The 282,908-nt window shown below is 54.6% G+C and overlaps 5 protein-coding genes across 7 annotated transcripts in view; 3 read left to right on the top strand and 2 right to left on the bottom strand.

Moving 5' to 3' along the window:
* The first annotated feature begins 940 nt into the window (after positions 1 to 940).
* ACSF3 (acyl-CoA synthetase family member 3) lies at positions 941 to 71,518 on the top strand. Its single transcript, XM_075715270.1, is given in 12 exon segments — positions 941 to 956; positions 4,247 to 4,978; positions 6,451 to 6,606; positions 15,348 to 15,380; positions 15,382 to 15,423; positions 17,115 to 17,269; positions 17,750 to 17,895; positions 23,875 to 23,987; positions 40,194 to 40,320; positions 67,216 to 67,350; positions 67,994 to 68,105; positions 71,366 to 71,518. Coding segments are annotated over 11 exon segments (1,839 nt in total). The 5' UTR covers positions 941 to 956; positions 4,247 to 4,276; the 3' UTR covers positions 71,484 to 71,518.
* A 6,564-nt stretch (positions 71,519 to 78,082) lies between these two features.
* Positions 78,083 to 84,105, top strand: CDH15 (cadherin 15). The gene is given in 15 exon segments (XM_075715385.1): positions 78,083 to 78,133; positions 80,170 to 80,322; positions 80,512 to 80,667; positions 80,749 to 80,893; positions 80,983 to 81,143; positions 81,356 to 81,484; positions 81,595 to 81,780; positions 81,857 to 82,110; positions 82,252 to 82,394; positions 82,468 to 82,704; positions 82,775 to 83,014; positions 83,446 to 83,582; positions 83,668 to 83,772; positions 83,774 to 83,824; positions 83,908 to 84,105. Coding segments are annotated over 15 exon segments (2,346 nt in total).
* Positions 84,106 to 84,844: 739 nt separating this feature from the next.
* Positions 84,845 to 92,516, bottom strand: SLC22A31 (solute carrier family 22 member 31). Its single transcript, XM_075714814.1, is given in 11 exon segments — positions 84,845 to 85,193; positions 85,310 to 85,421; positions 85,572 to 85,786; positions 85,862 to 85,970; positions 86,085 to 86,230; positions 86,570 to 86,706; positions 86,708 to 86,739; positions 87,769 to 87,883; positions 87,885 to 87,924; positions 88,008 to 88,111; positions 92,172 to 92,516. Coding segments are annotated over 11 exon segments (1,704 nt in total).
* Positions 92,517 to 101,384: 8,868 nt separating this feature from the next.
* On the bottom strand, positions 101,385 to 237,391 carry ANKRD11 (ankyrin repeat domain containing 11). 2 transcript variants are annotated; one of them, XM_075714844.1, is made up of 12 exons: positions 237,357 to 237,391; positions 142,186 to 142,330; positions 133,058 to 133,196; positions 116,750 to 116,920; positions 115,372 to 115,575; positions 113,780 to 113,922; positions 113,178 to 113,325; positions 105,599 to 112,332; positions 104,228 to 104,326; positions 103,950 to 104,093; positions 102,710 to 102,802; positions 101,385 to 101,804 (listed from the first exon to the last, which is right to left on the bottom strand). In XM_075714844.1, the coding sequence occupies exons 2-12, from the start codon at positions 142,270 to 142,272 to the stop codon at positions 101,619 to 101,621; spliced, it is 8,148 nt and encodes a 2,715-aa protein (XP_075570959.1). In that variant the 5' UTR covers positions 142,273 to 142,330; positions 237,357 to 237,391; the 3' UTR covers positions 101,385 to 101,618. The 2 variants fall into 2 exon arrangements, with proteins under 2 accessions (XP_075570959.1, XP_075570960.1); XM_075714845.1 differs by lacking the exon at positions 237,357 to 237,391 and adding an exon at positions 178,003 to 178,038.
* Positions 237,392 to 274,528: 37,137 nt separating this feature from the next.
* Positions 274,529 to 282,908, top strand: part of SPG7 (SPG7 matrix AAA peptidase subunit, paraplegin) — a 33,507-nt gene continuing 25,127 nt past the window's right edge. The window contains exons 1-4 of one of the 2 annotated variants that reach the window (XM_075714846.1): positions 274,529 to 274,666; positions 276,180 to 276,282; positions 277,631 to 277,720; positions 282,551 to 282,801. In XM_075714846.1, the coding sequence (XP_075570961.1) occupies positions 274,529 to 274,666; positions 276,180 to 276,282; positions 277,631 to 277,720; positions 282,551 to 282,801 (582 nt within the window). Of the gene's footprint in view, positions 274,667 to 276,172; positions 276,283 to 277,630; positions 277,721 to 282,550; positions 282,802 to 282,908 lie in introns of both variants that reach the window. The other variant, XM_075714847.1, reaches the window with a different exon arrangement.

Genomic DNA, 282,908 nt, shown 5'->3' on the forward strand with positions numbered 1-282,908 from the left:
CAATGTCTGTGTGTCCACGGGATGTCTGCGTGTCCACGGGATGTCTGCGTGTCCATGGGATGTCTGCGTGTCCACGGGATGTCTGCGTGTCCATGGGATGTCTGTGTGTCCACAGGATGTCTGTGTGTCCCTGGGATGTCTGTGTGTCCACACAATGTCTGTGTGTCCATGGGATGTCTGCGTGTCCACGGGATGTCTGCGTGTCCATGGGATGTCTGTGTGTCCACAGGATGTCTCTGTGTCCCTGGGATGTCTGTGTGTCCACACAATGTCTGTGTGTCCATGGGATGTCTCTGTGTCCACGGGATGTCTGTGTGTCCCTGGGATGTCTGTGTGTCCATGCAGATGTCTGTGTGTCCACGGGATGTCTGTGTGTCCCTGGGATGTCTGTGTGTCCATGCAGATGTCTGTGTGTCCACGGGATGTCTGTGTGTCCCTGGGATGTCTGTGTGTCCACGGGATGTCTGTGTGTCCCTGGGATGTCTGTGTGTCCACACAATGTCTGTGTGTCCATGGGATGTCTCTGTGTCCCTGGGATGTCTGCGTGTCCACACGACGTCTGTGCGTCCCCAGGACGTCCATCCCCCCAGAAGGCCCCGTGGGTCCGGGCTCTGCGCAGGGCCCAGGCCATTCCTCAGACACGCTGAGATCCCCCCTGGCAGGGCTGCAGCTCCGTGACGTCATGGACACCCGCCCGTGACATCAGAGGATGCCGTGGTGATGCCGCAGGGGGCTGCTGTGACATCAGAGGAACGCTGTGACGCCAGCGGTGGACGTCGGCCCGGCGGCGCGACCAGCCCCGCCCGCCGTGGGTGGTTTGGGGCCAATTCCCCATAAAACGGGTGCGGGGCCGGGGGGGGGAACGTTCGGGCGCGGAACGCGCGGGCCGCGGGGCCGCGTTTCCGCCGGGGCCCGTTCGCGGGCGGACCGGTCCCCCGGGTGCGCGGTGCCGCCAGGTGAGGCCCCGCCGGGGCTGCGGGAGGCGGCAGCGGGGCGCGGGGGCCCGCAGCGGGCCCGGCCGGTCCCGTAACCCGGGGCGAGCCGTGGGCCGGCGCCCTTGGGCCCGGCGGGGCCAGTGAAGGAGGTGGGGGGGGGCGGTGTCGCGATTAACGGTGGTTTTAATTAAAGTGTAATAAACATCCCCTCCTGTCGGGCCGCGCAGGAGCGGCCAGGCTCGGCTGTGGCTCCGGGCCGGCCCCTGCGGGGGGGGGCAGCGCCCTTCGCTCCCGGGACACGAGGGGAGGCTGCGGCAGGGCCGTGCCTCGGCTCCGGCCTGGCGAGGCCGAGCTTCCCCCTCCGTAGCTCGGAAATCCCGGGGTGAAGGATTTTCCTGCTGCTGCTCTGAGGTTTCATGTGAGTAGGGCGAGGGGCAGAGAGCTGGAGGGTGGAAATCCTGCCTGGGAGGAGAGGAGAATAAAGCCGATCCTCCTCAGCAGAGATGCGGGGCGTGGGGTCTGCAGCGCTTCGGCCTCGCGCCTTCCATCGCCGCCGCGCTTGGCGGTGGTTTTGTCGTGCCGGGAGCTGGCATGAGCTTCCCCAACCGCTTTCGTTTCTTACTTTAGTCATAGGAGGCTGGGGGTTCAGCCTTCTCCTCCAAGGCAGCAAAGGCTCACCTGCTGCGCTGCCATGAGCTTCTGCCCCCAGCGACAAATTTCATATTCAGGAGTGCTCTGCCAGAGCCTGCGTTACCGGTTATCGCTGAGCAACAGCGGATAAAGGGCGCAGTCCCTGGTGTCGCTTCACCCCGTCCCGAGTGTCTGTAAGTCCGCACACACCCAGTCGACACTCGCTTTCTGATGCCCGTAAATGCACAGGCCTGGCTAAAGGTGCCGCTGTTTATTGTTCCATTAAATCTGGCGCTGTGGTGAGAAGGGGATAATGGAATTTTTTGGAAGTGGCTGTTCTGAAGCAGCAGCTAACACCTGCTCCGGGAGCCGTGCGAGGAACGGCGAGTACGCCAAGTGCACTTAGCTGGGCTGGAGCACAGCGTGATGCTGGCAAACGCTCGCTTCCAATTAAGGCCCCTCTTAACGTTTGGGGCATTAACATCTCGGCCTTGGGTGCAGCTTGGGAGGAGGTGATTCGGTTTAGGTTACGGATGGTGTTTTTATTTTATATTTACTCTCTACAGAGAAATGGAAAGATGTCATGCGAGCTTTGTCGGGACCTGTTTTGGTTTTTTTCCATCCTGATGGTATATGTCATGAGCGCACATGGTTACCACGCTCTGGGTTTAAAGCCTCTCCCCCCCCCAGATGTTTCCGCACTAAATCACAAGTTTCTTTTGCAGAAGCAGAAATTGAGGTCGATATGCAAAAGAAAATAACGTGCAAAGCCAGTGTTTGGCTGGAGAAATGCTCTGAAGGTCGATGGGAGAGTCTGCAGGTCTCGCAGCTACGTCTGTGCAGAAATAAACACTTGCCTCCGTTGGTGGGTGCTGCCTGTGGACATGTCTGAGCAGCCCGAGCCAGGTTAAGCCACGCTCAGCTTGTCCCTGAGTAGCTGCCAGTTCTCTGGATCCTTTTTGTTTCAGCTCCTCCCCATGGTGGGAAGCTGAGCTGGGAGGCTAGTTGAGTTGAGCTGCTCCACTAATAGGCATTTATAAAAAAAAATTTGTAAAAATTCAAGTCGTTATTGCCAGCGTCAAGGAAGTGTCACATATGCTTTTACAAAGCGAGAAGTTGCCATCCTTTGGCTATCGCCTCGTGTCGTAGTATCTCTCTGGGGATACTTGTGGTGGTGGTTAATAGCAGCCATTAGATAGCCCATGCAGTAAAGCCCTTTTTCTTCTGCCACAGCCCTGTTCTTGCCTCTCGGCTCCCCTGTTGGCGTCGGTGACGGCCTCTGTATGGAGAGGGTGCTTGTTCCTGATGAGCTTCCAGCTAGAGCTCCGGGCTCTGTGCAGAGCAGGTCAGGATTCTTCCAAGGCAACTCCTCGGCCCTCTCAATTTATCGCTTCTTCCCCTCGTCTCTGGTGTACCAGCGGTCTCCCCTGCAGAGTGGTCCTGTAGTCCCATTTCCCCATTATATTCTTATGGGATTTTTGCACCGTGCGTTAACTTTTTCCCCTCATGGTTCAGTGAGATGCTCCAAGCAGCGTCCGATACTATTACACACGTCTTTCCCTTTGAAAGGGAGAGCGTGATGAAAAGAGGGGTAAAGAGCAAACTTCAGGCACTTCTTACCAGTTACCAAAAGAGCTTTTTTGCTAACTTCTCCCTTGAGCGGATAGGTTGATGTCATCGTGCTGTCTAAGCACAAAGGCAGAATGCACGACATTTGTGCCAGCCCATGATCTTCCCGTAAAGCCTTTAATGGTGCCGGTACGCCTCCCCGTTCCTTTTTGGAGATTTTTCTCTGTTGCAATGCCCCTGTGCATCACGTCACCGCTGTGGCAGAGGGGCCGGGCTGATGGTTGGGTTGGGCTCAGGTCAAGCTCTGGCTGCCCTGTTAGAGCCCTGGTGCCACAGCTGAGCTTGTCCCGATGCTCTGCTCGGCTCCAGGTGCTGCCTGGTTGGTACTTTCAGAAGTAACAAGCCCACGGGTTAGCGTGTGCAGGGCTGCGCTTCCCTGCTGCTGTTTGCTGGGCAAACCAGCTGCTCCCTGCGGGGAGGGTTCCTGCTGCCTGTGGCTGTTTGGGAGCTGTTAACCACTCGGTCTGTCACGTAAGAAAGCTTTTGAGCTGAAGCGGTGTCTGTGATGGATGACCCGTTAGGTGGCAGGGTTTGGGCACTTTCCTCTACTTAGATGTGCTATTGCTCGGAGGAAAGCTCACGCAGGAAACGATCCGCTGGACTAGACCTCAAGAGGTCTGGATTTCACGTCTAGCTCCGTGCTGCCTGACTCGATGCACAGAGCAAGGCAGTGGTTTACCAAAGTGGTGGAAACTGCAAACTGAGAGCTAGGTACTGGTGTCTTTAATTTCTTTAAATGCTGGTCCCACTGAGTTAGCATGGCACCTCAAGTAGCCACTACTTAGTGTCCTAATATTACCGATCGATGAAAGCTATTTCATAATTTAAGTTAGACTGTTTTTTAGGGTTGCGGAGGCTGCGTACGGAAGGGTCTCTGTCTCCTGTTCCATCCGCACGGGGCCTGGCACACTGGGGATGCGGCAGTCTGAACCATAAACATTAATAATACAGTGGGTATTATTCAAATGAAGGCTGCCACTTTTCCTTTGTGGGAATAAACCCTTGGGTAATCGCTGCACATACTTATCTGTTCCTATAATTGCTTTCTGCAGAATCACTTCAAAACAAGCAGTGCTGGCAGGATGCTGGTCTCCCTGCTCTTCCCCCAAGCGAGCCGGTCTCTCCGATGCCTCATCCAGGACGTGCGCCGTTGCCGATGGGGGTTGCGTGGCCAGAAAAGGTCTGGCTGTCCCCGCAGGGGTCTGCAAACCACCCGGGCAGCCTACAGCAGTGACGTTACCCCCGTCTTCACTAGGGCTTTGGCTTTCGGTGATAAAGTCGCTATCATTGACCAAAGCGGCGAGCACACTTACAGGGACCTTCTCAACCAGAGCCTGCGCTTGTCCCAGGAGATCTGTAGAGCCCTGGAGTGCTCCAGCAGGGACTTGAAGGAAGAGAGGATCTCATTTTTGTGTCCCAATGATGCCTCGTATGTGGTGGCCCAGTGGGCTTCCTGGATGAGCGGGGGCATAGCGGTACCCCTTTACAAGAAACACCCCGTGCAGGAACTGGAGTACGTGATTCAGGATTCGCAGAGCGCTCTAGTCATCGCGGCAGAGGAATATGTGGGGAAAATAGCCCCTAGCGCTGAGAAGCTGGGAGTCCCGCTTCTGCCGCTTCTTCGGTCTCATAGTGATGGATCCGCAAGTCATGCAGCAGTGGAAGAGGGTCCCTTGACAACCTGCTCCTCCTGGAAAGACAGAGGAGCCATGATAATCTACACCAGTGGGACGACGGGAAGACCGAAAGGTGTCCTCAGCACCCATGAGAACGTGCAAGCCGTGGTGAGTGCTGCTTTCCCTCTGCAAAGCTCGTGTCAAGTGACAGGGTCTGGGTCTTCAGAGGTCATTTTGGGGTTGCGAACCCCCAAAGCACAACGCGCCTTACCACAACCGAATTCCTGCACAGAGCTGTGGGGCTGTATCTTGAAAGTCCTCAACACTTTTAAGGTGAACACACAGGAGAGCGTTTGAGGCTCTAAACCTTGTCCTTCTGGTGTTGCTGTGCTGCAGCTGCAGCCGGGGGCAGAGGGACTCTTCTTGCTTTCCTGAAAAGCAGAAGGGATGAGACCTGTTGTAAAAATACTGCTTTCTTTGCAGTTTGCTTTTCTTCACTGCGCCTAGGAAAGAATCTTTGCCCCTAATTGGAATGTAACTTAGCCCAGCCCAGTACAGTACTGTGTGAAGTCTGTGCATTATTCAGCTATATATCCCCAAGGCAAAAAACCCATTAGCTCTCCGAGCCAAAAGGAATTAAAAGTTTGAATGAACCTGCTGACTACCTCACCAGTTGGTTATCACTGCCTGCAACTGATAGAATCATGCCATTAGGGAAAAAGGGCAGGGAATACATCGTGCCTTACGGACGCCTCCGAGAGCTTGCGTTGCTCTGGGTGCTCAGACGCTGCAATGTCGGGAGTGGTATGAAAGCCTTGATGGATAGAGCCAGGGCTTGGCTATATTGGGCAAAGAATCTGTTCCCTTACAAATATGCTGATCATTTGGGAGGTGGCCTGAGCAGTCACCGTCTTTTGTGCTGTCTTGCCGAAAGCCTAAAACCTCCTCCCTGCCCTGTGGAAGAGGGTTGCAAATGACATGACTAAATTCCACTGTTCAAATGCTTTTTTATTTTTAGATGGCTGGAAATAAGCTTTCCAGTTGCTAACGATGGGCTCTGAAGGGCATTGTTCACCCAGAAGCCTGAGGTCTAATGCTTCATAGCAGAGTATTTTAGAAGCTGGATATACTCATTTTTTTTTTTTACTAACATGAAGCCTACTTTCTGTTTATCAGACAGTGATTTTCTGCTCCTACTGACTATGCCTTTTACAGGCGCTAAAAGCCCAATGTCATCAGTGTCCAAACTACGTAAACAGAGTTCTGGGGTAAATTAGTGGGTTTGGTTACTGTTTCTGCCAGCTCTGCCTGTGCAGCAGCAGGCTGATAATTTTGTAGGTCCTACTTGAAATCATTGTTGACCGTTTCTCAGTAGTGAGGAAGGACTTTGCTGATATATGTGAAGGTATGTACCGACAAGATGCAGAAGGTGTTCCTCTTGTATTCTGCTCTTGTGGTGGGAATTTTGCTCATGCTGACCCTAAAGGAAAGATTTTTATGCCCAGGCGTCGTTCCAGGAAGTCTGGGATTTCTGCCGCCAGCTGTACCCAGGGGACCTGGGGCCTGGATGCCTCGGGCTTTTCAAGCGGTGAGGGTCTTTCCTCCTGCCCTAACGCTGGGTCGTATGTTTTCTTCTGCAGACCACAGGGCTGGTTGAAAAATGGGAGTGGAAGAAGGAGGATGTTATTCTGCACGTGCTGCCTTTACATCATGTCCACGGGGTGATCAATAAGCTCCTCTGTCCTCTCTGGGTGGGAGCGACATGCATCATGTTACCCGAATTCAGCGCACAGATGGTAAGCCTGGAGGGATTGCGCGTTGTCTTTGAAATTCAGCGGCAAGACCCCATGCGTTGTAATTAGAGCAACTTTGGAAATAAGTTCTTAAAGAATTCCAGCCTCTTTAGCCACTGGCTGCATGCGGTTCACAAAGTGTCTGTTAAAAAATGTTTTCAGTTGGACACTCAGTCTGGGGTTAAGCGTGCTCCTCCGGAGGCTACAGCTTGTTTAAGCGTGACATATGCAATCGTAACGCTACGCTGCCTCTCCTCGTGATGCTGAGGGTCTCTGACTGGAGCTGGGCCCTCCTGAGCACCCACTAGGAGCATCTGCACCCAGAATGAGGGTTGTTAATTTTCTGGTCCCAGGAAAGGTGGAAATACTGGATTTTTCTCTTGCACGCTAGCAGTGTGCTGCTTGAAGCTATGCTGCTTGTTGGGTATTTCATTCATAGTAGGTCGCGTTTTCCCTTCCCATCCTATGTCCTCGGTGTTTTGTAGCACATTGCATGACAGAATGCAGGCTTTAGGGTTTCTTGCAGCCCAGATAAGAGGAAATACTGGTACTCATCACTTGTGTGGAAACATCGCTCTTCCTCTGCAGAGAAACGAGTGTTAACAGATCTGTCGGTTTAGACTCGGCGATATGAGAGGGAGTTTGCAAATCGAGAGCTTCTTGCAGCCTTGCAGGAAAGGTGGCAGGAGGGAAACCTTACTTGAATGCAGTAGAGACACGCTTATAATGTTATTTTCTAGCCGAGACAGGAAACACCAGTCCCAGTGCTCTGCTTCTCTTTTGTTCCTTGCAGCGATGGCAGGCAGCCGGCCTAAAGAGAGGAAGAAAAGGGACTAGAAAGAGGGCAACCAACAGTAAGGTAGTAGAGTTCCTGCAGTTACCGGCCGCTGGGATCCAGCACTGTTCATCGACGTCTCCCAGTGTCGTGGGTGGTGTGAGAGACGTTGGAGCCTGCAGCGTCACTGTTAAGGGAGCAGTTGGGTTTGCAGGTGCTGGTGTCGCCTCGTAGCAGAAAGGAAATGTGCATTGTCAGTGCAGAACTCCCTGGGAAAGTGAAAAGAGCCCGACAAGCCTGTGCTTTGTAACTAGACAGGCTGCTTTACCTGTTTATATTTATTCATATGCTGGGCGGCCTCGTCACGCTGAAAGGACAAAGTGCAAAAGTATGGGATGCACCCAGGAGCCTTTGGCTGTGCTGCTCTCAGGGGATGGGTGAGCCCGGGCTCTGATCCGAGCGACTGCAGGACCGCGTGATTCTTTGTTGCTTATTTCCGCTTCTCGGAGAAGCGACCACAGAAAATGCGCACTTCCTTTCTTGTTTCAAGATGGCCCTGACACCCGAACACCCAGTTGCTGCCTGAGCACTGATCCTTTTGGGGGGGGAGCAGCCCCAGAATCCCTGAGGGGCAGCTCTGCATTCCCATTTCCAAGGTAAATAGGAAGAAGGAGGTAGGGAGGTCGCCTGGCAAATGTAGCCAGTGCTGTCTCCTCAATGGTGGCTGCCCAGTTGTTTTCCCCTGTCTTTAGGGTGTCACCCTAAAAGCTCAGGGTGCAGCAGGGACACGTGCCCCACCAAAGCCGGGGCTGGGAGCATGCCCGGCGCTGGTGATGCTGGTGAGGCGGCCGAAGAGCGTGGTGGCAGCAGCCTGGAAGCAAGGCCCCTCTGGAGGGCGCGTTTCTCCACGTCCTGTGCCACCGGTGATGGATTGTCCCTTATACCCTTGTGTTTTTCTCCGCTCTGTCTCCCCCCGACATCTGCAAATCAATGAGCTGACGTTGAAGGATGGGTTCAGGTGCGGGGGAGCGGGACACCCCGCCTGCCTTCTCTGATCAAAGCTTTCCCCCAGACTTGACAACCAAGGGCAAGCGGGGACAGCGCCGGAGGGCGGCTGGTTGACCCTGAAGGTTGAACTTGGGCAGGGAGGTCGACGTGGCAAGCGCGCCTGTCGCAGCGAGGGCTGTTCCGAGGGCGCTCAGGTGCATTCGGGCTCTGAACGATGTCACTTGCTTTTCTATTTTTCTTTTTTTTTTTTTTTTTATTCCCTTTATTTTTCCGAGGGCCTCCCCTGGGAGCTGAAAGTGGTTTGATCGACACTACAAAGAAAGCACATGAGGGTAAATAAGGCTTTCTTGTGGAGTTTAATGCAGGCTGCCTTTCAGTTCCAGTCTATTTTCACCAGCTGTTTACAAAATGCCCTTTGCTACTGAAATCAGCTTTCAGAAAAGCAGCAGAGTTTCAGTGGAGGATTTTGCAAAAGGAGCCTGAGTTTTGCTGTGTGCTTTTTTTTTTTTTTTTTTTCCTTTGCTGCACCTTGAGAAAGCAGCCAATTATAGTGTGATATAAAGAAACTCGAATGGCAGCTAAAACACTTGACAGGCTGATCAAAACAAGGCTAGGAACTTACTCTCAACCTGCTGCAGACATATTTAGCCTTGAGTGATACTGGCAAGGGTTCAAGAGAACCGCAGCAGCATGCCCAATGTGTGTTTGGTTTCTAATCACTAACACTTCATTATACAAAATAAATACTTTATTATTACAGTGTTTATTAAATTACATAATTTGCGGCATGCCTTATAGTCGTGGATACAGATGCCAGTCTGGTTTCGGTGGTGGTAGTAATGCTCTTTTTCTCCCTTAGTTAGAAGACATTTCAGGCCCCGGACCAAGGCTTGCTTGTTGTTCCCTGCAGTGCAGTGTTAGGAGGTGGCATCTTTCAGACCCTTCCGTCTGCTTTTGGTAGCTGTCCAAGGAAAGGTTAAAAATCAAGCCTGTGGAGTAACCCCAGTGTCCTGACCAACATCCACTCTGTTACTAAAACAGCATCTGATGTCCGCGGCTGCGTGCAAGCTATTGCTGAGGCCACAAGGGCTCATTAAAGTGTATTGAGATGCCTCAAGCGTGAAAGTTGCTGCATAAAATCAGATTCTTTTTATTAAATGAGGACATCCATTACTTTGCACTAGCTACTGTACATGGTATAATTTACTTTATAGCACCATCTGTAAAGAATGTCTTGCTTAAGCTTTTTGTAGCATCTTTTTATTGTAAGTTATTAAAAAATATGGCTGCATCTATTAATCATTTATTAATAAAGGGTTTATAAATGGACCCTTAATTTTCAGCGTTACAGGTCTCTCGCATGTGAAGCCCTCCGGAACGTGTACGCTCCTTGGGGTGCGGCGCGTCTCCCCGGGGAGCCCTTCTCGGGCCGCTGCCTGGAGGCCGTGGGCGCAGCACCCAGTGCTCCCGGCTGTGCTGCTGTGGTGCTCGGGAATGACGGTGCTGACTGTGGGGGGAGGCGTTTCCGCGCTGCTGGGGGCACGTGGACTTGGAGCGGGCAGGAGAACAGCAGTGAGCCAGAAAGCATTTTCCTCCCGGCAGCTGTGTGGGGCGAGGGTAGCGCTGATGTTGTTGTTAGGTGGGTGTTGGTCTCTTCTCCCAAGGAACAAGTGATAGGACGAGAGGAAATGGGCTCAAGCTGCGTCAGGGGAGGTTTAGATTGGATATTAGGAGAAATTTCTTCAGGGAAAGAGTGGTCAAGCACTGGAACAGGCTGCCCAGAGAGGTGGTGGAGTCCCCATCCCTGGAGCGGTTCAAAAAATGGGCAGAGGTGGCACTTTGGGACATGGCTTAGTGGGCACAGTGGGGTTGGGTTGATGGTTGGACTGATGATCTCAGAGATCCTTTCCAGCCTTAATGATTCCTAGTTTTTACTTTCATTAAAAAATAATCCAGCCCCCAAGCCAGGAAACATGAAATTATTCCTCTCCCTTTAATTGGTTTAGTGGTGGACTTGGCAGTGTTAGGTTAATGGTTGGACTGGATGATCTTAAAGGTCTTTTCCAACCTAAATGATTTGATGATTCTATAATTTTTCTTTTTTTCTAAGGGTGAGAACTGGGAGGGCAGAAACCTTTAGAGCCAGAGCAAGCTGCAGCCTAAGCATCCCGATACGATCCTCCCATTGTAACTTGCTTCCAAGCTGAGTTTACTTTTCCGGCTGCGCTGTTCCTGTTTGCAGGCAGCCAGCACTTCTCAGCCGCTTCTGAACCTGTTTGAAATGCCCGCCTTTCTTTCTTATGCAGGGGTAGAGGTTTTAAAAATGCTGGATTTGTACAGTTTTTGGGCAAGTTGGTGGCCGGAGGAGAAGAGATTAATGCCTCTGCTTAAGGAAGGAGTACAAGGCGAGCCTTCTCCTTGCTGGGCATCAGAGAAAGCCCTTTTCTGCGAAAAAGCAAGCGCTTTTTTGAAGGCCTCTGCGAGCATCGGGGTTTGCACCAAGCAGACATTAGAGCATCCATTCCCCAGTGACTCCCTCTCTCAGTCTCCCTTCTCCGCATCGATTCAGTGGTGGCGGCTGAGGCTGAGCACACGCTGCGCTGTGACTGTTACTCGATGCAAACGTCAGCAGGTCTGGAGAGACAGACCCAGGGAAGCCGGGCCTCCTCCGTGCCGGTGCTTTTGCCACGGCAGTCGCATGTCAGCAGCCCCGTTCCGGACCGGGACCCGGCTGCGCCCGGGCACCCTGCGGACAGGAGCCTTTTGGAGTGAGTCGTGAGGTCAGTGTCTGCTTTGCAGGATCCTCTGCTGAGGCTTTCGGCCGATGTGGATCCACTCTGAGTTTGAACGATGGGACCTGCTTGTCTTTGCCTTGCACCACCTCTGATCTCTCATCTTAAGGGATGTTCTGATAGCAAAAGGCTCCCTTGTCAGCTCTTTGCATTGATAAACGTGAGATCGGATCCCAGGAGGTCTTTCAGTCTTAAGTGCAGAGTGGGAAATAAAAAGTGTTCATAATTATGAAGGAAAAAATTTGCTGTGATGGGGGAAGCTTATAGAAGTCTGGACTCTGTGGGACCTGGTTGGGGCATGCGCTGCCCGCTTGGCTCTGCTGGGCAGGTTTTGAGCTGTGGCGTGCTGCCTGCAGAATGACAACGCTGTCTGTACCCTGCAACCGCTTCCACGATAAATATGCTGAGATGCAGATTTATTGCCCTAAAGTTCCAAAAGGAGCTGTTGTGTTGGTGCCAGCGTTACTGCGCGTCTGACTTGAGGTGCCTCCGAGGTTCAAGCCCTCTAAAAACCATACCCGGTTTTACAATGTCACACGCGAAGCCATCAAAATCGTTAATTTTATTTGGACCTTTCTTTCTAGGCATTTGTCCTGATGGGAATGATGAATGCGCAAAGCTAGTGTGTGATTTGGGACTAATTCCCCCGCCGTGCTGCAAGCACGCTGTCACCCGTGGCAGCTTTTTCCCCCGTGGTGGGAGGGAGCCGCAGCCCTGATGCTCGTCGAGGTTTTGCGCGTGAGGTGTTGCTCTGGGGTCGCTGCCGCATCGCATGGTTACACCCCTGACTTCTTCGTGAAGACCAGCAGCCTGTGCTACATCCGCGAGCGAACCGTTTGTCCTTGCTGCTGCTGTTATCTGTGCGAACCAGGCTGGGCGCTGATGCTTTATACCTCCGCTGGGCTGTGTGGGGAGATCTATGGCTCGGCAGTCACGGTTGCCTCCGGGAAGGAGAAGTGTGCACCGCAGTGAGCCTCTCCCCTGGATCCCTCGCTTCTGCAAACATCGCTTTGGGCAGCTCTTTTAGCTTATTTTTAAAAGAAGAGCAAATCCAAGCAGAGGAGGCTGATCCCCAATAACCAAGCACGGCTAAGACGCTGCTGGTAGCGTGCTGGGGATTGCGTCTCCCATCCAGTTTCAGCTGGAGAACGGCAATTGTCTTTTCATCCATTAATGGGAGGCTTCAGAGGAGTAATTTTAGTTCAGACTCAAAGAGGAGTCGGTGGAGGGAGGAGCAGGTCACTAGTGAATGCATTATGTTTGATCACTTCTCACAGACCTGGCTTTAAAAAGTTAGAGTTTTTCTTCCCGTCTCCCCAGATCTGCCGTCTGTCCTCAGCATCTGTTACGGAGTAATGTCTTTTGATGTGTGTGGGGAAATACAAAAAAATGGAACCAGAGCCTGTCATATTTACTTATATTACCAGGTCCCAGGGAAAGCACTTGCTCCTTTCAGTATGCCTGCAGCATAGGAAGGGTTTAAAAGCTTCAGCCTGGAATGCGGAGGGGCCATCAAACTGCGCTGATGAATAAATGATTAAAACCAGAGTCACGCAGAGCGCAAACAGTTTGGGGTTATAACAGACATGAGACGAAGCCACCGAGGGCCTGATTTCCCTTTGAAGAGAAGAATGTTTCCCTCTCTGCGTATTGCTCACGAAGCCACCGCGGCTCAGTCCTCAGCAGAGAGCAGAGCTCCCCTTGATGCTCTTCCGTCTCCCGTCATGCCCATCTGCCTTTGTCGGGGATAAAGCGACGCCGGCCGCGGGCGCGCGGTCCTGCCATCCCTTCGGTGCTTCTGCGGCGTTACGGGAGCTTTCTGGCCTCGGCGTTAGGCGCGGGGTCTTGCCGAACGCGGAGCTGGTTCGGCTGCAGCCGCGTTGCTGCCTGTTCCTCTCGCAGACGCTCCGAAAATTGCAGGCAGCCCTTTTCCTCGCTGGCGGTGCTACCCCCGTGGCAGCGATCGATGCAAAACACAAAACCCATCTCCCCGATCAAAAGGGAAGTAAAGGGATGATTTAACCTTGCATTAGGGGTATTGTTACTTTTGAAAAGGTTTAAAAAAAATTCAATAACAACTGAAAATGATACAATAATTTTATAGAAGAGAGGAGCTGTTGTATCCATCAATAGAGGCAGCAGCACAGGCTGTTAGCTATTTGTGGGCTGGTGGGAGAATCCATGCTGGTATTCGCTTCCTTGTCAGCTTTTGGGCATTTTTGCCTGCATCTCTTCTGGCTGGTTTTGGGAGTCTTGTATCGGATAAAGTCTTGCAAGATTTAGCACACAAATGGTTGTTGCCACCTTCTCTTCTTTTTTTTGCCTTAGAAGATGCCCAGATGTCGATCGATTCGGTGTTTTCTGTCTGGTTTCCAGCATTGCGCGTCTCCCTCTGAAGGTGAGGCCTCTGTAAAGGAAAAAAAAAAAAATTACTGCCTTTTCTCCTCTGTGTTTGCATCTCTTGCTTCAGGTGATCTTAGCAGGTTTGGAGGCTGGTTGGGAGGGTCGCTGTATGGAAGGACCATCTCTTGGAGCAGCTCGCATGTTCCTCCGTCGTGCCAGCTGTCTGCTGGAAGAAACACGTGGGAAAAATCTTACAGCTGTGTCTCACTGGGGTCGTTTTGTGCCCACTGGTGCAATTTTCCCCTTTTTTTCTTTTTGCATTTGCTGATGGCAAAATCCCGCTGGCCAGCCCGTGGAATTGCCCACATATGCTTTTGTGGAGTGGGAGGGGAAGAAAATCAGGAATGTCGGGCTGACGGGAAGGCTCTTGGGAACAGAAGGTCTTCCATTTCTTTGCTGGCTCAGGCAGCCCTGTCCTGTAAGCCTGCCCTGGGCTTTCGCTGCCGTTATTGCTGATGGGAAGCTGTGCCCCCTCTTGCTTTCTTGCAGTTAGAAACTTTTTGTTTCTAGCCCTTGTTTATCTTAAAAGGAATCTTGGTCCATCTCCTGAACATCTTCTGTCGGAAGACTGCTGCTTCCCTTGTGTCCGGTGAGCACTCGGTGCAAAGTCTGGCAGCCCTTGCTGTGTTTGCCTCCAGAATCCGTGGCTTTTTAAAAGCATTTGGAGTTCTGAGGTATCAGGTGAGCAAGATAAAATGAAATGATGGGCTGCCGATACCCTGTCTCCAGGTAATTGATGCGGTGACGGTGACACATGGGATAACAGAGGGGGAGATTGATTGTGCCGCTCTAAGCCCGATGGTGTTGGAGGATGCCGTGCGCTGGAAAGGCAAAGCTGGCCTTTTGCTGTGAGCCTGTCCAAGCCCCGGGATTGATTGATTAGTCCCAGATAACCAGACTTTCCCAGATCCTTCTCTCAAACCGTGAAGTTATAGTTATAAAACAGAAATAGCTGTTACAGCTGGCTGGGCAGGGACAAGCCCTCCGGACAGCTTGGGGTCTGCAGAGGGCTTGGGGGCTGCCAGCTTTGTACCGTGGCTCGGTGCTTAGTACCGTTAAAACACATGGGTAGGATCCAGATTTGGCTGAGCAGGAGCAGAGCAGGTGGAGATGTTTGGCTGTCAGCAGCTCACCCCAGCAGCTGGTGGCACAAATCCAAAGGCAGCTGCTTATCTTCAGGAAAGGGGCTGTTGCTGGGGCGAGTCGGACTGACACAGAAAAAGCTGCTCCCGTGGCTGGAGTGGCGGTAGGGAGGATTTTATCGGGGGCAGGAGCTGAGCAGGCGTGTGAGGACAGGGGACGTGGGGGTGCAAGAGAGGTCTCTGTCTTTTGGAGTGCTGCTTTTGGGTTTTTTTTTTTCAAATCCAAACCCATGTGAAAATAACTCTGTTGCATGCAGACTGGAAGTCTGCCTGCGCTCCCCACAGCTGCTCTGGACTTGTGAAGGCAACAAAAAAATCACACAGCAAGGACTGAGCAGCCCCGAGCATCTGTCTCCCTTCAATTCTTTCGGCGCAGTCCTGATCCCTGCTTGCCATCGCCCGTCTCTCCCTGCCCGAGGCGATGGCTCTCGGGAGCGTGAGGAGAGCAGGTCCGTGCATTCAGCCCCTGGCTTCGGAGAGATCCTTCTCCATCCTGCTGCCTCCAAATGGGAAAGATATTGGGGGGGTTGAAGAGAAAAAGAGCTTTGGGGAAAGAGGCTAGGAGGAGTATGGTAGGGGTTAGATCCTTCTAGATGCAATTTTGCCTATTCTGGCTTGGTTTAGGGGATCACGCTGGGAGGTGGGGGTTCTGCAAGGGAGTGCAATGTTCCCTCGCTGGGCATGTCGCCCATCGGTCTGGGCAAGTCGTGTTCCTCCTCTGCTTTCCCTGACACTGAGGGGATCTTGCAGCGCTCAAGTCCCAATTCCCGAGGTGTCCGGTGGGGGTTTCCACCTCGTGCATTTGCCTCACCCCATCGAGGAGCAGCTCTGGGCTGGGAGGCAGCGTGAACTCCCTTCTGTTCGGTGGGACGGTGCCTTTGTCGGATGTGTCCTGCTCTATTAAGAACAGCAACGTGATGGTGGTGGGTTTTTTTTTTCAGGAGCTGATTGTTCTGAAGCAGTGGAGTGAGAGACGCGGGGGGGGAGGCAGCGCCGACGCAGCGAAGTAGAAAGTAATGAAATGGAGCCCGAGCGAGCACGACGGAGGGGAAGGGGGCAGAGTGACAGCATGAAGGAGAATCACTTGTTCACCTTCAATCAATTCCTGCTTTTTCTCGCCCTTGCACGTGCCTGTGTGCAGCTGAGCGTGCGCAGGCAGGGAGGGGAGAGGCGGCACGCGTTGTCAGGAACTGTTAGGAAATACATTTGTCAACAGCGGGGCAGGGACCGGAGCGGGAGGAAAGAGACGGCCGTCACCGTAGCCTTTTATTTATTGATGGCTTTGGATCGTTCCTGTCTTGGGAAGAGCTTACCGAGGGGGAAGAGTGGTGAGGTTGTGGGAGAAATGGGCCCAACTGCAATATTTGTGGCTCCTACCCATTGCTAACTGCTCCCAGGTGGGGCTGCGCAGCCAGGGCAGCAGCCGGGGGTCTCTGGGTCTTCATCCCCCGCTCAGAGCAGGTGTTCCTGCAGTTCCTGCAGGATAGCAGGCATTGCAGCTGAAGAACGTCTGTCCCGCCAGGACCGTTCCTTTCGGGAAGAGTGCGGTTGGTGAAGCTGCCCTCCTGGCTAGCTGCTGTCTCCTGGCTGTCGCTGTTTTACCTGCACTTTCTGCTGGCTGATCTGATCTCACCAGAAGGTGACCATTTCCGCCGCAGTGGAGTCTCACCCCCAATTCCAGCGCGTGATATCTCTCTTCCCAGCCCTGCCATCCATCTTAAAAGCATTTCTCCCTCAAACGTTCGAGTCTGTGGGCTCCTACATGTGTATCGTGTTCTTCAGACATGGCGTAGTGTCTTTCCGAAGAAGAGCTCCCACGCTTTGAAAAACTGGTGGCTTTGTGTAGCCTCTGAAGAGCTGTGCACAAATAAGGGAATTAACTGATTCTGCCACAAGCTTATGTCTTTGTGAGCAAATTCTGGCTGTAACGTGACGGTACTAAAAAGTGCCTTTTCTTGTGCTCATTGAGAGTGAAAGCAGGTGGGTGATGCGCTGGTGGGATGAGAGAGTTGAATATTGTGCTTTGGGCAATAAGGGGCACGATGAGGGCTGGGAGCTGCTGTTCTGGACGTGGATGAGGTGCGTGCAGCAGGCTTCAAGTTGTTTGTACTTTCCAGAAGCCTTAGAGAGTGGATGTTTGACTGTTTGTGAGCAACCCAGGGTGGCTTTGCTTTGGACAAGTCTGTCGCACTCCTGTACCTCAGTTTCCCCTTGCACCATATGAAGGAGCAGTGGTGGGGCTCGCTGCCCCACGGAGCGTTTGCAGAACCATTGCTTGTCAACCTCTTCAGAGGGGTTGAGGAGTTAGCATGACAGCGCTGGCGATTGCTTCCCTCTACACTTTATACTGAGGTGTATTTTTATATGTGTGTATGTTCCCTTCCTTTCTAGGTTTGGAAGAAGTTCCTAAGCTCCCAAGCTCCCCGTATCAGTGTCTTCATGGCAGTGCCCACTATCTATGCCAAGCTGATAGAGTATTACGACAAGCATTTCTCTCAGCCGCAAGTCCGGGATTTTGTGCGTGCCTTTTGCCAGGAGAACATCAGGTAGGTGAGCGATGCCTCTCTGGGCACGGGCTGCTGGTGGCTGGCTGTCCCCACGGTGAATCTGCCGAGGTTTCTTTTCAGCATCACCTCTTTGTGGTGCTGGTTGTTGTGCTTTAGTGTCTCTTTGACAAGAACGAGCGTGACGTTATTTAATTATGAGCCACTCTTGCATGGTAAAGCCAGAAGGGGTCTGCATGCTCATTATATGTGTCACCCTACATAACACAAGCCTAAGGACTTTGTCCTGCAACCCAAGTTTGTACTGCAGTATCTCTCTCAAGAGGCTGTCCCATCTTAACTTACATCAGACAGAATCTTCTCTATGTGAGGAACATCCTTGGTAGCGGTTAAAAGGATTTTGGGGCTTCTGGCTTAAGGTTTTACATAGGAGCAGGCTTTACCTAACCCTGTGTTAGACTGCAAATTCCCTGGAGCAAAGGTGGTCTTGGATACTTTCTTATATGGCGTTTCCTTGTGCAGGTTAATGGTGTCGGGCTCAGCAGCCCTGCCTGTGCCTGTCCTGGAGAAGTGGAAGAGCATCACTGGGCACACGTTGCTGGAGAGGTATGGGATGACTGAGATCGGGATGGCGCTTTCTAACCCTTTGCATGGAGTCCGTGTCCCAGGTAGGAGTCTCTAGAGGGTGCCCACTGTTTGGAGGCGTTTGGCTGTGAAGTGCTCTTGGGTTTTCTCAGCACAGAGAATATACGTCTAATTACCGTTTGTCATGTTTGAGGAGCAGGCTCTGGTAGGAACAGTGATGCTGGTAGGGGAATTGGCATTGGGAAGCCAGGAGGGGGCATGGGTGTATGGGAAGTGGCTGGTGGGTTTCCCTGTGATCATGAGCCATGGTGGATTGGCAAAGCTGCGTGTGTAGAGCTCACAGTGGTGCACGCTGACCTGGCCAGCCAGGCTGGTTGTGTCCAGGAGGCAGAGTCCATATCGATGCTTTATTATGTCCAAGGTCTTAGCGAGTTCAAGGACGGTGATGGGACTGCATCTTCAGCTCCTGCTCTATGAAGTTGTGTTTGTGTGCAGTGTTGACACCGGATTCCCCACGCAGCAGTTCACGTCCAACCGATTGGTACTGAACATTTAAAATAGGATGTCTGCTCACGCTTATTTTAGTGCAAGTTTCTTGACTCTTCAGGAATTAGAAATTGTCACACCTCGTTATACACTCTGGTTCTGTTCTCTCCTTGTCTTCCCTCACTTCTCTTAGCTACACTTTGTGACTCCTCTCAATATCTGTAGTTTGTGTAACCTAGAAATAAATTGATCCGAAACGCTAAAAATATGAAATGCCCCCACCCTCCCTTTGGTTAAAAACGTGGCCATCTGTCTGCCGAGCATCGCAGCCCACCACTGTGCCACCTTCTCCTCCCCACGCGCTGTCTGCACAGGCATGGCACCGTTGTGCCGTCATGGTTGCCGGTGTCTTGGGGGACTGGTGTTACCCAGCGGGGCTGTCCTGGGCGTTGTGGCTTCCCACAGCAGCCCAGTCCCACCCCGGTGCTCCTGCAGGGATTGCACGGGGAGAGGAGAAGCCGCAGCTCCCCAGCACTGGCTCCTCAATCTGAGAGCAGCTCAGGGACAGCACGAAATGCAAACAAACTCTAGTTTACTTCTCCAGAGTTACTGCAGTTCCCCCAGCACAGCTCAGACAGTGTTCCCGTCCCCCAGGAGCCCCGTCCCTGCAGGCAGGAGGGGGAAGCAGGCAGGGAAACGAGATTCCCACCTGCATGAGCTCAAGCTCTCCGTGAGCCCCACGCCGCAGCGCGACGGTGCAAAGAGTGTTAGAATATCCGTGTGGCCTGGTTATATTTGCTTTTCATTCATCTTCAGGAGGGGAAATGAGTGGAGGCTCTAGAAATCTCCCAGGAGACAAAAGGAGAAAGGAAATAAGACTGAAAGCAACACGGGGAAGACAGACATTGGCACCCAGAAGGCTCCTACTCCAGAGATGGGTGGCCGTGCTCCTGAACAGAGCCAGGGCAGGGTCCCTGAGGGCACCGGGGTCTGCAGGGGAGCTGGTGACAAATCCTTTTGTGTGGCTACAAGCAGAGGGGCTGGGGATGAAGGCCGGCTGACCGTCACCCCAGCCGCCGTCCGGGGGCTCGCTGCAGCCCTGAGAGGGGTAAGAAGCATCTTGCAAAGGTGTGAATCGGTGAGAGACCTTACAGAAAGAGGGCTATAATTGAATAGGCTTGATTAATTTATTTCAGGAAGTGTCAGTTGGGAAGCAGATGGGTGAAGCTGAGGCGTAATTTACTGGAGCTGTGAAAAAGCTTTTGATATAGTACCCCATTAGAGGCTGGGATGTAAGGTCACCAGGTACCACAGAGCATCCAGTGCGAGAGAATCAACTGAGAAATGCAGCGATGGGCTGGGAACTGAGGCTGGGCAGGAGGAGGAGTGAAGCGTCCCGAGAAAAGACCTCAGGCGGCACTGGTGTTAGAGGGACAGATGTGGTGACCGCAGACCCATGTGCTGGCCAAAGTGATTACTAGCTTTATTTTGAAAAAGGAGCGCCGCGAGCGTGGCACTTGGCCCTGTGGGTAAGTCCGGGGATCCTCACACTTGCCAGGGGATTTCTCCTGGAGTGGAAGCAGCACATGTCCTTCTCCGCTGTTTCATGAGCCTCTGAGGAGAGGTGCTGGGGCTTCCCTCGCCCGCTGTCACCCTCCCGGTGTGGCTGGGGAAGGGTCGAGGCCACGTCACCCCCGTCACCACCGGTGTCTCTGGTGGTGTGGCACCGCTCTCCACCCGCAGCACAGGTTTGAAGGGGCAGGAGCAGGGGGGGGCTTTAATTTCCAGAAGAAGAAAAGATGAAAGATTTGAAAGATAAATGTTTGCTTGTATATGGTTAAAACCCTGCTTAAAATGCCTCTGTTTTCACCAGCTCTCATTCTAATCCCCCCGGTGCTGTTACTGTGAAGGGAGATGAATAATTCATGGCTGGAGAATGCCTCACTGGGCCTAATCACCACTTTAATTGGAGGTTTAGATCAGAGGCGGCTAATAGCTCCTACAGCGGGGACTCCGTGTATTGTTGACAGTGAGATCGTTGAGTGCCTTATCGTTGGCCTGTTTCAATTCTCCCAGGACACCGCCGCACATAACAGCATCCAGGTCCCCAGATACCGAAGGACACAGACCGCAGGGCCAATTAAATTTATCTGGGAAGAGCTGACAACTTTTTTAAACAGAGAGGAGAACCGGTGAAAGAATAATAGTGTCACTCCTTCCCGACTGCAGCCCGGCTGATGCCGGCTGAGATGGCACCGCGGGCACGTTGCCAGCATTTCTTAACGCTCAGGAGTCTGCAAATTGGAGAGAGCTGGGAGGGAGCGAGAGGGGAAGGAGCAGGGATTTCTCCCCGCTTTCCCCTCGGGATTATGGCTGGGGACAAAAGGAAGCCGGTGCTGAGTGTCGACCCCCTTCTGATCACCCCTGATTGCGGTCTCGATGAAGCCGGGACCTCCGGTGCTGTTCCTTTGGGAACGGGCTCAACCTTGCGCTGACCTGTTGGAGTCGGCACGGCGTGTATCTTGACATGGCAGATGGGCCTGAGAAGCTCTAGTCGTTGTCTTTGCACAAATTTTATTAATACTGTCAGGTTTGTGTAGCTCTAACAATGTTGTGAGGATTTTCAGCCTTTACAGATGTTGATTTCCTAGTTTGTCACTTTTCCTAAATACCAGAAAGCCTTTTCCAGACTGAATAGAAGGAAACAGCTGCCCATGAGGGACTTATTTTACATGTTGGTTTTACTTTAGCCAAGTAGGAAATAATTTGTAATGGTGATCTGAAACACTGTATGGGAAACACGTTGCCTTCTTTGGGTCTTCGGATTTGTCTGACAGCACTGTGCTGATCTTTGGTATTTCGTTCTCAAAGACTGAGACTAGAAACATCCCAGGTCAGGTTGGACGGGGCTCTGAGCACCCTGGTCTGGTTAAAGCTGTCCCTGCTCACTGCAGGGGTTGGGCTGGGTGGCCTGTAAAGGTCCCTTCTAACCCAAAGCATTCTATGATTCCATGACTCTATGATTCTAAGTGGGCACTAACCATTTAGTCCTGCTGCCCATGAAATCAGTCCGTTATATTTCTGCACTGAGGTCGGTAGCTTGCATGCAGGGAAGAAGCATCTTCCAGGAAGGCATCCATCTGATCTTGATTTGAAGGCTTCCAGAGATGGCAAATCCATGAGAGCCTGTGGCAGTTCATGGCACTGGTTGCTGCTCCCTCCATGAGCTTTGCAAGACTGGCTTTGCAGCATCTGCCTGCTGTCCCTCCCCACGTCTCGCAGGCAGGTCGGAGGCTCTTTGCACAAGGCGTTTTTCACACTGGAGAAAATGTTCCCCTAGAAGCCTAGAAGGTGGCTTCAAGCAAGCTTGACGTGCAAACGTTTGGCATGTTTTCCATGACTTGTAACTTGCTTTTTGAGTTCTCCTGGAGTCTACCATGGCAGGCAGCAGGATTTATGGGCTCAAGCTGCACCAGGGGAGGTTTAGGTTGGATATTAGGAAAAATTTCTTCACGGAAAGGGTAGTCAAGCATTGGAAGAGGCTGCCCAGGGAGGTGGTGGAGTCACCATCCCTGGAAGCATTCAAAAAACGGGTAGACGTGGCACTTTGGGACATGGTTTAGTCTAGTCTACCCTTGACTGGTTTAGTGTGGACTTGGCAGTGTAGGTTAATGGTTGGACTGGATGATCTTAAAGGGCTTTTCCAACCTAAACGGTTCGATGATTCTATGATTCTAGGTACCAGACTGTTTAAAATACACAAATACTTCTACATTGCGCCACGGGGCACTTTTCCTGGGGACTTCTCCTGGCACATGCTTCTCCCTCCTTACCCTGCCACAGTCATAGAATCATGGAATGCTTTGGGAAGGGACCTTTAGAGCTCATCCAGCCCAACCCCCTGCAGTGAGCAGGGACAGCTTTAACCAGACCAGGGTGCTCAGAGCCCCGTCCAACCTGGCCTGGGATGTTTCTAGGCCTCTGTCTCCGACTCCTGGCAGTGTCTGGCCATGAGAGGAGAGCAGCCCAAGCCATGCCTGTGGTAAGAGAAGGACCTGGCTGCGTGTTGGCTGACCTGATGAATGCCAAAGGCAATTTCAGGCTGAACAGACACACATCGCAGAACTGCCACGTCGCTTTCTGTTTATTTCTTGCCAGATTTGCTAATTGTTCGGGTAGTTTCGCTGCAATAAAATCTCACTCCCTCGTAGCCCATCTGCTCGTAGCTGATCCTGCAGGGATGCCATAAATCTGGGCTACGACGACATATCTATTTCCATGGCAACTGACCAATGTAGCAAACAAAATCATGATGTCACAGATATTGGATCTCCGGGACTTCAACGGGAGAATGAGACTAGGATAGGGAAAATGCCACTTGACCCCAAATGCCTGAAGCACGGGCGACAAGAAGAGAGCGCTGGGCTCCAGGTCCTGCACACCCTGCTCTAAGGACTTTCCAAAGTCAGGCTGATCCTGCTGCCTGAACAGCAGAGCTAGAAACCCCACCAACTGGAGACTCTCCTGGGGGGATGAAAAAAATAATCATGTCTTAAAATAAAGAATAGACTTAGCAAATTAAGCCTTGACCTGTCCAGTCCTCCTGAGCCGCAGGTTGCTCTGTGCTGACATCCCTCTGCACCCTGTGCAGGTTTGCATGCTCAGTGTTCCCGGCTTGCAGGGGATGAGAGGCACGGGCTTCATCTTGCAGTGATAGCTGTCTCGTGCCGTTGAAATGCGGAGCGAAACCTGCTGAGCCAGCAGATGCCCACAGCTCCTGGTGGCTGCTGAGCCTGGAGCCCCCCATCAGAGAGGTCGGAGGAGCAAAGCTGCCCTTTCCTCTGTGCTTTGGGATGCTCGCCCAGAAGAGCGGGCACTAAACCAAAGGGTGGGAATGCTGCAGGCTGCAGGTTGGGCAGCTCCGGGTCTCGGGACCGTCTTGGAGCTTAATAGCCGTCATTCGTGACACTGTGTCAGGTTCCCTGGCTTTGAAAATTGAAACCTGTGGAAGAATGGCGTGGCTTTGATCTCTGCTTTTCTCCTGTGATGTTTTATATACAGTGTATTGATGTCTTATAAAACTAAGATAATCCCTTGCAATTCTTATGCTGTTAAGCCTTTGCCTTCTCTGTCAGGTCCAGGCTACAGAGAAGCAGTGAGCCACCGTAGTAATCATCATGCTCTTTATTTTCACATCTTTGTGTAGGTTTCATGGTGCTTTTTTTTTTTTTTTAAAAAAAAAAAAAGACAGCTTCATTACTGAGCTACGAAGCTGTGCTGATGTCTTCAAAGACTGGCCAAGAGAGACTGTTCAGGGCTGGAGACCCGTTTGTTTTCCTAGGCGTTTCCAACACTGCCTGCTCAGCGAACAATGGCGTATTGCACCGCGGTGACACTTGCTCGCAGACATACCACGCGATCGAAGCCTTCCTGAAGGGTAACCCCCTGCTAGGCAGTTCTTTAGTGCCAGCACAGTCTGCAGATGCCATTGATAGACCAGCAGCTGCTCTTTTGCATCCCTGATTTTGTTGTTTCCCAGAGGCTGTCCACTGTTCCAGTCTTGTTTTCCTTTGCAGGTTCTGTGGGCACCCCGCTTCCAGGGGTGGAAGTGCGCATTGCCACTGAGACCTTGAAAAACGGTGGTCGCTCCTACACCGTCCATGCTCAGGGAGATGAAGACAGCACACAGGTAGCGCTCAGCATGTTTTCTGCTGCTTCGCTTTGTCTCATGAAAAGCTCTCTCCTCCCCAGCCCTTTGAAGCCCCAAGAATTGAGGTTGCTCTGCTGTTATCCCCAGGAACTCAGTGATGCTATTTAGCGTTTTCTCTTTCTTGTACTCATTTATGGCTTACTGTAGCCATGGTACTTTATGGACCACACAAGTGTTGTCCTTCCCTGCAAAGAGCAACATCTGAGAGGGAACAGCCCCCTGCGTGGGGGTGGGAGGGGAAGGCTGTGGTATAAGGGCTAGAGGCTATGGTATAAGAAGATGATATTGTGTCTGCTGAGGCTGTTGATGGCCCAGAGGAAGGTGATGGGTTAAGCAGTGCCTGGCCTTTGAAAGCCAGGTCAAAAAGTTGAAGTCTACTGCAGAAGGTAAGAACAAGGCATTGACAGGAATTCAGATAGACCCTACTCTGGTCTACAGAGTCACTAAATAGTCTGGAGGAGAGGATGAGTGCTGAAAAACCCAGAAATGGGGTTGGTGTTTATTTCGCTGGGTTTGATTGGGGTTTTAGCACTGAGAATTGGAAGGACAGGACTGGTGGCCTTGGGGGTTGCGTTTGTTTCAAAATGGCACAGGGGGAAACCCATCAGGCTTCCATGAAAGTCCAGCTCCGTGCCGAGCTCCCACTGCCAGGTGATATGTGCACCAGCAGTTCTGGTATCTCAGAAGTCAGATATCCCTGATGGGGAAGCGGTCGGACCCCTTTCCCCATGAGCTGCCCCCATGTTGGGGTGCTGTGTGTTCCCCGTGGCAGAATTAGCCCCCAGCCCGAGGTCCAGGGTGTCCTGCTGCCTCAGCCCCTTTCTCTCCCCGCAGAAACGGCTAACCAGGGTCTGCATTCCTGCCACGTCTCCTTTGCACCCTCATTGCGGGTGCAGGTCACGTCGCCTCCAGCAGATCGATAGCCAGGTGATGTACGGGCTTGGCTGAGTAGATAGATGCTGTATGTTCAAGAGAAATTACGCCAGCAGTCGTGTGCTGTGTGGGTGGGAGACAGGCAGGCATGAGATGCAACCTGAAATACACGGCTTCACTCGTTCCTCTGGGGAAATAGCTTCTCATCTAGCCACGTACATGCCAAGGGTTCGAAAGGAGCTTTCCCAGTCTGTGGCAGGGTATACCAGAGACACTGCTGGTGTAAGCAGTGGTGAAAGGCTCGAGAAAGCCTTTTTTTTCCTCCAGATTATCTGTGCTGGCAGCTGGAGGAGCCGGTGGGACCACGGGCAGCCTGGCGTGTGGCTTGTCAGGCTGCAGCAGGTTGCGTTCTGCACTCTGCTGCCGTAACGGGGTGCTGGATCTCACCCCAGATGTGCAAAATGAGCCCGGGGAGAGCTGAGGGGGACCGCTCTGGCCAGGGATTGCAGCTTTTATTAAAAAAACCCCACATTTGCTGCTCTTTACTCTGCGTCGCTGCTGTGGCATGGCTGAGCAGGGGCAAAGCAGGAGACCTGGAGCGGCCGCTCCGGTGCAGCACTCAACACCTAGGAAGCTGCGTCCCATTTTTATCACTTCACTGGATGGGTGTTATGTTTCATGGATTTGTCCCCTCATCCTGGAGTTAGACCTTGGCCTTTTCTTTTTTCCACTTACGTGGAACTGGGACATGAAATATAATGTGTCCATTTTAATAATGATCCTATAATGCTTTTTTTACCCTAAGGCATCCCTAGGCGCTTTGCAAATTAGGTCTCAGGCACAAGAATCCCCAAAGTGCAGCTACTTCCAGGATGAAATGTGGACGTTGTTCTTCTGAATTACGAGAGGAAAAAATACTTAATGTTTTTTTTCTGCTCAACACTCCTTCCCCTTCCTTCTGGTTGTATTGAGTGACCAGAGAAGAAGGGGAGCCCAGATGACCTGTGTCTGGTGCTGGAAGCCCACCACCCCCCAGGGCTTCAGAGAGCTGAGACTCGCACAACTCTTCTCTTTTCTCTGGCTTCACGCTGCTTGAGTTTATATCTGGGGCAGAGGAATTGCCCTTTTATCCCAGCTGTTTCTCAGATACACACTTCAGCCCCCAACGCGGGTGGCTGAGGTCCATGCCGACGTCTCACGGTGCTCCTGGTCCATGCCGACGTCTCACGGTGCTCCTGGTCCATGCCGACGTCTCACAGTGCTCCCAGGAGCTCCCACCAGCGCTGGTGTTGGCCCCAGGCCTCTTGCTGATGGCTGGCTTTCCGTCAGGCTCTCCCTTGGGGTTTTTTTGAATGTTCTGGTGAATTCTCAAGATGTCAACCGGGGAGGCTGTGGGGAGGTGGTAGATCTTGCCTCTGGGCCTTGGCTGATGGGTTGGTCCCTCTCCAAAAGGCTATCCCCATCTCACCCACCTTGCCCCTTGTCCCAGCTTAACTGGGAATTTCTTCAGGCTGAAGGGAGAGAAATGGTCCCATCTGCTTCAGGCCACCCTAGGAGAGGCTGGCTGGGTGCCTCCAGGACATCCACAGCATTTCCAGGAGCAGAGCGGAGCTGGCTGCCTCTGTCCCTGGGACTGTCAGAAGGGCCATGGCAAGGTGGGAGAAACGGTCCCCGCTCTCAACGTGTCTCGGCACAGGCGGACGCGGGGAGATGCCGTGAGGTTGGTTTTTATACAGCCTGGGTATGGAGCGTGACTTTCCATGGCATGGCCGCGCCGGTGGGCAGGTGGCAGCCGTGGTGGCACACCTCTTCTCCCAGCGACGGTGTAATTTAACTGCTTCACACCTGCGGCTGCAGGCAGAAAGCCTCACCTGCTGCCTGTTCCTGCCCTGAGATGCTGCTGCTGGCACGCTGTGTGCATCATGCTTGGTTAATAATTTATGTCAGAAGAGAGTACGTCAGTGGAATTTATTTAAAACAAGGAGGATCTGACAGTCTGAGCGCTCATCACGCTCCACCGGTCAAAGAAAGGCCTGGCTTTGTTTAAAATCGGGTCCTCCACGGCGGAGGGGCTGTCCCCGGGATGAGAAGCCCTGGTCAGCATCACCTCCCCGCCTGTGCCACCGGACAAGCCTGGCGCGGCCTTTTCCTTGCCTCTTATGGGAATGGGTGACGACGTATTCCCTCACCTCCCTCGCAGGAGGGCTCTGAGGCTTACAGCACGTTGCTTGGTTGAGGGCTGGGAGGTCTGTGGTGTGGGTCTGGCGAAGGCAGAGGGGTCCCGGTGCCAGGACGGTGGGGGGGGGCCGGGGGCAGGAGGCTCGCAGCCCTCCCAGCGCCCGCTCTGGGTTTGATACGAGCATCCCCCGCCCCGCTCTGGGCATTTCTCTCTGGTTTGGCATCAACGCTATGAAAAAATTACCAAATGTCATGTAATGGTTTGCTGGAAATAAACGCATCCCGGCAGGCGGGCCGGCACGGGGAGCGCCTGCCGTCTGCTGCAACGATACAACTTTCAGGGCAGGGACCTCTCTCCGTACACGGAAAGCACGGTGCACATCTGTGCCGCTGCACAGATAATAATGAAACTGCCAAGCCGGAGCCGGTCCCGGCCATGGCGGGGGCCAGGGCTGTGCCGTGGGGCGGCCGTGCCCTGGGGTGGCCGTGCCGTGGGGCGGCCGTGCTTGGCAGCATCAAGGGCTAGGGATGAGCACGGTGGGGCAGATCTGGTGGGATGCTGAGCACCCCGGTAGGAGCTGGGCTCCAAGCCATCTCTTCTCACCAGCCTCTCGGCTCCTGCGAGCCGGTGATCTTGGTGCTGGGGGTTAGGCGCATTGTCAGGGCAATCTGCGAGGCGTTCACACCTCGGCTCTGCCGTGCAGAAACCCTCCTGCCTGCGAGCAGAAAGAGCGCCTGCCTTTGCCAAGGAAATTATTTGCTTAGCTGTGCGGAGCCTCGCAAGGTCACCGCCTTCCCTGCTCGCGTTGGGCTGAGGTTTCTGCCTTCTGCTGCCTCTCGACAACAGAAGACAACAGGCTTTCTCTGAGCTGTTTCTTCCCCACTAACACCGTCTCTCCTATTAGATGCTGGGGGGTTGTGCCGTTTCCTTTCATGTTGTCACCCTTTGGACACGTTTGCGCGTCCTGCCGCAGTGAGATGCAAACAGGAGCTCGGCGGCATCGCGGCGGTGGCGGAGGAAGGCGTGTGGGTGGCGGGAGTGGGGAGGTGGGGAGCGTTTCTGCTTTGCCATCCGGTAACTGCCTGAGCTTGCAGCAGGGGACTGCTGTAATTTGCAAAGCTGGTTTCTGGCACACCCTGAAAATCAATAATCTACTTAGCTGAAAGTTTGCTGGATCTCTGTTCTTCCCTTCATTTTCTCCCTTCCCTTGATTAGAGTGCTGGATTCCTTTCATGCACGTGCTCCAGCCCTCCGATCTTCTTGCAGCTCTCATCAGCCTTGTGCTCCGTTGCATCCCGTTTGCTCGGGTTTCCTAGCTGGCTCTCATGCCGCTTCCTTGCTAATTGTTGCTGCATCTTGGGGCTGCGAGCAGGTTTTCTGAGCTGCCACGGAGCCGCGTGTGATCAGGCTGTTGGCTGTGCCCTGCCCTGCTTTCTCTCTTGTCCCGTTCACTGCCCAGGCGTGGCTTTACATTTCCCCTTAGGCGATAGGCAGAAGGATGAAGCTGCACCATCACTGCCAACACCGAAACAACGTGCTCCAGCCTGACGCAGTCGCTGCATGGTCTGTTTGCAGCTGAGGATGCTCTGCGACCCGGTGCAGGACAGGACCACGGGCAGCGGGGCAGGGTGGGCAGGAGGTGGCAATCCCTGGCAGTCACGGTGGCTCCAGGCTGGGTGCCTGCACCCCGACACAGCGTCCCCCACCTCCTCCCCGTGCAGGAGCATGGTGGTGCGGAGCGTGGTCCCCTGGAGAGATGCTGTCCTTTGAGCGCTCGGAGAAGTGCTCCTCTGCTACATCCCTGGGGATGATGTGGAAGTGGACATCGCGGGACAGCAGCAGCTTTCCCTGCTTTGAGCCATCCCAGCTATTGCTCCTGTAGCCGCTCCCATCCGAAGCGGTTCCTGAACATTTAACCTGCATTAAGCAGCTGCCTGTTGAGCTCGGCTGATCCTAATGGATCAGGCTCTTTACCCAAAGAGCCTGGGTGTTGGTGTAGGGGAAGCTGTCAGCGCTCCTCCTTACCCATGGCCCCAGCTGCTTTTTGGTCTTTTTTCCCCTTAACTTTTTGGCAGCCCAGGGATCTCGCTCTTTCCGTGCCTGGCTCCGACAGGAAAGGGTTACAGCTCTCCAGCGCCGAATGTTTCAGTTTGCTTTGTTCGGTGCGATGCATATTTCATACGCTTAGCTTCCCAGCTGGCAGAGGCCTGGAAACCCTGCGAGCTGTCGGGTATTGTCTCTCTCCTTCTTTATTTGTTTGTTTGTTGGTAGGTTTTTTTGGGTTGTCATTTTTGTTGGATTTTTTTTTTTCCCCCTTTTCCAAATTGCTCGCTCGCACGAAAGCCAAACCCCAGTCCCTGACAATAGGGGTCTATCAATAGATAAATGGTTTCACAGCTGTATCTAATGCAGTGCTCTAGCCAGGGCTTTTATGGCGAGTAATTTTCTCGTGATGAGGCTGCGAAGGGAGCCGTGCGGGACGTGTGGATTGCAGGAGCTGGCAGCAGGAGGACGCTGCAGCCATGGGCTTTTCTCCCCCCGCAAAGGTTGTAATTATCTCGTTGTTTATCCATATGCAAGCTGTCGTCCTGGACGGGAACCGGCTCGGCTGCAGCCATCCCTCCCGAAAGCCACCAGCAGCAACTCCTGGCCCCTCCTCCCCGTGCCCCCAGTGTCTCTGCCATCTGCTAGCAGCTTGCTGCTGGTTGCCAGCACCTCCGCGGTGCTGCGGGTGTTGGGGGCAGCTGGCACCATCACCCTTTGTTAAGGCTGGAGGTCTCGGCCGTTGATGCCCCTCTGGAGGGGGCCAGGAGCGGCTACACCTTGCTCGCATTCAGCCCGGATCTCCGGAGAACCGGTGGGGAGCAGCTCAGTCATCACTGAGCTGCCAGGTTTGTCTTGGAGGCTTCTTCCAAGGTCTAGGCACCCCCATGGCTGCTGCCCGTGGGTGGTGTGCCATGGGTGGGGGTGACCAAATGCCCAAATACTTGGGTATTTGGCACCTCTCTGGGCCTGGTCCCACGTGGAGGTGCTGTTGCACATGTCCCTCTTGCGTGGTGTTTCCTCATCTCATCCATCCAGGTATTTTGAAACGGCTGGCATGAGTGTACCTGGCTCTTCTGCGTGTAGCTCCTGAGGCTAGAGATAGGCACGTGCCAGCTGCGACTGGCATTCCTGAAAATGGACAGGTACGGACACAGTTTAGTAGGCACGGTGGTGTTGGGTTGATGGTTGGACTGATGATCTTAGAGGTCCTTTCCAACCTTAATGATTCCCAGTTTTACTTTCATTAAAAAATAATCCAGCCACCAAGCCAGGAAGCATGAAATTAATTATGACTCTCCCCTTAATTGGTTTAGTGGTGGATTTGGTAATGTTAGGTAAATGGTTGGACTGGATGATCTTAAAGGTCTTTTCCAACCGAAATGATTCTATGATTCTATGCTGGTGGGGACGTGACCACCTGGCCCAGGGAGTCCTCTCTCAGGCTGACCCAAGCAGGTGCCCTGGTTTGTTCCTTTCCTATCCTGATCAGATCTCAGCCTAAACCAGTTCGTTCTTTATCCTCAGTGCTCCTACACTTCCAGAACATCTCTCCTCCCAATGGTACAATTTTTCATGCGTTTTCTCATCCCTGCTGCATCCCATCCTCATGTACTGGTACCTCCCGCAGGTCTCTTGGTGGTGAACCTTACCTCCAGCATCCCAGTTCCATCCCCCATCGGCAGCTGTAGGTGCAGGACGTGCCGTATGGCGCTGAAGCCTCGTAGGATGCCTTCACCAGGACAGCGAGTCGCTGATTCGGGGTCGAACTGTTACTTGGGACTCAGGGTGAAATTCAAGTTGAGCTACGGAGAGCCAAAGGCTGGCTGACGAGGCTGCATGACTGCCACAGGGGCTCACAGGATGCCTTGGGCTTCATCTCCTCCGCGTGAGTCTTTGCCCACCTCATGAATCTTGCCCTCAACCCCGTGATCTCTCCCATCACCTCCCGGGCAGGCAGCGTGGGGAATATGTTGTTGAAGGCAGCCTCGGTTAGATCTGCTGCTTTTCTTCTATCTAGACCATCAGTCCTCAGGTTTTCTGGCACAATCCACCTTTGGTAAACTCACGCTGCATTTTTTTTCCCATTTTCCATTTGCCTCTGCTTCCTCCAAAAACTCCTTCCAGAGCCCTCGCAGTGTTGAACACTGCAGTTGTGTGTATTCCAGTTACGATTTCTGTTTCACTATGTTCGTCTCCTCAGTATCCTGTTTTGTGTCCTGCCCAAGGAATTCAAGTTTCTTCACTTTGTTGCCCAGGCTGCTTTCATTACTGTAAAAACATTTTAGCTGTTTCTCATTGATCACATCCAGTTCCTTAGTTAACTCGATCAGTAGTCGCATTCTCATATGTATTTGTATCTCCTTCCTTCTTTCTGTCTGTCCTCTGATTTTTTTTATTTTTGGCCATAGCTGTATTTTATTTCTTCCTGGTAGTAAAAGTGGAGGCAGAGATTATGTTAGCATCATGTCCCCTTGTTTCTCAGCTGAAAACTTTTCCTATCACGGGAGCAGCCTTGATCCCAGAAGACTATTTTCTTGCACATTCAAATTGAATCCATCTGTCCTCTTTCCACGAGTGTTTCCTTTGAGCTAACCTTTGTCATAGCACCCTCAAAATCTCTATTGGTCTCTTTAGTATTGTTTTATGCTTTCATTCCTCCTTGTAGGGGGAGGAAGACTTGGGATGTGTCTCCTTGGTCCCCTTCACCGGGCTGGCAGTCTTGCCAACATGAGGGGCAAGGGGTGGATTTCTCTTTGATCCCATCATGGCTGGTTTTGGTCTTCAACCCTTTTCTGTGTCCTTGCCTGTGCCAGGAGAGCCTGGGAGATGGGGGTGTTCATGTTTGGTGTTGTGAGGCATGGGATGAAAGTGGGTCTCCTGCCCACACAGTCGCTGGTGCTTGTTTCTACTCAATTTTTGCAGCCTCACACCTGATTCCTTCTGTGCTGTGGGTTCAGCCCACGTACTTACAACCTGCCTCCTCCCATGGTTATGCTTGTTGGACCTCCATCGGGTTGTGGAGGCTGTTGCTGCTGTAGCATGCCTTGGAGATAGAACCCATAGAATCATAGAATCCTTTGGGTTGGAAAAGACCTTGAAGATCATCCAGTCCAACCATTAACCTAGCACTGCCAAGTCCACCACTAAACCAGTTAAGGGGAGAGGAATAATTAATTTCATGTTTCCTGGCTTGGTGGCTGGATTATTTTTTAATGAAAGTAAAAACCGGGAATCACTAAGGTTGGAAAGGATCTCTAAGATCATCAGTCCACCCATCAACCCAACACCCCCATGCCCACTAAACCATGTCCCCAAGTGCCACGTCTGCCCATTTTTTGAACACCAAAAAATAATTTACGACGGCCGGGTATGGGCCCAATGCTCCAGCGCCGTCCGTTTTCAGGGCTCGTTGATTCGGCAGGTGAGTTGTTACGCACTCCTTAGCGGATTCCGACTTCCATGGCCACCGTCCTGCATGTTTGCCAAAGAGCTCCGGATGCGGTGGGGGAGATGCAGAAGCAGAGACCAGAAGAAAAAGGGACAGTCTCTGCCCCAGAGTGCTTCCAGCCAAAGGGAGGAGGCACTGGCCGCCGCGGGACGGCTTAGCACAAGGAAGCAATTAGAGGTTCTCGGGCAGCGTGATCGTCTGTAGTCACAGCACATCACAGCCTCCCTGACCTCGACTTTTAAGTGAGGCTTATGAAAAACGCACCGAAGGTGGGCCACTAATTGAATCCTTGCCTGGTCCTCTGCCTGCCCCTGAGCACGAAATTGGAGCGGGCGTTGCGAGGGCACGTCAGGAGCCTTTCGCTAATGAAGAGAGCTGAGGGAGTGGGAAGATGTGCTGACATCTCGCCTCGTTTATTATCTTCTGAAGCCTGCAAACAAGAGGGATGAGAACAGCAGCGTGGAGAGCTGTTGGTGTTTCTGGAATAGTGTTACACGTCTAATTTATGGTGTTAATATAGATCAAGAAGTTTTGGGTCCGTGGAACAACTGCGGGGAGGAGTGACCTTTCCCAAACTTGGGTTGTTTTCTGTGGTTCTTTTGGGATCATCTGGAGTTAATCAGTCTGGTAACTTTTAAAAAATCAGTATTGCCTAAAAATATATACAATCACTTTTGTTTTCAGTGGAGCAACATTTTGCTGTAAGTAGAGGGTTGGATTTTTTTTGAAAATAAGTTTCAGTGTTCCAGCTCCACTGTGCACCAGCCTTGCTTTTAAATTTATAACCCTCCAAAATAAAAAGTAAATTGATTGTGTTATTCCCAGACCTTTTATAAAAGTTAACATTGCAAAAACAGATGTGAAATGTGGCCTCGTAGATTACAGTCTGGGCTTGGGGTTTTTTGGTTGGGTTTTTTTTTTTTCTTTCTCTGTACTGTGTCCCCGAGGAGCAGAAATCTGCCTTTTTCCAGCAGGAGGAAAATTGTTCTGTGTCTAAATTGCCTCCTGCTTGCCTTCTGCAGGATGCTGCAGGACACGGAGCTCAGAGGAACGGTAATGCTTTTACAAAACCATGCAACTTAGCAGGGAATTTTTAATTATGAATGTGCACGAGAGTTCACATTGCCTGGGAATTTGGTAATGCTTTAGCAAGCCTCGCACCTCTAGGACATCCATTCAAATATGGCCCAGGGAGACGGTGATTAAAAGGCACTGTCAGGCGGATTATTGGTCTCCAGCTTCCTTTTAGGAGGCAGGTGAGCGTGTCCTCACCTCCCTCCTCACCCATCGCACCAGTCCTGCATGTAGCGTCGTCCCCCAGTCTGGGAAAGCGGGGTCTGGGCAAAGCCTGGAGCTCCCGTGCTTTCTCCAGCTCGGTGAGGGCTGAGCTGTTGGGGCAAGGCTTTGCTGTATCGCAGCGCTCTCCGGGCCACCGGAATCTTGAAGGGGTGAGTGAGTGGTCTCATGAGGGACAGGGAGCGTGTCTGGAAGCGCTGGTGGCAGGTGAGCTTCTGCAGCAGCGTGGTGCTGAGCGTGGCACCCCCAGCTCGACCCTGGGCTGCAGGGGGGCAAGGTGGGGCAGTTCTTCAGGTTTCATTGTATTATTTTCCGTGCTCTGGTATGTTTGGGAAAAAAAAAAACCCAACAGAAAAAAACTGCTACTCTGCGAGAACTGCTAAAAGGGCTCCGTCACTTCCATAAACCTCACACATATAAATTATTGTCTTCTATTAGTCACTTGAAAGGCTAGGTTGCTTAATTATTTTGATCACAGTAATCACTTATTTACAAGGTGGGGAAAAGTGCCAAGCACTTCCAAGCTGAGCAGCACAGTAGGGCTGTGGCAGAGGAGGCAGGGCTGCAGAAACATTTCGTTCCTCCCCACAAATGTAAATGCTTTTTGTTTTTCTTGGTTGCATCAGTGATGGTGGCCAGCCCGTGCACGTCCCGGGCTGTTCTCTCCAGGGTGGTGAAGGAAGCCGGGCTGCTCGGAGCCCACGGTGGTGGGAGCTGCGGGAGCGGGGCTGGTTGCAAGGAACTGGTTCTTCATGGAGCGAGGACTGCGGAGGGGTCGGAAAGCAGGCTGTGGGCAGGCAGGTGGAACAGGGAGTGGGGACCCAGGGACAGAAGTGTAAATAGGGAAGAGTAAAAGCAAAATCACGTGAGATCCGCGGGGCCAGAAGAGCCCCTTGCGCTGCCCTCCTCCTTGCTCCATTTCACCCCGTCCAGGTGAACCCCTCACCTGCAAACACACTGCCCCGCGCTCCTGGGGCGCAAGAGCTGCAAAAGGTCCCTTTTCAGGTCCCCCCTGAGAGAGGATGCTCTGATCTGCAGCCTGTACTCACCCAGGAAAGAGGTTCAGATTATTATTTTTTGGAGGGCAGGGGAAAGGAGGGGTCTGGTAGAAGTTAAATGTGTCCCCCTGAAACCTACTGTTTGCAACCTGAAGAAGGTGTTTGGTTTGTTTTTTTTTTTCCTAAAAGCTTACCTGCCTTCCTCCCGATTCCATCAGCCCAATAACAAGTTATTGCCTCCCCTTACAAGCCTCGCCTTCCAGCTTTCGCTCTGTGTCTTCCACATGTTTCTGCTTAGGAATCCGCAGTGCCTCCTCTGCTTTCCAGCGGAAGACACGCCGCTCAGAGCCTACCTCCATAAAAGCCCCTAATTCCATTAAAGTCCATTACAAGCTCCTCTCCCGCAGTTCCCGGAGGAGCGCGGGGCCGCGTATATCAGAGACCGCAAGAAAACAAATGGCCACTTTGAACAAATCCCAGGGCTGCTTGCCAAGCGGGGATTCCCAGCTATTTACAAACTGCCCTCCCTTCCTCCTAATAAAGAGGTAAAATGCAAGCAGGGAAAATATGCATTTTATAATCACCCAGATTTAGTCCTTCAAAGGATTTATTACCACCTTTTATTTTCATGCGTGGAAAATGTAATCTTATCTAGTATGCCGGCTGGCCCAGCTCAACTCACCGAATTGGTTTTACAGCAGCAAGCTATCAAACAACAACCTTCGGGGGCACGCTGTGCCTGGGTGTTAAAGTTGCTCAAACGCATTAAAGCGGTTGAAACGTGCATTAAAATATGGCATTAGGAGAGGAGGATATCTCTGCAATTAGCAATCTGATGCTTTCAGCAGCTGCTTGCAGCGTCGATCCAGAGTATCAGCAACGGGTGCCGCTGAGATTTGAGGGACAGGGGAAACAAACGCGTTAGCCGCGCTGCTGCCGCAAAAACCCCGCTTTCAAAGTGGGTTAGCAGCCAGCCAGCCTGGTGTACGTGGGATTTTAGCAGGGATCAGATGCAAGGGGTTGTAGGAGATAAATGCCTCGAACCTTGAATTTGAATTTATGCTGTTTGCAAGCAGCAGAAGCTGCTGGCGCTGGGGTGCTTTGCGTCCCCTCTGCTACGCTGGGGAGCAGTGGCAGTGACATTCGGAGTTCAGCAAGCAAAATCCTATTAAGATAACGTCACGGCCTTTCTGTTTTACTGTTTGCAAGCCAGCCATAACATCATTAAATTACACAACAGGGAGGTGCCTGCTGCCAAGGAGCTCTGCTCGAGATAAGATGTGGGTTGAGCCGCTGCCAAAATTTGAGTTGATATGACAAGAAATTTGGAGCTGGTTCAAGGCTTGATTCACACAAGACGTCGCAGCGTGCAGGTAAACACCGTGCAGGATTGGTCCCTGGGGCAGCTCTGCTGCTCTGAGCCGGGGCACGGCGCAGGTTGGGCAGGTAGGGCAGTATAGAATCGCAGAATCATCGAATCGTTTAGGTCGGAAAAGACCTTGAAGATCATCCAGTCCAACCACAGCTGGCACCGTGCAACGCCTGCGCAGGGCAGGGCTCAGCCGGGCAGGCGGGGGCTGAAGGCTTTTGTAGTAGCCAAATTTACACCCGTTCTCGCGTTTGGCGCCGACAAGCAGAAGACAAAATCTGGCAGGATCTGCAGATGAAGCCCGGGCAGCTGTTTGTGGGTTCTTGCCATCCTTACCTCTGCCACCCACGCCCCAGCCCTTTCGGGGGAGCTGGAGGCAGCCCGACAGCTAAAGGGATTGACTTCGGAGGCTCACGCTAGTAATTAAAACGCCTGTAATGTGAGGGCAGTTTCGATAGCCGGTTTTCTGTAGCTGAGATGGGGAGGACGGGATCCAGCGGGGTTTGCAGGGAGGTGAGCGGGGTGCAGTTGCCCCCCGGGAGAAGAGGCATCGCTGGCAGGGTTGCGATGGGCAAAATGGGAACCGGGAGCACCGGGGCATGGAGCTGCTCGGGGAAGTTGCTTATTTTGTGATGCCACGGCTGGACCAGCAGTAAAAGGAGTGAGAAGAAATAGCCACGGCGTAAAACTACCTGCAGCCTCTGTAAGAGCACTGAAACCCTGCCTTGCTGGTCCTTCTGCATCACCCACCGCATTCCTGCCACGCTCGCCGGCGCAGGCTTTGTGCCTCGTGCCCTTCTGCTGCTGCAGGCACAGAGGTTTGGTCCTGGGCTCTCCTGGACCTCAGGTTTCTCTGTGCTGTCCTGCTCGTGGATAGTCTGGTCCTCAGGCTCCCTCTTTCAGCTCCCCAAGGGAGAACTCATCCAGCACCATCCTCACTTTGCCATCACTCAGTGAAACTCCTGTCATCAGCGTTAACGAACTTTTTCTCCTGCAGCATCTTCCAGGCGGTGGAGATGAGGCACAGCCAGGGCTCTGGGGGCTCAGCCCAGCCCATGACACACAGGGGAATTGAGGTGATTCCATGGAAGTGCCTGGGCTGTAAGTGCAGAAAGCCCCATGTCACCCCATCCTCCAAGAGAGGACATCGGGAAGAAATTACTTAAAACAAAAACTGTGCCTTAAAAGCAGCTTTCTAAGCATTTTCCATTAGCGAAGCTTTGTTTCCATCAAAGGCTGCACAGAGACGCGAAGCCTGCCCTGCCCTGGGATTCTGCCTGGCGCTCCAGTACTGCTATTACTGCTTTCCCTCGCGGCTGCGTTTCTGGCATCGCTGACTTTCGGGGTCCCAGATGTATCTCGTCCGTGTTGCAGCAGCTCAAGTACAAAACGGCTCAGAGTTCCCGTTACCGGGATGTTCTCCGCGAAGGGACGGAGCAACACGCACGAGCACGTCTCGCGGCGACCTTCCATCCCAGCAGTGGCTTTGCACATCTTCCCTGCAAAGGACTTCAGGTTAACACAGTCCCACGAGCGGTGCGACGTTCGTGCCTCTCGGGTGCCTCATCTCTTAGCCTGCCTGCATCCTTGTAATTACAGAGCCGTGTATGTGCAGGGGAGATGAGATACGGTGGCATGTCGGGCAAGTCTGTGACCTTCCTGCGATTCTCCAGTTTCCATAACAGCAGGGTATTTCTTTTGTTGCCATAGAAAACCTGCCCGTGCAGGTTTGCAGGGTACCAAGTTGTCACTACAACCGTTGCCTTCCAGCGAGCCTGAAAGGAGCCGCGTGTCCCCGAGAACAAATCAGATGGTGTTTCCTGCCACCTCCTCAGGAAAAAAAGAAAAAAAAGTGTTAGATTGATGGGTTTGGAAAGCGAAGTTTTCTATCTATCAACAGAGCAGACAGCAGCATGGCACGGTCACGGGAGCGCATCGTCCCCTGCCTCCCCCCGCCTCGCAGCGGCTGCCCTCCCGGCTCCATTGCCCGGCTGCGGCGGGCGGAAGGAGGGGCCTCACCCCCGAGGACCCTGCAAATCTAGGACGTCTTGGGGTGGATGGTGGTGTTGCCTTCACCATCGGAGCAGGATCCGATCTCCCAGCTGCTGCGGGACAGCGGCCCGCGCTTCTCTTCCCCGGGGAGGGCAGGGCTTTGCCGCCGCCAGCCCGGCGACGGGTTGCTGCAAGTGCCAAGCGGTGCAGCTGGTGGCCCCGGCGGCTGCTGTTCCCGTGGCTGAGCCATCCGCTCAGCCGTTCAGCTTGCTGCTGGCGCTGCGAGATACACAGGTCTGGAGGGCAGCAGCACGCAGGGGATGGGACGCGGAGTTGGCAGGGGTGCGCGGGTCTTTCCGGAGGCAGCCTCTGTGACCTGCTTCCATCCATCCCGCAGGAGCCTCCGCCGCGGGGAAGGGCAGTCTTGCCAAAGAGAGGTGGGAGAGGGGCTCGCCGAGCGGGTGGGTGCCCTGATCGGGGTGCCTGGAGGTCGCAAAGCACGAAACGCTGTCTCTGCTGGTGCCCCCCCCAGCATCCCGCTCCTCGGACCGTCCTGAGGCTCCGGGGGCAGCGAGTGGCGAGGGGGCATTTCCCAAATGATTTCCTGGGAGAGAACCTGACCCTAGCAGAGGCCGATGGGTGCTGCGGTGGGAGCAGGGTGCAGAGCGCTTTTGTGAAGCCGGTCTGCATCAGAGGGTCAGAAAGGACCATCCCTTTCCCAAGTGTATTTCCCAACCCTTTCCCAAGTGTATTTCCCGACCCTTTCCCAAGAGTATTTCCCGACCCTGTCCCAGGAGTGTTTCCCAACCCTTTTCCAAGAGTGTTTCCGACCCTTTTCCAAGAGTATTTCCCGACCCTGTCCCAGGAGCGTTTCCCAACCCTTTTCCAAGAGTGTTTCCGACCCTTTTCCAAGAGTATTTCCTGACCCTGTCCCAAGTGTATTTCCTGACCCTGTCCCAGGAGTGTTTCCCAACCTTTTTCCAAGAGTATTTCTGACCCTTTTCCAAGAGTATTTCCCGACCCTTTTCCAAGAGTATTTCCTGACCCTTTCCCAAGAGTATTTCCGACCCTTTTCCAAGAGTATTTCCCGACCCTTTCCCAAGAGTATTTCCTGACCCTTTTCCAAGAGTATTTCCGACCCTTTTCCAAGAGTATTTCCCGACCCTTTCCCAAGAGTATTTCCCAACCTTTTTCCAAGAGTATTTCCGACCCTTTTCCAAGAGTATTTCCCGACCCTTTCCCAAGAGTATTTCCTGACCCTGTCCCAGGAGTGTTTCCCAACCCTTTTCCAAGAGTATTTCCGACCCTTTCCCAAGAGTATTTCCCGACCCTGTCCCAGGAGTGTTTCCCAACCCTTTTCCAAGAGTATTTCCGACCCTTTCCCAAGAGTATTTCCCGACCCTGTCCCAGGAGTGTTTCCCAACCCTTTTCCAAGAGTATTTCCGACCCTTTCCCAAGAGTATTTCCCGACCCTGTCCCAGGAGTGTTTCCCAACCCTTTTCCAAGAGTATTTCCGACCCTTTTCCAAGAGTATTTCCCGACCCTGTCCCAGGAGTGTTTCCCAACCCTTTTCCAAGAGTATTTCTGACCCTTTCCCAAGAGTATTTCCTGACCCTTTCCCAAGAGTATTTCCCACATGTTTGCATGCGAAACCGCTCCTCTCCTTTGCCAGCAGCTGGAAGGCATCAGCCTGCCTGGACTGCCGTTGCAGGATGGCAGCTCTTGTCTTCATATAGCACGGATATATCTTTTCGATGCTTTTGAATACGGAAGGCGCTTAGGTGAGCCCTTCCACCTGAGGACAGAGGTCCCGCGGGTGGGCAGGCTGCGTTGGAGGCCGGCGAAGGCAGGGAGGGCCGCGCTGCACGGGTCCTGCTTGGCCCCCAGCTGCGGTGCCGGGGGACAGGCGGCGGAGGGGATGCGGCTGCGGGGACGACTGCTCCCCGCTGCTCCCCGGGATGCATTCACCGTGTGCTCGTCCTAGGTGACACCGGGTCTCGAGGGCCAGGAAGGGGAGCTGCTGGTGAAGGGACCCTCCGTCTTCCGCGAGTACTGGAACAGACCCAGAGAAACGGCAGACGCCTTCACGCCCGACGGCTGGTTCAAAACAGGTACTGCGATGGCTCCCCCGCGGCGGCGGGCAGAGGGGAGCGGGGGGCGGCAGCTCCGGTTCGGCTCCCAGCGTTCCCCGGCTGCTGGGGGGAGGTTTGGGGATGGGGGGGGTCACAGCCTGGCTGGGGGCGTGGGCTGGACATGCTTCCGAACGCCGGGCTGAGGGAGAGCCTTCGCTTGTGTTGGCCATAATTAGCCAAGTCATGGGGTACGTATGGGAGTGTTTGCTTGTAAGCATAATTTACGGTGCTTAATGTTTTCTGGAGACTTAAACTTTACAACCTCAGCACCTGAACACCGGGTGGGATTTAGCTAAACTTACACGGGGACCACATCAGTGGGAAACCCCCGCTAAGCTCCAAGGCGCTGGCTCCGTCCTGGTGCCGAAGTGCTGTCTGCAGCGGAGTTTCCTCTCCGGGTCGTGGCTGAGCATTTAAAGGCAAGGTGTGTAGGGTCAAAACCATGTGCACGGGCAGCACGGCTGTACCGGGTGTCCCTGGGACCCGGGGCTTGGCCGCCGGCGTTGCGTGGGAGCTTTTCAAGGAACCGTCATTTGTCAGTCAGAAAATAGTAATTGAGGGGAAGCTGAACTTTCTGGGAAAAAATCACAGCGGGTGTCGTCAGTGTGGGAGCGGTTCGGGAAGAGGTTTTGAAATTGCCAGAACATTTTTTTAAAGTGAGAAGTCTGGGTCTTCCAAATAAAGAGACCTTTTAATTTGAAACCAAGGAGCATTTTATTTTTACATGATAACGTTGTAGAAATGCGAAGGAAATGTTTCTTTTTCTGGGTTTCTCAGGATTTGCCTTTCCCTTTCGACTAAGAGAAATGTTCTGAAACATTAAATGTTTCCAGGGATGGGGACACCGCTAGTATTTGCTTCTTTCAAATCAAATTTCACCGGAAGATAAAACCATAATAATAATAATACCTATTGCAGGTGGGTCCTGTGCGCGCCTTGGTAGGTTTTATCAAATATTTGCAAGCAGGGAAAAGATCCTGTTATCCCGCGATAGCAGCGGGTACCGTCGGGACTGTCCCTACCTGAAGCTGCTGCGGCTGGGACGGCAAGTTCTCGGAGGAGAGCTCTTAGGGCTAATCCTGCCCATCACGTGGGATAACAAATTCAAGAGGATACCGGGCTGAAGACTTTTCCCAAACGGAATAGAGGTGACAGGCCATGAATAAGTTATGTGCTTCAAATTATGCCTTGGGCTCCGTGCGTGGCGAGCGCTCAGAGACCTCCTCGGTCAGAGGTTCCTGTTCCCCGGCGCCGCTCTGCAATTTCGATGAAATACAGAATTAGCCGCGGGCCGGCTTGGCAGGCTCTGGCCCCGGCTGCCGGTTGGTATCTCGGCGTGCCCCCTTTGCGCCGCCCCGCCGCCAGCCGGGAGCCGTTTGGGCAGCGGGGCGAACACCGGCAGCGCCTTTGCCTGCACCGAGCCCGCTGCCGATTCATCTTGCCGGTGCGGAAGGGCGGGTGGCTCATTCCTGCCTAACCTTAACATAGCCGCAGCTCTGACTTCCCCATTCCCCTCCTTTACTGTGCGTTAGCAGCGCCATCGAGTCAGGCTGGGTTTCTGGTGCCTTCTGCGTAATCTTATTTACGGTTCTTGAAGAAGCTGTGATTTATTATTATTGTTATCCCGAAGCAGACGCGGAGCTGCCCTGCCGGCAGTGTCACCGCGGGTCCCCATCCCGGGCGGGTACCGCGGGCTGAGACTGGAGCATCATCAGGCGATGTGCAGGGCAATCAGCTTTAAAAATTTTTTTAGTCAACGCTCCTGATGAATATTTCAGATGCAAAGGAATAGCATGCATTAATTATTGCAAAGAGATGTCTTTAGGAGAAAATGATTTTGAAATTCAGTTTAATTTCATTGTAATGCGCTGCAAACAGGAAGGGAGTATGTGTGTTTAATTGGCTCTCGGGGGTAAGGCCGGGAAGATGGCATGCCTTTGTCACAGGCCATTAGTGATACAGACTGCATAATGAGAGAGTACAATCAGCTCACAGCTGCCGGCTCCTACGGGGAGAGAATGATATTAAATAGAAATCAGTATAAATTAAACTTAACCCTTTCACGAGCAGAGCTCAGAGCTAGAAATAAGGCGGGGGGGGAGCGGAGACAGGCTGGGGGGGGTCGGGCTGGGTCGGGGGGTGCCTGGCCGGCCCCCCCAGCAGCAGACCCCCGGCCGGGCCGCCTCCCCGACACCCCCGCAGCTGCCTGGGGAGGACAGCAGGCTTTTAACTCTCTGCCCCATCCCGTTCCCTCGCTCTTTGCCTTTCTTTCCATTCGTTCCTCTCCTGCCCGCTCGCTCGGTCTCTCGCGGACGTCGAATCGATGGGGCTATTTTTTTTCCCAAGCCTCATTTAGCTGGCAGCGCCGTGAGCGAGCCCCGTCGCCCCTCGCTCGCCCTGCCTGCCGTGGTGGCAACCTTTGGAGATCACTCGCAGATGACAAACGTCCCTGTGGTGGTAAAAAAAACTACTTCAGGGAAGCGAGGAGGTTGTGTCCCACCATAGTGACTGGGGTCTGGAGGGTGAATTGCCCCCATGAAGCAGTGGTGGGTAACTTTGGAGTGGAGACCGTGCTGGCAGAACCCAAAAGAGGCAAAGCTTGGCTGCCGCCGGGCTATAATCTGCGATATCTGCCATTTGCAGGTCAGCGGTTTAAAGCTGAGGCTGCGTGCGTGCGCACGGTGCTCCCGAAACCCGGGCGATGGCATTTCTGACCCCGCGCTAGCGTTCCTCTCGCTGCCGGACCCTCGTGTGCGTTCCCACCCAAGTGACCTACCGCTCACCTAAAGCAGATGATGGTGTGACTGCAGGCGGTGGCCGGGTCCCCCGCATGCCCCCCAAGGACACGGGAACGCGCACTCGGCTGCGGCAGGGACGAGGTTTGGAGCGGGGAAGCTTGGAGAGAGCGCGGCTAACTCCTCAGCTGTCAATGGTAGTGGCGATCTGAAAAACCAGCGGGTCAGCAAATGAAGAATAATTATTGCAAGGGGAACCCTGGCGTGTCGCTCGTGCTGCGCCTCGTGGGGAGCCCGTCTCTGGACGGGCACTGCTCTGGGGTGGCACCGCACGGAGACGGGGCATGCTGGCACTCGCCGTAAGATGAAACAGAAAGCGGCGTGACGTCTCCGCACGCCGAGCGCCGAGCGCGGGCTCGGTGCGTACCCTCCCCGTGCGTGCCGTCTCAAGGGGTGGCATGTCCCGCCGGCTTTGCTGCCTATAACCACTTCGGGGCTCTACCTGGGTGTCCGTCCTGTTACTCAAAGCCAAGAGTCACCGCAGCTCATTCCCTCCTTTCGCTTTGTGATCGGAGTTAACCTGGAAGCGCTGCACGGGGCTCGCGTGGTCCGGGCGCCGGTTCCCTTCCCTGCCTGCCCCCAGGGTGAGGGGTGATGCTCAAACCTTGCAAGGTGCCTGCTGAAGTGTTCCGTCGGGTGCTTTTCTGGGCTACCTCTGGAAATGCAAGGCCCACAAAGGAATCTTGAATTTTTAAGTCTTTTCTGGCTGCAGGTGATTTATTTCCCCGGTACCTTCCTCGGACCAGTTCTCTGTTTCTGGTTGATGTTCCTGTAAACTGAATTATAGGGGTTTTTTTGAGAAAGTATAGGAACCAAAGAAAAAAAGAGCCAACACTTACACGGCAGCAGTCATTTTCCTTTCTGATTGACAGCTCCTTTATTAAAATCCCCTTTTCTCCCATGAAACTGTCTTCCCCAAGAAAACAACCTCACGTTGAGCACTGGGGATGGTCATTCCCTCTATGATAGGAGGAAAAAATAGCGATGCAGAGTGTGGCCACCGGCACTCTCTCCGCAGTGTGCTCCTGCAGCTCCCTGCTCGGTTTCTAGGGAAATCTCGGAAAGAACAGGCATTCGGTGCAACAACTGCAAACCTGTGTTCCCTTCCCCTGGGACGAGAGGCAGACACCGTGTGTGCTCTGTGCAGGAAGCCTGTGCAGGCATCCCGCTGCAAACGTGCCCATCTTGTGCCTCCAGTTAGAGAAGGAACAAGTACGTGTGTGTGTGTGTGTTACAGGGGAAAAAAAAGCTGATAAACAGGCATGATGCTGCAGTGACTCTTTGATGAATTCAAGATCGTGGCTCTTTTGAGAAGCATCCGAACTCGTGGCGTTGCGTAGGTGATTTACTGTTGCTCCCGTCCTCTTTATTCCCTCCGATTTGCACCGTTCTCTGCCTCTCTCTCCATCTCTCTCATTTCCATCTGAGTGAATTTGATTATTTTTATTGTATTAACGCTGTTGACAGAGCTGCTTAGATCAAAGTCCCCTCCAGCCATTTCCAGGGAGACTGCTGGGTACCCACCTGCTGCCGTACATCCAAGCGGCACCGAGCCCTCGGAGACCGAGACAAACCCGAAGGAAAAATGCCTGCAGCGGCTGTCTCCTGCCGCTGCGATACCTTCCCAGCTGTCCCGCACCCTGCGAGGTGAGAGGCAATCTCCCAGCACGCTCACATGCCGCTGAGCAGGAAGGAAAGAAGAAAGAAATAAGGAAGGAAGAATTTTTTTTACAGTGAGGGCGGTGAAACACTGGCACGGGTTGCCCGGAGAGGTGGTAGGTGCCCCATCCCTGGAAACATCCCAGGCCAGGTTGGACGGGGCTCTGAGCACCCTGGGCTGGTTAAGGCTGTCCCTGCTCGCTGCAGGGGTTGGGCTGGGTGGCCTCTAAGGGTCCCTTCCAACCCTAAACCATTCGATGATTCTATGAGCAATCGCCGAGCAAACACCAGCTTCTCTGCTCATCCCGCTCCCTGGTCTTTATTCTCCCGTCCCAGCTTTGCGACGCTCGCGGCGCTCAGGCTCTGGCGCTGTCGGGCTGCGTTAGCTCTGCCCGGGAGGCAGCGATCGCCAGGCAGCGAGCGGCTTCGGACTCACGAGCAAGGGGACAGGGTTGGGAGCGTGATGGAGTTGCGCGGCGCGGTGCCCGGGCGCTGCCCCTTTGCCTGCAGGTTTTCCTGCCTGCGCAGGGCCGGGCAGGGCGCTTTCTCCGGAGGAATCTGGCAATACAGTGGTGTGCGCAGGGGGAGCGATACGATCGGAAAGCAAGCTTCTCCCCGAGGGAAGGCCGGCTTCCATTCACATTTGCCCATACATCCAGAAAATTAGAATCTGGTATATTCAGGGAGATTTATTTTCAATTACAGGTTAAGGCTGAGACATGAAATAGCACCGGGTTTGAAAGTAGTGCATAAATCCTGCAACAAATCCATGTATCTCAGCTCCATATAATAAGATTTTATTGATTGCTATATTGTATCTGTCAGAATAAAACTCTCTTAATGCATGCATCAGGATGGAGAAGATAGAAAGCTTGTTGGTAGTAGAATCTGATTCAAGAATCAATGCACTTTGATTAATATGTCGTTAAGAAAGTAAGAGTTATTTAACTTGTTTGATGCACATTTCAAAATGATGACTCATATCTTTTAAGTTTCTTTCTTTAAGCTGCATTTAAAAAAAACAACCTTGTAGCTGTTTTTCACATCGCTAAGTCCTGGTTTATCACTGAATTTTCGCTAGCTCCTTTTACGCAGGTCACGAGCCCCCCACGCTGCCATGAACTATAATTCCTGTGGGTCAAAAGACATCCCACATGCCGCTGTTGAAGGCTCCTAGAGAAGAAAAGGAGAACAGGGGGGACCTGCTATCGCTTTATTCCTTCTGGATGTTCTGCGGTACAAGAGGAGGCTCCAGGGGGGGAAAAAATAGGAGAAATTAATCTGGAATAAGATGTCACCAGGAGAAATGAGAAGGACCCCTCAGTTCTGGCAGGCTTTCAGGCGCTGCCAAGCTTGAGCAGCCGTCAGCGCGCTGTGCGTCTGCCTGCGCTTGCTGGGAGCATCCTACTCAGCACTGCCGTTCCCAGGTTGCTCCAGAGATGGGACCTGGCCTTGCCGTGAGTCCCCAGTCAAGGGAAGAAGCCCAGTGACAATCTCAGGCTGGTTTCAGGGACCTCCTCGTGTCCACCTGTCCTCTTCAGACTGAGCTCTGCAGCCCGTAGCTGGACAGCTCTGCCGGCACCGGCTGTGGGTCCTTGCCATTCCCAGCCCCGGCTCTTTGGAGATTTCCACCCCACCACTTCTAATGGAAAAAGCAAAGCTGCCTGCAGTTTTCCAGCCCAGAGAAACCTGGTGTTTGTAGGAAACGTCCTGGGCAGGTCATCCTTGGCCAGACGCAGCCCATTCCTCCTCGCGGGCTGGTCTCCGAGGAGAAGGGGCAGGAGAAGCAGCGAGCGGCGCACGCCCCATCCCTCCGGCACAGGCTTTTTCCCTGGCGCTTGCCTGTCCCCAGAGACAAGCAGGTGTTTCCCTGCCAAGGGAATTGCTTGAATTCGTGGGTGTAGCACTGACACCTGAAACAGAAAATACTTTTGCCTGATCAAGGCAGATTATAAATAGAAATGCATCTAATTAGCATCCTAATCTGCAGGTTTTCTGTTTGTTTGCAGTGTCTCTCCTAGTCACAAATCCAGTTAATGCAAATTCCATTTTTAAAGAAATGATTCCTTAATTATAATGCGTTGCAGATGATGCGACTTACTGGTTCGGTAAGCCCACCGGATGAAGCGTGGGCTCCCTGCGAGGCTGGGCTGAAGGAGCTTCGTTTGGAGTCTGCCATAGCTTAAGCTCGTGAGTCGGGCGGGGTGGCCGCGAGCGCTGCGCAAGGCTCTATCTCCGCTTTCCAGGTCCGTGATCAAGCGTTGGAGCTGAAAAGCAGCGGGAGCGGGAGGCAGGGGGGAGGTACGCTCACCTGCTTCATTAGTGGCTTATAACTCGGACCCACATTCCCACAAACGATGTGAAAGGACACCCAAAAAAATGCCGAGCATACCCCAAGCACAGCTCCATGTGCTGCTTTAGGAAGGATATCCCACCGGATCTTCGTGGGACGGGAACAGGGGCTGCAGGCACCGACCGGGCAGCCTCTCCGGTGGAGCCAGACCAGCCGTGCGCTGGGCTCACGTTTCCACCCAGCCCTCACTTAAGAGGTGTTTCTAGAAGTAAAAACGTAGAGAAGATGGCATGGTGTCTGGTGTATCAGCCGTGTGTAAAGATTCCTTTATAATCTCAAAAATGTTCCTTATACACACACACTTCTAACACTGTGGAGGGAGAATTCACTTTTTCTGCTTCCTGCCTCAGTATTTATTCTTTCTCCTTGAGGAGACAATATTGCCCGATGGCTGGAAGTCTTAGGGTCATCAGGACACAGCGAAATGAAACCCTCTGTTTCCTTGACTGCTCGCGAGACTGATGTTTTCAGCAGTTCAGAGAGTGACTTGGGATTTTTGTAGCTGTAAATGAGAGCAGCTTTTGGCACAGAATTTGTTTACTCTCTACAAAGCTCCACTCTGGTTGTATCAAACATCTCGGATGCCAGCCCTTTACTTGTCTGAGAACCTCTGCTACACGGTGTCCCATTTTCAGAGGTGTGGAGCAATTGCACCCCAGCTGAGAGTCGGTGGGAACAGCAGGCACCCGCATCTCCAAAATCCAGGCTGTTCCCTCTCCGTCTCTGTTTGCTTTTGCCTTTCCAGCTGCGCTACAGCAGCGCTGCCCTTGCAGCCTGAAGGCAGAGGGGCTCGTTCGGGCTCTGACCGCCGGGAGTGACTCTTCCCATCCCAGGGATTAATGCAAGGAGTCCCATCCGCAGCTCCGGCTGGGTGATGCTGTAGAGATGTCAAGCTGAGCTCTGCAAGCCTGTCAGAAGATCTAGCAGGAGAATTGCAAGGCCGGCAAGTGGGGAAGTGCAGGATTGAGCTCAGGATGTGGTGAAGAAATGGGCTGAACAGTCGTCTTTCTCATGGTACTTGGCAGAGCCCGCTGGATCATTGGCCAGGCGTTCTTTCACGCGGCTACTTAGTGCTATAGAAATAGCACGTCTCCTCCAGCGCAGACTTGAAAAGCCCATGGGGGAAGGTCGGCATCGAATCGGCTGAGTGAGATCCCCGGGGCGGGCGGGCAGAGGACGGGACCGCGGTCCCCTCGCAGGCACTGTCAGAGCAGCCGTTCTGCGGGTGGGAAAGGCTGCGTCGCTGGCGGTGGGGACGCCTGCTCTTCAAGCTTGGGCGGTGATGGAGGTTTATCTTCAGTCCTGACACCTGCCTGTCACCAGAGCTGCCCGGCTCAAGAGGAAATTTGTTGAAACTAGCCCTTCCTTCCACCTTTGCCCATCTATCATTTTTCTGCCTTATTTTATGTCCTCAGCTTTCCCTTCCTCCTCATTTGCCGGGTTTCCCGTTGCTTGAGGCACGCTGCTGATGCCCACACAATCTGTTTAGCCTGCTGAATGTTTTTTGGCGCTTGATTTACATAACCCAGCACAGCCTTAAGTGGAGCAGGGTCGGGGAATTGCACAAATTGATTACAGCTCGTAGGACGAGCCGGGAGGCCAGCAGCCTGATTTCCCTCCTTCCCCAGCACGGGAAGGCGAGGGATCACTTTTAGCAGGCCAAGTGATCCAAGACCAAGCGCCGTGAAGTGGTGAGGTTCTTGTTGGGTGTTTTATTGGGCTGGTAATAGTGCTTGACGAAGAGCTGAACGTCTCTGGCTTTGAGAGGCTCTTTACTTTCAACGAGAGTCATCCCTCTGGGTTTCACTCAAGACAGTTGAGAACATATTTACTTACGACTAATGGTATTATGCTGTAAGCAAAAGTATAGGCTTCTGTATATTTAAGCAAACAATTTAAGGCCGATATCTTTCCTCATATCCCACCGCTGCCTCTCTTAGTCAACAACCTCCCATCGTTATCTCTGCTTTATTTAATAATTCGTCTCACCAGAGACTGGGACAGGTCACGGCATGGAAAAGAAGAGGTAGCGCTCTCTTTAGCTAAGGTGTAATTGATCCCTCAGCTGTTCTGCAGAGGGCAGAAGCCAAAGCAGAGGGGTTTAGTCTAATGTTTTTATTATTACAATTATTATTTTTAGCCGTGCACGCATGGTTACCATGCTCTTCAAAGTTTCGCCAGCTGAGTGGCAGCTGCGTTCAGCTGGGTTGCCACACCTTGGAGCATTTACTTATTTATTAGTCTTTGAGTTTTCTTTTTCATCTTGTTGTCTGCAGGGATTTCTATAAATATTTAAATGCTAATGTGAAAAAAAAAAAACCCAACGTTTTTCATTTTTACTTACCCATTTTCTTTTCTGGCTTGTCCTCTGGGCAAACCCATCTGCAGTAATTCTGGCTGTAAGCAGCGGCGGGGGCTCCCTCTGCCCAGCCTACTTGTGTCATATCAGTCACCCATGAGTTCCTGCTAATGATGAGTGAACCTACAAAGTCTTGGCTGCCTGGCTTGCAGAAACGTTCAAAGGTTCGGCTGGTTTATCTGCTGTTTCCCATTAGGGGAGCGTGGCACCCTTGGAGCAGGCTGTGCAGCTTGCCTGGGTTGGGGAGGCTTCGTCTGCTGCGTGTCCTTCAGGTCTGCAAAGTGCTGAAGGGTTGGAGAGGCTCTTGGCCGTGCTGAGCTACATGTGCAGAGCGTACCCAGAAATGAGGTGCAGCACCTCTGCCAAGGGCAGGCAGGAGCCGGGGTGCTGCCAGACTCTGCCGAGGTCTGGGTTTCTGTTCATCCATTTGGTGCTGTCCTCTCCCGGCTGAAAGCTGGTGCCCAGGACTTTGTCTGCTGGCATTGCCTAACGCCAACCCAAGCCAAGGCTGGAGCGGGGACCATATGCGGCAATCCCCGAAGCCCTGAAACAATAGTGTGGAGATGTATGTATGGCCTTTGTATCTGCTAGCCCAAACCTGCTGGCCATTTGGGCGTGCTGGGAAGCCCATCTCACAGGGCTGGGAGAGGGTTTGGAGGGGATGTGGTGGATGATGCTTTCCAAGCTCATGTCTGCAGATGAAGCTGAAGCTGCTAGCTCTGTTCATCTGTGGGTTTTAGGGCGCTGCCAACACCACTGCCAGCCTTAAACCAGGCCTTTGCGTTCACCTAGAACCCTCTGTGTCTGTGAAGGACCATGAAATGGTGCTGAGGATGGGGTGAGCTTCGCAGTTCACAAAGAAGGAAGCCACTGGATGCGTGTGTGTGTTCTGCGCCCATCTCCTGCCCATCCCAATCAGGAATGCTCCTGCTGCGGGATCTCTCAGCCTCGGCTTTGTGCGCAGAACCCAAGGCTCCAGAATTTGGTACGCAACCAAGAGCCCACCTCGTAGGTCCACCGCAACTTCACCGGTGCAGTCCCGTGGCTGGGGTTATGGCCTATTTTCATGCCAATTGGGCTGAAAATAACCTACATCTTTCCTGTCCTGTAGTCTTCTGTGCTTTTTTCTCTTTGGAACATCAGTTCTTTAAAACCAGAGCGACCAGAAGATGCACCCTGGGGTGAATCCTGTGTGAAGGCACGGTGCGGCAGGACTAAACGTCACAAGAGGTTAATCTGCCCCTGCCTAAACACTGCCTTGCCTTCCCTCCTGTGCTAGGCAGAGCGCTCTGATCGAGCCAGGTGCCCCAGGAGAAGAGTCCTCTTGTGAGCAGAGCCAGGTCTGTGTGGTGGCACGAGCCCGCTCGCAGCGGTCGGGTCGGGGCTGTAGAGCAGAGCACGGACGGGGCGATTTGCACGGAACAGGTTTCAGGATGGCGAAGGACGTAGGATGTGCAGGCAAGCCCTGAGGGTACAGCACGGGGTCAGCGAGCATCATCCTGGCTTCTCACCCCGCTGCCCGAGAGGTGCAAAAAACTCGAGGGGCCTTTAAAAAATACAGCTGTGAGGGGAAGGTGTCGCTGATTTATCAGCCGAGACAGGGGTAGCTGCACACCTCGTCTGTCCAGCAGCAAGTCCCCGACTTCCCCTGTCCCCTAGCTGGAAGCGGAGTGGGGGAGAGCGCAGCTCGGGATTGCTGGGTTGCAATCAGACTTGTCTTATCCACAGCTTTCACCTCCCGGGTACCTGGAGATGCTGCCAGCGTTCCCGGCACCGCTCCATCTCCTGCTCCACCCGCGCAGCCACGCAGCGTGGAGAGGAGTGCCTTATTAGCACAGCTCTTTGTGAGATGCCCTTGAGTGATTTTTTTTTTTTTTTTTCCCCCAGGTGTAAATGCCAGGGGAGGCTGTACCAGTGCTTCACATTCTTTCATCTCGGCAGGGTTTTGCCCTTTCTCCCAGCATGGCTCTGACAGCAGGCTCAGCGCTGTTGCCTGTGGAATACAAACAAACTTCCCCGTTGCAGAGCATGACAGGAATTCATTCCAGGCTGGGGTTTTGGGTTTTTTCTTTTTTTTTCAGCTTTTCTTTTTCCCTTGTGCTGGGTGCTCCAGGGGTCTCTGGAGAAGTTTTGAGAGTGGGGAGTCAGTTGCTTAACCCCCTCTCTCCCAGGAGCAGGCAGCTCGCAGCAGACCTGACGGCTCTTGCAGATGGGGAGGACTGCAACGCAGCTTGAAGCTGCGATGCAATTCCCATTCCTGGACCAAGTCGGGGGGAGAGGAACCGGCACATCGAGACATCTGCATCCCTACATCTCTTAGTACCAGCCATTAGGGCAGTCGGAGGGTCTGTTCCCCGCTTGCTGAGCACACAGCGCCTGCCATTAGTGCTAATGGGAGTTAGGCAGGCGCACGGAGAGGCAAGGATGCCCCTGAGCTACAAATCTACTTGGCAATTTTATTATGTAAATAAATGGTGCTTGCACATACACCTGCTGCTGCTGCTGCTCGTGGTGATGTTCATGGCAAGATACGTAAACAAACAGCGATTCCGTTCTAATAGATTTATTTCCTTTCTCGTGAGCCATTAAATTACCTCCAGATTTCATGCAGGTAGAAATCTGTAACGGCGTCGAAATCTTGCTCTGCCTCAGTGGACGGTGGCCCGCAAAGCGTGACAGCCACCTCTTACTCTCAGATATTGTTTTGGGGCGGGGAGCAACCAGTATCGTCCTGGGTGCATCGGTGTCTTTGGATGTCCTCACCTCCGTCCTGGGCTCCCACCACCGCCCGGCAGTTTGCAGTAAAGGCAACAGCAAACCTCCCCGTGCTGGGCTGAGCTCGGTGGCTGCACAGCTTGTGTCTGGAGAACAAAAGTCCTCATCCAGACCCCTCGGGGCAGCTCCTCCATCTGACCAGAGGGTGAAGGGCTCTTCCCTTCCAGGGGGTTGAAGCAAAGGACCTTGAGGAGGCTCTAGGCTGGGGTTTGCTCGGAGACCCATCACCCCCCTGCAGAACATCAGCACCGGGGGCTCACCAGGGTCCCTGACACCATGCACCAGTCGACGGGACCTGCGAGGAGAGCAGCCGGCTCGTCTCCGAGCTGACCTGCCTGCTCGCAACCACTGGCACGTCTCTGGGCTGCAGCTGCTGAGCCGCTCTCCTCTCTTCCGCTCCCTGGCTCCACGGAGCTGTTGGCAGCAAGACGGGTAGCAGATAGGTAGGGCTGCTGCCAGCGAGAGCGTTGAGGCGCTGTGCCGGGGCTGCCGCTGCCAGGATAGCTGCTGCTTCGAGAAGCGCGGTGCCGGGACTTCTCCCGGCGGAGAGCTGGTGCCAGCGGCAGGGCTGGGTCGCTGGGAAGCTTTTGCACTGCACCCAGGCAGCACCCGAGCAAATAGGAGCCCTGGAAGCTGCCGGGGAGGGGAGATGGTTTCCTCATGAATAATTGGTGCATTATTAATATGCATGTGTGTTTTGAAGAAGTTTCAAACTCCCCCCTCAGGAGCCTTTGATGCTTTATTAATGATTGCGGTGCACACCAAACCCTCGGTACACCGCAACGGGAGCGGTGCCTTGCAGCAGCCCCATGCCCCTGCAGAAGCAGCCCATTTAGTTTTGGTCGTTGTCTTTCGTGAGCTCAGGGAAGGCATTTTGCTGGTCCAAGCGACCAGGTGAGGGTAGATGGACTTGAGCAGCCCCGAAGAGCCGCTCCGCTGCTGTGACAGGCTCTGGAGGCAGCAGCAAGCCGGTCTTTGGGAGCTCAGCAGGGCTCACCATCGTGGTCTGCGCAGGGTGGAAAAGGTGTGCAAAAGCAGAGGTTCAAGATTCCAACTTTACACCCTGGATCAGGATTAACAGGAACTTTTTTGGGTCCCCTTGGAACTCAAAAGAGGATCCAAGAAGCTGTGGGGAGGACGGGGAGGGCAGGGTCAGGGGTTGGCTCTGGTTAACTTTGATGCCGGGAGGCTGCCAGAGGAGCCCAGGGTTTTCCTGCCGCGATTCCCTGCTGAAGCGGTCGGGGACGTGAAGCAGCAGCGGAGGAGCAGAGGAGGAACGGAGCAAGCCCTGGGAAGGCAGCCTGGTTTCAGAGAACGTGTGAGCTGAAGTGCTGGGCTGGATGGGGGGTGAGCGGGGAGAGGTAACGAGCCTTAGGCAAGCGACCTGTGAGCTGCGACAGGCGCCGCTACGCAACCGGCCTCCGCGGAGGAGCCAAAATCCAGAATTTCAGAAGCGCTAATTACTGTTAATTAGCTACAATTTGAGCTCGTAACCTCTGTTCTTAGCCAAGATGGCTGACAGCAGTGACAAACATTATGTATTTCCATGCAATAAATCAAGTTAAAGTTGCTTCTGTTATTTCGCCTGTCATTTAGCATTTCATTAAATAGATATGTACACATACATCATCGTTGCCGAGGCTGTGTCAATCCCCTTCAGGAACAAGGCTGCTTCTAATCAATCCCAGCAGCGTGGCACGCTGCGGAGGGGCTCCGGATTACCGTGTGCCCGGTTAGCATCTTGCTGAGCTTCCATCGGGCGTTGGTAACTCATCGGCCGGTTGCACGCCCGCTATTCAGCCAGAGAGTTACTGACAGCAATGCTGCTGTTGCTCCTAAAGGGAGATGTGGCTTGGAGAGACGAGGTCTCTCTTGGATGGGTGAGGTTGGATTCCTGAGCTGGGGGCTGATCTGCAACCGTCTGCAAGGTCCCCGTCGGAGGAAGCATGCTTCTGCTGGGCTGGCGCTGGGCTTTCTGGCAGTGGAGTGGAGCCAGGATGGTGGAGTCCCCATCCCTGGAGGTGTTCAAAAAACAGGCAGAGGTGGCACTTGGGGACATGGTTTAGTGAGCATGGGGGTGTTGGGTTGATGGGTGGACTGATGGTCTTAGAGATCCTTTCCAACCTTAATGATTCCCAGTTTTACTTTCATTAAAAAATAATCCAGCCACCAAGCCAGGAAACATGAAATTAATTATGACTCTCCCCTTAATTGGTTTAGTGGTGGACTTGGTAGTGTTAGGTTAATGGTTGGACTGGATGATCTTAAAGGTCTTTTCCAACCTAAACGATTCAATGATTCTGTTCTGTGATTAAAATGATCCTGGAGCTTCAAAGAGTAGCAAAACGCTACAGTAAGTATTTCTGGGCACACGCAGCTCTCACGGCACTGAGGAACCTGTTCACCAGCGCGGAACAGCTACGGCTCTCGTGCAGCCACAGCAGCGCCGGGCTGTCCTCTCTGTGCCGATGAGTGTGGGGATGCTGAGCAGGGCAGAGGTGGGAGCTTTCTGCTGGAGCTCTGCCAATCCATCCGTGCGGTCCAGCCCTTCCTTGCACAGGACCTGGGGGTCCTGCACCCGCACCTGGGCACCCCGGGGTTCAGCCACAGCATCTTCTCACCTCGCACCGTGCTCAGGGGGAGACTCAGCCGCTCACTGCTCCAGAGCTTTCTGGTAGGGTTGCCTGGTCCAAGGGGCTAATGGGAGCAGCTCCAGTTTGCCCGTGTGGCACCAGGCGTTCGGTGCCCTCCCTCTCCCAGCGCTCCATAATAAATTCCCCTAGTCCATCCTAGCACACTGTATCAATCTTGTTTAATAGACTGGAAAGCTTATTGCATGGCGGCAGGTCGCAAGGAGTGTCGAGGTGATGGATTGCGCCTTCCCGGAGTCGAGCGTCGTTGATGTATAATGAAATATTTATGATTTATTCCAGCTAATAAACTGGAGTGAAGTGTGTGATGTATGTGAGCAGATGGGGGATCTATTGATGCAGTTTTCATTGTGTGGGGGGAGGGAAGGGTTTATGTCCATAACAGAGACGTATCGCAGAGCCTCCCGTCCCTCTGCCCATCAAGGTGGGCACTTGGCCGCAGAGAGGACAGCTTGCCTAATTCCTACAGACGTCCTTTAGCGCTCGCCTTCTAATCATTTGTCCACCCCACGCCTCCTCCCGCGGCTTTTGTCAAGCACAGGAACCTCTGGCAGTGGGAAGAAAACGTTGCTTTGAGCGCTGGGGTTGGGAGCTGCGCGGGGAGCTTGGAAAACCATTCCTCTCCCTGGCCGTGGGCAGAACGGCTGCAGGAGTGTCGCTGCCATGCTGCGCTCTGCAGCTTCCCGGTCCCACTGTGTCTGTGTTACCTACAAAAAAATAGCTTGCATGGATATGGGAGACCGGTGAGACACTGAACTGCCCTGGAAAGAGCAAGGAAGCTTGAAACCCATGAAAAGAAGTGCTCGTCCATGTGAGGTGTGATGGGTACGTGGAGTTCGTTACTGCAGGATGCACCCGAAGCCGAAAGCTTGGTGGTCAGAGCCGGAAGGAGCATTTCTGCAGTCTGCCGCTGCGCTGTGTGTAACAGCCCGGGATGGACCTCACCTGCAGGCAGGAACCTGATCCTGCCCGGCTTCTCCAGAAAAGCTGTGCCCAAAGGCAGGAGGACGTGCCTGCCGGCTGTGGTCCCACAGCTGCCTTTGAGAGGGCAGGGTGTCCATCAAAACCTTGAGTGGGCAGGATGGCCATCGCAATTGAGTGGGCAGGGTGGTCATTCCAATTGAGTGGGCAGGTTGGCCATCAAAGCTGAGTGGGCAGGATGGCCATCACAATTGAGTGGGCAGGTTGGCCACCAAAACCTTGAGTGGGCAGGTTGGCAATCACAACTGAGTAGGCAGGGTGTCCATCAAAACCTTGAGTGGGCAGGTTGGCCATCACAACTGAGTGGGCAGGGTGGCCATCAAAGCTGAGTGGGCAGGATGGCCATCACAATTGAGTGGGCAGGGTGGCCATCAAAGCCTTGAGTGGGCAGGTTGGCCATCACAACTGAGTGGGCAGGGTGGCCATCAAAACCTTGAGTGAGCAGGATGGCCATCACAATTGAGTGGGCAGGTTGGCCATCAAAGCCTTGAGTGGGCAGGATGGCCATCACAACTGAGTGGGCAGGGTGGCCATCAAAACCTTGAGTGGGCAGGTTGGCGATCACAACTGAGTGGGCAGGTTGGCCATCACAACTGAGTGGGCAGGGTGGCCATCGCAAGCCTCGGCTAGGCCCCTGTGTGCCCCCGTTCTGCTGTGCGTGCTGGTGAAATCTGGCCCGGGGACTGAGACCCGCTCCTGCAAAGCCCCGTTTGGGTGAAGGGGGTTTGAGCCCCCGGATTTTTGCTCTGCTCTCCAAACTGGTGAGAGTATCAGCATCGGGGCTCAGGCTTTTCACCGCCTGCCCAGACTGTTGGACCAATCCTGCCTGGAAAATAAATCATCATCTTAATCACCAATGTGTGTCTCCTTGCCAGAGAGTGAGCTCTGCCTCAGCCTGGGATGGACCAGGAGCATCAACAACCATTTTAGGGAAGCGGGAAACAGGTAAGAGTTAATCCCAGGGTAGAGCAGAGATGGATGCACAACCTCTGCAGTGTGAGCAGCGAGGGACGCCGCTTCGCATCCCTCCGCTGTCCTGCCAGCTGTTCCCATTTCTGCCTAATTAGCCTCCGGATCAGTGTGCTTTGAGATCCTCAGCGGAAAGGCACCGGAGAAGGGCAAAGACTGATTATTCCGACTGCCTCCCTGCAAGCTTCCCGGGGGTCTGCCAGCTGGGAGCCTGCCGGTCCCCCCGACACGCTCACAGGGGCAATTCTCCAGGTACCGGCAGCGCAGAGGAATGCAGGAGGGTGAGCGCCTTGCTACATCTCATATCCGTGGAAATGAGGGATCGTTGTGCCAGGAGAGCAGCTGACAGCAGGGGATTCCTCCTGGTGTTTGGGAACAAATAAAAAAAAAAGCGTAAAGGCTCCCAAAAGAGCAGGTGTCGAGCCGGCAGGAGCGGAGCATCGACAACATCGCAGCAGCAGCACCGGGAGCTCGCTGCAGCCGGTGGCACGGAGCTGGGAGCAGCCGTGCTGGTAGAGCAGGGGGAGCCTGGGCTCGGAGTTTGGGTGCGGAGCAGCACCCCGCTCCCCCCGACACCCCCCGACAGCCCATCAGCAGCCGCCCATCAGAGGGAACAGGGCTGGCTTGGGGTTGTTTTTCAGCTCGGTGTAGCTGGAGCGGCTGGTGCTGATTTAGAATCATAGAATCATAGAATCATAGAATCATCTAGGTTGGAAAAGACCTTTAAGATCATCCAGTCCAACCATTAACCTACACTACCAAGCCCACTCTAGACTAATCAAGGGTAGACCAGACTAAACCATATCCCAAAGTGCCACATCTACCCGTTTTTTAAACGCCTCCAGGGATGGTGACTCCACCACCTCTCTGGGCAGCCTGTTCCAATGCCTGACCACCCTTTCCGTAAAGAAATTTTTCCTAATTTCCAGTCTAAACCTCCCCTGGCGCAGCTTAAGCCCATTTCCTCTTGTCCTAATAGAATCATAGAATCATCTAGGTTGGAAAAGACCTTTAAGAAAGGACTTTAAGAAATTTCTCACAGTGGTTATGGGGCTGGTCCAGCCCCTACAACAGCAGGGCTGGTCCTGAGCCGGGCTGGGGGCACGGCCACGGGCCGGGATCCGTGCTGCGGCAGGGGAGCGTGACCCATCAAAATGCATTCTTGAGGACCATCCAGGCTGGGCTGTCAACAGAGACCCTCCAGGGCACACTGTGGGGTCTGAGGGAGGTCTGCCGGCTGTCCCCTGCCATCCTGCCCTGATGGGCAGCACGGGGGCTGTCCCCAAAGGAGCAGCCATACGGGTGTCTTCTGTGTCCCTGCGGGTCAGTGTCTCCTGGAAAAGTGGCTGCCAGACATCCCCGCGCTCCCGCGGCTCTCTGAGGAAGTGCTGGGCTGTGCTCTGCATGAAGCATTCGAAAGCCGAGACTTAGTTTGCAAAATCTGGAATGCTTCCTTCATAGCCAAAGGTCTAATTAGGACGTGCTCAAACCACATTCTGCTGCTGGCAGGGAAGAGCCCACCAGCATCCCCCACGCCACTACGGCCCCGGAGACCCGGCTGGCCTCCCTCGGCTCCTCACCTTCACGTTTTTCCGCAGGCACTTCTGAAACTTGGAAAAACCACTCCGGCAGCCAGGAAAATGCGAAACGAGCAGCTCCAGCCTGCTGGGTCAGCAAGCACTTTCCACCAGGAGCAAATCACTTAGCCAGTACCGTGGGGTGGATGACGGCAGCACTCCGAGCCCAGCCATGCCCCAGAGCACCATTTACGCGGGGCGAGGGCTGTGCCCCACGCAGGGGGATGTTTTGCAGCATCTGATCAAGACTCTGGAGCTCCCCGTGAGGGCATTAGCTGCCACCATGGCAGGGGGGTAAAAATAATCCACTTTTTTCTTCTCAATGAAATAGATTCCCTTCCAAAGGGATGGTTTGCTGTTTCCTGGTATTTTCTGCTGTGCCGCGCGTGGTCTGCAAAAGCACCATGTAATTGTGAACAAGAATGGCAGGGACGTTTGCAGACCCTTCTGCCAGGGGATGCCCTGGGGAGACAGAGTCATGAGCGTCCCAGTTCTCCTGTCCCTCAGGGGCCACGTCCTCACGCTGGACTAGGCTTGATAATACACAAAGCAGGGCTGAGGCTTTCTCCTCTGACACCACAGCTGTGCAGGATGCTTCTTCCGATGCCTCCCGTGTGCTTCCAGCAAAGCATTCATACACTCTCCGCTTCTAGCTTCAGTTTTTGCAAGTGCCCCCATGAAGCTGGAGCTGGCCTGAGCCCAGGCTGTCCTCGCCACGCTGCCAGTGCCGGAGCAGGACCCAGGGAAAGGCTGTGCTTGAGGCTGGACTCAAGTCCAGGGCACTGGCATCCCTTCCTGCTTTTCCCATCCCATCTCTTGCTGCTTTTCCCCCACTGCTGACGTGCACGAATGCTGCCGTGCCAAGCATTACCAGTGCCGGATCTGCCCAGCTTCAATCCTGCCCAGGGAGGTGCTGAGCGAGTCTTTCATATTGCAGCTGCAAACAGCAAAATCCGCTCGGACAGACGCTCCCGGGCCAGGCTCTGTTTGTGGCGTTGGTAGACTGCGTGGCTTTGGTTTGCAAACTTTGCAGCGCATGTCCCTGGGTGCCTGTGCTGTCCTGCCTCTCCTCAGCACCCGTTTGCAGAGCCGAGATCTTTGCTTAATGAAGCCCGGTGGGCCAGACCCATTACGAGGGCAACGCTATCCCTGTTCGTTGGGTTTTTCCAGCAGATCCTGAAACAGTCTCAGCTCTGCATCTAGACTGGGCCGAAGTCACCGTTCCTCGTGATTTACCTGGAAAGTCTCATTTTTCTCCTGTGCACTTCTGCTCTCTCAGAGCTTCTCCAAGCTGCTCAGCATTTCATTTCTCCAGCCAAAGTGTTCTCTTGGTCAATAGTTGGCTCAAGTGTTTGCACATGACACCTTTGATGTCGAAACGTTGGAGGGTTTGCCAGGAGCAAGCTGACCTGGGGGCTGGGGTGTTGGCACAGGAGCTCCAGGGAGGGTTTGCTCCTGTAGCTCTGCTCTCGGGAGCAAAGAGCCTCTTGTTCAGCGCGTCCTGGGAAAGCGGCTCAGGCACCGTGTTGGTCACTGGGAGATCTCTCCGCTCTGCGAAGGAAGGGCACAAGCTAAAGGCTGTAGTGGCAGAATCACAAGGGTCCTTTCATCTTTGCAACAAGTATTTCGCAACTTGAAGAACCTCGTTGCCGAAATCTCTGGGGTTTGAGTTTGGAAATAGGGTCTCCATTGCAGCGTGTCTGCTTCTTAGAGTTCATTTGGGCAAGGCATGCGTCTGCGGTCCAGCGGCCATTGCCAAGTGACTATCAGGAATATCAGGGATAGCACGGCCAGCGGGAGCAGGGCAGGGATCGGCCCCTGTGCTCGGCGCTGGTGAGGCCGCACCTGGAATGCTGTGCCCAGTTTTGGGCCCCTCAGCACAAGAAGGACATTGGGGTGCTGGAGCGTGTCCAGAGAAGGGCAGCGGAGCTGGGGCAGGGTCTGGAGCACAGGGCTGGTGGGGAGCGGCTGAGGGAGCTGGGGGTGTTCAGCCTGGAGAAGAGGAGGCTGAGGGGAGACCTGATCGCTCTCTACAACTGCCTGACAGGAGGGGACAGGGAGGGGGCATCTTCTCCCAAGGAACAAGCGATAGGATGAGAGGAAATGGCCTCAAGCTGCGCCAGGGGAGGTTTAGATTGGATATTGGGAGAAATTTCTTCACGGAAAGGGTGGCCAAGCACTGGAACAGGCTGCCCAGAGAGATGGGGGAGTCCCCATCCCTGGAGGCGTTCAAAAAACGGGCAGAGGTGGCACTTGGGGACATGGTTTAGTGGGCATGGGGGTGTTGGGTTGATGGCTGGACTGATGATCTTAGAGATCCTTCCCAACCTTAATGATCCCTAGTTTTACTTTCATTAAAAAATAATCCAGCCACCAAGCCAGGAAACACGAAATTATTCCTCTCCCCTTAACTGGTTTAGTGGTGGCCTTGGTAGTGTAGGTTAATGGTTGGACTGGATGATCCTAAAGGTCTTTTCCAACCTAAACGATTCCATGATTCTATGATTCTGTCTAAAGACAACCCTTCCCTCTAAACAGATCTTACCAAAAAGCCTCATTTTAAAACCAAAGGTGATCTGGAAGAGGTCTTCTATGCCTTTCACTCAGCGCCTGACGGTTCATGGCATGGTTTGTGCCAGCCTGCGGTCTCCGCAGGCCGAGCCGTGGCTCGGCGTTGGCGTGGCACCCGCCGAGCCCGCAGGCTGGTGGAGATGCCCACAGCTTGCTTTAGGGTGCTGGACGGGCAGCCCTTGGCAGCTTCATGGGGAGGCCTGGCCTGGCCACATCCCCCCTCGCTGCTTGGAGCCGTGCTGCTTGAGCCAGCCTGCCGCCTGGTTTTTGTGTATATTTGATATATATATACATATATATAACAGGCCAGGTTGGATGAGGCTTTGAGCAACCTGATCTAGTGGAAGGTGTCCCTGCCCATGGCAGGGGGTTGGAACTACACGATCTTTAAGATCCCTTCCAACCCAAACTGTTCTATGATTCTATGATTATATATATTTTTATATATATATATATATAAAAAATTGCCTGAAACTCCAGCAAAGTGCAGCCCACCCCCAGCTCAACCAGCGCAGGACCTGTTCAGTATGCAGCTCAGCAGAGCCTTTAACATTTCGCAGAACAGATGCCCACTGAGCATCTTGAAACAAATCCAAAGATAGCGGTGACGGCTGCTGTCAGGGAAACAATAATCCCGTGGCCTCGCCAGCATCAGCTGCGCCGCAGCACCGGCGCTGAGCCACGTGCGACGGAGGCTTCTGCCGCTGGCTGCTTTGTCTGATGAAAGGAGCCCGGTCGGAGGTGGCCCGGGCAAGCAGAGGCGGAGATGTGGTGTCAGAGACCGTAATCTTCTCATCAGCCAAAAATCCCCTTCCCTGCGCAGCTGGCTGTGAGGAAAGACTGCTTCTGGCTGCGTGCTGCGGGAAGCATCCGAGCACGGGCACGGCTGGCCTGACCCTGCTGTTGCGTGCTGCCGGGGCAATCCCTGCGCCGGAGGGAGGAGGAAAGGACAGGTTTTGGGAGCGAGGATGGAGAGGTGATGGGCTGCGATTGGGGTTCACCATTCCCAAGCTGGGATTGCCTCACTGCTGCCAGCTCACGTCAGTCCTCCCGAAAGCAGAGTAGCACCGGGCAGCTCCGGAGGCTGAACGGGCGCGAGGTTGGTGTAGCGGGAGGGCGAGGCGTCTCTCCAGGCTGGCTGGGCTCCTCTCCGGCCGCAGCAGCCCTGGGGCTCCTGGCCAGGCTGGGCACATGGGAGCCCTGAGGCATTTGAAGGCTTGCACAGAGAGGAGACATGGCCAGGCGACAGCAAGGGCAGCTGTCCCCGCTTCACACGAGATGAGATGGTGGTTCGGGAGCAGGAGCACACACGTACTGAACCCGCTGTTTGGTGAGCCGCTTCCACAGCATCCCCTCTGTCCCTGCGCTGATGCACCGGCTGCTCCCTGGGAGCATCCGGGAGCCGCGGGCACGGCCACTGGGAAAGGCGGGTCAGCAGAAACATATTTTGGAAAGTGGTGTTGTCTCACAGGGGGAGAGTTCTGTTCCCTGTTCAGAATCCCGCCCCGTCGCCTCTGTTGCCCCTGCCAGCTGGGGAGGAGGTACCCACGCTGGCAAAACCCCCATCGCATCGTCCCCAGCCTCCTCTTCCTCCCACCCACTCACCCGTGCCAGCGATGATGCTGGGCGAGCGAGGAACACCGTGGTCTGCAGCCCGTGGAGGTGGTGGCCTGTGTAACGGAGCAGAAAAAGCCGGGACAGCCGGGGTGGATGGAGCGCAATGCCGGCAGCAGGGCTACCTGCAGGGGCTGGGGGGGCTCGTGCACCACTGGGCACAGGGACCCATGTTGGGAGCCCCGGGGAGGAGGGCACAACCCTTGCCACGGGCCCTCGGCACGGTGCCAGCTTTGGAAGTGACGCTCTTAGCGCTGTTGAACGGCAGCGCACTGGGGGAGAGTCATTAAGCAAACGACAGCATCCTTTTAACTCGTCTCACTGGCCCAGGAAATCCCGGCTGGCTTTGCTGCGCTGGATGTGCCGGCGCACACGCCGACTTGATGTGCTCGGCTGGTAGCAGATGGCGCAGGGCAGAGGGTAATGTGGCTGTCCTCGGCGGACGGCGGTCCCCCGGAGCGTGCTCCGTCCTGTCAGCGCGGGAAGTGACAGCAAGACCCTGATGCTCGGCTTATGGGAGAGAGGAAACAAGAAAGAAAGAGACTGGGGAGGGTGGAAATTACAGAGCTCGTCCCAGAAGCTTACAGTAATAACGCTAACCACCCGCCGTGCCGTGCTGCTGATGGGGCTGGAGGGATCCATGTGAGAAGCAGCGACGGCGCTTGTGGGGAGCACGGGGATGGCAGGTGAGCGGCAAGGAGCGGGGGTGACCCCTCCCTCTCCCTGCCCAATCTGAAATGACTCTTCCTCCTGTCCCCGACTGTGTGGGGAACATCTGGGAGGGCGACAGCTTGGGGAGCGCGACTCCTTCAAAAAGCACATTTTGCACTTGGCAGTGGCACTTCTCTGAGCGTGGGGCACGTCTCCACGGGCAGGTGTGGGCAGACGCTGCCTGTGCTCCTGCCAGAGCCAAGATGGCTGTGCAGGGACGCTGGTGGTGGCCATGCAGGGATGCTGGTGGTGGCCAAGCAGGGATGCTGGTGGTGGCCATGCAGGGACGCTGTCAATGGCCATGCAGGGACGCTGGCAGTGGCCAAGCAGGGATGCTGGCGGTGGCCAAGCAGCGATGCTGGTGGTGGCCGTGCAGGGACACTGGCCATGCAGGGATGCTGGCGGTGGCCGTGCAGGGACGTTGGCAATGGCCATGCAGAGACGCTGGCAGTGGCTGAGCAGGGACGCTGGCGGTGGCCATGCAGGGATGCTCACGTGGGCTAGGCATCAGCCAGTCTGGCTCCAGCTGCCGCCCAGCTGAGCCAGCTGGGCCCAGCACCCAGCCTAACGAGCCCTGCTCCAGCTCCAGCACCCAGCCTAACAAGCTCTGCACCAGCACCCAGCCTAACGAGCCTGCTCCAGCACCCAGCCTAACGAGCCCTACTCCAGCTCCAGCGCCCAGCCTAACAAGCCCGCTCCAGCTCCAGCACCCAGCCTAACGAGCCCTGCTCCAGCGCCCAGCCTAACGAGCCCTGCTCCAGCTCCAGCACCCAACCTAACGAGCCTGCTCCAGCACCCAGCCTAATGAGCCTGCTCCAGCTCCAGCACCCAGCCTAACGAGCCCTGCTCCAGCACCCAGCCTAATGAGCCCTGCTCCAGCACCCAGCCTAACGAGCCTGCTCCAGCGCCGGGCTCCAGCGCAGCACCCACATCGCCCCACGGCTTGTGGGGCCGGGTACTCCACATGGCACCGGGCGCTCAGGCTGCTGCCAGCTCGGGTGTTTCCTTATGGTACAGCCATGCCCTGAAAACCCGCTGCCGCAAGCAAAGCGCAGAGGCTTCCCTCGCTGGAAGTGGGCTCTGAGGCCAGGCGATGCTGGGGCTTTGTGTGTCCCTCTCTGCCGGGGCCCGTGCACAGCGGGACGGGAGTGGGGCAGGGCCGAGGCCCCGGTGACAGGCTCTGCCCTGGCAGCTTGCTTTGCAAACAGGCGCCGGAGAAATCAGCCGTGGCTGACACCTCCCCGACAGACTCAAGGGCACGCAGAGATGTGAATTCAGTCCTCGCTCATTGTAAGGAGAGATAAGGGGAGCGAGTCGTCCGGGCAGGCGCAGAGCCCTTCAGCTTTCACAGTGGGAGACCTTGGTGCAGAGAAATCTCCTTCCCCCACCCGGGTCTGTCTCATGGACCCAACCGTCCCTTGGAGCTGTCCCTGGGACCGTTCTCCCCATCACAGAGCAGGGGAAAATGCAAATGTGGCAGCTTTCGTGTGCTTAAGTCCTGAAGAGCAACATGGGACCTGCGTGTCATTGAACCAGGTCTGAATTCCCTCTCCTCTCCCTGTCTTCTCTGTATGAATAAGCAGCTCCTGATCTCCCAGCCGAAAGCTCGTGGCTCTCCCGTCCCCCTGTGCCATGTTTTAATTAATGTTCGCTCTCCAGTCCTGTGTCAGTCACACATGCCACAGTGATACCGGGCGCAGAAGGTAGTTTATCACAGCAGTCATGAATTCCTTTCAACCCCGAGCAGCCAAACACCCTGAGAGCCCGGGTTTAAAACTCTCCCACAACTTTAAAATATTCCAGACAGCCTTCAACATCCAGGAGAGTGCCAAGAGGCAGGCAGGCAAATACAGGAACAATTAATCATTCCCTGGCTGAACTGAGCAAGATGAGCTGCTCAGGATTTTGGCATGTGCCAGCTGAGCGGGGACACGGCTCTTTTGGGGAGCAGCCCGAACTTCAGAACTGATTCTGATATTTCATTGCTTTGACACCATAAATCCCTGGGCGTTCCGCTGCCTTTGTACACGCCACGTGCAAACTCCGTGGCGTGCCGGAGGTGAGCTGGAAACGGCGTTTTGGAAAGCCGCGGAGCCGGTGGACGTGACCTACCGTACCTGGGCTGTGAAATGTGCCGGGAGCGCTGCAGAGCCGCGCTGGGGGGGCCAGAAGGAGCACTGGAGAGGAGGGGAGCGAGGAGGAGGTGGGGTTCAGCAGCATGAACGGTGGGGTGTGCTCACCTCTGCTGGGGGACTCTGCGAGTCCCCCAGAGGAGAGGGGACCTCGTCTCCGAAGGAGAGGGCTGGGGTCCACGTGGTCCTTGCAGTGGGGATGCTCTTCCCTGGGCCACCCAAAAAAGTCCCCAGGTCTCGACAGGTACCAGAGCCCACATGCTCCTTGCACAGCTTTCACCCAAACCAGGTTTAGCAGGTCCTCCTGGCTCAGCGGGCTCCCGGCCGCAGGGATGCTGGGGTCCAGGACCCCGGGCTCTCCTCATTCCCCAGATTTGGGACATGCGCCTGGACAGAGGGCAAGGCAAGTGAGCATGGGAACTCCTGCAGCCCCAGCGGTGCCGGTTCACCCTGCTTTGTTGGAAGCTGCTTTTTTTCCCCCGCTGCCAATCTCTGTCTCATCTCCGCGTTTGAGCTTTCCAGCCGGCAGCGAAATGAGGTCTGCGAGTGAAGCCGCAGCGGGGAGTGGGCCGGGTGTGTGGACACAATGGCAGCGCGTATCATTAAGGAGAGGATGGAGGCTGACATGCGGGGGGGAGAGCGAAGGGCCCCCCGGTGCTGCCATCAAGGCTCTGAAATGGAAATGCGAGGTCCCGAGCCCCCCCGCCCTCGCCCACCGGTTGGCAAAAGCTCTATTAGCAGGATGTGAGTAATCATCTTAAGTAGCTATCAAAGTACACCAGCTTGTTAAGCGTTTAGCCAGGTTGTGCTGACATGACCTCTCTCCTCAATCTTCCCAGCCTCGGCACAAGCGGCTAATTACCGGATCACACCTGCCACACGCCTTCTCCCCCTGCGGCAAGGACAGGTCGGATCCAACATGTAGCTTAGGACACTCTTGTCTTCCCGATGTCACCTTTTTTTTTTTAGTCATAGTAGCCACGCAGGCGTGGGGGAAAGGCGCCCTCGCGAGCAGCGGCGTTAATGGCTGGAAGTGCCCAGGGCAAGGGCTGCTCCAGGGGATGGCAGGGGCTGGTGGTGGCCGTGGTCAGGGCTGGTGGCCGCGGTCGGGGCACGCACACAATGCCGGAGCTGCTAGGACAGACCCGCCGTGGCATTTGCAGGCTGCTGGAGGCGGGCGTCTCATCGCTGGCACGCGGGTGGGAGGAAGAGGAGGCTGGGGATGGTGCGACGGGGGCTGAGCAGCCCCGGCGATGGCAGAGGTCCAGGAGGAGTCATGTCCTACCGGGACGAGACAGCCAAGGTCTTTGTGGCTGGCGATTGCTGGGAAGATAAGGAAGGGGCTGAGCTGGAGCCTGCTTGTCTTGTGGCCCATCGAGAGTGCGCTGGGGAACATGTCCACCTACAGCCATGGCTCCTATTTTCACTGCTTCCGTATTAAAGGACTTCTGGGTGCATAGCCTTATTCCTCCCTTTCCCTCCACAGAAAAGCAATGCGTGACCCCGGGAGCAGGCTGCCGCATGGGGAAGGCTGACAGCCTGTCCCTGGGATCTCTGCAGAGGTGCTCGTGGCCATCGCGCTGAGCGTGGCTCTCCCCAGGTGTCAGCACGGGGAGCCGGGCTCAGCGCCCGCCCGGGGCATCGCCCGAGCGTCAACATCCGCGTGTCGGGAAAGGCAGAGGAGAAGCAAAGGGACGGCCTCTGACGGAACCCGCTTTGCTTTTCAGGAGACACGGCAGCGTACAAAGACGGTGTTTACTGGATCAAGGGCCGCACCTCAGTAGACATCATCAAAAATGGGGGGTTCAAAATCAGTGCCCTGGAGGTGGAGCGTCATCTGCTCGTGCACCCGCACATCACAGGTACGCCGCTCTTCCCCGGCTGCTGTGCCATGCCGTGCCGAGAAGGGACGATGTGTGGGAGCCCGGCTTTAGCAACAGCCCCGGCTCAGCGGCTGCAGACACGAGGCTGCCCGAGGGCTCGTGCCTGGAGGCTCTTTCCCAACCTTCCCATTAGCGAGGCTGGGTCCGAGCGAAGAGCAGGCTGCATTTAAAGCCTGCTGTTACTCGTCTCCCGGGGCCGAAGCTGTGAAGCCTGCGGCCGAGTGCCAAGTCAGCAGCAGCTCTCATCTGATTTTGGAAATGAGACTGTAATTAAATCTGTCCTGCCCTTGCGTGTGACCCTGCACAAGGGGATGGAAGCGATGCCCCCGGCTCCGCACTGCTCTGTACATCATATTCCTCCCTGTTGACTCTAAATTGCTCAAACTGTGGGGCTGCCTGCCTTTTCCTTGGTGAAAAGCTCTGTTCTTGGCAATCGTGTCAGCACAAACGTCCCAGTGTTGCCCTGTACTAACATCCCACGGCATCTTCCTCCGTGCGCTGCTCTTCCCCGCATGCCGCTGCTGCTGGCACCTGCCAGCGGTGCTGAGCCCCTCTCCTACCCCGCTCCTGACCCCGGGAATTGCTCGGGTTTCTCAAGCCGCGTCCTCTGCTCTCTCTGCAGACGTGGCCGTCATCGGGCCTCCCGACATGGTGTGGGGCCAGCGGGTCAGTGCTGTCGTGCAGCTGCGCAAGGGCAAGATGCTCTCTGTGAAGGACCTGAAGGAGTGGGCCAGGTAAGATGCCACGGGGCAGCGCACGGGGAGTGCCACGGCGTGGGGAAAGCGGGCGCAAAGCCTGCAGCACCCTCATTAGGGGCACGTCAGAGGAGGGGTGACGGGCTGGCCGGCAGCAACGTTGTGCCTCAGGCTCTGGGGATGGAGAAAAAAAACACAGCTCCAGCCAGGAGGTCGCCGAGCACGCGAGATAATGGAAATAAATGCATCTCTCACCCCAAAAGTGCCTTTGATAAACGACCTGCACGGTGCGGGCAAGCGGCTCTTACCCCGCAGCCCCGAGCCCAGCTGCCAGCAGAAAGCACGGAGCAAGCACCAGGGCAGGCGAAGCTTCGTGTTTTCTCAGCGGCAAGAACGTTTGCTCAGCTTTCCCCGGTGTTGCCGCACTTGCTCCTCGCTTGCCTTCCTACCCGCTGGAAGCCGGCCCAGCCCAGTCCCCAGTTAACCCCCGAGACCTCTCCCACGGGGTTTGGAGAATGGGGAGACACCAGAGCTCGTGGACCTTGCTCGGCGTCACCGCAATACCGATGACCTGTGCCTTTCTGGAGAGCATGGCGCAGAGCAGCTGCCTGCCACCCTGCAAGGTTCCAGCGTGGAAACCTGCGCCTCCTCGTTCGGCTCGGTCAGCGAGTGGCCAGCACCGAGGTTTCGGGCATCAGCCACGGGAGCGTAAGCAGGCGGGAGCCAGAAAGCAGAATCACCAGGTTTATCGCTAATATTCCATTAGCAAAATATTTAATAGCAGATTCTTTCTTTTCCTGGCAACTCCCTCCTTCAGGCTGCGGATATTTTTGGCGAGGCTGGCGCTATTTTGTAAGCGGCAGGAACACTTGTTTCATCAGGGGCTGCGCAGCAGCCAATTAAAGATTTCCCCTGGATCTGCAAAAATCACAGTTGGGGGAACTGCGATTTAGCAAATGCAAGGAAGACACTAGCTGGCCGGCTGCTGCTCTGATTAAACAGCTACGTGGTGGGGGGAAGAGAAGCAAACAAAGAAATCAAACCCACACCAGGTTGCTGCTGGGGCAGAGGGGCCAAGACCTTGCCAGGGTGTCCCTCCCGCTGCTGTGCACACGTTAACCCTCCGGCTGCTGGTCGTCTGGGACTCCTGCTCCTCCCAGGGCAGCCCCCGGCCACCAGCAGCTTTTTTTTTTCATTTACTGATGTCCTCTTGCAAGCTGAGATGCCCCTTCCTGGCCAGGCTCAGCCTGTCCTGGTCGGTACGGGGTCTGGTGCTCCAGGGTTCTCCATCCAGGACCCTTCGTGGCCTCAGCGCGGGGCAGGAGTGATGGAGAGCGGGGAAGGGACATCTTCACCATGCCGCGCGGCGGCTGCTCATCCCTAAGCCTCCTGGCAGGGACCTCGGTGACCCCAGCAGATCCCGTCACCCGCCACCCACGGCTGCGCTTTGCGGGTCACCCGGGTGTCGCTCTGGGGGTCCCTGGCGCAGGGCAGGGGGCTGCGCTCGGCCCCCCGTGTGCTCCCCCGCCTGCCCCCCTCCCGGGGCGGTCCCCCTTGTCCCTGCACGCCTCTTCCCATCGCCGTCCCCAGCTCGGTGCTGTTCTGCCCGCGCAGAGCAAGGGCAGGAGCCCTTGAAACAAAAGCCCCCAGAGGGTCGGAGGGGCTGGCCGCCCACCCGGGCTCCTCCGGCACTGCTGCTCCTTGCCCAGCGCTGGCTCCGGGCACGGCTCCGGCTCCCCCCGCCTGCCTCTCCCTCTCGCCCTGTCTCTCCCCTTTATTTTTTATGTCACTTACAGTCGTTTGGCCCTTTTTCTCGCGCTCCCTGGCAGGAGACACATGTCCCTCTTCAGAGTGATTCATTTCGCGGCTTTCGCCTGCAATCGTGCTCCCCGGCGACAGGCGCCATCCCGAGTTAGAGGCATCCATATGGCAGGGGGTGCTGGTGGCGGGCAGGGGGAGGAGGGCCGGGCGATGGTTGAAGGGCTCAGCAGACTTGGCATCTCGCGTTAGAGTCAGTGCCAGGACGCTGCCGGAGCCGGGCACGGCCCCAGGTTGGTGACACACAGGCGGCAGAAGGCAGGAGAGCCCCCCGCTGCGCTCTGCAAAGGGCACGGGGACGATGCTCGCCGCTCAGACTCCCTCCGGCAGCGGGAAGACTCCCCCATGGGCCGGAGCACGTGGTGGCAAGTCACCGGCAAGTCACCGGTGTGTGCCGGGGAGGTGGCTCACCTGCAGTCTCGGTGCTCGGGGACTGGCACCAGCACACGTGGGGGTTCAGCATCCGTCACGCCGCTGCACCGCTTTCCCCGTGCCGTCTCTAACGAGGAGGATCGATGAGTCCACATCAGGGGCTCTGCCTCCGAGTCGCTTGCTGAAGGCTCTCCGCGCCCCTTCCCAAGGGGTGGGTGGGTGATGTTGTACTCCCCAGGTGCGGTGTGGCGGGGCTGGCAGCGAGGGAAGCTGCTCCCAAAGTGCAGGGGAGCGGGCAGCCGAGGGTGACCCAGCACCCTGCCCTCACCAATGGGGCTGAACGCGGCAGGCAGAGCAGGTACCGGTAACGGGGTCCATCGCCAGCCCAAAACACAGCAAGCGATGAGCCAGGTCCAGGGTGCATCCAGGGAGCACAGGCAGGAGCAAAACAGGGCCAGGGATGAGCTACAGCATGGGGGCCAAAGTCCTCCCAGGAGACAGGGGCAAGGACAGGGCTGGGGCTGAGCTCTGCACCTCCGAGGGGTCCCTCCGGGGATGAACCGCTGGCAAGACAGCTCCCTGCAGAGACAGGCTGGGTGCAGGCACCCCGCAGCACAGCTCAGGAGGGGGCTAGGGCGCAGGGCTGAGCCTAAATGGGCTCCTGGGGCGTGGGTGGGGGCCCCAGGTGGGGCTGCTCAGGGCTGTTAGGGCTGTGGGTGCTCTCCCAGGACAGCTCGTCCTGCAAAGGGGCCGCTCGCCAGCTCCCTTCTTCTGCAGCACAGAAATGCGTGGCCACTGAACAGTGCGACCACTGAACAGTGCGACCGCTGGGCCCCGCCGCTCTCCCGGGGTCTGCGCTGAGCCCTTAGGAGAGAGCCAGGCCACGGTCTGCATTCAGCCAAAGCCGCTTGCCTGCGGTCCCGCTGCCTGCAGAGGCACGGCTGGGGCGGCTCAGTTGTACACTGCGACGGGCTGCAGGACGCAGGGTCCCGGAGCAAATCCCCGCCGGGTCCGGCAGTGTTTGCAAGGTCTCGGGCCGGGCTCGGTAGGATGGAGGGTCTGGAAGCACTGGTCTGTCGGCCATAACGAACAGCGCTTCTGCCTTGCAGGGAGACCATGGCACCGTACACCATCCCGACCGAGCTGATCGTGGTGGAGGAGATCCCACGCAATCAGATGGGAAAAGTCAACAAGAAGGAGCTTCTGCAGCGCTTTTACCCAGCCTAGAGCACGGCCTCGGGCCGGGACCTGGAGCCCCGTGGGCGTTCGGTCCTCCACTGCATCCGTTCTCCCTCTACAACGGTGCTGACAAGGTACCAGCGGTGATTAGCAGTGGCAGGTCTGGGCTCACTGCGGTCTGATCCATGAATAAAGTCCAATAAAAGTAGGATTCATCCCACGTGGTCTCTTTGGCTGAACTGAGCCACAGCTGCAGGGCCACCGTCCTTGTGCAGGAGCCATTTGCAGGAGGCTCGGGGCAGTCCTGGGTCTGGAAGCGAAGCGTGGGATGAACGCTGCGGGGTCCCCGGCCAGGACTGCCCCCCATGCCAGCGCTGGCAGCAGGCACGTGCCGGCCGAAGTTGCTCTGTTTAGCTCCCACGCAGGTGGTGGGATGCAGGTGAAAAGCAGACACCACAAACACCTCCGCAGCCACCCCGAGCTGGTCCCAGCAGCAGCTGCTCGGGGACAGACAAACCCCACCAGCCCTCGGTGGGTCTCCGCCGCGTGATGCCGGCCCACCGGAGCTGCTCCGCCTGGGTGGGAAGGGCCGTCCCGGCTCCCCCGCCTTGCCTTCGTCTGCCTCTGGATGCTCATCCCCGTTCCTGTTCGAGCTCTGCCTCAGGCCACGTGCAACTCATTGCTGGATGAAATTACTCTTTAGATTAAACTCTTGCCTTCAGCCAGCTGCGGTGATGCCTGGTAATTTTGCCTCCTCTCTGGCCTTTCCCATGGACTCGGCGACTTTCCCTGTAGTTAGGGAGAGTCGGAGAGAGCGAGTGGATCCCCTCACCGGTGGGATCCAGGTTGCCGTGGGATGCCCCATAACCTGCTGTGAATCGGTGCCATCCACCTCCCCGCTCCACCAAGCGCCAGCTCCCATTTCCTAGCAGAAGCGAAGAATAAATACAAAATCACAAAGAAATACTGGCTGCGCTTACCAACCCACTGCATCTCCCCCAGCCCGGTGCTCCCGCACCAGCTGGGCTCCGGCATGGAGCGATGGCAGGGGTGCTGGGGAGCGCTCCTCCGCCTGCGACATCCATCCCATAACAGAGGGGGAAAGACGGGGGAGAAAGGGGCAGGGGCGGCTGCCGGGGGCTTGCGGTGACCTCAGTGCGATAGGAGAGCTGTGAAGCATTGAGTAATGCGCAGGGAGCCCAGAGAGGTGGGGAGGAACGGCGCGGCCAGGCAGGAGCCGGAGGTGGGCTCGGTTTTTGGCTGGGATGAGCGCGCAGCATGGCCGCGGCGTGGCAAGGGGTGCAAGCCACGGTGGGCGCACGGTGCGGCATGGGGTGGGCGCAGAGCCGGGCAGGGTGTTGGAGGCAGCGGGGAGCAGATGCAGCCTGAATTATACGGCACGTGCGCGCCTGTGCCTGCGCGCGTGTGTGCGTGCTGACACCGGCGCCCACGTCTGAAGGTCATGGATGTCCTGGAGGAGAGGCGGTATCAATAAACTCTACCTTTATAAACGGATTTTTGTCCCTGGTTGACTTCAGGCGTGAGCTGCCGGCCATGCGATGGGGATCGATAACGCCGGGGGGGACGGCGGTCGTGCCCTGCGGCTCCCTGACCGGTGGGTCCATCGCCGGCGCAGGGACAGCGCGGCAGAGAGATGCTGGTCCGGTCCTGTCCGGTGCCAAGGGGGTGACAGGGAGCCCCAGATTTCCCTGCCAGCCGCTGGGAACACCAGGGAGGGCAAGAGGAATGGGGAGCACGAGTAATTACCTCGAATACCTTCGTTAGGGTCAGTGGAGCCCCGAACATCTGGGAGGACAAATAGTGAACGTGGAGGGGACATGGAGGGGACAGCGGGCAGACACGTGGTGCTGGGCAGAGGGAGCAGGGGTGGGATGGGGACGGGAAAGGGGAAGGGGATACGGATGGGGACAGGATTCCACCACTGCAGCCCCTCCATTGCACCCCACCACCTGCATGGCCAGGTCCAGCCCTGCGCCCGCTCTGTCCATCCCCGCACCCTGCCCACGGCCGCGTCTCCCAGGGCAGCGCCAGCACCTGGATTTCGGAACTTCAGGCTCGGAAGGGGTTGGGACGGGGCCCCTTAGGGACACGCAGAGCTCACGCAGCCACCCCTCACTGTCCCGCGCCGGCACCCGGCTTGCTCCCTTGCCACGGCGTGCAGAGCCAAGCACCGCCAGCTCTCACTGGTCTGCAGGAGGGACCGAGCGGATCCTTTGTTAAAACATCAACGATGCAGTAAATTTTTTAACTTACCAAATAGATCAATATCAAATTATCATGTCTCACATTCATAACTCTTAAGCAAGCAACTATGGAGAGAGACAAGGTCACTGGAGAATAAATAGCAGCAAAAGCTCTTAATGATCTATCATTCTCGACAACCCCAGGCACCCAGCACCAGCCCGGTGACAAGATCATTAATAAAACTCTGCAGGAACGCTATCGATTGCTTTGATGGATGATCACAGGTAGCAAATACTGTAAAACACCTGGTTGTCACACACTAAAATGAGTAGTTTGACTCACACCTCAGTGCGGGGACCCGGCTGTGACTCTGCCAGGTTTTGTCCTCGGCGGCGGCGGCTTTCGCAGGGAGGGTGGTTGGTGCCGCAGCCCTCGCGTGCCGGCAGCCGTGGCTGCAGCCCCCGGTTTGGGGTTGCCATCCATGCTGGACCCCCACGGCTCCCACCTCTGCTCCATCCCTATAGATGGGACCTGTTAATTAAAAGCCTCGTTAAAGCACCTGGGCTCGGTGCCCCAGAGCCCAGGCCGGGAGCTGAGCCAGCCGGAGATGGTTTTTGGTGAGCTGGTGCCACTGGGTGAACCCGGAGACCCGCTCCATCCCCTCGCCGCTGGATGTGGCCCAGACATCAGGGACAGACGGGGGTCCCCAAGGCCATGGGGTTTGCCACCCCTGCGCTGTATCTGTCTGGGGAGGGGGGGGCTGCACACATCCCCCCGGCAGCTCCAGGCACTTCGCTTGCGAGCCACGTCCACATGGACGGTCTGATCATATGTACACAACCATTCAATTACCCCGTAATGGCTACAGGCTATTAAGCCATCAATCTCCTTCATTAAGGCCTGCCAGGCCCGTCCCCGGCATCGCGCAATAAAACCATTAAAACAACAACAACAGCCCAAAGTAGCATCTTTAGCGCGTTGGCCGGAACGCCGGCCCCACCGTCGATGCCGGCCGTCCCGCAGCGTCTCCCGCCCCGCTGCAGCGGCCCCCCCTGCCTGCAGCCCACCCCGGGGCACCCGGGGACCTGCTCGCTCTGAGCAAGGTATCGGCTTGCTGGGGTGTCCCCGGGGAGCTGGGGGCTGCCCACACCTCCGTGCCCCCCCAGCAGCTCGCCCCTGCCCCGGGCTCAGCGGGCGGCTCAGCGTGCTGGGACCTGCTCTCGCGCTTTATGGCTGACATTATCTTTTATTGCCATATAAAAGCTGAAGCTCCAGTGGCTTTATGGCTGCTGCGCCGGCATTTGGCACCTCGCTGCTCGGCTCGGCGCTCCCAGCTGCTCGCTCTCCCCATCTCTGGGCATGGCGGGGTGGGGCACTGCCCAGACCCCCCCAGTCCCGGCACTGGGGCCACGACTGGTCCCACTGCACCCACATTAGGGACGCTACTGGTCCCATCACCCACAATGGGGGTGCAATTGGTCCCAAAACCAGCTCTTGCACTGGCCTGGGTAGATCAGAGGGTGTCAGCTGGGAGGGGGGGACCTGGCGCCTCCAAAATAAGGTGACCCCTTCTCCGACCCAGCATGGCAAGGGGAGCCGTAAGCCTGGGCTGGTGCCATTTGGACCCAGCATCTGCGGGTCCCCAAGTCCCTGCACTGTAGTGGAAACCCCGGGTTGCAGGGGGAGAGGGGCGGGGGAGTGGGAGTCCTGCTGCCGTGCCGCAGCCAGAGCCGTGCCATGGGCACCAGGCAGCTCCCGTGGCCGGCAGCACCGGCACCACGGCCTGGGACTGGCACCTTGTCAGAGCCCGTCACGTCTGCCACCCCCGTGCCACGGTGCCGGTGGCAGGGAACATCTGCTTGGCCACCCTGCTGCCACAGCACATTAGGGTCAGGGGCAACTGGCCAGGACCCCCCAGCCACCACCGCCAGGGCAGCTCCTTGCCGTGACACTGATGCAGGGTGGCAGGGCAAGCGGGGCGGATGGATGGGATCGGACAGACAGACGGGCAAGTGAGCGCTGCTGCCCGCATCAGGGCCCAGCCACGCTGCGGGTCACTGGTGTCTGACGCTCACCCGCTCATGGCACAGCTCCATGTCCCCTCCCACTGTCCCTGGGGACACAGCCCTGCCACCACGGCTCAGCTTCTGGGGATGGACAGAAGACCTCCTGCATCCCATGTCCTTCATCCCATGTCCTGCATGCCATGACCTTCATGCCACATCCTTCATCCCATGTCCTGAATGCCATGTCCGGCATCCCACATCCTGCATCCCATGTCCTGCATCCCGTGTCCTTCATCCCATGTCCTGCATCCCGTGTCCTTCATCCCATGTCCTGCATCCCGTGTCCAGCATCGCATGTCCTGCATCACATGTCCTGCATTCTGTGTCCTGCATCCCATGTCCTGCATCCCGTGACCTTCTTTCCACATCCTTCATCCCACCTTCATTCCATGTCCTGCATCCCATGTCCTGCATCCCATGTCCTTCATTCCACATCCTTCATCCCATGTCCTTCATCCCATGTCCTGCATCCCATGCCCTTCATCCCATGTCCTGCATCCCGTGTCCTGGGTCCCATGTCCTGCATCCTGTGTCCTTCATCCCATGTCCTGTATCCCATGTCCTGCGTCCCGTGTCCTGCGCCCCATGTCCTTCATCCCATGTCCTGCATCCCGTGCCCTGCATCCCGTGTCCTGTGTCCCATGTCCTGCGTCCCATGTTCTTCATCCCGTGTCCTGCATCCCGTGTCCTGCATCCCATGTCCTGCATCCCACGTCCAGCATCCCACATCCCTTTTCCCACGCCTTGCACCCTATGCCGGTGCCAGCGCCCCGCACACGCTCCAGACGACGCCCCGCACCGGGGGGCACCGAGGCCACTTGTCCCCAAGAAGGGGCGCGGCTCTGGCCGGGCAGGAGGCCCCGCAGCAGCCCAGCGGGACGTGGCGAGGCCACCGGTGCCACCGAAACGCCGCACCTTCCCTTGCCAGGCCCGGGCCGTGGTTCCCCGGGAGGGCGAGGAGCCTCCCCGGCCCCCCTCCGCCCCCCCGGGGGTGGCGGGTCCCCAGCCCGGCCGCAGCCGGCACCCCGGGACCCGCGGGCGGAGGGCGCTCCCCGCTGCGGCACCCGGGCGGCGGGGACCGCCGGTGTCGGGGCCGGTGGCCGGGACGATGCTGCCACCTGGTGCCGCCGCCGGGACCGGCCCGGGGGTCGGGGACAACACCGGGACCGGCACCGGGGGTCGAGGGGAAGCGCCGGGACCGGCACCGGGGGTCGGGGGGAGCACCGAGACCGGCACCGGGGGTCGAGGGGAAGCGCCGGGACCGGCACCGGGGTCAGGGGGCAGCACTGAGACCGGCCCCGGGGGTCGGGGCAACGCCGGGACCGGCACCGGGGGTCGGGGAAAGCACCGGGACTGGCCCGGGGGTGGGGGACAGCACCGGGACCGGCACCGGGGGTCGGGGAAAGCACCGGGATTGGCCCGGGGGTCGGGGACAGCACCGGGGTCGGGGGGAGCACCGGGACCGGCACCGGGGGTCTGGGGGAAGCACAAGGACCAGCACCGGGGTTGAGGACAGCACCGGGACCGGCCCGGGGGTCGGGGAGAAGCACAAGGACCGGCACCGGGGGTCGGGGGAAGCACCGGGACCGGCACCGGGGGTCGGGGACAGCACCGGGACCGGCCCCGAAGGTCGGGGAGAAGCACAAGGACCGGCACCGGGGGACGGGGACAGCACCGGGACCGGCACCGGGGGTCGGGGGAAGCACCGGGACCGGCCCCGGGGAGCGGGGGCAGCGGGAGCGGGGGCCTGGCCGGGGCTCTCGGAGCAGCCCGGGGCCGCTCCGCCCGGTGAGAGCCCTCCGGGGCCGGGGCACCGCGGACGCTGCCGTCCCTCTCCGGAGCACCGGGAGCGGCCGGGGGGGCCCGGGCGGCCTCGCCTCGACGGGGGGCGCGGCAGAACCGGGCCCTGTCCCGGTGCCGGTGCCGGTGCGGCCCAGCCGCGGCGGGGGGCAGCGGGGCCGGGTCTCTCCCTCCTCCCCGCCCGCCCCGTCGCGGCATCCCCGCGTCGCGCCCGGCGACAGCTGCCGCGTCCCCGCCCGCCCTGCCCCGCCGGCCGCGCACCCCCGGCCCCCTCCCCGGGCAACGGGGGGACCCCCCACCCCCCACCCCCCCCACAGCCCCCCACCACCATCCCGCTCCCCTCCGCATCCCCCCGGGGCCCCCCGGGGCCCCCCGCCGCCCGCTCCGGCGGGCCCCCCGGCGGGCAGGGGGTGCGGGCCGCGGGCCGGGGGGGCGGCGGTGGGGACAGCTGCCCGGCCGGGGGGGCCCGGCCCGCTCGCAGCACATGTGCTGTCACTCAGCCAGCCCCGCGGTTATTTTAGCTCGGGGCCGGCGAACGGCTCGGGGCTTGGCGGCCGGACTGCGCCCCGCTCCGCCATGGGCCCCCCGCTCCTCCTCGCCTGCCTGCTCGCCCCCCTCTGCGCTCGGGTAAGGGGGTGCGGGGAGACGGGGATGGGGGGCGGATGATGGGGATGGGGATGGGGACCCCCCCCAGCCCCGTGCCCTGGCAGGGCCGGCTGGGATGGGGAGCCCGGATGCGGTGCCGGGGGGCAGCCGGACCCCAAACCCCGCGGAGGCGCTTCCCTGGGGGTGGCGGGGATGGGGCTGGGGGTGACGGGGGCTCGGTGCCCCTTTTGGGGCATTTCCCACCCCACAGATGGTGGCAGCAGGGGGGGGTCTGCAGCTCCGGCACACTGCCCTGCGTTTGTGAACCGGGAGATGGGATTTGGGGGAGGGTTAGGCACTCAGAAACACCCTGCTCCCCTCTTTCCCACCCCAGCTGCGGTCCCAGACCCCTCTGCACCCCCCCCATCCGTGCGTGTTCCCCCAGAGCCCCTCACTGCGCTCTCAGGCCTGAGCCTCACGGGGCTTTTGGGGTTCTGGCCTGCGCCCCACGGCCGGGTGCTCAGAGCCAGGGAAGGGAGGGAGACCTGCAGGGCAGGGCCCCCCGGCAGCAGGGCCCCCAGCACCCCCCAGCACCCTCCCCACCCGCCCGAGCTCCAGCAGCCTCCCAGGGCAGGGGGGGTCTCTCCTGGGGGGACAGCCGGAGGCCATAGGCAGCTCAAAACAAGCCCCTTGTCCTGCCCATCCCATGGGACCAGCATGCAGCCCCCTCCCCGGCACAGCCCCGCACCGTCCCCGGGGACCCCCAGCGCAGCCATCCCCGCTCCGGGCAGGGTGCGTACGCGGGGATGGGGGCACCCCGGCACCCAGCAGCGCAGCCAGATGTGTGCAGATGTGGCTGGGCGCCAGGCCTGGCGCTGCCCAGATGTGCTCCCTCGCGGGGAGGGGACAGCGCGTGTCCCCAGGGTGAGCCCTGAGGGGCGTGGAGTAGAGCCGAGGGGTGTGGGGGTCCCCCCATGCAGCCCCCCACACTGCAGCCCCGCACCACAGCTCCCTGCCCCCTCCCAGCCCCCCTCTCCCAGCCCCCACCCCTGCTCCCCACAGCTCCGGACCCCCATGGCACCCTCCCCAATTCCCTGAGCCCCCAGCCCAGTCGCTCACAGCCCCTAAACCCATCCTAGCGCCCACAACTCTGTGACCTCCATTGCAGCCCCCCATAACTCCTGCTCCCCCACTCTCCGTTCTGAATCCCCCCCTCACAGCCCCCAGCTCCATCCCAGCCCCTCCCAGTTCCCTGTTCCCCCCCGGCACCCCGGCTCTGTGCCCCGGCCGGGCCACCCACACAGCCTAAACCGATCCCTGACCCTTCCGCCCTCGCTGCCACGTCCATGCGGTGACAGTGACGGTGACAGGACGTGGGCTGGGGCCACGCCAGGCGCTGCCAGCCTGGGGTAACCCCTTCATCCCCACTGCTGGGGCACCAGAGGGGTTGTTTGTGGGGCACCCCTTCCCGGTGAGCCCGGTGGGACGCCCATCACCATCACACCAGGGTGCCAGGGACCACTGCCATGAAGCTCCTGGGGTGACCTCTCTGCTCCCCCAGACCCAACCCCATCGGGGGTGCCAGCACCGTGCACCCCAGCACTGTGCACCCCGGCACCACACATCCTGACACCACGCGCCCCGGCACCGCGCACCCCGGCACCGCACATCCCAACACCGTGCACCTCAGCACCGTGCACCCTGGCACCGCACACCCCGACACCGTGCATCCCAACACCGTGCACCCCAGCACCGTGCACATCAGCACCGTGCACCTCAGCACCGTGCACCCTGACACCGCACACCCCAACACTGCGCATCCCAACACCGTGCACCTCAGCACCGTGCACCCCGGCACCGCACACCCCGACACCGCGCATCCCGACACCGTGCACCTCAGCACCGCACACCCCAGCACTGCACATCCCGACACCGTGCACCTCGGCACCATGCACCCCGGCACCACACACCCCGACACCATGCACCCAGCTGGGGTGCGAGGCCCTGCCCACTGCCCTGGCATTGCACCTCACTCCGGAGGTTTCGGGGTCACCAGCAGCACTGTGTCCCCCCCCCAGGGTGCCAGCCCAGCACAGCCGGGTGCTGCAGCCCCGGGCAGTCCCCGGGCCTTGCGGCAGCAGGAGGGTCCACGGCGGGTGAAGAGGGCCTGGGTGATCCCCCCCATCAGCGTCTCGGAGAACCACAAGCGCATCCCCCACCTCCTGGTGCAGGTAGGCAGGGACCCCCCACCCTCTCTTCCAGGCGGCGGGGTGGGGGGGCACCCTGGGCAGGGGGCTTGCACGGGGGCACCCCAGGAGGGGAACATGGCATGGGGGGAGACTCAGGGCGGAGGGGGACCCCAGGTTGGGGGACAGTCCCCCCCAGCCCTGGGACCACCAGCCCTGCTTTCCCCGGGGCAGATCAAGTCGGACAAGCAGCAGCCCGGGGGGGTGATCTACAGCATCAAGGGGCCGGGGGTGGACGAGGAGCCCCTGGGCATCTTCTCCATCGACAAGTTCACCGGGAAGGTCTTCCTCAACGCCATGCTGGACCGGGAGGAGAACGACCGCTTCCGGGTAAGGATGCTGCCCAGCTGCCCGCAGCCCCCTCCCCAGCCCCTCCGGCTGGGCCCCGACCCGCCCGCTCTGCACCCACAGCTGAAAGCCTTCGCGCTGGACCTGGGCGGCGCGACGCTGGAGGACCCCACTGACCTGGAGATCATCGTGGTGGACCAGAACGACAACCGGCCGCTCTTCCGGCAGGACGTCTTCACGGGGCGCGTGGTAGAGGGGACTGAGCCAGGTGGGTCCAGCCAGGAGACCAAGTCTGGGGGCGGGGGTGGCGAGCCAGCCCCCACGCCGGCACCCACTGGGGCGCTCCTGTGGCCATAGGGACCTGCGTGATGACGGTGGATGCCACCGACGCCGACGACCCCGACACGGACAACGCGGCGCTGCGGTACTCCATCCTGGAGCAGGGCGCTGGCGGCATGTTCAGCATCAACGCCACCACCGGCGAGATCTGCACCGCGTGGCCCGGCCTCGACCGCGAGGTAGCGGGCACCGGGGGTGGGGGGCACGGGCACGGCACCGGGGCGGCACCGGGGCTGGGGGCAGCCAGAGCCCCCCAGCTGGTGAAACCACAGCTGCAGCCATGAGCAGACCCAGGCGCGGGGACAGGGTGGGTGGCCAGAAGTTGGGGGACCTCTGGGCTCCCAGGGGGGGCTGGAGGGGCTCAGCGCCGGGCCCCCCTCTTTCCCCGCAGACCGTGGGGGTGTACAACCTGACGGTGCAGGCAGCTGACATGTCTGGGGACGGGCTCACCACCACCGCCACAGCCGTCATCTACCTGGAGGACATCAACGACAACCCTCCCGAATTCACCAAGGACGAGGTAGCGGCCGGGGATGGTTGGGGGGGTCAGCGGGGTGGGAGCGGGGCCCCCCCCCGGGGGCAGCAGCATCCCAAAGGGGCAGACACCAGCCCCACGCCGCTCTCCCCCAGTTCTCCATGGAGGTGGAGGAGCAGGCAGCCGGTGTGGATGTGGGCAAGGTCTTCGTGCACGACAAGGACCTGGCCGGCTCGCCCAACTGGCTGGCCAAATTCACCATCCTGGAGGGTGACCCCGAGGGCGCCTTCGCCATCCGCACCGACCCCTACACCAACGACGGCGTGCTCTCCGTGGCCAAGGTGGGCGCAGGGCAGCCGGGGGACCGTGGAATTGGGGGGTCCCATGGCTGGGCTGACCCGCGGCCCCTCTCAGCAGCCGCTGGACCATGAGGTGCGGGACCGCTTCGAGCTGACGGTGTCGGTGCAGAACGAGCGGCCGCTGGAGCCCGGGGCCCCCGCCAGCCCCCGGGCGCTGGCCACCGTACGGGTGCGGGTGCGGGACGTGAACGAGGCGCCCGTCTTCCGTGAGAACCCGCGGCGGGTCAGCGTGCTGGAGGGGACCCCCCCGGGCACCCCCGTCACCACCTACACCGCCAGCGACCCCGATACCCGCCAGCTCCAGACCCTCACGTGAGTCCCAAGCCACGGGTTTCGGCACCCGGTCCCCTCGCATTGCCTCCCGGCACCCACCGCGTTCAGGCTCCGTTTGCAGCCCGTGGCGGGTGTTTCGGGGAGGGGTGATGGCATGCACCCCCCGCCCTGCGCCCACAGCTACGCGCTGCTCTACGACCCGGCGGACTGGCTGCAGCTGGACCCCCACGCCGGCACCGTCCGCACCAAGCGGGAGCTGCTGCACCCCTCCGCCTTCTTGCAGGGCGGCTGGTACATCGCCCTGGTCCTCGCCCGCGACGACGGTGAGCAGCCCCCTCTGCCACGTCCCCCACATCTGCCATGTCCCCCCCTGACCCCTCTGCTCTGTGCCCCCAGCCGAGCCCCCGCTCTCCGCCACCGGGACCCTCTCCATCGAGATCCTGGAGGTGAACGACCACGCGCCCCTGCTGCAGCCTCCGGCCGGGGTGGTCTGCGGGCGGCCGGGCCGCGGGGGGACCCTGCTCCTGGGGGCTACGGATGACGACCGGCCCCCCCACGGTGCCCCCTTCCACTTCCAGCTCAGCCCCCAGCACCCCCAGCTCGCCCGCAACTGGAGCATCACCCGCTTCAATGGTGAGGGCGGGCGAGGGGTGGGTGCCGCTGCATGGGGGGGGTCCCTGCTCACCCCCTGCCCCTCCTGCAGTGACCCACGCGGTACTGGCTGTGCTGGTGGAGCTGCCCGAGGGGCCCTACTCGCTCCCGCTGCTGCTCCGGGACTCGGGGACCCCCGCGCAGGAGCGGCAGCAGCTCCTGAACTTCTCGGTGTGCCACTGCGGCCGGGACGGCACCTGCGAGGACAGCGTCCTGGCCGCCGCCACCGCCGGGGCCGGCATCACCCTCGGGGCCCTCATGATCATCCTTGGCAGCAGCATCCTCCTCCTCGGTGAGTGAGACCCCCGACCATCCTCACCCCCACCCTTACTGGCCCCTCCATCCTGCCCCCACCCAGCACCCCATCCCTGTGCCCTACCGTGTAATTCTGGTCCTGGCCACCCATCCCCAACCCCACCGGCACGCTCCGTCACCTCGTCCCCCACCCATCGCCCCATCCTGATCCCAGTCGCCCCATCCTGATCCTGGCCACCCCATCTAGTCCCTATCCATGACCCCCAACACCCCACCCCAACACCCCCCAACCATGTCCCTCATCTCCCCACCCCACCCCACCCCCCCAGCACTCCATCCCATCACCCGCCCACCGCCAAATCCCTACCTCATCCCCATCCCAGCCCCACCAACTTCATCCCAACCCAACCAGCACCCCCCTCGCCCCATGTCCCACCGCGCCCGTGCCCCCCCCCCCTCTGCCTGCAGTGCTGGCAGGGCTGGGAGCGGCGCGGGTGCGCGGGCGCCGGCGGGCTCTGCGCAAGGGGCTGCTGCAGCGCTCGCGGGACGACATGCGCGACAACATCCTCAACTACGACGAGCAGGGTGGCGGCGAGGAGGACCAGGTGAGCGGGACCTGGGGTGAGAGGGGGGGGTCCCGGCGGAGGTCCACCCCAACCCCGCACCCCTGACCCCCTCCCGTCCCCGCAGGACGCATACGACATCAACCAGCTCCGGTACCCCGAGCTCTTCGCACCCCGGGCCAAGCCGCCGGTGCGCAGGGATGCCCCGCTCAGCTCCGCCACCCCCCTCGGCCCCCCGCAAGCTGCCCGGCAGCCCCTCCGACATCGAGGACTTCATCAACGAGGTGGGGACGGGGCCTGGCACCCCCCTTTCCCCCCGGCCCCCCATCCGCAGTGGGGCTGACGGTGTCCCCCCCTGTCCCCGCAGGGGCTGGAGGCGGCCGACAGCGACCCCAGCGTGCCCCCCTACGACACGGCCCTCATCTACGACTACGAGGGCTCGGGCTCCGTCGCCAGCCCCCTCAGCTCCATCGTCTCCAGCCTGACGGACGAGGACCAGGACTACGACTACCTGAGCGAGTGGGGGCCGCGCTTCCGACGCCTGGCCGACCTCTACGGGCAGTAGCAGGGACCGGGGCAGGGGGGGCAGCAGGGACGGTGGGGGGCTTGCACACGCGTGTGCACGAGGTGCCCAGATGCTGCGGCTTTGCAGATAGCCACGCGCAACACGCCCGGCTGCAGGGGCTTTGCAGAGGCGCGTGCGCCAGGCACCCAGATGCGGGGGCTTTGCAGAGGCGCGTGCGCCAGGTACCCAGATGCGGGGGCTTTGCACGCGTGTGTGCACCCACAGACACCTCAGCGCAGGGGTTTTGCACGCCCAGCAAACCCCAGGAAGGCAGAGGCCGAGCGCAGGGGCAGTCCCGGGGAGGGGGACGCCCCGGGGAAAGACCCTGCGGAGCCAGGGGGGTGAGGAGCCCCCCGGGTTCCCCCCATAATAAAGACCCCAGAGAAGGGGGCCGGTGGCAGGGGCACCGTGTGGGGCCCCCGACCGCGCCAGCTGCCCGTAGAAACAAGGCACTTTTATTGGCAGCCCGCGAGCGCCCGCTGCAAACACCCTGGGGGGCATCAAACACCCCAGGGGGGCATCACCCCCGCCCCAGGACTCCCAGCACAGCTCCTCCTGGGGCAGGATCCGGCCCCGCCGTGGGGTGGGTGCGCTGAACCCCCCCCCACCCAGCCCAGCTATCGCACACGTCCCGGGTGCACCCCACTGTTCCCGCAAGCACCCACGGATTGGGGGGGGCCCCGTGCTCTGTGGGGGTCCTGGCGCTGTGCTCAGCATGCCGGCAGCAGGGAGACCCCAGCTACGTCTCGGCGGGGGCGGCCGGGGAGCCCAGCATCCTTTTGGCGGAGGCGGCGAGGCGGGAGTAGTCGTGGGGGATGCCGTGGGGGGCGAGCAGGGGCAGGTGGTCCTCCCGGGGTGGGCGGTGGAAGAGGGGGGGCCGGCGCTGGCTCTCGCCGTCCTGCAAGGACTGGGGCAAGCTGCGGCCCTGGCTCTCCGGCAGCAGCATGATGCTGAGGACGGCGAGGATGGCGAAGGAGGCGAACACCACGTGGTGCAGGAAGAAGCCGCGGCTGTTGGGGATGGCGGTGATGGGGGCGGCCGCCTTGCCCACGAAGCTGGCCCCCACGATGAGGCCCAGCCCGGCGCCCCTGCGGGGGAAACACGCTCAGAGCGGGGTCCGGGGGGGGGGGGGGGGACACGACACCCTCCCCGGGGGCTCCGCACCCCAGCGTGGCACGGGGGACGGTGGCAGCTCCCCCCTTACCTGACCACGGTGGGGAGGACCTCGCTGGCGAAGAAGATGCTGAGCATGGTGACGGCGTGGGAGGCGGTGATGCCCACCACGGACAGGGTCAGGACGATGAGGTCCAGCAAGTCTGGTTGGGGAGCGAGGGGGAAGCACCGTCAGGGGTCAAATCCTGCACACACACCCCCCCACAAGGATCCTGTTCCCAGCCCCGCAGCTGGGGGCTGCGCCCCACGGCAGGGAGGGCGGGGGGTCCGTCCATCCGTCCGTCTGTCCTTACACTGGGTGAGGGCCAGCAGCAGGAGGGAGGAGATGCCGGTGAGGACGGTGCAGAGCAGGAGGATGGCGCGGCGCCCGAAGCGCTCGGCCGTCAGGCAGATGAAGAGGCAGGCGACCGCCTCGGTGCCCACCAGCACGAAGTAGGAGGAGAAGAAGTGGGGCAGGTGGGGGGCCAGGTTGCGGGTGAAGCAGTGGCGGATGCCGGAGCCGATGAACCTGCGGGAGAGGGGGTCAGGGGGCCGCGAGCGGGACTCCCCCCCCCCCGCTGCCACTGCCCCGCCGCCTGCTCACGCTGCGAAGCCGAGGATGACGCCGTTCTTCCAGATGACCCTGGTGCCGAAGATCTCGCAGACGGCATGGTACCGGGGCTGCGGGGAGCCCTCAGACAGGGACTCCAGCTCTGCCGGGACAGGGGAACCGGGGTTAGAGCCGGCACCGTCCCACCGCCCCGGCACCGCAGGTTTGGGGAGGGGGTCCGGCGGCCGCGTCGCCCTCGGCAGCCCCTGCCACGCACCCGCGAGGAGGCTCTCTTGGCGGCACGAGCTGTCGTCCGAGCCAGGGCCGCTGCTTTCGGCCAGCGCCTGCAGGGTCTTCCTGGCCCTCTCCAGTTGCCGCGTGGCCAGCAGCCAGCGCGGCGACTCCAGCAGCAGCGCCGGGCACCTGGGGCGTGAGCGTCGGCGTCACGGGGCTCGCCAAGGGCCTGGCCCCGCTCCAGCGCTGACCCCACCGCTTCCCGGCTTCAAAGCCCAGAAACTCTCAACTTCACACCTGAGCAAACATTTACCCGGGGCGGAGGGGACCCGCGCTCCAGCTGGAGAGCCCCGGCCAGCCTTTGGCCCCCGCCGCGGCCCCGGCCAGGGTGCGCCGGGCTGGGGTGCTGCCCTGGCGCTCCCCGAGCACGGCTGGGTGCCAGCCCCAGGGCACGGCTCAGCCCAGGCGTGGGTGGCAGCCCCCACCGCGCACGCAGCCCCCCCCGGCCCGGGGTGGGGGGGTCCTTACCACCAGCAGGCAGCCAGCAGAGCCAGGATCATGGTGACGGCGCCCTGCAGCACCCGCCAGTCCCGGCACAGCACGGCCAGCCCCGGCAGCAGCAGCTCCCCGGCGATCCAGAAGAAGCCGGCCACCATCGTCACCCCCCAGCCGGTGCGGGGGGTCGCACAGCTCCAGCCCTGGTGGGGGGGGGCAAGGGGTGCACCGTGAGTGCCACGGCCCTGGGCATCCTGCACCCCAGAGCACCCTGCACCCCGGAGCACCCTGCACCCAAGGTGCCATGGCCACGGGCATCCTGCACCCCGGAGCATCCTGCACCCTGGGTGCCATGGCCATGGACATTCTGCACCCTGGAGCATCCTGCACCCCAGGTGCCATGGCCCTGGGCATCCTGCACCCCAGAGCATCCTGCACCCCGGGTGCCACAGCCATGGGCATCCTGCACCCCAGAGCATCCTGCACCCCGGAGCACCCTGCACCCCAGGGTGCCACGGCCATGGGCATCCTGCACCCCAGAGCACCCTGCACCCAAGGTGCCATGGCCCTGGGCATCCTGCACCCCAGAGCATCCTGCACCCCAGGGTGCCATGGGCATCCTGCACTCAGGAGCATCCTGCACCCCTGCACCCCAGAGCATCCTGCACCCCAGGGTGCCACGGCCATGGGCATCCTGCACCCCAGAGCACCCTGCACCCCGGAGCACCCTGCACCCCAGGTGCCATGGCCCTGGGCATCCTGCACCCCAGAGCATCCTGCACCCTGGGTGCCATGGCCATGGACATTCTGCACCCTGGAGCACCCTGCACCCCAGGTGCCATGGCCTGGGCATCCTGCACCCCAGAGCACCCTGCACCCCGGAGCACCCTGCACCCCAGGTGCCATGGCCCTGGGCATCCTGCACCCCAGAGCATCATGTACCCCAGGGTGCCACGGCCATGGGCATCCTGCACCCCAGAGCACCCTGCACCCCGGAGCACCCTGCACCCCAGGTGCCATGGCCCTGGGCATCCTGCACCCCAGAGCACCCTGCACCCAAGGTGCCATGGCCCTGGGCATCCTGCACCCCAGAGCATCCTGCACCCCAGGGTGCCACGGCCATGGGCATCCTGCACCCCAGAGCATCCTGCACCCTGGGTGCCATGGGCATCCTGCACCCGGGAGCACCCTCGGCCCCCGGTGCCACCGCAGACCCCTGCCAGCACACTCACGTGCCACGTAGAGGAGAGGAAGGCGCCCCGCCAGCGCTGCCCCGAAGAGCAGCCGTGCGACCAGGACCATGACGAAGTCCACGGCCAGCGCCACGCCGAGGCCCAGGGGCACGGCCCAGCACCAGGGACACCACGAAGGCGGGCCGGCGGCCGAACCTGCCGGGGGACGGGCTGTGAGCGGGGCTGGGCACCGTGCCCCCCCTGCCCCGGGGGGACCACCCCGAGGACCCCCTGGTTACCTGTCGCAGGCCAGGCCGGCGGCGACGCTGCCCAGCGCCCAGCCCAGCAAGTGCGTGGTCTGCTCCAGGGGCACCTTCCAGCGCGAGGCGCACACCAGGTCCCACTGCGGGGACGTGGCAGGGGACGTCGGGGTGGGCGCCCCAGCAGAACCCCCCCCGCTGCCCGCGGGGCTGGGCTGGGTGGGGTCCAGGGGCCCCATGAGCTGCCTGGGGGGGGCTTCTGGCCAGCCCCCGCCCCGCAGGCAGAAATGTGGGGCTGGATGTGGGGGGACAGTGCTGACAGCCCTTAGAGCTCTGTCCTCTGTCCCCCCCCCCAACTCCCCTTCCCCCCAGGGCTCCTTCCAGCCGCCCCCAGAGCCCCTCCCTGGGGATCTCCCACCTTCTCCCCCCGAGGACCCCTCTCCGTCCCCCAGGACCCCTGGTCCCCCCCAGCAAAATCCCTCCCTCTCCCCCCAGGCCCCCCCTGCTTCTCCCCCTGCACATCCAGGGCTTTCCCGCAGGCCCCTCGCTGGGGTCCCCAGCTTGCCCCCTCCCCCTCAGGGACTTCCCCCCGAAGCCCCCTTTCCCCCCTCCCCAGGCATCCACCCCCATAACCTCCCCCCCCAGGGACACCCCTTGACCCCTCCTGTATCCAGGGCTCCCCCCAGCCCCCTCCAGAGCCACAGAAACCCCCCCAGCCGAGGATGTCCCCCCCTCCAGCCTCCTGCAGCCTCCCCCGACCCTGGGACCCCCCCAGCCCCCTCCAGAACCACAGCACCCCCCCGCCCCAGGGATGCCCCCTCCTCCTTCTGCAGCCTCCCCCGACCCCGGGACCCCCCAGCCCCCTCCAGAACCACAGAACCCCCCGCCCCAGGGGTGTGTGTCCCATCCCCCCCCTTCCAGCCTCTCCCGACCCCAGGACACCCCCAGCCCCTTCCAGAACCACACGACCCCCCCAGCCGAGGGACGTCCCCCCCCTCCAGCCTCCTCCAGCCTCCCCCAACCCCAGGACTCCCCAGAAGCACAGCACCCCCTCGCCCCAGGGGTGCTCCCCCCTCCAGCCTCCCCCGACCCCGGGGCCCCTCCAGCCCCCTCCAGAACCACAGAACCCCCCGGTTCAGGGGTGTTTGTCGTCGTCGTCCCCCCAGCCTCCCCCGACCCCCGGGACACCCCCAGAAGCACAGCACCCTCCACCCCAGGGGTGCCCCCCCCCCCCGCTCCAGCCTCCCCCAACCCCGGGACCCCCCCGGCCCCCTCCAGAACCACAGAACCCCCCACCCCAGGGGTGCCCCCCCCCCGCTCCAGCCTCCCCCAACCCCGGGACCCCCCAGCCTCCTCCAGAACCACAGAACCCCCCACCCCAGGGGTGTTGCCTCCCCCCAGCCTCCCCTGACCCAGGGACCCCCCCAGCCCCCTCCAGAACCACAGAACCCCCTACCCCAGGGATGCCCCCCCCCCCTCCAGCCTCCCCCGACCCCGGGACCCCCCGCAGCCCCCTCCAGAACCCCCCGCCCCTCCCCAGCCGAGGCACGTCCCCCCCCCAGCCTCCTGCAGCCCCCCCCGCCGCCGTGCCCCCCCCAGCCCCCTCCAGAACCACAGAACCCCCTGCCCCAGGGGTGCCATCCCCCCCCCCCCCCAGCCTCCCCCGGCCCCGGGACCCCCGCAGCCCCCTCCAGAACCACAGAACCCCCCGCCCCCCCCCAGCCGAGGCACGTCCCCCCCCCAGCCTCCTGCAGCCCCCCCCCGCCGCCGTGCCCCCCCCAGCCCCCTCCAGAACCACAGAACCCCCTGTCCCAGGGGTGTCCATCACCCCCCCCCCCCAGCCTCCCCCGGCCCCGGGACCCCCGCAGCCCCCTCCAGAACCCCCCCCCCCAGCCTCCTGCAGCCTCCCCCGGCCCCGGGACCCCCGCAGCCCCCTCCAGAACCGCCCCCCCCCAGCCTCCTGCAGCCCCCCCCAGCCTCCTGCAGCCCCCCCCCGCCGCCGTGCCCCCCCCCGCCCCCTCCAGAACCACAGAACCCCCTGCCCCAGGGGTGCCATCCCCCCCCCCCCCCCAGCCTCCCCCGACCCCGGGACCCCCGCAGCCCCCTCCAGAACCCCCCGCCCCCCCCAGCCGAGGCACGTCCCCCCCCCCCCAGCCTCCTGCAGCCCCCCCCCGCCGCCGTGCCCCCCCCAGCCCCCTCCAGAACCACAGAACCCCCTGCCCCAGGGGTGTCCATCACCACCCCCCCCAGCCTCCCCCGGCCCCGGGACCCCCGCAGCCCCCTCCAGAACCCCCCCCCCCAGCCTCCTGCAGCCTCCCCCGACCCCGGGACCCCCGCAGCCCCCTCCAGAACCGCCCCCCCCAGCCTCCTGCAGCCCCCCCCAGCCTCCTGCAGGCCCCCCCCCGCCGCCGTGCCCCCCCCAGCCCCCTCCAGAACCACAGAACCCCCTGCCCCAGGGGTGTCCATCACCCCCCCCCCCCCCAGCCTCCCCCGGCCCCGGGACCCCCGCAGCCCCCTCCAGAACCCCCCCCCCCCAGCCTCCTGCAGCCTCCCCCGGCCCCGGGACCCCCGCAGCCCCCTCCAGAACCGCCCCCCCCCCAGCCTCCTGCAGCCCCCCCCGCCGCCGTGCCCCCCCCAGCCCCCTCCAGAACCACAGAACCCCCTGCCCCAGGGGTGCCATCCCCCCCCCCCCCCCCGCCTCCCCCGACCCCGGGACCCCCCAGCCCCCTCCAGAACCCCCCGCCTCCCCCAGCCGAGGCACGTCCCCCCCCCCCAGCCTCCTGCAGCCCCCCCCCGCCGCCGTGCCCCCCCCAGCCCCCTCCAGAACCACAGAACCCCCTGCCCCAGTGGTGTCCATCACCCCCCCCCCCCAGCCTCCCCCGACCCCGGGACCCCCGCAGCCCCCTCCAGAACCCCCCCCCCCAGCCTCCTGCAGCCTCCCCCGACCCCGGGACCCCCGCAGCCCCCTCCAGAACCGCCCCCCCCCCAGCCTCCTGCAGCCCCCCCCAGCCTCCTGCAGCCCCCCCCGCCGCCGTGCCCCCCCCCAGCCCCCTCCAGAACCACAGAACCCCCTGCCCCAGGGGTGTCCATCACCCCCCCCCCAGCCTCCCCCGGCCCCGGGACCCCCGCAGCCCCCTCCAGAACCACAGAACCCCCTGTCCCAGGGGTGTCCATCACCCCCCCCCAGCCTCCCCCGACCCCGGGACCCCCGCAGCCCCCTCCACAACCGCCCCCCCCAGCCTCCTGCAGCCTCCCCCGGCCCCGGGACCCCCGCAGCCCCCTCCAGAACCGCCCCCCCCAGCCTCCTGCAGCCCCCCCCAGCCTCCTGCAGCCCCCCCCCGCCGCCGTGCCCCCCCCCAGCCCCCTCCAGAACCACAGAACCCCCTGCCCCAGGGGTGTCCATCACCCCCCCCCCCCAGCCTCCCCCGGCCCCGGGACCCCCGCAGCCCCTCCAGAACCCCCCCCCCAGCCTCCTGCAGCCTCCCCCGACCCCGGGACCCCCCGCAGCCCCCCTCCAGAACCGCCCCCCCCCAGCCCTCCTGCAGCCCTCCCCCAGCCTCCTGCAGCCCCCCCGCCGCCGTGCCCCCCCCAGCCCCCTCCAGAACCACAGAACCCCCTGCCCCAGGGGTGCCATCCCCCCCCCCCCAGCCTCCCCCGACCCCGGGGACCCCCGCAGCCCCCTCCAGAACCCCCCCCCCAGCCTCCTGCAGCCTCCCCCGACCCCGGACCCCCGCAGCCCCCTCCAGAACCGCCCCCCCCAGCCTCCTGCAGCCCCCCCCAGCCTCCTGCAGCCCCCCCCCGCCGCCGTGCCCCCCCCAGCCCCCTCCAGAACCACAGAACCCCCCTGCCCCAGGGGTGTCCATCACCCCCCCCCCCCCCCAGCCTCCCCCGCCCCGGGACCCCCGCAGCCCCCTCCAGAACCCGCCCCCCCCCCCAGCCTCCTGCAGCCTCCCCCGACCCCGGACCCCCCAGCCCCCTCCAGAACCCCCCGCCCCCCCCAGCCGAGGCACGTCCCCCCCCCCCCAGCTCTCCTGCAGCCTCCCCCGGCCCCGGGACCCCCGCAGCCCCCTCCAGAACCACAGAACCCCCCGCCCCCCCCCAGCCGAGGCACGTGTCCCCCCCCAGCCTCCTGCAGCCCCCCCCCGCCGCCGCGCCCCCCCCAGCCGCCCCCAGCCCGCCGCCCCGTCCCCCCCCCCCCCGGACCTGGGTGACGAGGTTGGAGCGCAGGCCGGCGGCGGGCAGGCTGTAGTGCCAGCCGCGGGTGCAGGGCCCGGTGCCGTTGGGGCGGGCGCCGCCGGCGGGCCGGTACCGGTAGAGCTGGCAGGGGCTCCAGCCGCCGCGGAGCCGCGGGACGGCGGCGCGGAGCAGGGCGGCCCCGGGCAGGCGGCGGAGCGGCGGCGGCAGGAGCGCGGCGTCGGGGCGGCAGCGGTGGGGGGGCGGCGCGCCCAGCGCCCAGCCCAGCGCCCACCCCAGCGCCAGCGCCGCGCACGGCGCCCACCCCCCCGCCGCCCGCCGGCCCCGCGGCCGCGACCCCCCCGCCGCCGCCATCCCAGCCTTCCTCCTCCTCCTCCTCCTCCTCCGCCGCCGGGGATCGCTCGGGCAGGTGGGGGCGGCACCGCCTCGGACCGGCCCCCGCGGGGACCCGCCCCGGGGCCCCCCCCGGGCTCCACCCGCCTTCAGCTCCGGGCCCCCCCGGCTCAGCCCCCCCCGGCTCAGCCCCCCCCCGCCTCCCAGCCCAATCCAGCCCCCGGCCCGGTTTGCCCCCCCCGGCCCCGGTTCTCCTCCCCCCGGCCCCCCGTTCCCCCCCCCAGCCCGGTCTGCTCCCCCCGGCCCCGGTTCTCCTCCCCCCAGCCCAGTTGTACCCCCAGCCCGGTTTGCTCCCCCCCGGCCCCGGTTCTCCTCCCCCCAGCCCAGTTGGACCCCCTCGGCCCCGGTTCCCCCCCCCAGCCCCCGTTCGGCCGCCCCCAGCCCCGGTTCTCCTCCCCCCAGCCCGGTGGGACACCCCCCCCCCCCCCCCCCCGGCCCCGGTTTGCCCCCCCCCAGCCCCCGTTTGCGCTCCCCAGTCCCACTTCGCGCCCCTCCTGGCCCCGGTTCCCCCCCCCCAGCCCCGGTTCGGCCACCCCCCAGCCCCTGTTCTCCTCCCCCCAGCCCAGTTGGACCCCCCCCCGGCCCCGGTTCGCCCCCCCCCCTCCCCTCCAGCCCCGGTTCTCCTCTCCCCAGCCCCGGTTCTCCCCCCCCCGGCCCCGGTTCGCCCCCCCCAGCCCCGGTTCTCCTCCCCCCAGCCCAGTTGGACCCCCCCCGGCCCCGGTTCGCCCCCCCTCCCCAGCCCCGGTTCTCCTCTCCCTGGCCCCGTTTGCACCCCCCTGCCACGGTTCGCCCCCCCCCGAGCCTCCCGGCCTCGGTTCGCCCCCCCCCCAGCTCCATTTGCGCTCCCCAGTCCCAGTTCCCCCCCCCCCCCAGCCCCGGTTTGGTCGCCCACAGCCCGGTTTGCTCCCCCCAGCCCCGGTTTGCCCCCCCCCGGCCCTGGTTCTCCTCTCCCCAGCCCCGGTTCGCCCCCCCAGCCTGGTTTGCTCCCCCCCGGTCCCGGTTCACCCCCCCTGTGGTCCCCGGCCCCGGTTCGCCCCCCCCCAGCCCCCGTTTGCGCTCCCCAGTCCCAGTTCACACCCCTCCTGGCCCCGGTTCTCCCCCCCACAGCCCCGGTTCTGCCGCCCACAGCCCGGTTTGCTCCCCCCCAGCCCCGGTTCCCCCCCCCAACCCCCGTTTGCCCCCCTCAGCCCCGGTTTTCCTCCTCCCAGCCCGGTTCGCCCCACCCCCAGCCCCAGTTCGCCCCCCACCCGTCCCCGTTTGCATCCCCTGACCCCAGTTCACCCCCCCAGCCCTGGTTCGCCCCCCCCTAGCCCCGGTTCACCCCCCCCCGGCCCCCATTTGCACCCCCTAGCCCAGTTCCTCCCCCCAACCCCGGTTCGCCCCCCCCGGGCCACAGTTCACCCCCCGCAGCCCGGGTTCAGCCACCCCCAGCCTGGTTCAGCCGCACCCCGTCCCTGGTTCGGCCCCCCTCAGCCCCCATTTGCCCCCCCCAGCCCCCGTCCACCCCCCCAGCCCGGTTCAGCCCCCTCTCCGTGGTGCTCCAGGCCAAGGCACCCTCTTGGCCCTGGGGGACCCTGGGGTCCAGGTGGTGCTGGGGGTGCCAGGGGTGCAGCCGGGACCCCCCCCAAATGCACCGGGGTCCCCCCTACACCTCAGAGGGGGCTGGTGGGGGCTGGCCCCCTCGGGAAGGGGGCTGGTCAGAGCCCCACTCGCACCCGGCGCGGCGGCGAGCCCGCGGGAAGAGCCGAAGGAAGCGGCCGAGTTGCAAACAAGCTTTGTTTCCTTTTCTTTTCCAAATGTATTTACAAACGCGGTCTCTGAGGGATAAGAGCGTCGCTCCGGCGCCCAGCTCCGCACGCGCGACGGTAGAAAATCGCGCCCGCAGTCGCTTTTCCCTTCCCTCCGCAGGACGTCGTGCAGCCGAGCAGGAGCGGGGGGCCACGGCGGCACGGGGCCCTGGGTGCCCAGCACCGCGTCCACAGGCGACGGCGTAAGAGAAGACACGGGTGCGTTACGGAGCGGGCACGCACCGCCACGCGAGCGCGACCAGCGCCAAGAGAAGGTGGCACCCGGCCTGGGAGGCATCCGCAAAAAAAAACAACCTGACCCCGGCCGAGCGCCCAGCCTCTCCGCGCTGGGGTCAGGAGAAAGGACCGGAGTTTTCTTGCTTTACGCGGCTAATTAAAGGTCTCTCCATGCTTCCAGAGATTAATTTACTGTTATTTAACAAAAGAAAGAGCAGGGCTGGAAATGAGTTAAAAAATAAGTGTTACTTGTGGCCGTTTTCTTGTGTTCTGTCGAAAGAAACCCCTGGAGCAGAAGCAGCCCCCGGCGCTGGCACTGGTTGCCCACCCCGACCCGGCAGCCCTGGGCAAGGACGAGGGGAAAAAACCACTCTGGCTGCGGCCGGGGCATGGCCGCTACGGCAAACCGCCCGTCCTGCGGTGAGCCCCGGTCCCCGCCGCTGCTGCTGGTCCGGCAATGGGCCCCCTGTGCCACGGCGGGAGCCGGGGGTCGGGCAGGGGAAGGCAGGACGCGCCGGCTCTTACCGAGCCGCTGCGATGCGGTGGGAGTGAAACCCTCGAGGTCCCCGGCTCGAGGACTGTGGAAAATTCCTCAACCGGCTGCGAAGCTGGCGGCAGCGAGGGGGGAGCCGGCTGCGGGGGGACCGGCGCGGCCGCCCTGATGCTGGCAGCGTGAGCCCGTGCTGCTGCCCGCACCCGACGAGGGCTTGGTGCTCCACGGGCCGCCCCGGCTGCAGAGCGTCGCACGTATGGGGCTGCCTGGGTTGAGCACGAGCCGGCGCTGCCCAACGAGGCCAACGGGGCTGAAAAGCGGTCTTGGATTCGGCGAGTCCCCTCCGGTCCCCCCCGCCAAGCCGCGCCAGCAGAGGACGAGGAGCCAAACGGCGTTTGTAACCTCCCCGCTTCCAAAAGCAGCAGCTGAGGCGCTCAACCAGCCCCGGTACCCGGCAATGCTGAACAGAAAAAGCAGGAGAACCAGGCGCCGACAGCGGGCCTCCGCGGGGGCCAGCCCCTCGCCCCGGCTGCGCCAGCCCGCGGTCGGCAGCTGCGGGCAGAGGCGGTGCGGGCAGCCGGGTTCCTGCCTGCCGGCAAAGGTCGGGCAGCAGGTGCAGGCCGGGCACGGAGGGCTTGGAAGAGGCACTTGAATCCGTCTCCAGCCACGTCCCTGCGAGCTTGTGCTTGAGGATTGACTTTGCCAACTGCATTAAGCCCGGGCTGGGTTACGGCTCCACCGAGAGCTGCACGTCCAACGCGATCCCCCGCAGCAGAGGCTGTGGTGCCGGCACACGGCAGCAGGAAGAGCCGGCACCCAACCCAAAAGCAAGTCGGGCATTGCCAAACCGGTGGCTCCTTCCCACCACGGAGCAGCCCCAGCAGAGACCAGCCCCGTCAACCCGCGCAGCGTGCGACCCCAGCCCCATGAACCCCTGCAGCATGCGTCCCCAGCCCCATGAACCCATGCAGCGTGTGACCCCAGCCCTGTCAACCCGGGCAGCGTGCGACCCCAGCCCCAACAACCCACACAGCGTGCGACCCCAGCCCCGTGAACCCACGCAGCGTGCAACCCCAGCCTCATGAACCCATGCAGCGTGCGACCCCAGCCCCGTCAACCCGGGCAGCGTGTGTCCCCAGCCCCATGAACCCATGCAGCATGCATCCCCAGCCCTGTCAACCCGGGCAGCATGCGTCCCCAGCCCCATGAACCCACACAGCATGTGTCCCTGTCCCTGTCAACCTGTGCAGCGTGCGTCCCCAGCCCCATGAACCTGGGCAGCATGCGTCCCCAGCCCCGTCAACCTGCGCAGCATGCATCCCCAGCCCCATGAACCCGTGCAGCGTGCAGCCCCAGCCCCGTCAACCTGCGCAGCATGCATCCCCAGCCCCATGAACCCGTGCAGCGTGCAGCCCCAGCCCCAAACCCATGCAGCGAGCGTCCCCAGCCCCATGAACCCATGCAGCATGCGTCCCCAGCCCCATGAACCTGGGCAGCATGCATCCCCAGCCCCGTCAACCCGGGCAGCGTGCGACCCCAGCCCCAACAACCCACACAGCGTGCGTCCCCAGCCCCGTGAACCCACACAGCGTGCAACCCCAGCCTCATGAACCCATGCAGCATGCGACCCCAGCCCCGTCAACCCGGGCAGCGTGTGTCCCCAGCCCCATGAACCCATGCAGCATGCATCCCCAGCCCTGTCAACCCGGGCAGCGTGCGTCCCCAGCCCCATGAACCCACACAGCATGTGTCCCTGTCCCTGTCAACCTGTGCAGCGTGCGTCCCCAGCCCCATGAACCTGGGCAGCATGCGTCCCCAGCCCCGTCAACCTGCGCAGCATGCATCCCCAGCCCCATGAACCCGTGCAGCGTGCAGCCCCAGCCCCGTCAACCTGCGCAGCATGCATCCCCAGCCCCATGAACCCGTGCAGCGTGCAGCCCCAGCCCCAAACCCATGCAGCGAGCGTCCCCAGCCCCATGAACCCATGCAGCATGCGTCCCCAGCCCCATGAACCTGGGCAGCATGCATCCCCAGCCCCGTCAACCCGGGCAGCGTGCGACCCCAGCCCCAACAACCCACACAGCGTGCGTCCCCAGCCCCGTGAACCCACACAGCGTGCAACCCCAGCCTCATGAACCCATGCAGCATGCGACCCCAGCCCCGTCAACCCGGGCAGCGTGTGTCCCCAGCCCCATGAACCCATGCAGCATGCATCCCCAGCCCTGTCAACCCGGGCAGCGTGCGTCCCCAGCCCCATGAACCCACACAGCATGTGTCCCTGTCCCTGTCAACCTGTGCAGCGTGCGTCCCCAGCCCCATGAACCTGGGCAGCATGCGTCCCCAGCCCCGTCAACCTGCGCAGCATGCATCCCCAGCCCCATGAACCCGTGCAGCGTGCAGCCCCAGCCCCGTCAACCTGCGCAGCATGCATCCCCAGCCCCATGAACCCGTGCAGCGTGCAGCCCCAGCCCCAAACCCATGCAGCGAGCGTCCCCAGCCCCATGAACCCATGCAGCATGCATCCCCAGCCCCGTCAACCTGGGCAGCGTGTGTCCCCAGCCCCATGAACCCATGCAGCATGCATCCCCAGCCCTGTCAACCCGGGCAGCGTGCGTCCCCAGCCCCATGAACCCACACAGCATGTGTCCCTGTCCCTGTCAACCTGTGCAGCGTGCGTCCCCAGCCCCATGAACCTGGGCAGCATGCGTCCCCAGCCCCGTCAACCTGCGCAGCATGCATCCCCAGCCCCATGAACCCGTGCAGCGTGCAGCCCCAGCCCCAAACCCATGCAGCGAGCGTCCCCAGCCCCATGAACCCATGCAGCATGCGTCCCCAGCCCCATGAACCCATGCAGCATGCGTCCCCAGCCCCATGAACCTGGGCAGCATGCATCCCCAGCCCCGTCAACCCGGGCAGCGTGCGACCCCAGCCCCGTCAACCCATGCAGCGTGTGACCCCAGCCCCATGAACCCACACAGCGTGCGTCCCCAGCCCCGTGAACCCACACAGCGTGCGATCCCAGCCCCATGAACCCATGCAGCATGTGTCCCTGTCCCTGTCAACCTGGACAGCATGCGTCCCCAGCCTCAAACCCATGCAGCATGTGTCCCTAGCCCCATGAACCCATGCAGCATGTGTCCCTAGCCCCATGAACCCATGCAGCATGCGTCCCCAGCCCCGTCAACCCGCGCAGCGTGCGACCCCAGCCCCAAACCTGCACAGTGTGCGACCCCAGCCCCAACAACCCACGCAGCATGCGACCCCAGCCCCAAACCCGCACAGCGTACATCCCCAGCCCCGTCAACCTGAGCAGCATGTGTCCCCAGCCCTGTCAACCCACACAGCATGCGTCCCCAGCCCCAACAACCCACACAGCATGCGTCCCCAGCCTCAAACCCATGCAGCATGTGTCCCCAGCCCCATGAACCCATGCAGCATGCGTCCCCAGCCCCATCAACCTGTGCAGCATGTGTCCCCAGCCCCATCAACCTGTGCAGCATGCGTCCCCAGCCCCATGAACCCACACAGCGTGCGTCCCCAGCCCCATGAACCCGTGCAGCGTGCATCCCCAGCCCCGAACCCACGCAGCGTGTGTCCCCAGCCAGGAGGTGAAGCCTCTCCGAGCCTCCCCCCGTCTCTCCCAGGCTGCGGAGGAGAGGGCCACGCTGGGGGCTGAGCACAGCACGGTGCAATTCCTGCTGCCAGGAACGATTTTTCCATGGGATTCCAGACTTCTCCAGTCTCCGCATGGGTGCAAACCCGGGGGCCGGGCTCCCACCGTGCGCTCTGCGAGCCAAGGCTGCCCATTCCCCTCCGGTGGAGCCCGCGCGGCTGGCAGCAGCACCCTGCTAGCTCCCTCCAGGTTTTACAGCTCAGAAAAGCAACGTGAGCCAGGCCGGTGCTCGCAAACAAGGGAGCACACGTGCAGCGTGCACGGAGCGAACGCGGAGAGCTCGCGGGGCGCATGCGGAGCATGCGTGGTGGGGCTGCCCCCAGCCAGGCGCGGGGCCGGCGTCAGGCGGCACAGACGGGAGCACCATGTGCCGCGCGGTGCCATCCTCACCGGCCGCATCCAGCGAGGCCCCGCGAGCGAGAATGAATTCAGCCAACGGGGCGGTCGTGATCCACGCAACTGATTTCTGAGGTTCGGTATTAAAAAGAAGGACGGAAAAGGTGGCTGGGAGCGCGGTGGCGGCTGGTGCAGCTCCCTGGGAGCCCGGCAGCACCCCAGCACGAAGCACCGCGGGCTGCCAGCCCTGCCGCAGGCTCCCGGGCTCCAGCTCACCCCGGCAGCACCGTCCCCGCTGCCAGGAAGCCATCTTCCTGCCTGCCCTACCTGCAACCGGCCTCTTGATCCAGAAAGCACTGGGCACCGACGCCGCAGCACGACAACCTGCAACCCCGGGGCAGAGCCGGGCTCCAGCCGTCCTTCTCCAAGCTTTGCAGCCCCAAAAGATCAGCTCCTCGACCCGCTACGGCTACACAGGGTGCGTAAAACTCACCAGCCCCAGCCCAAGCGTCATTCGTCACCTTGCTCTGTGCCCCCGTGGCAAGCGGCACAGGGGGGCTCGCCCTCTCGCCGTGGTCCGCCCCGCCACAACGGGCTGCAGGGTTGGCACCGCCGGGTTTCCAATTCCACCGAACGCAAAAGGGCGGGGGAAAGAGGAGAAAAACGACATGGTGTTAAAAATCAGGTCAGCATCCGGGGCCCATACCCTGGGCTGCATCCCCAGCAGCGTGGGCAGCGGGGCGAGGGAGGGGATTCTGCCCCCCTGCTCCGCTCTGGTGAGAGCTCACTGGGAGTCCTGCGCCCAGCTCTGGGGCCTCAGCACAAGGACACGGAGCTGTTGGAGGGGGTCCAGAGGCCACAGAAATGCCCCGAGGGCCGGAGCCCCTCTGCTGCGGGGCCAGGCTGGGGGGGCTGGGGGTGCTCAGCCTGGAGAGGAGGGGGCTGCGGGGAGGCCTGAGTGCGGCCTGGCAGTGCTGAGAGGGGCTGCAGGAAGGCGGGGGCAAGCTTTTAGCAAGGCCTGCTGTGACAGGACAAGGGGTGATGGATTTAAACTGAAGAAGAATAGATTTAGACTGGATATAAGGAAGAAATGTTTTACAGTGAGGGTGGTGAGGCACTGGCACAGGTTGCCCAGAGCGGCGGTGGAGGCCCCATCCCTGGAAACATCCCAGGCCAGGCTGGACGGGGCTCTGAGCACCCTGCTCTGGTTAAAGCTGTCCCTGGCACTGCAGGGGCTGGGCTGGGTGGCCTCTAAAGGTCCCTTCCAACCCAAAGCGTTCCGTGATTCTGCGATTCTACGATCTCTAACACGGACCGCGGCTCGGACTACCTGTGCATACCTGAGCGCATCAGACGGGCTTCCAAGTAACGCCGCGCAACGCCTCGGCCCTTATTTTTGTCTTGGCGGGGGGAAAGCGCTGCCTAGGGTGAACTGTACGTACAAAGATAATTTTAATTAATTTATTTATTTCTTTACACATAACTGAAAGTGATGTTACAGTACATAAGTTATTTACAACTGTGCAGTAATGTGTTGCAAAATAAATTATCTAGAAGGCAGCAAAAGTACATTGTTAATGTATATAAAAACTGTACAGCATTTATGGGATACAATTTTTCTTTATATGAGTATTGGCTCTGTAGTGTTTTCAAGTTATGTTCTCAGAAAGAGAAACGAAATGCCCAAGGTTAAAGGAAAAAAATATATAAACCACATGGATTTTACTCCATTAAAAACACAGTTGGCAAAGTCCTTTCTCTGCGTCACCGTCTCCCCGCCCGCCGCTGGCCGTGCCGCCCCGGCGCACGGTGCGCAGGCGGCTCCTCTGCTCTTCCGAAACGGTGGCGAGCGGCTGCTGCGGGGCTCCGCGGGCGCACCCCGCCTCCGTCCACACCTTCAGAGCCGCGTCTGCCCAACTTGGACGCTGTCTTTTTGTTTCTAATTGGTTTTTGTTTGTGGTTTTTTTTTTCGTGTGTGTGTTTTTGTTGGGTTTTTTTTTTTTTTTTCAGACATACCAAGGATGGAACGAGAAACTCAAACACCCCCCCCTCCCCCCATGGTTTCCTACTGCAGCTTCTCCGAGAGGAGATCCGTGACCGGTGGAAAACAAGAGAGCTGGAAATCACGGTGTTCACAAGTACATGAATCACGTGGTTGCTGGCCCCGCTCAGCAGCTTCTGCAACACGCAAATGGTGTCCTTGGCCTCCTCCCTCCACGCCTCTGCCAGTCTCTTGGCCGGTGAGTGCTCGCTGCCCGCGCAGACCGGCTGCCTCCCTGCCGCAGCAGCCGGCTGGAAAGGAGATGCGCCCCGGCCCGCTGCCCGGCGGAGCTGCCGTCAGTCCGGAAGCGAGGGACGCGTTGTGAAGAAAGTGCAATTATTTTTCTTATTGTTTTGTTTTCTGCCGATAGCTGCTTCCTCCTCCTCTGACCAGGGATTCATCAGCAAGCGGTAAGGGTGAATGTGAGCTCGACCGCCCGACCTCGGAGGGCTCCCGTCCTTGCCAGTTTTCAGTGATGTCTCCTGGTTTTGAACTGTCATGCCGGCAAGAGCACAAAGTCATCGTTCACGTCGACCATTGGCACATAGAACGAGGGCACCTCGTTCACGCAGAGGGATTTGTGCCCCGCGGGGTCCAGCTCCTGCACCTTCAGCTGCCACTCCATCCTCTGCACCGCGTTCAAGGCGGCAGCTTCGTGTTGCTGTCGCATGAGCAGGCATGTCTGGATCAGGGGGGGAAAAAAAACCAACGAAGCGGAGGTGAGGGGTGAGCAGGAGAGGGCAGGAAAGGCTCCCGCCGCCCAGCCCACCCGGCGAAGGCTGCGGACATGCAGCGGGCAGAGCAGCGAACGGAGCGAGGGACGCCACGCGCATCCTCGCAGGAAGGAAACCTGGACTTGGGACGTCTGCTGAGCCCGATTCCAGCAGCAGGAGCAGGGGCAAGCCCGAAAGGGCCTTGCGGGGCGGCTTTTAAAGGCTCGTGAGCACTCCCAGTGCCGACCCCGCTGGCGACAGCCTCAGCAGACGGTCCCCATGGGCCCCAACAGCAGCCGTCGGCTGCCCGAGCGCAGGGCCCTGCTCCCTTCCTGGGAGCTGCCAGCTCCCTCCCTGTCACCAGCTGAAAGCACGATCGTCCCTGCTCCCTGCCGCGCCAGAGTTTGCCACCCCAAGCTCTGCGGAGCGCTCCGCAAATCACTGCACGGGCTCCTGCCACCTTGAAGCCTGCCATAGGTTTTGAGCTTGCTGCAGCATCTGTTGCTGGCAAAGAGCAGGCCCCGAGGGTTTAACTGACCGAGAAAGCTCCAGACCATATGGCACGAAGCAGAGTAACGGCCAGCCGGGCGGCCCTAAGCAGAACGTGGCTCCCTTCCCCCTTTTTGGAACGAGCGGAGGCAACTGTGCTCCCGTCGTCTCCGCGGAGGCTCCCACCCCTCAGCCGTGCCGTGCACAGAAGCCTCCCCCATCACATAACGCTGCCCAGATCACCTCCGGACACTCGCTCCCAGCAGATTTTTGGAAACCACAAAGGCAGCTTCCAGGCTACAGCAACAGCTGGGACCCCTCTCAGGAAAAGCCCTCCTGGAGGAGGCAGAGCGGCAGGACCTGCTGCTGCCCACGCGCCTCTCACCTTCATTCGATCGTACTTGTCATCCACGTCTTGCAACCAGGAAATGAACTGTCGTGCGTTGAAACGGTCTCTGACCGATTTGTTTTCGTCTCCCTAAGCAAAAGACAGCAAAAGGGAATTACATGGTAGATTGTGGGTTTGTTTTTTTTTTTTTAATTTGAGCTGGCACAGGTCTAACAGGCCGTACTCAAACCCCTCTTAGGGCACACACTCATCAGAAACAAGCAAGCTGCCTGCAGGGCGGGAGAGCAGAGCACGCTGCTCCCAGCTGCTCTTGCAGCCCTTTGCCAGGGGCTTCAGCCTCTGACAGAGACGCACGCACGCACGCATGCGTGCACGTGCTCCCCGTTTTTACTTGCTTTGCAGAGAATCTGTCTGTGCCAGCCCCTCACAGCACCCGCACCTCTCCGTCTCCTTCACTCATGCCCCAGATCGTAACGGCTTCGCTGTAGAAGCACACTCAGCTGGGAAATGCTGAGGGATCAATCAAGGCTCCTGGATCAATACGCCGGGTCACTAATAAATTCCAGGCTCCTGTCCCTGCGCAGGATCCCTCCCGCAACGCTGCAGCGTGCTTCCCCGAGCAGCCGGGCTGGCAGCAGCTGCGGGGCGCAGGCTGCAGAGGGTGCTGGTGGGATGGCTCAGGACCACCGGCAGCCACACGGCCGCCGGCTGCGGAAACCGGACACGATTCCCCCTTTCTCCAGCACAGAACGACGTGAAATTGAAAGAAATGACCGCTTTTTGTGGGCTGTGAGACAAAGTCTGGCTCTTTCAAAGTCACTGTTCAGGCACAAATCAATTTAACGGCTCCCTCCCCTTCCTTCAACAGGAAAAGATAACCCAGAGTGTAGTAAAATAAACCTTTCAAGTGTGCAGATGATCCTGATCAAGAAGAAAGGCAGAGGGTCCTGAGACTCACTGACAAATGCGAGTCATCTCTGCTCCTAGAGACACGATGCTCCCTGTATCCCCGTGTTCCCAGATGTATTTCCTTCCCTGGCACGCACGTGGGGTATATCCCAGAACATGCGACACCAAAACTGAGCCAGATCAGGCAACCCGGGCACGTGCCGGGGAGGGCTCCTGCAGGATGTCCTGCATGTGTGTGCCGCGGTGGGTGACAGAGCGTTAGTAACTCCTGCCCACATCCCTCCCTCCGTCCAGAAAAGCACCGTCTCCCTCGGGGTCTTGCACAGCACCTCTGAGACACTTCTTCACCACCAAGACAGGCACTGACCTGATTTTCTAGAGGCATGTTATAGACCTCGGAGTCCAGCAGCATGGTGCAGGCACTGAAGGGCACAGCCTGGTTGGCAATAGTCCTTGCTGCCCGACAATGAACTCTCAAAATCTCCTGCTCGCAGGAGACGATGAGCTTCTCCTGAGGAAAAGCAAACGAAGCAGTGAGCGCGGCAGCCTCAGTTTCCCCAGCAGAGGAAATTCGGGACCTCTTCCCCAGCAAAGGAAATTCGGGACCTCTTCCCCAGCAGGAGTTTCCCCGGAGTGCTCCCTTACCCGCTCTATGCTGTGCTGGAGCCGCAGCTTTCCCCGGACGGCTTCCTGCTGCTTGAAGAGCTCCTTGAGAGGCTCCGCGAGCGACGGCGGCGGGGCGATCTGCGGGCACACGACAGCGCGGGGTTAGAGCCGGCAACGCGGCTGGGCGCGCAGGCCGCCCGCTCCCCCTGCCACGCAGAGCCCTGCCTGCGGCGCGGCCACGTAGCCGAAATGCACCTCGGCCGAGGGCTCGGAGAGGGAGTCGGTGCCGCCCCGTGGAGCTCGACGGAGGAGTAAGCCTGCCTATTTCCTCAGCAGGCAGGCGGCAAAGGACAACGTCCCGCCAGCGCTCAGACCACAGCGAGGGGCGAGACAACAGCGCAAGAGGTGCCCAGTGCCGAGCGACGAGCTCAGCCTGCAGAACCAGAGCCTAAATCATCCCCACGCTGCAAGGGCAGTTTGTAAAGGGGCCCGAGCGCGTCTGACGAAGGGGACGATACCGCTGGAGAAGTACTGCTGTCTGTGCGCCGGGAAGGGTGCCTGTGTCCTGATCTGCCCTGCGCTTTCCTGGGGAGCAAGGCGCTCCCCAAGCACCGCCCAAGCTGCAGAACAGAGGAGCAGGCGGCTCTGGGTTACTCTAGGAAGGAAGAAGCAGATGGGAACGCAGGCTACAACCGCTGCGGCGCTGAGGCGGACAAAGCGCGTGTTAACTCATGCGAACAGCAACGCAGGCATGGGCTGCACTGCAACAGGAATACCCGCGGACTGGGGTATTTCACCCTGCCCGCAGCAGGGAACGAAGCCTGACGTGGCCGGTCATATCGACCCTCCTCATCCAGGCTGGATCCCGGATTTACTGCCCGCAGCATTAAGTTTATTGATGCGTTTGTATCAGCAAGTCCATTCATGCAGCACAGCAGCAAAATGCGGATCCCATTGCCAAGGAGCGAGTGCTCTCGGCAAGTCAAATATCAGAGCTTGGGAAAATGAAGGCAGGAGTTAAGAGCCATCTTTTTCCTACAGTCTTCTAGGTTCGCTATCCGATTACTACACTGCTTGTAAAACCAGGTTTGCCTTCCAGCCTCAAATCCAGTGGATTCTTACAAACTAGCTCTAAAGCCCGAACAAATCTCAGGTTCCTAAGCACAGCCCGAGGCGTTCTCTGCAAAAATACAGCCTCTCAGAGGATGCGTTTATCACGCAGCCATCCACTTACCGAGGCTTAGATTTGTCGTTACGAGCACGTCCTAAAAGTAGGCTAAAGCCACGGCCGGGGCACCATCGGCACTGCAAGGGTGTCCGTGGTGCGCAGGGGACAATCTGGCCGTGCTTGCAGCAGCAAGGGAGGGGACAGTCCCTGATGCTGTGGTTTAAAGAGAGAAGGTGACTCACCACGGGAATATGGAGCTTGCTTAGAGGCTTCCCATCCAACAGGTAGGAGCCCGTATAGGTGACATATTCAGCGTAGCACTGCGGAGCTTGGGGAGTAATATAGCAGAGGATTTTCCGCTTCTCTTCAATCTTTTTCCTGATCTGGAGGTACTCGAAGTAGGGGTTGGACCTGTCGCTGTGATAAGGTTCAATGTCATCCAGTTTTATAGCATCTACGATAGCTGCCAGTGTTTGCTGTATCATCTCCCTCGTCTGCTGGGTGGACGTGTTGATCTGCTGCTGCAGCTGCTGGTTGGAGCGCTGGAACCGGCGCTTGCGCGGGTGCTGAGCCTGGGAATCGTCCTCCTCCGTAATGCGGCCTTTGGCACGTGTGGCGGGCGCAGAAACGGGAGGAAATTCCTTCTCCGAAGAGGCGGCGTTCTGCTTGTTTTGGTTGGCGAGCATCTGAGCCCGGTTCCTGGTAATCCGCTGAGGAATCTCTTCTATTTTGGGCGGCTTGGGAGCTTCTGCTACTGGTTTTTGTACTGGTTCAACGATTTCTGCTTGAGCGTTGCCCGGAGGCGCATCTGCCTGGGAGGAAGGGGCTTGGCTCCCCCCGCGCGCCGCAGCACCCTCCTGTGAAACGCTGCCCTCGGCGGCGGCCACCGGTGGGGGACAGGCCTGGGAGCTGCTCTCTGCCACCCCACCAGAAGAAGACAGCTCTTCGTGCACGGCCTCCGCCTCTTTGCTCTCCGCCTGAGCAGACTCGGACGGGGTCTGCTGGAAAATCTGTGCTTCCGAGTCCTCCGCTCCTTTTTCCTCAGCTACGTTCAGCGCTTCCGAGGTGGCTTCTTGCGCGGCCGCTTCTGGTTTCTGCTCCTCTGCTTGTGGCTCCGTCTCCACGGGCAGGACAGCAGTCGCCTGGCCGGCTGGCGGCTCCTCCGGCTCACCGGATGCTAGCACGGACGCGCTCACTTTAATGATCCCAGCGCTTGCTTCTGAAGCTGCTGCTGGGCCTTCTTCTACCGCTTCTGCCTCCGTCATCTCTGTCTCTGCAACATCCTTAGGCTGGAGCGGCAGCTCTGGTAGCGAGAAGGGGCCAAGGTCCAAGTCATCTTCTGTGTTGGTGAAGGGATCAGGCCACGTTACTGCCTCCTCCGTATTTGCAGGCGCGGCGTTATTGTTTTCCAAATAGTTGTTTTCTGGCGCGCTAACAACTTCTGCCTGAGGTTCTGCTGGCATACAAGGGGGCTCTGGAGGTATCTCAGGTGCTTCTTCTGGAAGAGGCTTGCAGTTATTGAAGAAGGTGTCTAACCTAGTAGGGGACATGTATGGAGCTTGCTCTTCGGCATTCGCTATTTCTGCTGGAACTGCTTCCTCGGCATCCTCCTTGACTTCATCGAGCCCCGGTTCAGACACTGACAGAGGGTAAGATATGGGAGAAACAGGGTAGGAAGTATCCGTGGGAATGAAGGCTACCGGCGTAGGATGAATCGGCTCTAGGGAACAGAGCGGAGGTTTAGGGGACTCGGAAAACCTCTGGGGAGATTTCATCAGAAGCTCTGAGCCCATGGACCAGCTGACAGAGTGCTCTGGAGGGTTACCCATCAGGCTGGGAGGAATGGCGGTGTCAGGGTTTCTGGAAGGAGGGTTATCCCAGTCTATATTGTTTTGTTCTGGCATACCTGAACTAAAATGGTTCTCTTCTATTGGTGGTAAGTAGGTAGATTCTGGTGGCATGATGGAGGCAGTGGCTTGCTGCTCCTCCGTGGTATCCAAGGGCATGCCGAGGTCGGGGGGAAGAGCACTTTCTACCGAAGGAGCCAGCAATTCATCTCTGTGCGAAGGGGAGGATTTTGCTTGTAAACCAGAAAAGACACTTTCAGGCGATTGGGCGACGCCGCTGACAGCTCCTGGCGCACAGTGCAAAGCTTCCACTTTCGGTGATGAAACGCCGTAATCTGGTGAGTAATACCCAGGAGATAAACACTGGAACTTCTCAGCAGGAACAGAAGGAAGGGGAACTTTCTCCTCCATTAAATGCTGCACTGGAGAGTCATAGTTTGATGTCGCCGGGACGCTTTGCTGTCTGAAAAATTTATCTCCGACACTGAATTCTTCTTCAGGTGCCCTTCTGATATCAACCGAGATGGAACGATAAAGGTTTGTGGAGGGTATGGTACGAGTCGGGGTCTGACTTGGATTCTCGGGGAGCCCACTGGAAACATTCGTGTATCTGTCGAAGAAGGATGGAGAACAGGCGTTCATGGACATCGTGGATATGGGCAGCGAGTGCTGCGAGTCCGCGCATTCAAACATCAGGTCCGTGTAGTCTTCGTTGCTGCACGAGGGAGTCCTGGGCGTCTGCATCACCTCCTCGTAGCTCGGGCAGGAGACAACGGATGCTGGGGTCGGGACTCCCGTCGGCCGGTTCTGATCCGGCCTGGGAGATGCCGGGAGGATCTCCTTCAGCTGAGGACCCGTTATCCAGTCCTTAGAGTCTGTGCCAACAGCAGGCTGTGCCTTGTTTTCCGGTGACAGTATAGGAGTCAGCGGACCCAGTTCTTTAAGTTTCTTGTCCTTGAGCTGAGTATCCAGCGTTAACGGCTTCTTCGTCGCCAGATCCAGACTCCTCTTGCGCACCTCTTCCGAGCTCTTAAGCTTGTCCTTTAATTTGGGGTCTCCAGACCTGTGCCTCATCTTCTCCATTTGCTTCATTCTCTCTTTGTGCCTTTTGTGGCGCTCCTCGATTTCCAGGTCTTTCTGGCTTAGCATCCTCTCAAAGCTGGTCATCATCAAATCACCGTCTCCCAGAAGTTTCTCCCTTGGCCTGGTATCTTTCTTGCTGCTGTCTTTGGAAAGGGTTATTTTCTCATTCCCATTGCTTATTTTTATTGACTCTGATTTGTCTTTCTCTTGGTTCTCCTTGAGCTTCTCCTTCAGTTTGGTTTCGCTGAATTTGAGGTTGTCCTCCTTTGATTTCTCTTTAAAGGTGGTAACTTGAGGACTGTCCTTCTCTTTAAGTGTTGACTTTGGCTCGTCTTTGTGATGTTTAAAGAAACCATCTGCATGTTTGTCTCTATGCTTTTCCTTTTCCTCCTTCCATTTTTCCTTGTGTTTATCTCGCTTCTTTTTCTCTTTAACTGTGCTGATGGCGCTGGAACCGTAAGTCTTTTCTTTTTCCGCCTTCTTTGACAGCTCTCTTTCAGAATCATTTTTATCTTTCTTTTCAGAAAATAAGTAATCAATGCTTTTCTCTGGTTCCTCATCAGGCTCTGCCTTCATGTTGTAGGAAGTGCTAAAAGCCTCCCCATCCGCAGAGAAATCCTTTTCATAATGAGTGGAATCCTTTCTGCTGCTGGAGTCTTTGAACTCTTCCGTTTTTTCCTTTTTCTCTGTCTTCTCCTTCTTTGCTTTTTCTTTCTCGTGACTTTTCTTTGATGAAGATGAGGAATGCCTGTGTCTCTCCTTCTCCTTGAGTTTGTCCTGCAAGCAGGGTAAAGGGAGAGAGTCCTTAAACTTTTCTTCAGCGGCATCAGTAAGAGAGAGGTTAGAAGACTCAAAGAGGCTGGTCAGTCCTGGATCTTGTCCTCTATCTGTGAAGCTGTCAGAAGAGATCTCGCTGATTTTGTCATTGGAGTCATCTCTATAGTCGTTCAGAGCCTCCTCCTCCAACTTCTCCAGCAGGCTCTTCTCAGGCTCCCCTCCCTTCGAAGACTTTTTCTCTTTGGAATGCTCTTTATCCGGCTTCTCCTTATGCTTGCTTTTCACCTTGTCGTCATTGGCATGTTTCTTTTCAACCTTTTCTGGGAGCTTTTGCTTGTTTTTCTTCTCTTGAGTGGAATCTATGGACGTTCTGTCTTTCCTGTCCTTGTACTTCTCGTTAGAGTCTTTCTCTTTCTTCTCTTTGTGTTTTTCGAAGGAACTCTTCTCCTTCTTCTCTTTTCCCCCTTCCGATGTTCCTTTGTCCTTTTTCTTCTCCTTGGAGTCCTTGTCTTTCTGCTTCTCTCCCGAATGTTGCCGGTCGGAGGAGTACTTGCGGTGCTTGTCAGGGTACAGCTCCTTCTCAGCAGCCGTGCCGTCGTCCTTCTCCTGCAGACTGTCCAGCCGATGCATTTCGCTCCCAGCGGAGTCACCGACTTTGAACCCAGTCAAGCTGTAATTGTCCCTCTCATCTTCGCTTTCATCTGTGAAGATGTCTGCAATGCTGTACCAGCTTTTCTCCTTGCCTTTCTTCTCATCCTTTTTCTCGGAGAAGTCCTCTCGATCCGCGGAGAAGTTTTTCTCTTTCTTCTCTTTGACCTGGTCGAAAGAACTCTTCCTTTCTTTGTCTTTGCTGTGCAGGTCTTTGTATTTCTCTTTAGTTTCTTTTTTCTCTTTGAAGCTCTTGTCTAGTTCTTTGTCTTTCAGGATTTTCTCAGGAGCAGCTTTTTCATTTTTCTCCTTGTCACCTTCTTTGGATTTTTCCTTGTATTTTTCTGGCTTCACCTTTTCTTTTTTTTCTTTATCGGGAGCATCCTTCTTCTCCTTTTCCTTCCCAGAATGGTGCCTCTCCCAAGTCTCCAGAGTTTTACCACTGAATTCAGGGTCAGACTTATCCTTGAAGAACGTTTCGCAGCCGTATTCCTTAAAGTCATCTCGATAGGGCTCCTCCTGCTTTGTTTTGGTATCTTTTCGATCTTTAGAGCCATCAGAGGAATCTTTTCTGTCTTTGTTGGTTTCACCTGTATCTTTTTCTTTCCTCTCCTTGACACTCTCTGCAGAATCCTTCCTTTTCTTATCCTTTTCAGGCAAATAACTAGGAGTAATTTTGTGTCTGTCCGTTTGGTCCTTTTTCTTCTCGGAGCTTTTGTCCACGTAGTCCCTCTCTTTCTTCTTTAAGAAAGTGTCCTTTTCATTACGTTTCTCGTTGTATTCCTTCTTCTCTTTCGTTTTATTTTCCTTTTTCTTGTCTTTAATTTCCTCTTTCACGGGTTCTATGATTAGTTTTGCCACGGTATCATTTTTAATCTCCCTGAAATCTGTTACTGGAGAATCCCAGCTATCTTCACCTTTGAAATCGAAGGATGAATCAGAAGACAAGTCTGAAAACCACCTCTCCTGCTGATCATCCGAAAGGCTGAACTTCGTGTCCTCGCTTTCGGGAAATTGGTTTTTGTTATTAAACTCATCAAACCCAGACTCATCCCTGTAAAGTTTTTCTTTTTTGCATTTTTCTTTCTCCTCCTTGAAGGATTTGTCTTTCTCTAGTTTTGAAACCTTCTCCTCCTTCAGCTCATTTTTCTTTTCAGATTTTGACTGCTTGTCCTTTGACTTCTTCTTTCTCTCCTCCTTGTGTATTCTCGGCTTCTCCTCTTTGGGAGACTTCTCCTTTACAGGTTTCTCTTTTTCTGATTTACTTAATCCTTCTCTGAAGGATTTGCTTATGTCTTTACTACTGTCTTTGACTTTTCTTAATGATTTCTCCTCTTTCGAGGATTTTCCAGTCTCATCTTTAAACAACCATTCCTTCTCCTCCGCTTTACCTTTGGGGAGCTTTTCCTCCTTCTTACCGTGTTCTCGCTCATGCTTTAACACTTTCAATTTGTTTTCGACTGGATTTTCTGTCTCTACTATCAAGCCTTTCTCAGGCTTTTGTTTAGAGTCCTCAAACTCAAAAGAAAACGTTTTGATTATTTTAATGTCTTGGCTGATGGGACACTGCCCCTTCTCCTTGTTTTTATGTTTGTGTTTTGTTTTATGCTTTTTAACAACTTTCCCCTCCTTGTCCAGCTTTGGAATTGCTCCATCCACATTGCTATGGAATGAATTCTTTTTCTCAGAAACAGTGTTGTGTGGGGTGTTTTTCTTTTTGTGCTCTGGCTTCTTCCTGACTGGCTTTAGTGACTCTAAGCTCGAGTCCTCGGACGAGTAGTCTGACTCGCTCGTCAGTCTCGTCCTGGTGGAGTCCGATAAGGAACTGACATCTGACCAAGCTGGAGAAGATATGGTTTTCCAATTGTCCGTCCTCCAGTGCTTGGAGTGCTGTTCCGTGAGATTAGGATTATGTTTCTGGGATGCTAAACTCCCATGAGAAGAGGTCGATGAGGCAGACAGAGAGTTAAACAAGGAGGATTCCTTTAGCACTAGCCTGGAGTCCTTTACACAGCTAGAGCTCTGAAGAGAGTCTCTATCATCCTCCTCACTCTCCACGTTTTCACTCTCTGATTCAGAGGAACAAAATTTATCATTTTTTTTGCCAAACCGAACCTCTTTGCTTTTTGTCTCCTTCTTCCGCTTCTTTTTTACTTTGCTTTTCTCCTTGGGCGGCTTTGTGCTGGCGGGCTCCCGAATCTTGCTGCTGGGCAATATCGAGTGGGTCGAGAGTCGCAGCTTCTCCCCCGTCCCAACAGCAACGCTGGTCTCCTCCTCGTCCGAGCTGTCCGACAGAATGCGGTGGGCAGCTTTCTTTGGTGTAATTGTGTTATTTTTAGTATAAGTTTTCACTTCCATTTTGGGTATGGAAATGAAACTGTTTGCTTTAGTCTCTTTTCTGTAATCCTTTTTCAGCAAATGTTTGTCATCGACTGGCGGGACCCGGTCCTGCTCATCGTCCTCATCAAATTCATACTCATCCTTCACCGGGGTGATGGTTTTGGGGGGCTCCTGGGCCTTGGGCTTGTGCTTCAAACCCTTCTCAAACTCTGAGTCTGTGTTATTGCCGTCAACAGAGCTGGAGGGAGCGAAGGAAGGGGCATCCTCCTCTTCCGAGGTCTCTGCAGAGAGAGAACAACAACGCGTTAAGGGCTGCGAGGGGTTTCGGGGAGGGAACATCATCAGTCTGCTGCAGACGTGAACCCCTGCAAACGGCCCTGCTGCCCTTTTGCCTCACCCAGCCTTTGCTAAGTTTGCAGCTGAAAGCTCGAAACGTCAGGCTGGGAGATCTTTTAGAACGGGATAGCTATCCAGTCTCAAACCTGCATGGGGTGTTCCTCGAAACAACATCCAGGGTCTATCGAGAGAAGAACTTTTGAACAGGGTTATGACTGCGAACAGCATAGGTCAAGACTCCCCGTAAGACTAGAACTCCAATTAGCACTAATTAAAACCTGCAGCGCGTCCCACCTGGCACAGCCACAGTGGTGGCACTCGCGGGACAGGCTCTAGCAGGGCGCTCTGCTGAGGGACAGCCCAGGAGCACAACCTGAAACGTCAGCACTGGTACAGCCGAGCGCCGTGCCCCCCGGCCGGGCAGGGATGGGAATACACGACGTGCACGCAAACCTCCTCCTCTCTACGCACAAGCTGGAATATTACCCGCATTTCAAAGGCAAGACATCCATTTACCTGCAATTGTCTTCCAATCCTACATCTCGATTGCACCAGGCAAGTGATCTCAACGTAGGCTTCCAGGGCAAACAGCTAGAGCTCCCGGAGCTAAAGGCTGGTAGTTATGTTGTCTGAATTTGGGTTACAGCTACAGATGGACTCCTGACCGTGGCAGCAGCGTGCAGATATTCTGACAAGAGTCTAACTTCACTGTCCTCTTAACGTCTCTGTATTAACAGACAGCTGCAGGCCACAAACATCGCTCCCATGTTCACATTAAGGTCAATCTCACCTGTTGAGCTCTCTTCGCTAGAGGGGTACGTGGTCTTTCCCAGGAGCAGATTCACCATGGTGGGAGAATTAGCTACTTTTAAAGGCGTCTCGCCCTTCCTGTTGCTTTGATGAGGGTTCCCTCCATAATGTAGCAACAATTTCACCACCTGAAAACAGAAATTGAGACTTGAAGATGCTCATGATGTTTCGATTCCAGGCTTTTCGTACAACTTTCATATAGAACTAAAAGGAGGATGTCCTCAAGCAGTCTGTCCTCAGGACACGCCTTATGGTACTAACAGTCATCAATAAGAAAGGGAACAAAACCCAGCAACATGAACCAACTTGGGCGGGAAAGAAGGGAGAAGAACAAGACACAAAGCCATGTTTCTTCCCCTAATCCAGAAGAAGAAGAATGAACTATCCCTCTGCACAGGGGAACACCAAGTAAAACACTCAATGGCACTGGGGCGGGGAAATTCTTGCCCACTACACAGCTATCAGCAGCAAATGATAATAAAATAACCACAATCTCTGTATTTGCACAGTTGGCTGCTTGAAGCACAAGGCAAAAACAAAAAGTCATTAAAAACACAGCTATGAAATCCAGCACAAACCTACCTTGAAGTGCCCGTTATTCGCTGCATCGTGCAGCGGGGTGTCATCGTCCAACCCCTTTGTGTTGACTTCGGCACCCGCAGCAAGTAGCTGCTTTGCGACATCGTAGTAACCCCGGTTGCACGCCTCGTGCAATGCTGTCCAGCCTGCAAGCAAAGGGACACTCAGAACATGGACACAACCGTCACGGAGAGAGTTAGACACAGTGAAAAGTAGCCTCCATCCACAGACGCTGCAGATGCCGGCGTGTCAAGGGGTCTGTGGCTCTGATGGCCAAGGTGGTCTCGTTTGCCCAGCTCCCCATGGCACAGCAGGAAGAAACCTGCAGTTCTGCCTTGCTGCTCCAACCAGGTGGCCGTTGAACGAATCCCTCTTTTCCCTCCGGACACGCAATGCTACAGACAGATCATCTGCCAGATCAGACACAGCCCCGGGAAATGGAAAAGCAAAGTTTTTTGTAGGAAATTAAAGAGAATTGCTGATGCCCTGTGGAAGGCAGGTCTCAAATCCTTTCCCCTTCCAACTCCTCTGTAAGGGAAACACTGCTGCCCAGATTAGGGCTGAGCTCTGAACTGCAGACATCGCTCTGAAACATCCCCCACACAGACCTCACAAATATTTTCTGTGCGCTCTCCAAAGCAAGCAGCCATGCCGCTGCAAAACAGGCCCCCGGCTCGGGGAGAAACCAAACAGCAGGTCTCCACAGTAACAGTGGCTCTAGTTCTCAAACAAACCTCCGACGAACACAGAATGAAATATTTTATCATGTTCAAACAGACTATTTTTAAGCAGAAACTGTTTTGAAGTTTCCCAGCAAATGTATGTGGCTCCTTCGCTGTTTTGCTGATAGCGTCGTGGGAGCTCATTCTGTTACCTTCACTTGGGAGCACTAAAAAGGGGCACCTGTGACCAGAATTAATCACAACTGATAGCTCAGTCTAGCACTGATATTAATCATACAGGCGGAGGAACATGCCTATCTATTTATAGCCCCAAAATCGTGCAAAGAGAACAGCGAAGAGCAAAGTCAAGCTCTCGGATGTGCTGAAGAAAGGCTGCCTCGTGCTAATGTAGCCCCATCGTTGGTACCGGTGTGCACGAACAGCACCGCTCATCTCCTCACGGCCGCCTTCTCGCCGCAGCACTCGCGGCCGCTCCCATCCCAGGCTCGGCTGCAGCCGCAGCCCCACACCCAGGCGCCTTTCCCCATTCCCACCACTGGAAGCAGGGGCTTCACAGCACTGCTGAGGAGGAGGAGGAGGAGGAAGAGGTGGTACTACACACAGGCAATGAGCTGAGGCTCAGGACGGTCACCGTCTCCTCTAATTCGGGTGCCCGGCTGGCGCAGCTGGGAGCCCGACCTCACCCTGAAGGGTTTGCACCGCTCCCCGTCAGCGGCACCCCCACGTTCGGCGCTTAAAAACCAACCCCAGGAAGCTGTAGGCATCAGCCATTCAACTCTGGAGCGATGAGTTTACAAACCCACTCTTTTCAGTACTTTTGTGCACATCGTTTCTTATATTTTAAGTTAAAAAAAAAAGGAAAAAGGTACGGATCGTGGGCTGCCCCACCAGTCCTGCCAGCGGGCTGCTTACCTGCAAAGTCTTTCACATTGACATCTGCACCCTCGATAATGAGCTCCTTGATGCGCCGGGCATCTCCTCGGATGGCAGCTCGATGCAGCCGAGTCTCTCCTCGCTCGTTTCTCTTATTTACTTTATCTTTGGTTTTGGAGGCAGAGTTAGGAGTTCCCTTCTGACAAACTGTAGACTGAGAGGGATGCTTTGGTGTTGTGTCAACTGCACGGAGGAGAGAAACAGTCAAGAACCGCAATTCAAAGGAAGCCATAAACCCTTAGAGGGAGCTCTCGCAACGCTTTTCATCTCGCCTCTCCCCAAAACGCTCACCACGAGGCACCGAGAGGCAACCGAACCTCTGAAGTGGATGTGGAGAGGAAAGCCTGTGCGCTTACAATGCAGATGCTAACTGCAGGCTGCCAAAGCCCACTGGAGAGTCCTTGCGAAGGCTGTAGGCAATACCATGATTTAGGAGCGGACAACACAGCAGTTTTACCCTAAAACCTCATCTCCTAAGGGAAGTGGCCTTTTACCAAGTACGAGTGAGGTCTGACAGCCTTGGGAGGGGACTGAACGTTTCCTGGGAGAACGTCTGAACGCTCTGAAGACTACACAGCTTTTTTGCCTCCCCCCACCCAAGTAACAGCAACATAAGCAACTAGATTGGTGTTAAGAACAACAAAATACTAAAGCTAAAAGCTTCCAACGTTTGTGTGCAGGATGTAGATGTGCGCATACAGATAGCACAGTGCCTCGAAAAACCCCGGGGGGTCATGTATGCAACAGATAAAAATTACTAAAAAACAAAATCCCTGGTAAACACATTCCAGCTGCTCCGCATCTCAAGTTACAGTTGCAGTGGTCACACGTCTCATCCCTCTCCACAAGAAGAAACATTAAAAAACCCACAGAGGATGATATTTTAACTTTATTCACAACGCTCCTTCACCGAGTTAGCCTGAGATGCCGGTGGAAAAGGCGAAGCCCTGACGTGGAGGAGGCTCCTGCGGAACCGAAGCTCTAGTTAAGGAGCCAGGGCAGGCTCGGTGGTGGCCTGGATTTGGCCCGTGGGACCGCTGCTACTGCATTATACTGGAAGAAGGAAGGGCAGCCGCAGCCACGTGCCAACCGCGGCAGCAGCCTGTGCCGGGAGTCCCCTGCAGAGCCCCGCGGGAGCGGGCGTCCTGCTGCCCCGCTCCAGCATCCCAACCTACGGCGCTGAGAGCGGGGAGACCCCGTGGAGCAGCATCCCGGCCCCCCCGCCCCACGCCGGGGCTGGCAGCTCATCTCTGCTGCTGGCGAGGAGCTACCTGAACCGCCCGGTGAGCCCGGCGCCGGGCACCGAGAAGCCCGGGTATTCGCGAGCCTCTGAGCAAAACCACCCTCTGGATCTCACCTGGGCTGTTTGCAGACTCTTCCGCTGTCATCTGCATAAGGAGAGCGACTTGCTGGCGCTCGGAGAGCGGGTAGCCTGCCCGGATCCCCGAAAGGCCCATTCCGAAGAGCAAGCCAGGCTTTCTGGTGGCGGGCTCCTTTTTAATCCTCTTCCGCTCTGGACCCTGCTTTTCTGCGGTGGAAGGAGACACAGAAACACAAGCCGTGAACGTCGCTGTAACTGAAAACCACGTTCGCTTCTGAGCAAAGCGCTAACAGCTCTCCGTTTCCGTATCTCACAAACTGAAAAGCCTACGGTGAAGGATGCGTCCCTGCGGTGGGAGCACCGGTCCGTGGGGCAGCCGCCCAGGCTTACGCCGCTGCGGTTGCAGCCGGGACACGCACCGCTCCTGCTGCCCACTGGCTCCTCTGACAGCCTCTCCCGGCACAGGCTTCTACCAGTTGTCCCCCCACCGTCAAAGAGCAGCACGAGAGGGAGGGAGCGGGTCCTTCGTGGGGCCGCTGCCAGTACTGTACCTTCCATCTTGCTTCTAGGGGCCTCCCTTTCATGCCATGGTGCTTCGAGGGGCGTACGCAGCCTTACACCACCACAGCATGGATTGAACTGGAGGCATCTAAAAGCATCAACAAAGAGCGCTAACAAGATACAGGCTGACAGCTCGGAAATGTTGCCATCTCACCCCCTCACCGTCGTCAAACCAAGGACTCTGCAGCCAAACGGGTGGGCTGTCCCAGGAGCGCCGGGCTGGCCCTCTGCTTCCAGCCTAGCGCAGAGCACCCACCTGCAGTCAGGCCGACGACTGCTCAGCCGCATCTACTCCCACATCCCGCTAAAAAAATCCCAAACAAACAGGAGGGGAGGAAGAAACCCCTGTGCCTGGCTTGTCATCCCCCAAATCCCAGCCTGACACTCGGTCTCCTAAATCATCCAGCTACAAAGGCAGCTCCTGCCGAGGGACTGCGCGCAACCGCCTCTCAAGCCGGTATTTGCTGCTGGCATGCCACGTGCACAAGAGCGAGACGGAACCCCAGCCTCTCCCTGCACCTCCAGCCTTGCTCCCAGCGACCCACGCAGCAGCCTGCTGCAAGCTGGTGAGAACTGGACCCTGCCGAGCGTTGTGCAACTTGCTGCCTCCCTCCCCGCTGCCCAGCTCGCACACCTAACCTCTGCGAGAAGCCTGACTCTACAGCTTTTCTTAAGTATTTTCCTGGTTTTCTTTACGCAAGTATCGATCCTTTTCCCATGCGAGGAGAGTCAGCAGCCCTGCCTCCACGCTTCTGGTTTGCTTGCTTGTTGACGCTGTCCGGTGGAAGCACAAATCCTGCTGCACGCTCTCCGGTGGGTCTGCAGAGCCGCAGCCACGCCAGAGTCCCACTGCAGGGACAAAGTTTCAAGGTGCCAGTTCAGGAAACAAAAATTAAGTTTCCTTTCACGGAGCCAGCCAAGCAAGAGAGACAGAATATCTATCTGCAGAGCAGCACGGCAATTCCTTGCCAGCAGCCAAGCTGCATCCCTCCTACCAGGCAACTGTCCTAAACCCACAGAGCAGCATAAGGAAGAGACGGTGCGTGCGAGTGGAAAATCCAACTTCGCTCACATCTATTTCTAAGCGCCGATATAGTTTGTTTATAGCCAGGCTAACCGCCGGGCTCCCGCTGCGTGCAGAGGGCAGGTAACGACACTCTTCGCAGTCACAGCTGTAAAAGTTATCAAACGCAGGTGAGTGGCTCCTTGCCCTCACATCGCACGCTCCAGCGCCAGCTCCCATCAAGGCCGGTTCGACGCTGCTCGAGAAAGCTGAGCAGTAAAACACCTCGCTGCATCCCTGGCGTAATGAAAGCACTGCGCACGGACGAGCTGTTCAGAACCTCCCGCATAAACAGAAACTCTGTTCCCAAACCGATCGCGCTTGCTTTTCAAGAGAGCAAATCCTGCCTGCGACTTTGAAGCGCAAAGTAAAAATCTTTTTAATAAAAAGGAGTTTTAACTCGCACAGCCACCAGCCCCCGGGTCCTGCCAGGCTCAGCCCCAGCAGGGACTGGTACTTGCCAGGATGCTGCCAGAAGACACAGAGGAATCGAGGGGGTTATTTATCACAGCCAGCCTGCGAGTCCCTGCTCCCCCCGCAGCGGGACGCCGTGACCCGGAGCACTTTCACGTGGGATGACTACGCTGCCGATACGGTACGCCAAGCCTTCCAGCGAGGTAGCACAGGCAAAGGCTCTCTTCTACTCAAACTTTTGACTCTAAACATCTTATTATTTTGCTGAAGGTATTTTGAGAATCCCAGAAAGCGTTAGAGGGATGAGACCAAGGAGGTTTGCAAACAAGTAAATGCCTGATAACGCTCTCCAAGAAACAGCGCTTCAACTCCCAGCAGCCAGCGAGGGGAAACCCCACCAAGTGACCACCCAGTGCCTGCCCAGTCCCCAGCTCCAGCATCCTGAAACAGAGTCAAAAGCGTGTGGGGAGATGTAGAAGTCCACGAGAATTTGCAACAGATCCCAGAGACGCGAGCTTAACGGACTAGCTGCATCCAGTCTCCTCCCGACCACCATCCCTGGGCCGGGGCAGGGTCTGGCAGCCCGGGGAAAGGCAAATCCTGCAACCTGCAAGCTCTAACCCAGCTCTGCTCATCCAGTTCCACTTGTCATTTTGTCAAATTCCACGCGGGTCGCTGGCACGCAGCCCCCAGCAGGACAGAGCCTGCTTTGCCTCCGCGCAAAGTCCAGCAAGACAGGCAAAACCACCAACGGACGGGTTTAAACTCAATCACCGGACTTTGCACCGAAGCACCAGGTTTCCTCCTTCATTCACCAAACTGCCAGTGGAGTAAAAGTCTCCGGCAGATGAGGGCAGCAGCGCGTGGGGACGTCTCCACTGCTCCAGCTCGATTCGTGCCGCTTGCATCACCCGCACTCCCTCGGCTGACGAGCCAGGCAGCTCTAAAACCCTTTTCCCTAAAACCCTTTTCCCTACAACCCTTTTCCCTAAAACCCTTTTCCCTAAAACCCTTTTTTCCCTGCACCATGCACGAAGGTGCCATCCTCTGCCGCTCTGCCACGGGAAAGGTTTCATCCAGAGCCGATGATTTCCATCGACCCCCTGCACCTGGGATCCTGCACATTTAAGAAATAACAACTCCGTAGCAGGGAACCTCTCCAACCGGGCAGCACGGGCCACCCCCCTTCAAACACAAGCCCTGGAAACACGTCTGCGCACTGAAGGAGAATCCCGGTCTCATTCTCCAAAGTCACGTTTCAGTCACCCTGGCAGCCGTAACAGAGCTAGAAGATGAAATCAGATCACAGGAAAGCAGATAGTTTTTTAATGGCTTAAAATAAAATTAAACTCAACGTGCTTACGGTAAGAAAACAATTTAGCCTGGGCAGCTGCAGGAGCCACGCTGCTGAGCAGCGCGTCCCGCCCGGCACGCTCGCCCCGAGCACAGGGACACGGATCAGCGTACGCAGCGCCGTCCCGCTCCTCGTTAGGCTCCGGGGCTGCTGCTCAAAGCAGGCTTGGTTAAATCCCCTTTGGCCAGGCCTGGCTTCTCCGCACGCCTCGGCTCAGCGGGCAGCTCCTGGCCGCACCCAGCCGTGCCGCAAAGCAAGGCACAAAGATGCCCAAGGGGGTCACGCCTCGGCCAGCAGTGTCTCTGAAGTACAAGCGACGCACAGGGGTTGCACGCGGTAGAGGGCTGCTCCGTGCGGATGGAGCCGCAATTAGAACGGGAACATTTTCATTAATATTACTCGGCTGATGCAGGTTGTCAGCATGAGCCTGTGATTTGCAAAAATTGATTACCAAGTGCAACCGAAACCCCCTAAACTCCTATTAATTCTGCAGTTGCAGAAAATTTCCTCCTCCACAGAACATTTAACATTAAAAAGCATGTGATCAACAAGATAAAAATAAACTGGAAAGCGACTGCCGCGCTCTCGCTCGCTGCGGTGAGGCTGCGAGGGCCGGCGGAGGCAGCCGAGGACTCGGGCTCACGCGTGCTTCCCTGCGGGAAGGCGGCATCGCCCGGCGCTGCGCCGGTCCCTGGCGCTGCAGGATCCCAGCTCGTCCTGCCCGCAGCGCTCGGCTCCGCGGTGCCTCCTGCCCCGCAGCAAAGGGATTTCTCCCGTTTCCCCACGTCTTCCCCAGCGGAAGGCAGCAGAGAAACGCAGTACCATCGCCTTTGCAATTAGATGCTTGTCTGCCGGCTGCTGCAGCGCAGAGGTTAATCCGACTCCTTGAAGCATTCGGAGGGAAGTAGGTCGCCGGCTGCGCTTCCTGCGCCGGTTGCATAAGGAGCGGGGCAGGGCTGGGCTGCGCCCGGCATCCGATGGCTCCCAGCGTCGGCACCCGGGTGCAGGCAGCGTGGCAGCCCCGGGCTCCCTGCGCGGCCAAGCTGGCCGGCCGGCACAGGGCGTGGGCTTTCAAAAACCTGCCTAGGTGAATAAATGCACCGTTAGGCGGGGGTGCTGTGGCTGCGTGTCCCGCGCGCAGCCGGGCCGGGTTCAATGTCCCGGGTTTTGGCCACGGGACGTGCCCGCAGCTCGGCGTGCTGCCCGGCTTCACCTCGCCCAGGCCCAGGCCTTCCCACAACCGGGCCCCAGCTTCCTTGGTGGGCTACGCTGGTGCTAAATTACCGGTCAGAAAGAATTGCCCTGATTACTTCATTATGTGCAAGGGTGAAATGGTGTTTTAATGCATCTTTTGGACCTTCCGTTTGCTGGAAAACAAGACAGACAGCAAGGGTGCTGAAGGGAGGGACCTACCTCCTCCTTCACGGTTGGACTGATGATCTCAGAGCTCCTTTCCAACCTTAATGATCCCTAGTTTTACTTTCATTAAGAAATAATCCAGCCCCCAAGCCAGGAAACATGAAATTATTCCTCTCCCCTTAATTGGTTTAGTGGTGGACTTGGTAGCGTTAGGTTAATGGTTGGGCTGGATGATCTGAAAGGGCTTTTCCAACCTAAACGATTCGATGATGATTCTATGACACTCAGGCAGAAGCGAAGCCCCTAAGAGGGTCTGAGACGTGAGCAGGAAGGACGGAGAAGGAGCTGCTCCCAGCGGATGCGTGCCGTGCTGTGCCGTGCCGTGCCGTGCCGTGCCGCCGGCAGCTCCGTTCCTCAGCAGAAGCACCCGGCAGGGCCCTGCTCGGCCTCGTGTGAGCGAAGCGTGGGGAAGGCTCTGGGTTGGCTTTCCCGGCCGGTCCCGGGCTAACAGACCTGCAAATGCATTTTATTTCAATCTGGAAGACTTTACTCAGAATCCAGTTCTCAGCAGATTTAAAAGGGGCACCTGCACAAAGATCTCCGCTCAACGGCTTCAAGTGCCACTGGTTCCTGCAGGCTGCTCCTCCTCCTCTAATTAAACGCTTTTCTGTAACACACCTTGCAGCAACATGGAGCGACTGAAGAGCAACACTCACAGTGCGTAAATACCTCAGCAAACAGGAATAAAGGTTATTTTACGCTAAAACCCCTTTAGCAAGGCTGTACACGCGCCAGTGCCTGCACAGAAGCACAAAAACCAGAGGTACAAGGGGGTCTGCAGGCAAGGAGCCCCCTCCACCACGGTCATCTCACTGCCCATCACCGGAGACGGTGGCTGGACCGTGCACGCTGATCCCAGCGGGAAGGAAGAACACAGCAACCCAGCGCTGCGCTGCGCGCCCGCCCGGGGATGAGCCACGCCTCCGTTTCGCTATTTTTAAAGCGGCTTGTTTGCTGCTTGCTTCAGCCTTCTGCAAACCTACAGAGCAAAGCTTCAGCCTGGCACTGCCGTGGTTTAATCTGGGGATCCTGCTCGGCTCTTCCCTCACGCTGACGCTAGCAGGAACAGCGTGCACAAGCTTAAAGGGGAAAGCAGGATCTGAGCAGAGCTGCGGCTGTTCCCTGAACACAGCCGGGGAACTGCTGCTCCTTCCTTTCATCACACTAAACCCACGCGGCTCGCAGAAGGCAGAACAGGGGCAGGTTCCCAGGACAAAGGGGTTTGAGCATTAGCCCGCGGGTGGTTCTCGTGCCCAAATTAGTCTCCAGGTCATGCGACGCTCACACTACTGCAACGGGGAGCACAAATCCGGGGCTGCTGGAAGCCCGGCGGCGGCTCCACGGAGGTCCCAGGGCAAGCGCTGCTTCGCACAGAGGCATTCGGCGCTGCTGGGCTGGCTCCGTGTGCCGGGCAGCACCACACGGGCCGAACCGCCGGCCCTGCCCGAAACGGCAGAGAGAAGAGAGGCAGGGAAGGAAAGAGAAAAGGGCGGCGATGGAAAATCTTTCAGAGATTTCTCGAACACGCACTGTGAGATGCTGGCAGGTTGTGGGGACGGGAGCTCCAACCCGGAGCTGCGGCTGAGCAGCACAGCTCTTCGCTCCCCACGAACGCGTCATACCCTGTAATGCAAAAAGCATCCGTTTAAACTGCTCCGACATGACAACACATGCATATAAGGTGGTACCCCGAGGAAAAATACCATTTCCAAATAAGCAGCTCATGCTGAACATCTCAGCGCTGCACGGAGAAACTGACTGCTGGCTCGCCGATGAGTCGGGATTTTCAACAGTTTATTTGCCGAGCAAGCACACAAACAAAAGATCAATAAGAATAAATTAGAACGGCACAGACAGCAACAGAGGCTGCATTGCACCCCCAAGAGACCGCACAAGCCTCTGCTTTCCCCATCCACAGCCTAGCATGCGTAAGAGTGACTCATTTTTACTGCAGGAGTTGCAGGGCGTAAAACATTTTGGAGCACGTCACCTCAACCCAGGGGAAAAGCAGGTTTAACCTGAGCGCGGGCAGCCCGGAGCCCCGGCGTGCGGATGCTTACACATGCTTGCAGGGCACCTGCAGACGTGGACCAGCGCATGAAGGCGACTGATCACGAGTAGAAAGGTTTACAGCAGCACGATACAACCACGTCCCGAGGCTCCGCGAGCACCCCAGAATTTAAGGACGAGCACCCAGGACGGTGCCGAGGGGAAGGCTTCGAGGCGGCAGGGCCGCGGGGAGGACAGCAGCAGCAGGTTAAGCGCAGCAGCGGCGGCGTGAAACGGGAAGCAGCGCAACGGCACGGGCAGAGAAACAAGAGAGGGCAGCAGGGGAGCAGGACGGAAGCCAGGCAAACGCGAGGCTGCGAAGAGCGCGGCGAGAAGGGCAAACAGGGCCGGCACGACTGCGCGGAGACCACCGTAAAGCAGAGGGACGCGGCACTCGGGCCGGAGAGCTGCACCCGAGGGCTGGTGCATGCTTTGCAGCAGGAGTTCATGGATGCGCTGCGGAGCCTGCAGTACGAATGGGCTGGGGGGCAGAGACCCGAGATGATGTCTGGCTCCATCAGCCAAATGAAAGGAGGCACCAAAAAGGAAACCGAGAAGGAAAATGAGAGGAAAAGCTGTAGCAGGGTCTGCTTTGGCAGAACGGCAAGGAAGGCGCCCTAGCCGCTCCCGTACAGCTGTGAGCTGCTTCCTAATCTGAAGGATGGAGAGGGTCCAGAGCCAGCTCATCCTGCCCAGCTAAGCTGAAAGGATGGCGGAGCCGCCGGCTTCGACGGTCAGGAGCAGAGAGAGGTGCCGGCGGGAGGAACAAGCCCGTCCGTAACCACGTCAGGTCACCGTCCTCGCCGCTCAGCCCGGCTCCCGGACAGAGGATCCGCAGGCCCCGACCCCAGTGGTTGCAGTATTTTTAGGAGCGTAATTTGGCTGGAGCGGTTTAACGCGGTGCGACAGCCTGCGATCCAGATACAGGTGTTTTCCCTAGACTTGCAGGACAGCCGACACAGCTGTGCAGAAATGTGTAAATGCACCTTCTCGCCAGAGTGGCCACTGCCGAGAGGAACCGAGAGGCTTATATCAGAAACAACAATCTCCATGTTAAATAATTCCAAGAGAGACCAATTTGCAGGTCCAGACCTTTCATTTCCCATGAAACAGAAAGCCGGAGGAGGGAGGACGGGCGAGGAAGGCTCCGCGCAGCCGCCCGGCCAGCCCTCCCCTCCCGGGGCTGGGGGCAGGACACTCTGCAGACAGCGCCGATAAAAGCTCTTGTATTAAGGAAAAAGCCATCATTGATAGATTTTTGGTTCACAGAGACACAGCACACTGCAACCTCTCACTCTGCATGTTAAGGAGGTGATGCGGGGGGAGGAGGGAGATTTATGGCAGCTCCCGTCATAAAACGACCTGCTTTTCCGCACAGCACTTCCCAGATGGCTGATGCACACGGGGAGTTTCTAAGGGCGATCGGAAGGCTGGTGTTTGCCAGTCTCTCCACACTGTACCGGCATTATGGAGCCCAGCTAGAAACGGAGAAGCTCTGACATTCACTCTCTCCCTGGTTGCTAGGTGAGAACAGTTTCTTGACTATTTTAGTAAAAGGACTGAAATTATACAACCAAAGAAAGACCCAATGCAGCACAGCCCCAGCTGCACACATCAGACCGAAGCCAGCGACAGAAAACACGTACAAATAGCAGTTTCGTACGCAGATGCGTTTTTTAATAAGCCAGCAATTTGCTTCTCACGGATTCCCTCGCCAGCCTCGCAACTTGTGACTGACGAGCCCGTTCCCATGCGATGTCGCTCAAAACACGCGCAGGCATTAGGCAACCCAGCAGCCGGCTCCAGGAGAGGGAGATGGTTTAGGTCATCTGATTCATCAAGCATTTTCTAACCTAGTAATTAGCGTCACGTAACATACTCGGGGGATTAGCACGAAGGAAGCTGCGAAGCAGCAGAAGTTTTAAGCTCCGAGGCCAGCTCCTGCCGACCGGACTCACACGAACCCCGGTCCACCAGCTGGCTACGAGCCCCTGGGCTCGGCCCCGGGCTCCCGGACAGCCCTCCGGGGCCACGAAAGGTCGGTGTGCGCAGATCAGCTCGGAGGGCTGGCTGGGGTTTTGTCTCTCCCTTCTCCCCCAAAAAGCAAAACCCTCCTGTGCCAAGGTGGAGCCTCAGGGTGAGCGCTCATGGGCTCTGCAGAGGGGCAGGGGCACCCACGGCACCTGCAGCGGTAGCTGCTCCGGGGCTACGGCTGCTCGCTAAATAAATACATTACAGGGTCTAAATAAATCGCGGGGATGGCAACCCAAAACCTCAGAAACCTGCTGCCTGGTCGGGAAGGGAGCTCAGGGTGGGGGCAAGGAAGCTGCCAGACAGCCCAAGTCGGAGCGGAGCTGGACGGATGGACGGACGTCGCCCCGGCAGCGCCAGCCCAAGTCGGAGCGGAGCTGGACGGATGGACGCACGTCGCCCCGGCAGCGCCAGCCCACGGCCGGGGGGTCACCAGCAGCCCCTCCGCGGAGCGCGATGGGCAGCCGGGAGGGCTGGCGAGAGAGGGCAAGGGACTGGGGATGCCGGAGGGCTGGGGCCACGGCAGGGCTGGGGCGTGCAGCAGTTCCACCAGCTTCCTATTCCCAGCTTACACCTACTTCATTATTCAAGAACTTCACAGCATGGTATCACTTCTATTTCTTTTTTCAAGCAGGGGACAGGAACAGCTTAGGGACTTCCACATTCCAGCTGCGGGGCCTCCCGGGCTCTCAGGCCACGTTTTCCAGTTTTCCTCCCCATCCGCAGCCACCTCTCCCTGCGCCCCCGAGTTGAGATGACGGTCAAATGCCACGAGACCACAAGAGACGCAGATGATGCCGCTGTTATTTCTGTCGGCACGGGAAGCTGCTGTTCTCCATCTCCAGAACAGGAGCCTCCTCCTGCTCTGGGTCCCCCACCTCCACCGGCCCTGGCGCGCACGGCGTCGGCATCGCCACCGCTGCCCGCCCCGCCACGGCAGCACAGCCTGCCGCGACATTTGGTTCAACTCAAGCAACCGTAGCAACAACAACAACAAAAATATCAAGCGATGCTGAGAAATCCCATGACCCGAAGCCACAATGCTGCTAAACCACATGCCGCTCACCCCTCCCACCCCGGCCGGGGACTGGAAGCGGCAACGCTCGGGTCAGAGGCGGCTCGCCATCGCTGCCGGACCCGAGGGCTCCAGCTTTCAGGTTACGACCCACTGGGTTTAAACGGCGTGCAACCCACCGAAAACCTCCTTCTGCAGCACCTTCAGATGAACGCAACCCCCTCCTGCCTCCTCCTGCTCCCCTTGCCCCCTCCTCGGGGACGCTGCAGGGAGCGCTCAGGTTTGCAAAGCGCTCGGCTCAAGAGCTGCCAGAGACACAAAAGTCTGCGTGACAAAACACCTCAAAATCAGGATTTCTTTTCACACAAGCGAGGTGTTTGGTCGTGGACTAAAGCTGCAGAGGCGAGGGCTGGGCACCCCATCTGCGGCTCTCGCTGACCAAGAGCAGCAGACGTTGCGTAGCTCTCCGTGGCCACGGCAGTGAGCAGGAGCACAGGATGGCTCCAGTGCCTCTGCTTTTAAGAGTACGTTTATTTAAGCCTGGGTATTATTTAGCAATGGCAGGGTTGGGACGTGATCTGGACAAAACGGAGCTTCGCTCTTACATGCACTGATTTTGCCACTAAACAACACACAAAAGCAGTCCTCGAGATTTCGCACAAGCCCGAGGAGCAGCAGTGGAAGTCGAGGGGCTGGAGGCACGAAAAACCAGCAGCAGCCCTGCAAAGGGAAAAAATAAACTCCGGCGTATTCCTCACTTCTGCGAAGTGAATCCTCAGAGGAGACAGGCCTGCACCCAGGGAGGTAACGGGGCACCCAGCGCTGCTGCGGACCTGCCGTTTTGACCCAGCTTTGCTCGTGCCTTTGCAGCTCCCAGGGAGAGCTCTGGGAGGCCAGAATTAACTCGCAGCGCTCGGCGATTTGTATTAAGTCCTAACTCTCCCCAGTGATGACTGAAGGCCTGGAAACCACAGCTCCACCTTGAGCCAAGGGCCCCAAGTGACAGCCTTACATCAAGCTAAAGAAACTGCCGGCGGTACGAGTGGATATAATGAATTTTGCACTCCGGACCGCGCGTTTCGCAGCTGACCTTCGAGCGGCATTACCTGCTCCGGTATGCATGACACAGAGCAGTAAAAAATCCCTCCCGTGCGAAGCTGCCGTCCGCTCGGCAGCCTGCGCGGGAGGCGGGGAGCGCCCGGCCCTGCGCCGGCAGCCTGGTGCGGTTGAGTCAGCCCGTGACTCAGCCGCGGCTCAGCGCCGCGGGCACCAGCGCCGGGAGGAGCGCCGCTGCGCCCCGCGCTGCGCCAGCCGCCCGTGCCCACCTCTCCCGTCACCTCCCCGCAGGTGGCTTCCCAGCAGGACTGTCCCCTTCTCCCCGCCGTCTCTGCAGGACGCTCCTCCGCGTGCTTCTTAATATTACAGTCTTCTAATGTTGTTTTTTTCTAAACGCCTAACCTCCTTCCAGCACAAGCGCACAAACGAGGAGCTGCACGAAGCCTCGCGAGCTGCTGAAATTGCTGGGGAAAAGGCTGGCTTTACTCGTTCGGCGGCTGCCAGGCAGCACGCAGGCTCTCGGCAATGTCTGTGGATGTGGGGAGATGTGGCACGAGTGAAAGGAGAAGGAAGGAGGAGAAGTCTCAGGCAGAGAGGTGCTGCTCCCACAGTGCTGGATCTGTAACATGCACAGTCTGGAGGCTGACAGCTTTACGCAATTTTTTTTTCCCCCTAAAGACAGTTTATTTAGTTAACTCTGAAGAACCCGAGAGCCAGAATTGTTGCTCTAGAAACCATTTTGAAGGAGATAATTTTAAACGATTCATCACTGAACCTACCGTACCCAAACCATACACTTAAAAGCAGCGCTGGCCAGCAGCACCTCCCGCAGCCCGCGCCGAGCCCCTCTCCGTACGGGAACGGACGGAGCGGCACTGGGAGCGCTCGCTCGGGATCGGGGCGCAGTAAAGGCACGCTGCGCTGGAGGCGGCTGCTGCAAATAAAACCAGATCAAGAACGAAATCGCTTCCTCGCTCGCTTTCTGAACACATCAGCACTCTGCCAGCAGCGCCCGCTCCCCGGCCAACTCAAGGAGCGGGCTGCAAGAGCCGGGTTGACGGGGGGGCAGGTGAGCCGCCCCGCTCCGAGCGAAGGACCGCGGCACACCCCAGCCTCACCCCTCCCCTGGGAACACCTGGCTGCAAATGGAAAAGCCGCCCAGCGAGGCACCAGTGCTCAGGGTCAGAGCCATGAGCGCGCGAGGGATGCAGGGTAACGTTTGCAAGCTGCCGGCGAGGGGACGGTGCCACCCGCGCACCGGGGCGGCAGACAGAGGCAGTCACGCACGCGGGCTCTCGCCGGCCGCCCCGGCGCAGGCCGGCACCCCAAGAGCCCGCAGCCTCCACTCGCACCACGGCTTGCAAACACGAGAAGGCTCCGACAAGCAACCGCGCCGCAGCACCCGGCTGCCGCCGAGCAGCTGGCCAGGGTGGGCTTCGGCACCCTTCGACGGCGAGGCAAACCCATCGCGGGCGCTTTCTCGCACCACGTACAGCGTACGTACATCAAAGCTGAGCCAGAGCTATTCGGGGAAAAAAGGCTACGGACACGCTGCGCTAAGGAAGACGAGCCGCTGCAACAAATCAGGACAAGGGTTCATATTATTGTTTAAATTTCAGAGGGGAAAAAATATCCCACTGCAGGCAAAAAGAGCGCGCTCTCAGCTGCCGGCTCCCATGTCCTTACAGCTCAATTCCACGTGGCTGCGGAATGCGCTAGCAAAACTACCCTCAAACAAACAGGACAGCCTGTGCACGGCAGCGCAGGAAGCACAACGGCGTTGTATGTATAAATCACCTAAGGTCGACTCCGCAACCGGCACGGCCAACGCCGATGTTGCAATCCCGCTTCTCACAAGAGCTGAAATCAAAGTTTAGGAACAGAACAAGAAAAAGCAGCCTCCCCCTCCTCCGGGGGCGCGGGCAAGCGGTGTTCCTGCCCAGGCAGCGGGGAGGCGGCGGGGCTGCAGGGTGGGTGCGCTGCAGCCCCTTTGTTCCAGACAAAAGCCCGTCCTCCGGCAGCCGGCGAGCCAGGCACGCTTGAGCGTGCACCGCCAGCCGCGCGTCGGTGGATGAGTGCCGCTCTCGCTACGCGTGCACGGGCTCGGGGGCAGCCCTCCGTCCCCGCATGACGTGGGCAGCTTTTGCGCACCTACAAACACGCCTCCACCTGCTAAATGAAAGCCGGCCTCGAGCCAGGCCACGGAACAGAAGGGCCCGAAACGCCCCAACGGTTGCAACGGGGCGGTGCAAGAGGGGAGCACGGTGCCCGTAAGTCCTTTCCCATCTCAAGCGTCTGATTCTTGGAGTACACGATCTCAGAGAAGAGAAACAGGCTCCTGCTAAGTATCAGCCTGCCTCTCTGCACGTTCATCTGCAGCTCCCTGCTGCTATCTCCTCCCCAGCGGCTGATTCACTTCCTCTCTTCAGTCTCCACCAAACAGGTTGCTAGAGACTCGCCTACACCTTTCCAGCGTTTGTCGAGCCCAGTTTGTCTTTAAATGCGTCCCTGAGCGCAATGACCACCTCCGGCGCTCCGGCTGTCCTCCGTGCAGGCGGGGAGCCGGGCTGCTGCCGCCCCTTGGCTCGACCCCGCTGCTTGCACGCCCGCTTCCCCGGGAAGGACGGGCTCTGAAGGGGAAGGGGAAGACGCGTCGGAAGCCAGAGAGCCCCACGCCTGCTGAAAGCAGAGGGGTAGGGCGGGGGCAATGGGCAGGGGTGCTCCTCTGCACCCTGCAGCAGCCCCGGCCTCTCCCCCCGCAGCACTCTGCTCTCCCTACCCTCCCGCTCTCTTTTTAATTTGGTTTCCTTCTCGCCGCCGCCAGCAGAAACATTTCTAACATCTCTACGGCCAGAGAGAGACCAGAGCCTTGTGAGAAGCAGGTAACTGCTGCTGCGGGGCGTGGAAAGCAAGCTGGGGGAGTCCCACCGTGACATTTTAGCTGTCACGAGGGGCAGCCAGCCCTGAAGCGAGTTTGGGTTTAAATTCTCAACCAAGTATTGAACATGGCAGAAAAACCCTTGGCAAAAAGCAGTGGCTATGGTTCTGGTTAATCAGCTCTGCCGTGCCCCCGCCACCCTCCCTCCAAAGGGGACGCCCCTGAACTTATTCCAGCGAGCTGCTGCGGCACCGCGAGCGCGCCAAAGCGCTCCCCGCGCCGCCGTCCGGAGAGCGAGCGAAGATCGCCAACCCTAATTTATTCATTCAGCGATGCACTCACCCCTCTGCATGCCACGAATGCAAAAACGACACTTCATCCCTGGAAACGGCCATCAGCACGAGCTGTCGTTTAACAAAATGAATTAATGTTTTGAAACTTTCTCTCCGGACAGGTTGTTCATCAACTGAGAAAATTACCGCTCGGCGCACAGAAACCCACGGAAACGCCGGGCCAGCCCCAGGACACGCCACCACGTGTCCTCGCCTGCAAAACAGCCCCCACCGCCGCAGCGGCTGGGTGACCCGGGAGGCTCTCGTGACCTTCGAAAATCCACCCTCCCGGCTTCTGAACCAGAGGAGACCGGCCGACAGCTCACGCGGGCCGACGCGCCGCATCCTGCATCAGACCACCTCACGCGCTCACCGGAGAGTAACAGCGAATACGCCTTTTTTACCATTTTTAAGCACAGTCCCAACTTTTAGTCCATTTTATCTCTTTGCACGATTTACAATCCTTACCTGACCAGAACTACTTCCAAGTGCCGATTTCCTAGAAATGCACGGAAAGGACCCACGCAAACCTCTGCCCATAAAGCCATATTAAGCCCCTTGCAACCAAATAGCATTATTTTCTCCTTGTCAAAGCTTTGCAACAGCTCTTCCCAATTGCTTTACAAAACAAACAGCCCATTCCACGCCCCTGTACCTACGAGGGACCGTGGCGTGCGAGAGCCACGCTGTACCAGCCCCTCTTCTGCCAGATGTGACCTGCCCGGCCGCGACACTGTACCAGCCCCTCTTCTGCCAGATGTGACCTGCCTGGCCATGACACTGTACCAGCCCCTCTTCTGCCAGATGTGACCTGCCTGGCCATGACACTGTACCAGCCACTCTTCTGCCAGATGTGACCTGCCCGGCCGCGACACTGTACCAGCCCCTCTTCTGCCAGATGTGACCTGCCCGGCCGCGACACTGTACCACCCACTCTTCTGCCAGATGTGACCTGCCCGACCGCGACACTGTACCACCCACTCTTCTGCCAGATGTGACCTGCCCGGCCGCGACACTGTACCAGCCCCTCTTCTGCCAGATGTGACCTGCCTGGCCATGACACTGTACCAGCCACTCTTCTGCCAGATGTGACCTGCCTGGCCATGACACTGTACCAGCCCCTCTTCTGCCAGATGTGACCTGCCTGGCCATGACACTGTACCAGCCACTCTTCTGCCAGATGTGACCTGCCCAGCCGCGACACTGTACCACCCACTCTTCTGCCAGATGTGACCTGCCCGGCCGCGACACTGTACCAGCCCCTCTTCTGCCAGATGTGACCTGCCCGACCGCGACACAGCCAGGCTGAAACACCCACAGCAGCGCCGACGCTTCCCAGCAACCAGGCGTGTATTGAGGACGCGTTGCTCAGTCATGCCGCAGCCTCCGAAGCCGCCTTGGCAGTGCCAAGAACAGGGGCAAACAGGTCACCTTGATGTCCTTCTGGTCCTGAGGACCACCCGCACCAGCCCCAAAGAGCCGACCTAAACACCCGAACAGGCCCAGACGGCCACGACACCCAAGTCGCGCCTCCAGCCCATCAGTACGACCTCCGGACAGTTTTACATGCGTTCGACAATGCCTGCGCACACACCAACTGGAAATCATTTTCCAGCTTTGAGATAGTGAAGTGCTGAGAGTTTAAAGCCCCCAAACAAGAAAACATGGCTAGGGGGGTATACATATGTATTTACACAGACACACAGATATACATCAGGTTTACTTTAGGCAGATGCATGCAAGCTCATTATTTTACTGCTTGGTTTTTTTTCTTTTAGAGAGTACTCGGCTTTATTCCCTTATTTTCCAAGTTCTTACTAGCAGGTCCAGCACTGCTTCTCGCCTTGTCTAAGCTGCAGTTCATGAACCGGACCAGTTAGAAACGGAGGAGAACGGACCACCAGCCAAAGGAAGGGGTGCCTCCTCACAGCGCCATCTCTTCGTCCAGCTAAATACACTACTAAGAACGTAAGGGCCTTAATCCACTCAGCTCAAGATGCGTACGCGCGTACCACAGTAGTTATCCTCTTGTCCACATGCCTCTTCCTCCAATTAAAAAATACAGGAAATTTGGTAGAACGCTTCAGTATGGATTGCTCGTGTATTGGACCCTGTGTGCTGCCCACCGCTCCAACACTCACGTTTCGAGGGCGGAATATGTCAGTTCTGTACCTGTATCCGAGTCTTTTTGATCTCCATTTGTTCCAACAGTGAAAGGCAACTTCCGCTTGGTTGCACGCTCTTTCACCTCTTTGCCGCCATCGCTCCGGTCCAACTTTGGAGTCTTGGTTAGAGAAACTTTATCTTTATCCTAGAAAGAGAAGAGACTAGATTAACAAGAGCCGTCCCCAGACTGTGCCCACCAAACCCCGCGACGTCCTGCACCAGCCTCACGCAGCAACTTGCCCTCTCCTTTCTACTGTGGGTTTCCAGCATCAGGGTTTAGGATCTTGCAGAAAGGAGCCTCCACCAAGCTAAAATGCTAAAATATCACTAGAGAAGAGTGAGGCCAACCAAGGCTGCTGCGTGGTGCGAAACCTGCAACCGATTCACCCGAAATCCGGAGCCAACGCCTTGTGTGCGGCTGGGGATGCGCCCGGCGGCGAGCACAGGGGGAAAAGGCAGGCTGGGGTGGGGAACCCAAGGGTTTCCAAACGCAACCGTCCCTGGCGTTTGGGAAGGGTTTCCCAATCCTGAGCCAAAGTGGGATGCAGGGGAGCGCACACAGCATGCGCTGGGGGACACAAAAACCGGCGTTAAAGCCCTTGGTTCAACGTGGAGAGCTGAGGGCTTCTCCTCGGGGCCTGCGGCATTTCTAGCACAAGAATACAGCATTACTACTTGAGCTTATGTGATAACGTGTTATTCTGGAGACTGTTCTGGCAGCCGGTAAGTCTGCCAACATCACCGGCCCTTTGCAGGAGCAGCACCGCAGCCAAATGCGCTTAGAAGGTTTGCACTGCACCGTCAGCCTAATGATTTGTACCAGGAAGGCCAGTGCAGCTCTGCCCGTGTCCACCGGCAGCAGCCGCCAGCCGAGCGCAAGCAGCTCGATCTGCTCCCAGCAATGCCTGCGCTCCCGCCATTGCCTCCATCGCAGGGCGAAGGGTCCAGCAGCAACGCCCAGCAGCGAAGCCGCCGTTCCAGCAGCACCAGCCCCAGCAAAGCTCGCTCTCCCCCAGATCTGTGTTTTGGGGTTGATCAACTTTAAGCCCCAACTATGCGCAAACACCAGCCCAGGCGTTCCCAGTGGTCGGACGTTTAAGCCGTCCCTCTCTCACACAAGTTTCTACTGGGATTTTAAGAGGAGAAGCCACCTTGAGAACGAACCTACCGATACTGCGTACAAGCACGGAAAGCGGTGCAGATGCTGGCTGAGCATTTCACTGCTCTCTCGGAGGGGCAGACCCATGCCTGCTTCGTGCCAGTCTCGTTTATGCGGGTTGGCTTGGATTTTAACGTGCAGCAAGGTGAAGCAGGCGATGCTGGGGACTGCTTGGTACGAGCAGCAGGAAGAAATTTTGAAGAAACAGCCCGAGCAAGGCCAAGTTACCAAGGACCGAGACAGGCAAGATTTTTCACGTGAACAGCAAGAGCTGGTACATAACTCAAACTTCAGGAGTTTAGTATGCTGAGAATACATACAGACTGAAGTCATGCACTTGCGTTTTTTGTATTTGAGACACAGTATTATTTTAGGCAAGGGCTTCTGGTTTGAACACTCTGCCACTGCTCTAAAAACAAGGCCAGAACGAGCAGCTTGTGATAGATCTGATTTCAACAACCTCGCAAAACCCAGACCCTAAGCTTTAGACAGAAGGTCAGATTAAAGAAAAGAATCTCAATACATTAAATCATGCAAGACCATCGCTGGAAACTCAAGACAAGCAAATCTAACAGAAATTCCCTTGTTTAGAGAAGCCCAGTCATGCTGCCTGCATCAGACTCAGCACCCTGGCAGGTGGCTCCTGTGCCAGCAGTCACAAGACCGCGTCGTCACTGCGCACGCTGCTCCTTCCTCTTTCCGAGTTTCTGTCTGGCAACCAGACCTCACCCGCAGATTAACGAGAAACCGTTTACTCGGACCAAGGGGTTCGGTTTGCACGTCCCCTTGGCGACGGGCAGCGCGACAGCCCCGCGGCTGCACGCCCGATGCTCGGCCCCTCTCACCCAGTGCAATGTTGAGGCTTGGAAAAACGGGTTGGGGAATCCCTTTTTTTGGTAAAGCAAACTACACAAACCTATCTGACAGCAGTTTTTGTGGTTGCAGGGAGCCAAGGCACGTTCGGCCGCGGGCACGCAGGACTTCACGTTCGGAGCCCAAAGAAGGGCAGCGGGGCCCGAGAGCAGCCGCCGAGAGCCCTTCCTTGGCGCAGGAGTCAGCGGAGCGACGGGACCAAGTCACAACAGCCAAAATAAACACCCCGGCGTTTCATTTAAACACTCCGGATTTAAATGCTTTTGTCTTATTTTTTCTGACGTGAGCAAAAAATAGTTTGCAGTAACAAATGATGCCACTTCTATTGCCAGCTGCTGTTCTGAGCAGCTCGCGGGCGTAAGTCAGGCCAGGGACCATCTCCCAGGACCGTCTTGGTGCAAGCAGATAGGTTGGTCTGCCCTTTCCCTCCCCGGTTTACCACAAACTCGAACAGCAACGCCACGCTCAAACCCCGCTAACGCTGCATCAGCGCCGAGTGTCCGAGAGGCCGCGCCGACGCGGGGTAAAGCACCGTCTTCCCCGGGCAGAACAACCGCAGAGACGCGGCCCCAGCGTTCCCCTCAAAAACTTCACCTGCACTTCAAGACAACAATCAGCCCAACAATTTCTACCCTTAAAAGCCAGGGCCTGGCACAAGAGCATAAAACCAGAGAGGACCACGCGCACGTCTCTCCCTCTGCTGCCCACGCCTACGGGCACGCCTGCGCGCGTGGCATCCCAGCCGCTCCATCGTCGGGAGCCACGGGATCGGGCGCGGTGAAACCCGGCACTTCCTCCTGCTCTGAAAGCGCGTTTGCACCTCTCACGCCCAGCACCCGCGGCTCAGGTTTGCCGGCACCGAGTGGGGGCAGCCCTCGGTAAGACAGGTACTTCTAGAAGACTCCGAGGTGGATCAGTCATAGCTGACGCTTCCAAAATGACACTTCCCTGCATCAGCGCCGCGCTGGCTGTCCGTACCGCAACTTCCTCGCCCAGACGCTTCGAGCAGGCTGTTCCACCCAGCAGTTCACTACTAGGACACTTTGCCTGCTCTCGCAGCAGCCGGGCAGGATGCGGCTGAGCCCCCGGCACCCCGCGGTGGGATTTCCTGCGCTCCCAGCATTTCTTCCAGACACCAGTTTCACGTTGAGAGCTCCAACAAGAGGTCAATTGTGCTCAACGCAAAAAAAATTACAATTTTTTTTTTCATTGTTTGTTACCTTAAAACAGATTTCAGCTGGAGCAAACCCATCATGTCATGTCCTCTGCTGCCCAAAAAGTGCTCTGTCCCACAGGCCACCCAGCTCCGGGCATCAGCTGGCAGCACCACTGCTCTCGCACCCCACTTAAAAGCAAACGACGATCAGTGGCAGCTCGTTTAAAACGTACCTTCTCTAAAATGCCCTTAATCTTTGGACTTGGCTGCTGTGGTGAGAAAGCCCGAACCTGCAGGTGCAGGGGGGCTGCGGTGCCTGCAAGCCAGGCCGATCGCCTGCCGTATTCATGCCGTGCGGGATCTCTGCACGCTCAGGAGTAAGAAAAAGCACAGGACAGGTAAAATTGCGACTTACTCTACAAAGTTACTGCACTGTTGTTAAAAGCTCTGTGTTGGAGCAGAGACAAAGAGAGGAATTAGGCAAAAAACCTTCCCAGACAAGACGGTGAGCCCAGCGTGGAAACGGCTGCATGGATCCCAGCGTCGGGCACGCTCGGGCAACGCTTCGTTTGCATTCGCCCTAACGAACGGGAGCTGCTGATCCAGTAAGTTCGGCAAAATTAAATACCGAGGAACGAAGGAAGTGGCAAAGCAGTCCCTGCTTTGAAGATTAATTTGTACAGTAGCACAATGATAACCTTTTATATTAATTGGAGCAAGCAAGATCCAAACTTCGCTCCCCCCTGGAAAGCAGCGACCTGCTGAGGATGCCTGCAGCAGTTGCAGTGAAACCACCGCAGAGAAATTAAAGCAGCTTGGAGAGTCATATTCCTGAAAATAACATGCTTTTTCATGTTCTTATTTTAAGCTTTACTTTCCTAATTATTTCCCATTTTGTAATGAAGAACGTCATCCTTCTCTCGAGTAAAAGCTGTTTTCGTTTTTAGGTCATCTCATGTTTAAACTAAGCTCAGACTCATCTGAAAGATACAAGAATCAGGTTTCACAGAAGGAACAAATCCAAATTAATCGTCGTTGCGGAGAACGTCGTGTGAACATCGTGTGCAAGACAGGCTTGGGGCTCGCACAGGCCGGCAAAGCTCTTGCCGAGGGTGAGAGAGGGAGTTTGGGGAAGGGGGGGACTGTCGAGAGCTCGGCAACAAAACCAAGTTCCCCCTTGTAGGTGTTAATAAAAGCTGCTTCAGCAAAGGGCAGACAGCAGACCATGACTTCAGGAAAAATCCCCTACTGTCACGCTACGTTATTAGTAAGATTTACTGTATGAATAACTGAACCCACCTCGACTTACACTCGCTACGGTTAGAAGATGCATCACAAGTTGCTATCAGCCGTCACGGTTTGGAGCACACCCCGATCACCAACCGGCCCCCCGAAGCCTCGACGGTGTCAGCCAGGCGTGCAGCGTACGGACTGGAAGTGCTCAACAGCGTCTGTGCGGACTTCTCTTTATGACAGAGCTCTCTAATCAGCAAGAGGCCCTGACATCAATCTGCTCAGGCCGTTAATGACATATTCAAATAAAAACCACTTTTCACCCCCACGCAGAACTCCAGCTCGGCCAGCTTACAGTCCAAATGTAGGTTCTCAGAGCAAAACCCAATGCATAGTTCCTTTAGATGCAAAATTCTGCAAGGCAGAGCCACGCACGAACCCATGCAAAGAAATCCGTACTTCCAGCAGAGGAGCTGAGCGCGTCTCCAGCTTGCTTTACGGGCTGGGCATCGCATCTGCAGCCCGCTCCTCCCTGCTGTCCGTACGAGCCGCACGCAGCAGGGCCGTGCTGTCAGTGCCCACGCACAAACTCTGCGCCACTGCCGAGAGCTGCGCCGGAGCCGTGCCTTCACTCCAACGCCGACAAAACCTGACTCACATCCCAGCCGCTTATGCAAAGACTTGCACTGCCAGCGATGGAAATCCCCAAAGCCCTTTGTTCTCCAAAACGAGTCGAAAGTATTTCAGGTTGCAATGCTAGTAAGAAGAAAGCAGCAACCAACAAAACCAGCGCCGGTAGCCTGGGAGGAGAGAAGCCCAGAAGGAGCGAGGGCTCCAACAGCCGTGGCCCTGGGCGATGCCCCACGCCGAGCTGGCACCCCAAACCCCTGCCGTGGGCAAAACAACCCCGCCACAAAAAGCAAACGCTGCGAGAGCGGGAGTTCCCCCGCGCTAACGCAGACAGCAGCGTGTCGTTTCCTCCACGGGTCTCCGCCGGGGCGGGGAGAGAAGGGGCAGGAGAAGGGTTCGCACCCTGCGTTACAAAAAGGGACGGACACAGTTTTACCCAGAGAGCACACTGGACACGGTGGAAACCAAACCCCGGCATCCCCTAAATCTGGGTCCCACGTGGCTTTTCCAAAAGCAGAGTACGACACGTACACGCGCGTGCAAAGTTTCACAAACTCTGAATTTCGGTCACACTCAATGCTGCAACTAAACGTTATGGAGACAACTGGAACCGAAGCCCCAATCCTGCGTGCCTCGGGCTTCACCGAGGTTTGTAGGAAATACCACCCTGCAGTGACTACGGGCGGCTTATCCGCACTGAGACACCGGCTCTGCGGTGCTGAAGTCACCCAGTGCTGCTGCACGTTTCGCGCCCCGGCGGGTGGCTCTGCGCTGGATGCACAGCCCAGCGCTCGTTTGCACGTCGCAGGGAAGCCCTAACAAGCCCAACAAGTTTCAAGCAGAATCGAGAAATGAGGACTATGTTCCCTTTTCTGGAATTGGGAGAAGAGAAAGGAGAAAAAACAAAAACTTTTTTCAAGGGCAGGAAAAACTATGAAATAGGAGCAAAATACATTCACACTACTAAAATTATTATAGATAAAAAGTGCAGTAGTCTTCCCCCTTCACTCCTGTGGAAGCCAACTGAGTTTGACCCAGCACGGGTATCAGCAAGGCACCGTGCTCCCGCAGCAAGGCTCCCTCACTGAGAAGCCACCACCTTTATCACCCGGGCAAGGGTGCGGGTGAGAAGGCAGCACCTTCAGCAGTTCTCCTAATGGCATCTCTGCTCGGTTTGCTCACTTAACCTCTGCTAGCTCCTACAAGCACATCCAAAACCGAGGGTCAAGTGCTGTTCTGCTTGGTGTTCAACCACTGCAGCGAAAATGCAATTGAGCCTCTGCGAGTGGGAGCGTCTCCCCGTGAAGTGACAAATCCTCTGCCGCAGCCTCTGAGCACACGGCGTAACCACGCAGCAAGCGGTCCCAGGCACATCAGGAAATGGTTTTGACAACTGATACAATTCTTGCTGTGGTGTTCCGCTCAGCCTAAGTCGTGAGTAATCTGCTTCTGGTATGGCGATCTGTGGATCTACACCAGAAAGGAGAATTATTCATATATGGCATGCATATTTTCACAAAACCCTTCAGACTGAACTCAACCCCCGGCAGGCTGTGCACAGCCATATAAGGCTGGCAGGGCCCAACCGGCCGCCCCGCTGCCTCTGCTAACGCCGGGAGAAACAGCTCCTTGCTCAAGAGCCGCGAGGCAGACGAAGCATCCAGCGCCGTCGGCCACGGAGGGCAACAGAGACAGGGCCTTTAAACCACCTCGCTCTTGCGGCTGCGCAGCACAAGCGACATCTCACTACTTATTGGAAGTGCGCGGAGCAGGGCTAGGAGGAGTTCCCTCTTGTAATTAGCTCCACGGCTGAGAGGCAGCAGCTCACATCCTCTTCCACAGAGCACGAGCCCTCTGCAGAAAGGGCGGCCTCCCAGAGAGCCCGGCTGCAACGCGTTCAAGCGCAGAACTCGCACGTTTCCTGCGGCGCTCAGCCCGCCACGCCACCGGGACCGCCGAGCATCCTGCACCGCTACTTGCCTTCAGCGCTACAGCTTCGGAGCCCAAACGTGCAAAGCCTGTTGCACGTTAAGACAGCTGTCGATATTAAGGTCGCGCCGAGAGGGAAACGCTCAAGTGGCAACGCGGCTATCGCTTCGCCGCGCTCGCCCTGCGCACCGTCGCAGGCGGCCCCGGTGGGCGCGGGTCCCGCGGCTCGGGCTCGGCCGCAGCCGCTCTCTGCGCTTCCTAGCGAGCCTCCGCCAAGAAGCGCGCGCCAAGTTGCAGGCTCGGGCCTCTGAAAGCGTTGACGAAGGCAAGATAAATTAAAAGCAGCGGCTTGCTTGACAGGCAGGTACAACAGCGTCTGGGAGGAGGAGGTCTAACGACCGAGTGCTTTTACCCTGAGTCACTGCTCCCGCCTTAACTAGAACGGGGCGATCTGCTGCACGACGTCCTTCGGCCACTTAGGCTGGGTCTCAGCTCAGTCCCTGGAGGACAAGCGCCTGCAAGTTTCTCCTCCGTTGAGAAGAGCAGAATTCAGTGAGCAGAAAGGCTCTTCCCCATCCTTACTCAATACCACTCACCGCAGGTCTGTGCCAATGCCACTGAATGGGAAGTATAGAATTATTTGTGTCCTAGTTATTTAGCCAGCAGGAGATAACTCTGGTTCCCGGCGTCCCTAGCGCCGCTCGACAAACCTGCTCTGTAAATAACATGCAGCCTTTAAGCTGCCGCGAGTGGATGAAATAAAATGGGAGCTGATTCATATTATAACTGATCCTCTCCCTCCCGAAGCACCTGCGCCAACATTAAGCTTCTTACACAGCGCAGACAAAACCCCGTATTTACATATCCTGCGCTGCCGGGCTCAGCCTCATTTGCCAGGGTAAACGCTGGGCTCTTCCCGATGCAACAGGGCAGCTGTTTCACTTCCAACACCCCTGCTCCCAGTTTTTGTCCCCCTCCCAGAAGCCCCCCGCCGTGCCCCGGCAAAGCGCCCGTGCAGAGCAACGCTCCCGCTCTCGGCGCGGCTCCTGAACCTGCGCGCGCACGGAGACACAGAAAGGGGAACGGGGCAGATGCTACCAGCGTGCTCGATAACCAGATTTCTGCCCGGGATTTTCCCGCTGGTTATTTGTCATTTTCCTCATTTTGTCAATAACGTGACCTCAATCGTAAGAGGAGTTACTATCATCAGCACGGGTGGGATTGCAGGGGAAGCGACAGAGCAAGCGACGCGGCATCGCTGTTGCTCGCAAAGCTCAGCTTCAGCTCCTGGGGCCTGGCAGAAATTCCTGGGGGAACGCTGAGAAACTGGAGCAAGGAGGTGAAAGGAAAGCAGATGATACTTGTTTCCGTAGCAGAATGCAGTAGATGTAGCTTTTAATTTTTATTTAAAGATAACATTTGTACACAGCTTTCTGCACAACTATTTACTGGAAACTACCAATACTGAAAAGGATGAAAAAAAACCGAACAAGAGGAGGCAGAGCTTAAGTCTGGAGCAAAATGAGAATCTGGGAATGAAGTATGAACTTACTTATCCTTAAACTCAGATTTCATCTCAGTAACCTCACCTCAAGCCCAGTCAAAACCTAAACACTTCAAGTAAAACCCCAGAAGCAGTAATTTCAGCAGAGCAGCTCACACGCCGAGTCCTGCTCAGGCCACACTCAGAGCCCAGACTTCTGGGTGAAGCAAGACCGAGTCTGACACAGATGAAGCATTTAGAGCCGGAGGAGGAGGAGGAGGAGGAGGAGGAGGAGGAGGAGGAGGAGGAGGAGAAACTCCTCCCTCGCCCAGCACGCACTTGCGAGATCACTGCATTACTTGGTCCTTCCACAGCTTACTGCAGAAAGCCTTAAAAATGCACAGTACTCACAGAAGAGAATCTCCCAAAGCATCCCCCCATTGCTCGGCTGAGTCGGGTCTATGCGGCCACAGCTCTTCCCGGGAAGTATCGCAGCCGCCGAGAAATAAAAGTGGACCCCATCAGCTGGCAGAGTGCCAACACACAGATTTGATTCCAGCGGTAACAGCCCCCGGCAACCTCCTTGCCACACGACATACTGCCACGGCTCGAAGGCACCGGGCATAAGGGGCGGCATTCCGAAAGGAAGGCAAGCGAACCAAACACGCTACCTTTTTCCCCGTTTGTTTCTCCACCATGTCGTTGCTGAGAGAGAAATCTTCTGGCTGTGGTGTTTTAGAACACCCACCCTTGGGCATCGTTCTGCCTTCCTTACTTGATCTTCATTTATGCTGCCATCGCTTCATCATCAACCGTCTGTTTAGAGAGAGGAAAAGAGAAGTTAGAAATCTCAAAAGGATCTTTCCACTGGGGGGAAAAAAGGCGAGACACTTCCCCTGGGGATAAACCCCCACTGAACTCTTCAACGGCAACACCAGGATGGCAGAACACCTCCAAACGCCGCGCGCTGCAGATCGGGGCGGGCAAAACCGCTGCTGGCTTCTGCCACCTTCCGCACGGGAAGCGAGCTGGGACCTGCAGCTGCAGACACGACTTGTTTCACGTGCAAGGGATAGCCTAAAACGGATCGTGCCCAAACAGAGAGCAACATCCCTCCTGTTCTTCGTTGACAGCATCACTGCAAGCCTACGTAAAGCTGCTTGCAGCTACAGCTCCGTCCAGAGTGCAGGGCCGCCGGGACGGACCCTCCGGGCACGAGTCTGGGGCAGGGCCAGCCCTGCTCCCCCGCTTTGTCGCGCTGAATTCCCAGACGCTCGCAGGAGCAACACGCACACAGCTAAATTACAAAACCGACTTACAAAAGGCGCTTTTTGAATGCGTCGCCACTATGAGACGAGACCAGAAACCGCCGAAGGGGCACAGCGTCCCCGGAGCCGTTTGCCACGGGCTCCTCACCCCGGCACCGGCGCTGCCGCCGCGCCTTGGCCTAGGTAAGACAATTTGGAGAATAACAAAGCGCTCCCTGCTCCTGCCATGGGTTGCCTGGTTACAGGGCTGAAAAGACAACTGACATCTGAAATACGGCGAAGCATGAGCTGCAACAGGGATCAGAAATACCGGCTGAAGCCAAGGCAGGCAAGGCCTTTTTAGGTGAACAAAAATATCTCCTCTCCCGAGACCAGAGGCTAAAAAGCATCCGTGCAACAGTATATCTCCGAGAAGCGACCCACATCAATCCCTACAGCAAAGGTCTCGTCGCACTTACGCTGAAACTGCATAAACAGGCACCATTTGAAAACTCTTTCCCCAGCTAATTGCCACCTGACAACACTACACATTGCACCCATTAACTTCTTATAATAGCGGCTGGGTTTCTGCAGAGCTGCAATTGCAGGAAATCATCCAGGAACACAGTCATGCAGCACTCCATCACAAGATGGGAATTCTGTGGGCAGGGAGAGAGAAAGAAAACAGAGGAGAGGAGAGAAGCCAAACCCTCCCGCCCGCTCGGGGCCGGGGAACGAAACAGCGTGGACCTTGAACCGCGTCCCGGGCAGCACCGGGAGCGCCCAGCGCCATCTCACCGGGTGCTGCGTGCCCGCACCTGCGCCGCCAGGGCAGGACAGGGGGTTAAAGGCCGGAGGAACACTAGGTGCTTTCATCAGCCTCGTATTTTAGAAGTTCCCTGGAAATCCCTTCATAATTTGTAAAAAAAAACCGTAAAAAATTTCATGTACACTTCAGAGGCTTTAGGGCCCTTTGGGTTGGTTTGTGGGTTTTTGGGTTTTTTTGTTTTGTTTTGTTTTTTGAAAGAAGTGCTTCAGAGGTCCCATTCCAGCCCTGCAGCAGCACAAATTCCCAGACCAAAGCACCGGGCACAGAGAGCGCTGAGACATCCCGGCGCTGGCATTTTCAGCAGCAGGCTCTGCGTTCCCAGGCAGCTGATCCTCTGCTCCGACTCCTTCGCCTGGGCCACGGGAGGACAGTTACCCGCGTTTAGGAACGGAGGCTTTGGGGACTGAGGCCTTTTCGCGTCCCCCCTGCTCGACGTGGGGACAAGGTGCCGTGCTGAGTTCTGGGACCCCCAGCCAGGAGACCCCAGCCCTTTCCTTTTGGATGTGAGGGCAGGAAAGGATCCGAACTGGAACAGACACGAGCAGGCTGACCAGCCCTCCTGATCGCTGCAGCTGAGAAGCAAAAAAAGGGGGGGGAAAGTGCAGAAAACTCAGTATACCAACCCAGCATGTCCATAAAGAGGAAAGGGAAAAAAAGAAAAACTGTTAGAGTGAGGGAACGAGTGCAGAAATCCGCGTCTCCAAATTTCTGCTCTTCATCATTTGAAGGGCCTGCAGCCCAGCACAAGTGCCAAGGTTCAAGCACCACAAGGACTGACTGAAAACAGCACCTTAAAAAGGCAGCTCAGCCGCCCTCGGGCACGCTCGGCGCCGGCACAGAGGCTGGAGCTCGCAAAACCTGAAGCCAAGAGCAAGCAGCCCCGGCTTCGGAGCTCCCACGCGCCCAGCCGGGGGTCCGCCGGCTGGCGAGATGCGACGTTCCGCAGCGGCGCGGCTCTCCCGGCGCTGGCGACGCTCCACCCAAGGCGTTGCTCCGCAGCGCGAGGTGTCCCCTCCGTGCTGCACATCGGCGGGGTCCCAGGCGCTGCAATTGCTTCCTCTAGGAGCAGCTTCAGCTGGTTACAGCCTGAAGAACCTCGCGCTCTCAGCTGTCGTTAACCAGTTGGCAAAGTTTAAGGATTTTTTTTCCCCTCGGTTTCGCCTACTGGTGCTCGTTAAGGTGCAGGCAAAAGGGAGATGAGCAAGTGCCCGCGGGAGCACCGGGCCAGCGCGGAGGACACGGAGCTGGCCGCCTGAACGGATTCACTTCAGTATCCACTGCAGATCTAAGAAGTGGAAATCCAGATGACATGCCGGGCAATGGAAATTTATTTGCACTTTGCAAAGGATATTAAAACCAAGCAGCTTCAGTTATGCCGGTCGTGAGCGCAGGGGCTGGCGCGGCTGGGACCAGGGCACGCTCTGCTCCCGACCACGAACAGCCAAAAATTAAAACCATGTCGTTTCCAGTGCCTCGCTAAAACTGCTTCATGGCCCGCACGCTGTCAATTTATTCTGGAAAAAATTCTGCCCACTCCCGATGTCTTTGTGGCTGTTTGTAACCGGGGTAGGTACCTATTCACGTGGAGCTTCGAAAACCTGTTTAACTGAGAAAAGGCCAGACGGATGCCAGATTAATTCTGCACCCCTTCTGTTCATCTAGCTGACTCATTACACTTGGAAAGCTGGCTGCCTCTCCATGTAAACAGAGCACTGGCCTGTTTAACAGCTTGGAGGGAGTATTACATTTGCACAACAATTACCAACAAGGCTTGCAGTCTCCTTTTCATTTTTAAGCACGTTTTATAAGAGTCAGAGGGGAGGTACAAATTCCCCGTTTGGAAGAGCTGTCTAACCCCGGCTCACGGGAGCGACGGCGGAGCATTTCAAAGTCGCAGATCTAGGGCTGCAGCATTACAATTTGGCTTCAATTCCCTCCTAACGTGGGAGCTGGACGAGGCACCCCCTTTCCACGGCACCCCTCTCAACCTCCCCTCCCGACCAGGAGGCAATCGTCGCCCTTCCTATTTTGCGAACCATCAACTAAGCTCCCCCAACTAGATGATTACATGTCTGCCGCACAAGAAGCGGGAGACCGAGTGAGCTCAACGGAATATAATCCCTCGCACTTCTCCGGGAAAACAAAGGAGCTGTTTACCTCTGGCCGGCAGCCAGCCCCGGCTGCGCGCGCCGCCTTCCCCGCGCACGCCGGCCCCGCGGCCCGGCCGGCAGCAGCCCCCCGCAGCCGGCAAGGCGCGGGTCCCATGCCTCTCCCCTTGGGAAAGCAGCTATGGAGAAGGGGAGCCCGCCCTGGGACTTGGCCGGCTCGGACACGGCAGCTCCCGCCCGTTTGGGATGGCCGGCTCCAGCCAGCGGCCCCGGTGCCGGCAGGGAAGGCCACGGTGGTCCAAAGCCGCGGTGGTCCAAGGCCGCGGTGGTCGAAGGCCGCGGTGGTCCAAAGCCACGGTGGTCCAAGGCCGCGGTGGTCCAAAGCCACGGTGGTCCAAGGCCGTGGTGGTCCAAGGCCGCGGTGGTCCAAAGCCGCGGTGGTCCAAGGCCACGGTGGTCCAAGGCCGCGGTGGTCCAAGGCCGCGGTGGTCCAAAGCCGCGGTGGTCCAAGGCCACGGTGGTCCAAGGTCACGGTGGTCCAAAGCCACGGTGGTCCAAAGCCACAGTGGTCCAAGGCCGCAGTGGTCCAAGGCCACAGTGGTCCAAGGCCGCGGTGGTCCCAGCCTCCGGAGTATCGCACACACGACTTTGCCTGCAGGGAGAAAGCTGGAAAAGCGGACGCGACAGCCGGTGCGGTCACCCTGCGTGGCGGGGAGAAGGAGGGCAGCCCTGCGGGCCAGGGCACCCCCGAGCACCCTGAGCACCCTCCGGAGGGTGGGAAACAGGACTGTCGGGAGCACGAGCACGAGCGGGGCTGGAGCCGTGCCCGCCGAGGCCGGCTGGGAACGGGAGGGCTCTGCAGAGCCAGCCCCGGCCCTGCGCACGCAGACCATCCTCTCCTCTCCCCTTGCTGGGGCGAGGAACCAGTCGAAAATGTTGCATTTGGTTTGGGTTTGGGTTTTTTTTATTTCGCCCAGGGCACGCCAAGCCAACGCCACACACCGAGACCAAACATTTCCGTAGAAGACCTCAAAAGGCAACGGTCCCAAAAGGGATGGGAAGGGAAGGGGGGGTCATCTGTCCCCCCCTGAGCTGCAGGAGGATGAGGAGGACGACGACGACCCGTTGGGCTGGCTGGGAGGCAGCACGGGACCCGTCGCACCCATTAGCCAGGGCCAGGCTCCCGGCGAAGGCGACGGGCAAATCGGGACGGGCACAGATGTACGCGGCCGGAGCCCGCCCTCAGCCCCCGCCAGCTGATGCCAACACCGTGCCCGACAGGAGAGGCGATTCCTCGTTAACGAACCCACCGGGCCCGGTGTACAATTAAACCCCCTACCCCTCCCGCCTTCACGGGCACAGCGAGCGACACCCCTATCTGCGACAAGAGAAAATGCAAACGACGCTGAAGTCCTCCGACGCTTTCAGATGTATCTCCAAGGCGGAACGACAGCTTTCCCCGGCTCTGCCGGCACCGCGGGCTGCCCGTCCCCGGCGCTCACGCAGCCCCTCACCCTGCTGCGTGCAGACCAGCCAGGCTCCTGCCATCTCTATCTGAAGCCACAACAAATTAGCTCATGCCCAAGATCTGTGCGTTGAAGCCTGCCCATACCCTGCCAGCTTGGAGTAAAAAAGATTGTGCAGACTTCTTTAAATGCCAGACAATAAGAAGAAAGCTGGCTGGAGGCTCTTACACGTTACAAAAAAAAAAAAAAAAAAATCAAACGCAAGGATGGCAATTAGAGGCACAGACGTTATTTGTACAAATCCAACACATTTGTTTGGTCTGAAAAGGTTGGAATATGAACAAGCCCCCTCGAAACAGGAAAATTTTAAAACCTCAGGCTCCCTTTGAGGACTCTGTCCCAGAAAAACAGGCGTCCTCAAATCTTTGAAAATTGCCTTAAAATAACCACTCACAGAGATCACATCCAAACCTTCATCCCCCCCCACCCTTAGCACTGGAAAGCGTGGGCAGAAAAACAAAAGTTGAGGTCTTTCGACACGCTGAACTGCGCCCTTCTCCACCTTCACCGCCATGTTTGCCAGCCCGTCCCCGAGCGGCGCGGCGCGGCGCGGCGGCCCCGGCCGAGTCCGCGCTACAGTCACGGTGCACGTCAGCGACGGGCCGCGTGTTCGCAACAGCCGCCGCCGCACCTCCAGGCCAGCGCTGCCCGTGCGCGTCCTGCTGGCTGCCGGTTTACCGACACGCTCCCACCATCCAAGACCCGCTCTTCGCCAGCTCCTCCTTTACCTGTTAGGCCTCCACAACTCACGATTAGTGCCTAAAATTGCCCGTGCGCACCGGCGGGCCCCGCGCTTTGGGGGAACAAGGAACAATTGTTCTTTCTGCTCCAGCTCAGCTCCGGAAGAGTAAAGTCCATCTTTTTCCACCATGGGTACGTAAGCCCGAGAGCAGCGGGAGGCCTGGAAGCCAGCAGTGCAAACACAGGTGCGTTTCATTCAGCAGCCTTACAATGGGCAATCACCAAGATTAGCTATTAATAAGATACTGCGGCACGAGGTGCGAATTCTTACAGCCGTTACCAAAACAAGGAAAAACGCAGAGATCGTTGCATTTCCCGGCTCTGAACGCAGCCGGGTGGAAAGCACGCTCGTGTGCCGTCCCGTCTGGGGTTATCCCAGTTCCACAGCTCCGGCATGCCCTCACCTTCAACTCCGAATCTTCTTGCTTTACCCCGGGGAACTTGCCATCTTTTTGTTCCTGGCTTTTGAAGGAGGATGTCGCTCTTTCTCAGGGCTTCTTACAGATGAAACACCTTTTCTTCACCTCTTTGCGTGGCTTCTCCTCTCCTGTTCTCAAAACCAGTACCTGGTCCCCACAATAACTGCCCTTTCCTCTGCCTTTCACAAATATTTATTTCGCCTTAACCCACAGTGCTTCCTGACCTCCTGATACGCCCGTAACTACTCACATCTGGATGTATTTGCAGGGGGCTCAGGCAAGGCTCGCTTGCTTTCTCAAATACACGTCAGCCAAGTCGACTTAGTAACACGAATTAAGGCAGCTATTAGTATTTCAAACATTTGTGAAACAGATGCTCCTTCCCGGTGTTTGTTAGGACCTGCAGAAAATACCGCAAGGGAGCAGCTCAGCCGGCCGAGCGGTTTGTGCACGTGGACGCGCGCCCACGTCTTGAAGCACCGCGGTCACGACGATGCTCGAGACCTCACCGGGCACCGTGAAAGCCCAGCTCCTCAACGGTTCTCCGGCGATGACTCGCTACACGAAACCATCCCTGCTAACGGGTTAAACGCAAACCACAACCCCCTACACACGCAACCTGCGAGTGTCATTTCCTGCCCCAGCATCTGAAGACCGGGCGACGGTCTCAAATTATGACAACTCTTAAGTCTTTCTATTGCACTAAGTGTTACTAGTTAACAAGATTATATTTAGAAATTTCTGCTCAACTGCCCTGTGATTCAGAATACCGTTCTCGGGATGCACGGAGTCTGAAATAAGAGCGAGCCCTGACAGTACCCTGAAACCACCAGCAACCACTCTGCCTGTGTGGTTTCTCCGGGAGCAGTTTTTCCCACAAACCCTTCCCTCAATTATCTACATGCAGCTGCCTCTTGATTGCTACATTTCTGGATGCCGCTGATTATCTGGTTTCTGGCCAAGGTTACAAAACTGTTGTTTCAGTCGGTTCTCCGAGCTGCGGTCTGGGAGCGGGATCAGCTGCGATGAGGAAACCTTTGGAGCGGCCGGCATGTTACAGGAAGGCTGGAGCGGCGTACGGCCCTGCCGCACCACCTCCAGTCAGACTGGAAGAGCCGATTACGACACCGCTGTCCTCTCGGTGCGATCGTGGGATGGCTCCGGATCACCGGCGCAGCCCAAAACCTGCCAGGGAGGGAGGACTCCGTGCTTCGCCCATCTCCTCTCCGCTTCGCACAGAAACCCGTCAGGCTTCAACCAGGGAAGAGCCGTAACCGCGACTGCCAACACAATCATCTACGGATTTCTTGCCCATCAGCCTCCTTAAAACAGTGATGAACTCCACTTGGATATGCCCACTGCTGCTGCATATGGGAGCAAAAATATTTCCCTAATTAAGCACATCCCAAGGACTTAGGCAAAGCAACACTGTGCACCTACAGAGTGATCGGCAACACGAACTTTAAGCAGACTGCACAGTGGATTGCATGTCACATGCATTTAAGAGGAAAAAACGCAGCCCAAACCATCCTGCACACAGAAAATGGGAAAGAAATGCATGTGCTGAGAGGTACGAGGAGTGCAAAGCCTCTGCCTGCAGCTCACCGCAGGATTCACGCAACGTGCTGAGAGCCTGTCCTGAAGGTCCCACCCGTGGGGAACAACAGGGATTCCCCAGGGCTGCTTTATTCTAGCAAAACTTGAACGCCACAAATGTGCGCAATCTGCTCCGTTCCCAAGACGGTTTGGGGAGCTGGGCTCTGGGCCGCCCCGTGCCCGGCAGGGAGCCACGGCTGCGGCTCGCTGCAGTTTGCTCTGCTGAAGCGCAGCTCAAGGGGTTCATGGGCATCAGCCAAGCCCCAAAACCGAGCCGGGCCCCATTTTAAAGACGGAGAAACACGTCAGCACAGACAATTCCTGACCGTCACCATCCTTGGGTTGATGCCGACTAAATTGCCGTGAACGAAAGGGCAACAGATGAAGCAGCAGCGACTGACGGTGCCCCGGCAGCGAGCTGCGTCACCTACCCCGGCGTCCCGGCGGCAGCCCGGGGACCCGGGCGCGAGAGGCTGGCAGGGTCTGCTGGCGCGCTCCGCTCCGTCCTCGGCCAGGCTGAGGCTCATCCGCGCTCCCCACCTGCACACGTTCCATCTTCCCGTTCCTGGCACCAGTGACTGGTCCCAAGGGGAGGCAGCGGGGTGAACGCCGTTCCTACAGAAAGCTCGCGTCGGCTCCTGCAAGCCCCATCTGCTGCTTAGCTGCAGAAAGGGAAGGCTCAGGAAGGTAACAGAAAGCAGAATGTGTTTGTGCTTTATTTTCAGCCGTCTAAATTAGCACAGGCGCCTCCGTTACGTGGCTGTATCACCAATAACTTCGTGCCTTGTTCGCCTCCGGGAACTCGGTTTCTGCGCTGACGTTAACGCAGCTGGGCCGGGGCACAGCAGGCAGATTTTACCAGCGAACTGAGACCCGCTCCTGTGAGTTTGGGCTGCTTTAATTAAATAAATACTACATATTCCTAGTGCTTATCTCTGCATATACGTACGTACGTGCACATACAGGGACAAACACACATATATAGTGTACCTATGCACGGCAGTAAAACCCCAAACGAGACTTTTGCTCCAGTCCTGCCCAATGTTCTGCGTTACGTGCTTCGTTATGTAAAAGTCTAAGACAAAGACCAGCTTTTACTACAAAGAAACCTGCATGACTTAAGCCCTTAAACCCGAGAGGAGACGATGACCGAAGCACGTTAATTACACGAGAAAGAAAGAAACCAAAAAATATTTTGCAAAAGGTGCCACGGCCATTGCACCAGGGCCCTTCAAGTGGAGGAGACCCTCAGCTCGGAGCTCTGCCACGACCAGCCTCACGCAGCGCGGGCCGGCCGACGCCAGCTACTCCCTAACGAAAAGCCTGCTCCGGCCGTGGCGGATTTGAACAAACGCTTTGGGATGTCCACGATGTCGCAACAGCCAAGTAACATCTTCTCCCAGCTGTGAGCGTGAAAGACCATGGTAATCTCAGCAAAACATTTCTCTTCCTCTCCGCTCTTGCACAATTCTTCCCGGCTTCCCTCTCCCCGTCCCAGCATCCTCGTGCCCACTGCAAACACGGAAAGCCTCCTCCGAGCGTGGGAACCTCCGGAATATTTTGGTGAATTTAGGAGCAAGTACTAGGCGACAGAACAAATCTCACACATCAGCACTTTCCAGGCAGGGACCCTGCAGGCATCAGGCTTCGGGGAAAAAGCAAACGCAGAACCTCACTGATTTACTCTCATTTGGGGTCTGCAAAGCCAGGAGTTTCATTCTGGCCATCTGCCTCTTTCTCCTTTTCAACTGAGGCCAGCGGGTTCGAGACCGATGTTTTACCTGTATACAAACCACTTTGCAGCAAAACTGGTATCTGTTTGCCATACTACTGGCAGCTTTTAAATGACAGGGCAAGAACTGAATAGAGATGGATATTAAAAAAAAAAAATCCACAAAAACCAGAAAAATCCAGAACCACTAAGCATCATTCCAGCAGAGAAGGGAAGACAGCGAAAGCTTGGATGCTCTGATTTTCTGAACTAACCAGAAGACTTCTGTTATACAGGGCTCACATTAGAAGTGCCACGTTCGCCTTCCAAACCTTCTGTTAACACATCGCTCAAAGTTTTATTCACCCCCCAATCCCAGAAACATGCAGGAAGGATAACACCCCCGACCTAGCGCTGGCAAGAAGCTGCCTTCGAGCAGAGGCGGAGCAGGGGACCTGGAGGCCCTCTCCAAGTGACGGTGCCAGGACACCGCACGGGCTTCGCGCACGGGACTTCTGACGCCGGGCTTTGGAAAACCGGCCTCCTAAACCCCCGAGCACCATGGCAGGAGACCCACATCCTGAGCATATCCAAGGCACCTAAGCTAGCTTCTATTCCGAAGGGGTTTCCTTCTCCAGTAACAAACCCCGGGCCGCAAGCAGACGCATCTCGCAGATCTCCCACCTTCGGCACTCGCGGGCGTCGCCGTCCGCCACGAGGTGCAGCAGCCAAAGCCACCGCCACCGCCGAAACCCAGCGCGGGGCAATGCCTGACAGCCGCGAACCCACTGTGCTCCCAGCAGAACCCCAAACTCACGGGATATTCTCCCTCAAGGTATGGAAGGCAGATTCATAGCTCGCGTTAAACTGGGGAGTCCGTAAGCGTGAAAGGAACTTGGGGGGTGTGGGGGGAGTCTAGGCCACGTGAAGTTCCAGTTTTCTGCCGGGGCAGCACTCGGAAGCCTTTCTCACAAACACACCGCGCATCGCGGAGCAAGCCCGGCACGAAGCCAAGGCCGGGCAACAACCGGGCTACGGAGGGGGAAAGGCTTCTGCCGGTTTGACAGGTCTGCGTCGCGGGGCAGGCAGGGAGGGACGGGGGAGCGAGCGCTGCGGAAGGGCTGCTGCGCACATTTCTGGGCTGCAGGGCAGCCACACACGCGGTGCTGCTCTCGGAGCTGGCTCCACGCGCAGTTCTGAACTGCTGATGCTTCCTCCCAGCCACCGCCGCTCCCCCTCCCAGCAAAACTGTCACCACGCTTTTCGTACTACTTAAAAAGACGCCGCGGCTCCCCGAGCCCCGAGCCGCTGATAAGAACAGTGGATTTCCTAGATTATTTCAGCCCAAGCTGGAAGCAGAGCTTCGTCTGTTGCTGTGCGTCTGCTGACGGCAGACCACCGCCACGCTGCTATTTAACAAGCTGTACGACAGGAAAAAAGCTTGCTACGGCTTCTGTGGGGCTCTGCGTGCTGCAGCCAACGCAGAAAAAAACCCGAAGCGTGAGTTTCTCCAAGCAAACCACATGCCCTCCATCACGGGCTGCCAGGCATACGGGGAGAAGCACCTTGCCCGTTACCTTCGGCACTTCTGCTCGTCTTGTTTCGGAAGCCAAATTCCCCATCTGGTTTTCCCATTGCTGGTCCAGCAAGCGGTGCCTCCGCTGCCGCAGGTACCGGCAGGGTCCCTGCCTGCGGCCGCGCCGATGCCAGGAGGCTCAGCACGCTGCCGAGGACCCCGGCCACGAACACCGAAGAACAAAGCGGCCGTCCTCTTCCAGGGGACGGCAGGAAAGGTTTGGGCACAACACAGCCCTGCTGCTGGTTTGCCAAGAATCAAATCAAGGTTAATTCTCCACAAATCTGCAACCCTCCTCTCTTCTTCCTCCATCTCCATCTCTCAAATTACGGTGCTTTTGAAGGTGATCTACTGTATATAAAGACATAGGAATGCATTTACCAAAACGAGTATATTCTTGTAGAGGGGAAATTCAATTTTCTCTACAAAGCTATCGTTGAACGTGTCATCAGAGCAGGAGCGATGGGAAGCTGTAAGAACAGGCCTGCTTTAACAGATCGTTTCCGTAAGGACAGGGGCGCCCACCCTTCAAGAAAAACCTGAGAGCCCCTCCTGACTTTGGGCATAATTAAGTTACGTGTACACGAGGCCTCTTGTAAGACAATTTGTTACAAAGCTACTGCTTGAACGCTCGCCGAAAACCGAGCCAAGTTCAGAGTATCCGGAGCTGCGTTTCGGCAGCTGACCAGACACGTGCCGTGCGGGGAAGCGTGAGGCTCCGCAGATGTCCCTGTCCCATGGCACATCCCCACCGCGGCTCGCCCAGCAGCCCCAGCATCTTCAAAAAGGCAACGTTCAGACAAAACATATGTGTGGCAAGTTAAGGGGGGGGAAAAAAAAAAAACCCTCAACATTCTCTGCCGCCTCCTTGTCTTCCTTAAAAAAGAAAGGTCTGTCTCCCAGCTGCGTGCTGGATTCGCCTGCCTCCCCCGGGCTGAGGAGCCCAGCCTGACAACGTGACACTCGGTAGCAAAATTTGGAGAAGGGAGGGATCAAAGTCAGGCTCGTTGACCCCAGGGGGGAAAAAGAGAAGCCACGAATGAAAGGTAGCCTCTGGCTGAAGAGCAGCCCGAAGCCAGTCTGCAGACAGATCAGGGTAACACATGAAGGGACCCGCAGAGCCAAGCCTTGGAGCGTAAATCATCGGGATACAGGTAGGAACGGTACAACCGGAGCGGGACTATTTATACCTGGTCCCCCAGGTCTGCGCCAGGCTGACGTGGCTGGCTCCTGGCAGGCCGCACACGCGCTCTCGTCAGGGTCACAGCAGGCAAAGGAGACATTTTCGGTCCTCCCGGTAACGCCGCACCAAGCACCACACCGCCTGCCAACGACAGCCTCGAGAGGCGAGCACAACCGGCTTCTGCCTCGGCGATCCGAGGACTAAACCTTCTCGCAAGCCGGGACGCAACCCGGTGGTTGCCAGCCCGGCACGCAGCCACGCCGAGCCCGTGCCGGGACGCGGGTGCTCGCCGGGACACCGGCGGACGGCTCGGCCCCGGGCGGCCTGGAGAGCAGGACGGGAGCGTCGGGCTTCGACAGTCTTGGTGCTTCGTGCTCTTGGCTCGGTCCTTTACCGCACGTACCCGTGCAGTGAATTAGGGTGCAGAAAACGGCTCAGCCAGGTCTACGCCCGCAAAGTGCTTTTATCCCCGCGCCAAGCCCAGTGGCAAGGGAGACGGAAAGCGCCAAGAGCTGCAGTTCCCACCCTCTGCACGGTGAAGCCCTGCCACCTCCCCAGAGCTTCCCGCAGACCACGCAGCCTTACCGGCAAGCTCCTAACCGAGCGCAGCCCCGCGGAGCCCGGCCAGCTCCCAGGACCGCTGCCCAGCGCTCCCAGAAAACTCCGTGCTTTGCGCACCACAGACCTCGAGCCGGAGGATACGGGACCCATTACTTCAAGACAAGGGTACAACATGACATCTGAATTCACCAGCGGGCTCCTCGGCTGCCCGAGCGGCCGTACCGTGAGCTCCGCAATCTGCAGGAGCAACGCTGGAATTTCAGGGCTTCGTTCGGCTGTTTCCCTGCTTAACCGATTGGCATCAGCAGTTAAACGCTCCGCATCGGAAAAGGGGTTTTTACAGCCTGCACGCTCTGTGCTGGCTTTGGAGAGAGCATTTCTCATGGCTGGGTACATCCCATCTCCCCTCCGAGCTCTGTTTACCCACGATAGCAGCCTGCTGCCCCGGCTGTGCAAACACCGGCCCTGGGAGCCGCCGGCACCCGCGCAGTATCGTGGCAACGTGGCTGAAGCCAGCTTTGCAAACTCACAAAGTGTGCAAATTAATTTCATTATCCGCTCTTGCACATCATGAGGAGGGAAAACAAATAACCTGCCTGAAAGTACATTCTAGTAATTATTAACACGGCGTAAGTTAACCCCAGGGGAGTGGGAGGAAAGACCGGCCGGAGAGCAGAGCCTGGCGCTTGCCTGTTCGCTAGAGCATACAGCACGTCAGTACTTTTTAAATATAAAATCCAGCCTTCTGCTGCAGTTTGGTCCCCGTTTAAGGCCAAGGATTCTTCATTTGCTTGGCTGAACCTCCACATTCTCCCAAACGTTTACCAAGCAAAACCGACCAGTCAAATATTTCACCGGCAAAGCTCTTCGCTTCCATTTGCTTTTGCTCTGACGTCTTTTCCCCCCACACAGGCGCTGCAGGCACCCACCCCTCCAGCAGCGCCGTCAGGATTGTACACGAAACCTTCTCTGGCGATGACTAAAGCCCAGGTATGCACCGAGCATTCTGGTTGCTATTTTACTTTAGATTAAAAACATCCTTCAGCTTAGCAGCGATGCTGGTCTGTACCAGTAATCCCCTTCGCCCCCACACACAGGAGAGGAAAAACTGAGATTTAATACCCTGCAGCACACGATAATTTAATCCAGCGCTGTAAATCTGGATTACACAAACCCTTCCCCATACCGAAAGGCACAAAACCTGCGTCATAGCAAAATATGCGTTTATGGAGCTGCAATTTTTTTCTTGTGGAATTCACGCAATTACCTTAATTCTTAGAAATCCTGGTAGTTCCTGTGCCACCCATGACAAAATGGCTACAAGATGATAACGGGCTCTGCCACAACAGAAGTACTCCTGAACACGGCACCATGCACGGCTCCTTTGCCAGGAGCCGAGGAGATCCCCCCTGCCCGCCCCGGCTGCCTCCCTGCAACAGGGCACTTGGAAAACACCTTCCGAGGTGCCCAGTTCGGGGGGATTTAGCTTCATCGTGGAAAACCGAGGGGACGTCTGCTTGGAGGAGAGCACAGCAGACCACTACGAACCTAGAGCAGGGCTGTGGCAGAGCTCCAGCAAATCTTATAGCATTATTAGTAAGCCATTAAGAGGCACTGTCAAGACAGATAGGCTTTGAGATTACTTTACAAGGCAGTTGTCAGGGATTTCGGGATGCGCTGCCTGCTGCAGCAGCTCAATTTTCACTTTAGAAAGACTGTTGTGTGAGCATTGTTTTACAAGGGACCTCACAGCAATAAGCCGAGATGTTTTTCAAAGTAGCTAACGTAGCCACGTTTATAAAACCCTGCCTGGCATCAGCACGGAGTGCCTGCACGCACGCACGCCCTGCCAGCGCCAGGGATCAAACCAAATTAGTCAGAGCCCGGCTGGGATGCGGTTCCTGTACAAACCTGCTCCCATCGGAGCGTTCAGCTCCCTGCAGACGCAGCCTCGGGACGGAGCAGCCCGACCCTGGGAGCACGGATACGCGCCGCAGCCGTAAGCCCGCGACGGGCTCTTGCGCCCCGTGCGCCGGCGCAGCCTCCCTCCGCGCCGCGCTGCTCGGCGCTGCCGGAGAGGCCGCTCACCAAAGCACGCCAGTCCGTACGCTCCGGCCCTCCCTCCCCTTCTATTATTTTTGGAAGGAAAGAGCAGGCCGCATATCTACAATACTTGAAATGAACTCCCCAGTGGTTCCAAAAGCTTTTTACTCGCCATGTTTTTGAGAATATCAATATCAATAGATCTGCAATAGATCTGCACAGAAATTCTTTCACGTTCTTGGGGAGGAGTGGCTGGAAAGCTGCCTGGCCGAAAAGGACCTGGGGGTGTTAGTGGATGGCCGGCTGAACATGAGCCAGCAGTGTGCCCAGGTGGCCAAGAAGGCCAACAGCATCCTGGCTTGTATCAGGAATGCTGTGGCCAGCAGGAGCAGGGAGGTGATTGTCCCCCTGTGCTCGGCGCTGGGGAGGCCGCACCTGGAATGCTGTGTCCAGTTTTGGGCCCCTCACTCCAAGAAAGACATTGAGGTGCTGGAGCGTGTTCAGAGAAGGGCAACGAAGCTGGTGAAGGGTCTGGAGAACAAGTCTTATGAGGAGCGGCTGAGGGAACTGGGGGTGTTCAGCCTGGAGAAGAGGAGGCTGAGGGGAGACCTGATCGCTCTCTACAACTACCTGAAAGGAGGTTGTCGTGAGGTGGGTGTTGGTCTCTTCTCCCAAGTAGTTAGCGATAGGACGAGAGGAAATGGGCTTAAGCTGCGCCAGGGGAGGTTTAGACTGGAAATTAGGAAAAATTTCTTTACGGAAAGGGTGGTCAGGCATTGGAACAGGCTGCCCAGAGAGGTGGTGGAGTCCCCATCCCTGGAGGCGTTTAAAAAACGGGCAGATGTGGCACTTCGGGATATGGTTTAGTCTGGTCTACCCTTGATTAGTCTAGAGTGGGCTTGGTAGTGTAGGTTAATGGTTGGACTGGATGATCTTAAAGGTCTTTTCCAACCTAGATGATTCTATGATTCTATGATTCTATGATTCTATTCTTCTAATGGCTAAGGGGCTTGGTGTGCTGCTCTGCAAGTCAGGTGAGCCCGAACAGCTCAGGAGCGCGGTGACCTTCAAGGGCTTCCCCAGCCTTCCCTCTCCTCCCGCCCCACGGACACCACTAACGAGCGAGGAGCAGCGAGAAGACCCGCGCGCTCCGTTCGCGTGGGGCCTATATGCTCCACTCCTATCACATCACCGCACCTCACTGCCCACCTGTATAGGCAGACTCTCCACTGAGCGAATCCAAAGGTATTTTCGTGTCCCCCTCTATTTCCAAGCCTTTTATGGCCCATGCACTGTCACAACCTATTTTCACCAAGATAAATAAAAGCGCAAGGATTTGAAGTCACGTCAGCCGTTCCCGTGCCATTCGCTTTCTGGGTCTGTGTTTTATTCTCTCCTCTCTCCCTCTCCCCTCGGACCTCCCGAAGCACATTTCCCATTACTGCTCTGCATGTCCCCACCCCGCCAGACCCAGAAGTGGCCACATGGTTTTACAAGAACAGCTCCAACCAGGACATTTAATCCAGCTTGCTCCCCCGGCCTTTCTTTTCTTTTTAAATCAGCAGTACGGTTTTCCATAGTCTTAACTCAACGTGGAACCAAAGATCATCCACAGTAGCATTTCCACTCTGTTCCGTTCTGAAGGCCCGCTAAACACTTCACAGAGCACGACCCTTACGCCACGAAGAGGGCGATTTTCTGACTTTCTAACGCCACAAAGCGCCCCTTTCTAGTTCTGATGGGCCATAACGTGTTGTCCATACGTGCGCGCGTGCGCAGGGAGCACTGCAGGTCCGGAGCTGGAAGCAGGCTCTCCGGTCTCCCCGCCGGCTTGCCGCAGCCCCGCTGGATGGACCGGAGCGGCCGGATCGGGGACTTCACCCGGCCGGTTTTCTCTCCCGTCCTTATTCTTTTGCATCTTTAGCACGTGCTTAAGCTGAGTTTTGTCCTCATTTTAGTGCAAGTTAAACACGCTGCTGCTGCCATCAGCCTAAGGGTGTGAGTCACAACCAAGCCTGCATATGAAGCAATTTATGTAAAATTCAAGGGAAAACGTTAACACCTCAGTACTGTATGGGTAAAGTCTATCTCTACCCCAATCGCACCGAACTGCTGCGCTGCAGCGGCTCATCAGCCATCGGGGACCGAACCGCCGGAGCTGGGAAACATCTCCGGCCCTGCCCATTCCCAGCAGCTCCCCCAGCCCTGCCTGCAGCGCACGGGGGGGCTGCACCGACCGCTGCTCCCCCCGGCCCCACCTTCCGTGCAACGACAGCAAGGGAAGTGCTTCCATGGTGTCCAGGAGACGAACGGCGAGGAAAACTCTACGGGCAAATACCCCACAACATGCTCTGAAACGCAGGTCCTCCCCAGGCAGTCAGGGCAGGCTCAGGTTCGGAAGGACAGCTGAACGTAGCCCGTGTAGAAATTATACCTGGCAATGTTTTATAAACAGTGGTATTATTTAGTTGTTTTAGCAAATGCTCAAACTCTTCGCTACTCCAATCATAGAATCATAGAATCGTTTAGGTTGGAAAAGACCTTGAAGATCATCCAGTCCAACCATTAACCTACACCACCAAGTCCACACTAAACCAGTCAAGGGTAGACCAGACTGAACCATGTCCCCAAGTGCCACCTCTGCCCGTTTTTTGAACCCCTCCAGGGATGGGGACTCCCCCACCTCTCTGGGCAGCCTGTTCCAATGCTTGACAGCCCTTTCCGTAAAGAAATTTTTCCTAATTTCCATCCTAAACCTACCCGGGCGCAGCTTGAGCCCATTTCCTCTCGTCCTATCGCTTGTTCCTTGGGAGAAGAGCCCGACCCCCCTCCCTGCCCCCTCCTGCCAGGAGCTGCAGAGCGATCAGGTCTCCCCTCAGCCTCCTCTTCTCCAGGCTGAACACCCCCAGCTCCCTCAGCCGCTCCCCACCAGCCCTGTGCTCCAGACCCTGCCCCAGCTCCGCTGCCCTTCCCTGGACACGCTCCAGCACCCCAATGTCTTTCTTTCTGAGGCCGCCTGCGCTTCCCCTGCCGCTTGCCATCTCATTCCACCAAGTGCAATCGTTTCTGGGGCCATGCCCGGAGCTGAACGGCGGAGCCTGCCTGGGTTGAAAATCCCTCTGCAGCGGAGCTCCTCTGAACTGTCTCGTCTCCTGGACTTGTTCTTCTCGGCGGCTGGAGAGGCAGGATGGTGGCGGCGCGCACCAGCACCACCTGGACACAGCTCCGAGGCCCTCTCGTGCCCCCGGGCTCGGCGCACGGACACCATCGAGGTACCGACACTCGCAAGAGCTGCGGCTCGGAAAGGCAGCTCAGCGCGGTGGGACTCGAGGGCCAGGTCTCCAACCCACGCCGCCCGGCTAATTTGTCACTTGACAGAGGTCGAAGAAGCCTTCCGAGAGAACAGCACGAGTGACAGGACTCCTCGAGGCCAGACATGGCTACCACTGGCTTGAACGCCGCTGGCTGCTGCGCTGCAGCAGGAGCCGCCGCAGACGGGCCTCTGGAGCCTCCGGTCCCCGCTGCATTTCAGACCTTTCCTGAGGCCATCCCGGGCAGCGGAGCGGCCTCCCGGCACGTCGGATCACACGCTCCAGCTATTCCAGGACTGCATCGCTCGGCAGCCGCCTCCCGGTGCCAAAGGGGATGGGCCCGATTCATTTGGGTCTCTATAAACCCCTCCACCTTACAGCCTCATGACTGAGATTGAGAGAGATTGAAAACGCCTTTTTTTTTTCCCCTTTCCCAACACAAGACGTAATTGTTTACTTCAGGTACCACGCAGAGGGCGTAAGGACAAGCCGTGCATGTCCCGACCTCAGTATTTTTTTGCAAGCCATGGCACATCTCAGCCGCCGCCGGCACCCCTCGCTTCCCCCCCCGGCCCCCTCCAGCTCTGGGCGCTACCAGGTCATTCCCGCAACCTCCGCACTTTTCTGGGCCCAGACGTTCACGAACGCCGCCGGCCCCCAGGTCTCCGCGGCCAGATTATCCGTGACGCTGTGCTGCTCCAGAGCCGGTTCCGACACAGAAACAGGGGAGCTGTTTCCATGTAACGCCCGCCCTTAACTGATACATCCCACAGGACCGGAGCCGCCGCACGCGGCACGCGGACATGGCACGAGATGCAAGCGCCACGCCGCGCCGGGACGCGCCGGGGCTGCGCAGGACCCTGGTAAGAGGGGCAGAGCCGTGCCGCCGCGCTGAGCCCGTGCAGGGCTCCTAGGCTGCGCCGACGCCACGCGCCCAGCACATCCCGCAATATCGGGATACGCAGGGTGTTTTGGTATTGGAATCACAGCAAAACGCGGCTGCGTTGGCCCTCTGTTAGCGTGAACGATGGCGATTAAATGAATCTGGTACCCTCCTCTGGATCGCAGGCTTAGCCTTTGGACGAACGAACCGATTCTGCCCGGCTAGAGCCACGCAGGAGACGTTCCCCCATTAGCCGTTTTTCCCCGGTTTTGCAAGGATTTATGTGAGTCTCTGTTCCCCGCTTTGTGATGGATTAATTTACTCTGGCAGCAGATCAAAAGGTGTTATCAAAGGAACAATGGAGAACCGTACACTGCTTTCATAACAGATACAGATATTTCCCAGCGCATCAGAGCTTTGTTCCAGGCTCTCGATGATGACGCTTTGCAAAGGTTGCTATAAATTCTGGGACTTTGTGCTTACTTCGTGCACAGCCACTACTTACAGCTCCTCCGGTACAAGCTTCTGCAAATCCCTCTAACGTGCAATGTTGCCCTGCTCCAGCAACGCAGAAACACCAGCCGGAACACTTTCTCAGGGCCTGGCTATCGTTGAACGGCAACGATTTGCTAAACGGGGAGGTCTGCGAGCCGGCTTGGGGTGATGAGAGCAGCACGACACTCGGAAAACGACAGGGAGCATGGATGCGGACGCTGAAGGATCCCGACCTTTCTGCTTCTCCCTAAGCCACCTCAGCCTGGACCTGGGGGTGATTCCCTCTCCCCACCCCTCACCAGATCCTGCTCCAGGCTTTCCCCTGCTCAGGCTCGGTCTCTGTCGGTTATAGAATAGGGAAGTTAATGTTTCAGCCTGCCGGATTTGTGCAGGTCAGTCCAAAGAACCGCTTACTCTCTTACATTTTACATTCCACAACTCTATTACCAGAAGCGCATTTAAAAGCCATTCCTAACTTCAGGCCGGGACAAAACAGCGCCGTCACCACTCCATCAACCAAAACACGTGTCGCGTGGCTGCTAAGGTGTTTGTGACCGTCAGGAACAAGGGACAACGCGCGTGGACTAAGAATATAGGCCAGGTTGCAAAAATAATCTGCCGCAGGTTAATGCTTACCTGCAGCTCTCAGGAAGATGAGCGATACCGCACATCAAGACACCGGGACTGTGCAGTGCCGGGTGGAGAGCCGGGCTCTTCCCGGGGGAGCGGCTTTTGCTCGCCCCACCAGCCAGCACTGCACCGTCCCTCCGCTTCAGCAGCCCGCACAGATGCAGGAGCAAGGACCCACCACTATTTGTAGCGGATTTACTTCAAAAAGGACGGGGAAAAATAGCTGTGGACTTCACATAGAGCTGGTCTCCATCGACCACGGTTTTTGCAGGTGCTCCGCTCTTGCTAAGATGTGAACTGGGAATTTTTTCTTGCTTTCTCAGAAACTGATTCAGGAACACATTTATTTTAGCGCTGAAACGTGCAGGACGGTCTGGCTGTGCAGAAGGAACAGCTCAGCACTTTGCGGGAGCGGTGCACGCAGCGCGCAGACACCGAGCAAAACGCATTGATTAGGATGGGGCTTTGCATACTAATTTACATTATAACTGTTCCACCCCCATTGTATCAGGGCCCGTGAATGGAGGCATTGTCTCAGGGCAGGGCATTCTTCATACCGAGCCCCTGCAAATGGGAGCCCTGGCGCTACGTAATAACAAAAACAAAATCTCAGCAGAAGTCCATTAGCATCCAAAGGGCAGGAGCTTGAATGCATCAGAAGAATTCTTTGAAAAGTGAGAGTGAAACGAATGTAATAAAATGCTACTATTAAGTGATACTCATTGTCCAAATTAAACCATCAGAAGCAAAGACCTTGACTCTCAAAACGCGTTCAGCGCAGCACATGCTGCAGAGCCCGGGAACAAGGCCGTTAAGAATTTTAAGCCCTGGACTTGTCCCAAGTATGGATTACTCCATTTCTTCGTCAGCACTTGATCACATGGAACTATATTTGGATTCCCAGAATAAAAGCTCAAATCTTGAGGAGGGTGTGCCCGGCTACGCACCCCCCCCCCACGCAACTCCGCGCTCGCACCCGCCGCGCAGAGGATGCACGCCGGTAGGGCGGGAACCGCAGGAGCCATCGAATGCCCCAACACGGGAGCGGGTTGAGGACCACGACAGAAGAGAGCCCAGCGCTCTTTAAGAAGCCGGGCTGAAAGCAAGACAGAAGACTTTTCTAGAAACGGCGGAACAAGCGCAACTTTTCCCTCTTTCTGCAGATGTCGGGAAGGTGACGGGCACAGACCCTTCCGTTCAGGAACGCCGGCGCTCCTCCGAAGCAGGGGAGAAACCGCAGAGTTCGCCACTGCGGCAGAGCGTGCAATGCCATTTTGGAGTTATGAGTTGCTCTGCTGGCTCGTTTATCCAAGGTACAGTTCCTAAAGCTCCTCTATACTACGATAAACCCTCAGCTATTTGTTGTTTCTTTAGTTTTCCTACAGCCACCGCGGATCAACAGCCTCCGGGAGCGTCCATGCCACGGCCCTGAACTCCGCCAGCCAGACGAGCGAGGAGCCGACCCTGGAAGCTGCTCCCGCAGCTCTGCCGCAGCCGGTCCTCTCCGGGGGTCCTGCGCTCCGAAGCAGCTGAACCAAACCAAAGGGACGGGACAGCGCTTCCCCGGCCCGGGCCCCTCGCTCCCAAAGCCAGCCTGCAAAACTCACCTCCTGGGCTCCAAAACCTACTCGGCTCCACGGCTGCAACCTACCACCTCCTTTCCCCAGGAGTCAGCAGTTAACTCATGCGCCACGTGTACCTGGGGCTCTTCCCCATCCGCCTCCCGCTGCTTCCGTCCTCTTTTTACGCCTTAGCTCATCCCGGAGCCTGGGACCGCTACGGGGACGAAGCACAACACGCTCCCACGTACCTGCGCAGGCGACACTAAGAGGAGCAGCAGGCAGGTCTGCTACTCGCGCTACAATAACACGTCTCAATGCACCGTTTAAAAAACCAAAAAAAAAAAAGCTCTTTTCTGATTTTACTGAGCCTTCAAGCTCTCGCCTTCGGCGTCAGCCCGCGGCCGGCTGGCAGCTTGGCTGGAGGGCGCGGATGCTCTGCCCGTCCTCGCAGCAAGCTGGCCGCTGCGTCGCCGCAAGGTTTCTCCAGCATAGAATCATAGAATCATAGAATCATCTAGGTTGGAAAAGACCTTTAAGATCATCCAGTCCAACCATTAACCTACACTACCAAGCCCACTCTAGACTAATCAAGGGTAGACCAGACTAAACCATATCCCGAAGTGCCACATCTGCCCGTTTTTTAAACGCCTCCAGGGATGGGGACTCCACCACCTCTCTGGGCAGCCTGTTCCAATGCCTGACCACCCTTTCCGTAAAGAAATTTTTCCTAATTTCCAGTCTAAACCTCCCCTGGCGCAGCTTAAGCCCATTTCCTCTTGTCCTATCGCTAGCTACTTGGGAGAAGAGACCAACACCCACCTCACTACACCCTCCTTTCAGGTAGTTGTAGAGAGCGATCAGGTCTCCCCTCAGCCTCCTCTTTTCCAGGCTAAACACCCCCAGTTCCCTCAGCCGCTCCTCATAAGACTTGTTCTCCAGACCCTTCACCAGCTTCGTTGCCCGCCTCTGAACACGCTCCAGCACCCCAATGTCCTTCTTGTGCTGAGGGGCCCAAAACTGGACACAGCATTCCAGGTGCGGCCTCACCAGCGCCGAGTACAGGGGGACAATCACCTCCCTGCTCCTGCTGGCCACAGCATTCCTGATACAAGCCAGGATGCTGTTGGCCTTCTTGGCCACCTGGGCACACTGCTGGCTCATGTTCAGCCGGCCATCCACTAACACCCCCAGGTCCTTTTCGGCCAGGCAGCTTTCCAGCCACTCCTCCCCAAGCCTGTAGCGTTGCATGGGGTTGTTGTGACCCAAGTGCAGGACCCGGCACTTGGCCTTGTTGAACCTCATACATTCGTTAGCAGGGGCTCATTGTGCGAGGAAACTCGACCAAGCCCGCCAACTTTCCTTCTGGTTTAGAGCATTTTTTCCTCTAGAGAGTTGAGATGGGCTCCAGCTCCAGCAGCTCACACCACGTTTCGGTCTGGGAAGTGTTTTCCTGCGGTACACCCTACGCACGCTGCCGTTCCCGCGGCACAACGAAGTAAAGGGCTCACCGCTACGTTTTACAGCATTACGGGGCCGGCGGGTCACGAACAGACACTCGTCCGAGCTGCTCCGTACGGGCAGCCCCTGGGAAGCCGCTTGCTCTGCCGGGAGCTGAAGGAGAGAAGGAGCAGAAGGAGCCGGGCGCACTCGAACGGTGCCGTGCTGCTCCGGGGAGAGGGCGAAGCACGAGCGTCTTATTTAAAAGGCATCGGGTAATGATCAATCCTCCCGCTGCTTTTGTGCACGTTAGCCCGGCCCCAGGACAGCAGAACCAAAGTCACCCAAACGTCACTTTCAAATTTTTGATGTTACTCGTGCAAAAGGAGAGCCTAGCAAAAAAAAAAAAAAAATCCACTTGAAATGAACCCTAGAAAATTAGAAGGTTGGGAAAGTGTAAAAATTTTATATAAACGGTGCAATTTAGTAGTCAAGGCCTCCTGGAAATACGGTTGTATTAGAAAATTGCTACATCACCGCAGCGTTTCCCGTACCACGCTCCGGCACAGAATATTTCACTTACTTTCTTTTCTATATCGCTTCAGGAACCCTACATGTGGACGTTTCAAAACAAAGCGGCCCCGGTGCCCCGCCACACAGGATCTGCATATCAATGCCCCCGGCCCCCTCAGCTCCGCGGAGAAAGGCCGTAATCTGGGTTTTGTTCCCGGCCTCTCGGCCCCATGGAGCGGGAGCCGGGTTAGGCAACCTCTATTGACCCTCGCCGAGCCCTGGGAACATCTCTGGAGCCAGGGTCGGGAAAGCTGGGGGAGGAGGAGGAGCAGGGAAGGGGCCCGGGGGCAGTGGGGCAGCGCGGCTCGGCGGAAGGACGATGCGCTGCGTCAACCTGTTTGCTGCCTTCATCGGAAACCTCCGAGGGGATGGGTATGGACCCTGCACGTGGGAATCCACGCAGCAAGACCGCAACCACCCCCAGCCGATACGTCCAAACAAGCCACTTCGTGAAAGAAAAGGCCACGCCAGAAATCACAGCGCCGGGTGCATTTAAGCAGGAGGGGGAACGTTCACGGTGCTGTGCATGGACCGGCTCGGGCAGGCCACGGGGACACCCCGCAGGGAGGGTCCCCGCGCGGCCCCGGGCACGCACGCGCTCCAGACCCACGGCGTGGAGCGTTTCACCGCCAGCACTCCAGGCCCACGGCGTGGAGCGTTTCACCGCTGGCGCCAGCACTCCAGGCCCACGGCGTGGAGCGTTTCACCGCTGGCGCCAGCGCTCCAGACCCACGGCGTGGAGCGTTTCACTGCCAGCGCTCCAGACCCACGGCGTGGAGCGTTTCACTGCCAGCGCCCCAGACCCACGGCGCGGAGTGTTTCACCGCCAGCGCCCCAGACCCACGGCGTGGAGCGTTTCACTGCCAGCACTCCAGACCCACGGCGTGGAGTGTTTCACTGCCAGCACTCCAGACCCACGGCGTGGAGTGTTTCACTGCCAGCGCTCCAGACCCACGGCACAGAGCGTTTCACCACCAGCGCCCCAGACCCACGGCGTGGAGCGTTTCACCGCTGGCGCCAGCACTCCAGACCCACGGCGTGGAGCGTTTCACCGCCAGCGCTCCAGACCCACGGCATGGAGCGTTTCACCACCAGCGCTCCAGACCCACAGCGCAGAGCATTTCACCGCCGGCGCCAGCGCTCCAGACCCACGGCGGGGAGCGTTTCACCACTGTCGCCAGCGCTCCAGACCCACGGCGCAGAGCGTTTCACAGCTGGCGCCAGCGCTCCAGACCCACGGCGTGGAGCGTTTCACTGCCAGCGCCCCAGACCCACGGCGTGGAGCGTTTCACTGCCAGCACTCCAGACCCACGGCGTGGAGCGTTTCACCGCTGGCGCCAGCACTCCAGACCCATGGCGTGGAGCGTTTCACTGCCAGCACTCCAGACCCACGGCGTGGAGCGTTTCACCACCAGCGCCCCAGACCCACGGTGTGGAGCGTTTCACTGCCAGCACTCCAGACCCACGGCGTGGAGCGTTTCACCGCCAGCGCTCCAGACCCACGGCGTGGAGCGTTTCACTGCTGGCGCCAGCACTCCAGACCCACGGCGTGGAGTGTTTCACCGCCAGCGCTCCAGACCCACGGCACGGAGCGTTTCACTGCCAGCGCTCCAGACCCACGGCACGGAGCGTTTCACCGCCAGCGCCAGCGCTCCTGACCCACGGCGGGGAGCGTTTCACCGCCGGCGCCAGTGCTCCAGACCCACAGTGCGGAGCGTTTCACCGCCGGCACCAGCGCTCCAGACCCATGGCGGGGAGAGTTTCACCGCTGGCGCCAGCGCTCCAGACCCACGGCAGGGAGCGTTTCACCGCCGGCGCCAGCACCCTGCGAGCGGCCGCCAGCCTGGGCGGGAGCGAGGGGGTGCCGGCACGCAGCCGTACGGCGAACGCCACAGACCCCGGTTCACCCTGCAAACGGACAAACGCGTTTCGGATGATGCAAGTGCCTTTGCGCTCCCCTGACCCAAGTGTTTCTCCCACAGTCAGTGATTAACACGATTTATATTTTACGCTAAAATTAGCTACCCAGGGACGTGCTTCCCACAGTGGTGCCGGCACACCCGTTCCATCAGCCAAGCCTCCTCCTTTCAGTGGGGGACGGGAGCTGTAAACAAGGTTTTACTTCTGCAGACGAACACCTCCCCTCCCACTGACCGAATCCAACCTCCGCCTGCGCCCGGAGAGAGCCCCCGACGCAGGGACCAGGGAAGGCACCGAGCAAACCCATCTTCTCAGCCCCGGTCCTTGCAAAACCCCACTGCTGCTCGCGCGCAGCTGTTTGCCGTGCGTGGCTATTTTTGCACAGCCTGTAGAACAAAAATACAGGTAGCTATGTTAGGTGAACGTTTGCACTGTTTCACGGTGTGATGACAGCCAAATTAGGTCAAGCCTTAGCCAGTATCCTTTAAAAAAAGGGAAAGAAAAAAAATAATCAGTGGGAGAACAGTGAGCTCCCAGGGAAGAAAATGTTTGTTATCATTTAAGATACTTAGTGTGCACTAGATGACTGGGGAGAAAAATACATATATGTAATTATATCTCTCTCTATATATATATATCTTTGCAAAGTTTAAATGGTATTTTTTTTTTTTTTAAAAGGACACCAAAGTACCTCGGGCTGGAAAGAAGATATTTAATACACGTTTCATGCACCGACTTAAACCGAAAAGGAGTTTTCACCTGTAACGCTCTTAAAATGTAATCTGGTAGCCTGTTCCTGGTGCAGGCTGTGGGCAACTTTATTGTGTTTGATGGCTTCTCCGCCATGAATAAAAGCCATTCTGCTGCTGCGCCGAAAGCAGAGCCTGGCAGGTAACAGGATCCCAGCCCTGCCGGTAAAGGCAACTCGATACCGCGCTCTAAAAGGGGAGAGGAAGGTAAATTACTTCTATTTCTATTAGAGAGGACAGACTCCCACTGGAGTCTTTCTGCTGGAGCACCTCACACCTCGCAAGCTGGACGCCTGAAACGGCAAATGTGGAAATTGAGGTGGCGGGCGGCCGTCTCCCCTCAGGAGGGATTTCTGTTCAGCCGAGGAGCAGGCAACGCCGGAAAGCGGCAAGACGTACGCTCTCGTGCGTCCCGGTCCCTGTGCTGGTGTCGGGACGGTTCCAGTTTAACGTGAGCAGGACCGGTTTAACGTGACCACTGAACGGGAGATTGGGCAACCCCTCGGCTGCAAAGCAAGCCCGCTCGGGCTGCAGCCCACGGCTTTGCTCTGCGCGCGCTGCAAGCTTTACCGAGCGATGGGGCAGACACGGGACGCCTACGGACAGCAGTCCTGCCCCTGGATTGCCGCCTTCTGCCTCCCGACCCTGAATGCACCAACACCGCACAGGCTCGTGGAAATTAGGAACCCGGTAATTTCAAACGCTTTCTCAGAGAAAAACGTTCTCAGACTTAGTTAAACGTGCCAGATACAGCCTCCGTTCCTGTAAAACCTGATGCACGGTTACCAGTCAAGGGCAACGTATTTAGCCTAAAATTGGGTAATATTGTTTTATGGTTCTTAGTAGTTCAGACCAACAATGCACCGCTCTGAACAGACGCTGCCGAGCAGTTTCTCAGCCTTTCATCAGGACTGCGTAGGCGTTGAATTCTGGAGCTAATCACCTTAGCAACGGCTCTAAACATATGTGCAGTGACATCAGCTGATTTCTGAAAGCTGTAAATAGAGGATAATAGCACGAAAAAATTCTGGACTGAAGCCAAGACCTAAAAAACATACTATTAAAACACCGCCTGTAATTCAATGTATGCAAACTTGTTTGCATCCCCGCTCCCCAAAACCTGTGTAATTACACACCTACCAGCGCAACTGGCGATTGTCCCGCCGCAGGCTACTCTCGGTGTCAGAAATTTCCCAGAAACGACGATTTAACAGAAATCCTTCTTCAAATTTCATTTTAAAAAGCCCGGAGAAAAATCTGCAGATAACCCCACACAGCATGAAGCAACGCTAAAGGAGACCCGCTCCAAACTACAACCCTCTGTTTCAAGTCAATGAGTAATAACCTCAACTTAGGAGAATTATTTGTAAATAAGAAAGCAAACAGTGCGCTCATGGGCTTTATCACTGACTCATGCAGGAACTGTGAACAGGAACCGAGGCAAACTCCGCTTCAAGGCCGCGCTGCCAGGCCTGCGCCTTTGGTAAAGAAGAGTTAAAGCGGCATCAGCACGGACACGCAGGAGGAACCCATTTCTGGAAGGCCGCGCCGGCGAGCAGACAGCGTGAAAGGGGCATATTCTGAATTACCTCATGTTTGGTACCTCATTAAGATCTTAAACCATCCGTTTAGGGAGTCCCTCAATCAGCCATCAGCGTAAGACACGAGGACAATATACTTTTTGTTTTCCTCGTTTCGTTGTGACCCATATTTCTGAGGTCTGTTGTGCAGGATGTGACCCGGCCGGCTAAAGAAACCTTTGCAGTGCCTCCATGTTAAGCTGGCACGCTGGGAGGGAGAGAGAGGAGAGGGGAGAAACGGGCTTAATAGGATTTTCAAATGTCAAAAAATATCTTTAGCAGGCCCATTTGCGCAGAGTCTTAGCACTCGCTGAACTTGAAAGCAAAATTTGCTGTGCAAAGAACACAGCTTGCATGCTAAGCGGAGGCCAGCACCGCTGCTCCTGCGGCACAAAGCACCCGGCTCCTTCACCCTCGCCTCCGGACGATTAGGAGAAGAGAAAGGCAGAGCGCCTTCCACATCAGGGCAAGGAAGGTGCCGGCAGGGTTTGGGGTGCCGGGGGGCTCGGCGTCGGCGCTCGCCACGTGCCGCCCGTCCGCCGCGCAGTCGGCGAGGTCCCTCGGGTGCAGCACGGGCGGTGCTTCCAGCCAGCTCCCCGGGCACCGGCCTGCGAAGCGCCCTGCCCGCGGCACGCTCGCCTGCAAAGGGACCGGCAATTCAAGCTCGTCTTATTTGTGAGGCGCCCCGCGTTAAAAATGAAAAATAATAAGGCTAGGGAAACGGAAAATGCAAACTTGACAGCTGCATCAGAAGAAGGATGCAGCAAGGAGCCAGAAGCAAGAAATTCCCCCTCCTTTCTTCTGTATAGGGTTGGGTTTTTTTTTTTTTCTCTGTCAATTAGAGTTGCAAGGAAATTCAGTGAATTGAGAGCAGCAGTGTTAATCGTTATTGCCTCTGAATTTAATTAGCATTATTTTTTAACTACAGGTAATTTACAGTGCCTCACCTAAACGTGGAAGTCGGGTAGTGCCTCCTGTTCACTAGAAAACCACCACGCCAAAGATAATCCTGCTATTTGCTTTATGCCTTTAATTTCTGTAATCCATGGTTACCGGTTTCAGCGAGACCGCCATGGTTACTCCCCTGCTCCTTTTATCAAAGGCTCCCGCGTGCGTCTCGCTGGAGCGGCAGCGCTTCTGCCGAGGTGCTAAGAACAGCAAAGCCCCTGCCCGAGCGCTGGGCGAGGCGAGGCGCAGGGGGAGGACGCCGTTTCTGAGAGGCGCAGGGGGAGACGGGGCCGTGCAGGCGGGGGCAGCCGGCGCGGGGCCGGCTGGTGGGCAGCATCTCCTGCCTCCTGCCCTCCTCCTGCTCGCAGATCTCCAGGATGCCCGGCTGGCATTTGATCAGCTACCGCGTTCGTCTGGAAGTCCCCTCTCCACAGCTCGTATCACAGTTTGTGTACCTCAGCGCTTTCGGAGTCAAATCTTCAGAGGGAAGATTCAGAGGGAAGTCCTAAAACTCCGGATCGCTCGCTCAGCACGAGAATCGCTGTCCCCCAGGTGCAGCCAGCGCACCTGCGGGGCCGGGCTCCTGCCTGGCCACGAAGCGACCTGTCACCGCCGCCCGAGGGAACAGCCGATGCCAACAGTGCCGTCGATGCCAACAGTGCCGTCGTTACGAGAGAGACGCTGAACAGCGCTCGCACGGGCTGAGCTGCTTTCCTGTACGAGCATCACGTCTCCGACCGGCCAGCACTCCAAACGGGAGCTGGCCAAAGTCTTAAAGCATTTTGAACGCTTTTGCTGAGCTGTACATCTGTGAGAGGCAATGGAGGTACTGCTGAGCTGGGGGAAGGTAAGGCAGAGCTCTCAGGATGGGAAGAAGCAAGCCCGGCATCGCTGGATCGCTGGTCCTGGGAGTCGGGGCCTCCCAGCAGTGATGCGCCGGCCGGCCGGCTGCCTTAGCAGGGACCGACCCGCCTCAGGGCCGCCAGGTAGTCAGATCACCCCGCAGCCTGACCGACAGACACTTTAAAGTATTTTACACATTACTGCCCTATAAAAGCTTTCCTACGTCCAGAGCATTTGCAAATCTAAGCCGGTAACACCTCAAACCTTTGCAGGGATATGCACGCTCAGCGGCTGGAGGCAACAAGCATCACCTTGTCGTCCGAAGACTTTTGCCGGATAACCGCACGGTCCTGTCAGAAGCACGCGCGACGCTGAGATGCGGATGCAGCTCAGCACCCCTGGAAAACACCTTCCTTCCCTACAGCCCGTCCTGCCCCCCGCCAGGCCCCGCGGCACGGCAGCTTGTGGGTGCTGCACTCGCTCTTACGGCGTCGGTAGGAGGTGGACAAGCGGCCGGCTGTCTCGCTTTAAGAAGGGCACAGAAAGGCTGGTGCCGGCGTCCTCGTGGGCCTCGCGGCGCGTGGCTTCGTGCCGGAGGAGCCCGGGACCCCCACCTCGCCTCCGAGCAGGAGCTGCGGCTGCTGCCTGCCCCGGCAGCCCCGCTGCCCCGCGGCAGCACAGCTCGGTGACGCACACCTGGACGCTTCTGGAAAGAGCTACGGTTTAACCGCAGGGCAAACCTGACGTTCAAGGATAGCTAAGAGACATCGTAAAACTGTACAAGCGGCACGCGCGTTCGCCCTCTTTTCAGGGACCTATGCCTTTAAAAGCAGACGCTCCAACACCCTACGGAAAGTGGTGCACACGTGCCTGGAGACAAAGAGCATCGCGGGACAGGGAAGGGAGTTACTCACGATTTATCACACCATCTCCCCGTGGAACTGCATAGCTAAATGGTCAGTCATTTCAACCCACCGTAAGCAGCCCGTGCGTTCTTACACAGCTCTGCAACACCGCGCGCTTCCCCATTTGGAAATAACAATTCTTTTAAGTCTTGCTCTAGAAGGTGTGAAAACCACCGTCTTCACAGTCACCTTGCGCAGATTTTGACACTTGTAAGATGCGCACACAGGACAGATGTCTCCTGGAAGAGGGTCCCAAACATCTACTTCATACTCGGTGGTGAGCAAAGAGGAGTTTTTGCGAGGGATCACAGAAGAAGTTTTACACCCGGATGCAAGCCCTTGTCAAAACGCGTTTCTAGTCTTACCCTTGGGGCTTTGACTGCTCCAGGCTCTGGGGATGGGGGGGACGGGAGGGTCTCTGTGCACGCGGGGACACTTTTTTGGTGGACCCTTGCAGCTTGTTATGCTCATTTGTGTAGGTCTCCAAAGATGTTGAAAATATGAATTTTTTTTTTAAAAAAAAAATCATACAACTGCTACACTAGAATCTGCAAGCATCAAAAATTTGGCTTAGGCCAAAATCTGTTCCTGACCTTCTTTCAACAAATTAAGCCATCTCCTACGATACCACTCTGACATTTTATTTCTCCTAGAAACAAGGCTGGTTGTACTTAAATCACCACGTCCGAGAGCCCGCCTCCAGCGCAGCTCCCGGCAGCACCGGCCGGCCGGCGGCTCTCCGTCTCGCTGCATGACGCTGTGTGCTTCCCTACACCGCTCCCGGATCAGCACCCACCTCAGCAACGCTGGAAGCGGGCACGACCCGGCCGAGCGCACCGTCCCGCCGCGCACCGAGCCCCACCGGCTGCAGTTGCATCATCCTCGGCATCTTCCACCCTCGTGTCCCGCTGCTGCCAGCCCGCTCCGGTCACGCGCCGCAGGTCCTTGCTCCGCGCTTTCCCCAAAATCTCACTCATTTCTTCCCTCCTAACAGCTGACTGCTCTGCGGTGTGCTTTCTCCATTTACTCGCCACGAACTTAACAGGAACGGGGCACCGCAATCCGCCCAATTTCTGGACAATTTTTGATGCTTGCAGATTCTAGTATAGCAGTTGTATGATTTTTTTTTTTAAAAAAAAAAATTCATATTTTCAACATCTTTGGAGACCTACACAAATGAGCATAACAAGCTGCAAGGGTCCACCAAAAAAGTGTCCCCGCGTGCACAGAGACCCTCCCGTCCCCCCCCATCCCCAGAGCCTGGAGCAGTCAAAGTGCGTTTTAGCTTTTCCAGACAAATATGTGGATAAGCAGAGGTTACAGAACTTATCTAAAGACTTCGGGGAAAGAAATCAGGTTTTGGGTTACATCAAGCTTATTTCACCGCTCAAAAACTACAGCCGTTGAAAGTGAAAGCTCCCGCTCCGTGGGACCCAAGAGCTCGCGCACGCCGCTCGCACGGAACGGCCACAGCCAAGGGGATTTTTCTGACTTGCAACACCGGAGAACTTTACCCCCTGAAACTACCCGTGAACTTAGGCCAATGACCCCACGTCAAGCTTAAAAAAAAAATCATTCCAGATACCGAGCCAGCTCAAAAGTCACTAGCTGGAACCACCTGCCTTTGATACCCTAAACCCCTGTTACCGGTATCGGGCGAGACCGGGGGACTAAACTCCTCCTGCAAGAAATTTTTTTTTTTTTTTTTTTTAAGCTCGATACAAAATTTATTTTACCATATGTAAAATTCATTTGTGTAGTTGCACACCCTAGTAGGCTTGAATGGGGCGAAGGAGTATTTCAACTCCCAGTGCAATTTATTATTTAAAAGCAGTAAAATTACATTGCTGATAGGAGAGCCCGGGCTGAGAGCCGCGGTGATGTAATGGGTAATGCGGCTCCGCTCGCTGTATGAACCGCGCTGTACATTAGCGTGCTGGCGAGGGTGGTTGCTCCTATCAATTATTTATAGTCTTCTGGCGCGCAGCCTGGAGAGGGTCACATCGCTGAAAGCTAACTTTATCTTCATTGTTCCCAGCCTCCTGCCCAGCTGTCACTCTGCTCACTAATTTAATACACCCAGAGCAGTGCAAAAGGATGCAGGACCGTCGCTTGCGTTTGTCCCTCCCCGAGCCGGCATAGGAAGGTGAGCTCTCACAGCGAGCCGGTGGGGGTCTCAATAATCTTCATTAAAGTGCTGACTCGGCTGTTTAAAATCTGCCTTTTGAGACTCTACCAGTCGCTGGGACGACTGAAACACGGAGTGTTTCAGGGCAAGCGCACGGCGTGCTTCGGGGAGGTGGAAGGTGGGACGTCGGCGGCGCGACGGGGTTCTCCGCGTCTGTTCCCGTGCCACACGAAGGGCAGGCTGCGTTACACCTTTTCCTACGTATCGCAGCAAGAGCTATTCAATAATGTATGTAAATATGAGGGGGGGAAGGAGAAAGTGCGCTTCAGCTCTCCAGAAAAAAAAAAAAAAATTTAAAAGTAATTAAAATTAAATTAAAATTAAAATATTTACTGGCCCACCACGCAGGAAAGCGGCTCTCAAGGCTTTATCCCTACAACTCGCCAACGCACCTCTTCCACTATTCGCCCGAAAATTATACCTACCATGACCACTTTTCAGACCTTTGAAATACGCTCTTAAACACGCTGTTCATTTGGCCCGATATCTGTATTAAAGGAATTAAATTTTAACTTTAGCTGCTCCAGGGTCCCTGCCGCTGCAAGAGATGCTTCCCTAGGAAATCGCGCCGTCAAAAATCGGGTACGTGAAGATGAGCTGCTGCTTTTGCACCTCCTGCGCGTGGTCCCATCCCGCTGACCCACGGGATTCAAATATCCCGTATGCTGCATCAAATCTCTGTCCCATGCCTCAAACTAAAGTCAATTCCAGCTTAAATAAGAAGGCATTTTTCAAGTCATTTTTTAGTCTAGTCTACCCTTGACTGGCTTAGAGTGGACTTGGTAGCGTAGGTTAATGGTTGGACTGGATGATCTTAAAGGGCTTTTCCAACCTAAACGATTCGATGATTCTATTCTAAGTCTTGCGAAGCCAGGAAAATAGCCTGAATTTTCCTGCGATTAGGACTGGCTGTCTTATTTCAATCAACAAGAAGTACCCACGTTTGGTTTAGACGTACAAAACAATTCCGACGCTCGTGTCTGAAAACAACGCACGGCAATTTCATGAAAAACACAACATTTGCACAAAAAGGAAGTTGTTGAAAAAGAAAACAGAGGCCCCGAGGAAGCAGGTTGGTTCTTCCGCGGCACAAGCAGGGGCCCGGGAGAGGCTCCTGCCGCGGCTCCGCCGGGGCCGGCACCGTCCGGAGGCACCCAGCGCTCCGGGAGCAGAGCAAGGGAAAGTTCCTTAAATTTGGCACAGACCCCAGCGCAGCCACGGAGGCTCAGGGAAGGCAACGGCAAGAGCCAACCCCTTTCACATCAGCGTGACTCAGGCAAACGCAAGATGGAAAACCGTAATTAACCTTCGAGCAGTGAAAACCAGCAGCGAGTGGTTTCCTCAACTCTCCTGTGCTATGAAAACGAGGAGAATTCTGCCCGAAGCGCCGAAAAGGGGGGAACGGAACAGCCATGGGAGGAACAAGCTGGCTCCCGTCCGAGAGCCGGCACCACCGCAAAAAACCGGGTGCTGACCAGGATCCGAGCCTGGAGCGTGCCGACCACGCGCCAGCATCTTCAGGGCCTTCGGATCCTCTCGGAAGCCAGGATTATTTCCATGGCAACTATCCGGAGAACTTATTAAGTAAAAAACCCAAGAACAGTTTGAACACAGAGAACCTACATTTGTAACGTACTAGCTGACTAAATTAGCAGCGCTAAGATTTTTAGTAATCAAAATAGATCTTGTTCTAGCAACTCAATCTTCTCTTTGCCACAGCTAGAAAGAAAAATCTGACAGTAATATCAATGCCGGAGGGGGAGGACAAGGAATTACAGCTTTTCTAAGACCACAGCCCTGTATCAAGCCAAGCCTTATCCCATTCAAGTGGATCAAGAGACATTATTTTAATATCTGGCAGTTCAAGTACAGTTAAATAAGGCTGAGTTTCCGCGAGACGATAAACTTTGTTGCAAGGTACCTATACTACAGAATCAAAAAGATGACTATCATGTGACACAAAGCGGTTATCTAGTAAAAAAAAAATGCACCGATTCACCACAAATCTGTACGGGCTCATTCGACAGACACGCAACAGCCTGCTCACGCCTGAACCCGACCAGGCTCGTGGTGCCGAGCGACCCAGCAGCGCCAGCGTGGAAAGCCACTGGAGCTGGCGGCGCGCCTGCGCTCGTTTACAAGCTCATCATCTTCCTCACCTCACTCAAGCATCAGCCTAAGTAGAAGAGGAAAAAAAAAATCAGTGGTTGTTTATCATATTTAGCTTGAGAGATTCATGAGTTTGGAATATTTGCTCTGAGAAAGGACAATTCACTTACTAAAGCTAATTTCAAATAAATTAAAAAATTAGCAAAACCTGTTATTGCCACACTGAAAAGCATTCATCTTTCTCGATTTGATTATTCTCTAACCAAATTCCTCTTTCCTTCCAGGATCGCTCTGCAAAACAGCAGAGGAGGCGTGACGGAGCGCTCGGGAGCGGTCGTAACCAAAGCAATGTCCTTCTGCCTCCGGCGAGGAGCACGCTCCGGCTACGCACACGGTCCGGGAGGCGGCAAGGGGCACGGGACGCGCCAGGCAGCGGGCTCACGCAGCACCGTCTGAGGACGCGGGACCCAGACGTGGGACGCGAGCAGTCTGTCCGGGAGCGGAGGCGCGTGCGAGCCGAGCAGCATCCTCCGCTCCCAAACTTGCAGGAATTTAGCGGCTAGCTCGGGACCGGCGCGAGGCTCGGCGCTGCAGCAGCGACTACGGTTCCTAATCACGGGGATGAGCAAATTACCAAAGTTTTGGCAGCGCTCGAAAACAAATGCTGCCTGAGAATTTCATAACAGCAATTCAGAGTGAGAAGTCTCAACAGGAATGATTTTGAAAGTGCTTTTAAAAAAAAAAAAAGTGGTTAAACGAACCATTGGCTCGGTCACTAAGTCCAGCCAGGGACATTATATGCATTATTGATTTACCTTAGAACAACTTGGGAACTCATTTCCAATGGTTTCTAATGGAACCTGGATTTTCTCAGTCCTAATCTGCCTCGTGAGGTTGAGCCTCCTGCAAGGAAATACAATACCACAGCATTAAAATGGCAGCTGTCAGATGTACAACAGCCCCATTCATTTAATGAAGACGGCGCAACGGTGATAGGGATTTTTAAAGGCTACCCAAAAGGCTCCTCTGCAATTAAAGAGAGTGGCGAGAACAGCGCGGTGAGGACGGCCTCCCGAGTGCCTACAGATGATGGCGGAGACCTGCAAGTCTGGGGGGATTTACAGAAAACAAAGGGAGGTTATGAAAAGTTTATTTTTGTAGTACCAGCTTGCACACGCTATCTACAGTCCTTTCAGAAGTGTCGTGGTTCAGCCCCAGCCAGCAGCTCAGCACCACGCAGCCGCTCGCTCGCTCCCCCTGCCCCGATGGGATGGGGGAGAGAATCGGAGGAGTGAGAGTGAGAAACACTCCTGGGCTGAGATAAGAACAGTTTAATAATTGAAATAAAGTAAAATAGTAATGCTAATAGTAACAGTATAATAATAATAATAATGATACACGAAGCAAGTGATGCCCAATGCAATTGCTCACCACCCGCCGACCGATACCCAGACAGTTCCCGAGCAGCGATCGCGCTCCCCGGCCAACCCCCCCCAGTTTCTATACTGAGCATGATGCCATATGGTATGGAATAGCCCTTTGGGCAGTTTGGATCAACTATTCTGGCTGTGCCCCCTCCCAGTTTCTTGTGCGCCTGGCAGAGCATGGGAAGCTGAAAAAGTCCTTGACTGGCATAAGCAGTACTCAGCAACAACTAAAAACATCAGTGTGTTATCAACATTCTTCTCCTACTAAATCCAAAACACAGCACTATGCCTGCTGCTAGGAAGAAAATTAACTCTATCCCAGCCGAAACCAGGACAAGAAGGAAGGCCGGTTCGCGGTCCGAGCGGAGCAGTGGCAGCGCTGAACCTCAGCTCCATTGCCTACGCAGCCACAGACGTGCAAAACATTCGGGCAAGCCAGTTTTTCAAGAGCCACAGCTGCAAGAGGCGCAGAGTAATGCTCTGGTTTCTATTCTTGGCGAAGCACGGGACGGAGACAGCAAAGCACATGTACAGCCAGTAAACAATTCTTCCATATGATAATCAAAGCCATTTTAAAACAGTAAATTCCCATCTGAACAAATGAGCAGACCCTGTGCTCTGCACGAGCACCAGCCCCCGTTTGCGGACGCGACGCGCTCGGAGCGCCCGATCGGAGGCAGCCGGTTTGTGGCGATCTCGGTAACAGCCCGGCGCCGTGGCCTTCCTCCCCATCTCCCTCGGCACGGCGGGCTGGATCCGGCCGCGTCCCGGGCACCAAGCCCACCCGCCGCCGGAGCAGGACAGCCCCCGCCTCCGCAGCGCAAGGCCAGGAGCGCGCCCCGCTCCCAAAACCGGCGCGCTGGGCGGCACGGGGTGGAAGCGGGGAGCAGGGGAGTCCTCGCCCCCGAGAGCTGGGGACCGGGATTTCGAGCAGGACAACACGCCGTCAACCCTTCACCTCTGCTTCAGCAGCAAACGCTTCTCCACTTGGGGAAATGCTTTTTCCTCAACAGAACACACACGGGCCAAGACTGTAGCAGGCTCAGCCTCCTGAAACGTTGGTCTGTGGGTTTGCTTTTTTTTTTTTAACAGGTGAAAAGGGTATTATTCCTTTATGTGCCTACAGCTAAAAGGCTTTTCTCAACCCTTACAGAACGATTCCTTTAATACAAAACCAAGTAAGGAATATCGTAGCCTGAAAGGAGGTTTCCAGAAAGGTGTGAGCATCGAAAACAGAAGCTCATAGCAGGAAGGAAATTGTAACATTAGCTACAGACTTTGAATACACACGCAGATCTGCATCACCGCACATGAACAGTGAGCAAAATACTCAGTGCCAAAGACCAAAAAACAACATTTGATCCTCAGCTATTTTCCAAATTCATCTGCAAACGCATCCTGCCTGGAGACAAATGAAAACCAAGGCGTGATGGATACATGGCAATTAACTGCAACCGTTATCATTTGCAGCGTCTTGCTAGAAAACAAGCACTGCCCTTAGCCCTGAGACACCCTCTGGAAGCAGCTGGCCGCTCGCAAAAATCACCGAGCATTCTGTTCTGCCCCTTTTCCAGTTTAATTTCTTACCCCGCGGCTTCAGCAGCTCCTGGCTGTCCTTCCCCCTCCCTTCCCGTCCTCCTCCAGCTCCTTCCCCTCCAGCCGGTGCTCCCACCTCCCTCCCCTCCCGGCAGCGGTGCCGGCAGCGTGCCAGATGTCAGCCTGACCCTGCAGCCGCCGTTTCGGGTCAGTTATCGGGGTTACGGTGCAAGGGGAACGGTGAGCTCCGGCGGTGGTTCCCACCTCACCAGGCAGAGACGCGACGGCTCCACCGCGCTAGCAACGGGGTCTGGGCACAGCTGGCAAATTTAGTTCCAGGCTTTTTTTCCTGCTAATGAACTGCCGGCAGCAGAGCCGGCAGGAAGTTTGAAAGACCGTTCACGCACACTGCAATGAGCGCCTTAGGCACCGAGAGCTGGGTAAGGTGACCCTTGACTATGTTAAGCATCAGTCATTTGTAGAAGCGTCACTTACTGCACGAGGGGAACGGATGACCTGAATGTCTCCTGCAAGAATAATTGCACGTTGAAGGCAAGGGCTAAAGTTTCTGGAAAAGGGATGCTGCTGTTTGCTGGGAGGGCGATGCCACAGCACTCCAAGGAGGACCGTTCGAAAGACACCGGGCTGCTGCAAGGAGGTAGCAGAGGAAGCCAGCGGGGAACTCGGCATCTATTTAAAATGAACGCAGACCTGTGTTCTTGACCAAACTACGCTCCTTGAAGGATGTGCCCCCAACGAAGGAACGGCTCCGAGGCAGCGGTATGCAGTTTGCTGGAAGGAAAGGGGAAAGCTTCAAGCCTGACATAAGCCAGGGCTCAGATTCCTCTCTCGTGCAGAGGCTGCACCGCAGATAAGGCTGCGTCAACTTTTCCATTTGAGCGCTCTCCCCTCTACGGTTTACAGTCAGAGCGAAAATGTTTTGGCCAGGTGGAAACTTAACATACAGGCTCCCAAAGCAGGGAGCTGCCCGCGTATAGAAAACATTCCAATGTCACCCGCCCAGACTTAGTTTCTCTCCATTGGGAAAGGGAAAATCTCATCTTCCTCCCCATGAAATTCTTCACATTCCTCCGCAGCAGGTAAGCAGTACCCCTCCGTCAGGCTGCAGATGTGCCGAGAGCCGCACAAACTGCCCCATAACATCAAACAACCCGAGGTACCGAAACACAAATAGGTTAAACGTTAACCGAGGAGCTAAGAGGAGGGCATGCGACCGCAGCGCTGCGATCCTGCCCCAGCGCCGACAGCCCGGCTCCGGCGCGCTGCCTCCGTCACAGCTCCTGCCCAAGGCCACCGGCCATGCCCCGACCTCTCCCGCGAGCCGGAGGCGCTGGCACCCGCCGTGCTGTGGTTTTGGAGAGGAAGGGAGATTTTTGGACAATAAGGGTGTTTCTCACCTATAGAGTCCATCTGCCTGCAGGAAGCGGGGCAAGGAAAGCAAGGTGGAAGCCGGCACCTGGGCTCCCCGTCGCCGTGCCCCAAAGCGGGGTGCCTGCAGGCAGGACGTCGCCCTCCCCGCCGCCGCACGTGCCCCAGGCTCCCCCAGACGCATTTTCCTGGTTTTGCGTTACAGCAGAGCGAGAGGCAGCAAACCCAGCGAGCAGGCTGCCAGCTCACACCCGTTTGGCGTCTTATTTTTGTGCGTGTCGAGCTATGAAGATGCTCCAATTCCAAGGAAAGCGCCGGAGAAGCCCGGCTCCCCCGCGGCCCCCCAGGCCAGGGGCTGCAGGCACCGGTCCCTGCTCCTGCTCTGCGGGCGGGTGCAGCACCCAGCACCCAGCACCCAGCCCCGCGCGCCGGGGAAGTTTCGGGGCCTGTTGACGTGCGTGGGGGATGGGGAGGTATTTCGGTACCAGCGAGCGGCACAGCCCTCCCCCCTCGCATGCTTCACTGCAGTTATCCCTGAAGACAGAAAAATTTGTGCTTGTTTTGCTGCTGCTGCTGCTGAGCAGCTAGGAAACGTCTCCTGCCACGGAGAGCCTGAATAAATCCCGGCTCCTGAAACAGCATCTGAAATCAGCTTCTCTCCAATCTCCATCACAATTTCAAACCTTTAATTTACTGAGGCTCGAGCGAAAGCAACATTTGTGTTTGTTTACTGGCCACAGAGGAGCTCTGAGCACTCCCGGGTTATCACATTTACCCAACAGATATTTTGGGGAGCTTCTTGGACCGGCCGTGGCTTATCACAATTTACCGGTCACAAACTTTTCCTCCTTGTCCCCGTGAGAGCCCAGGGAGCCGTCCCTGGACGGCCGGGCGAGCCACCCACGCACACGGTCCTTCCAGCAGCCTTTCGGGAACACTTGAAACGAGCCTGCGTTTCTCTAAGTTCAAATGAAAAAAAAAAAAGAAAAAAACCAACCAGAAAAAAGGAAAACAGCCTGCTTTTCGTCATCTTCCTCTGTGAAATCTTGGAGTCCTGGACCACGACGCGGCGGTTTTCGCCCAGGGAAGCACCCTCGCGGGCTCTGGGGAGGGGTGGAGGCCATGCGGAATCTGGAAAACTTTCCCCAGTTACCTTCGGTGAATTTAAGATTCGCTGCTGTGTGTCAAAGAAGCAACTTTGTTCTTTCTGGAGGGAACGGACAGATTGCAGGAGAAAACTCTATCCCAATTGCTGCCAAATTCCACAGATTTAGTTATTAGTAGGCAATTAGGAGCCATTATTAACACTTCCTACTACGTTAAGCTCCATTTGCACCGCATCTCTGCGCCAGCCTGGACGTTTCCGACGGAGCGAAACTCTGGCTCCAACGCGCACGTGGCATCACGTACTGAAAACTGTGTCTTCCCGCTCGCTGCCTCCTGGGCCCCTTCGCCGCAGATGTATTTAATGCAGCTCTCTTACAAAATAAAATTGCAAGTAAAAATACAGAGATTTAAAGGGGGGGGGGGGTAAATAAAAGCACGGCTGCACAAAGGAAAAACAATTTTGCTCTTGTTTTTTAACTCACAATCAACATCTGAGCTATTCAGGAAACTGGTGCACTGCCCTCCAACCAACTTCAATTAGGGAATTCAAAAGCAGTCAGACAAAAGAATGCCTGGGAGTTACTGCACCGCACAGAGATATTTTTAGCAAGAGCTGGGAGGCTGTTTGTGGGACACTGTTTTGCTTCTATTGCATTTCAGCTTTTGTATTTACATTTGCAGGACAGTAAGATTTACTAGGTCAGAGGGAAAAAGAGAGGAGAAACAACGTAAACGATGCGAATGATTTTGTTTTCTGGTACTCTTGGAAGGTATTTCAGCAAAAGCTGATGGAGACCGGAGTGAAACAGAACAAGGTTTGCCTCCATCTGCTTCGAAAATCATCTTTCAGCAGGAATGTCAAGTCCCCCCTTTTACAAGGGTGATGCAAACCAGCACACACAGCCCCGGCGAGGTCCGCGCGCCCCGGCAGAGCGGCGGTGCAGAAAGCCAGGCTGCCTTCGCCCACAGCAAAGCTGCAGCCGAATCTGTCCGGTGACCTCTCCCCACCCCCCGGTCACCAGATGGATTGGCAAAGGGCACGGCGGCGACGCCAGCGCCGGGGCGGGCTATCGGCGTTGTCGCACGAGGACACCCCGTCCCAAACCCACAGCCGCAAACGCCGTTCAGATCTTCAGTCCGGAGCGCAGGAGTGCACGACCAAGCCCCAGCGAGCCGCTTCTGTTTTTCAGAAGCCATTTCCTAAAAATGACACCGGGCTCGCCGGCGGTGCCTGCCGAGAGCTCGGGAGGCGAAGCCCGAAGCCCCGAGCGCGGCGGCAGCGGCGCAGGGCCGGTTTTGGGGAGCCGGCGGGCGCCCCGCCGCCTGCGCTATCGGCATCGCTCCTCCAGCGCAGCCCCCTCTTCCGCTCCCTCCCACCACTGCGGCAGCGCAGATGGCAGCAGCGTGACCTCGCTGTTCCTGCCTCCTTGTTTTGATCCTGCAGTCTTGATTGTTCAGGCTAATCCCACACTCCCAGCCTTGGCTGCCAGCCAGGACTGTTATTAATGGCACAAAAGCTTCTCATTCCAGCTACTTCTACATCCGCTAATGCTGTTGTTCCCTTCCCTCGCTCCCCCTCTCGCCACATTACAAACTGGAGCTGGAATATATTTTACAAGGGGGGGGGGGGGGGGGAACCCAAACCCTCTCTGATCATCCTCGCACGCCGAAGGCTCCACCAGAACCGTACAGGAAAGGCTCATCAGCTCCAGCAGTAATTACCGATGCCAAAGCAGTTAAGACCACCCTGCTCATCCCGCGATCCGCTCCGAAGCGATAAACACCCCGCGGATGTGGGGAGTTTCCAGCAATCCCTTAAGGAAACCCAGGATCCCAGGCAGAAGTATGCACAGCTGCCCGCAGGCTCCGAGGGAACGGCTCTGCAGGAGAAATACCAATGCCGACCGGAGGGCCCGGGGACGGGCAGCACCGCGGCCGCCGGGGCATGGCATGGCCGGCACGGCACCGCCGGCACGGCACGGCACCGCCGGCACGGCACGGCATGGCACGGCACCGCTGGCACGGCACGGCATGGCACAGCCGGCACGGCACCGCTGGCACGGCCGGCACGGCGCTGCTGGCATGGCACGGCATGGCACGGCCGGCATGGCACCGCCAGCATGGCACGGCACCGCTGGCACGGCGCCGCCGGCATGGCACGGCACCCATCTGCTCTTCAGGTGGCACCGGGGCCTCGGCCGCCTCGCCTGGGAAACCGCCTGCCTTCCTGCCCCTGCTCTCCGCAACAAATACTAGATTCAAATAACCGTAAAGCTCTCATGAAAAGCACGCACCGAAAGAAGGCTTCAAACTGTTTGCAATTTAGCCCCTCGCGTGCCAGTCTTTTGCGGCAGGTCCTCCCTCCCTCTGCAAGGGACCCCAAGTCCCCGAGCAGGGCCCAAGAGCCTTAATTCAGGTACGTCCCCTCTGCCCGGTGAAGGCTTTGCAGGCAGCCCACCGCCGCGGCTGCTCGGCCGCTCCCTCGGCTTCAGACCAGCCTCCCCAGCGGGAGGTCTGCAGGGCGAAGCCCCGGGGAAGGGACGGCGGGCTGGCCTCACCGACCGGCGTTACCGGCACGATACTGGGGTGCAGGTCCCGTGTCACCTCGAGCTGCTCGGACCCAGGGCTGGTTTGGGAGGGGAAGGGACGAGGATATTCGTCGGGGCCGCCTTCCGATGCACCAGAGACCAGCCAGCCGTGCCCACCACGCGCAAACCCCTTGGCGGCTGCCGGCACGCAGCTCGCAGCGACCGCGGCTGCAACTGCTGGCCCAGAAAGTTCGGTCACGAGGCAGCCGAGCAGAGCGGGCCCTCAGCACCGCGCTCGCCACGCCGAGGGCCACCAAGCTGCAGGTTAACGAGGTTTAGAGTTGCTTTAGACTGCAAACCCAGCAAGAGGTACGTGTCCCTGGGACCATCCCGTGGGAGCAATCCCACCTTCCCGTGCTGCAGAGGGGCCAGCGTCGCGGGTGCCGGGAACGTGCCGCGCGGGGAGCATCGCGTTGGCGCGGCGTCTGAAGAAACCTGCCCGGTTTTCAGCCCAAGCTGTCGTCCTGGTGAGATGATTCACCACTCTGCCCTCGCTACTTGTCGAAATGCAGGAAAAGGAGAAAAACAGCTACGGGAACATTTCTTCTGATTAGGAAGGTCAGTACATTTTTAATAAAGGGCTCTTTAAAGATAATCTAATTTCAGTATTTACGCATGTTAAAGAGGTTACAGAGATCAAGACGTAATGAAGTCAAGGAGCAGAGGACAATAAAAGCCTGGCTGGATAGTACAGCCAGCGGTATCTCCAGCCCGTCGGTCTGGATCGCAGGGGGTGAAGCCGCAGGGCACAGACCCCGCGGACCCCAGCAGGGAGGAGGCTCAGGCACCGGGAAGAACTGGCTCTTGCTCACTCACAAAAAATCGGCGGCAGATCTCTGAATGCAACCAGCACCTCCAGCTTCTCTTTTTCCTGAGCATCACCCCGCCGCGACGGCGAGCCCCTGGCACCTGCCCGCTCCTCCGCGGGCACACCGCTGGCACGCTCGGTCTGACGGGCTTGTGCAAGCGCTCGCGCTCTCCCCGCGCGCCGACGCACGCCACCCCCCCACCCCATCCGACACAAGCGCCGTCAAATGCCGCAGCAGCTTGTACTATAGGCAGAGCCCTTGTTTACCAGCACGCAGGCCTAATTTAAACTCCTGAAGTCATCTCCAGCCTTTCGCTATAGCAACCCCAGCGAATCTGCCCACTGTAAGATGTGTGGAGCCGCTTTGCATCAGAGCTTTACATCGGCTAAGGTTATATCTGACATAAGTAAAAACTTAAATATCTGCCAGCAGCTCCCGGTGTCAGCAGTGGAGTTTCACAAAAATTCTGCTCCGAAGGCAGAGCTCCGGCGTGGCTCTTCACGTGCCACGGATTAACCCCAAGGAATTAAAAATTCTCCTGAAATGTTCAACTCCCACTCCTCCGGGTACGTGAGGAAATCTGCTCTCATCCCCCTCTGCTCTTCGTGCACCGGGTTGCTGTAACGTGCACAATTTGCCGTTTGCTTTACGACGATTCACTGCAATGGTCTGGGGACGGGGGGACGCACGCCAGCCCTGTGTACAGCGAACCAGGTCCCCGGGAAGAGAAAGTTTATGTCCAGTTTGGAATTATTTCTCTACCGCGCTAGAGAAAATTTCGGTGCCTGTTCAAAGTTACCCTGCTTTGGGATGCAAGGGACTGAAAATAATCGTTATTTAAAACTACTTAATAGTCGCAAGATCAAGCAGAACAAAAGGAAGAATACTTTGAGGGAAATGTTACTTCTAGAGCTCCAACGGCACTTGAAGTCCCCACCAAATAACTTTCCACTGAGGCTGCATGGAACCAGGAGGGAGCAGGGAAACCAGCACGGATTTACCAGCTCACGGGCGGGGAACGCGAAGGCAGCTGGAACTGCAGGGATTTAGCACAGCTTCATCAGTACCAGGTAAGCTGGAGTGCCCTCGTGAAGCAACTGGTTTTTAAGAAGCAATTAGTGGAACAGGCAAGAGAGGCACGGACGTGAGGGAGAGAAGTGAAGAAAGAACAGCAAAAATAGGAAAATATTTCAAATTAATGAAATTACTTGTTTTCAAGGCCAAAAGGACTTGCTGCAGTCATCTCAGCAAACAGCGCAACAGGCGACAGAACTTCCCTGAGTTAATTCTCCTTGCGTTTTCTACAGATACGGACCAACTACAGCAGGTATTTCAAAACCAAGACAGTATTTACAGGAAAGCCTAGCACCGTAATATTTATGGGACGCGGGGTCCGCTACAGCCGCAAGCTAAGCTATTCTCATACTAGCAACCTCCCGAATAAATCCGGTGCTTTATTTTTCAGTTGAATTTCTTCAGCTTCAACTTCCAGCAGGCAGGGACTTTTTCCCTGTTTTTAAAAGACATCCCGCAACAAAGCGAGCCGGAGGGGTGTCAGGCAAGGTCGGCCCGAGACCCGAGAGCAGATGTTCAGAAGGCGAACATACGCCCAGCACCCTGGCAGTCAGCAACCGACGGGCTTCCAAGCCATCAGATGCTCTCCGCTTTCTCCTGGCTAAGCTAAATCGCTTGTTTCCAACCCCTAACGCATGAAATGCGTCTCCTCGGTCCCATTCAACCAACCAGCCTCTTCTTTTCTTTTTTAAGTGAATACTAGGTTAATCTCGTTAGCTATGCTATTGCAAAGCCAGTCTGCGAGTTGGTCCCACCTACTCCCCAAATAATCTTCAGCGGCTCCCGTAACACAGCGCGCCTCTAACCCGGGGGGGACCGGGGAACAAGAAATACTACCGGGTTTGGGATAAACCCGAGCGTACGCCGCCAGGCCAGCGAAAACGGCAGCGGCCCAGGGAGCCAGAGCTCCCCTTCTGTCGCATCCCGACGCTGCCGCGCGCCGTGTGCAGGCGAGCAGTGCCTGTCGCCGGCCTGACCCAGCCGCTGGCACCGGCCGCTCGCCCTCCCTGGCTCCAGCACGCCCGCGCCTCAGGAATTTCCGCGTGCCACGCCTACGCCTACTCGCCAACGCGCAGCACAGCTCAGCCACCTCCAGCCCCACGCCGGGCTCCCCTGCGTGCCGGTGAGCAGCACATCACAGCCGATGGCCGCTTCCGCTGAGCTCGCCTCTTTCCGTAAAATCACAGGGCTCAAATGACAAAATACCGAGGGTCGCGAGCGCGCTTGGACGCCATTTGGAAACCACTGCCTTGACGCTTGCTCCTAGCATCGCCAGTATTTAGGAGACCTTTTGGTGAGCACCCAAACCAGAAACCCCAAGCAGAGCAGTCTTTAAAGTTCGGCCCCATCTTAGGTTCAGCTGCGACGGAGAGCAGAAACACTCCCGTTCCGTGACCCCAACCAGGTTCACGTGGGAACACATTTGTGTTCAAAATGCAACGAGTCACATGATGGCAACACGCCCACACAAAACGCTCCGGCCTGCGCCTGGGGAAAGAATTTAATCACCAGTTTCTGCTTCCCCACGGGAGCCAAGGCACCACCTGTGTCCAAAGCTCTGGGTCACTTCTGCAGCGCTTCAGACCTGGCACGCGAGGCTCCGGAGACGAAGAGAAGCTGCGGCAGCCGCCCTGGAGCACGACAGCACCGGCACCGCGCCAGGGACACGGGGACGAGGACGGGGAAGGTGGCAAAGCCCTCTGCGAGGGTGGGAGCGCCGATGTCTGCACACGCACGGCTTCACAAGAGGGGCAGCGGCATCGGGGAGGTCCCCATGGCCAGGAGGGACGTCCCGATGGGGCCACGCTTCCGGCGATGGTTTTCTGGTAGATGCAAGGAGCCTCACGGCAAAGGTCCCCCCCTGAGGGGCAGCGGGGTCCCCCGGGAGGAAGCACCTTCACCGATGTCCCTGGCAGGTCCACGGGCAGGGCAGGGATGTGCAAGCAGGAACCGGGGCAAATACTGCACACGCCTGCAGACAGCGTGGCGAGAGGGAAGCGGGGCCATTCACCGACCGTTCTAGGTCTGGTTTTAGAACAGCCACCCTTGTCCAGATCACTGACGTGAATCCTTGCGAGCTTATTTGGTAGTTTAGAGCTGGCAAAACAGAGCGGGCGAGGACAAGTGAGATTCCTGCTTCCCGATACGTACGATCAAAGGGCACAAACACGGCAGAGGGAAAATCTGCACGCTGCCCTTCACGAGGAGGCAGCAGCACTGACCAGATGGGTCTTTAAATGGGATTAAGAGGAAGACGGCTCTCCTACATCCAGCCCTTTCCTCCAAGGCTGGAAACTCGCCCTCCTTCCAGCCAAGTCTCCGCAACAGGGAACCAGCCTTTTGCTTTTACCTTCTTTGTTCTTCCAAGCCGCTTCCTCCCTCGTGTTTACCTTACAGACCTGCCATCTCCCTCTGGCTCACGATTCCTCCTTCTTTGGAACGTCTTTGAGATGCACATTGTACAAGATACACAAAAATAAATGGTTTTTAATCCTCCAGATTCTAGTGCTCCCAAACAAGGATCTTAAAGAGCTTTACAAACAATGGATTAAGCCTTAAGACTCCCTGTGAGGTAAGAAAGTGCCGCTCTCACAGAAGCGGAGGAAGGTGAGCGAGGCTGAAGGCCGTACAACGCGACTTCATCATCACCGCCAAAGCGACCCGTTTCTATACGCGCAAACACGAGCGAGCCTGTCGCTGATCCATCGTCTAGCGACACCTCTGCCATTTCGCTCCAGACTCTGAAGCGGCTTCAAAACCACCGGACATCTTTCAAATGCCAAACGCTTTCCTTCCCACCTCTAAGGACCAGGAGCGCTACTCAAAACGCTCGGCCCGAGACAAACCACCCCAAGGATGGCAGCACCGCTGGCTCCGGAAGCTGCGGACGCGAGGCTTCCCTTGGAGGGCTATTAAGATTTCATGACAACCAGCTTTCGTTAGCAGGCGCACAGGAAGCCTTCTCGGCGTGTATTTTGAGCAGCTCACCGGATGCAATCCTACGGAGAAAGGCACCTTCTTGGTTTGCTCCTCAATGCGAAGATGACTTTGGGTCACATGCTCTGTAGCCTCAGACTGCAACCTATATCATTAACATGACGTCACGTATTCTTAGTGCATCCCGGTCTGTAAAGCCCTTCTATTTCTTCCCAAATATATTTTGCGTGCATCTTGTAAACAAGCCCTACATCCTTTTGATCAGCGCTCTGCACGGAGCCCGGGGAGGGGGAGGAGACTTCCTGTTCCACTATTGCAATCGCTCTCAGCAACGTGCTGCGCTCAGCTCTTGCCGCCCCGTGAGCAATGATGAAATTTTCTATTTTGGTGGCTTTTTCTTCATATATCTGTAGCAAGTGGGCTGCGCTCTAGTCCAGCATCGCTGTTGATCTGAATTTCTTTTCTTTATTCATTTTAATGTGGCAGAGCAATTTGTGGCAGCATCTCCTTTTTATGCCAAGACGGCCAACTAAGAACCCTGTTCTGAAGCCAAACGTTTTCACGCTACCTGGCTTCTCAGTTTCCTTGCCGTTTGCCTGAAAGCAGGTATTTTTGCAAAAGAACTTGTTTACAGAAAAAACAGCCTCCTGTATGCAGTAAAGCACGCTGTCGTGTTTTCTTGCTATTGCTTATCTGCTGAAGATAAATCCGGTTTCTGCTTGCCCACGGGCAATTAGCCAAATGCTCACCAGCTGATACCTCCCCGGTACCTCGTGGCGACTTCACGTGCCCGAACCCTCGCTTCTCTGACGACCGACCGCCTCCGAGAGGCACAGCCGGCCCACGCCGGCACCGCCAGTGCCGATACAAAAATACTCCGTCCTGGTTCCAGAGACACGACACCAGCTGAAGCTGCAGAAGCCTGGTATCTCCCTCCCTTTGGAAAGAGCAAACGCCCACGGACTCCAGCGGCCGCTGGAAGCCTAAGTGCTGTGCAAATGGTTAAAGGCAATCGCTTGTGCTCTCTTGTGACTCCAGCTCACCGCTGCCATGTCCTCCCTTTGCCAGCTCATAGGAGGAGCTTATAAAATCAGCACGCTGTAGGCAGCCTAGCTGCAACACAGGAATGTTATGTAGTCGGTTACTAATACAGTGGTTTGCATATTGTGTTTCAAACACTACGTGCTTCTACACGTTCAATGTCAACAAGGGGAAAAAATTGTCAGCCCAAAATGAAGTCTTCCTAATATGAGTTATTAGCTCTACGTCAGGCTACCAGGTGCACTGCGAAGACCCCGCAGGGATATTCCGGCATTCATTTCAACCCTTTCCTTTTGAGAACAATCTCGGTTTCTTTTCTAATTATTTTCCTCTAGCTGAGATCAGTGTGCTTCACAGGACCTGCAGCCGGGACAGGTACCGTCAGACAGAAATGCCTTACGTTCCTCAATGAGGCAAGCAGCGAGGGCCTGGCAGATTTCGGATACTAAACAGGGAGGAAAAATAAAACGCAGCATAGATTCTTCTGGGTTAAACCACTTCCAAATTCAAGGGAAAGCAATTTTTTTTCAACAAATAGAACATATTACATGAAACTGTGGGTGTGCTACTCTTACAGATGCTCTGTGTGAACCAAAATTTGCTGAAATTATTACAGAAACATTCCACAATCTCCCAAAATAAGCATCTTTGTGTATCTTTGCCCGGTTAAATTATGAAAAAAACCTGCATAGTGGAGCACAGTTTCCATTTCCTCGCACACTCCTACCAAGGCTGCGCTTACAAGTAAACGCACCGACCTTTTCTCAAAGAAATCAGTGTTTGCTGTTCCTTATAAATTTGCAGAATTTTGGCTCCCTGCCATTTCACCCACTTTTGAATACGACGCTCCCCACCCCCACACAACTGTTCCTCTCTGAGGGATGACAGGCTATCCAAAAAAATAACGGGAGCGCTCGAGCTCCTCGTTGCCTCCCTGGATGGCACGGCTCCGGCGGCAGACAAAGGAGCGCTGGGAATTTCGGACCAACCTGTTGCGGGGAGCACCTCACCTTACTTCAGCATACCAAATTTCTCCTGACCTCTGAAAACGACATTTTTCCAGCGCTCCCCTCACCCCAGATTTTCTATACAGTCATTTGTGGCACATTTTAATTGTTTATTCTTTTCCTACCAAAAATCAGACCTCAATTCCCTTACGAAAGGCACCGCGGTTACTAGAAGGATCGCCCCGCAACCTGGCTCTGTTTTTCCGTCACTGCTGATGTGGTACACAAAGAATGAGATTTTTCAATTTGTTTTGTCCGTGAGCCAAAAATTCCTTTTAATGGACTGAATATGGTGCCTGTGCTAGTCTCTCACAGCTCCAGCTCAACTCTCACTTACAACAGTCACTGCCTACAACGCGGAGTTGGCCTCCTTTTGCAGGAAAATAAGGCCAAACCAGCTTGAAAGCATGTTTGGAATCTGGAGATTAATTCCATGTAAACTAATGCATTCAAACCTCTTTGTACGGCTTCAGAAAGGGCTGTCTGATCCCGGCGAGAAGTAGGGCAGCGCATACCCCCGCCGTACGATGGGGAGGCAAGGCAGAGCTGCCTCCATTTTGAAACTCTTCACTTAAGCTCGCAACCATTAATAAAGAAGCGCCCTGGCCCGCCGAGCCGGCCGCGCCGCCGCTCGGCCACCCGCCCGCACCACCGACCGTCGCGCCCGCTGCCCGGGCCGGCAAGGCACCCGTGGCAGGCAGGGAGGCCGGGGCGAGGGGGAGCGCGCCGAAAAGGCCCGCGGGGAAACAAAGCGGTGCCGAGGGCAGGGCGGCGGGTCAGGAGGCGGGAGGGCTCCCACGGGAGCCTCTGCCCGGGACCCGGAGCTTTTGTTCGGCAGCAAATGCCGGGAGCAACAAAGCCCCGCGAGGCCACGGGGCTGCCGTGCACGGCACGCCGCTCCCGGGGGTGGGCCCGCCGCGGGCAGCGGGGCCCCGGCCCCCACGCCGTGCTGCCCGCTCCTGCCCGTGCGGCAGCACGCCCCTCGCCAGCGGCTCCCCGCTTCCCCCCACCATCTCTCTCTCTCTCTCTCTTTCCCCGGCAGATAAATTATTCAGAATGAAACCATTTTAAACTCTGTTGGGATGCTGAGCAAAGCTAAGATGGGTGGTGCTGCAGAGGAAGCTGTCAGGGACATGACCAGAAAGCAGGTCTTCCTCACGCAGGAGGTTACAAGTGCAATTACAGCCGATCCTGCCTCGAACCCGGTGTCACGAAGCACTCTGAAATAACTGAACACAAAGCTCAGAGTACCCGGTCGCACCCAGAGACGTGACACCAATTTGAGTGCAAGGCCCAGGGACCTGCCACGCCAAGCCCATTCACGGGAGGCTCCCACAAAGCCACCCATCAGCGATGCCTGAGCACTAAATGCCCTTATTCCTGTATTTTCTTCCTGCTGGCACGGTATAAAGCGGCAGAAATAAGGACAGCTGAGCAGAGTATGGTTTGCACGGTGACCTTCACGTGCCAGGGCAGGCTGGTGAGCAACACGGCGGCCTCACAGCCATCACACATCCAGATGTGCTTCACGGATGCTCCCGCAGACCCGCCTCTGCTCTCCCGCGGGGACGGGAGATGAAAGCAGGGATGGCACATGGAGTCTGACCGCTGCCAAATTCCGCCTGGGTGACCGGGCACGCCCAGGCTCCCAAGGCTGTGGGCTGCTGCCGCAGTTGGGTGGGAGGAGATAGCTCCCATCAGGGCACCGCAGAGACGAGGCCGCGGAGGTGTCCCAAAGGCAACACCCCGCTACGCTGCTGGGAGGACGGGGCCAGCCTGCAGAAAGAAACGGGCAGCACCGCAGCGCCGTGGAGGACAGGAGCCCTCCCGCTGCCCTCCTGCAGTGGGATGGCTCCCCAGGGAGGTCCCCCGCCGGACTCGAGACCCACCACTGAGCTTCCTTCCACAGGGACGACGCAAGCCGGACCCTCTGCCACGGGCTGTCTGAAACGCAGCGCGCGGCCAGCAGCGTTCCGCAGCACCGATACACCTGAGACACGAGCACCGGCGACGTACCTGACACGGGGCCCCACCGTATGGACGTATGCGGGGCAGAAAGGAGAACATCAACAAAAAGGTAGTCCAGAGAAGAAGGGGTTTGGTTTGGTTTGGTTTTGAAACGAGGAGACCAAATAATTAAATGGCCTGGAAACTATTCTACATTAAAAGTCACTATAGCACTAAAAATCTAGCTCTGACAGTTATGGGTGAAGCCCTTTGAAAGTTACCATGGTAGTTGATGCAGCTATTCGCCCACTCGTTCTTCAATAATGCTGGATTATTTTTTTTAATGCGCTTCAACCACAAACAAGCAAATGTTGCTGAAGGAAAAAGTACTTTCTCACACCATAAAAAACCCTCCATCCTTTATCTCTGCCACAAGCGCGCAGCTGAGGAGGAGACAGCAGGTAACAGGGAGCCAAGCCAAACACGCAACGCTGAACTTCGCTCCCTCCCTCTCCAGGGAGAGAGGGAATTTAAGCAGCAGATTCAGGATTTCAGCATCCATTTCGCTTTCCCTCCCCCCTCCCGAACTAGGGCTCCCTGGGCCCCAAACGGCTATTCAGATGCTATGTCAGCTGAACGCTGCGTTCGCTTCCTCTCTCAAACACCAGCTCAGCAAGCCGCGCGGCGCGCTAGATGTCAGACGAGAAAGCCGAGTATTTTTGGAACGCATCTTTCCTCCTTTTAATTAAGCGCCCAGGTAGAGAGCAGCTCGCACAGAAGCGTTCGCTCCGCAAAGCCGCATCCAGCAAGGCTGACGGAGGCAAGTCGGAGCAAGACGAGGCCCAAACAAAGGAAAGCAAACACGGGCTGCAAGGGAGGAGCAGGATACAACCGCATTGACCTGCCCAGCTATTATTTTCGCAATCACGCCGAGGTCTAGAAACTCCTCCGGCCAAAGGGAAGGCTTCGCCCGCCTGAGAACGCCTCGCAGCAGCCTCCCCAGCAGCGCAGCCCTCATCCCGTGTGCGGACGGAAAAGGAAAGCCTCTCGAGCCCCAGCTCAGCGGCGCTGGCTGCAGATAACCGCTGGAGGCTGAGCAGTCGCCTCTCCGTCTGCCGGACAAACCCCGCTCCTTCCCCGGGGACCCCCCTGCACCCCCGGAACGGGGGCTGCCGTAGATCAGCCCCCAGCAAGGCGCAGCTCCGAGCGGGGCGAGGCAGATGGGGAGAGGGAATAAGCAGCTTCCACCGCTAAGCCGGGGAAGGCAAGACTGAGCCTGCGTGCCGCACGTGCCGGGGGCACGCGGTGCCGGAGCGCAGCCGGCCGGGGGGCCACGCTGCGGGCCAGCCCTCTCGCCCGGTGCTAGCCTAAGCAATACCTACTGCTGGCTCTACAGAAATAATATTCCTCGTTCTTGATCCAGTCTAAATTATTTGTTACAATAAATACTTGCGCTGAAAGCCTTGAGGGCTTTACTAACAAAGCTGGGTTTGCACGCAGGCTGCCAGGTTTTGAGAACTGGTTTAATCAGCTGGAGAAGCTGTTAGCGCGTTTAGGGAGCGCGTTCAGGCTTCGCAAGACACAATTTAAGTGAAAAGAGCCGCTGTTGGCGGCGGCTCTTCTTGCCCACAGCCCTCTCGACTCCAACTCTCACCAACCCGAAACAAACTGGGAAACGTTTTGCCATGGTACGTACTGGGAGAAAACAAGCATCACCGCGGCCCTCGAACGGGTCCATCCGCTCAGATTCACGTATTCGGCGAGGGGCAGATTCTGTGCCGAAGCCGGTTTCCAGCCAGCACCCCGGCGAGCAGCAAGCCAACAATTTTCAAGATGAATTAAGGACACCGCTTCCGTGGAGTTACGCTGGTGGAAGGCGGCTTTGTTACACCGAAATGAAAGCTAAAAACGTGCTATGTTCGCCCCATTGTTCCTTCCCCTTTTCTAATAGCCGTTTTCTCTCCATCGCTCTCAGGCTTCGCACGCTCAGCTGTGACTCTTTGTGCCTCCCTTTCGCTGCCTTCTGCTTCTGTTTGTCCTTTTGATCTCCACTTCTCAGCTTGTGTTTTCTGCCGCGTCCCCATCCCCCACGCCTGATTTCCACTTTTATTAGGGTGCGAGGCAGAACGGCTCAAAGGATGAACAATGCGTTTTAGCTGAAAAGGCTTTGAAGCTGAATTGTGTTGTTTACCGATAGATTCCCCAATCTCCTACTGAAATAAAATAGTGTTTTACCTCCACCAAAGCACTTGCTGTTTATTTTCGGTGGGAAGCAATTATAAAAAGCTGATGTAATGTTAAATGTATAAAAACAGGATCAGGAGCACAGGAGTATGATCACTTGGGGGGGGACACCAACAAAAACCCAGACAACCGTACCACCCAACAGCCCACGCGGTTTCTAGGAGAAATTACTTTGGAGTCCAATTGTAAAGCTTCTGCTGCCGCAAGGACAGGCTAAAGCTTCGGCCAGCTCCCAAAAGCCCCCGTGAGCCAGCACACGGGGTTGTATCTTCTATACAAGCGTGCTTTCCCTCAACACTGAACAGGAACGCGCACCAAGTAGCTGCTTTCCCATCCGAGTTCCTTTAGCTCCAAAGCATTACTTCAATTAACGCATGCTCTTTCAAGTTTAAATACTGAAACTCTTCAAGCTGGGCAACTTAGAGCAAGTGACAAAGTACAAGCACATGGCTCCTGCCCGCATCGTGGCTTCCCAGCGCAGGCAGAGCCGGCAGGCTTCCCTGGCACCGCTGGCACCCAGTCCCAAACCCAGACCGCCGTTACAGGGGTCCCCAGTAGCGGCATCTCCCAAAGACGACCCCTGGGCTGGGTAATACTACCTGTAAATAGAGGCAAGACGGGAGATAAAAAGCAAAATACCATGAGCTGCGGGGATAAGGTTTTAGTTCTTTGGTCTGCTCAGCGCGGCGTTTTGCTACCACCCGGAATTCCACCCCGCCGCGGCAGCATGAGCGTGGCTCAGCCGGAGGAGGGGTGGAGAGGGTCCGGGGAGCACCCCGGGTCCTGGGAGCACCCCGAGCCCCGGCTCTGCCTCTCGCCGGGATGCCGACTGCCACGGGCAAGGGGTGGCAGGGCAGAGAGCCTGGCACTCGCCGGGGGCAAAGCGTCCAGCTGGGCTGCAGATGGAAGCAGCAAAACACACCAAAACCGTCGCTGATTCACGAGCTGCGTTAGCGAGCAGCAGCCGCCTCCGTCAGCCGGGATGCCCAGCGCTACCTGGGCAGGATAACACATTAAACCAGCGGAAAGGACGAGCCTGTAAAGTCTGCATCTCAAAAAAGTCACAAGCACCAGACGTGAGCAGAAGTAAAAAGACCCATCTCCGGGAGACGAGCAGCACCTGAGGGCCCACGAGTACCCCAGGAACCCCGCGGCTACGAACCGGCAGCCGGGAGAGCTGGGCAGCTGCTCCCTGCCAACTCCCCGGCGCAAGAACAGACTTCTGCATGCTTAACAGTGAATTAAAATAAATTAAACCTCAGCTCATGCAAAGTGTACAGTTGTTTGTTGGTTTGGTTTTTTTTTTTTTTTCATCACAGACAGGTAAATTTTCAAGCTGACTGACCAAACAAAGAAAGCATAAAATAGTTGAGGCTAAATTATGCCACTCTGACTACAAGCTGTAATCTCTGTTATTCAAAATTCAAGATTTGCAGGCTGTAGAGTAGGTTTGGGAGCTGTTAATCAATGACTGAAATGAAAGATAATGCTTTACATGATGCACAGAGCTTCCTCAGAGGGAAGAGAGATTAACTCTCTGTAGATCACAGCCCTCAACCATACAAGTTTATTTCCTTACCATCACTATACCTTAAATAATTTAAGGCAATACTAAAGCAGTAACAGAGCACAGTTTTAAAGCAAAGAGGTTTTCTTTTTATGGAATAAAATCTCCTTTTTATATTAAAAAAAAAAAATCTACCTGCTAACACTGCAGCTGGAGACAGCCTATTTTAAAGATGGGTGCTGGGAGCACCTGGAAGCTCCCTAGGCAGAAGCCAGAACTGCCTGGGCCAGGCTTGGCTCCTCGGGCCCCATTTAGTTAAGGGGCAGGGAGAAATTCAAGCAAAAATGTTGTTATTACTCCCTACTTACTCCTCCTCCAGCCCGCCTGCACCTCTGAAGACCCCCGAGTTACGCGCTCCCTAGACAGTCTCATTTATCCTCTACCGAGTAAACACTTTAAGCAGTTTATGATAAAAATATGATGGCATTTGAACGGGCAGATTTCAGAAGCAACAGGCTAGCATCCCCAAATTAAAGCACACGAACACGCACCATGCATATATGTTAAAAACATGACATTTCCAGCGGAGCAGTAATTACATAAGGTATATGTCGCTAATTGTTTTGAATTCCCCGAAAAAGAAAGTTACAGACTTCACACGGAGTAATTTGAAAACAAAACCGTTGATAACTTGAAAATAGTTTTCCAGTTACTACAACAGAAATGCTTCCATGCATCCTCCGCTTTAAACAGAAGCGAGGAAAATTCCCAGATTACAGCAGTGAGGTTTGCTGCCAGGATTCAAGGTCCGCTGGCGGCCCCCTTCGAAAGCCTGTGCCGGCCCAAAACACGCGGAGCTGTGCTCGGGTGCCCGGGAGGGTTTTGTTCCCCTCCTCCTCACCCACGTGCAAAGCTCCTCAGGCTCAGTTTTGGAAGGAGGGTGGGTTTGTATCACCCTCTGCCTTCCAGAACCAATTTCAACGTAGAAGCAACATCAATACTACTTAAGTTGCAAAAGCTCACACATCTACTAAGCTAGTTCGTAGTTTCTAAAACTAAGAATTTCATCCACTCAGACTCCACACAGTAAGATACAAAAAGAGCTAAGGCCGTTGAATGAAGTCTACCTAAAGCACCAACGCGTCGCACGGCGCTGGATCAGCGGCGGGGCTGGCACGGCTCTCCTGCTCCCCTCCGCCGGGAGGACGGATGCCTCCGGAGCTGCCGTGCTCAGGAGGTCTGGGGACGGGGTGAGGAGCAGCTCGCCTGGGCTCGCCAGCTCCTGAAGCTCCATTTGGGATGCTTCTCATGAGGAGGATTAGGAATTACGGGCTGCAAAGGGAAGAAACATCTGCTGAGTAGCAGGCAGCCACCCGGGCTCACCAGTGGCACGGGAAGAGAAATCCTCTGCAGGCTGGCAATGGTGCGCAGAGCGAGCGCCCATCAGCGAGCCAGCGCTGATCGCAGACCGACACCAAAGCGGAACACGTCCACGGCATTCTTCTGAGTTAAATTACTCTTCCTGGCACGTGTGAGACACCGGCTGAATCCCTGATCGGATGGCAGAGGCGGCTGGTCTGGGTTTGGGGCAGGGAGCAGTGGCAGCAACCCCGGCTGGGAACGGAGCTCAGTCCGTGGGGCCATGCCTCACCACGAGCGCTCCCGCGGAGCCTGCCTTATTTAACAGTTTTGCAACATCCTTTGCAGCCAGAGTAATTTCATATTTTTTTTAGAAAAGGATGTAAAACATTCAGTGTCCACTATCAGTCATGCAGGTGAGCAGATGCAAGCACACCACTAAATTTTCAGAGCAGTTTTGCAAGGCCGCTTCATTTTCTTTCTGTGCCTGCAAAGAGAGCACTGCTGCCTTCATTAGGTATCTCCCTGTTTTCAGCAGCTTAAACGCTGAAAAAAGCAAGACTAAAAAAAGAAATCACGACACTGGAAACAGCCGTCTTCATAAAAACTGTTTTTAAACACCTACTTGGTCAAAACTGCGCAATAGGGGAGCGAGACGCGGTTTGCACACTCATTCAGGTGTTCACTTTTTCCCTAAACACCCAAAAAGCTCCGAACAAAACCTCCGGCTGCAGGGTCGGGCCTTCACAGAGACGCCTTTGGCTTAACTCAAAGATTGTTCCCCATTTTATTAAGATGGGGCTACCAAGCAGCAGCAGCGATTCTTTCACTAAACCACGGTTTGCAGAAAGCCACCAGCACAGGGGCATTTCCCAAACCCCCCGGCTGAAGCCGGCAGGGCTGTCACGGCAGGGCTGTCACGACAGGGCTGTCACGGCAGGGCTGCCACGGCGGCAGGGCTGTCACGGTGGCGGTGCCGGGGGAAGGAGGGGAGAGCACGGTGCTGCAGCCGTAACGCACCATGTGTCCTCCAGCAGACCCTGTCTGGAGGGAGGGCGGGCGTGCTGGAGCCGCTCGGGGAAGCCAGATGCGAGGCCTGGCACTGACGCCAGCAGCCGAGCTATTTTTACTAACCAATGGGTTGTGGTGCCGGAGCAGGAGCTGCTTTTCCTCTCCGAGCCAGGCTCACCGCGCTCAGCCGGGCTCCAGGGATCCGGGCGGCTCTCGGGGCTGAGCTGGGAGCCCAGCACCCACCGCTGCCGGACCAGGAGGGAATTCAGATGCCGCCCGCAGAGCCCGGGGCTTTTCTGCCCACACGGACAAGCACCAACTCCAAAAGTGATTTTTTCTTTTCTCTTTTTTTTCTTTTTTTTTTTGGCAGGGAGGCTTCCCCATCAGAATCCACAGAAAAATCCATTAAATCGCTTAGCACGGAGAAGCCTAAATAGGCGATCGTTCCTCCTAGCCCCAATGACATCCGCCTGCACCCTAAGCCCTTGCCAAGGTCAAGCTCCCTCCTCCCTGGACAAGTCAACAGCGCGCACCGAATCCCGTTTGAAAAAAACCCGTCAAGACAATAAAAGTTTAACTCAAATAAACGTATGCAAATTATTCAGTGCACATCACCAGTTTTCACCCGGCTTTCAAATGCTTTGCAGTTTCTCGAAGCTGAATGCCAGGAATACCTGCTGAAATTATCAGAGCAACGCCGGCCTTCCTAGCGCTCTCTCCATTTTCTCAGGCTTCCTTCCTGGCTTCTTTCCAGTATTCCCATCTCTTACAGAAGATCCTGTTTTCCTTCATCGTCTGGGTTGTCTCCTCCTCTTCCTTCTCATTGCCACCCACTCGTTTTTTCATCTTTCCCAATATTGTATTTGCGACATCCTCTGCCGCTGCAGCCCTCTCCCCCCGTGCCGCCCAGCAAACCACCCGAGAGGGTGCTCAGCCGCGGTGCTCAGCCCTGCACCGCTCGCCTCGCAGCCAGGGTACGAGCTGCGCTCCCACATGCTGCCATCCCAACGCCCAGGGCAGAAGCTTCTTCCCAGCCCACGCCCTGACCGTCACCGAGCACGAGGACACGTGGCTTCTCCCTCGAGCATCGCAGTGTTTGAGAAATTCCCCGATACAATCTCAGCAGCCGGCCCCTGCAGACTCACCTCTGCCCAGACGCCCAGGAAACGAAGTTTGCTGAGAAGAGCAAAACAAGCAGCAAGCTGAGCCTTTTCTTTTTCCTCCTTCCCTTCTTCTAGCCCGGATCGAGAAAGCCACGTACAACCGATTGCTCCTGCCAGCCTCCTCCGCGCTGGCGCCAGGGCAGAGCAGCTCCGTATCCCCCCCAGCCTGACACCATCTTCTCTAAACACGTACACGCCCTTTCGTGCCGGGCACCGCGTTAAGCACAATAATCCCAATTCTAAAAAGCACCAAATAAATGACTAAGAAAATCGCGATGTAGTCAGCCCGAAACTTCCTTTGACTAGAAGAGGCCGCCTGCCTCCCACGGCAGGGGCGAGAAAGCGGCAGCGTCTGTGGCCTGGCGGGTTCCTGGCGGCAGCCCCAGGCTCGAAGCAGCGAGCCCCGTGCAGCTCAGCTCTGCAGAGGCCGGAGCACGGGGCAGGCTCCAGGGGTTTTTTCATCACCGGACTACGTAGACAGTCACTTCACGAAACACATTAAACTTAAGCCACCACGGTCACCATCAGGAGCGCTTCCACACCCTCCAGCGCTCCCGTGCAACAAACTGAGCCAAAACCTAACAAGGAGAAAACGACCGCTCTCACCTCTTTCGGGGAGGTAGGCTGGTTTGCTCTTTTTTTGGCATTCAAACTATGGCCTCTGCCACAAAACTGAGCCTGGCCTATCCTGCAGCCTCTGTTAGTGCTGTTGCACACTCAGGCAAGCTGCAGAGCTATTTTTACCCCGTGCAAAGAGATGATGCCCGAGACGTTGGACGTCAGCGTGCTGGAACCAGCTCAGTGCCACCTCGTCGCCACCCACCCGGTCCCCGTGTTCATTCAATACCATAAAAGCTGAAGAGTCCCGTCAGCACCACAGCATCTACAAGCTCCTCAGAGGGACGCCAAGCATCTGACAAGCGACTGCGCTGTTTTCCACACATCCGCATCTTCGTAGCGTCGCTCACAGCAGCGTCCCAGCCCTCGCCCCGTGGCTCTGAGAGGGGGCACTGCTCTCCTCGGGACACCCACGGGCACAGACGCGCAACTTCTGCCAAAGCTTTGCTCCTGAGTTAACAACGCTCATCTGGAGGAGATCCCAAAGCAGCCTGAGCGACACACGCTTTTCAGCCTTTCTACAAGAAATCTGGAACCATTCGCGGTCGGCCATCTGCGCAAAATTTCATGGGGTACAAGTGAAAAGCAGCGCCTCACCCAGGTGCTCCCCGAAACCACCTACACCCGCTTCCCTTCATCCCAGATTTACAAGGATTGTTGATTCATCTTACTACTCGGGCGGAACCTGCTGACCGATGTTTTGACTGGAGCCTCAAGCACACGCTAAAGACAGGCGAGAAGACATCTAGGCAGGAAAGCTGCGCCCAGGCTGTCAAACTTTGTGAAGTACCGAAGTTGTAAAGCGCTCGGGCAGCCTGGTCAGCAGGCGCGGGATGAGGACGAGAGCAGAAGAGAAACGCCAGTGAGATGCAAGTGTGCAAGGGGAAGGTGCCCGGAGGCGGCGGGGCGGGGGCCAGGCGCACGCCCAGCTTGAGTTGATGGAAAGTGGAAGCTTACAAAGCCGGGCAGAAAAATAAAGCAATGCCTATGCAAACAAATGAAAAATGTATCTAGAGCAGAGGGTACGGCGTCGGGCTGGGAAGGACCCCGAGAGGACCGCGCACTCCCTCAGCGCAAGCAGAACACTGGCACGTGCCTGCGCCAGCACACGGCACCGCTGTTCACAGACCCTTCCTCAGGTCCACACTTTGCTTAATACCGACCCGACTTCAAGAGAACGTTCTGTTTCAAAGAGACACTGCTTACAAACCAAAACGGACGCGAAGGTCTGAGGCAGCACCGCACGTGGATCGTGAGCTGCTAGAATGAACTTCTAGGTACTGCAAATAACAGGCTTTGCTTACACTTAAAAGCGTTCACATTTCTTCTAATAAACTAGACAGAGCTGTGAGGAGAACCAGGTTTCCTTAAAAACCCTGTAAACTGAGGCCATCTCTGACCTCCTTTTGTACAGCTTTCGGTGCTCAACCCGAAGCCTATGGCATCTTACACTGAACTTCTTGCTCCACAGACCCCTTCTTCCACTATTTTCGACGTGCGCGGCCCTGCTACTTGTTGCCGGGGTTTGTCATTCACAAGACACAGGAGCAAAGCGGTCCATCAGCCAGCGCAGGGCGCCCGACGCGCACCCTCTGCACGAGTCGCAAGGCCTCCTCGGCACAACCGGAGCCGCAGGGACAGCAGTGCTCCAGCTGCAGCCGCGATAAGAGCACCTCCAGACCAACCGGGGGCTGCCCTCACAGTCACTGAAGCCGGATGCTTTTTGCACGCTGCCTGCGCGCGCTTTGAGTTTGTTACCAGCGCGAGCAATGGCTCAGACGTGGTCAGGTTTTCTACAGCTTTCAAGGAAGATGCGGTCTGAGCGGAGAGCCGTCACTCCACGGCACGCAGGCAGATGTGGAAGAGCGCAGGCAGGACCAGGGCAGGTGTCCCCTGAACGGCAGCATCTCCCGCTGCCTGAACACAGCAGGAGCCCCTGCCTGGCACAGAGGCAAGGTACCATCGATGAGCTGTCAGGCCCCGTATTTCCTCTTCAAAAGGCACTATCCAATGACACATTTTAACCTCTGCTATTTTTCAGAACCACCAAGCCTACACTCACAGCGATGACAGACATCTGCATGACTTCAGCATCATCATCTTTCACTGGCAACCGCTACTCAAGGCTCCGCTACTCAAGGTTTTTGCTCAACTCTCTTCACCGGAGGAACAAACCAGTCAATGAAAAACCAACTGGACGTTCAGGACACCTGCCCTGGAGACAGCACTGCCTATGACTCCTCTGCACCCACACTGCTTCTCCCCATGGGCCCAGCATAACCGTTGGTTCAATAGAGCAACTAATTTATTAGGTAACTTACCTGGCTGAATACTTATGTGGCCAAAATGTTGGGTTTTAACCAAACAGTTTGGAACTGCACCGCAGCCGACATCGTCAGAGGAGCAGCGATGGCGAGGAGAAGGAGGTGGCACTATGGGAAACGGGCGCTTCCCTGCCCCCTCACACAATCGTATCCGCGATGAAGGCTGTCGTCTCTCTCTACTATTTAAACCCACAAACGAGGGTTCATTCAACTTGGTGCAGGACGCGGTAGTTGGACTCAGCAATGGCTTGCTCGTAACACAGGGGACACACGGGAAAACGGGACGGTAAAAGAGAGACTAAGCACTTAGGCTGCGTTACCTGTATGGGGTCCTTTGGGAGACCCAGGCCCAGCGAACGCGGCGGCAGGGAGGCTCGCGGCACGGAGCACAACGGCCCTCTGTGCCGAGCAGCCACCGGACCCGAAGCAGGAGGTTTTCGCTGAGGCTTCCTGCAAAGCAGCACGGAGCCACTGAAACCACCCCCCACCCCCCGACAAGCCACCCTGTGCACAGCAGGGCTTTGCTGGGCGTCTGCGTTTGCAGCTCGGAGCACGGCGCTGGCAGCAGGTCGGCGACCGTGGATCCCCGACCTCAGCAACAACCTTCAAAAGGGACTTTACAGCACAGCTATTGCCACAGAGCCCTCGTCAAAAACCCTCAGCGCTCTGCTTCCGTGCCTCCTAACGGTGGCAAAGCTGTTTCAGACACGTCCCTCTGCAACTCAACTTCAGGAGCCCAACGCCGAGCTCATGAGAAAGCCGGCCACAGGTAACAGCTGACAAAAAACACCAACTCACCCCGGCAGGAACCGGGCAGGGACTCTCCCCTCACCCATTTCAACGATACAAGGAGCCTTGAAGTAAACACAAGAAGTAGTAACACTTTGCTAACTACATGACCCTCACCGGTTTGGGCTTCCAACTCCAGTTTCACTCCGTGGGCTTGAGGAGGACTGGGGTGTTGGCTCGCTATTCGGAAATTCGCTGCAGAAACTCTTTCCCTACAACCTTGCAACCTCCCCTCGCCACCCCCTGTAATTTCTCCCTTCGCTGCCCATCCTTTGCTCCGCTGGCAACTCAACCTCCGCTTTCCCTGGGCACAGCAGCCGGCTCGGGGGCTCGTGTCCCATCACTCACCTCCTGCCACCACCTGGGCAGGGACGCGGGCCGTGGATGGAGAGTCGAGCACGCTGCTCCCGCGCCGCGCTTCCAGGGGTGGCCAGCAATCAATGCCATCGTCTGCCGTGCTGATGCTGTAGTTGCCGCTAACGAAATATTATAATGCAGCCCTTAAAGTGACACCGCGTTGGGCACGCCGCGAGGCGGGGAATTAACTCGCCAAGCGCAACCAAGAAAATGGAAATGCTTCTCTTTCACCTCTTTCCTAATGGGGCACCCAACTGAATTCTGCTTCTTCCTTTACCTAGAACAAGTTAGAAATGGCAAGAGCTCCCATCTCGTGAAAAGTTTTAAAATTTTACTGAAATTTTAACTATCGGGCCTGCAACATTTGCAAACGCATGTGACGAGAACTGCAGACCCGTTCTCTTTCTCTGAGCATAACGGAGTGAGAACAAACAGCAAGCTTCACAAACAACCTGGATATAGCAGCAATATCACAATTTTCCCAAATAAAACATTCTTCTTGATCATATCATAATGACCCCAAACTTGCAAGTTTGTGCTACATAACATTAAGCTTTTCATTTTAGAAGCTTTGAAACAAGGTTGTGAGAATACCTGTGCTTTGCGAAGATACAGACAATTCAGGTGAGTCTGTACCTTTTGTATTACCTCCACTGAACTTTAAGTCCTACGTTTATTTAAAATCCTGAATTCTCTTTCTATTGAATTATCAGAAGAAAGTTATTGTCGTATAGCCGTGTCTTCCTTAAGATATACCTACCCAGCATGGAACAACTACTGGATTCTCCTCCGGTCAAACATTTCCAAGCACACACACAACACAAAGCTATTCTTAAAAGGCCAGTCACATGCAAGGTTTCACGATATTTACAGGCATAAGCGGTCCTTGTGAGAAGAACATTACGCAGAAAGTTCCCCCAGAAAAGAAACCTTGAACAAGAACAAAGTTATTTCTGCAAATGTGACCAGAAAGTTCCTCAGCACGAGCAGGGATCTTTCTGCATCCTCCGCGTTGGCCCTGCTCAAGGCCTGTTTTTAAGTACCATCAGAAGCAGCAGCCGATCTCCGGGAGGCAGCACGCCAACGGAGCCTTAGGAGCTCTCTAAAAGCTCTTTCCTTTATCCTTGTTTTCTTTACCCACATTTATACCCTTTTATATTTAACCTAGATAAGGAAAACGTGAATGACAGCCGGGCCGCTAACGCAGCTCGAGCGGGATCGCTGCTCCCGACTCTGTGAAACGACGGTCTGGAAGCAATTTGTTTTCCCATCTCATTTGACATGGGAAGCCCATCCGCCAGCGGGGCCGTGCCCCAGCCGCGGCCGCCCGTCCCCTCCCTGCTGGGAGCCCGGCACACAAGAGGACATTGTCCCCCCGAACAGCAAACAGTTTGGTGACGCTGAGGCTGCAAAGCGCATCGGACAGGTGCAAGGAAGCTTACCAAATCGGCGCGTACGCGTCTCCGCGATTTGGGGACAAGTTAATTCCCAGGGAGAATGTACACGGAACGCCAGCAATAGCCTAGAGGAAGCGAGCAGGCTGGGGGAGGCGGGGGTGCTCCGTGCTCGGCCCCTTCGCCCGCAGCTCCCCTTCCCCGGCCCTCCCACCACACGCGCACGGGCTCCGTCTCCATCGGGACGGATCGCTTCTCCCGGCAAACCTGGGTTTCCTGAGCTGCAACACTACCCCGGCTCGTCCGAGGAAGAGGAAAACACAGGCATGCCTTCAACACCTGAAACTCATCTCAAGAAAGAAACCCCCTCGTCCAAACAGGATAACGGAATTTGAAAAGTATTTGTAGGGAGGGGGGGGGAAAAATCCCTTTAAACTGAGCGCAGAGATGTCTCGCGCTTGCCAGCAAGTTCACAATAAAACCGTTTGCTATTTCTGTCACTGCATCTCCAGAAGCTCAGACTCAATTTGATGCATTTTCCCTATAAGGTATTTTTAAGTATAGAAGAAAAAGCCCAACTAATTGCCAGAACGTGTCCCTGCAGATTGTACGGCAGCAGCCATGCATGCATAAAGCATTACAGAGCTGGCAAGCAGGCAGGCGCATCAGCCAGCGACGGAGCCAGTTTCAGACAGGTTACCCCACCAGAGGCACGACGAAAACCAGGGCAACCAGGTGATCTCCGGTGCCTTCGCACGCACCGACTTATTCCAGTATCTTAAGGTTCTTAGTTTTGTTTTTAAACACGCACTAAGTGGATCGTTCAATAGAAAGCACACAGCCAAGAGCTTGGCAAACCGCAGCTGGCATTTAGTAACTGTACCATCTTTAAAGACCCCTTTTAATGGACTTCTAACTCCTTGTCACACGGTGCCAGCGCGCTCCAGCACACCCAAGGTTCACTCAAAAGCACCACCGTGTCAAATTATTCCACCCTCTTCACCGACCTGCCATGCTCGCAGGTCCGATCTAGAAACTAATTCAGCTGGAAACAAACACAGCCAGACAAAAAAGCTCCTCTCTTTAAAAAAGAAAAATAAAATCTGCTATCTCTAATCCAAATCTGACGAGCCCACAAGCGGCTGTGCTGGCACAACTGATGAGAAGTATTTAAGCCTGCACTGCAGCAGAAAGAGCCCACGTGGAATATAATCTTTAACAGGTTTAGAGAAAACTAAGACTAGTAATGGGAATTACAATACGCAGAAATGGCCTTCATGTCCTTCACCCCAATAAATCTATTTCTATACTCAATATTTAAGCAGGAGCCAGATCAAAAACCGGATTAAAACGGGGCATTTTCCATGAAGGCCGTAAGGCAACGCCGCTGTACAATCGCCGCAGCAACCCCACAGAAGAGCACTGGACTCCGCTGCTGCCCGGGACCAGAAACTTGTTGAAACAGATGAAATGACTCACGGAGCAGAGACACGCACAGCTACGGCTGCGCTGCCAAGGGGAGGGGAGAGCTGCCCCGACTGCCGCGTCTTTAGGGAAGGACGGCAATCCACCCAGCGCTGTTAGCAGGCCCTCGGCACATCACGCGACGCGACGGTAGGTAGAACTGAGTCGGCTCCTCTTGAATCGAAATCGGTGAAAAGCTGTTCTGCCTTTTAAAAAGGGGAAAAAAAAAAAAGCATTGCTACTGCCAGATGCGAAAAATTCCTCCGGTCTGGTTTCCTGGAGGGAACAGGAAGGGAGGCTGTGACCACCTCGCCCCTGCGCACGCCTGGGTCGGTCCTGCTCCGCGCGAGAAGGCGAGACGGGCTTCGGCTCAAACGTTAACTCACCCCAAGAAACACAGCTCTCCCGGGTTTCCCGCAGCCCGGCCAGGACAGCTGAGGTGCGTCAAAAACGTGCAGTTAAATGGCATTGCGTCCGCATGAGGAAAACACCCGAGCACTCCTGCGCCCCGAGAAGAGGAGCGGTCCTTGCCGTGCCCGGCTCAGCCGACGTGCTCCGGCGCAGAGCAGAGGCGCGAGCTGGCAGGCTGCCCCGCTCATGTGCCTTTCTTGGAGCCTCTTCCAGCTCCTCCTCAAGGGAGCCTGCCGGGACCATGCCTTCCAGCGCGGAGAGGCTCCGGCGAGCGCAGGCAGCCGCCTCCTCACCAGCGCTTTCTGCAGCCGAGCAGCCCGCCTGGAGAGCAGCCCCAGGTCTGGGGGTTTAAGCCAGGAACCACCTCCCCGTAGCCAGAGGGTAGCGATGCCCGAAAGCTGCTTCAGGACACGACCACGTGTACCAGTTCGCACGGAATTGAAAAGTCGACTCAAATCAACGCCCACGCCAAGTTGCGTGGAGGATCTCACCCTGCAGAAGCCGTATCAAACACAGAACCGCGCCGCCGTGTTTCGGCACTCCAAAGCTCTAGATACACGACCGTGCTCCCCAAGCAATTTTTCTACAATGCATGATGATATTCCCCAAGCTGTTTTTCTAAAATCTGTAACTGTATTCCCCAAGCAGTTTTTCTGCAACACCTCTGCAACGTCTGGTGACCGTTTTGGATTTCTACACAATTTTCACAACTATAATGATCCAACATTTACAGACAACTCTTCAGAAAGTTATCTTGAAAAGCCGTTTCCTTTTGAACCGCCGGTACCTCTCCCCTCCAGCAGTCGCACGCTTTCAATGCAGCCTGAGAAACCAAGTGGTTCGGGGAAGTTTCTTTAATAGCTGCGTACGTTTGCACACAGTTACTGAAAGCTACAGCGATCCGGAGCCGCAGCAGAGCACGTGTGCCGCTCACCAAGCACAGCTTCTGCGAACAAGCCAGCAGCGTTCGGTTAGAAGATGCACCACATCAAGGCTAGAAAACAGCACAGTTTTAAAAATAATTAGAAGGAAAAGCCACGCACTAACTTGGTACCTTTTCAACTGCAACTCTGAAACTAAGCTTTATATTTGGGTTGGGTTTTTTAACAAAATCTGTTCCTACAAACACAGCGCTCCTCCTCAGCAGCCTTAATTTACCACCCACAGCTGCCTGTTGACAGCAGAAAGTGGACACTCCCGCAATCCACCGCCTCTGCTTTTAGGTTTTAGAGTCCTTCAACTCTCCCCTTTAAGACAGAGAAGCGGCCTCTCAGAATAGAAGCACTTGCTATTACACTGCAAGCACATAACACTCCTCCATCCATAAGAAAATGGATGGTGGGGTTTTTTCCTGGCATTACTCCCAAAGACCAGACAGTTCGGAAACAAGCGGTCAGAAGAATTAACTCCTTTTCTCAAAGAAACTGTTTGTTTGTGAACAATTCTCTGAGCAGTTCTGAAGCTGGCCTCCTTGCTGGGTGCGTTAAGAGTATCTTTTTGGCTAAAAAGCAAGCTTTCATGTGTAGAAGGTTAACCACATTTACACCTTAAATACCATACTTAAAAGCATCTAGACCAACGAGCTCCTTAGCAATTCCTCCCAGGGAGGTGGGACAACTGAACTGGTTGGTCTAGTTACTATATAAAGTCTCAAGTATGCTGTTTTCTACATTTTCATTAACGATTAAGTCAGCTAAGTTCTGCTGAGGCTTCGGAAAAATACTGAAAGTCACCAGCCCTAACGATTACTCAGGCTGTCAGGAGGAACCGAGCATTTTTTCTAGTATGGGACTAATACGCACAGAAATTCCCAGTCCGACAAGCGCTCCCGTGGGACATAACGACGGAGGGTTTTGCAGAGAGAACACACCTCCAGCTGCTTTCGCAAGGATGCTCCAACAGCCACGCCGGGACGCGCGGGCAGGATCTTTGCAAAGTGCCAAGCGGCACCTTCGAAGGCAGCTGCTTCTCCTGCCTGCAATCCTGGCAGAATTCTACATGGAGGGTAGATGCGAGCTTTATCAGCCTGGTGAGTTATCCAAAATCTCAGATCCTGCACTGACAGAAGTTTGTAAATGCCAAGTCAGCAACAGGCTTGGAGAGAGCAGAGCGGGCAAAGCTAGCACTACGGGGTTTAGACCAGGGCTCGCGGCACGCTGGCCTTGCCGGTAGCACCAGATCCCCTAACACGGTGGTAGTATCCATTCCACCAAGGGCCAGGAATGATTTCTGGATTTTTCTTAGAAATGGTATTTTAAAAAAAAGCCAAACTTGTGAATTTTTTTCCATGCTTGTCATGTTATGACCCCATGTAACACTGGCTGGCTTTACTGCAAAGAAACAGTGTCAAAGAAGTCAGCAAATTATCCTCTTAATTACAAGACATTTATTATAACACATGTAGATGAAAACTTTTTTAAAAACAAAGGAAATAACTTTGCTGATTCTTTAGCAGCTGGGAACTGGATATAGGGAGAAGAAGAGAAAACAGCGGGGATCAGTCTCCCAAACAGCATCCGGAACAGCGATTTCCCTGCTGCAAAGGTGCCGAGATGATACCAGTGCTCCCATACCTGCTGCGCGAGCAGGTCCAGTTACACGGCTGGGCTCTACAGCCAACGGCGCTTTAATTCATCCATTATTTCTGGGGCATTTTTGAAGTCTTGCTTGCAAAATGCCAGTAAGTATTTCCACAAAGGCTTTGAAGTTGTTCCCGGCCACGAACAGAAGCAGCAACACATGCTTCCATGGCTATGGACACATTCAGGAGACCAATAAATTCTGGCCTTACCCTCTTCAAATACTTGAACTGTTCTTTTGTTTGTTTAAGTCCAACACACTACCTACGTTTCTGTTCAATAAAGCCTCAGAGGGAGAAATGGTCAGGTGTGCAGCGAGAGCTACAAACCAGATTAAATTAATATTCTACTCCCTGCCTAACACAAGGTCCAAGGAGCAGCTTTGAAGACAAACGCTGGTCTAACAAGAGTGGCCTCTCCTTCAGAGAAACTTGACGATGATGGCAGAAATACTTCAAATTTGCTTGCTGCATCGACTGAACGTTGTATTTGCTTCCCATAAGAATGTTTATTGCACAACCAATAATGAAACTGGCACATATTGACAACGCTACTGATTTAGCACTGAATTTGGCCCGCTTTGCCAAGAGGGATGCACGGCATCTGCATTTCAATACAGACGTGGCTCGACACTGGTTCAGACCACACCGCGCATTAGAAATCGGGGGGGAAGCATTTAAAACACTACTCGCTCCTCTTGGAAATGTGTTTTCAGGTGGAAACTGAACAGTGTTGAAAGCGTTAGGGAGCTAATGCTTTAATACAGCAGCATGAATTTTAAGCGTTGACCACCGTTCCCCGTTGTGCTCAGAGACACCCGCTGCCTACCAACGTGCCTCGGGGCCCGCGCTCGGTTTGTTCGACGCCTCTGCACAGAGAGGATGACTCTTGCGCGCACGTCCGCCTTCACGAGCTCGTGCGCACGCCCCTTGGCAACGTCCTCGCCTGCACCGCTTTCTTCTGAGATGGGCAGGAGGACGAACTTTCTTGCTTTTCAATTCCCACGAGGTCTCCCGACTGCGAAGGCATCGGCGGAACAAGTGAAACCGTCACATGCACCTATCTCCGAGTGCTTAAGGCAAGATTATTTTGTGCAAAAGCAGCTGACATTTGGAAAAGTTTAAATACCAAAATTTACTCCTCTGTAAAAACTGAAAATAATACATGCTTAACACATGACATATCACTGGCATTTATACGGCTTGAATCAACCTCCAGTTAGGAGGCACTCTCTTCAAAACCCTCTGCCATTTAGAAAGATGCATCTGGACTCAGAAAATTTGAGAAGCGCCCGTTGCTTCAACATTTGAGTTGGATTAATGCATTCTATGCTGAGATCTAGCATCTACCCTCCTTTTCAAATAATGCTAAGCTTAAATACATTTTAAAAATAATTTTAAGTCACTTTAAATACATTAAATATACCATTTATACATATCAGTACGCTAGTTTTACTTCCTGTACAAAATGGAATGGTGCTTAATTAATAAACTAATTTCAGCATCAAATATTAAGGTTCTTTGATCAGACTAGGAGTTGAAGACCCTAAAGCAACATAGCCTACACGTTGCCCACTTTTTCCACATATTTTAAATCTCACAATCATTTATTTTTCTAATTCTGGTTTAGGATGTACGCTATAGTAAATATTAAAAAAAAGAAAACCCACCACAGGAGCTGCTTATGCCCGTAAAGTCAAACATTTGTTTTTGAAAGGAACATCCACAAATACAGTCACTGGTTTACACAGAATTTTATTTTACTACGCTGCTGTATCGCTTTCTTAATACGCATCTGCTAAGGAAGAAACATTCTGTTTCTAATTACCAAAGTCTTTTTTAAAAAAAAGATTATTTTTCAAGTTAAATATTTAATTTATTTGAAAAGAAATATTTCTAGAGGTGCCTCAAGTAAAAAATTGTTTAACATGTGTTTTACAGCCTTTCCAAGCTCTTTTTATGGTCCTGGAGCCTGTCCACATTTGTGGAAAAAATGTAATGTTTCAGCTTCAATTTGTCTATTATTTCAGTGTGATGTTTTAAAGCTCTTTAGAAGAGAACACATCCATATTTCAGGTCATTTTTTCAATTAATATTTGGAAGAAATCTTTTTTTTTTTTTTAATGGGAGCTTTTTTAATAGCCACGGAAGTCAACTTTCTTCATGCAAATCTCTCGCCGGAGATGCGTTTCCAGTGACACATCTCTTTTCGCACCTCGACGCGATCCCAGTCGAGGTTTCTAGTCACGGGACTGCAGACCCGCGGCGCGGGAGCACTTCTTCCCCCAGCAAGAACGCGACAAAGCGACGCAGGACAAGGGCAGGGAGCAGTAGACGATGGCACCCAGGGCTGTGCCCCATTTAAGACCCCTATTTCTTGACTGCATGCAGCCACTTCAGATATATATATATATATATATTTTTTTTTTTTAAAAAGAAAAAAATTTTACCTAAAAACTTGGACTCTTTCCCTGCTCAGGTTATGCTAAGCAACTGGAAGAGACAAAATAAAGTATTAGAATGAAAATTTTGCCAGATGGGCTACTGTTTCTCCCCACATGAAAGGCCGCCGGCATCCCACCCACGGGTGGCCGCTGATGAGCGACCACGAAACTTCTGCCCAGCCCAGGGACAGCGTGGCAGCACGCCACGAACCCAAGGGCTACACACCCCGATTTTATTAAAATGGAATATTTTAAGAATGTAAGTGTATGTAAATGTGATTGCCAGACACTAGATAGACTCAAAATCCTTTATTTCATTCCAAGTGTGGCCAGCAGGAGCAGGGAGGTGATTGTGCCCCTGTGCTCGGCGCTGGGGAGGCCGCACCTGGAATGCTGCGTCCAGTTTTGGGCCCCTCAGCACAAGAAGGACATTGGGGTGCTGGAGCGTGGCCAGAGAAGGGCAGCGGAGCTGGGGCAGGGTCTGGAGCACAGGGCTGGTGGGGAGCGGCTGAGGGAGCTGGGGGTGTTCAGCCTGGAGAAGAGGAGGCTGAGGGGAGACCTGATCGCTCTGCAGCTCCTGGCAGGAGGGGGCAGGGAGGGGGGTCGGGCTCTTCTCCCAAGGAACAAGCAATAGGACGAGAGGAAATGGGCTCAAGCTGCGCCCGAGGAGGTTTAGGATGGAAATTAGGAAAAATTTCTTTACGGAAAGGGCGGTCAAGCATTGGAACAGGCTGCCCAGAGAGGTGGGGGAGTCCCCATCCCTGGAAGCGTTCAACAAACGGGCAGAGGTGGCACCTGGGGACATGGTTCAGTCCGGTCTACCCTTGACTGGTTTAGTGTGGACTTGGTGGTGTAGGTTAATGGTGGGACTGGATGATCTTAAAGGGCTTTTCCAACCTAAACGATTCCATGATTCTATAAGCGTCCGCAGGCACCGGCGCAGAGCACCAGGGACGAGGAGCGGGACGTGCTCCCGCAAGGATGCTGCGCATCCTCCTCCTCCTCCCGGCATTCAGCTCCGGGAGCGGAGCTGGACCCCCGCGCGTTACCAAACCGCCACAGAGGGGAAACGCTCTAAGTGCGAGGAGTAACACAGCCAGCACCCGTTGCGGGTTTGTTTCTACAAAACGGACAGGTTAAAAAGTAAACATTACCCACAGGCGCAGGCAACGCGTGGCAGAGCCCTGCTGCACCCCAGTCTTCCACAGCCACAAGTCATTTGCCATCTGTGCTGCTCAAATCAAAGAATATTCCACCGCCAGTAAGCCACGAGGAAAAGCGCATCGTTTTCATTAAAAGATAAGCTCTTAACGGCCTCTATGTCCGCTCTTCTGACTCCAACCGCAGCTTTATTTTCTCCATAGAAAGCTCCAGGTGACTTGGATGTTCTCCCATCATCAAAAAGGAAACAAAAATTTGGAGTAAGGATTTGGAAGGGGGCTGTTTTTAAGAGACAGGCCTGTAAACAGCACGTTTACAGTGAAAGGAATGCGGAGAATGAGAAACAGCCAGCGAGCGCCTACGTTCAGCGCAAGCCTTCAAGGGCGTACGTAACTCAGGGACAGGCTGAACGGAGGCTGCTCAGGACCGACGACGACGTGTAGCGTTTCCCATAACATCTCGCGTGTATTTTTAGCTCGGTTTCCTGAGGAAATGAGGCCCACAGCTGCAGCGTGCCCACCTCTCCCCAACACGCAGCCCGGCCTGAAGGAAGAGAGGGGCTCAGGCGGCCGAGCGGGAGACGCGCGCGCGGGCTCGCCCCTGCGGCAAGGCCAGAGCCCGGCCGCTAGCCGTGCCCCCCGGCTGGCCACCAGCACACCCCGCGCTCCTCAGCAGCCCTCCCGGCGCCGCGTCCTGTCCTGCCGAACGGGGGAAGGAGAAGTACCGCCGCAGGGGACTCGATTTGCTCCGAAACCGAGCCACCCAAATCACCGTGGGCTGAACTGTGGGAGGCGCTCGACCAGATGCACAGCGAGACCATTTCTCCAGCTTCTTGCTCTCCCCCATCCGGAAGCCTCCGCGTACTCACGACCTGCAGGCATCTGCACGGGCTCTGGGTGACGAGACGCCCGCCCTGAGACCACGCTTACTGAGGCATGGCGTTACCAAGATCTGCAGAAGTGGGCGGCTGCGGGCAGCCGGCCGTGAGCACCTGGGCCGGGGCTTGCCCGGCTCTTCCGCATTCCTCGCGTCAACTGCGCCGCAACCATCGTACCCTGGGACACCGCAGCTGGGGATGGCAACAAGTCATTGACTGTCACTTTAAAGCTTACTGCAATCACAAGCCAGTAGGCCAGGTCTAAAACGTGATAAGTCAATGTTTTATTTTTAATAATGGCACATCACTTCCTTGGGGAACTGTAAAAACTGAAGTGCTCTCTACACGAAACCCTAAAAGCAAGAAATCACAACACACAGCAAGATCTCGCGTAGCTTGTCACTCCCTGCCCTGTACGAGAGTGGATGGGAGAAAGTCAGAAAAATTCAGGAAACAAAAATGGACAGAGAAACAGATCAGCGTTCTCCCCGAGCGAGAAACCTTGCTACTGCATGCACCGAAAGGAGCTTCACCGGAGCTCAGACACATTATTTGAGATGAAACATTTTATAATGTGGTTATGCTCGAAAGCAGTGAAATGCTATTTAAAAAACAGTAAAAAAACAGACTAGGAAGAAAACGTAAGCCGAGACCGGAGGTTGCTTTTGGAAAGGCAGCGGGTTCTCCTGCCGTCCCTGGCAGGGTGGGCGGGCAGCGAGGGACAGGAGCACCCACCGCCCAGCGAGCTCCCCCTCCACCCACGCTCATTCGCACTTAGCTGAAGGAAACGGGCGCAAAAATGCTTCTGCCAGACCTGAAAATGTAAGTTCATCTGAAAAGGTTTTCTTACCCCTAGATTCGCATAAAGTACTACGATGGCTACTTTAATTAAATAAGCAGATGTATGTGCAGTTACTGCCAGGAAGGAAACGTGCTGCAAGAACACGCTGATACCTCAGGTGCAAGCGAGCTCCTTCTGGGGCAATCTCATTTACTGGTTTAGAGGAAAAACCTCACAGTCTTAAAAGATACCCAAACTTTGGCTCTTTACTCTGCAAATTACTTGCAAGCAAGTATTTTAATAAACAGAGAGACAGCCTCGCATTTCCAGCTCTGGCCGGTCTTTTCAGATAAACTCCATCTCCAACCCACTGTTAGAGCGAAATTTTCAATCTTCTTCCTTCGCCTCACTCTTCTGCCGTCCCCTTCCACTCCCAGCAAACCCTCACACATGCCATCTCCCAGGCTTCTGAGCACCACCGGAGCTTGTTAAGAATTCCTGCTTCTTGCCCAAACAGAAACATGAATGGGACTTTCACCACGACCTGCGGTTCTCCTGCTACTGCAGCCCTGCTCACGGAAAACTTGAACGTAAAAGAGAATTTTTTAAAATGCCAAATCAGATGCAAAATTAAGTGGGCAAAGCCATGAAGAATGGAAACAAACCATTCAATATAGAAATCCCTGGAAAACAGTTAGTATTAATGCTGTACTTGGGGAAAAAAAAAAATTCCAGAGCCTTCTGCGGGAAGAAGGAATTGCCGTATCAGTCCAAGGAAGAGATGAGAAACTCGTCGTCCCCAGCTTGGGAGGGGAAGGGGGACAGTACCTGAACACAACCTCGGCGGGTACTCCTGCTGAGGAACCGACAGAAACTCGGCCTTTGCAAAAAGAAATTCAGTTAACCAGTACGAGGGACGGGCTGGTGAGCCTGTCCCGATATCTGCGTCCAAATTAAAACACACTTTCGTTAACCCAGTGCATCAATCATTTGATGAGCGGGCACCCAAGTGCCGCTATCTGTCCTGCCAGCGCTGAACCGACGGGGCGCTCCCCGAAAGGGGGTTGGGGTTTGGGTTCTTTTTCTTTTAGCAGCCCTAAAAAATACTTGGAAAGCGAATCCAAAATATAAGGCAGGGCACACATCCTGTTTTTCTGAAGCTATACAGTTTCTCAAGCGTTATAAAAATGATTTGCCAGTACGCGAGCCAAATGTATTGGAAAGACACAAGCAGCGCCTGGGATGGAAAGAAGGTGTTTTTAGCACGCTCGGGCCAATTAAGATTTCGAAGGTTTCCAAGCACACCACTCTTAACCCAACAGAAGGAAACTGAGTTTAGCACCTTATTTAGGGTTTCATTTGCTAATTTGCAAAAACAAGGAGAAATCTTCCTCTGCTCTCCCGCATCTTGTTGGGAAAGCTCTTGCCAACACGCGGGTGTCGCTGCCAACAGCTCAACCCGGCGTGACCCAAAGTTCTCCCTCCCGGTGCCGGCGTGCTACTGCGGCGACGCGGGGAGGGAGCGAGACGCGCTCCGCATTTGTACAGAGACAGCTAAGAGGAGCTTTATTATCATCCTGACATCACATTTGCTGTTAAAATGAGCCCAGTAAAAATGCACAATACGCTACGCGATAAGCCAAGGTTGAACCAGTCTTAAGCGATAAGCCAAGTTTAAACCAGTCTGGGCTCATGTAATGGAAAAGTTACCCTGTGGTTCGAGTCCGAAAGAAAAAAAGTTGCACATGCGCTACAAAACTATAGCGGATTAAACGTTAAGAAATAAGGTAGCCTATTTTCTTCCTTCCCCTCCACACAACTAAAAATGCTACTTTAAGATGACTGTTCTCAGTTTTAGCACTGATGATAGCTAGGTCAGAAGCCAGCCTTGGAAAGTTTTACTCAGCAGCAGCAGCTTTAGAAACCATAAATTATCTTTAGACTAACTTTACACGCTCCCCCCTCTACAGCGTGTGACTGCCAGCTCCCTTTCTCAAGGCTCCTCTTTAGACACCACAGGCATTCTTCAAAGCCAGGCAGAATCTTCACCTAGGCATGGTGGGGCTGAGGCAGACAATTTCAGGATTACTTTTGCTAGGACAAGAAGCAGACTAGGTCTGAATTCAAGACTGAGGTTCAGTACTTTTGACCCAAGGCAGAGCTCACAGCCGGGCAGGCAGGGCTGAAGCACTGAAGCCTGCAGGGGAGCGCAAGCCCTCGAGCTGCATCGCCAGTAGCTTCACTTCCATCGCAACAGGGGAAAAAGGAAAAAAAAAAAACCCCAACAAAACCCACCAAGCACAAATCAAGCAAAGCTGGGTCTCTTTGTAGGCTAAGCCTGGAAAGTTTAGAACGAAGATGACTGCTTTTGAAAACTTTGAGCTGTTTTTACAAATCTAAATCCCCAAAAAAGGTAATCAAAAATGTTTTATTAGCTAAAGGGTTTCTCCCCACCCCCCCGCCCCTCCTTGGGTCTATAGCAGATGCTTGGCACAAACTTTAGCTCCTGAGAATTTAAGTTACAAAACCTGAGAATAAACCAAGCAGGCTCATTCCCCCAGACTGAATCCACATCGGGATGCATTTGCAGTAGACAGAGCCCTAATCCAGGCTTACAGCTTCACATCCTTGTAGTCACAGAATGGATTAATGCATCTGTCAAAAAGGTAAGCGACAGGAGAAATGCCACAGTTTAAAAGGTTAAAATTTTGGATTCTTCCTTTTTCTCAAAGTTTTTGTGCACTTACACAGAGAAAAGCGGGACGCTACTTTGAGACAATCCTCACCAAGACATGCTGACACCAGTTCTCGGTGTCCATGGGGTCAGATCTACCAAACCCAAACACATCTGGCGCGGACAGTCATAGCGCTGCTGGCTTCGGTCTGACACCGAGCTATCCGCACGGCTCGGCCGTGGCGCCAAGAATGAGTTTGTCTGCACAGGAAGCGGCGATGTCCTTGGCTGACGCCGCTCGGATGCTCGAGGCAAGCGGAGGAAGGAGTTGCGCTGTGACAACTTCGCTCCTCCCTGCATCTGGCCACCCCTCCGCCACCCGCTGCCTTCGCTAACAGCAGCGCTGATGGCAGCTGCCTCCGTTTCCAACGGCACACGGAACACGGGCTTATCTGGCTCCAGCAAGTTTTAGGCGGGCTTTCAAGCATAGCAGCTTTCGGGGACAAGTCCAGCAGCAAGGCAGATGTTTGATTCAGTAGCTGTCACTCATAGAGCGAGAACATCTTGCCACTTTCCTCTCAAAGCGAGCTACTCGCATTAAGGAAATCCTGCACCTGAAAACAAATGTCTCAAATAATTTCTCCAGGGCTGTGAGGGAGTAAGAGTGCCGCAGCCCACTGCACAACGCTTTGGGGAGGGCTGGAAGGGAAGAGGTGAGCGGCACAGCGGGTGCTCCAGAACACGTATGGGCACTGAAACTGCCCCCATCTTTTAACCCAAAGTCAGACAGGAAGGCCTGCGACGTACTTTAAGCTGAAAACAAACCCTCAAACGACGTCAGGCTGCAGAAGGGAGCAGAAATTAATATAAGGTAAGGCAAAGTCTTCCAGGCGGGGATTAGCTGAGAAACCCCTGCCGGGAACTAGAGCGAGTGCCAAATTGTGACAAGAGAGATTAATACTTTCAGAGACATTACTACGACAAAACATTTGAAGAAAGAATGTTTTTCTAGAGTTTTTCCTCCTTTGGAATTAACGGCAGTTATCCGTCGCATGCATGCGGAAGAAGCTACCGCCGCGCTGAACAGCGGCAGACTTTTGCCCAGGTACTTCTAATACCAACGCCAGCAAAGGGTAACAGAGCGAGACCTCTCCTATGCCGTGTATCACTGCTAGGCAAAAATTAAGATAATCCTAGAGATAATTTTATGGGCGTTTTTTGCAAGCACTCATTAAAAGCAAGAAAATTAATTTCCCCGAATGTTCCAGAAGTTTCTCTAACTGCTCTCCTCTGTGTGTTGATAATGCCTTTAATGCAATAGAGGTACTGCTCAATTTACAAGCTCCAACAAATCCCCTTCAGGCGGGGGTTTCAACAAACATTACATAGGATCCGTAAACTTTATTATCAAAGGAAAATGCCTGAAAAAAACCCTTAGAACATTCTTTTTGCCCATTGTCAGAAAATTTAAGCCTTTGGCCACATACCGCATTCTCATTTTCTTGCACACTCTTTCATATCTGGTTTTGGCACTGCCCCTAAGAGGGCTTTGACTCGGGATCTGTCCACACATTCCAGCAATAAATGACACTAACTGGAGTCATTCTTTAAAATATCTGTCAAATATAATTCTTTCACTGTTTCGATTCTCACTGACTTGCCCCCACAGTGCTGGGATGAAGTCATAAATTATACGCCCTGCCACTCAATTTTCTCTGATTGTTTGGTAGAACCTCTCCACTAATAACCAGTGATCATCAGCCACCTCGTGGCTTAAGTGGTTTCCAATCATGAAAGATTTATCCACTGTGACTTCCAGTCAATCACAAAGACACCGAAATGGCTATCAGGCACTCTCATCTCGAGACCACAGGATGAGCAGACAGACTCCAGAGACAAGGGAAAGCAGATCAGAGTGCTGATTCCAGACACCCAAAAAACAGAGAAAAGCTGCAACAGCTGCATATAAAAAACCCCAAACATGTTTATCTTTGTAAGGAAGTCAAAAGCCCAGGACCAGAGCACAAACTCAGCTCCAAAGAAACTTGCCTGGCTCACAGCACACGTAGGGGCCACTCCAGAAGATGAGGCACGTTGGAGGAAGAACGGTGCGCTGGGCTGGCGCGCAGAGAAGCACGCTCCCTACCTAAGGCAGGGCAGCACATCCGTAAGCCAAGGCAGTGCCCCACAGCAGCCTTCAATTTCCCCGCTGGAGAACGGTCCTGCAGGATAAATGTCAGCTACCGCTCCAAGTCACCAGGGCTCTCGGCCGTGGGGGAAGAGAAGCGGAGCCGTCTCCTGTAGACCATCTTTGAGAGAGCATACTCCTCCAAAGATCAGGCCACGGAAAGACGGGCTCTCGAGGAACGCTATTTATCTGCCAAGGGAAGGGAAAGATCTGACCTGTACAGCTGGCACTATATGAAAAATAAAGTTGAGGAGAGAGAGGTAATAGGTGCTAACTACAAGGGTACTCGGATCCAAGCTGCAGATACACCCACGAGCACGGGTTAAGAGCTGGGCAAGAGCACAGCTGGTTTTTCCGCCCCAAATCCAGCCGACAGTACCGAGAGCCCGACACGGAAACCCACATGCCCAAAACTTCACACCTGCAGCCTCCAGAGGTAAGCTTGGAGCATCGCTGCGGTGCCCGCCGTTAACTGGCGCACTGAAGGGCATCTTTTCATCGTGGAAAACTCGGGTGCAGAAAAGGCTGTTTTAAAGAGAGGACTAATATTTGCACTGTACTCTTGTCTCTTGCTCACGTATACTAAACAGATTAAAATTCACTAGAAGCAAGAAGCTTGAATTCTAAAAAGCATAAGAGATGACTGGGATGGAATAGATTGCAGACGCCAGATAGCGACTGCAGGCAGAGTGCACCAGAGGAGACACCCCAGTGCCAAGCGGGCAAGCCAGGGCAGTGCCATCGCACTGGCACACGGCTCTCCTTCGCACAGCTATTTAAAAGCAGCGTTAACACAGCCGCTGCACAGAGACAACGAGCGTGCCTGAATCACGGGAGAGAGCTATGGGGAATTAATTGCTCCAGAACAAAAACTAGAAGAGTAAGCACAATTTATTTTGCCACATTCTTAAAATGAAATAAGAAAACATTTAAACACTACAGCTTATTTAGATAATACACACTGGAAGACATCTTTTACTGCTGGCAGCTTGAAAGAAAAGAACATAATTACAATTCCAAGCATGAAATGAGCTCTCTTCCACACATGCCTGAACCAAGTCTAACTGTTTCACCAGCTGTAGTGAATCAAAGCAGGCAGAATTAAACAGAAAGGACCTGGAAGCAGCAGCTCTTGATGCCTTTAACCTAGTAATTGCATGGCACCTGGATCCGGAAGGACTGCGGAGGATTTAGCAGTTGCAGATGTGCAGCTGATGTGGTGCACAGAGCATTTGATCTCCCTGGAATGCGGGACCCCGAACAATGCATCTGTGTGCTGGCCCACCACACACCCGGGTGTGGGCCCGGGGGATATATAAAAGCTAACATTATACTGCAATTGAAAAGAAAAAAGCCACAGCATGAGCTTGACTGTTGTTTAACTAAGAGAAAAACAATAGCAGCTTTGGTCTTAAGTATCTGCCAGAATGACCACTAGCCACTTCCAGATACATTCTTTGTTCAAGTACTTCAATACTACGTTGCTTCATCGCCCGCTAACATCACAAAGGTACAAAGGGGGCTGCTAAACGTAAACCCGCGGTGACGTCTGTAGCTCCAGCTAGTCAGAGAAATCGTTAAAACAGCTCTAAACCGGCGCTATTAGCATTATATCCCTATAGTGAAACCACGTACTGAGTTTTCCCATTTCTGAACTGTAAGCGTGACGCAGATTCACATCGGTTTCACATCTGCTTTCTTCAAAGGGTGCAAGCCCTTACAGCGCACCGTTCCAAAAGGAATGCCAGCTAAGACCCTTCTCCTGTACATCCAAGCCGAGCTTCACACGTGGACGCCGGGAAAGCCGCCGGATTCGGGTGCCTTGGCCTCACCTCCTGCACCATAGCCCGGAGGAGTCAAGCTCCGGCTCTGCTGCTTCCCAGGAGCCGGGAGCAGCCAGGCACGCCGGCTCGGCCGCGAGCACTGCACACACGCAGTGACACAGCCGCCCCTCCAGCCAGAGCAGTTACATCACCCGCACGGCAAAACAAAGCTAAATAAAAGAATAAAAATAACCTACATAGGAGTTAGCATTGTTAGACGAAGAGCAACTCTGAGCTTGATCCTATGTTTGAATAGAGATTTCCACAAAAACTTAATTCTTTTGCGATGAGTAGCTGGGAAAGCTGCTGTCCATCTTTCTGCCGGGGAAGGAGGGGAAGCCCGACCCAAAAGGTTTATGAATTTATTCTGACCTCCAGTATCGCCAAGGCAATAATCTTGCCAGTACAAAAGCATCAGCGCTGCTGTTAAAGTGTTCTTAACGTGTCCAGGAAAAAGAGAAGACGACAAGTCTCCCAGCTGAAAGAAGCGGACATTTCCCCTTTCGGTTCATATATATACACATCTACCCGTTTCCGTAAGCTTGCTTGGTTTTGAAACAAAAGCAGAACTACCAGCACAGCCACCTAGAGCAGTGCCACGGAAGGTCTCGCGTTGCTGCACAGCGCCCTTTGCGCCTTCACGGCGTTTTCCAGGCTGGCACCAGCAGACCGCCGAGGCGCTCGCCAGCCTGCAAAGACAACACAGCATCCCCGCAAGCGGAGCCTGGCGGGTACTGCGGCTGTAAGCTAGGCAGGATGAGCATCACCACGCGCCCGGCTCTTCAACTATTGCCTGTAAACGAACACGAAGTTGGGAGGTACGCACCAATGCCCCGGGACCAGACAGCGAGCTGACGACAGTTCAGAGCTCAAGCATACGACCCCGCTAAGGTTTCCGTATTTGGGAAGAGCGGCTCCCCGCCACGCACACCCGACGCGGCTGGGGCACCAGGCCTGGGCCCTCTCCTCCTCCTCCTCTAATGGCTGTTTCCGCAGCGAAGGCTCCACCTGAGAATAGCCTGGCGCACGGATCGCTGGCTTGAGACTACGACCCCAAGAGAGGACACGCGTGGCTCCAGAGGGATGGGTACGGTCTTCTGCTCCGCACTCAGAAGGCAAAAGAAAAGCGGTTCATATGAAAAAGATAGTTTAAGGTCACTTTTGTATCACTTCAGGTCAATTCAAATGTAATATCTAAATTTCAGTCATTTCAATTGCTGCAATTTTAGCTAGTGCATTAAACTTCATAAGAAGTTTAAAAATAGGATTGGCTACAATAAACTAAAACCAAGCAAACCTGACAAAAACAAAAATGAGGAACATACTAGGTAAGAATCACACAAACCTTAGTGTACATTGAGATATATATACACACGCATATTGACTTATTCTGCTTTAAATCATCTCTGCTACAGAGATCTTTCCTTCCCCATTTTTCAACCCCAAAAGAATTACCATTTCTTTCCAGACAAGAACTTCTGCCAACATTCTGGAGGGCTGAAGTCCAAACCACACATAGTTCAACAACAGCAGAGTTGAACAAAAAAGAAAACTATAGGTTTGGGTTGGTTTTGTTTTTTTTTTTTTTTTTAATTATACCTTGTGAAAGTATGGCTGAGCAGGGGAAAAAAGAAGTCAAAGTCATTGATTAATTCCAGAGTAATGAAGAAGGTTCATAGCACACTGGAATATGTTACTAAGTTTATCAGGTTTATCACCATCCTTTAATGTCTAAACTCAAGGTGGCTCTACAGAAAAGCATACACTACACTCTGCAATTCTAATACTAAAATGGCTTAAGAGTCCACGAATTAATACTTTTACAGGCAAGGGTTTCATAACTAGGTCAAAGCAGGGGGGCGAAGTTTTAAATTCCTACTCACCCAGCAGAAAAAGCCAGGATCAACCTCCTTTCCCAGGGATCCCCAAGGTTTTAACAGGGAAAAAATCTCCAACTTTGCAAAACTGCAAAATACAGCCCTCTTTCAACACGGTTTAATTGAAGCCTCTCCAGGACCATGTCTTGAATTATGACCAAACTTTCTCCGAAGCTACAGAGCACAGCTCTTTTCTGTCATCATCAGAAATGCAAGGTTTTCAATACTGGGGGGGAACCCACCCTAAAATCTGTATCAAGAGGTAAAGCTACAAAGAATCACAGCGGAAAAGGAACTGGAAAAGTGCAAGCAGTAACTAAAACTACGCTAAGGTATCTAATGGGCTTCACTGGTTTTTACCTTCAAATGTTAAAGCCATGAACACTAACGGTTTTAACAAAAAATGTCTCACTACTTTGCCCAGTACACTCTGTCCTCCTTGTTTATATCCAAGAGTTGTTCCAAAGAAATTTAATAAGGACTGTACCAAAAAAAAAAAAAAAAAGAAGAGTCCAGTATTTTCTTCATTCCTCTGAGCTACTGTAAATTAAATATGAATATAGAAACTATTTCTGTGAGCAAAGGAAAGCTCTGCATGGGGAAGAATTTTTTTTTTTTTTAAAAGGTGAAGTTTCCCTAAAAAAAGCAGTCACTTTAGTGACACCTAACCTTAAAGCCACCACCCTCTCCTGGGGCAGGAGTATTAGTGGCAACGCAGATTTCTGAAAGAACCTAGACTTGCCTGCAGCCCTGGTCAAAAGTACACAATATGTACATATAATACAGAAATACAGAAAATCCCTATACCTGCAATCGAATTTGAATCCAATTTTTTTTTGTCTTAATTTAGCATTACAAGCCAGTTAGTCTACGTCTACAGCAGGACCTTGGTGGAATCCAAATTTCAGACTGTCAGCTTGACTTACCAGGAAGACACCACCAATAGGTGATCAAACCAGCAGCTGATCGCTTCACTGACAACTATTTTGGTGTGTGCAAAACCATCAAAGTTGAGCTTTTTTGTTCACATAATTTGCTTACTAAATTTTGCTACAGTGCCCAGAGGCATTTGGGCACGCAACGCTGAGAAATAATTATGCTTCAGCCAAGGCATGCATGTTGCACAGCGCTTTGCAACCACGTCAGTGGAATTCCAAGCTACTATTATGCACAACTCATTGCTCTAGTTATCTGTCTTGAAGATCTAATTAATCCTCTTGCTCATCATCGCCTAAGCTTACACAGGAGTGTCTCAAAGCTTCGTGCCGTTTCGCAAGTATGAAAAAAAAAAATAGATTAAGCAGCTCTGAAGACTACTGTGGGAAGAGAGACTGTCAATCCACATTCTTCTCATCCAGGCAGGTACAAAGCACCACGCGGGACTCGGAGGAAATCCTCTCCCTTGGTCCCCATCCCGCACTCCTTTCAGACCATGGGAATAAGCCCCAATAACAGATACCTTGCTACAGCAAATCTAACCTGCACTTTGTGCATGACCTTGAAATAGGGGACATTTAAAAATACGTACGCATGTACGCATGCAGCTGCATACGTACACCCAGTGCTGTAGGTAATTTAAAAGCTTTCCTACCTTCAGCAAGATTGAGGTCAAGGGAATGAGGAAAGTTTCTTTATCTTTAACCAAACCTTCGAGTATATCATTCATATTCAGGTACTCCTTACATTAAGCACTAAATAACCAAGAAACCGCAGGGAGAAAGAAGGGAGAATTTAGCTGTGCGATCCCTCGCTCAGTGCAAAGCCCCGAGGAACAGCTACGTCCCTACTACCAGCTCATTTAGACAGAGATCTCATTTCAGACTGTTGTAAAAGCATCATTAAAAACTAGAGGAAAAAAGAATGCAGGACTGGCCAGCTGCTACATCCAGATGCAGCCCTAACTGTTGACAGGAAAAGAATACAGGATTATTTTTTTCATCATTTATTAGTTTTCATAGTTTTATTTTGTCAAGTTATTTACTACCTGTTGTCATTTGATTTTGACTCCATGTAACTTTTGTACAGCATTAACTCTGTGTCATTACGTTCATTAACGTCATTTACAATATAATAACAAATAGACCTAGTCTCTGAGGTTGGTTGCTCAAGATAATTCAGGAGCAGTAGAGTTGGTTTATTCCTTTATTATTACCCAAGAGCAAAGCAAGCTTTCATTAAACCTCTCAGTTAAAGTTCCAACACAAAGCTCTCCAACGAATGTTTTTCTACTAACTTAAAATAAATTTCTGTGAATATTTATTTCCTACATTATCTTCAACCAAAATGTGCATTTCTATTGCAACACTTAATTCCAATTAAGAAAACGTTGAAAGGCTTCCTGCAAAAAACAAATACAGGATATTAGCAAGACTACAAGAATGAGGTAAAAACTACTGAAGACAACAAAATAATTTTCTTCTGACTGTGTAATGTAAAAAGGAAGTGTATTTCTTATACGACACCAGCAATCAGTCTAGGTCCAGCAGAGAATAACCAGAGCTACTCAACACTGACCTTTTAATCCTTACACCGTCAGTCTAAACAGCTGAAAAATTATATAAAAGGACAAAAATGACCACAATCAAAGAACTCCTCCTGCCGTTCCTACCCACAACCATCAAACCGACCAGCTCCTCTCATTTTGGCAGTTCCTCCAAGTATTCTCCCCCGTGGTCGCTTGCTGTCGGCATGCGGCCAACTGCTCGAGCTCAGCCACGCCGGACCGCGAGCCAGCCTTGGGGCCGAGCCCGAGGTGCCCCAGCGCACGCAAACGCATCCAGCCCTCACGCTGCCATCCCGCTTCCCACCAAACCTGGAAACAAACTGAGTGTCAAGACTGCCCGGAAATTCAGAATTAAGGTTAAATGTTATCATTTGAAGCCAAGGAAAGTCACAGATAATGGACTCTTAAAGAGCTCTGCCCCATAGAGTCCAAGCCACCTTGCAAGATGCATGACAGCTTTTAGACTAATGACTTTTCCTAAAAACTACTGAAGCCTGCAAGTATTAAAATTTTGTGAGGGTACATGAGGAATTGATAGTGGTATGCCAGGTCCTTCTTTATGGCAGCTACAGCCGCCAGCAACAACAGATGCACCATTCCAGGCTGCTTTGTCCATCCTTAGAGACCACTCCTATCCTGCAAATCCTCCAAAATATTAGTTACGGCCAGGACTAAGTCCTCCAAGAGCTTCCCCGTTTCTTCATCACATCAGGGCTGTCCCCCTTCACAGGACAAGCCCGCCGTGACGGCGCAGCACAGGACCCGCTCTCCCCGCGTGCTGCTCGCCGCCTCCCCGGCCACGCACAGCACCCGGGCGTTTCCAGCAAGGCCCGCGTAGATCAAAGGGCGGGAGCACGCGCCTGACCCAAGAGCTGCTCACGTCGTTGCTGCTTCTGTATTACAATAACGTAAAAATACAGTCACATCTTGCAGTATCATAGGATAAGTCCAGACGCACACATCGCACAAACGCCATCAAAATCCAGCAGTTTTTCTGTTTAGATCAGACAAAACCCAACTTCTGCCATCGGTGGTGAGCGTGCAGATGGTATCGGACTGGCAAAACTGGACATGGCCTCGAGAGAACCCTCAGGCATACGCTCTGTAGTTTAGATAACCACCAAAATAAGCCTTTTGAGAGCCGAACTCCAGTGATGCAGGGAGTCAAAGCTCTGAAGAGCACTTGTCCTCGGGCCGCAACGTCCTTCTGTATTGGAAAAGTGTCATCGCTACCTGCCATGCGACAGCACTGACGACCCCAGTAACCGGCATCTCGTCTCCCCAAACACTATTTGCTATCAGCCCATTTTGATTCTGCAATTTAAGCCTAGCAGTGAAACCCCAGCGCCGCATAGCTCAGGGTGCAATACGCAGTAGTCTGTCCGTCTGTCCGTCCTACAAGCGACGCCGTTTCAATGTTCCCGTCACTGCTACAAGACAACCACCGGAGCCGCCTCCGGACCACCCCTCCCCTCTGTGACCCCAACTACCAACGCCGGCTTAACATCAGAACTACCAAAGCCAGCCCACTTGGATCATTAATTCGCTTGGACAAAAAACCAAACAAATAGGAAATAAGAATCCATGACAAGTTTTACTTGCAAAAGCAAACACCACATCCATTTACAGTGGCAATTTCCTAAAATAAATTGTATACATGCCTGCCATCTCCTTTCCTCTCGGGAGTGGTTAACCCAGAAAGGTGAAGTTACACAAGCACATCGCTGTTTGATAGGGGAGACCCACGCGCTGACTTCACCAGAAATAGCTATTGTGCTCCAAAGTAACCTCCAATATTTGAATTTAAAATTCAAATAAATTTAGATGAAAGATTAAAGAAAGAATGTCGGTTTGCCTTTCCAGCACTGTGGAGATGCCTGTCTTTTATACCGAGGGAGCCCATAAAAATAACAAGGGAGAAGATTTACACCCAAGCTCCGCAAAAAAATAAAGAATGAATTACTGATTTTTGCAGCTACTTAGTGGTAGGAACAGATGGTTACAGGCAATAGTATTGACAACTTAACAAGCTACCACCCCCAAAGGTGAGCTTCTAAGTCTGTTCCAAATTCAAGAGTTAAAAACGTTACAGCTGAAACGGCCGCTCTCGGGGCAAGCGGAGAGTTTTAGCCAGTCCCGCAGCGCTTCAGAAATCCGCTGTACTCGCTGCGGCACTCTGCCACGGCCCTCGCCGGAGCGCTGGGACTTCCCAAAACGCCCCGGCGCGGCGGCCTGCAGCCGTCTGCCCGCACCCCAGATGAGCCTGGGCAGCGGCGAAGGCAGGCAATGCGGATCAAACAGTTCTGAGGAAAAGCAGAGCTTTCAGTATTTGTCTACCAAACCAAAGCCACTTCTGAGGCCAGAAAAGCCAGGCGTGCCAGCTTCCCAAAAAGTCCAGGCACAGAGAGAGGTTCCGGGAATTCAAGCCCCTCGAAGCCCCAGTGAGCACAGATGACAGCCTGCATCCCCTCGCTCGCTCCAGCGTCCACAGCAAGATGCACGTTTCTGCAAAACACCCCAGAAAATCCCTTCTCCCAGCTCCTGTACATCTCCAGCAACTGGAAACAATTAGCCTGTCCAGTCGCAATCACGATCAAAATACTAATTAAATCATTAACTTGTTAAACACATTCCAATGAACTTATGTTTGAATTTCTGCTGGAGAAGTCCAGCAAACTACTATAAAACAGGGATAACATGCAGCGTTGCAAAAACCGTCAGAATACCTGAGCTCTCAAGCATCTAATTAAGGCAGTAATGAATTAGGCTGAGCCTGCACATCTCAGCCCTTGTCTTGTTCTTCTAAAATTAAAGCTCTGCCAAGAATTTAACCAAGGGAACAGAAATAATGATAATGCCTAGTCTCCGTCTTCACATTCGACATTGAAGACTTACTTTTCAGAAGCATTTCCTGGTTTTGTCAGAAGTCCCCCTCCAAAGAATACCAATAAAGCACACCCATCGATTTTGCATTTGCTTGCAATAACGGCAGCTTCCCCCTTTTACACGTCCATATTAAAGAAAGAGGCCGCACCCGCCTGTTACAGTGCTCGGGGGTTCAGCCAAACCATCTTCCATGCGAGGTTTCCATAAAATTCACGCTCCCGCTTTTTCCTGCCGCTTTACACCAGCAACGGCTCCCACCTCGGGGGGTGTGAGGCAGCTGACCCGCACCTGTCGGACGCCGCCGTCCCACCCGCGGCTCCACTAAAGACCCCAAGCCACCCACGCATCTCCCTCGGTACTCATACAACAGGAACGCATTCCCGCAGCCCCCAAAAACTGCTCCCCCCGCTTAAAGAACTCAGGGATTCGACTGTCAAAATCACCAGGCTCTCAATTATCTACACTATTATTTAAAAGAGCCAAAGATAAGGGAGCAAGAGCGTCCTGAACTATTATTCATGCAGGTAGTACGACAGTGAGCCTGGTCTTATCAGCAGGCCTTTGGTCCGCAAGCTCCGTGGGGTAGGAACAGATTGCACACCTCTTGCTGCCAAATGCATCATCTGCACTTAATCATAGCGTGATGGATATCTTCTGAAAACAAGCGATTTCAGCCATATTTTGTGTAATCCTGCCATTTCACTCCCAAAGCCTGTCATCTCACATCCAGAGTGTCACTTCCTCAGGGCGGAGACCGTAACTTCATTCCCTTTCAAGAACACACTTTGGTGCTACACAAAACACTCGGAAATAAATAAAACCATCACTCCAACACTGCACCTCCCTTCTCCCGCGAGCGTTCCCACGTGCAGGAGCCTCCTGCAACGTGATGCACCAGAACCTGCCTGGAAGCACTTTTACTTTCAGGGAGGTCGCACCCAGGAACGCCGTTGCACAACGATGGAAGCGGTAACCGGCCGCTTGCGTGCCAAATAACCTACAGATTCCCTTCCCGAAATCGTGCCTCCATGTGTCAGCCGGGCTGTATGTGTCACCGGAGTCTTCCCCCATCAAACAACAGACCCTGCCAGTTACTGGAAATGATGAACCTGTGCGCCGTCTACGTTACAAGCTTGTTTTAATGAACCTGTTCCTAAATGCAACTGTGATTTAAGCGCAGAGTACATTAGCTGATACAAATCTACAAAATCTTAACTCAAAAGTATACATTTTTTAAAAAATTAGGATTTTTGTGGTCATAATATAGCCCCTTTGGAGAATAAAACTATTCAAAAACAAGTGGAGTCGAGGGGAAAAAAACCCAAGCAGTCATTTTCCTTCTTTTTAGGTAATTATTGCCACGGTTTTGTCTAGTTCTAAACAGGAGATGAGAGGAAGGAGGACCAGTGTTGTATCTGGTTGTGGACTGCTCTTACCAAGAGCTTCCATCTGTGTCACGGTGAACCCACAGATCTGAATTACACCCAAAGAAAACAAGTCAAGCAAGACATTTTTCCAAGTTTCCGCTCGGCTCAGATCTGTTCATTACAGGTGCTGTATTGTGCACATGGGCCAGGTTAGCTTATTAGCAGTGGAAAGGTTAGCGAAAGCGAATTAATCTAAGTGCTCCACTCTAACACCCGACATGCAAGAAGGGAGCTTCCCTACCTACACTTCTCCTAAAAGGTACGTTCAAATTGAGGGCATGTAGGTGGCATCTGCCAAAAGTGGCATGTGAATAACATTGGCAATTTAACAAATTCTGATAAAATACAGAGAACTGTAAAAGCAGCAATTCAGACACTCAAACCAAACGCTTATGCTGAGATTACATCTGAGAATCCAGCTTTTTCTTTGGGCTAGAGGGAAGGATTTGAAAGATCTTTTCTGCAGGTCTCAGAGGCATTTTGTGTCCAAAAACTCAAGCCCCTTTGACTGACGAAGAGATCTGGGCTCACAACAAAGCCACCTCTGTTTAACCTCTGCTTACAGTCAAGATATGGCTTTAAAAAATTAAATGTAGATTATATACAAAATGGACAAACAGAAAAGCTTACCGCTCCTAAGGGCCGTGGCAACCCACCTGACATTCACGCAGGTACGACAGCGTACGAGCGCCGTGCCAGGGAAGAGCTCTGGCTAACAAATTCTCTCCACCAACCCATCCCCGCTCCACCCTGGCTGCAGCCTTTCCGCGGCCGAGCCCCGCACCAGCACAACCCCAGACTGCCTCGTCCGAAACACTCCGGGCAAACCCGCACCTGAAGAGCCACCCAGCTGCTCTAAGGCACTTACAAAATCTGGATTTTTCCGAGCAAAAGAGCTCCACCATTTCAGGGGTGTGGGGCGAGGACCACAGTAGAGGTCGGTCAAACCCACCTGCCACACAGCTCTGTTTCTTTACCATTACGTGAGACTATTAATTCCACCAGCACGTGGCTTCCCCTCCCCTCTCCAGGACCTGCTTCAAAACACAGCTTCTCGCCCCAAAAGCCAACAAACACTTCCACACCATACCCCGGAACCACAGGGAAAGCCTCACTGCTCAGCTCGGCTGCGACCGACATGCTAAAGAAAAAATGTACGTTGCACTTCTGTTGTGTTACCTTCCAACCCCTCTAATTTGGAAGGGATAAGAATTGAAACGTGGAAAAAAGGCTGGAAGCTCAGAAGAACGCTTCTATGCAAAGAAATACTTTCCCTGTGGAATACTAAGCTCTATTTCCTCCAAAGCAGTAAAAACTGAAAACTGTGTATGAACACATTGAAGAGCATTAATAGAAAAATAACAAGCAGTTAAGTAAAGTCACGTTCCACCTAAACAACGCTACCATTATTGCAGCATCTGACTTTCAGAGGACAATTCAATCCTGGAAGCACGTATTGTAATTGCTTTTCCACTACGGGCCTCAGCTTTACAATTGTACCCTTTTCGGGAGGTCAGAACAAGGCACGGCTGCAGCTCTGAAAAGCAATTCTCTTTAGCAGCGCTACCTTATTCATTCTTTTAATCTTACACCTACATATTCATTATGAACTCCGTAAAATACCAGTGCCAAAACCGCCATCGAAAGCCACTGCAATCTCTCTGCTGCTCGGAGAAAGCCTTGACCCCTCTGCTTCCCCAGTGAAGATGCTGGGAAACGGGAATCACTCCAGCCATCGGCTCCGGCGCTGGGCTCGCGGTGCCGGTCCCCATCGAGTCACCAAACCCCAGCACGAGCCCGGTGCGGTGCAGCCATTTCTTGCTGTCAACAAGCCATAAAGAAGCTACCGTGATGAACCTGGCTTGTTTCGAGCAAACCGTTCAAAAACAATTTAGCGAGAAAATACCTGTCCTGCTCACGGCAGCATGAGCGCTGCCGCGTTGCAGCCGTTCAGGCTACGCGAAGCCGGCATCTCGCAGTCGACCGACTCCTTTTTTCTCCACCCGTTTAGATAGAACCTCTGCTGTTATTACTACAGAAAGCTGGGGGGAGGAAATAAACCACAAAACAACAAAACACACAAAAAAACAAAGTCTGTTTTAGAGAACTGAGGGTAGCAGTGTTTGTAGCAACTCCTGTATTTCGCAATAAAGGAGCCATCTACCCAAATGGAGAAATCTCAGACTTTCGTAACACTTCCTGCAGTGGAACAGGCCCTCTGCTCCCTCCCCACAACACACCACAGCGTTTCTGGTCCTCCAGCTGCGCCAACGCAACTACTTCTGGGTCAGCGGATCACGCCACAAACAATCCACATAAACCTCTAAATAGTTTTGTTTTATTTAAATGCAGTCTATCTTGGCAATCGGGTTAACGGCGCACCATCACCAACAGTGGCGTTGGCACACGTGACGGGAACAAACCACCTCCCGGCGAGAGAAACACCCTGCATCAGGTTTGCAACCAGCGGACGCCCTGCCAGTCCCTTTCCAGCACCGAAGCTTTATTTCCATGAGGCAAGCTACGAAACACGGAACGCATCGAGCCAAGGCAGCAGGATCTTACCACAAAGGTAAGGCTGGTCCTGACGATCAGGCTCCTCAGCCTCCTTCAGTGAGGAATCGAGGCAGCATCTTTTACAGCAAGTTACATGCTGGCACGCACAAGGTGCTTGAGGGGGGAGCAAAAAACCCCCAAACCAGCCAGTTTTGTGCTCCAGTGGATTTTCAGTCACAGGCCTACAGCAAGGGCAACCTCATTCTCATAGTCACGAACGGACAAGTGACAAAAGCTGAGCGCTTTCACGATACAACACCTCCTCAGACAAGACGAAGGCGGCACATCGCCACGCCGCTAGTTTGGCACGCAAGTACCAAGGCACCCCAGGGTTTTACCCATGCACAGCACAAGGAGCCAACGTGGACGACAAGGACCCGCTTTTAGAATGACTGCCTTTTAGGACCAGAGGTTTTTACCCAAGCTTGGGCCAGACATTAATTCCGTTCAACCCTTGGGCTACTCGGAGGATGGCGTAAACCGCACAGCAGCGCGCCGGTGGATGGATACCCGCATGCTAAACTGCAGCGACTGTGTGCGCCGTGGCCTCCTCACCAGCACAAAGCCTACGAATTCACCTCTGTGGTTTCAGAACAGGCCAGATTTGCATAATTTTTTTCAGCCAGCACTGGAGGATTCTGGTCTTCTCCCCTTGTGCTCTTCTTCCCAATGTCTCCATGCTGCAGCAGCCCAGGAACAGAGCTACCAGCCCCCAGACCAATATGCATTTTAAGTAACACAACAGTCTGTCTTTGCAGAGCAGTGACTAAAAACTTATTTTACTGGAAAAGGTCACCTAACTATCATCTCCCAGGGCTCACGAAACCCACAAAGCAAAGTCACTCTTTCTTTCTTTTTTTTTTTTTTTGTTTCAGAAGTCAGAGAAACATCTGACTTCCTTTCTACACAGTGTGAACGTTTTGTCACATCATACATCCTCAACCTTCATCTCTCAAGTTTTTCCATCCACGGTTTCAGCTAGACCCATAACCAACATAGCATGGCTTTATATAAACAAAGTACAAAACATGCAGAGAGAAAAGGGCGAAAGATGGAGAAAAGCCTATGTGGCAACCTTTTCTAAAGGGCAGCTACCATAGCGGCGTAGCGCATGATTTAAGCTCTCGGTACTAATCCTAAAAGATATTAGTGGCCAAAAGGCAGGTGATGTAGACAAAAGGCCCTGGAGAGGTACAGCCTGCCATAATGCTCTATAATCTGTCAGGAAGCAAGGCGTTTTGCCCAGTGGGCAAGTATACTATGCAAATACGTTTGAATGTTTAGTAAGTTTTCATTTAAGTGAAAGGTACTGCAATTAATACTACCCTGTTAAAAGCACGGTTTGCGTTCAAAAAAAAAAAGCAAAACGCCATTTACTTCAAAATTGGGAATGAAAAATCTCCGTACCGAACTACAAAATGTAATAGGTAGTAAACAACCTGTTCTACAGTTGATGTTAGGATTCAGCTCAGTTTTTCAAGGGACTGCAGAGCACCCATTAAGGGAAGAGCTACTGCACACTACAGCAAAAGGTCTCGCACTTCGTACGCTTTAATTACTCAGCTGCAGCAGGGGAGAGTCACCGATGCCTACTCTGGTTTGTTTCACCGCAAAAGGCTTCTACTGCTAGTAATATCCACCAAGGGAAACTGAAATAACGTCTTGTCTCCATCTGAATACCCTGGAATTATTATGGACCAGCTAAATTGGAATTATTATGGACAAACTAAATAGAAAGATTTTTTTTTTTTTTCTCAAAACCCAGGACAAAAGAAACCTACCAGCTTGCAAAGCCACCTGATAGAGCAGACCTGTATTTCTACATAGAGTAACTCTCCGTCAATAACGGCCTTTATCATAACGACAATTTCAACACAAATAATCCCACTGCAGCACAAACCAAGAGGTCAGCCAAGTACCCAAAGCCCCAGAGCAGAAGCAACGCGCTGCAGGTTATCCACTGAGAGCCTTCTCCATAGTGTTGCTGGGCATGCTGAGGATGACCTTCAACTCCGCACCGCCGAGCTTCCCCTCCGTAACACCGCCGTGACACGCGCTGCAAAGCCGAGCTCGCCGAGAGCAGCGAACAACAGCTTTTATTCAGCTTGCAACACACCAAACTGCCAGTACTGCAGAAAAAACCAGCAAGAACGAACTCCTTCCTACCAGCTACGTCTCTATCATTTTGCTTTCCAGAGGACGGCACCGACCTCTCTCACTCTCTCTCAAAATGCCTAGGCAAAAATCTTTTTTTCCCATCTAAAGTCCACTCTAGGACAGCCTATTATTTCTACATCTGCTAATGCTACCAAAAAGTTGAATCCTAACACTGAATCAAACTGTAGTCTCAGCATATCAGGAGGTTCCTCTGCCTAAAATGAAACATAGGTGCCATCTGTTTCAATTACAACTAATCACAGGGAGATATAACTTTGTGAAACTGGCACTTTTTAATAAGACTTTTTTTTTTTAAAAAAAAAAAGACATTTTGAAAGTAAGGAGAAAGAGGACCGTGATATACTAGAGGTAGGAGGATATTTCATACTCAGCAGTCAACAGCACCAACAAGCCAGGCAGTCTGCTGGACAAACCAGTGCTGGAACTGCCCCCACAGGAAAGTTAACTTTTGCTTCCACTGAAGTCAGGGAAAAACTTGCTACATTTGAAATGACATGAAAATGAAAGGGCATCTCAGAACTCAAGTCATTTCCTAAGACTTTCTTGGTTAGTACCTTTAAGTTATTCCATGGAAGTTTGCAATTTTTACCTTCAAATTTCAGAAAATAAAGAACAATTTAAAAAAAAAAAGAACAGAAACACATCCACATGGACACAAGCACTAGTTAGGTAATAAAACAGAAAATTTGGACAGAAGCAAGGTCAATATTTACCGATTCCATAGTTGAAAGCTGTTGTTAGCAGGACATATATTAAAATCCAACAGAGGCGTGTCCCAAAAACGCTGTGTAATCTGAAAAACACAGGAATCGGTTCATTAGAAAATTAAAACACACAATTTAATTTTATTCACAACAAGCATGCTGTATTTGAGTACATGAAGACTACTAAATACAAATCCCTGCCTAATCCAGAAATAAACTTTCTGCTAACGAGTCTGCACAAACAGAAGAAGAAAAGAAATTGTGGAAAGCTTAGCAGAGCATCAATCAAGTTCCACAACTTTCTGATAATAGATTAAGAAAAAAAAGTTAGTTGTCTCAAGGCTTCTGTAACCGTCTGTGTGGTTTTACAGTCATTTTACTCATGAAAAAAGGTATGTCACCCCCCCGAGCTGTGAGCAACCCATGAACCGACAGACTACGCAGGGAAAGAGTGGCCGGCCCACGGCGTGCTCCCAGGTGCCCCGTGCCAGTAATTCACTTTCTGAACAACTTTCACGGAATTACCCATGACACAAACGCTTTCTCTTCACGCATACCTTTGGATCCTTGCTCGGAATAGCACTTAATCCATTACAAACCTCTAACATTTTCTTTAGTTTTTAAACGGCTCTCGCTGCATCTTTCAAGGATATTTTTCCAGCTAGGAATTCCCAAAGTGAAATTTCCGACGCAAGGCAGGAACCAGCAGGAGCTCTCAGCACCCAAGGCAAAGGGGAATTACGTTCATTAACTGGGCGACCGAACCGGTACATAAAAGGGTTGGCAGGCGGCTCGGCGTCCAAAACCCAGTACCTGAGCCCTTCACCGCTTCTCTCGACGGAGCAGCGCCGGGCTGCGCGGGCAGCGGTCTCAGGCGGCCGTCACGTCAGCGCGGGCAGACCCCCGACGTGCCCGACGAGCGTCGGGGCTGCAGCTGAGCCCGGCCTATCTCGCGACTCACGCAGCTCCGCCCGCACGCCCGACCAGCGCCTTTGCTCAGAAAGAAACGCCTCTCCAGCCCGAGCAGACTAGCCGGTTCCAGACGAGATCTCCAGGGAAGTCACTATCGTTCTTCAGGCGATCTGGCCTGCTCCCCACCTGCAGAGGGGCCAAGGTTTGGACAGCACAGCTCAGCAGGAGCCCGGACGCGTCATGTGAGCAAGGGCAAGCCCGAGCTGCAACCAGGCACGTTTGAGGGTTTGCAGTGCGGAAGACCAGAGGGTTTGGGCAGAGCCACATGTAAAACACTGTCTTGTCTCGCATGTTTTTATGTCCATCACGAACCAAAACACCTCCTGATACCTGCTCAGCATTACCGGGTTCTTACTCCTACCTGTGAGGAACCTGTAAGTATGGGAAGAGCCAATCTACGCTCTAAGCAAAAACACAGAATTTCTTCAAAACACACATTAAATGTGCAACAGCAACACCTGAGCTTCTGCTGCGCTTCCGCAGAGAAGCGGCTCAATAAAGGAGCTTTGTAAGAAGAACCAGGCTCATGACGTTCTGCAGGCTACAGCGGCTAAAGCTCGGCTGTGTCAGGCAAGCGGCAGTAAGCCGAAGCGCGGGCGCCGAGCCTCCCCCAGTCCGACTGAACTTGTTCTGGTCTGCACAAAGAGGCTAAAGGGTTAACTGCCAACTCCACATACTGCTCGCTGCCAAATTCCCCACTCCAAATCCCATGTCCTGTCTGATCTCTAGACTCTGTAAACCACACCGAGGGACACAATGGCCAACCCCTGTTCCAGCTGACAATGGAAAATTTGGATTTCTTCCAAATCACCTTCTCTTCTAAAAGGAGAAGTTCTAAAACCCAATTTTGTACTCGAAACCTCACATATATAAAGTTACGAGTGGGGCACTGCGAAGTACAAAATGTGTTCTTTTCAGCAAAACCAACTACTGCTCTTATTTGCTTGCTCCATCCGCCCCTCACAAAGCGCTAAAGGTTCCCCAGCTCACGCAGACCACCTTAACTCCCAGGACCTTCACGCACTCCTCCTCCTCTTAATTACACTCTGCTTCTTGTCTTCTTTTTCTAAAACCTCTCACACTGATGCCTTTACTGTGGAGCTCCTTCGGGGCAGCCAACCATTACTTTTTAAACCTTGTTTTAATCTATTATTCTTCTCCCAAATTCCGCCTCCACAACCTCAAGGCGCAGCTCCCTCGTACCGTGCTCCAGAGGGCAATGCTTCTTTAAACAGCGACAGATTTCGTTTCCTTATAATCTTTTCACAACTTAGCAGTCAACAGGACTGGCCCGCGTAGAGCTCGTGACGTGCGGTTCGATTTTACACTTCACCGCTGCCCGTCACCTCACAAACGGCCTCTCTGCGCAGCTGGATTCGGACACCGTGCCTTCCACCGGGACGTTTAAAGAACGGTCCAGGAGAGGCCCCGAGGCTAAGCGGGACAGATCCGCAGCGGAGGAGACTGGCAGCCCTGGGAGAGCCTGGCTTGTTTGAGAAACCCTCGCTCCCTGATGGAAAACTGCAGGTGTCCAGATGAGCGACACAGCTGCATCCAGGGTAGAGCTGCTACCAACCGAGCTAAGGAAAGCCTTAGGAACCGCAGTGAAAAGGAGCAGGCCAAAATAAAACCACATAACCCGAAGGAACACGTAAGGGCGCGTGGTCCTGACTCAAAGAAAGGAAATCCTGCAGCAAGGAAACTTTTCCAGACAAGCAAAAGGGAAACAAATGAAAGTTTTCTGACATTTTTCTTTCAAAAGAGGAGAGGAGATAAAGACACACAGCTACCTCGTGGATTTTTCCAAGGCAAGCGAGTCCTGGGGCCCTGAAGGATCCCCTGATGGGGAGCTGCAGGCCTACGGAGCATGATGACAATACCTCCAGAGCATCTTTTCCAGCATGGTTCCCCTACTCCTTTCATACTCCTCCGTAATAAAAGTCACAACTCTAATTAGAGCTATCCACTTAAACAGCAAGGAAAGATAAACTGGGGGGGGGGGGGGGGGGGGGGGGAAGCGCTCAACTTCCAACTACATTATCCAGAAAATCAGTAGTGCTACTTGCTGACAGTAGCGACTATGACCAATTGTGACCAAAATTATCATAAAAGTCTACAGAAATCCTGTCCCACGACACACCGATACACAATTCTGAAGATCTATTTACATCTGCGTCCTGGCCTACGTATAGCAATTTCATTCATTACTTAGCTCACATATAAAATATACATTGTCTTGTAACACTGAAATAGTGACCGCATATGAGCCAAGTAACTTTCACAACAAAGTGTACCTTTTCTTTATGAAATGGTTATCGAGTTATTTACGAAGTACAGCAAATACTTCAGCAGAAGATGGCCAAGGCGCAGATCATGGGCAAAACCTGGCTGGTAATATGTATTTGGGTCACTTGCACGATGTTCCTGTTGTGCAGAATCTAACATTTCAATTTAAAACTAACTTCACTTCCAAAAGCCTAAATTATAATTAATGTTAGACACATTTATCCGCCCAATTTTCTTACCTTTGGTCTGATGAAAATGTATCACTTCACAAACTAACATTACTATCCTCGCGTTCCCTCCTGTGAACTTACAATGCTGACAACCCTCCGATGGGCGCCAAGCTAGCTGCAGCTACACAGAAACCATTTTGCAATGCAAAATGGCAGACATTCAGTCTTCCTTTGTGTCGAAACGGTAGTATAAATGCCAAATAATTGAGTGCTCAAGGTGACCAGATTCTGGTTTAAAACAGGCTCAGTCTTTCAAGACCTGTGATGCTTTATTCTGTATTAACATAAAGTAATTTGGAAACTCTGGGTAAGCAGACATTTCCATTAAAAAAATATAAAGTGTTTCAATCTCTGAGTTCTCCCACCAACTTCTGTTCTTTAACACATAGTCCTCAGCAGTTGCCCACTGATTAGTTATTGATTCCTCTTGCCGCGCTCCCAGACCGATCAGTAAACTTCAGATTTAGAGCACACGGTGCAACTTTTCCTAGCGCTCACTGAAAAAATTGGGAATTAAGTAATTCAAACTTCTTTATAAAAGGGTATCTCGTAACTTTACAGAATTCGGTATTTGACAAAGGAAAACGCTTTACAATCGCAAGATGCAACCTGAAAAAAAACAGTATACTTGCATTAAGATTGACTCTAGACTATTTACATCAGAGCAGCTCGGGCAGGCGGCTGAGATCTGGCAGGGGAACACCAACCGGTCCCAGTGGCGAAGCAGGAGGTGGCTTCGTAGACCGATGTCAGCCATTAAAGAATAAAACCGGACCGGTTCTGTACAGACACAGAGTCACTTAGAAGGGTCTCTACAAAAAACGTGCTCAAGATTCAACAGTTTCATACATCTAGATGTTTCTAAATTTGATCAACTGGATGCAGGAAGGGTTCTACTTAAATCTCCATTTTACAGGGAGTAGGAAAGAAGCCGCCTGCTGAAGTCTCATTTCAAGCAATCAAGAGGCCGACCTCCCCACAAGCAAGTACATTTTTCCTTATTAGTGCTTCTTTGAAGCAAGAAGTTGTATTTTGATTTAAAGACAGACTTGCATCAATTCAGATTTTATGGTGATCCAGAACTAAGAAGCGTAACAGGATATGAGATTCAGATTCTGGTTTAGACCAACTTCTGAATGGAAAAAATCTCTAGGGAGTAGGATAGCCTTTTTCCACAGCACTCATCTGCTTCCCTCGAAATAATTTCAGGAAGAGACAGAATTTCAATGAGGCATCTCTCTGAGGGCTTCAGTAAAAATATACACCGGGGAACACACAAGACACCAATGAGCTTACGCTTTCGGATAAGCTCCATTACCTCAGATACAGAACTCAAGGAGGTACGAGTACAACAAATTTGGAGGGAGGAGAAATCTAGAAGTGTTTTCCAATGCACTCCATAGGTATGCTCAGAGCAACTCGGCGAGGCTGCCTGCGCAGCTTTACACAGCGCCCTGTATACAAACACTGATCTTTCACCCCGCGGAAACGATGAAAAAGACTTATTCTCAGAAACTGTAAAATCACATTACAATTCAAGAATCTGAGAAAATGGGGGGGTGGGGCAGGGAATCCAGAAGCAGACAGCACTACAAACCCCACGTACTTATTAACTACATGTCTTCCAGGAATATTTGTAGGCGCCTTCTGCAACAACAGGGATTCTATTCCTGCCTGGCTGCAGCACCCAAGCCGGTTAAGAATCCAAATGACAAGTGCCCGACTTCACAGAAGAAAGCACAGTGCCACATAAATACAGAAAGAGTGCAGAAATTACTGCCTCCACTCCTTTCTGTAGGTTTTGCTCTCACCCCCTTGAGAGCCAAGACCAGTCCTGCCCACCGCAGCACTGAAAGCTTTCCTCTGGCCCCTCGAGGGAACGTACGGCTAATAAAGATCATCAGATTTGTGGTAATTTCACTCAAGAGCCTGGAAAAGCACACCCAGACCACTCTACACAGCTCGGGACTATTTAGAAAGAGAAGGAAAAAAGAGAGGTGTTGCGCTGGAGATGTGAAAGGGAAGGGGGGGGTGTTGTTTCCAAGAAATACGCAGAAATTCGAGATAAATAACGTGCCTTTAACTGAAATGCCCTGCATCCTATCAGCAGCTTACAGACCAACCATCTCCAAATATCCGCCGGCTGAGCAAACCGTTACGTTCAGTGGGACCAGTCACACTCGCTCGCACGTGCAGCTGCTCCTACACTTTAAGAAATTTCCAGTAGCGGTGTGAGCTACAGAAAGTGCCTTTCACTAGAATCTACAAAGAAGCAAATATTTCCACAGCAGTCATGAGAGCCAACTATGCTCACACAGTACCAGTTACCGAAGTGAAAAACCAAAGCGCAGAGATAATTCCACTAGTGCTTAAAAAAAGAAAAGAAAAAAAAAAAAAACCAACCCTTTCAGTATGTTTGATTGTGACAAAACTGTAGCATCAAGTAAAATTTAATTTGATAGCTTTCAGAAACTAAGTAGGTAATATATTCTTGGTCTCAAAGTTCCTTTATTTTGCCCTGCAGACAATATGCATGCCGAGATCTACATTTTTTAAAGCTCCTGTCATCTTTGCCACTCGATAAAAATACAAAATAACCCAATGCTGTCCTCAAAAACACAGATCAAGATACTTGTGTGGGCTGAAGAGCCTAAGGCTCAATTTATCCCACCAAAACAAGCATGAAGGAAGGGAAAGATGTGGTTCCTGTGGAACCAGACTGTCCTTTAAGTGTTTTAATTGAGTCTGACACGGACAATACAGTCCACAAGAACCTGGGGGTTGACAACAGTCTAAATTCAGGAACAACCAAGCTGTTTAGAGCCCTCCAGTGAAGGAAAAGAATCCAGGATCTGTGATGTCAAATAGCGAGTTTCAATGCGTTTCAGGTATTCCTCAAGATTTGTGCTTTTTGCAATTCATTAAACGGCACTAGTTACAGTATTTACACACTGATGTAACAACGGGAGTCGGCTTCCATCACTAATATTCTTGGCTGACCCCGAGGAATTACTGCACACCACTGTTGTCTGCTTTATAAATACTCCAAACATCACACTTGCAAGGAGAGTGGGAAACGATGCTTGTGCACGGTACATTCCTTTTATAGAAATGAGACTTGAGAAGTTCAAATAAAAATTCTGTAGTTCATTTCAGTAGGTCAAAAGACAGTATACAAGTGTTTAACTACTTTTATGTTTGAATTGCATTAAACTAAAAAACTAATTATCATCAGAAGCCCAGTGTTTCCCCGAGTTTAACCCTTGCGAACACACAACAGGCAGCTGAGCAATAAACTCTGAAGTCACCGGACATTCCAACTTTATTATTGGTTTTCTGTTCACATCAGACATTTGAAGTTATCTGTCCCTCAAAAATATCTCGGAATTGCTAACTCCTAAAATTACATATCATTTCTCCTGGAAAGATCCGTGAAAGCAGCCTGAAAGGTACTTGGCAGGATAAAAAAACGGGGCTGTCAGAAGAGTCCCAGCTCCCAGCACAACCTGAAAGCTTAAATCGCTGAAGTAACGCGTTTTTTCTTGGCGTGATGTGGCAGAAGAGCAAAGCAAGCCTGAACAGTTTCCACTGAACCAGATTTTTCAATTCTGTGCACCCAATTAAGAGTTCTGGAAATACACAAGCATGTTCCCTCATCTCTCCTCCTTCACCCTTACCACCCTTCTGTGGCTTCTCTGATGAGTGGAAAGTATTAAGTCAAAATACATTTTCTGCAATTTCCTTAACCAACCTTGGACTGAAGCTCAAGGCTACAGCTTGCCCTTCTGTACTAGCAAGCAGAGACAAGACTCAGTCTGCCGGTCTAGAGGACACACTGTTTTCCACGCTATGATTTAGTCTGCGTAAAGTTAAAAAAAAAAAACCAACCTTCTCTAGTTTTAAAAAAAATGTTAAATACCTTAAAGATTATGCACTTTTATCAGCAAACGGATAAAGAAGTCTTAACTACACAGCAACATTTGCCTTGTAACAGCATTAGCTTACATCAAGTGGCCATCTCTGTCACGGATGGAAATAAGAAAATGGAAACCCAAAAATGGTTATCCGCTGTCACTTCAGCAGCCTAGGAAGCTCCAGGCATCCTCGCTTGTCAGCCCCAATGCTTCCAAATAATCCTCCAGACCCTTATCAATCTTCTTTTTTAGGCCTCCAATATGAAATGTAATTACCTAAGACTGCTGGGTCTTTCCAGCCTGGTTGAATCTCTTCCAAAAAAGATGCATCATCAGGCTCGTTTCTTTATTAAATGATCTGCATGTGCAAAGCAAAGATCCACTGTCTTGCTTTGGAAGAACACGTCGTTATTACCAGTACACAGCAAAAGCGAATATACATGTTGAGCACGTGAGAACAGGTTTCCGAGAAAACCATCAGCACAGAACAGCATCATCATATCTACTTTCAAATAACCTGAACCGGTTAGCTATCCAGCCATAAAATTCAACGTCAAATGTACAGAACCCTCAAGCTGTTTATTTTAGTGTACAGTATAGCTGTTTGGAAGACACAGGATGCACAATGGTGTGGATTTCAAAGCAGAACTGTTGCATGATTATTTTTAGTTCACATGAAAATGAGAAGAAATTGTAACCTCCGTATCCTAAACATTCACGGAGCCCCATCTGCAAAGCAGTAAATTTGCAATCCAATTATTCTATAGTCAGATAATACACAGACAGTATAAATAGCACTTTTTTTTTAAAGCTTAAGTACAGCAGCATACATGTAGACATGTAAAATGAAGGGCATAATATAGTTGAAAAATCAAACGTTTTAGGAAGCATTAGCCAGGAAAAGACGGAAACCAACACACAGTAAGTTCAAGTGAAAGGTAGGAGGCAAAGACAAGAAACACTGCTCTTGGGCATACAAACAAGAAGTAATAAAGGAAAGCTAGCGCTACTGGAGTCAACAGCATGAGCAGTAATATTCCCAGATGTTGACAATTAGAAAGGTTTATGGGAAAACTAAAAGAAGTCAATCAAGTACTAGAAAACTTCGTGCACATTCAAAAGCGACAGAATTTAAAGTTTTGAACAAAAAACTGCCAGAAGACTACTCAATTCCTGTCCACAGGTACCTATAAAAGAATCACAACAGATCCATCCAGGAAGCAAATTGAGCTGCCGCTTTCTCCAGCTTGGATCTGTGGTAGCCATCCTGGAAACCCACCACCTGCACTTAAAAACAAACACAACCCCAGTCACCTAGGGGAGTTTCTACCGTTTGAGATCTAAAAGACGCACGATAAAGAATATGCTGGTGCGCCATCAAAAGGGACACTCAAAGGTGAATTTCGAAGACAGGCAAAACGTACTGCCCATCTTTAAGAGCTCAAAAAACCCCACCATGCTGAACAGAATGAAGCCAAGCTAAAGAATCTCGAAGCCTCAACTTGTCCTAATTAAGCTCCGAGATGCTGGCCTTCAACAACCCAATGGAGACAAGGAGTATGTTCTCTGGAATTAAACCAGTAATTTAAAGTGAGATCACAGCTGCTGTCGTATTTCAGGTACCTTCTTTTCATTCCTCCTAAATACAAGTCTGAAGTGGGACAAAGACATACTTCCACCATTAGACTGAATACCTTCCCTGTAACTTTACTAAGAGCCCTTTACTCATCCGTTCCACTCAAATTCCCTTTGTAAGTTCTTCTAAGGGAAGGAAGGAGGGTTAACGATGCTACTAGGCTGGGAAGAGCACCACTTTATTTAAAAATGTGAGTCTGCAATCTCTTACTCTGTGCTCAATTTCAACACACTCAGAAAATACAGACCATTCTTCGGAAGGAAAAAAAAGAGTGACAGACACACACATTTGTCACCTTTACAGTCTCAGATATTTGCAACCATGCAATTCAGTGGCAAATTGGATACAGGTTACTATTAATAAACTGAACTATTTCCTTTCTGAAAGCTGATTTGTGAGAAGGATGCAGGCATCCCATTTTAAAAACACGCTAATTAGCCGAGGAGGAGTCAAGGAAGTCACCGTTCAGCCTTCGAGAACATACATGTAGCCTCTCACAGAGAGGAAGAAAACAGCCAACTTATCCAGGGAGTGGATGATCACCCACTCCAAGCAGGGGTATACAACCTCCTCAGACAAGAAAATTCTGTGTAGTCACACGAACATTACAGCTGGAGAATTCAACTCGGATACGGGTTTCTTTTCTTAAGAATATGCAGGTCTCAAAGGCTCACCACCAGATACGAGGAGCCGCTACAAGGACTAGATGACACCGTTGCCTGCCGCAGCAGCAGACCTGGCTTGATGACCCAGGAGGTCCCCAGAAAGCGATGTGAAAAATGCAATTGTTAAAATGTGCTCAAGTCTTCAGTTTCCAGAGTTATGACAAGTGCCTTACGATCACCTCAAATTACATAGGAAGGAGAAGCGGTAAAGGAAGCGCCTCCTTGATTTACACACGACATCTCTCCCCTGTTGTCTAGGTCCTGGCAAGTTAAGGTCAGAATAAAAAAAGAGATTCTTTAGAAATGCCACATAAATTGAAAGCACCTACAGCTTCCACTGATTATTTTTTTTCCCCCTTCTATTATAAGCCCTGAACAGGTTTAAGTAGCAGTTGCCATCATTAAAGAAGTTGCTCCCCTCGCATTTTCCATTCTCCTGAAAAAATGAACATCCTGGCAGCACCAGGTAGCGGTGACGAAGCAGCAGGCTGCCGCAGTCTCACTTCGCTACAGACAGCGGGGCTGGAAAATGGGAAGAGGAGGGCGCAGGCCACCGCAGCCACGAAGGCCCGCCAGAGAGCATCACTAAATAACGGCACAGGGAAGCCAAACGCCTGCCTGCGTACGTCAGTGGTACCCCAGCTCCTCCGGAGGGGCTCGAGGGCTGCGGGTGGAGCAACCGGTCACTGCTGAGCAAAGCTGAGCAGGGAGATGCGCCCCTGCGCAGCTGCTGGATCCCCTCCTCCTCCCTCGGGCCACTTCTGGAGCTCCTCCGTAAATCAGCTTAACCTGCCAGCCCGGCAGCGAACCCACCCGTCTTCCTCTGCCTGCTGCTCTCCCACCTCGGAAGGGGCTGAGCCGGCTCGCACGCCCCGGGAAGGTCGGGGAGCCTCACCCCCCCGCAGCAGCGGTGAACCGGCTCCGGCCGTGCCGCGAAACCACACCCCGAGAAAATCTACAAACACCTAGTGAAAGGGCATATCCCTTCCTTCAAACACATCGCCGTCCAAATAAACAGCACAGAGGGTGGCAAGGAAAACGCTCAGAGGACAAAAGGACAGAGAGTTAGGATTAAACCCCGTCCCTTGATCCCCGGCCAAATGGCCTACCCATAAGCCCACGCAGCTTCCAGAGCCAATTTAAAATCCTGAGTGTGCTATACTTTAGGTTATAAAATCATATTTAGACACACATTTGAAACGTTCTTTGCTCTGCCGGTGGCTAAAAACAATTCCTTTGTCATCAAATCTTGCTTCAGCAAGCTGACGTGACGTTTTTAACTCAGGAAATAGGATAATTATGGTTCAAGGTAAACAACTACAACTGTGCATCATAAACAGTTTCTAATTTTAAGCCCGAGTCCCTCTAATGCCATCTTTATTTTAAAGAAAGTTTCCTTACAAATGGTTTAGGCTAAGTAGCTTGCAACTGAGCCCTATTGCTGATTAGCATCAACAGCAGGTCTCGGGAAAACACGGGCAGGTGTAGCAGATGAAAGTCTAGCAGATGCAGCAGGTGAGCTCCTGTATCAAAACGAGTCAAGGTAAGCCAAACATGAAAGGAGGAAAACACACTCTGAATCTTAAATAGCTGGAGAGGTAGAAACTGCATCTGTCTTGAGAACACACAGAAAACAGTAAGCGCCGAGACCAAAGCTACACGTGCTTACGCAATGTTTGCTGCAAGTCATTTTATAGCCCAGACCTCGAACGCCCTGCTGCAGCTTCCCCAGTGGCACAAACGGCGAGAATTCAAGTTACAACTCGCTGCAAGAGTATCAGCTACCGAGTTGTTCAACACAAGGCAGTAAACTCACCTACAGCTACCTGCGCTGTGTCTAAACTAGCCCTTGCGCTACCGCTACCATCAAACACTCCCCAAAGTTACCCAGAAACAAAGCCGTACAATAAACAGAAGCATCGCTGCTGAGACTTCGTAAGCCAGAAACGCCGAAGCGCAACATCTGAATTTGTCTGGAACTACAATGAGGTGTTGAGGGCAGCAAGCTGTCTGCCTCCAGGATGAATCACTACACACAGAGGCAGCAAAAACTCCAAGTGTCCTAGCTTACAGGTGTTAGCCTGGTAGGCTTTCGTTCTTCCTCATCTGAAGAAAAAGAAGTACAAAATTACAACCAAATGAACGCCGCTGAATGAGGGAATGTAGTAGAGCAAGCAAGATCCGATACAGACAAAGCATTCTTAAACAGTTGCGCTCAGAAGAGACAGAAGTGGTCAAAACTATCGCAGCACCGGCTGCGAGAACACTGCCGTCTCTGCAGATGACTGAATAGTAAAGAGGAATCACGTGGTGAGGCCCGTGCAGCTTGGGAGAGCTTGCTCCTCCAAAACTTTTCATCATTAAACATTTTTAAACCACCCCACCCCATTTCTGCTATTGTTGTCAGAGAGGGAATTCCAACCAGAACAATTATTTCCACCACATTTTTCTGTTGGGAGGAAGAAAAACGGTAATGCTGCACAGCAGAAATACAACTTCTGCAGCAGTTCATCTAGTAACACCAGCCGCCTTCCTAAAGAAAAAAGGATTAACATGCCTTGAGCCCGTTGTGCAGCAGCACGAATGTATTTTTAGATACAAACACTTGAAGGCAGCAATATGGTGGAAGTCTCCCAGGTTGAAGTTAGCCGTGGGAGGTTAATCTCTCTACACCCCGGAGAGGGCAGTTCATTAAGAGGCTGTTCAGAGCAGAAGGAAACAATTCACCCACTCCCTGAAGAAATCCCTCTTCCCACGGCTCCACACGAGGCAGCTCCTCTGAACTCTCCACTGCCCCACATCCCGTCCCGATTTGCACCACTTTCTTGGCAACAGCACCATGTCCAGGCTGTGTTAGAAAGCACCCTTCCCTTCCAGATCTCTCGCACAATTAACGTGGCTAAATTCAATGTTTTCAAGGCACGACACGGGATGCAAAGCGGCTCGAGGTCAACCCAAGTGTCCAAGAAAAGGAGGCAGCAGGACGACGGTTTGGCTTTATAATGTTTTATCTGCAATTAACACTTTTTCATGACTTCTGATAAGGTAACGCATTAGCTGTCAGACCAAACCCAAGTGCAAATAAGTGAACCTTAAAATAGTCTCAAAGCGAAGCTTCAGAAAGAGTCAAATACCCTCTCTGCCACCAAAGCCACGCTGCTCGTCTCGCCCTAACGCGTGAATGTTTAACCCAACTATCAGGTAAAGGAGGCTATTCAATGAGTCCACAAAAGGTAACTTAGTCACCACATGCGTTAGTTTATACCTGCGCTCGCACTGCAATTCATCGAGCAACCCTTCAGTACTGCCCCTTTGGAAAAAACCACCTCAGAGGTTGGTTGGTTGAAAGAAGTGAAGCAGACTGCGCAGCTACGCTCCATCTACGTAATGGCACCTCTTGACTTGCACCACGGGCTAAACAGCCACCACACACCCCTGTCCTCATTCCTGTGTGAGGCTGTTCCTACGATATCTGGAAATACCAACTCAACACCAGCTCAAAAAATTGCTTCCAATTATTTTATGTTATATATCTAATATTGCTTCTTAATATAATATGTGCCATTACATACTTTAATACTTAACTCTCAAATAAAATACTTCCAAATTATAAAGCATTTGGTATGGAACACTTGATTTTCAGGTAGCTGAAATTAAGCAAAAATGGAATAAAATTCAAGTGAAACCATGAATTACAGAGAGTAAGCATTCATTATTTCATAAATCACCAGCCAGTCTGACTGTCCCATCCGATAACTTAGAGATGCTGGCACTGTCAGAATACATTACCTACCCTTTGAAGAGTATCCCAAGCGTGCCACTAAAGAATGCAAATCCGTGGTCAATTCTGAGCATTTTTGTGAGAACAGGTGGGGGGGGGGGGGGGGGGGAAGAGGAAAAATGCAAAAAGTCAACACGAGACCCAAAAGTCCTGCCTACAGCCGAGCATTTTTCAGACTTTTATTCAAATTAGATTGGCCTTTGACTACGATTCACATCCGCCTCCTGTAAACAGCAAAAGAGCACCAACATCATACAGGGAAAGACGCAGAAATACGTAAAAGGGAACAGAGGTGAGTAACATCTATTAACAAGGCTACTCCATACCCACAGCACACACACCGCACTGTGCTTATACACCTCAAAAAATAGTTCATTTGTAATAGCTCACAGCTTTCATGGAAGGCAAGCAAAATTGTACTAAAATATGGTGTGTAGGTATAAGAAAAACAAAGCTTGATTCAGCCCTGCCTCCCCTCCTTAGCCCTACCTCCTCCAAACGCTTTAAATAGGATGTTATCACTACTTGTTTATACGCCATTACAGAAAAAAATGCTCGGTTTCTTAATACTGCATTACAGAACAAAATGTTACTCAATTCTTTCTGTAAAGTACCAAGAAATAACTGTGAGACCATATGCATCCGAAAGCATCCGCGTGCTGGAGTAATCCGGGCTTACGTAACCGACAATTGGCGTCTAACCGCGAAGAGCAGGAAAGAAAGGGCCGACATACAAATTTTCTTTAAGACCTAAAACCAAACTATAAATTCACTTTGAGGAGTCTGATTCGGGAGGCAAGAGAAATTCACGTCTCTAAGTTACAATTTAAGGCTTCTGCCATGGAAGTGCACAGCCAAAAGAGAATCCCATGCAGCTGACGTTCTCTCCTTCAGCTCATCCCGTTAAGCAAAAAAGAATCATTTGCTAATTGACGAGTTCAGTTTGAACCGATGCCACCACGATTCTTATCTCGGTAGCTGGGAGGCAAGTCCTTCCAAGGTTTCAACAAGCCACGGACAAAGGCAGAGACTGGCATCCTTCTATTTTCTCAGTGCATCCTAAAACGTCAGGCATCCGAGCACAGATACTCCTGGAGATCGTGTTGTAGTTCACCCTCGAAGTCACAGTAAAGACAAGAAAGCACCCACTCCTACACGCTTACGGGATCCACTACGGCCCCCAGCCCCATTCGGATGAGGGCAAAGCCCACCACCACGCTACGGCCTGTCCTGTAACGCGGGGGGTAGCACCTAAAGCCCTAAAATCACCTCTGCCTTGGGACGGCCCTGCTGTCTTCTAACGTCAGCTTCCTGCCGCCAGCTGCAGTGGACATCTATAACGCTCACATCTGCATTTTCTAAGCCTGGGGGTTCTCGAGTGGAAGTAAATCAATGGGAAATGTGGGCACGGTTCAGAAGAACAGCAGCTGTGGCACGAGGCAGAAGTGGACAAGACGGCCAAAAACGAGAGGTGCAAAACAGACCCAAAATCCACAGGCGAGCAACAAATGTGACCAAAGTCCATCTTCGCTCCTTTTCTATCTGCTCTTAGCCAAAAGGAAACGTTTTTTTTTTCCTTATAACCATGATTAAGGGCTTTGGTATCACTGTCAAAGCTCACTGTTCTTGGAGGCAAGGCTCGGGGTGGAAGAGAAGGCGTTTGCCCAGCTGCAACCACCGCCATAAAGACACAGACACGATTACGAAAAGCAAGTCAACTTTTTGTGCACAGACGAGGATAAGAAACGTTCCACTGCTGTGTTTCAAACGTTTAAGATCTTAAGCTGAACCACAGGAAAGAGCGTTACTAGTTAGGCTATTACAGTAAATGAAATGAAAATTGAAAATGAAGACTAACTGGCATTAAATTTAAGTAAATATGTATCAATTCCACAATCATCGTAATACATAGACAGTTCTTATGACAAAACTTCTGCAGAACAGAAAAGCACCCTTGATAACTCTGAATATTAAGCTGAGGTACCACAGGCATCTTACAGTTTATGTAAATAAAGTGCCTCCTGCAAATAATCATGGTTCCTTCACTGAAAACTGCAGCATGATTAACAGAGGTCCATTATAAAGGCAATGCATAACCTAGCTCCTGTGAGTAGTCACTGCCACATCGGACTGCGTTTCTATGGCAACCAGGGAGAAAATATAAAGCAAATTACAGTTAAATGAAAATTATTCTCCATGACAATATATGTTAATGCAGGAACATTTGCAAGGCCATTCTGGATAAAATGTTTACATTCACACATGTGTTTACAAAAATAAATAAAAGGCAGGCTGTAACAGCTAATGGATCATCCAAAGATAAGGATGGTTTGGGTTTTTTTCCAAGTTTTAATGTATTCAGAATAAAATTCTTAAGGCTAACAAAAAGGGAAACAAACCACTTTAACAAAGGTATCTGCACATTTAGATATAGTATACATTCTTTAAGAAACCGTTTTTCAGAAGATCTAACATGTATGTTTTTGAATGTTGTGATCCTTTAATTTTCCTGGCTGCAAACAAAGAGCACATTTATACCTCCTCATCCCAGGAGAAAACGTTTTAAATGAGAGGCTAAGTCACTCAGAATATTTATAGAGATCCGACTGAAACTGGAATAGTGACTTATTTCAATCAGCTATAACTTACTTATTGAAAACTGGAAAGTGTTTCATACCTCAGCATTTGTGGCGTTGACTCTACACCAGGAGAGCCTTACGCCTCGGCAGGGTTTAAAAGCAGCACAGGTCAATGAGAACCCGTTGTCAGACACTTTTAGGAAAGCCCGCAACGAAGGCTGCGGAAGGTTATCCTACTCTCCCACCATGATCCCTTTGCCTGAACGGCCCTTTTTTTAGGGAACATATCTCAGTTTTTAAATATCTTCTGAAGCATGAGGGAAGTTAATTGGAATGAGGCTCGTTCAAGAGGCAGCCACTTATTTATTTTTTCAACTCACTTGGCTCGTACCCCAAAGAGAAGCCCAAAGAAAGAAAGTAGGTTATAAACTGACTTACAGTCTCTTTTCCACTCTGAAGCGCCACGTTTTAAGAACGGTTTAAAATACTGCATTGGAAAAAAAGCACCCCTCTCAGCCGCGTTTCACGGTTCCCCCTGCCAAGTTCCTTTCCCATGGAAATGGTCTGCCTGTTCCGCGAGTAACACAGGTGCAGGTTTCTTAGGAAGACCCAGAAAGAGCACAAGGCACTTTTTGAACGCCTTTCAGCGAGCTGGGAACACAGAAGACGGCATTCACTCCGCTGGCACATCTGAACTTACTCCGTACACGCTCCCGCTGACCTCTGCATCTGTCTCTTGCCTCCGCCTACAGAACAATACTTGAATCATGAGGATCATAACTTTTTATGACAGTGGGAAAACTGCAATATTCTCCACAAGTTCACTCCACCCTGCACATAAAACTGCTCATAGGTTCAACTATAAAGCAAACTACCTTCTTTGAAGTTCGACTTAAAGCCCTGCACACGTTATAAAGCCAGCCTGAAAAAATGCAGCGTATTAACATTTTACATAACCACGCTCCTGGAAGGCATCATTCGTTAATCATTTGGTGCGACTGTTGACAAAAGCAAGTTAGGTCAGAAAGTATCTGGGTAACAAAACTCTTTACAGGTGAGCTCAGGTTACCCACAAACACCAAATTCACATACCACCAAATATATTCCAGTCATGCTCCGCTTTCCCTGAGGATCGTTTGCTGCAGAGCCCACAGCAGCATTACCTTATCATTTCAACTAATTTAGTCACTGATCTCAGCACAACCACGACTCCCTCCACCTTTCTCTCTACAGTGACATGCAGACTATCTCCATACAGCGCAAAGAAAACAGCTACAAACCTTAGCCCGAAAAAAAACTAAGATCTGCAAATCGAACTACAGTAGCAGTTGCTAGGTTCCTTTTAAAACCTCCACTAATTGCTAGGATTGGGTTTCTACTGAAGCTCCTTGCTGCGGTGGTGGAGGGGTTGAATGCTGTTTTCACAAAAGAACTTCTAAAGCCACAGGCTGCATGTCTGCAACAGCAAGTATTTATATTCCGTGCACAAATCAGATTATGCGTACGCACACCATCCCCACCAGTCTTCAGGCAGATGAATCCCACCAGGCCAAGCTACCTTGCCAGATGCCAGAGCTACCAGGCCGGGTACCCTGCTTTCTGCTGACGTGCGCCGCATCCTTTTGCGGAGAACTGGCTTACTGTGTCAGAATACATCCGCATTAGAAAAGTCATTTTCTCTGTAAATGTAAGCAAATGCGTGCTAATGTGAAGTAAAATTCTAGAGAAAACCGCGCAGCTTGCAGCTTCCATGCCCTAGCAAACGGCAGGAGGTTGAGGGGAGAGGCAGGCTCCTAGGCAATAGGAAGGATGGATCGCCAGCAGACCTCCCATGCACCCTCCTCTGCTGCAAGCTGCACCAAGTGAATTAGCGCCAGACGGACGAGGTGACGACTCTAAAGAGACTGTCAGAAGGATTCTTGTGGATTTCAATTACCTGCACTGCTCCGTAAGAGCAAATTCTGCCTACAACTATTACTGGTTGTGGAGAAGAGCCCCATCGTTCAAATACAGGACGGGTCAGGACGACAAAGATTCAAAGGGCTGATGGAACCAGAGGCAATGGGTGGTGAGGGTGATGCAGAAGAGGTAACGAGCCATTAGCGGCAAGCACAACGGGCATGCGACAGCAGACCCAACGCTGCCAGCACCCCAAACTCTCACCCTCGGCAGAAGTCTCCGCGCCCTCAGCTCCTTCACCTCTCAACGCTACTGCCGCTTCACTCCGTTTTCAAGCACTTTCCTCCCACCATGCGAAAACAAGGCCCAGCTCTCGAGAGGGAGATGATGAAGATGCATGATGATCTCATAGAAAAGGAGAAAGGCAGGAACAGACGGGAGGGAACATCAAAAGGCAGACAGGCTAAAATTAGAGACAAGAATCCTGGATGAGGAGGACCAAGGCAAGAGCAGAGCGCCGAGCAGAACCTCCGTCAGATGAGGCTCCCGGGAAGGGGGAGGGACAGACAGAAGGGAGAAGAAATATTATGGTGGGTGAAGCAGGGGAAGCTAGCAGACAGAACAGACTGCAGAAGTAAATTCAGCATTTCAAGACTACAACCTGTAGCTTTACTAACTAAGGAGCACTACTCGGCACACCAGGAAAAAGCCACAAAGTTGACTTCTCGGCTGATCTCTTCTCCCCGGGATGAGGGCTAACTCAAAGGCAATTCAGCTCTCACCACAGAACAAGTTTAACACCCCAGTACCAGTGCTGATCACAGGGAAAGGCGATTTAATTTGCCACCGTCACCCACAACAGAGAGCAGCTCTGAGTAATTCAGGGCACCTCAGATCTCGGTCAGAAAGCCAGAAGCCTTCCGGGCTGCTGGCAAAATGGAGAGCGTCAAACAGATGAGAGACCAGACAGTCATCGCACGGCACCCCGGCGTGCGCCAGGAGACAGGCTACGGCAGGGAAGGAAACTAGAGAGATGCTGCAGTTCTCGGCTATCCTAAGTTTCAAAACTAGCATATTCTCACACATTCCTTCCTGAGCTGGTAAGAGGGGGAAAAAAAAAAAAACCCACAACCCACGCAGGAGTTGGAGTCAGAGGTCAACATTCAAGGAGTGCACGTTTTCATCGTCAAACCTGGCAGTGCATTCAACTCTCGGACTGCTCAGCAAGGTAAAGTTTTACACACAAAAATACCCAGGCTTGCTCATTACAGACCCACGCTCGAGTTCGGGCGAACCTCTCTGCCTGTGCCTAGCTGCAAGATGAAACCAAGGAGACAGCTATAGCTATGGGAAGCAGCCAAACGCTGTAACCAGAGCGCCGGCTCACCCAGCGGTATTTAAACAACCATAGCACAGCCATAAGCAGGATGTTTGTTTCCACACACACACACCCCCCCTTCCCCGCACCTACCGTTATCTCTTCCCAGCATCGGCATGGCTAATCTCATCCATCTATCTAAAGATATAACTACAGCAGTACTTTATAAATAGGCTTACATCTTCAGTCCATCCAAGACCTGACGCAACGGCAGAACGACAGTCGGTGCAGCAAGCGGTGTGCGTTGTTACGACAACGCTGACATTTCACAATCTGCAACAGCCGTCGTCGTGCATAACGTGGAAAACACCAGACCGAAAGTGTAAGGTCTACCCAAAAAGATTACTGCTTTTCATAGGATACGGTCACTGCCGCAGCCAGCAGGATATCAGATCTGTTACCTCCTCCCTGTAGAAGGCAGCTATCAGGAGACCATTCCCAACGGAGAACTTCTCAGAACTTTATCTTGGCTCCTCCTGGACCTAACCGGCCTGCAGAAAACCCAGCTACTTACTAGTGATTTGGTGCTCCTGGTACAACTTGTTTACACGGAGCAGGTCATAGGATAGGCTGGAAGGTGTAAGCAGGATATAGCTTTTATGGACTCCTGCCCAGATAAGCCGATAACGCTCTGTGCTCAGGGGGAGGGGAGCACTTTCATGTGTGCTTTACTTAAAATGAAGATGCGCCACGAACTCTGCAGTTAAGCATTTTATGCTTAATAATGAAGTTTCCATTCACCTTATTTTCCTTTAAAGCTATTTAATGTATTTTTTAAGAGTCCCTAATTAAACGCGCTTTCATTTCACATCAAGATATTCAGAGCAGCGCGGTATTTATTTTCAAAACCTAGCTCTGCAGCCTCTTGCCGCACAGGCTGTCAAGCCTTCAGGGACAGGCTGCCTCTGGGTCGTGGTGAATTTTTTAGAGGGTAACATCGCCCTTCTTTGCCATGCCTGCGATACAATTTTAGGAGCTTTATGCTGCTCTAAAGGTAAATTCTTTTAGACCTTTTCTATGCTGCAAAGCTGTCAGTCTCTTAAAAGAAAAAAAAATTACAGAGTCAGCTTCCTTCAGTGGTTGCTTCCCCTCCCTCCCTGACTACCCACCGCCATTTAACCACCCCCCGACGCCGACGTCCTCAGCTGAGCACCCGAAGCCTACCACTCCAACAAGGACCGCCTTAACATTTTCCTTAGAGCAAATCCAACACAACGTCAAGAGGAAAGGAGATGCTTTCTCGCTGCTCGTATGCGAGAAAAACATCAGTCCCCTCAGTACGTGGCTGAGACAAAGCTTCTCTTACACATACTAAAAAGTTTTCTCCCCTTTCCATTTTCAAAGTCTGTAAATTTTGTTGCTAAAGAAGAAACAGGCAAGCATTAGTCACATAGGAACCCAGCACCAGCATGAACGCTCTTGCACCTAACAGCAGAATTAATATTTCAATGTTTCCACAAAATATTGAATGTTGTAACCTTTGGTTTACTAATACAAACGCAATATACAATCAATAGCTTGCTCTCGCCGCGGCAATGATTCACAGCAGAAGATTTATTTTAAAAATATTAATGGGATAAGTTTGGTTTTCTTACAGACAGGGGAAGAAAGGCTGCCTACAGATTTTTAGAGGATAAATAATTCAATGCATGAATGCCAAGGGCAGTACTGCACACATCCATATGGCAGGGACAATGCAGACAGTAATATATGCTTCACATCACCACCCTGACAGTGCCTTCAACCCTGACCTAGAAAAAAAAAAAAAACCCATCACTTTCTTCTGCCTACAACAGCTAATTCACTCTCCGTCATTGCTACTCCACAACCCTAAGGACTACCGCACGCTTTTTGTTCGCTTTGGGGTAGCGTCTCCCAACTCCTCAGCCTCTGCAGGCTGCAACGCCAGCCCCTGCTCACAACAGCTACACGGCAACGAGCAGAACAACTTACTCACATGATGAACTTAAAATGAAAATTAGCTGCAAGAGACACAGGTTTCAGAAGTCCTCTTTAGGGGCTCACGCCTTTTCACTACCAAAACTGAAAGGGGCAGGAAGACCCAGGCTGGGTTCTCACAGCCGAGGTCCCAGGCGCCGGCGGTGCCCCGGGGAGAGCTGGCGCGAGGGAGCGGGGATGCCGTTCCCGCTGACGGCCGGCACCCATCGCCTGCCCCGGCCACGGCACGGGGTGCTGCCGAGCTACGGGGCTCCCGCACCGCGCTCGACGGACGCAGGGCCACGTCGATCACGCTGAAGGCTGCGACAGCGCGCAAGAGGGAAGAGGCCGCTGGCGGGGAAGCCTCCCCTCCTCTCCCCCACAACCCTGACGGTCAGCAAGCCTGCAGCTGCACTCGTTTCACGCTCCCAAAATTGACTGTACAGACACCACCCTGCCCCACTGTCCTATTTTGGTGGCGATTTGATGACTTCTCTACATCCCACAGTTTGGGGAAAACATTAAAGAATTAAAAGGAAAAATCCTGGAGCCCAAAATACCTGATATAATTAACTGCACCTTCTAACAGGATTATTTCCTTTTCTGACCCCAATTACTCCTTCAGTTTATTAAAGAGAACTCGTATATGCAGAAATGTTAACACCCTAAAGAGTCACATAAACAGAAAAAAAGTCTGAGGGCACCATTATAAACAGAGTTAATGGAACTCAGTGATTGGAAATGCATCTTGAAAGCTGTCAGATCAAAGCAAGATCTTTCTCATGCAAGGACTGCATTACCCTTGGAGCCACAGAGCTAATACCATCTATAAAAATATTTTGCTCAAATAAGTTAAGAACAGCAGCGTTTCATCTGTCAAAAGGTGCGAGGCTTTTATGGGATTAGCCATTCCACATACAGCATAAAAATTAGAACAGATTTTTAAGAGCCCTCAGCTCAGCTGACAGAGACTACACAGACCAACGTGTGTGCCTGCTTTCTTCACACACGCTACATGCTGAACTGATTTTTCACTGCTATTAGCATTTAGGCGGCTTTTTTTTATTCACTTGTAAAGGATTACAAATTGGCATCACCTATAACTAGCTGCAGACAAAGCTAGCGCCACCACCCAGACTCGGACAAATTAAGATTTTTTTTTTTTTTTTTTTTTTAAATACCCAACAGTTGTAGACAAGAAAATACACCAGAAAGCACCAGTTCTCACATGGGAAAGCTTGAAAATTCCAGGTACAGTCGCATACACTCAAAACCAGCGCTGACAGCTTCCTACCCCCTTCACAGCAGGATACCAAAGACAGCATTTTGCCCAAGCATACTTTATTAAGGCTCTAGCTGCACAAACCCATACTGTTTAGGATCCTTGCGATTTCAAATAATTGACTACACAAGCTTGCCTTTAACATTTACGCGAGTATTTTTTTATGACCGTGCATCAGTGGCATACAAATTGCATAACACTTGGCTGAGAATCCCAGCGCTCTGCACCCTCAGAAAAAGCAGCTCCATGCCTCTAATTTCTTTTCTTGCAGGGAAAAGAAAATATTTGAAAGCTGCATGCAAATCGTTCCTGTAAAGTGTCACGCAGACTGTTTTAAATTAGATGGGGTAAAAATATATGCGAGCTTATCACGAAACACTGAAATCTTTGCTATGGAGACACTCTCCCCAGCCTTTTACAACCGAAATACATACAGTTCTCACTTGCGATGGAGGGAGCAGACAAGCCACCTTTACTAGAGCCTCTTCAAGGAAATACGATTAGAATAACAACCACCATGTAAATATTTCCAAGTATTATTTGCTTTGCTGTACTGAAAAGCAGTAGTACCTGTCACTACTTGCTTCGTATCTACCACCATTAAATCTTAATACCAAGGAAGAATTTCAATCCGTAAGGCAGACTGCCAAGCCTGAAATTCAGGTACTGTGCACGGAGGGAGGAAGAGGGGCTAACCTCGTAAGAAAGCCGTCACTCGGTAATTTTACAAAATGTAATTAACCAGCTCCGGTCCTGCGCATTTCCTTCCCTCGGAGAAGGATTTCTTCACCAGGTAATTAGGCCGTCCCAGTTAAGACTCAAGTCGCCACAGAACTTATTTTCCCCAAAACAAAGCCGCACGCACACTTACTGAAGATTCGAGCGCTATTTCAAAAAAAAATACTGCTGTTTCCTCACGGTAACTTCAAGCTCTTCCTAGTTTTTGCCTTAGTCACTGCGTGGATCTAAAACTAACTGGAATGAATACACCACGGTGGGAGCCCCCAAAAAGCAGTTAATCCTGGTTTTATTCCCATACTCGAGATGCTTTATTATTATAGAGTATTGCCTTCTTTTAATGTACAGAAAAGCAGGAGGTTAAAAGAAAAAAAAAAAAATCTTAGTACTTCAAACATATGTCCAAAAGCCACAACATAAAGACAAAGAGCGCAGATTAAGCGCTGTAAAGATATACTTGTCAGGAACCTTCCTTTGAAGTTTCTGCAGGAAACACTGTCATCATGCAGCCATGTTACAATTACACAGTTAAAATAATCACCACCAGTTGTAAGCAGTCCATCTGGTTTACTGAAAAGGGAACACTGCTGGTACAGTATTGATTAACACGACTAGTCTTCACTGACCCTAGAGAAATACATTTGTCTGCTCTACTGAACAGCGGAAGAACGCTGCACGACACTTGTGATACGCTTCATTTTGTTTAGAAGCATTTTTGGGGACTTGAGTCAATTAAAACATAAGTAGAAAATAAAATAATCTTAACAGGTCGCCTACCACACATGAAGGAAGAAACAAAGCCCAGCGCTTTGCTGGAGGGTTTTTTGGTTTTGGTGGGGTTTTTTCTTTTTTTTTCTTCTCCCATCCAAAACCAACATTCATATTGGACAATCTGTGTGTTTAAGTCTGAGAAAATGCTATTACAACATCGTAAAAACAAAAAGCAGCACATAAAAAAAAAAATCAATTCACCCTGAGCCACTTTTTTATGAAATGGAGATAGGCACAAGATTTCATTTTTAAAAGCAGAAGCAGAACTGAACGGTAAAACCAATTGTGAAATGCTAAACGTAACACCTCCAGTTTCCAGCCTCTCACAGCAGCTAACGCTTACACGACCAGGGCTCCTATAATCACTATTTAGAACAGAAAGTGAAAAACAAAAAAAGGGGGGGGGGGGGGGTTTGAACTGATTAGGTCAGAGGGCAGAAATCGAAGGGTTCCTATGTGCTCCAAACTCCAATGAGTTGTTCGCCGTACGGGCAACTCAGCCTGCCGCGAATTTCGCAAACCAAAGCCTTAGCACTTACTCAGACAAGTCTGGAGGTGATGCAAGTCCCAGCTGGCCTAATAATACAGGTTCACAGCAAACTCCACGGAAGCCCAGACCGCCCTCTTCCAGGGAGGACACAGAGAAGATGTGCCCTGGCAAGTTTTATACCTCCCTGCGCTACCTCCTTTAGAACCGACAAGTTCTCCTGGAACCAAAGAGACCCGGAGCATCTCTGCATAAAAAAAAAACCACCAAAAAAGCTGAGCTCCGCAAACCTCAGGCACACCTAAGCCGGAGCAGACGCCGGGACGGACACGGCAGGGCAGCCAGGGCTCTGCTTTGGGGAGGGACGCGCGAAGGCCGCGAGGGCGACTGTGCTGCAGGAGCAGCTCGACCAGAGCCCCGCGCCTGCACCCACGCAGGCACAGACCACCCCTCCGAGCGAGATCTTCCACTGACGGAGCGCTTCCCACGGAAAGAAAACAGGTCACACGGCTTCAGCAGCGACATTTCACAGGCATAACGAAACGAGGTGCCTAAGAGTTTCCCTGCCGAAGCAGAGAAGTCACCGTAGGTCTCGCTCCACGTAGCATTTTAAACCCATCTACTGTATGCCACCGCAATCATTTAAAAGTGCTCCAATGTGCACCTTTAATCTGCCAGTAAATCCATTTTGTAGAAAAGCCAACATTTTCTTTTTCAGTTAATCGAGTCAAATATTTAGTTCCTGGTAGAGCGCGCACAAAAGAATGTATCAATGCCATTTGAAAACATGCAAGAGTTAATCTCCTTTTCCCTCTCCATGACTCCATGGAGTGGTTTTTCTCCCCCAGAAAAAGGAAATAACTGGAGTGATTATATAAAAACGTTCCATTTAATGAACAAACCAGAAAAAAAGGAAAAATACGTTTAACTCCAAGTTCCTCAAATTTATACAAATTTCAGCATTTCAGGAAAGCGCACAGCCACTACAAAGCATTACGTTCGCAAGGTGTTTTTCAGCTAAGTGTCTTTGCCTGCACGGTGTGGGGGGGCACCAAAACGGTCTATACCCAATTTCAGAAGCCATCTCAGGAGGGAATCCTGCTTTCAAAGCTGCCTGGAATTTGTTCTCTGCCTGTAGGGCCGTGTCCCCAGCGGTAAGAGAGCACTTTGTGTACAAAACCAGGAGGGGGGGAGGAACCCTCGGCTGCAACTGGATATCAAAAGAGATCTCCGAGCTTAGAGTAGAAGCCAATCCGTAAACACACCGACTCTTGTGCCTCAATGAACAGGCCGATTTTTCAACCCGCACGCACACCCCCCTCGCAGGACAGCTGCTCTCCCTGGGAAAGGGCAGAGGGCATCGAGGGCTCGGCTCATCCCGGCTCCTTTGGAGGCGAGGGGTGGGGGAGAGCGGCGATTCGCCTTTCTAAACATGCAATCAATCTACCGGACTGGGGGAGGTTAATTCTGGACTGCAGAAGTGCAGCTGTTTTGGGTTGGGATTCTTTTTGGGTTGGGATTCTTTTTGGGTTGGGATTCTTCCCCCCCCCCCCTCCCCCTTCCTTCCTCTTTGCTAAGGGGCAAAGGTGTCGAGCAGCCCCTCCCCGGCACACAAAGGCTTCTCGGAGGAGAAAAAAAAATACCAAGCAATTTAAAGATTAAACTGGAAAATAAATAAATAAACGGGGCTCAGCCAGGCTGGCTGGCGGCAGCGCGGTTCAGCTCCATCCTCTGCGCGCACACATGCAGGGCTAACGCCTACCCAGGGATGATGAAATGGGAAACGGAAATTACCATTTCAGACAACTTTTGGTATTGTTCCTCCCAGTGCTCACCCCAAAATGCGCGCTCCCCTCCCGCTTCCCCCGCCGCACCTCTGCATGCTGTCCTCTTCCACCCCCCCCCCCAAAAAAAAAAAAAAAAAAAAAGGGTGGCCTGGGGGGGGGGGACACCCATGCTGCGGCCTGGACCTTGCGCCCTGTGTTCCTCCCACCCCGCCACGCACCCCAAAACCCTCTGCACCCCTAAATATTTACCAGCCCCCGGGCTCTCTGCAGCTGCCCCCGCAGACACACCAGCCCTCCCAAAACACGCACCAGCCCCCCCCCAAACACCAGACCCCCAAAACCACACACATGCCAGCCCCCCCAAAAACACACACCAGCCCCCCCCAAACACACACCAGCCCCCCCAAACACCAGACCCCCAAAACCACACACACGCCAGCCCCCCAAACACACACCAGCCCCACACACACCAGCCCCCCCAAACACACACCAGACCCCCAAAACCACACACACCAGCCCCCCCAAACACCAGACCCCCAAAAACACACACACGCCAGCCCCCCAAACACACACCAGCCCCCCCAAACACACACCAGACCCCCAAAACCACACACACCAGCCCCCCCAAACACACGCCAGCCCCCCCAAACACCAGACCCCCAAAAACACACACACACCAGCCCCACACACACCAGCCCCCCCAAACACACACCAAACCCCCAAAACGACACACCAGCCCCCCCAAACACACACCAAACCCCCAAAACCACACACCAGCCCCCCCAAAACCACACACCAGCCCCCCAAAACATACACACCAGCCCCCCCAAAACATACACACCAGCCCCCCCAAACACACACACACGCCAGCCCCCCCAAACACACACACACGCCAGCCCCCCCCGAGCCCCAGCCCCCCCAGCTTCCCGCAGCCCCTTCCAGCCCCCCCAGACCCTCTCCCCTTCCACCGCCCCCCCGTTCTCCCCCCGCAGCCCCCTCCCGCTCCAAACAGCCCCTCACCTCCCTCACCCCCCCCAAACCCCGCACATCCTCTCACCCTCGGTACGCCGCGTTCCCCCCCCCCCGCACCACCATTCCCGGTGCCCCCCTCACCCCCGGCTCCCCCCCAGCCCCCGCTGAGGCCCCTCTCCCCCCCCCCAGCCCCCCCCGGGCCCGCCTCCCCGCCCCTTACCGGCGCTCCGGGCTCAGCGGGCCGAGGGCAGCCTCGCGGGGGAGCGAGGCCTGCGGCTCCGCCGGCCCCGCCGCATAGAGGAAGCGGCGGGGGGGGGGGAACACGGAGGGGCGGGGGGGCTGGCGGGGGGCGGCGGCGGCGCTGGGGGGCGGCGGGCACTAACGGAGGGGGCGCGGGCAGTGGCGGCGGCGCCTCCCGGCCGCGCGCTCCATGGCCCCGCCGCGCTCGGCCTCGGCCTCGGCTCGCAGCGCTCGGCGCCCGCCCGCCCGATCGGCGCTGCCGCTGAGACGCTGCCGCTGATTGGCTCGCCGCGTCGGCGCGCCCCATTGGCGGAACGCGGGAAGCGTCAACGCGCCCTAGCGGAGCGGGGAGGGTGAGGGCCGAGGGTCGACGGGAGCGGGGAGGCCGGGAGGCGGGGCTAAGGACGCGGCCGCCATTGGCCGGCGTGTCCAGCGGCGCGGCAGCCCATTGGTGGGTTTTCCAGGGGTCACCGACGCGGCGGCGCTTCCGGGGCGGGCCCCGCCGTTGCCCCGGCGCCCCGCCCGCACCGGCCCCGGTTCCGGTCCGCGCTAGCCCGCCGAGCGGCCGCGGGAAGGCTCCTCGCAGGGCGGCGGTGGTGCGGGGTCGGTCCCTTGCGTCCCCCGCTCCGGGCGGGCGATGCTTGCCCTCCCCCGTGCGTCTCCCCACCGGGTGTTCAAACCCACCTCCGGCCGCCCCGGCGCAGCCGAAGCGCTCCCGTTACCTGAGGGGCGGCTGCTGCCTCTCCGTTGTGCGAGGCAACGGGGACCCCCCCGGTGTTAGGTGACCGGGGGTCGGTGGCTGCTGGCGCCAGTGGCGGGGCGACTTGCTGGCCTGCGACGCGCCGGCGGTGGGTGCTGGGTGCTCGTCTGCTCCCGGGGCTTCCAAGGGTCGGGGTGGGCGCAAGGAGCCGGTAGCTACACGTTGTGCCGCTCGTCGGGAGACACCGGGCCTTAACTCGGCGTTTTAACATCGCCTGGGCCTGCTGGGTTGGCGTACAAATCACCAAGGTTTGGGGCTGAACTCCTTAACTACGCTCTCATTAAAAGTTCTCGATGCTAAACGTTTGCTTTTGCTTTCAGAAGAGGCTGCGTTAACAAGAAAGTCCTCTTGGAAGTCGTTCACGTCAACCGTTGTTCCTGCGTCTCTACCACGGTTGGTCCCACAGAGTAGGTCTGAGTTCTGCACGGGCCCCGCAAACGCCGTGGTTGGAGCCGAGGGTGCCGCGGGTCCCCTGCGGCGCAGGGTCGGTGCAGCTCCTGCGCCAGGCCCGGGTGATCTCCGCTGTCTGACGAGGGCACGTCAAAACGGGCTGTGCTCCCTCCGACCCCGGGACGGGCTGCTTGCTCCTGACCAGGCTGTGTTGGTTGTGCCTGGTTTGGTTTTTTTTTTCCCCCCCCCTCTGATCCTTTTCCTCTCTCCTTTCAAATTCATAATACCAAGAGGCTTTTGTGCTGTTTTTACTTACAGGGGCTCTTCTAAACAACCAAACTCTTGGCTCTCTCCAAACGAGGATGGTCGTTCTTGCTGGATAAGCCTCCTGCCTGTGTCCCACTGGGCTTGCAGAAGCAGCAGAAGTAAGTGCGGGTGTGCTCGACTGCACCGTGCAGACGAGCAGCCACGTGAGGCTCGGTTCCTGCGCTTGAGACAGCGCTGCCGGTGCCTGTTCTGGCTGGCCGCGGCAGTGCCTCGAGCCCCGGCAAGGCTGTTGTATCTCCTGACAGCCACTGTGTTCCTGCCTGTTACGTTTGTGCTCTCCAGCACTGAGGTAACTCCAAAAGTAGTGGTAGATCCTGCTATTCAAACACAGCTGCCCGTGCCTGAGCTCAGCACGACCCTTCTGCTTGTTGTATATCTGTATTTCGTACCGCGCATCTAGCGCCAGAGCCCCCTCATGTCATGAAGGTAAACCAAATGCTGCGGTATTCCCCAGGGAAGAATCCCGTGTATGGAGCGGATCTTCACGGCAAGCGCAAAATGGGGACACATGCACGGCTCCCCGCCCAGAGCGAGTGGCCGCGGTGCCCCGGTGTGGGTGACAGCCGTCTGCACGGCTGCGTCACTGCATTTTGGTTTGGTTGCTGAGGATGGGGAACTCATGAGGCAGCAGCTCCCAAACAATTTCCACCAGTGACCTCATCAGTAATTGTTCTGGTTTTTTTAACTCCCCTCTTCCAAGAGCATGGCCCATAACTGTGATTGCTTTTTTGGCATTTGCAATTCCACTTCGAGTCGCACATTTGGCAGCCTAAAGGATTGTCATGTGCTGAGCATGCCAGGAGTCCCCCAGGAAGAAAAAAATCTCTTTGCTGGGCTCAGTAGCGATGAAGGAGTGGCTCAGGAGCGTGTGTCTGACTTCACTGTTAAATAACAGCATGAGAGAGATTTATTCTGAGCCTGTTAAGCTGGTCCTGTGTTCTACTTAGGCTTAGTCTTTTTATCTCTACCCATCTTCCTCCTCCATAAGACCTATGAAACCAGTCAAAAGAGAGGTTGTTGGGGTATTTTTTTGTCCTCCCTTCCATTAAGCTTCTTGTCCTACTTCACTGAAAACACTGCAAGTAAGTGTTTGCCTCTCTGGTGTCTCTGAGTGCGTAGATGAGAGGGGAAATATGTTTATTCGTTTCCTAAATATAGCTGGCTGTAACTGCTTCCTTGACAGCCTTGAATGTCATCCAGGTCAAAGATCCAGTGCTGGGGAGGAAGTTAAATCCTTTCTGTGTCATCCTGACCTTTTTCTGTTTGAACACAGCAGGGTGGACTATCAACCTATTTCAGGGAGGGACATTAAAAGCACTTGGTGAAAGAAAGCCAACAGTGGGAGTGTGGGGGGGGAATGGTTTCAGCTGGGGTTTGTTCTGCTGTTTTTCTAGGTGAGACTTCTGTGATGGGGACGTTTAACCCACTTGGTTTTGTTACCCTAGGATGGCTTTTGCTCCTTGTGACTTAATTGCAATAGTTAAGAGGAAACAAAGAACTCTAGTTAATTGTTGAGCACCTTTATCCTTCACTAAAGGTTGTGAGCTCTCAAATCCTAAAATAAAATAAATACTCTGGTGCTGAGGAGGAAAGAGAACATTGCATGAGGGCAGAGAAATTAGGCCGCTTGGGGAATGTGCTTTCAGGCCTATTTCTGTCTGTCACAGCAAACTAAAAGGACACTAACTTTGGGGAAAGAGCTCAGTCACCCTTTGGCCCTCGCTCTGTTACTCTTCCCCTGTCTAACTCTGGAGGTGGCGTCTGCGTCAGCCGCTCACCTGCGTTTGCAACCGATGGGCAACCATATTCATCTCGCTACTTCAGCTCAGCTCCCTTGAAGCTCTATAGCAAGTGGCTCGCGATGGAAGGAACATTATGTCAACCATCAAGGCGAAAATACCTGGTCTGTGTTAATGTGGGTGCAGTTCTCTGCTGATTCAGCTCCTATCAGGATGGAAGGATGGGGATCTATTTTTAATAGATCAGACAATATGCGATTTATGACCGCTGCGGTCGCACATCAGGGTAATCCTGTGTGACCAGTCAAGTGCTAACATCACAGAGGCCAAGAGAATAAAACTTTAGAAGAACTTGGATTAGAAGAACCTTTACTTTAAGCTTGGCTCATGTTTTAGTTAATGTCATTTATTAACATTTTGAAGAGAGATGGTTTTGGCAAACAAAGCAGCCATTTAGAAAGGCAGCCATTTGGAAAGCTAGCAAGGAGTACAGCTGATGCTCTTGGTACTGCAGCAGAAACCTCCCTGACTCTGCCCACAGTCTAATTTTTCTTAAATAAAAGTACTTTCAAGCCATCCATGTGTTTTTTTGTTGTTGTTAAAGGACAACTCCAACTGAAAACAAGCCCTTCTGCCCGTGATGCCATTAAGAAATAAAAGACTGGGCTTTAACCTGCTTCTTAATGAGGTGCTTGCTCACAGCTCTATGAGATGTGATTGAATAATACAGCTAAACTAACGCAACAGCTCGCTCGTACCAAAACCAGCATTCTTCTGAAGGTTTAACTCCTCGATGCAGCCCACTCTGTAATCAGCTGAGCTGCCGCATCAGCCCAGCGAAGCACCAGGACCACACGCGGGGGCCCAGGACAGGCAGAGCCAGTGAACCAGGAGCTGATTTAGCTCCGGTGCTACACCGTGCCCTTGGCCTGCCCAGGCAGCAGAGTTTTTGGAGCTCTCAAAGCTTTGAGCTGCTCTTGCGGATAGTAAATCTATTTACAGGGTTCCCTGCAGGACCTTATGCCTATGCGAATCATAAGTCCGTGGAGCTTTAGGCCTCCTGCATCCCTAGAGGAGGATGCTTTCCAAGGGTGGTGGTCCCCTGCTGCTGGGTAAATGCCTCGTATTGATGTTCTAGGCGTGAACTCATGACAGTCCTGGTCTAATTACTGTTTTTATGATTCCTAATGACAGGCTTTAGGTTTCTAGCCTGCTTATGGATTTCAGGGGTGTGGAGTGACAGTTGCTCGCTCGGAGCTTACTGACCTCCTCCAGTCTGTGGGGTTTAGAGATGACTTCAGCCACCTCCCGCACACAGATGGATTCCTGGGCTTCTCCCGAGCTCTGCACGCTTCGGCAGCTCTCCAGGGAGCGCGCTCCCGTGGAGCAATCTGCTCATTTGCGGCCTTTGAGTCACAAACAAGCTATTTCCCTCCTCCTGCTCTACCCCTGCAGCCAACTGAAGCTGAGAAGTACCCACGTCGCTCTGTCAGAGCGTCGCTCCTTCTTGCCTACGTTTGCTTTTCTAGCGATTCGTAAGCCATGACTGGCAGACAGTTCAGTCGCTGCTGCTGTACGGCCGATTCCCTGTGATCCCCTGCCTATCGCCATCTGTCTCCTACCTGTCTTAAAGTTTAAACTCTCTAGTCTTCAGAGGTGACTCAAAGATACAAGTTTGTACCCCAGCACTGTGTCCCAGTTATGCCTTAAGCCTGTCGGCTGCCTCGCCGTGGGGCTGGGGTGCCCTCCTCGTCCCCAGGGAGGAGTGGTTTAAGTGCCACGCTCTCCTGCCTGCACCGAGGGAAGCAGGTAGGGAAGTGGGTCTGGCAACGGCAGCAGGAAGCACTGGAACTTGCAGCGATCCCAAGCTGTTCCTGGAGGAATAGGTGTGATGGTTTGGACTGGCTCACGTAAAAAGGCTGTCTGCTGAACAGATCTTTCCCTGGTGCGGAGTTTCGCTGTGCTTGAGGGACAGGCATGTGGCTTTTTAAGCGTGTCCTTTGTTCCTGAGCTTAGGGCTTTCCGGGATACTTGGCCTTGCTCTGCTGAAGGGGGACATCTATCCCATGACCTTGACTTGTCATCTGCAAAGAAGTCATCTAAAAAAAAACCTATCTGGTACGTGACAGAGATGCACGCTGCTGAAGGGTGCTGGAACGCTCTGCGGCCTCCTAGCTAGCACTGAGCTGTGCGTTTTTGTCCTGCCACAGAGGAGTCCTGGCTTACGCTACCGGGTGGGTAACAGAGCAATTTTTCGTCTTTTAAAAAGCCACATATTATCTTCTAGCAGCTTCAGCTCTACATTTAATCCTTTGATTCATTATTGATGGGAAGTCTGTGGATGGCACGGTGGGCACCTGATTCCAGGTGTCCATTCCCTCCTCGGTTTGCAGAGCGCTGTGTTGAAATGAGTCAGAGCTAAGCTGGGGGGGCCGATGGGAACCCGCAAGGAGCTTTCTGAGATGCGGGGGGCAAGAGCAAGGGTGGCAAGACCTAGCATGAAAATAGGAGACGCGAGTTCTCAGACGTAGCAGAGCTGAGGGCTGTGCTGGCTGCGGAAACTGATTTCTCTTGGCCTGAAAAATACAAGGATGGGGCTGCTAATGCTGCTTCCTGTTCCTAACCTGCTCAGGAGATAAACCAGGGATTTCAGACTCCAGTCCAGCACCGTTCCCCAGTAGTAAATACACGTGGCATTACTGAGTGATGTCATGGCTGGAGCACATCCCAGCGAGGCCAAGCCTGGATCAGGTTATATCTGTCTTCTCAGAATACTGGCTTACTCCCAAAGGAGCATATTGGCAGTCCAAGGGCAGTGACTGAAGCCACCTTTCCCAAGGTCATCTCTCGCACACGCAGAGAGGACGGCGCTCGCTTCCGCGTACGCAGCGCAGCCTGAGCCGCCCACGCAAAAAAGTCACAGTGCAGCCGCGGCGGTTGCTGGCTGCACATAGGGCAAAACCTCTTGACTCTCCTTTCTGGCGTCCCTTTGTCTTGGCACCAGCGAGGACCCCCAGCCCTCCTTCCTGGTGCTTCAGCATCTGGTTGCCTTTGAGGCACAGCGTGAAAGGAGGAATAGGAATCACGTCAACTCCAGCTACGTGGTGCATCTGTAAAAAAACAGTCCTCGTAGTTCAGCACGGTTTTGTCCCATCGAGGCTTGCGTCTTCTGGCTGGGAGCATCGCAGCGCGAGCCCAGCTGCCCTACAGACCTGAAACGCTGCTTGCTGCAGCCCGTGAGCCCACCCAGGCTCTGCTGGGTGGGTCGCCTGTGCTGGAGTTTGGACCCGTTCAGCTTTTATTGCCCTCCGTTAAACGGGTGCAAGTTTGTCTTCACTGAAGCTGGAGCAAAGCTGTCAGGCAGGCAGAATGAAACCCATTTGGCTCTCTGTCAGGCCAGCCTGGTGGAAGTCAGTGAAGTCCTGTCTAAGCAAACTGCACTGCTTCGCTTCTAATCAGGCTGTAATTCTATTTTAATGATGCAACACTTTAAGAATAGATCAGGCCTAATTAGCAACAGGTCTAATCACAAAATCGATGGAAGCGAGGTGTGACATGCCTCGAGTGAAGGGGAGGCAGGGACGTGCATGGCGCTGGTACCCTGCGGTGGCTGGGGGCACCGGCGGGCCCCACAGCCCCTTGATTCCCGACACGCTTTGCCGTGGTTGCCGTATCCCCACTGGAAATCCCGCACCTCTCCGTGCCTGTGCTAGAGGAGGCCTCCTCCATCAGTCGGCATTTCTAAACGAGCCGTTTCCTCCTCCAAACACAGCTGGAGAGTAAATAACCCCCCGCCATAGATCCCTCCACAGCGTGGGTGAAGACGTGACGCTCGCCTTTGTGGCAGCCGCCCGGCCAAGGAAGGTGTCGTGCGTGGGCTGGCGCGGGGCGGAGGGCTCGTGCTCTGCCTGTGTTTGTGCTGAGCCGGAGCTTTTTCTGCTGTCCTTCCCCGGCCCAGTCACTTAGGGCCACCACAGCACCCATCTCACCTCTAGCTTTGCGTGCGCCCGTCAGACCTGGGCTCCTTGCAGCCTCGAAGGGGCCAGCCTTGGGTTTCGCAGCTTCCCGTCTTGGCCAGGACAAGGGACAGAGATTCCTCGCCAGGCAGAGCAGGTGCAGATGACCCTCTCTTTACGGACAGCAAGCATGCCAGGAGAAGAGCCCACATGGCCAGTGTGGAGCGGAGGCAGATAGCAATGCGAGCCAACAGCATCTCCCCGGGCAGCTCAGCCTCTCTGGCCATGGCAGGGGGGATCTGTGGGGTGGAGGAGCCGCTGGTGTCTCCACAGCCGGCTGTCACATCCCCACTGTGACACTGCAAGCTATGACCAGCCAATATGGATTAATTGCAACCAGTTTAATTTTGTGTCTGTAAATTAAGCCGTTTGACGATTAAGCCAGTGATACAAAGAGACTTCCAGGAGCGAGGAGGACATTAACATGCTAATAGACCTTGCTGGTAGAAGGTTTACTTAGACACATCCCAGGGGGCAGATGACAATTAACATCCTAAGAGACTCTTCTAGAAAGAGGATGCTAATTCAGACCTGCTGGGAAGGGAGATAATTATTTATTATTATTTTATGTAGCCCTGCAACCTCCCATTCAAGAATGCCTGAGATAACTTTCGGGCAGGTAAGTTAGGAAAACTAACAGCAATGATACCTAAAAGTTGTCCTGGAGCCACCTGAGGGGAGAAACATGGACAGGAGGGAGGGAGAAAAAGCTGCGGAAACCATCGTGGTCAGCAAGATGGGGGAGGAGAAAGAAAGATGACTTCTTGAAGGCACATCAAAGGAAGCGAGCAGGAGAGATCAGACCTGCAGGCCTGGCAAACAAAATATTCATTTCAGTAGAGCAAGAAGGGTGTAACTGTGGCGGGAGGGAGGTGACGTTTGCTCTGAAATGCCCTCCTGCCCCAAAGAAATACTCGGCAGAGGACATCGAGCCCACCCACTCTGCTGTGCACAACTAGTGCAAAACAGGAAGAGATTACACAAGATTTAGGATCAAGGACTTAAAATACAATGACCCTTGTGATATCTGTACATAGGGAACATAACACTACTCATAACCTTGACACGCTCTGGTGTAATGCTTGAGGGGGGGTTTCCACCACCGCTGCAACCCCGCACGTGCACCGATAGAACAATTTTAAACGCAGACTATCAGTCACGTTGCAGCTTGGCTACTGTGAGTTGTTAAACACATTGTAATGGCTTTTCCACAGAAGACAGATCACAGGAGACAGCTAACCTGCCTGACAAAGAGCAAACATATAAATGTATATATGTTTGTTCACCCATTTTACTTCCAAGCATACTTGTTAATGCACCATGCTCAGCTGCAGATACTAAATGCTGTTTTCTATCAGAGCTAATTCATACCTTGAGCTATCGGAAGGGGAGTCTTCCTCACAGCAGCTGCAAAGGGAGGGAGCTGGGCTCTTTCCTCTCTGTTGAATCTAAGATTGCAGAGGTTGTTCCTTCCTTCTATTCCCAGCCGTTACAATTATGTGGGATGTGGCATTAAGAGTGATAAAAACCCCAGAGCAGGGTTAGCTGTGTACTCACACCACCAGACTTTGCACTGCCTGCTTTCCTAGTGCCAGGCCTCTGTGCCAGCCGTGCCTCCGCAGTGGTGGCGGGTGGCCGCAGCCTCTCCCCTGCTTCTTCCTCCCAGGTGTTTGCTCTCCTCCTGCCTAAATCTGTTGGGGGGCCCCGGCCAAGGCTGGGCTGGGGGACCTGCCTGCACTGCAGGGCCTGAAGGCCTGGTTGTGGGGGCCTGACTGGGCTGTGGGAACCATCTGCTCCAGGGGACTTGGCCAGGCAGACCTTGGCCTGGGGCTCGTCTGCAGAAGGCGGCCTGCCTTGGCGGGCTGGCCGGGCCGGGCCGGGCCGGGCCGGGCTGGGCTGGGGGGGGCCCCGGCCGAGGCCAGGCCGCAGGATCCGGGCCGCGCTGGGCCCTGGCCAAGGCAGAGCCGTGGGACGTGCCCGGGCGAGGCCGGGCTGCGGGGGTCTTGGCTGGGCAGGCCCTGGGCCGGGCTGCGGGGCCCCTGGCCGTACCGGGGCCCGGCGGCGGGACCGGACCGGGCCGGGTCCCCCCCGTTGCTGCGGTAACGGCGCGAGCCGGCCCGGCAGCCCCCGCGCGGCTGCAGCCGGGGGCGGGGCCAAGGGGCGCCCCGCCGCCGCCGGTTGCGCCCGCCATCTTGAGGCATGGCAGTGCCGCCGCTGCCGGCCCCTTTCCAAGATGGCCGCTCGCTCTTCACCGGCTACTTCCGTCCCCGCTGAGGCCTCCGGCTCCCGGCGCAGTGGCGGGCGCAGCGGCCCGCTGGCGCGGCCCTCCCCTCAGCGGCCTCTCGGCGCTCGTTAGCCGCCGCCGCCGCCCCTCGGAGGCCTCCGGGCGGAGTCATGGCGCTGCTGCGGCTGCTGCTGCTCCGGGGCCGCTGCAGCTGCCGGTGGCGGCCTGCCCCGCCGCCCGCCCCGGCCTGGGCCTGTGCTCGCCCGCGGCCCGGCGGCGGTCCCCTCGGTGCGGGACGCGGCCTGCAGGTAACGGGGCGGCGGCGGGGCCCGCGGAGCGGGGCGGGCCGGCCTCGGGGCGGGGCCTTGCTTCCCCTCTGCGCTGCGGGCGGGGAGCGCAGGGCCGGGCGCCGCGGGGGGCTGCCGGTCGCACCGGGCGGGGAGGCCCCGCGACGTGCGGGCTCCTCAGCGGCGTCCCCGAGCCGCCCCGGGCGCTGAGCCGCACCGCCGCTCCGGGGAGGGCCCGGCCCGGCGGGGTGCTCTGCCTGCGGGGCCGGGAACACCAGAGGAGAAGGCGAACCGGGGTGGGGGGAGCTGGGTCAGCCCTTACGGTTTTTAAATGGGCGCTTGCTTCGAGACAGGGCCTGCCTTAGGAGGTCTCTCAGGTGAGCCTAGCCCAAAGGTCTGTCATTTCAGTGCTATGTAACAGTAACTTGGGAAAATACCATGTGCAGGGAGCGCCTAGGCCGTCATAAGCAGGAAAACATTGATTAAAGGCTTTTTTCTAACATTGCTTGCGCTGGCTCTTTGCATCACTGGGGATATAAGTCCCAACCGTGCTGGTGTGCGCCACAGGTGTGTTTTCCCCACCTTGCAGCGCTGCTGATACTACAAGGCTCTCCGACACAGCCCTTACTGCAGAAGGCAAGGTTCTTGTTTAAACTAGGCCTCCAACATGATTTAAGACTGTTCTGTTTTTTTCTTGAGTGCAGTGAAGAAGCACTGCCAGTCCAAGTAGGCGATGGAGGAAGAACAATTGTGGGACTGCTTTGTGAATCGTGCCGGGTTTTTCTGTGATCAATTTAAACTAGTCTAAGCTGTGCTGTTCCAGAAAGTAGTGATCCCAAGAGTTACCCTCTCGGGCCAGCACAAGCAGTCGTGTTGCTGCCCAGCAAGCCAGGAAAAAAGGGTGAAGGATTTCAGCCTAGTCCATGTCCTTGTCTAGTTTGTGGCACAGAAATTTGTGCCCATGCAGTAGAGGGGTGGCAAGACAGGAATCACACATCAGAGGAGGGGCAAGACTTGCATTCAGTGAGAGTATTAGTAAATGTTAGTTCAAGTGTTATGAAGTTGCCTTTAAATGTGAATATCAACTGCAGGATTACTGCTGAATTACCATGGGGAAATAGCTGTCTCGTCCTTACTGCCATGCAGCAGGGTTACAAAGCAGTAGTCCTTAAGATTTCCCGTTGCGGGAGGGTATCTTTACATTTTAAGAATTTACTTCCAACATATTTAGAATGAAGAACAGAGATACAGGGAGGAAAAAGATAAAATTTTCAAGTGTTTTGAGCATATGTTTCTATTTATATATGTGCTTTCTTTAAACTGGGTTATAAACAACATCTTCAGAGTCACATGGCAAGTCCATGTGAGCACAACCAGGAATAATATTCAGGTCTCCCAGCTGCTGGTCCTGCAACTTACCCACAATATTTTCACATTTAGAAATCTTAGTCTCAGGGCATACAAAAAGGTTAAGCAGTCACAATACTCTTCCAACAGTTGTCTTTTTTTTTTTTTTCTTTATCTTCCTCCTCAGAGCTTTCTGTCACAAACACTTTCCCCCACACATCAAGCTCTCAGTGGAGTCCTGGTGAAACAACACATAATTCGAGACCCAGTCAGGCTTTGGAATCTCTTAGGTGAGTCCTGAAGAGCAGCTGTACAGGCAGAGGAGGGGAAAAGGTCTTATATAGTAGGAGTATTGGCTTTTCCTTACCTTCACTGCCTGCATTCCTGAATCTGAAATAAAGTTGTTCTGTTCTTGGCTTTGGGAGCTGTGTGCCTTTTACAGGGGTTCTAAGTTTTTATTTGATGACAAGGCTGAACAATGGCACCTTTCCACAAGGAGCTCAGCGTGATTAAGTAAGCACTTGAGTCATTAGACCTAAAAGCTAATTTAAAAACTGCAGACTTTAAAGTAGAGAATCTTTCTCTGTCTCATTAGCAAAGCCTGAGACAAAAATGTCATTCACCTTTATCAGAAGTCACATCATATAACCTTGTTGACAGCCTTCCATTGGACATGTTAAAAGAGCATGTTGGAAAATGTTATCTGAATTCTTAGAGCAAAAGCACAGAAAGGTAAACCAAAGGCAATTATTATTCTTGCTATTCTCTTCAAATTGGAAAGTCGAGTTTGCTGATGCCTTTGAGATTTGAATAAAACTGGTCATGGCTATTCTGGCCAGTGTGGGCATGGTGAGCTTGGGCTGCTTTACCTTTAAGCTGTTTGGGGTTTTTTTTTTTAAGTTAAAATAAAAATATATGCATAATCTTTCAAATGGCAGTGCATCCTCTAGTAGAACTAGCAGTGGACAAGCAGTCCAGTTTCTGGGCTTACTGCTCTTTGCGGAGCCTTCATGAAAGACCACGGGAGATGGAAGCGGCTGTCCTCAAGTCCGTTGTCTTGCTTCTGAACTTCTTGCATTTTCCTGGTGGAAAAAGCCTTTGCTTATTGTTTTGTAGCAGCAACTCTAAGTATTACTGTTTGTAGCCTTACTTTCTTGGCTGTTATTAGAGTATCCTAACAGCATTTACTGAGAAACCTGCATTTAACTGTAGCACGTGTGTTTCCTTCAATAAGCATTTACAGTCCCTAGAGTGAGGCTGGTCTTAACTGACCATACCAGTGTTAACAATGGTTTTATGCCTTGGGAAATGTGTACATGTTTTAGCACTAAAGAAATTTCTCCAAATAATTTCCTTTGCTCCATTAAAATAACCTCTGAACAAAACTGTGTTTTGATTAGATTGTCAAAAAATATATATTATATAAGGAAACTGAAGGAGTCTGTCCCTCCCATTACTCCCTCTGGCAAAGCTGTCCTGTTTCCTTGGCACACGAACGAAGCTGTGCGCTTGGGTGGATGTGGAGCTTAGCTTTCTGTGCATTTGGAGCTCACATGTGTTTCTGCCATCCTCGGTCCCCTTCTGTCACTGTCCTCTGAGGTCTTCTGGTAGTAACTACTTAACTCTGCTTGCCTGCAGGTAGTACTTACTATTTTACTACTTCGAGCTCTCAAGGGAGTAACCAGAAGAATGGAGGGTTCAAAAAGAAATCTCCGCAGGAGGACGAGGGTATGTATGTGCCAAAAAAATATTTAATGAAACAAACGGGGTGTGTGTGTGAGGGGTAAGGGTGGACAGCAGGGAAGATCCACTTAATGCTTCTGTCTCTGGGTACTGTCAACCTGTACCCTACCACCTGTACAAGCCCATGGCTAAGAACAAGGTTGAAGGGGTATTTTGGCTTAGATGATGGAATGCTAAGGCTTAAGACTGATCATGAAACTGATTCTCTTTCTGTGCTACTTTGCATCCTGTACAAATAATTTCGTTGATGTTTGCCTTAGTGTTGCCGCTACACAAAGGGGTACAGTAGTATTTACTGAGTTTTGATTTGAGGCTTTGTTGTCGAGCATTTTGACTTAATAAAGAACTGAATTTAGTTAATTCAAGTTTAAGCTGGATTCTGTTGGTTTTTTTTTTTTCCTTACTTCGTCTACCTTCATTGTGGATGTGTCTCTACTTCTAGTGATTTACAGAGCTCAAGGTTAAAAATAGATTCCTTAAAGAGTTCTTAGCTGTGTTACTAATGGCACCTGCTCAGAATTTTTCGTTTTTTTAAAAATCGGTCTTCCTAGATACTGTTTTTTGCATGTCTTATACTGCCTAAAGCCCCTGGCATCCCACAGTACAGCGCTTTTTGAAAATGAGTTTCATCTCACTAAATGTGTTCTGGAACCTTAGGGATCTATGTGGTGTGCCAGATTATGTCGAGAAGTCGAGGAGTGCCCTCTCTGTACCTTAAGTTTAAGGGGGTGAGGAATGTAATGACACTGATGGGGGGTGGGGGTGCAGGGGAATAACTTTTGTGTACTAGACAAAAACCTTGCATAACTTCTGACAGGCAGCGTTATGATCCTTGTAGAGGTGCTGTTATCTTCTACCAGTAGGTTTTCACCAAACATTTTTCAAATATGAGTGGATTTGTGGGTGTTCCTTCAATTCTTGGTGTTCTTGTCAACTTTCTGCTATTTGTAGATTGACAACAGCTGCATTCCATTTAAAAAGTGTAATTTGACTCTTCCACTTCTGTAAAGAAAATTCTTTGCTCGTTTGTGAGTACATGCTCTTTCCCTCCAGCCTCCCAAGAACTGAAGTGCACGCAGAGATTTTCTGCGCTCTGGATAAGGCATGTTTTCAGACTCTCTAATGTAGATTTTTAGCTGCGAAGTCCCACAGCAGATTGCACGTCCCGTATCTGGGGGCCTGGTGGGGCAGTTTAAGGAAGATGTCAGAAGTGGCCTGGGTGAAGGTCTTGTTCCTCTGTCTTGTCAGTAATGCCTACAGAAGCATAACGAAGCCCCGATCGTTTTCTTCATTTTATGACATTAGTTGATGCTTGCAGAGGCTGATGATGTCTTAAGATTGAGTTTACGTGGCTATCTGTTGTGCTGCTTGTTTCCTAGACCCTTGAATGAGGGATAAACCTTCTGTAGATGGTTGGCTCCAGACCTTTGTACTCTGAGTTGGAAGGCACTTAGCATCATATTTAAGTCACGCAGATTGTAATATAATTTCATAAATTATACTACAAACTTTTACCTAGGTCTCCTCAGATAATGTAATAGCTTGGTTCTTCCTGTGTTGTGCTTAAATGCAATGGTAGAATCCTCTTGGACTAACTAACTCTTGAAGTAAAAGCAGTCAGCTGCTGGTGACTTTTAGCCTGACTTGTGTCATTGCATGCAATCTCTTTAAGGCAAGAGCAGTGGCTTTGCCTGTTTGATCCATTTAACTGGGCTGAAGTCTTCAGTGGGATGCGAGTGCAGGTATCACAGAGTCCTCGTTAAGGAGGTGAGAGCTTAGAGGTTGGGGCCCTTCGTGTTTGCAAGACCACACAGGGTGACTGTGAGCACAGCGCCTTGAAGAAGTATTGTAGCTGTTAAAATTAGTAAACAGTAACATGCCGTGTTCGGTGGCCTCTTTTCTCCTGTGATTAATGGATAGCCTGACTTTGGGAGGTGGAATGCTACCCCATGTCTCCAGGGGAATACTCGTCTCTGCAGTAATTATTAAAAAGAACTCTTCAAACTGTCATTGCAGCCCTTGCAAGATTTTAATCGGAGAGTTCAGATTCGGGGTTAATGGCAAATCATTGCTTCATGGAGGCTTTTTGAGACTAAAAAGCTGGAAGTATTCCCACAGCTGTTACTTGCAAGTGTCACATCCAGTTACTGGTTCTCATTTACTGATTATTGTGGGGTAGCTTATGGTGCAATATGAATGTTACACTGTAAAGACAGTCATACTTTAAGCTTAGAAATAGATTGATTTTGTCTTTAATTAAATGCAGAGGAAAGCTTTGTGTTGTCTTCTAGCTTTCTAGAAATGGTATTTTTTTCCTGAAATTATTCAGCTGTAGGTTAAAGGTCCTAGACAAGCCTAATTCCTAGAAACTGGAGAAGTTGTTTGTGTCAAGGTATCTAATGGCCAGTTTTTACCCTGTGGTGATCTTTTTGTGATAGTATGCTCAGTTATGTGTGCTTTAGAATATATTATCTGCCTCCTCACTTTGTCTGAAATTTAATACAGAAAAGTGCTTTAGCAATAGTTGACTCTGACATCCCCAAGGAACTTGCATAGCAATAGATGGACTTTCTTTCTGTCGGTACTCACTTTCCTAGAGTCATTTCTTTTTGCGATAGAATTTTTTTTATTTAGAACTTGCTCAGCTTTTCAGGATATTGCCCAGACTAAGGCCTCTATCATCCTATATTTTAATTTTCTTTAATAAGACTACAGTGGATGTCATCCTGCAGCTTTGTGATGAATTGCTTTGTTCTAATAAAGCTGGATCTAGCAGATAACACAGAAGTGAGGAGATGGCATTGAAGAACAAAGTGGATGGGCTGGACGCAGTGTCTGAGCTTGTCACTGTCTTTTGAAATTATGACCTTATCTGAAAAGCTGCATTGTTTCTATTTAGGAACAAGCCTTTCCTGTTAAATGTGGAGCAGAGCTAGGAAACGAGTGAAAAATGATGCTGCGTATCTGAAGGACGGAGTACTTTTTTTAGCATCTGACTGGGTCATATGTTTGTCCCTTGGTTTTGTTGCAGTGTGTGTAGGGTCTAATTGGTGGCTAGTGATAAATGCTAGTGTCAGAACATTTGTTATGAATTTGCAAATAAATCTAATCTGGGCTGCAGCAGGCAGATGCACTAGCAGTCCAGTGGCGCAGAATTAATTTATTTCTGGGTGTAGAATAGTATTTATGTATGCCATGTTGCTGTTGATGTTAAATTGTATATCAAGAACAAGTGCTAAATTATATATGGAGAACATCCGCATATGACTGGAAAGAGGAGGAGATCATTTGTTGTCATCTTAACAACTCAACTGCTAGCTAGCAGTTGACATTGAACTGTGCTGTGGCAGTCCTTTGCAGACCACAGAATTTAAAATTTGCCTACGCAGTGCAAAAAATGTTGGGAGTCTGAAAAAAAGGTTTGGTGTCAAATACTGGAAGTCAACCATCCCTTTTTCTCATGTCATCGCTTTGGTATGTCACTAGTACAGTATAAAGGTGGGGGAAAGCACAACTAGCATGGGAATCCCTCTTTGATACAGATCCTTAATGTGGACGAGTTACCAAACCTTTTTAAACGTGAGGCTAGTTGTGTGTAGCATGGGAGAAAATCTGTGCGATTTTAAGACAGTGAGATTGATTTGCAGTGTATTTATACGCATAGGTAAGCCGCATAGCATGTCTCCTGTGCCATTTCAGATTTACTGCAAAAGCAGACATTTTCTTAGGTAGTAGAAATGTTGTTGGTGTCGTGATACAGGATGCCAGCAGATCAGGAGCTCACCAGGAAGCAATTACCTTCTATAATACTGTGCTATGTGATTTACCAGTGACACTGTGACTGGTTTTACTCGCTCCTAATATTTTTCAGGTGGATGTGTTAGCAACAACCTGAGGACTAGGCAGCGTAGAAGCGTGTTATATAGAAGCGGGCTGTAATCATTCTTGAGTTTGATTTTTAGCAACAAGGGTCCGATGGCTTTATTTGTCCTACATCCATATTAGGCCAGGCAAGTGGGATAGTCTCTCATCTTAGAACAGAATGACATTTGGTGGGATTGTAAAGGGTCTAGTGGGCTATGACCATCTGAAGTCTCCTGGACCAGGATTAGACTGCCTTAAAACAGGAAATGCTGATCAGAGCTCTTCAAAATATGTCTGAGATTGCTGTCTGTCTTTGTACACGATCAATAACTTCTGGAAGTGAGGGGCTTTCTTTGCCTCGCTGATGCTTCGATTCCTCCTCTCACTGAAGCAACAAGTAAAGCAAAAGAGGCGATCCTCCCTCCCTCATCTTCTCTGTGTACCCAGTGCCTCACTGCACGGCTTTTGGGGCATTGGGGAACAGCAGAATACAGCCGCAGCAACGTGATGCAAGCAGATGTTTTTCTGGCTAGCAGGATGCAAAATCTGCCTCCTTCCAGGCAAGCGTTAAGTTTACATCTGAGTGCTTGTGCTTTCATAACCAGGCTTTTGACCTGGTGCTGTTCCATGTATACAGCTGAGGCCCTGTGGTCTGACAGTCTAGAAGCCAGAAGGTCTGGGAATGTCATGCAATCCAAAAAACTGACTCACTTGCTTAACCTTGGGCAAGTCACACAACCTCCTTTGTAAGCCAAGCCAGAAAATTGCCTGTGCAACGCAAGTTAGGTGCTGCTTCTGAGTCTAGTCCTTCAGGAGAAACCAAACGTGCAATAAAAAAAACCACAAAAGGTACTGCTGTGTTAATCTTTGTCATTTAATTGTCCCCTCTTTGGGTCAGGAAGCTCCACAATTACATGCTAATATCTTCTCCGATATCTTTTTTTCCTAAAGAGGAAGAGAAACGCAGGAAAAGGGAAAATCAGATGCATCTTGAACGCTTACGGGCACTCCTCATCATAACTTTCATAGTGCTGATGTTTCGATTCACTGTCAGCGAGAACAGAGAAGGGACCAACATTTCCTGGAACTACTTTGTGAATGAGATGCTGGCAAAGGGGGAGGTCCAGAGAATCGAAGTGGTGCCAGAGAGCGATATTGTGGAAATTTATCTGCACCCAGGAGGAACTCCACATGGACAAGTTGTGAGTGACTTTCTGCAATTGGAATGAATGATCTTAGATTATACTGTTGAAAAGAATCAAATTAATGAATATATATGTTCGGTAGAACTCTAGCTGGTAAATTTGCT

The sequence above is a fragment of the Pelecanus crispus genome, chromosome 8, assembly GCF_030463565.1.
Source record: "Pelecanus crispus isolate bPelCri1 chromosome 8, bPelCri1.pri, whole genome shotgun sequence".
In the NCBI taxonomy this organism is placed as follows: Eukaryota; Metazoa; Chordata; class Aves; order Pelecaniformes; family Pelecanidae; genus Pelecanus; species Pelecanus crispus.

Coding starts and splice junctions, on each gene's coding strand:
- ANKRD11 (XM_075714844.1), bottom strand. CDS start 142,272: ATGCCCAAGGGTGGGTGTTCTAAAACACCACAGCCAGAAGATTTCTCT. Junction 112,333..113,177: donor TAGCGAAGAGAGCTCAACAG/GTGAGATTGACC, acceptor CTCTCTCTGCAG/AGACCTCGGAAGAGGAGGAT. Junction 104,327..105,598: donor GCAAGCTCCATATTCCCGTG/GTGAGTCACCTT, acceptor GTGTGCCCGCAG/ATCGCCCCGCCGCCGTCGCT.